The 223,495-nt window shown below is 38.4% G+C and overlaps 10 protein-coding genes across 10 annotated transcripts; 7 read left to right on the top strand and 3 right to left on the bottom strand.

The window, feature by feature from the left end:
* Positions 1–8,332: 8,332 nt before the first annotated feature.
* On the bottom strand, positions 8,333–29,581 carry LOC139131317 (sodium-dependent proline transporter-like). The gene is made up of 14 exons (XM_070697325.1): positions 29,404–29,581; positions 21,217–21,404; positions 19,643–19,774; positions 18,255–18,495; positions 15,976–16,108; positions 14,900–15,034; positions 14,422–14,525; positions 13,767–13,891; positions 13,315–13,427; positions 12,537–12,668; positions 12,045–12,144; positions 11,385–11,485; positions 10,999–11,166; positions 8,333–9,230 (listed from the first exon to the last, which is right to left on the bottom strand). The coding sequence occupies exons 2-14, from the start codon at positions 21,386–21,388 to the stop codon at positions 8,991–8,993; spliced, it is 1,896 nt and encodes a 631-aa protein (XP_070553426.1). The 5' UTR covers positions 21,389–21,404; positions 29,404–29,581; the 3' UTR covers positions 8,333–8,990.
* Positions 29,582–44,594: 15,013 nt separating this feature from the next.
* Positions 44,595–60,615, top strand: LOC139131316 (uncharacterized). The gene is made up of 5 exons (XM_070697324.1): positions 44,595–44,806; positions 45,571–45,784; positions 56,921–57,150; positions 57,675–57,823; positions 59,102–60,615. Exons 1-5 carry the CDS (start codon positions 44,684–44,686, stop codon positions 59,307–59,309), a joined length of 924 nt encoding a protein of 307 aa, XP_070553425.1. The 5' UTR covers positions 44,595–44,683; the 3' UTR covers positions 59,310–60,615.
* An 8,916-nt stretch (positions 60,616–69,531) lies between these two features.
* LOC139131315 (vacuolar protein-sorting-associated protein 36-like) lies at positions 69,532–87,621 on the top strand. Its single transcript, XM_070697323.1, has 14 exons — positions 69,532–69,723; positions 71,441–71,509; positions 72,344–72,414; positions 73,248–73,362; positions 77,252–77,344; positions 78,034–78,117; positions 79,321–79,353; positions 79,908–79,985; positions 81,064–81,198; positions 83,522–83,587; positions 84,351–84,415; positions 85,379–85,463; positions 85,874–85,950; positions 86,328–87,621. Exons 1-14 carry the CDS (start codon positions 69,628–69,630, stop codon positions 86,425–86,427), a joined length of 1,167 nt encoding a protein of 388 aa, XP_070553424.1. The 5' UTR covers positions 69,532–69,627; the 3' UTR covers positions 86,428–87,621.
* An 844-nt stretch (positions 87,622–88,465) lies between these two features.
* Positions 88,466–93,301, top strand: LOC139130477 (delta-like protein 4). The gene is made up of 4 exons (XM_070696258.1): positions 88,466–88,899; positions 91,951–92,070; positions 92,291–92,358; positions 92,720–93,301. Exons 1-4 carry the CDS (start codon positions 88,815–88,817, stop codon positions 93,044–93,046), a joined length of 600 nt encoding a protein of 199 aa, XP_070552359.1. The 5' UTR covers positions 88,466–88,814; the 3' UTR covers positions 93,047–93,301.
* A 505-nt stretch (positions 93,302–93,806) lies between these two features.
* LOC139131314 (delta-like protein 4) lies at positions 93,807–101,191 on the top strand. The gene is made up of 4 exons (XM_070697322.1): positions 93,807–94,076; positions 96,965–97,072; positions 97,668–97,735; positions 98,952–101,191. Exons 1-4 carry the CDS (start codon positions 93,995–93,997, stop codon positions 99,276–99,278), a joined length of 585 nt encoding a protein of 194 aa, XP_070553423.1. The 5' UTR covers positions 93,807–93,994; the 3' UTR covers positions 99,279–101,191.
* Positions 101,192–104,678: 3,487 nt separating this feature from the next.
* LOC139131313 (solute carrier family 13 member 1-like) lies at positions 104,679–137,973 on the bottom strand. The gene is made up of 14 exons (XM_070697321.1): positions 137,864–137,973; positions 116,245–116,362; positions 113,424–113,689; positions 111,903–112,033; positions 111,533–111,620; positions 110,795–110,989; positions 109,717–109,833; positions 109,276–109,392; positions 108,191–108,295; positions 107,542–107,636; positions 106,949–107,070; positions 106,509–106,670; positions 105,583–105,720; positions 104,679–104,885 (listed from the first exon to the last, which is right to left on the bottom strand). The coding sequence occupies exons 2-14, from the start codon at positions 116,359–116,361 to the stop codon at positions 104,745–104,747; spliced, it is 1,794 nt and encodes a 597-aa protein (XP_070553422.1). The 5' UTR covers position 116,362; positions 137,864–137,973; the 3' UTR covers positions 104,679–104,744.
* A 1,389-nt stretch (positions 137,974–139,362) lies between these two features.
* On the bottom strand, positions 139,363–151,581 carry LOC139131310 (arylsulfatase B-like). The gene is made up of 18 exons (XM_070697317.1): positions 151,530–151,581; positions 151,342–151,417; positions 150,735–150,779; positions 149,774–149,818; positions 148,990–149,107; positions 148,479–148,530; positions 146,407–146,510; positions 145,857–145,960; positions 145,228–145,340; positions 144,711–144,812; positions 144,489–144,552; positions 143,781–143,878; positions 143,457–143,590; positions 142,816–142,874; positions 141,463–141,580; positions 140,715–140,794; positions 140,340–140,429; positions 139,363–139,665 (listed from the first exon to the last, which is right to left on the bottom strand). The coding sequence occupies exons 1-18, from the start codon at positions 151,575–151,577 to the stop codon at positions 139,487–139,489; spliced, it is 1,629 nt and encodes a 542-aa protein (XP_070553418.1). The 5' UTR covers positions 151,578–151,581; the 3' UTR covers positions 139,363–139,486.
* Positions 151,582–182,550: 30,969 nt separating this feature from the next.
* On the top strand, positions 182,551–195,692 carry LOC139131309 (uncharacterized). The gene is made up of 4 exons (XM_070697316.1): positions 182,551–183,285; positions 188,671–188,748; positions 190,176–190,240; positions 190,505–195,692. The coding sequence occupies exons 1-4, from the start codon at positions 183,190–183,192 to the stop codon at positions 192,462–192,464; spliced, it is 2,199 nt and encodes a 732-aa protein (XP_070553417.1). The 5' UTR covers positions 182,551–183,189; the 3' UTR covers positions 192,465–195,692.
* LOC139132190 (uncharacterized) lies at positions 192,642–194,876 on the top strand. Its single transcript, XM_070698580.1, has one exon. It carries the CDS (start codon positions 192,642–192,644, stop codon positions 194,874–194,876), a length of 2,235 nt encoding a protein of 744 aa, XP_070554681.1.
* Positions 195,693–210,621: 14,929 nt separating the features above from the next.
* On the top strand, positions 210,622–222,352 carry LOC139131307 (arylsulfatase B-like). The gene is made up of 18 exons (XM_070697315.1): positions 210,622–210,738; positions 210,870–210,951; positions 211,257–211,286; positions 211,710–211,754; positions 212,341–212,458; positions 213,904–213,955; positions 214,230–214,333; positions 214,801–214,904; positions 216,332–216,444; positions 217,233–217,334; positions 217,481–217,544; positions 217,742–217,839; positions 217,992–218,125; positions 218,655–218,713; positions 219,283–219,400; positions 219,875–219,954; positions 220,664–220,753; positions 221,850–222,352. The coding sequence occupies exons 2-18, from the start codon at positions 210,888–210,890 to the stop codon at positions 222,026–222,028; spliced, it is 1,554 nt and encodes a 517-aa protein (XP_070553416.1). The 5' UTR covers positions 210,622–210,738; positions 210,870–210,887; the 3' UTR covers positions 222,029–222,352.
* Positions 222,353–223,495: the final 1,143 nt, after the last annotated feature.

The raw sequence follows: 223,495 nt of genomic DNA, 5'->3' as shown, positions 1-223,495 counted from the left end.
TAGTTTGCTCCCCAGGGAGTTGAGTGGTATCATATTAGGTCCAGTGACCAGGGGTAATAATAAATAATTGTAAAGCGCCTTGAGCACATGTACTTGTGGATATGTGCGCTATATAAGAACCCAATATTATATATATATATATATATATATATATATATATATATATATATATATATATATATATATATATATATATATATATATATATATATATAGACACATCCATCTATATATATATACACTTCGTTTTCATCAAGAAATTGAAGCCAACACGTTCGGTGTTGCAAGAGACTTCAACCAATGACGTAACGTGAATTAGAACACGTCTTTGGCCTTCAGCAGTTCATTTCATTTTATTTACATTTACTTCCTCCTGTTGATCAACTCATACCTTCCGACGAATGACAAAGGACGGAGTACAGCCAACGTGTCTAAAATTACATTCACTCGGATTTTAAACGGGAGAGTAAGATTAAGTGGGACAATTTTAACAGGCTCTGGTTGTCTCATGAGAAACAAAATCCGTGTTATGAGTTAGAATAATGTGACCTAGATACAGTAGTGACAGTAAAGTGTGTTCACGTTATTCTGAAGAAAGCAAGTTCTAAACGCACTGGCGTCATTCTTGAGCGACAAGGACAATTCGCGTTAAAAGAGGAATGGTGATTGATATCATAATGCCGTTCCGTCATGCCTCCAATCAGATTCCGGTACTGCGTTATTGTAAAGTCCAAAACAGGAAAAATTATGAAGTTTGTGTCTGCTATCCTTCATGAAGTACAGAAATACGTAACACTGACGTCGACGCCTTGTCCAAGGTTTCAACCAAAAATACACGTTATCGATTATTGCCCAATAAAATTTAACACAATAAGTCCAGCCTTACATGGGGGAGTCATCGTAACGACAAACGACATGCTATCTTCGTTATGTATGGCATTCATCCTTAGCATTCTCAGGTGATATCTAGCCGCTACAGTATAGCGTGAAGAAATTGGTCGAATCGTTTGACTGCTGATAGCAAACAAAGCGCGCCAATCTCACCTCGTGAACACCCTGGGATGTCTTGCGGTGAAGCCATTCTGACCGTCGTCCTGTTCCTAGTCTTGAAGAGAGTTGTCTTGCAATTTTACGATGCAACAGCTCTGCATATCCAACAGGCTGGCACGTCAAGGATGTGTCAAGTCATTGCGAACGACAAACAAACAAACGACGACGAACAACGGTTTCAGGTAACCCAAAATGAATTCAAAGCGTAAACAGCGATGCGCGATTCGTTCTGCTGCAAGCAGGAAGTATGCAATGTGACAAGTCTGGACACGTTTATATCCAAATTCACCCACCATGTACTTTTGAATCGGATTCCACGGCGGGCACTGTATAATGCTAACGATAATGAAAAGGCAATGAATTAGGATGGTCGAACAGACGGGTCACGTGATCTGAGGGCCTTCGGGCCCTCGTTTGTTGTCGTCAACATGCGCAACATCCTTTTCCAAGTTTGGAATGTATTAAACTGGCGTTTCTGGTGGCCGTATACTAGCAGCAGCTAGTCCTGACAGGAACTTTATCAAAACCGCCGTCGATGTGTGAAAAACATCGATACAAATACTTCATATATTTTCAAACTGTTGCCGAGTAGAAGTTTGGTATTTTTGACGGAAATTTCATCCGGCAGTTAGCTGCCAAATATATCAACCGCCAATTTTAAGTGTTGAGGTTGATGTTGCGAGATTTCGGTCAAAGCAACGCCATCGCAAACCGAACTAGGGCCAGAACAGATTTGATCTGACACGACTTCGCTCATATTTTGAATAAGCCCAAGAACTTTGGTCCGGAAATCACGCGACGAATATTCAGCATGAGCCTAAAAACTTACTATGTAACGTTCAATATTCTAAAACAACTACTTACTTTTGTATTAGATAGTGGTATGGGAGTAGAGATTATGGTTAGCCCACAGGGAACCCAGAAATCTGGTTCTTGTTGCTGTTGTTTGTATTGATGTTTATGTTGGTATGTATGTGATGTTATGGTACCTCCTGTTATACCTTGCTGGTGCGTTCGTTGTTGACTCTGTCAAAGTTAATCCGATGACAATCTGGTGACAGCGTCCACAGATTAGTAATTTACCTTGCTTACTTTGGCAAATTAGGCACTCAAACTCATCAGATAATAGACTAAATTACTACCCTTGCTTGCCTTGGCGAATTTGGCAATCAAACTGGTAAGATAATAGATGCAACACAGTGACAAAACTTCGCTAAAGATTGTCAAAGGACAAATACGAAAAAAGAAATCGCGACAAAACCAGCGCTAACATAAGGCAAAGACACTAAAGCTGCAAGAAACGTTGGTAATATAACTCATTATTGGCAATATATCATAGTAAGACACATTAAAATAGAATAAACCATAGCAAGAAGAGCCCTGTCCAGAGACAAGACACCCCTACCCCTGGGGACTGACTTTGGTGCAGTTCCCTATGTTTGACCCAATGAAACCCCCAACGTACACTCTCTGCCCATAATTTAGACATAGGCAGAATTTGACCGAGTTTGCTGCAAACCCGTTTCATTATTGCGAACATTTTTACTAGACCGTTATTTACTGCCAGTTCAATAAATACGCACCAAAACAACGGCAAGTCCGTAGTGAACACAAACTGATGACGTCATGTAGAAATAGATGATCGCAGCGGCATAAAATGCAGTGGAGTAAACAAGTATTTACATATCACAACATTACCATCATTGCCATTCATAAGACGTAGGCTAGGTTTGAAACTAATTACAACCTATCCCCTTTTTGCGAAGCGGCTTTGGATAGATAAATATAACCATGCATCAAAGACACAGAGTTGCTGATTCTGTTTACATTACTTTTGTCAAATTGCTGCTATTTTAGAAGTTAATGCATCAGTTTTGCATTTCGAAGTATGGTGAAGAGAGGCCGACAAAACACGCCCTCTACCTAGCTTTAATGGAGAATATAGATGAAAGAGTCGATGACATAATTTCTCATACGCACCAGAAATATAAGCTTACACTTCATGAGTTACCACAGGCGAAGTATATTTGAGTTGATTTTTCCTGTTATAATCAAAATTAATTATCGATATTAATGAATTATTAATAGGAATATTTAAGAATAATAAAACCCTTCTTTACAAACAATGTCGTCTGTTTTGTACGAATACCAAGAAACCCATTGTTGTTATACTTATAATAATTAATAAATTATGATTATGATTAATAAATTGTATTTTAGACATTGTATTCTGCTTACATATGGAAACTCTTTCATACTCTATGCACAAATACACAAGTGACGCCATTACTCATGTTCAGTCTATGACGAAAGTCATTACACCATGGGTTTTCCAGAAGGTGTTTACACAAAGTAGACGACATTGTTTGTAAAAAAGGTTTTATTATTTATAATTAATTTGTGATCATAACAAGAAAAATCAACACAAATAATGCCAACTGCGCTTGTGCACGTATACACAGTGAGTTGTTCGTTCTTAATATTCTAGTGTGACGGACTTTATACATATACAATATACGTAATCAAATTACATCTCTGAATCTGTTTTGCTATTTGGAGTTACCTATACAATAATGTGAGCGCAGACGATATTTTGACGATTTTAATACGATAGCTGACATTATGGAATATTAGAGTATGCAATACAGTGAGGTGAATTTAAATATCTGTGTGAAGTGGCGACGACGTATAGTTAACAAGTTAGTCTTTTGTGTTAGTCAAGTCAACGAGCCTTTCTAGCGGGCGACAGTGAGTGTATGTGAAGTGACACAGAGACAGTGAGGGAGGTGCGTTTGGTGATCGGCCGGTTGACGCAACTGTAGTGAGACAGCGAAGGGTGAGACTAATTTCCTCAGCGACCAGATGGACAGCGGCGGTATTGTAGAGACTGCAGCCTCGCATGTGATCTCTCTTATTAGTGAGTAGTACTAAAGGACTATGTTTTAGATCAGAAAACCTATCGCAAGCACCGCGCTCCCAAAAAGTTCATACAGACCTATTGTACATGTACATATAAAATGAGTACCACACTCAAAATATGATTGCTTTCATGCAAATATCAAATCACAGGGGTACAAGGCATTATCAGTATCGGCAAGAGTGTAAAAAAATAAAAAAATAATGATTATGAACTCTGTTGATAAAAAATAAATATTTCTGTCATTATTGTATACTAACGAAAGTACCCTACTGCACTCCAATCCTGAATGATGATCAGTTTTCATGCCAAATTCATGCAGTTGTTGTACAGACCCTCTTATTAATAAATGTATGGTCATGAATATTCTTGATAAAAAATCAATATTTCTGTCATAATTTTATACTTACAAAAGTACCCCGAAGCACTCGAATCCTAAATTATGATCAGAATGTATGTAAATACCGTTGTGAAGTTAGCGAAATCGGGTGATATTTCTCAGGGTTTCATATTAAGATTCAGTGTTGACTAAGCATATTATCGGTGATGTCTGCGTTTTTGAAAGATTTGAAAGTGAACTGATCATAAATAGATCGAGTGCGATCATGCGACAGACAAGCTAAGCCTAGCCGTCGCCCAGCTTCATGTACACGGTCATTTCATCGCGAAATCGTCATAAAATTAAAGGCAGTAACACAATATTTCTGTTAAAACAAATGACGTAATTATGTGTATCAATACGCCATGGAATACGGCCATCGCTTTTCCGAAAAAAATGTATGAAAATGGCGATAAATGTTTGACATTGCATGAATTTTTCTATCTCCAAATCTTTGCACAATATTTTATATAATTATCATTCAATAAGGTATGTGATAAAACCTTTACGGCCCGTAAACTGTTTTTGCGAACCTCGGTCGTACGCTCGGGCTTCCGCCGTACAACCTCGGTCCGCAAAATCCGTATCAGGACCGTAAAGATTAATAGATTATGAACAAAGGTTTCCAGGGGGTTGTTCACGAGTACGTAAGAAGATTGCAATGTGTAAAATGTGATTTTATTATTCATAATCATAAATTGTTAATAATCATAATTATAACAACAAATGGGTTTCCAGAAGGTATTTACACAAAATAGACATCGTTTGTTAAAAGATTTTATTGTTCTGTAACATTCATATTAATAATTTATAAGTATTCATGATTAATTTTTGATCATGACAGGAAAAATCGACACAATGAATGCCTACTTCGCCTGTGGAGCTACTTGCTGACCAGATAAAACTACACGGCGCCGAGTTGTAGCTGACAGTTTTTGTCATGATGTGGCGATTTCAGTGTGCGAGATTAAGAGAAAATAGCTTCAGGTCATAAGGACCTGCACCAAGCCAAAGCTTCAGGTCCTTACAGAAAACTGCCGGTCCTCAATAAAGGCAGTTGTTGACGACCATTAAAGTCAACTTCTCCATCAATACTATGCTTTTGAATGTTGTAATATTTAATTTTTCATGTCCTTTTATCAATAGAGTCAGCAAGTATTCACTCCAAAAGACTATTGTTCACATAAATTGCAGAATAGTGTAAGTGAATGATCATGAAATATTCATCTACATGATCTGGAATCTGACAGGATCTATCATGCGCACACATTTATCAATGTTTTCCACCACGGGGGGGGGGGGACTATGGGACTGACAGGAGAATGTGACATTTTTTCTAGCCATATCAAATCCCCCACTATCGGACCATAAAATGATGTCAAACACCCAGGGGCCGGGGAATACAGGCTCATGCACTGGACTACATGTGGATGATGAAAACGAGAAAGTTTGTCTCTCATGACTTTCTATGGGGAATGGTGTTCTCTACATTGCTGTGCACAATTGTACACTACACCAGGGCATGTAATATTGTGATTTGAAAATGGTTGGCGAGCTGGAAATCACTTCTAAAATAAGCCAACGCAGGTGGTAGAAGAGTGAGTGAATAACTTAGTACCCTGAAAACAGTCATGATTAAGGGGAGTGTATGAATAAATTTTTATGCAAACATTGATCACTACGACTTTTTAATTGTGACGTAAAACAGAAGGGAGAAAATACCTGGTATGTATTTTTATATAACGTATGGATTAATTACTTTCACAACTTTTCAATAAATAAATATGCTTAAATGTGGCCTCAGATGAAGTTATACTTTTAATTAAAAGGACAAGTATCGTATAGAAATTGCAGACAACATGAAGGGCACATATTTTCTGATCGAAACGTTTTGCCTGCAGAAAGTGATTGCTGGGTCTCATCGCCCTTAGAAAGCTTAAAGTTATTAAAATGACTCTGAAAAGTTTGACAGACACTTGATACTGATGAAAACCATCGACATGATCAGTTAATGATACCGTAAAATCTTAAAAGACGTAATTTTTGCGACATTTAGGCCTATACAGTCCAGGATGACGGTGAGTTTTGCCTGACTGTCGTAAAACAGTATACATCAAAACAATTTGAAGCCCAAACTCTCTGCCTCTGAGACTATACACGACGGATCGTGCAACTCGACAAAACTGTTAATGATAAGACCGCTCTGTTTTATAAAATGTACACTTGTTATTACGATATATCGTGGTAACAGTCGGCCTAGCGGTCACCAAACAAATGCAGCGAAACGTGAACTTGCCTGTCGACTGCAGGTAGCACACTTAGGCTGTCGTGTAACATCTAGTCCTTGTATCGGGTGTAGTTCAAAACCATGGAGGTAAAAAATACCTCCATGTTCAAAACCAAATATGTTTATTTTAGTCAACAGCACTGTTCTCGTAGTAGGATTTTGTCTTAAACTCTTCCATAAACTGTTTATGTTTTGAACGCTTCGATGGAAAATCAAAGCAAAGTAAACGGAGCCAGTTTGATAAAATGAAGGGCTGTATTATGTACATTTGTGTAATTGTAAATTCCGAACACTTGAAGTGTGGAACTAGTGAAGTGATTTTGGGTGTTGTTATCATATGACACAGATATGCTAACGTTACCAGGCTTACACTCACTAGACGAGTATTATTATAATATTGTGTCACATTGTTGCACCAAAATCAATGCATTCCATTGCTAGAATCTGCATGCACGGACGTAATTCATACTGATCTGAATGTAATCAGCTGCACCGTGCTGTGCGCGTCGATCGGAGGGATTAGACTCTTCGTAAATGTAAAAAGTCGCAAGACCAAAAATTACTATGTTGCGACATTGTCAACCTCCCCTCCCCCGGCCAGGCGTACCATAGAGATCGAATTCCCCACTACCAGAACACGAAGTACGATCAATATCCCCTGTTGCCCCGCACTCCCACAGTGGAAAAACATTGATATTTGCATGACATTCAAGTCTGAATCACATGATTCAGAGTCAGTCATCATCTGCATCTGTTACAGGTCTTGATGGAGAAGTTTTCATCATTTATTCCAGTCGGTCATAGGGACCGACATGTAGCTAAAAACTTTCGGCCCGACGAGAAATCTGTCGGTCTCGGACCGTCGGACGGACGTTAATTTCGCACACTGTGGCGATTTATTTCAATTCAAGGTCCTTCCCAAGTGGCTACTTCATTGCTTCATCACTTTAAACGTGACTTCAAACATAGACCCTCGAAAGAGCGCCACTGTCTCTTTGATAGTTTGCACAGTATGGTGGTATCATCTTTCGTTTTTCGGAGTAACTATTATATTTCAAGGTAGTTCGCACCTCGAAACTGACTTAAACTTTTGCTCAAATTTTCCTGAACCGAAATTTCAACCATTTTCTTTTAAAATCAAAAATAAAAATAGGTGTCATTATGCAAATTTGCTACTGGAGAAACAAATTATCCAATATTTGAAATTCAAAATGGCCGCCATGCCTGTGTTATCTCTATGGGGGTGGGGGTTCGGGTTATAAAATTCCGATTTTCACAAAACTTAGGCCGGTGAAAACTATTTACTCCGTAAACTTCAAAATGATCCCCCCAACAAGTCATGGTGGTTGACCATGAGAGTATCGTTACAGATTGCGAGTGTGAATACCGGTCCCCCAGCCGCATTCCACCTTTATAATATTATGTTTTATGAAAAACTCGGTAGTCACACGTTTATAATAGCCAATAAAAACTGTTAGGTAAGTAAGTGTTAGCTCACAAAGTCTAACTCTAAAAGTGCCTTGAAAAAGACAGTAATCGCTTGAGTGTCATTTGTAAGAGATTCGATACGTTTTCGAATTGAAGAATGATGAGGACTGTCGAGTACCAACAATAACAATTTTGTTATAACCGTATAGAAAGATATATAAAAAAAACTAACCAGCCAACAACAGAAAGTAATAAATATACTGGTACACCCTTTTAAGGAGAAGCAAATTTTCACCATGTAATTTCGTTAACGTTCAAAGTTGATCACAGATTTTCTGTCAAATTTACAACAAAAACAAACATGCCCAAAGCAACAGACAAAAACAATAACAATAACAACATCAACAACAAAACACCGGCCGAATCCCCCCCCAACAAAAACAAAACAAAACATGCTCATCCGGATTGCCCAAGGTAGTGTTTAACTTCCCGCCATTCTTCGCACCAAAAGAATGTGATTGAAAACTGATCGAGTTTATAGAGTACGCTCGCAATCTTAGAAATGAGATTTTATTGAGTCATCCCTTCAAAATCCATGCTGGGGACTATAAATGGTATATTCTTGACCAGTTCCTTCTGAATTTCAAATGTTCGTGAAGAAATTTAGAGTAATTCGGAGTTACTGAAGTATCGGCACTTCCATGACATCACGTGTCTTTAGCCCGAAATCGCATTTCTGTAAAGCTCTGGGTTCCTTTTTCATATTTACAAACGAGATCACAAAAAATTCCTTGTGTTTTCATCAATACTAAACAATCCCCAAAGAACAATTGCGTCGCAGTTTGAATGCATCTGTAATGTGTTGCATGTACATGATTAAACTGGATATCAAAAACTAGTCGTAATGATTCATTATGATGATGGTACTTTTAATCTTTTTCAATGTCACACTGCGACCCAACCGTATTGGTGTCTGGGTACACGTACGGCTCCCCCAGTTGCCGATCGTATCCTCCATTGACGTACGCAGAGCTGACGCCTTTCCAATAATCCGGGCCCTTTCCGTCGCCACTGGCGTCCTCCTCGAGAGGTGTGTACCCGGCTTCAATGCGATGCTTGTTCAGGGCCGGTCCCCAATCTGGCGCTGGTCTCAACGCCTTTTTAATTTTCTATGCAAGGTAAACAGAAGAAAGGTAACCGGTTAAACACTGGGATTGTATTGTCAAAGTGCACAAAATATTTCATGGGTCTAGTTCCATCAAACTTGCACAATCTCGTGAAGATGCGAATTTGCCAATTTTGCAGTTTATCTTGAAAGTCGAAATTGAGTCATTTTGTGATAGACCCTTTCCCGGTTAATCCCGACCTGCCTCAATATGGGTTACCGTAATATACCTGCGCATACCCTATGGTATCTGAGTAACGTACGCTTTGTATACCTAAACGCGCACTGCATCATGGAACCGGTGAAAAAAAATTATGTGTAAGGGCTCGATCATCTCAACTTTTGAGTTTGCAAGGCAGAGCAAAATATCTAATGATAGATGTCTTGCATAGACTGGGTAAACACCGGCTCGAAAAGGCCCTGGATCGGAATTAACTATGGTGTCAAGAAGATTATGAGGTATTTCTGCAGTTTCTTCTCCTTTAAAATAGCAATAAATAAATAAATAAATAAATAAATAAATAAATAAATAAATAAATAAATAAATAAATAATAATAAATATGTTGCTAGATTTTAAAGTCCGAACCGGGGCTTAATTCAAGATCTTTGACTGCAAGATTTTGCATGGTGACGTTGTACAGTCTGGCGGTTAAATAAATGTAAATATATTGACAGGCTTTGGAGTTTCGTTTGGGTTTGCTTCCAGTAATCATTACGACAAGTAACGCTTCGGCTTCTTGGGTGAGATAGGTAGACAGAACAACCAACACGATTGAAACTAATTTGGGATAATTGGATGATGAAGTAATGTTGGTTTTATCGGCAAATGTGAGCTCATCTTCTTTTCTTTTTACATTATACACTAGTTTTATTAGTAATTTGTAATATTGCAACATTCAACTATAGGGCACCCAACACTTTTGAGAAATTTGAAAAATATGAAGATCCAATATTTATCCCAAGTTAGTTCCAATCCTGTTATTCTGTAATCATGATATGCAATATTTAGGAAGATCACAAGTAACCACTGCGTACAGACTCATGATCTTATAAAATTAGCTTTCCGTTTACTTATAGCGAAGAGAGTTTTCTGTAATTTCTTGAATATGATTTTTCTCCTTCTATATCATATCTTATACGTCATCGGTACTCTGTGTTAACTGTGACCTGGTCAATTCAGGGTCAACCAACCAGATACCTATCATTATGTATCATCATGTTGCCCTTACCTAAAGATTTTAAAGTTCATTTTCACACTGTGAAAAGGCGCATCGTAATGTGTTACCGGGTTCAAATATACAGCGTCTTTCAAAGTGTGTTAGAGTAAAGGGGAATAATTATTGCAGTTATTATAAAATATACAGTTGATAGGAATCAAAGTTGGTTCTGGGTGCGCTGTCTAACACGAGTGAAATTAATCTGGGATAATTGGATAGTGTAGTATATGTTGGTTTCATCAGCGAATTTAACCCTTTCACCCCCAGTTGCCTGTATACAGGTCCAACTTTACCATAGAAAACAATGGATTTGGGACAAACCATGGTTGTGAAAGGGTTAAGCTCATCTACTTTTCTTTTTGATTGCAATGCACTTCTATTTATGGGTGCTTTGTAGTATAGCAACTTTCAGCTATAAGGCACGTAGCACTTTTGATAAATTGGAACGGTTAAAAGATCTCCCAAATCAGTTCAAATCGTGTTTGTCTGTACTTTACAGTTCTTGCAATGCTTTTCTACATTAAAAAAATGTACAGCCTCCTGATTTTACGCACCTGAAATAGATCGCCCTCTTGCTTCAGGGTGATGTACACTGCGTATACGCACAGGGGCGTCAGTTCAAACAGGACCATCATCCAACCAAGGGCATCTGCCCACACCGGAAACTGCTCACTTGCATATGAGGCGGGGCTGTATTCTACGAAGCTGTAGATTAAAATGGCCTAAAATAGAGAGAGATGGACATCAGGTATCTAATTATAGCGTGTGTGCTGTCAATTTCGTTATACCAACCCGCTAACACTACAAAATCGGAACTAAAAATGGGGTTCAATGGCGGCTACCCCTCTGTAAAACCATGGCCTAGCTATAGACCAAAAGTCTTGCGAGATCTCGTAGTGAGAGATGAATTATCAATTCTGGAAAATGGAATGAAGCTTACCGAAAGAATCAGAGGAGTGATCACCACCCAGCAAGCTTGCCAGTAGATGTTCGGTCTGAAGCCAATCATGGCTTTGATGTCATCGCAGAATCTACGAATTCCTGTAGTACGAACGCAAACAGAGACATTTTACTCACAGACTCACACGTACTGTATCAATATCGGTAACTGGAAACGGTACAAATTTGCACACAAGACACTATTGTAATTTCTCATAATTCACCGCCATCGTCAAACTCTGTGGATCTCCATGACTTCGTCTGATGATCCAATCAGGTTACGACTTCATAAAATTAAGCCCCTTTTTACACCTCACCTATTGCTTAGAGTCCCTACAAAATCAGCGATAGTTAAATATTGGGCGATTCGACAAAATTCATGAGTCAAATGTAAGGAAAATAGGTTTACACAAGGATAGTATTATTGCCCCCCAACGTTTTGAACTCAGACAGCTTTGTCATGAACTATTTATGGCTAGTCAGGTCAGTAAGTAATTTTCAATTACCGGTAATGTTAAGTTTCCTACTCGAAAACCGCATCAAAATTATATGCTAAATTATACGCGTTTCGGATAGTAAATTGAAATGAAACAACGCCCTCTATGATGCAGCAACTAAGAGATCAAAAAGAAAGATGCACGCATAATTGCCCGGTACTTACCGTAAACTAACGACACAACAAGACACTCTAAGATAGAAATGATAATCAACGCAAAACTTGCAGAGTACCAATCAAGTAAAGTTGTCCAGTAAACTCCCGACTGCAAAGAAAACGAAAGAAAGCAAAACGGAAATAATATGAATAATAGTATAGCCAACACCCTCACGTGATTAGCTTATTGAACCAATCGAACGGCCTGTAATTCAGAATACTGTACAGCCTGACCAGGAGAACTATATATAAAATATTATGATTGCAGCTATTTTTGATCACTTTGAATGTTCACAATATTTTCAAAACCACTTTCTTACTTATTTTCTTATGTGAGAACGTAATTCTTATGCTGATGATCAAATTACATATTTGCGTGAGCAACATTGGATGACTGCGGAGCAAAACTGGTCGAAATACTCGGTAGATGAAGATATAGAGTTCATCAGCGGGAATTGACCAACCTCATCTTCCACTACGCATGCGTGCGGTCTCACTTACATTCAGAACACAAGGTAATCCCAGTAGAAACCAGATTGCACACATAATTCCGGTTATAAGCGCTTTCCTCTTGCGGAAGGCATCCGAAAGGCTGTCCAAGACAGCTGTAATCACAGTCTCCATCATCACAAACTGCAGGAAAATAAGGAATTAGATATTACCAATAAGAAGTGTGAATTAAAGATGCGCTGTAAGTGGACAAGATTTGAGACCTGCGTTGATAAATAGATTACCCTATGATTACGATTCGCTTTATCACCATTATGTTAATAATACGCTGGGAAACTGTCCTACTGCCTAGGCCGACATAGAAACTACGTATAAGTATACATTTAAAGCAGACGGTGAAACGCAATTCTCGTGGAAAATGCATGTGCGCATGTATGATGCGTTTTCAGATTTTTACTCCAAAGAGACAAAAATGAACCCAAGATACGGAATGTTGTACCTAGGTTCACCAGCGGAAGTTTGTGGCATATATTTTTTTTTGTTTGTTGCCTCTATGTTCTGAGGTCTTGCAAAGCAGTACGTAAAAAGTTGTTGACCGGGCACATGACTGATGTCATCAGAGATTAAAACCGTGTGGGGGCGCTGCACATAGAGTCGAATACTTCAGTGACGTTCCTTCGAATCGAGAAAAGCTGACAACGGTTGCTGAAATACGTACTCTACGTAATGCGTGACGTCATTGAAAACCAGGGTGATTTTGGACGCTGTCTGCTTTACATGTCATGATCACTTCTGCTCTGGTTTTCAAAAGGACTTGTTGCTTTCTTACCTGACTGTCCAGGCCGAGCGTAAACAGCATCAGGAAAAACAGAATGGCCCACAATGGAGAAATAGGTAAACGAGATATTGCTTCTGGGTAGGCAACGAATGCCAACCCCTGGCCTGTAGAAATTATGAAATAGACAAGTAAACATTTATATGACTATAATGAAATGACATTCATTGTCGACAATAAAAAAAATATGGAAAGAAAAAATGAAATGCTTCAGCGCCCCCTTGGAATAATTCAAATGCTCCCATGCTAAAACGACGTCATCATACAAAAAGTCATTTTCAAATAGCTGTTAACTTCGTTTTCGCTAGAAGTGAAATTTTCAGGGCAAAACTCTTAACCCACAAGTATCAACACACGCTCCTTCACGAAAGACGTCTTCCCAATTACATGTGTAGTCTTTGACAGTCACGTGTCATTTTTTCTCTCGAGTTTAAAGTCTGACTCACCACTATCGGCCACGTCGGCGACTTCGACTCCCATGTCGTGTGCCATGAAGCCGATGATCGAAAAAATCACAAAGCCAGCGAAGACGCTGGTGCCACAGTTTGTCAGAGCCACGATCAGTGCGTCGCTGAAAATTGAAAAAAAAAATTGAATGACGCAACTTTCAGGCAGACCAACTCTATGATTGGTAGCTTTGGTTTGTCTTTAAACATACCACGGCCAAAGAATTCATGTGAATATCATTAAAACAGGCCATGTGCAATATTAATAACACGATTGGAATTAATTTGGGATAATCGGATGGTGAAGTAATGTCGATTTAATCTGCAAATGTAATCTCATCTGCTTTTCTTTTTACATTACACAATTGTTTTTATGAGTAATTTGCAACATTGCAACATTCAGCTATAGGGCACCTCACACTTTTGAGAAATTTGAAAAATAGGAAAATCAAATTATCCCAAATTAGTTCCAATCGTGTTTAATTAGGAAAATCTTCTATGCCATATAACGAATTTCACTATGCTAGCTTTTCTATTCAACAGGACTCAAAGCATCGACTTTACAATTGTCAATTTACACATCACGATAGCGACAGTAAAGAAAAACTGAAAGGCACAAAAACAACGAAGAATGAAGGAAAAAGAAAAGACGTACGCGTAACAGTTGTTGTGGAATTTGTTATAACTTCCAAGAGTTTGTAGGCTACCAAACGCAACACCAAGAGAATAGAAAATCTGTGTTGCTGCATCTTTCCAAACCTGAAAGTAAGTATAGTTAATCATAATTCTCAAGACGATGATATGTCTTACACTTATATATCGGTAGAAAGTTAGGATGTTGTATTAATAGGGATATAAAAATGTGTGTTAGTTCCTCACTCTAAAGTCATGTGACTTGTTCTTTTTCAACTCGATTCCGTTTTGCCACACAAGTTCAGACTGCTGACATGATAGCGTCAGGGGTAGTAATTCTAACACTCAAAAAGGTTACAATGGCCGGGTTTATCAGGGCATTCAGAACGGTACACTCTGGTGACCTTGAGAAAGAATTCGATCTGCTCACGTGAAAAAACAACAACGCGGGTGTTCAGTATGGAGACTCTGTCGCCGGTATTGAAGATATAATGGCGTACCTTGGGTTTCGTCAGGGTTGACCAGGTCGGTCTTATAAAGAAAAGTACTCCATCTTTGGAGCCAGGCAGTGTAATCCCACGAATGAACAAAACTATGAGGATGATGTACGGGAACGTTGCAGTGACGTAAACGACCTGTAAAAAAATCCATGTTGAAAAGATGACACCACAGTTAAGGTAGAACGCGCCTCGGGGACAGATATTCAGACTCTCAAATTTCTACAACTTTTTTCTAATCTACCACTTATTGGGGCTCATTTTAAAGCTCTTTTTGAAAGAAAACCTTTTACCGTTTTAGTTTTTCGACCCCTGATTTTTATTCTTGATTTGATAAGAGAACGGTTGAAGGTTTCACTGAGGAAAGTTTGAGCAAAAGTTTAAGTCTTTCACTTTCGAGGCGCATCTTACCTTAACATCGCCTCCAGAGATTTGAAACTGATTATCTAATGAAGTCGCGTTTTGTATTCGCATGATTTATTATACAGCTAACAAACACGTGGGTGGAATATAGTTCCATTTCGTTTGATGCGCCAACCATCCAGTGCCCATTAATTTGTAGGTCAAATAGCGATGATCAATTTCCAAATATCATACTGATAACTGTTCTGTAATTTCCAAAAGGTTTTTGGGAATAGAAATGAACTGCGAAGGATTTTACTATAATGATAAGGACCAAAAATGAATTCAATTCATCGTTCGTCTCTCATTTTTACGTCAACGGTCACGAGCAAATAAAGTATAAATCTAGAATAGATGAAAATGGAACAAACAAAAAGTAAAATGAAATCATTTCGCCCGACTGACCCTGTTTCTCGCCCATTAAAGTTTATTCAAGGTTCGTCACTGTCCATCGACCTTTCCCTGATAGCCGTTAAAACTTCGTATATGCCCTTGAAAGAAACATGAAACAAACGTCGTATTGTATCAAGTTGCTCAATCATGTATTCCATTACGCCGTTGAAAGTTTGATGCCTTCTTTCGATCGGCCACGAATGCATGGTCCCGAGTAGCATCAGCCACAAATGCTATAAGCTACACCCCTCCTGGCGCGAAACGCATCACGGAATATTGTTCACCTTTCCAGATGTCTTGACTCCTTTGATGATGCAGAGGTAGACGATTGTCCAAGCTAACAGCAGACACAATGCAAGCTGCCAGACAAGCTCTCCAGATTCGTTGATGCTCTCTGAACGCCTGAGGACAAACCAGCTGCCAAAAGAGAATGGTATAGTCTTTAGGCATGTCAACAAACTGAAGTTACAAGACTGCAAATTCATGTATTCATTGTAGTACTTTACAAACACATTGGAAATTGCATAATACATAAACTCGGGCCAATTTTTTTCAGGACAGACTGTTGTGGAACTGATAATCATCAGCTGTTTTCTAGAAGAAACAAATCGAAGTAAAAAAATCCAAATGCGGAATAAATGACGTCATTCTCAGTAAGCTAGTGACATTGGATTCTTACTATGCGCAAAACAGAGTCGGAAATTCAGTCTTGTTTTGTAGCATGTTTTCAGAAATATTCGCAATTATGTTTCGACACAAAAAACGTAGTTTTTCATAATGTGTTGGTAGTCTCCTTGTCAGACAAATCCTTTCCCACGATCTGTGTAGACAAGGTGATGTCGCGTGTCAAAGTAAGTGCACTCACGAATGGTCGTGTAAAAAAATGAACGATTTGTTTCTATGACTCGAGAAAATCAGTTTTTGTGTACATGTTACGTCATTTAGAGGCCCTTTGAGCAGATGATGGGAAAAGAAAGGCCCTTGGCCTTAAATCTTCGCAGCCCCCGCTAACAACATATCAAGCTTTCGCACAACAACATATCAAGCTTTCGCACCATCAATAGTTCTTTTACCGGTTCCATGATGCAGTGCGTGCCAGGGTATACAAAGCGTACGTTACGCATAGAACTTCTTAGCCGTAGGGTACACGCAGGGTACGTTACTCATAGAACTCTATGGCAGGTACACCCTGACCTATATTTTCGTCGCTGATGGTTAGATTATACACGGGGCATTATTTGGTATTGCAAATTTGTGTTATTCTTCTGTAACAATCCGTTGTACAAAACAAATCAGCATGTTTTCGCTGTTTTGAGCGTATATACGGTGTTTGATAAATTCACTGCAATGCATTGTGGGATAACCGGGAAAAGGTCTATAGTCAAACTGACCAGTGTTCGCGTCTCCTTGTCAGTTCATGTCTTACAAGTGAAAAAAGCCCGCTGGCAACGTATTCAAGTATCTTCAGGTACCCTCTGTTGTCGTTACACACAGATGTCTGAAAGTATTGTCGTGAGAGGACACTTTGTCTTGTTCGAATAAGTTTGTAACATAAAATCTACTTAAAATTCCCACGAGACAGAACTACCTTCTTCGCGACCTTTGAAATAGAAACGATCTGAAAGACGAAATTTAGAGGGGAGAAGCATAATGTTTTACGTTTGCACAATTTTTGTGGACGGATGTGTTACATGGTTAAAGTAAACCATGTTTTCAGAGTCATCTTATTTACACCATGGACAGTTGAAAAAGGAGTGCTGTCAAATTTTACACAAAGGAGGTGACCACCTTTCAAGGACTGTTTTGGCAGACATTCCCATGTCAGCAATGTTTTGCATGTAGGGATGAGAGTTCAAGAAGTAACAACCGCCGCAACGCATCGTCAATGGGCCTACTCTGGAATAGTATGCATGTCGCGCTCTGAGTTCTGCTGCCTGTAGTATTCTGCAGAATTACGGACGGTGAAAATTCTGTGTTGCAGCGGCACAAAATGCGTGTGACTCAACTCCCTCACAGAAATACGCAGGGTTCTATATACATTTTTGAACGTGGTTTTCTTTTGTACAGTGGTCTATTCGTATGCCGGGTTTAGCCATTGACCACTCGTGAGCAACTAGTCACGACACAAAGGCAAACAAACGTGGTAGTCTGATCACCCAGGGAATGGAATGTTTAAAGGATAAACAGGCCTCCAAGAGAATGAGAGAAAGAACGGTAAATATTGACCACAGTCCCTCCACCGGGTCTGTGATATTTACACACTGGTGGTCTGGAGTATTGTGATACTGCTGTTTGGGTGAAAATTGTTTGCTATCCTTTGTATAACTTTCAGGTGCGTATTCTGACCAATACATCTTGACAAGCATATGCCTCCTTTCTTTAGAAATAATAGCAAACTGAACAGTTGTTGTCGATCGTCGCCTGGGCTGGAAAGCAAGTTTACAAATTACGTAAAAACCCCGCCTTCCATTTCGAGGTAAAACTCAGTTGTTTGGGAACATTTTGTAAAAAAAAAATCACTACCGGCGCTGGAGGAAGTACAAATATTGGAGAAACTGCTTACTCCCAGTATTCCTGTGTTGAGCGAACGTACGTCACGTTGGTACCGTTCACCACCGCAGTCAGGTTGGAAGCATTCTTCCCGGCGAAGCACAGCTCTGTGTTCCACCAGTTGCCGCAGCCATCCCAGGGTACGCCGGGAATTTTCGTAAACGATGCTATCAGGTACAGAATGGTCCAAGCGATGATAACGTTGTAGTAGACGCAAACCAACCCGGTGACTATGACCATACCATAGCCAAGACCTGATTCGGATGAGACGAACAAAAATATTGTGGTCATGCAATAAAATTTTGTTTTTTCCCCCTTTTTCTGTCACCCTTTGGTTTATTTTGGCAATGCCGGGTTAAAAAAATCCTGGAGTTTGACTTTACAGTACTTAAAATCTCATCGTGCATGATTGAATAATGGTCGAAATTTTGCAGAATGAAATGCGTGTTGCTTTTTTTTCCTTTCAAAATCCTACACAAAATAACCTAAAATTGTAATTTTACACTATAAAGGTAAGCCTAAGAGTAGCTCATTATCATACAAACCCCTCTGTAGCAATTTCTCAAAATCTGCACATTAGCATCAGAGCTTAAACTCCATTTACTCAGTTGTACATGAGGCTCATGCGGGGAAAGAGGCCAATTTGCATATTTTATCGCAAGGTTCTGCTCTTTCAAGCAAAGTCGTCTTTTCAAATCCTCCCAAAACAATCATTGGAAGTAAATTACGCCAGTAAGGACATTTCAGCTTTTGCATGCCTAACTTAAAGACTGTCTTATACAGGACAAACATGTACTATACGGTTCACTTCATCCAGAGACAATATCGCACCGCGTCAACGGAATGCTGTTGAACAGTGCTAGCAATGTATTTGGGTGAAGCAATAGAAGTACGCTGTCTTTTATCGTAAAGTGAGGCAGAAAGGGATCCATGGTGAGGTCTGTGATACTATTTTGGTCTGCCAACCATAAACGGTGTGAGTCGCAATATTGTGGATGCAAGTGCAACATATCTATAAACCTTTCACCATGTCCACGGGCAAGATTAATGTTGGAGGAATGTAGGAGATCACATGAAGGAATTTCCATTTACCGAGAGAGGTCTAAACTATTTACTATTATACCTGGCCAAAATTAATTATAAATCAAACTGTAGGTTTCTTATTTCCCTACAATTTAAAAGTTGAGGGGTAATACTTTCAGTTGGCTGGCATATATATGTCTGATGACGGCGTCAATTAACACTTTTGCTCACTAAGATTGGCAACAATGAACGCATCCATCGGGAGACGCCATGGGCAGCAAAACCTACTCAGTGCCTTTGGCCGACTTCCACGATGAAAGTACTAAGGAGTGCTCAAACAGTAATCGTAAAGCGTGCCCCCCCCCCGTCCTCACTTACCTGAGAAAATGGGCGAACATTTCCATATGCCAACACATCCTAAACTTGCAAACTGGCCAAGAGCAAGCTCGAAGTAAAACAAAGGCAGACCGGCAAGAGCCAGGCAGACGGCATACGGGATGAGAAATGCACCTGTGCAAAGAGGAAAGAACAACGAAATGAGTGAAATAACTTAGACTTATTCAGGGTTTTAAATATATCGGAGAGAAAAAAAGGCAATGTGTAAAGAAGCTGCAGTGAGTTTGCCTAATATTACAAATTTATTTTAAGGTAGAATGCCATGCGCCTAGGGGACAGACATTCGGACTATCTAATTTTTACAATTCTTTTTCGGATCTACCACTTGTGGCGGTTCATTTTGAAGCTCTAAATGTAAGAAAAGTTTTCACAGTCTTAGTTTTTCGAAAATCGAATATTTTATTTCCATAGAATTAACATGGGGACAGCAGCCATTTAAATTTCAAATATCGGAAAATTTGGGGTAATTTGTTTAGTATCAAAATTTGTACGATGACCCCGGGTTTTATTTTTGATTTTGCAAGAGAATGGTTGAAATATTCCTTGAGAAAAGTTTGAGCAAAAGCTCAAGCCTTTCACTTTCGAGGCGCATACTACCTTAAGGCCAAGAAATGCCTAATACAAATCTGCACGGAAAGGTAAAAGATCACCGAGACATAGATTCCAAGACAAGTCAGGGAATATTACTTTTATGAATGCTCCTGTGGGGTCTTCAAACAGTCAAATCTGTGGAAATGTACGGTATGTAACATGTCGAAATTATACGCATTGCTGGTTTTAACTAACTTGATTTGATAGCGACGGACGAACCAACACCGGGAGACGGAGTTGGGTGAAAAGGTCTTTTATTTGGACACTGAGCAGGTGAAAATTACGGTTTCGCTTCCAAGTACTTGAGCTGTCAAGGATCATAAGACGCTTACTCTTGGGTGACCAGATCTCAAGATCTTCGGGGGTAGGATGTAATTTAAACAGTTTTCTACACTTTTTATACGATATTGAAGCATTTTACTTCGTATGCTTTGCAACCTGTCCATTTTAAGGGATGGACCATTAGATATGGGAGGGAGGGTCTACATGCTGACATATCACTTCCTTTATCTTTCACGACCTGCAATATTTTTTTCAAATTTACGGACTCTTACAGGTCAACCTTCATGTAAATATTTGACTGCAACATATTTCAAGCAAATTTTCCTCCATATTCCCCGCCCATTGTTTACCCCTCCCCTCCTTAGGTTTGTCAGTCAATCTCTTCCTTAATTAAGGTTAGGCAATCTCACTTTAGGGTATGCCAATGAAAGATATGCGTTCAGTCAATTCAAGTCCGTAAATGCAACAATTTACGACAAAAATGCAAAATTATTTCCTTCTAACTTCTCGAATCAAATTAAATCGAAATAAAAGGAATTCTCTGAAATGTATTTTTTATCTAACGTTGACAATTTTCACCATTTCGTCTTACGCGGCATTAACAATAGGGTTTTTGCTAGTTGCATCAGAAAATCATGACATTTAACACTCAATTGATGAACCACTGACACGAACAAACTTACCTCCTCCATTGGAGAAACATAAGTAGGGAAACCTCCAAACGTTGCCAAGACCCACGGCAAAGCCGATACACGATAGTACGAAGTCCGCCTTGTTTCCCCAGTTTCCCCGCTTCTTATTTTCATCTCCGTCGCTACCACTGTTAGAAAAGTCCTTCATTTCTATGGCATCCATGATGAAAGTGCGTTTCCTTGAAGAGATGTTAAAAACCGTCGTTATAAACTCGTACTTTTTTTTCAATTGCATGTTAATATTTATTTACAGTGGGCTTTTCAAGTTCCCACGCTGTTGAAATGGAAAATCTTGCTTTTTTTTCTAGTCAGATCTGAGGCTCGTTGCTCAACCTGGGCGCTCATCATGCTGTAATCACCCGCCATTGTTTCAAGGTTGTAGACGACATGGTCACGTGACCGGGATCTTTTCAAAACCTATTTCCCTACGGAAATTAGTCTTTGGAAAAATACTTTTTTCTAACCACGAGGGACTAGTCCTATCTATTTTCTCGTCATGTGACGTTTTCTGATGAATTGCGACACGAAATGAGCATTTGGTGTGTTATGATAAGGCTGCGTTCAAAAAAATGGTGGGGGGAGCATGGAGGAATCGCAATTGAAATCTTATTTTTTTTCAGATCCACCTCAATACCCTTAAAGTTTTCAAGTCCCCCTCGTCTATATGATCAAAACTTTTCAAGTCCCCCCGCCCCCAAATTACCATATAGCCGTATATTTATTAGGAATGCACGCGGAATAAAAATAAACACGTATTGCATAGTTCTACACGCAGATGTTCAACACTACCTCTTATCAGGAGGTGGTAGAGCCGTATACCTAGGGCAAGTTCTTAAATTGATTCATTTTTAAATGCATCAGTGGACTTTTCGGATTTATCAGTCTAAGCTGACTTGAGTTTATCCAACCTGAAAAGCACATAAAATGACAATCATGAGAGAGTATGAAAATTGTGCATTCCTGGCTACATTTTACCAAATTGTAAAAAACTGAGCACAATGACCTACCGAAAAAATATTTTTTTCAAAAGTACAAGGCATATACAACTTAGATGCTACTTATAAATATTTTTAAAAAATGACAGTACTGGAAGGTTAATATTCCATCAAATTAATGTTTTAATCTCAGAAATTTTGGGTGTAATAATGGCAAATTTGGTAAAAAAATAAATGATTCTATTTAGTCACGCATTTTTCATTTAAATTAGAGTCTTTACAGTTCAAAGTTTTACTTTGTGTTATTGTACGATGCGATGTGAACATGTCATTCACTGTATGAACTTGAAATGAATTGTTTTATATATTTATTTTAAGTGATTTTAGAAAAACTGTGACTTTTCATCGTACATTGGTATAAGATCAAGCATGGTGACCCCATCTTTTTTCTCTAATATTTGATTGTTCTCATATGCCAGAATTCAAAAATCCATGGTAACTGTTAGTCCCCTAGTCTTCTACCGGGGTATGTGTTGCTCTCTGGCCGGATCTTGTGTACATGTATGTTTCACTGTCAATTGAGTGTCCTATGACCGAAACCCTTCTTAAACTACATCAGAGTCAGAGCTATCACTGTCACTGCCAGTATGCAGTAGCAGGGCAGCTAGTAGCTGTATCAACTTTGTATTTTGACAATATTTTTGTTCAGGTTATACAATTGTGTTCTTGTTCTACTCCCTATGAAGCATGTTGAGCTGTCCAGTATTCAGCTTGCCAACATAGCCTACGCGTACCGTGCATTTGTATCATTGACAAATAACTTTCAGTCTGAACTCTAATTCAATTATCACCAATATTTAGACAAACGGACTTTGTTAACAAACTGAATATTGTGTTTTTCAGCATGCTGTAGAGAGACACCAACTGTGTTTGATACATTGCATAGAAATATTGAAAAAAATATCAACAGTTGCAGCTCCTGCCCATTACAAGGCCAACTTGTTGTTTTTAAGAAAAATTTACTGGCATTCATACATTTTCAGATTTTTTCGAGATTAAAGTCATAAAATGCTATAAAACGGTTCTAGATTTTGTTTAATTATTACTAACATTAGAACCATTGGGCGACATCCAAATTTTCGGGGCCAAAATATTTTCAGGTCCCCCCTAGAGCAAAACTTTCTAGTCCCCCCCCCTGAATTCATTCCTCCAGCCCCCTCACCATTTTTTTGAACGCGGCCTAAGTACTTCTGCTGCTTCTCGAGCCGCATATACGTCTATGCTATTGTTCAATTGGACAACGACATAAAGTTGAGATGGCTACGCTTACAATGCCTATTTGGTACTTTTACGCAATACGTCATCTTTATAAACTCGTGGACAACTTTCAACATCAAGAGGACTAAACATTCTGGTACGATATACAGTTGAAGGGGTTGCAGCTTTGTAGTTTTGACAATGTTTTGTTCCGGAATATATGATATGTCCCCATTTCCCAAAAGTATATCAAGAAACAATATATTATGTTAACCTTACAACCAAACACATCGCGTATAGTATGCATTATTTCACCTCACGTATTATCCAGTTACTGTGATTGGCTGAACCTAACTCACATGATACAGAAGACAAAGTGTGAGAGCATGGCTTAGGTGATATAGCAATGTTGACGAATGAATTATAGTCGTGACTACAGCTAAAACACCAACTAAAGCAGATTGTATTGAAAAGTTTAACTCTATCCATTTAGTATTTTGAGCGTAGAACAAAGAGCACTATTTTTCAAACAGAAGTGAGAGAAATAATGCACAGCACGTATTGGAGCTTTATTCTAACAGAGTGCAGGTACAATCAGGAAAAAGTAGAGTTTTTGCAAGGGCCATATTTACGTTCCTCCTTCACTGGGAATTAATGGCCCAACGGGTTATAGTGTCAAATCACGATGCATATTGCTCCCACGGGAGGTCAATGAGAGTGAGTGTTTAAGGGTTATCAAAGCATGTTCAGAGTCTCCACTGGTCTGGCGTACCCGCTGATCAGAGGTATATTTATGAGGTATTTAGTTCTCGAGATTAAACAGGTCACACTGAATTAGTTTGTTTTTAAAACAAGAACACTGTTGAATTCTTCATATTAACTATATGCCGGCTGAAACGTAAGCCTGCCAAGGCATGAACTGTAGCCAAGACACTCCTCTACAACACGGTGTCACGTCAATCGCTCCAATCAAAAACCAAATCGCCATGTTGCATTGTATCATAGACAGTACCCCTCTACTGTCTATGATTGTATGCAGGTGTTGACGAAGGGGCGATATACATTTTCATCAATTGTTCGTCTCTATGGATCAACCCAAAGTGTCACAACACCCTTCTCTTAAAGGTCATTTATCTTATACAAACCCAAGGACATTGAACAAACTTCCAGTTGGAGCAATCACTTCGGGTCAAAGGAACTATTCCACAGTGAATTCAAACCGCACCTCTTTATGCAGTCGGTTGTTGTTTGTTTTCGTTTCTTTCTTGCGCTGATCAATGACGGTGCTTTTATCTTCAATTCTTATAAGTTGGAGAGAGCCATTCAAATCGTGTTCGTGGTCGTCATCATCATCGTTTAAGCCATCATGATCATTGTCAATGTCATTATCATTACTATCTCTGCTGTGATATTGTATATTGAAAACGAAACGTGGATTTGAAACCTGGACTGAAGTTTGTTCAGCGAAATGACCGCTCAACTCGAAAACTGGCGACGTAACAGCTAACACATGCTGTGTGAACACGCCGAAGAGAAAGCAAAACTCCTGGTTACTATGTTGAAGTTGGCTGATATTTGCTGTTAAATCCCCCAGTCACAGGAAAGGTGGATATACTTCGTATTTTGGCGCATATCTTAAGCTATGAACAACATATATATATATATATATATATATATATATATATATATATATATATATATATATATATATATATATATATATATATATATATATATATATATATATATATATATACGCACATTCTTTCTATCGTGGAACGCCTCGCCATACAAAGCCAGGTGTTGTCCTTGAACAGACCTCGAACAACACCATGCTTTGGACGCTGAGGTCATCTGTCAAATCTTTTGATATGCAAAAGCTTGAACGGAAACTTGCTAATGCGTGCCGGCGGTATGCGTGGTAAGGTACAGACTTGGCATTGTTTTGCAACGGATGTGTCAGGTGAAATTAACATTAACATCTTTCGAAGTACATTATTTCGTTGAGAATCTGGAATCTGTGGATTGATTCGATCAAAAATGTAAGTTGTTTACTTCTAAGCAACCAATCCACGGCGAGATAGATACTATCACTTTAGTTTCCCCTTTCATGATAGCTAGGTTCTCTATATTTTATTGCATCCATCCCTTCTATATTATTTATCACAATTTAGCTTCTACACCATAGTGACAAATTCAGCCAGTTGCTTTTTATCTTCGCTTGTCATTCCCGCTGACTCTACTGAAATAGGAATATAATGACGGTGATGGCGTCTAAGGTTTAAATTGCATCTTGCCTCCGAATACCTTGAGACCAGTCATCCAAAGCAGTGTAACGTTAAAGAAACCAAACAATAATAGAGGAATAGGCTTCACAGGGCAAAAGGTCACATGGGTTGATACGCTAGATGATAATAGCTCATCATATGCGTACACACCCAGTAGGCGGTACACCCACAGATATGGAAGACCGTAGCTGTCATCAATGCACATAAAACATGTTGTCTTTTCCGTTTTCAGAACGTCTTTCGCATTTTCACCGACATGACATGTTGTGAAGATAAAACAAAAAGGCGTTAAATATTATGCAAACGGCTAAATCAGCGATTAAAATGCCTAAAATAACTAAATGCATTTAAAAATCATCTATCTTGCAATCCTCAGATAGACTCTATCTGAGGATTGCAAGATGCATGAAACTTAAGTAATAGATTTCATTACTTTGTACTTGAAGTAATCTGTTTATTTATAACGATCTGCTTTTGCATTGAGCACTGTAATTTCCCACGAGGACATCTGTATACTTCGATATATAAATATATATATATATATATATATATATATATATATATATATATATATAATATATATATATTTAAAAACTATCTACTGTTGATTGACCAATCGAGTGCTCAATTCAGGGTGTTTTATTTACTCATAAAGCCTTGGTCACCAAAATTCCAGAAACAAATGACATAGCCGTAGTAAAAGTACTGTCCAATCAAAAGTGAAGATGTCATATTCTGTAGACATCTGGTACGTTTTAATATTCAAATTTGGTATCACAGCGGAAACCAGCTGCAACACAAATCTGCTGTGCCCTAGGGCATTTATATAATGTGCCCTAGGGCATTTATAGGATGTTCCATTACATTGGAAGGCTATTTCACAAATAAAGTTTTAATTCATATCCTAAACTTGTTACATTGACAAAGGGGATGGTTGACGTAAACAAATTGAAAACGAAATATATCAGTTAGGGGCGATAGTTTTTAAGTCTGATAAAACCCTCGTACTCGGGCTCTTCTGGTATATAAAGTCCAACCCTACGATAAAATGTCTCGGCCTGCGGCCTCGACATTTTATCGTTGGGTTGGACTTTATATACCAGAAGAGCCCTCGTACTCGGGCTTTATCCTATACATATATACATATCCGTACTCTCTGTGCCCAAGTTCAGAGGTTGCCATAAAGCCATTATGGTGATAACCGGAGGGCACATTGTATACATTTTGTGTATATATATATATATATATATATATATATATATATATATATATATATATATATATATATATATATATATATATATATATATATATATATATATCTCAAACGTAGAGCTTATGAAGCTTTGATGGAGGAGCTTTGATGAAAGGCTGAATGAGACTCGGGGTGAAAGTTGGCGCGGTAGCCTCGCGGCTTGTTTGCCTCACTTTTATCTTAATCCTGCTTTCAAGCAGTGACCTGTGGCCCACTTTCCAAATACAGTCGGATCGGGGACAACAATAACAGACGCCCATTTCTTTTCAGGTACTGTACACAATTTGCTGACAAAATCGACATCGCCGCCCGATACAAGTGTCGGCAAGAGGGGATAAATCAATTGTAAATTGTTTTTTGAAAAGTGTAGTGAGCTGTAAACGCTGACGGAAACCTGCCTTTTGTCAAGTGGCTGCCCAAGATCACGTCAATAATTGAGAACCAGGACAGGTATCATAAGACCAAACACAGTCTAAGTATAGCCTGCCATACATCAGCATTAAAAAGGGCGACCTCTTGATCAACCGCGGTCCCTGGACTAAGGTTTGCTTCTCATCTCATGTGCAAACCCTATGTTCCTTTTATCTCCCTTTTACATTTCGCAAGGGCCCCATTGTCGCATCAGCAGCTGTGTACAGCCTAAATAAAGCAAACCCAGCGACCCGCAAATATTTTGTGCAATGAAAGAGTTACTAGTATGTAGTACTAGTCCCCTATTTTACAAGAACCCAGTCTGTGCAGTCGCGCCCTACTTGGTGTTTAAACGTGGCGGTATGTCAAAGCAAAGCAAGCTGTACAGATGATGAAATGAGATCGACTTGCAGTGTTCTGTGTTTGGAGTGGGGAGGTGCATTCATCCCTAAACAAGCATTCGTGTTAATTTGCGCAAATCATTCTTCTTCAAGCGTGCACGACCTTCGAATAAGCCATTAGTGATGGCGAGCAGCGTTGATTGCGTCAAGTGAAACAGGGTAACTTTTTTTTGTCTTTCTGTGATGGGTGGGGAAAGAGTAGCTTTAGGCCCCTTCGTACCCGGAAAACACATTAATCGCGGACTTTCCATGGAAGAAGCACATCAAATACAACATTTGGAGGGATTTAGAATTAGGGTCGGGGTTAGTTTCAGAGTTAGCATACTTAAAAGTGTTGTACATATATACATCATACCTAAGGAAAAAAAAATTGGGGTGGGGAGCCTTAAGGATCTTTTTCCCGATGGATTACTTTATAAAGGAAATAGCGAAGGCCATTTTTAATATCATACTTTTCCATTAAGTCGGACATGTAACAAAGACTCCACTTTAATGTTTCCGTATTGTCGGTAAAAGCCAAAGGTGCAACGACCTGCGTACGCCATGTTTGACGTGAGAGGTCTTTTATGTCCGCCACAACTTTCTGTTGGTGATTTTTGACCAGGGACAGACCTTAGAACAGTCATGCTATGAACAGAGAGAGAGAGAGAGAGAGAGAGAGAGAGAGAGAGAGAGAGAGAGAGAGAGAGAGAGAGAGAGAGAGAGAGAGAGAGAGAGAGAACAACGGGACTACAACAAAATCTTTCATTTCAACACGCTGACAGTTGTAAATGGAATACCTGTGAATATTTCAAAAGGTGTTTGATTTGTGAGTGTAATCAACGATGCACATACCCCACTCGACATGTTTCTGTTAAATGTTAAGACAACGTTGCATTTTTTGAGTAAAAACGTTTAGTGCATTGTTCGTACCAATTCCTGGGCAACACTGAACTATTGAGAACGCATGAACGCTTTATCACACAAGTACAATGAATAACGGACAATAGCAGTGTACTGAGTGACTTCTGCACCCTTGAGAAAAAACATGGCCATCGCCGAAAAGTACTTCAGTCACTCGAGGACTTAATTTCTGTCAAATTATGTGACCCGTTTCCATGAAAATGTTTAGATCGGAAAAGAAGGCCTGGTTATCAGTAGCTGTGTAAGGGCTAACGAGAAAGTCGGTACTAAACATAAAGATCGATTGCAAAAAGCAAGGTATCTAACATCTGAGTGAAAAGGGAATGAGTTTGGTTTGTACTGAGCATCGCCAACACAACACGGAGACGACCTCGTCACTTCAAAAGAAGTTGCCACGGTCCGTTCTGTAAATAATCAACTAATTTATACCGCCAGGCTCTTTGGCTTCAGTGTGTATACTTTAAATAATAGCCGCGCACACACATTTTCATTGCAATGACCCGTTTGCAGGTAACATAATACAGGCATGCAGTGTCTATTCATTGCTGTGGTCCCACTTCTCCCCCCCCCCCCGACACAGATGGACTGCACAGCGACAGAGAAGTGAGCAATCTTGTCAGCATCAAGGCTATGATAAGTAACTGAAACTTGTTCTCAGCTAAACAATCCCTCCATCGCGGAGGGTCTACAGCGAATAGGGTTGTCACGAGGGGGTTGTTCTGACTTACCGTTGTCAGCACTTCTGAAACAGATACAGGTCATTCAGCGGCTGGCTACCCGTGGCAAAGGCAGTATTGACGGTGAACTTTTCAACGTGAGCGACAATAAGATACGCGTTTTCGACTTTCTGATGACGCCAGCCTGCAAATATTCTATTCACCATTGAATAGCATTTCACGGCGTGGCATTGAAAATGACGCTTCCTTCTGATTGGTCGATGCACATGTCATGTATGGACAGGTAGGCGTCAACAGGTGGATCGAACTTTCACCTATGGATATTATTAAGTCCCCTGCACTTTGAGCTGACGCGAGGTATCAGTACCAATTTTTATACACATCTAGCCATCTAAGTGTTGATTAGGTCCTTTTGATGGTGTCAGAAATACTGATTGCATAAATACAACACCAAACCTGCACGATGTATTTAATTAATGACAGTTAAGGATTGGCACCCCTTAGACTTGGTTCAAGTCGGTGAATTTTAAAAAGTAAAAGCATTTATGATAGTTTCTCTTGTGTCTCTCCTATTTCGTACAAACCTATAAGGAATTTGGCAGCTCACGCCAGGTTTTCCCAGCGATTGAATGCATCACGTTTGAGTCTGCGCAGTAGTGAGTTTGTTTTTCTGCCGGATTCCCGACTTGGACCATAGGCGGCCCATACATATTGATAAGCTTATTATTGAGTTTTTCTCAGTTTTCTCTGTCACTGTCAGCCCCTCTCCTTTTCTTCATTCTCTGACTGATCGTAGTAAATAAAATAAATGAATATATAGCCTAACCTATAGCCTCTTGACTCTTTATTCATTTTACACTCCATTACAAGGACGTATATCTCTCATACACACATGCTGTAATTGATTAGTCACACAACTAATTATGCTAAACGTTGGACTATCAGAGGTTGGTCAACATCGGAAAGATAACCATTCCTATCTTTCGCGATGTTGACCAACCCGTAAAATCCCTGATAAGTCCACGGATTAGCATAATTAGTTGTGTTGACTAATTAATTACAGCATGTGTGTATGAGAGATATACGTCCTTGTAATGGAGTGTAAAATAAATAAAGAGTCACAGAGGCTAGGTTAGGTTATATAAACCATTTATTTTATTTATTCCGATCATTCAGAGCATGAAGAAAGAAGAGAAAATGATAGAGAAAACACTGAAAAACTCAGTAGTACTTTTTGGGTCGCCTGTGCTTGGACTTCTTGCAAAGTACAGGCGGTGAGACGGACTGTGTACACAGTGACGTAAGCAAATACAAAATGATTGACAGCCCCCGCCGTTATTCTGGCCAATAAGAAGAACGCATGCTAATAAACCTCTGCATGCATTAAAAAGTTTGTTGTCATCTCCGTGCAAAGCTAGACATCGAGTACGTTTTATATCTGGGCGAATAATGGCATCAAGTTCGTACATCAACCGCGTTTTACAACTGATCGGTCGACCATCGCTAATCATGCGAGATTACCAAAGAAAGCTTGTTGAGAGTTACATTGAGGGAAAAGATGTGTTCGTCTGCGCAGCGGAAAATCACTGACATACGAAGTCGCCCCACATTGTTTTGATTTCCATCGCTTTGGGCACGTAAAAGAACAGGCTACAACTGTAAGGACGGTGTCTTTTTCCATCCTTGAATAACCGGCGACGATTTTCGCATTTTGCAACATGGGCCCCACAAACAACACAGATATTTTCACGCGTTTTCGGTGATACAACAGAGGTCGTGCTGACTTTTGTGGGAGTGATCGCACTCGACATTTTGTCAACAACGCCATGTGAGTTTTATGCACGTCTCGTTTGGGTCAATTGGTAACTCCTCCCTATGTGTAAAATTTCGTGATGTCATCTTATGAATATATATGAGTAAAGAAAACGTCATCTCATGAATAATTTATCGCAACGCATATCGTGCAAGAAAGCCAAGTCTGTGATTCCGGGTGAAACTCCGCTGTATAGCGTTCACTCCACTCATCGCGTCCACTCACGCGCGTTTCACATGAAAGCAGAAATACAAATCGTTGCGTTCACTCCACTCAACATTCACAAATCACAGACTTGAACCAAGTCTAGGCACCCCTGTGTTCTAGTTTGAAACCGACTATACCATTACCACTCACTATAGAAATTATAATGGTTCTTACACAAGCAAAATGCCGTTGGAAGGAAATACCTACTGTATCTATTGAGGTAGTTCGCGCCTCGAAAGTTAAAGAATTAAACTTTAGCTCAAATGTTTCATCAAATCATTCCCTTTCGAAATAAAGAATAGAAATAGGGGAAGCTGTGCAAAATTTTGTATTAGAGAAACAAATTACACAATATTTACCAATACTTAAAATTCAAAATGACCGCCAGCCCTGTGTCAATCCAATAAGGAAAAATAAAATTTTCGATTAAAAAAGCCAGTGAAAACTTTATTTACTATGTGAGTTTCAAAATGAGCCCCTACAAGCGGTAGACCAAAATATATTGTAAAAGTTTTAGAGTCCGAAGATTTGTCGCCGTGGCGCATTCTACCTTAATCTCAACTCCCCTTACCATCATTAGTTTATCAAAGCAGCATTTGACTTATGGAACCACTGCTGCTGGGGAACTTCAGACCACAGTACGCATAGATGGACTAAATATTTAGATCAGGCGACACAGGAATTAACGTTTGCGCTCGAAACTTTATTTCCCCAGGTCAGCCTGATGGCTGCCTGGGGCAACCCTTAGCTCCGAGAGCCTGGAGATATGCTCACTCCAAGGCCCCCAAAGTCTGACTCTTAAATTTACAATACTTTGTCGACAAGAAAACTTGCCAACGCTAGTTTCACAATGATTAATACGTAGTATGTAGGAGACATGTCACAACACCATTGTTTTAAATCCAAGCTGTGAAAATATGAAAAGCGATACTTAACAGCTACAGGTCTGATAAAACTTCGACTACACTGTCTTTCTTTTGTCCAACCTTGCGTGAGACATTTCATGCATAATCATAAGAATTCACGAGACACGCGGGTGCCTGGAATAGCGCTGCCATTGAATTTAAACAGAAGAAACGTGAAAATGTAATTTGCCGCCAGTTTTGAAGAATTACACCTCCGGTAAATCGTTGGAATTCAAGCCCAAGTGGCGAAATGTTGAAATTTGGCGAATTACTAGAATGAGATTTTACAGTAACCGGTACAAAATCTAGAAATATGGCATCGTTCTTTCTCCAACAAAGGCTTGTCCTCAAGCCTTATAAAAGGTGTCTCAAATGTAGATAGAATACAAAAATATTACATTTACACAAAATACACAAGGAAAGTACAGAATTTCAGAAGAACATCAATTGGAAAGTACAATTTTTTTTGTAATTAGAAATATGACATCGTTCTTTGGAAATAAGCGAATAATGTATGTGTTGCAGTGCTGATAGCAGATGTATACAAGCTGTATCGGGCAATGTCCGCGGTTATGTTTGTAATCAAAAGTTTCTCCCAGCGAGATCCGTTTCTAGAACAATTTCGATTACCATATTGACGATGTTCAAATTTAAAAACTAACTATCCAACTCTCCAACCCCCAACCCTTTGTATCGGAGACGTCTTACGCGTAGCACTGCAGCGTCGGTAATTCTCGTAGCTCCATAATTATCTGCACTTAATAAAAACACTCCCAACCCCCAAACCAACCCGCGTAGATGAGGCTTCGTATAAAATAAAGACAAACGAGTATGAATAATTAGATTTCGCTGTTGAACAATACCAATATTTGGAATTAAAGCGAGTCTACTATACTAACTATATGACCACAAAAACCCCTCGAGCAATTGTCAAATTCAGTTCGCAGACAAAACACGCAGTTCCAACGATCATACACAGTTCTCTTGTTCAACTTCGACAAATCTCGAATCTGCTCACCCTTCAAAATGTTAATACTGTTATCTTCTCATGGTTGATCTACCTTGACGTGTTCTTCGCTAGCTTCCTTGGGTTGAATGATGATCAGCTTGCCTCTGTAAATATCACCTTCTCCTGTAATTTTTCGGTCTGAATTCTGCATTGTCTGTCCACAACTGTGCACGTCTTTCGTCCGGTTCGTCGATGTTCTATGAAACGTCAGTGATATGGTATAATTTTTGGCTCATGTCTGTGTACAAAGTTATGACAAATACACATGTTGTTATCAGCCAGTCATTTACTGGTTTAGGACAACTTGTAACCACGGGAAGTTTTTGCCTCGAAAGTGAAAGACTTAAACTTTTGCTAAAAATTTCCTAAAAGAAAATTTCTACCATTCTCTTACCAAATCAACAATAAAAATTGGGGATCACCGTGCGAAGTTTTCAATCATCGAAATAAATTACCAAACATTTTGCGATATTTGAAATTCAAAATGGCCGCCATCCCTGTGTTAATTCTATAGGAAAAATATAAAATTTCTGATTTTCGAAAAAGTAAGACGGTGAAAGTTTTGCTTTCTCCAAAAGTTTTAAAATGAGCCTCCATAAGTAGTAGATTAGAGAAGAAATGTAGCAATTTGTGAGTCGATATACCTGTCCCAGAGGCCCGTTTTACCTTAATATTCCGTTCTAGTGTTGCCATACTTTCTTTACAGTCAACGACTTGAGTCAGGGAATTAGCTCGGCGAGAGGTATATCAGGATGCTACTACTACTATTGGGTGAAGTTTATTGATAAGCCGCCAGGTGGGACCAACAAGAAGTCTGCTCTTACACCTCAAAAAGTTTACATTAAGGTGAAGTACTACGAATTACGTCAAAATTAAGTTGTGGTGTCATTTTCTTGAAACTTTGCACAAATATTCTAGGAAGTTGTGCAAGTGCAAAAATAAAATAAAAAATGGGGGTCACCGTGCTTGTTTCCATGGAAACGGACGTTAAAATGGCGTCTTTAGAAATAAATAAAAATGATATAATTTACTTAAACTAAAGAAAGCAATTATAAAACGCTTAGCAAATGAGTTAATTTTAATAAATACCAAGACTTCAGATCCATATCTATCGAATGTATAGTTTTCATGATGTTTGTGAAGAAATTTTAACATAAGTATCGATTACAAAATGACGATATCGAAATTATGTCACTACATAATTTTCGAACTTTCTTCCTGTCGCTTTGAATGGTGTCATTTTGACCAAACTTGGCGAATAAAATCCTGACATAATACCATTTAGTTTACACTTTTAATAAAAGGGTGTCACCACGCTACTTTTTACAATATATCCAGGTGAATGGGTAATATGCGCCATATAAATGGGAGAGAAATGTTAATTTTTCGCTCATATTGAATAAAAACCAGCTTCCTAGGGGGTCAAAATATGACAGGGTAATAGGTCACATGTATTTCTAAGACACTGGGTCAAAAAATTAGGTAAAAGCGCAATTTCAACAATGACAGGTGATGTTAAATACATGCGCTACAAAATAACCCATTTGCGGCAGGCTGGAGTTAAATCTGCACAGAAACGTTCTAAAGCGTGTGCGCGTCCGAATTCGTCGCCCTTCACCTTAAATAGACAAATTTTAAGGGCCGAAGTAATCGTACGTCGGCTAAAAAGTATGAAAAGTACTCGATTGGATAGCCGACGCTTTTTATTATTTATGATATTCTTGTGATAAAATGCCGACTTCTAAGAATAATAGTAAATCACGTTACATGGTCAAGATTTGTGGCGACAGAATTTGATTATATATGTATAAGCAATTGTTTCATTTTAAAGTTAATTAAAGCGTTGACTAAATTGACGTGACCATATCAGTGTCACACTCTATTGTTTGGGCTTACATTGTAAGTGTCCATTCGAGTACCCGTATCATGGTCAATGTCAGTAAACATCTTTTGTCCGTAGTCAATGAAAAGTAAAGTTGTTGGTTGTTTTCCGACCTATTTTAATTGACGGACTAGTAGCTGCATTGTATGTTGATACTTGAGTCAATAAAAGAAACTTCGGTAATGATAGTTGAGTTAATCAAATAAAGACCCTCCACGTTTGACCGTCTGCAATTGTTTATATTCCCGTACACCTAGTTGAATGTTCGTCATGGAATTAACAAAATTATACATATATCATGTAAGACTTTTTAACCTAGAAATTACAATCGTAACACCAGCGTATTTTGAACAAAATTTGGCCGGGAAATGAACACTATCCTTGACCGCCTTTTCCTTCGATGTGGAATTCGAACGCCCAAATGCCGACCAGTAAATTCCACGCTGGCTATCTCCCCATCACCACAGACAAATTTGTCTGTGCCATCACAAATACCATTTTCTCAAAGTGAAAGCTCCTCTCCGCTCTCTACCTGTATTCGGCTTGATTTTTCCCTCACTATAGTCAAATCCCTGAAAACGACCGAATAGTACTCCATGTAAGCTTGGTGGCAGTTTTGACATAGTTGCAAGCTGATCACAAAGACGAAACACCTCGCTCGCACCTTCCCTGCCTGCTGCATGGTGTGCCATGTGAACAGCTGTGTTCATTACTGGCCTGATACAATCTTTTCGCTTGGTCGCTCTGTTGAAAATCAATGATTAGCGACCGTACGGTTCACCGAATTTCTCTATACTGACTTCAGATGAGTTCACGCATGTAAGGCCGATTGTAAGGTCAAGGTAATTTTCGAAACACTGACATCGTCTCTCGTAAAACACCCAGTGGCGAGGTCTTCAGGCAGATTTTGGCTGTGTGGTGATTTACTATTGTCCGTCGTTTATGAATAAGAGGTCACTAATGGTATTAACGCAGGTATACGGATGCGGATACAAGACCCCGAGCTCTCTGGGGAAAGTGCCATATTTTATCGAGGGAATGGGAAATTATCTCCCATCGAGATGAGGTGACTATTTGTACCATAGTGGATTTACTTTTTGCGCTAAATATGTTACATAGGTTTCTTGACAATAACGCCATTGAACTTGAATCTCTCTTTAAGTTGCTAAAATAAATATTTGTCCGCAAATTTATATTATATTTTTGGAAACTAAAACATACATCATGGTTAAGGGCTCAGACTGCTTACTGCAATAAAAGCTACGCACAGCAACCGTATCCCGTGTTGTAGCTACATTTTATAGTATTATGAGGAGTAAAGAAGTTTGTAGATTTCAAACATTGGAAATGACCCTGTTTATACAATAGAAAAAGATCTTCAGTAGATTCCTTTTCATTGAAGGTTACCATAAGATACACTCACGAGGTTCTACATTGGCAAACTTCTAAATTTTCTCCGACGAAGGGGATGTTTTTTCACTTCATTATTAAAGTTTACCTTCAACTTCAAGTTGGCCACTAAGATGAACCACAGTCCCTCTATCCATATGAGGGACTGAAGTTGAACTTTGATTTCTCATGCCATTGTCGATCAAATGCTTCAATATTTCACCTTAATTCACCGTCCAGGAGCCAAGTCTCCAAGTTCAGAATAAAAACTCTGGCTTGAGCAAATCGGATGGCTTGACACAGACAAGAAAATTGTAATGTAATTGTCTTTTTTTGAATGACAGGGATGACGTGCACATTGGTCCAACTGTGTGAACACATGCTGAGTGCAGTTCAGGCGCGAATCCATCGCCAGCGGGCGCACTCACCCGAGGGTGCTCGGTCGCTTCGTAACAGATGGCGTGAACGAAGTGATGACGCGAGGAAGGCAAGCTCGTTACAAACCTGATGAAGTGGATGAAGTGGTGCGACATGTCCGTCACTAAACCATTATTTTGTGACCATGGAGAGCATTAAGCATTATGTCTGTCAAAGAAAGGGACATGGCATATCATTTTACTGTCTTTCAGATGACATTAATGGAAGACTTCATTAACTTGCATGGTACCTGAAACCCAAGTCCTTGCCTGACCAACTCGGGTGACAAACACAAGACTTCTAATCCCCCAAGGTGTGAATGTTCCATTGTTATGTTTATCTAATCCAGCTGGTGCCATTGTAGTGCCATTGTAGGAAAGGCAGGTCTGTGAAATTGATCCTCATAGATTAGTAGGGTATTCCAAGTTAATGGAGCCTTCCCGTAATAAATCTTGCTTATCCGCGGTGAATCCTCCAATTTGCCGTACTTTCATTCAGTTAACGAGTGGAACAAACATCTCTACTTCTTGTCAGATGGTACGTATAATGTTGTAAAAAGATAACTTGCCCCTGCAAGTCAGAGGGGTCGGTAAACTGTTAGCTATAAAATGTATAACAAAGAATAAGTGCGAGGTCACCAAGCAACATCACGCTAATGTTGCTAAATGCGGTGTACCATCGTGAGCACGATAGTCGCGCTACGACAGAAATTAGCATAAAATGTGATCTTTTCATCCATATTTTTTCCAATATTCCACCTTTTTTCTGTTGGCGGTAATGTTTTGCAAAAGGAGTAGCATCAATCTTTATTTCAATGTTTTTGTGACACACATTCGCCCATACTCTTTAAAATCTAATTATCAAACCCCTACTAAATTTTCTCAGGGCCCTCTCGGGTATGACATACACAACATTAGTACAGCGACATTTCCCCCAAACCATACATTGTCTATGGCAACTATAGTAGCTGTAAAGGGCCAACTTATAAGGCGTGGACATGACGTACCCTCTTCGACGAAAGTCTGCTAAATCGCTCGAGGAGATGAAAATAACTCTGAGCGAACGCGCTCCGTGTCTGTCGCATGGTCGCCGACGTACGTGCATGATGAGCACATAATACAAAACCCTGCGTAAGCCTTATGCGTAGTAGTAAAGACGCATTGAGATTTTTGTCACGTTTTCAGGCAGCGGTCGCGTCATTACATGTGATTTGACGCTGATGAATATCAAGGAAGAGAGCTCCCCTAAGGAGATCATTGGACGAACAGATGGCAAATCATCGTGAAAGAAATATCACAGTCACCTGTGTTCTAAATATTCGCTCTGCGCCTATGCGCCCTCTAGATGTCTGTACTAACACAGAAAAGAACTAACTGAGAAAAGATATTACTGCATATGTACACACGCGTAGAGGCGTTGACTGTGGAAATATACAGCGCTTTGACCAGTTAATTAAGATGTGCATGTTATGTCCACCTTTAACCATTCTTTTTCTAACTATATTAGGCTACATCCTGTTAATCGGTGTCCAGTTCATTGAGTCATGGTAATTTTGACGACCAGTCCATTAGTATTATGAATAACAAAGGCGTTATTAATGTGATTCTTTGCTGCGTGCCTACGACGAGGCGGCATCATATTGTCACGTGAGTAGATAAGAGAAAGTCGAATAAAGCCGAACAAAAAACCGAAGTAAACCGAACACAAGCCCTTTGTACAAAAACGATATGAATATGTGGCTACATGACTCACACGATTGACCGTTAGATTTCCTGGAGATAGTATTGACATTCATGTTGAAACCTGTGCGCGTAATCGTTTCCATGAAATGAAGATGAATAATAATTTTCCCGGAAGACAATTGTTTGTATTGCCAGACCTGACATGCTTTTCCACAATTTCGCTCATTTCGCTCCGGGTATTTTAGGATCCAAATGATTATAAATGGATGGAAAGCGAACTTGCGAAATAATGTAAAAACACATTCACTGCCCAGAATGATTGATGCAAATGAACGTTAAAATACAAAAAGACAGACAGCTCGACAGACAGACAAACAAACAAACAAACAAACAAACAAACAAACAAACAAACAAACAAAACAAACAAACACAGGAAAGACGATGAAAACAACGACAGCAATAACTTTGACAGGGTGCTATCTGCAGTGACATTGAGGAGGCTAATGTGAGAGAATGGTAAAGACATGCCACAACAACACCAGACAACCCTTCCTGTGTCGTCAGAAGTGAAAGTATCGTTGTGTTAGTAACGATTATGCGAAAACAACCAGGGGCTACATTTTTTATGTGTTTGAAAAATGTCGGGCGCACGCTGCCATAAGCTTAATGATGTAATAGTGGAGCAATAAGGGCCTTGGAGAATCGCAAAACGTAAAAAGATTTCGAACTTTCTGCAGTCTATCGGCACCTTTGCCGAACACGATCACATCGCAACTCCGCCGAGAGATTTCGAGAACATCGGTACACCTGTTCCAGGTATTTGCCTTGCCTAGAAGAGAAAGAGAAATCAGTTTATGTGGATCATTGGTGCACAAGTTCTCTTTAATGATGACTTTCGAAAATGAGGTCATAGCATTTTACAGCGCAAATGCGCAGAGTTGCAGGTTTTTCAGTTTGTCATTATAATGCAGCCCCTTACGTAAGTACAGGGGAGTCTGCACCGAATTAAACCCACCTTGGGGACGCGTGCGTTCCACGAAGGAACAAAGTAGATCATCATTCGCCGAAAACATCATCATCATAATTAAAGTAATTATTCGGATGACGTCACAGTCGGTAAAACTGAAAGTGAAACATGGCACCCATTTTTGAAACTTTGAATGATCTCGAATAACTGAACTTTCCGTCTCGTTTCTCCATCGTCGGAAGACTGAACAGAAAAACGCGTGACAAAGTTTATGATTATATGTCATATTTTCTCGATAGGGAACCACGCGATACCAACCCTTACAAATCGATATTTTCCTGAAAAAACTCCATTTTCATCGTGTTTCAGCCTTTGCTAGTGAAAGATATTTCCATACATTTCACTTTGCAACCATTCCTGACAAGACACAGTCAATTTCGTAAGTATCGGATGACGTCTGAGTTGAGCAGACCTTTTTGAAAAAAAAACTGGTATGTGATCTCTGTCCACTACAGGGTATCAGAACACAAGAGTATAGGTGCCTGTTTTATCGGTTTAAGTCACGTTACCCAATGTCGTCTACATGACATGGCTCTTGCTGAAAGTGCACTTTGCCGTCGCCCTAAAATCATAGATACCATATCTAAAACGCGGACTTGGCCTCGCGTCACTGACGCGCCATTATCTCTAGAGCTCTCCAAGTAATATGTACCCTCCTCGGGTACCCTCCCTCTAGAAAGATTGCCAAGCCATCATGTTAAATAACAAGCACCGTTTACAAGGGGCCGAATTTAAAATGACTAATTTTCGCATTCACGCCTATTTTAGAGGTATAACAATTGGAAAGTGTATACAAGACAAATGTTTACACATATGAATACATACATACATACATACATACATACATACATACATACATACATGCATGCATGCATGCATGCATGCATGCATGCATGCATACATACATACATACATACATACATACATACATACATACATACATACATACATACATACATACATACATACACAGGAAGACTGATGCTAATACGTGTACATGCAGTGGTGCTTTGACTGATTAAGCTATACGTTGGCGAGGTGATGGAAGTCTTCGTACGGCTGCAAATGGAAGATAATTAGTTGCAAAACGGAAACATATAAGTGTTTTTACTACTGAGTTACCATCGAGTTATCCAAGATGGCGGATAGGGGAATGCGGAATAAAAATTCCCGTTTCATTATCTGCTGTGAAAACAAGTTTATACAGATCGATTAGCCTGTTTCTGGTTGGACGTCTTGAAAGAAAACATTATTAATGCTATTTCCAATTTTTACTTCAAATTGCTCCGTTTTGCTGTTTCAAATATCTTTGTAATATTTTCAACGTGAGCATCTTGCAAGCTTGTGCTTGAGCAATTATGAAAGCACTGCTTTTCCCTATCGAGGACTCAGTGTCGGCTTTTTGAAAAACTTGTCAAGCTTGTGAGTCTTGGTTAACGATGCAGCCTAATGAGATTAGCTATTGGAGAATTATCATCAAAAGTGAAAACATAGGAAAGGAATATGCAAACTTGGATTAAGTTTTTCGGAAATTACCAAAATGAGATATTAAAGCGCTAAAATTGTTCCCTAGTTTCACTATTGACCCTAGAACTTTGGTCTAATGAACAATATCGGCAACCCTGTTTCTGCCGGTACATTTACAGAGTGATCCCCCCCAAAAAACTGTCATGGCCCTATTATTTTTATGGAGGGGGGGGGGCAGGTGTCCCCTGTTTCTACAATCCTAGATTCAACACTAGTTACAGAAGATACCGTATATTTTGCACAAGGGAATACTGTAAATTAAACCAAAAATATCCTCAATGTATTTACACGGGGGGGGGGGGGGAGGGGTGCGCTTTCTTTCCCCCTGTGTACAGGGGTCTACGTCATAGATAATCATAAAAAAATTAATCATGGCTGGAATAACACAATACGATACACAATATTCAGAATATTGGCGTATATTTCTTGTGTAAATTGTTAAGTTGAATCGTAAAAGCAGCTTCCAGTTCATATGGTATAAACAGAAGAAAATAACGCAATCGCTTTCAGTATCAATTCTGTCTGTAAGCAGGGTTTCAGGTATGTTTGGTCGACACTGTTGCACCATATTTTGAAATTCTCACGCTGACTTTTTCCGGACATGTCTGATTTTTCGAACCAAAATAGAAAATTCTACCAAAGATAACGCCAAAAGACAACGAGATTCAAGTGAAGGTGATGTGCACCTCGAAAGTGAAAGAATTGAACTTTTGCTCTAACTTTCCTCGATGAATCCTTCAACCATTCTCTTTCAAAATCGAGAATAAAAAATCGGGGATCACAGTGCAAATTTTGGTACTAGGGAAACAGATTTACAGATATTTGAAATTCAAAAAGGTCGCCATTCCTGTGTTAACTCTATGAAGAAAAATAAAATTTTCGAATTTTCGAAAAACTTAGAAATTTTCTTACACCATGAACTTTAAAATGAACCCCAGCAAGTGATACATCAGAATAGAATTGAAAAATTTTCAAGCCCGAATATCTGTCTCTGAGGCGCTTTCTACCTTAAGGTGTTCATTTTGACTCCCGACAAAATCAATGTTATGTCATTGTAAAATATAAACATGATCATTTCCGATATCTCAAACGAAACTCGATCATGTGATATTGTGTAATTAGCTCTCCTGTGTCATTACGTCATGCACCATATCTTCATCACGTGACAACATCAACAGGAAAAAAATATGCAAAAACAAACAAAAACGAAAAAAAACCCCATCTCTTTTGATCGACTTGTACGTGTTTACCTCTTAGTTATCGCTGTTATAACTGGACCTTTCTTTCCATCGAGCCTTTTTGAAAGGAAAAGCTGCTCTCTTCTCAGATACCCAGGCAGAGTAAAACTGGGTCGACGTGACGTATGTATGACCCTATAAGGACTGTCGGCAATGCTTGAATGGCGTGATGGCGTGTTCTAATAACGGAAGCATTTCCTTCCTAGTAAGTGGAGTTTTCAATGCATGTTGAATCCCAGGACGTGCCTTGCAATCTCTCTGCAAGATTTTTTTTTTCAAATGTGGCTCTCACGAGTCGAAATCATCATTGATTTTAGCGCTATTTTTGTAGATCGCCCATCATCGACAAATGTTTCATCCACGAGAAGCGACGGTCATTTCAAATCTGGGTCAGGTTATCAGGGTAATGCCCTATCCTTGAGGTATAGACTGACAAATAGCATAGGGTATATCGTGCTTTTAACTCCGTGAAGTATGTCGTGACAGCTAGCCTTCCGCGCTTATGACTTATATTAGGGCAGCAAACCAGCAGAATTCAAGGTGTAAGAAGGTAGAAGTCTCGTACTTGTGACTGTACTATTAGGAATTTTGAGCAAAATTGAAATGGGTACGGATTTTAACAATGTTCGCAACTCTCTTCCCGATACAAATAAATATCTCTCTTGTCCCCTTGAGTCCCATCTCACCATTCCCCGTCATAAAAACTCCCAGCTGGCCTTCTCCGCCAGGATGTTTCCAAGTTGCTCGCAGAGCAGAAGCATTAAGATTTCGGCGCCCGCCGATAATAACAAAACTTGCAAGCGTGCCCTTTCTCCGGCCAGTGATAAGAGAGAAGAAAATGTCCGCCGGACTGCAAAGATTCCCTTTCCGACATTTCAGTAACAGCTACGCTTGCTGTCCCTGATCAAGTATTATCACAGGGTCCACTACCGACGACACTGGGTAAATGTACATGCTTTATTCTTCGTGTTTCAGCCTGAGATTTTGTCAGTAAAATTTGCTACCAACAGTCTCTACTCTAAGTTTAACTCTTTTAGCACTTATGACGACTCTTTGCGGCCACTTCGCTCACACCTTATAAAGACCTTTTCTCGGTTATCCCACAATGCATCGCTGTATCAAACATCGTTTTCACACTCAAAACGACCAAAACATACTGATTCTATTGTTGTGCAACTGTTTGTTATACAAAAATAACTCAAATTTGCAATGCAAAAAAAATGTCTCGTCTATTTTGTATCCATCGGCGACGAAAAGATAGGTCAGGGTACACTGTATAACCTGCCATAGTGTTCGATGTGTAACATACCCTACGTATACCCTATGGTTAAAGAGTTCTATGAGTAGCGTATGCTTTGTACAACGTAGCGCAATGCATCATATGTGAAACCGCTAAAACAACCATTGCTATAAACTTAGGCAGAGGAAGAAAACAATTATATCGAAAAAACTGTCCTAAGTCAAAGGCCATTTTATTTCTATTTTCCCTTTGAGGAACTACTTGCACATAACGACTTTCGTGGTCCGGTCGTTTCATTCTAATAACACTGAGATAATATTGTCGTCGAACTCAGCTTCGAAAAAAAATGTTTTCTCCCATAGAGAAACTAGTAATAAAATGCCAATTCAGCATTTTATTTCAGCAGCTAAATATACTCCATATTTTATCAATGAGCTCAGTGACCCTTATCTTTCTACTTGGACTTTCTTATCACTGACGCGGTAGACTAGGGACATCCATCTTCCAAAGAAAGGGGCCATTCCTACAATTTGAAATCTCTTAGAAAGGCGCTACTGCCTAAAACCAAGTGTAATTTTCCATGGAATACAGTCGTCTTGCAATAGTGAAACAAGTTTATTTCCATATGGGATAATACTTCCTCATTTATCTGTTGCATCATTACACGCGCGGTCTTTCCGTCGCTCTCTCACAATCTCACGCGCTACGAGTCTAAGTATAGGCCTACGTGCAGTGAAAGTTAAAATTATAAGCAAGCATGAGTAATGACCGAGCGCACATATGTAATCGCAAAAGTCTAGACTTATAGCCCGGACTTCGAGAGGGATTTCCCTTTTAAAGTCGTGGAAGGTGACAAATTAATTCATTGTTCAGCGATGTAATATAATACCTAGCCGATCACTATCCAGTTACACTGACACGGGCTCTGTCGACGTAACCCTAGCGGCCTTATACTCGGCTGAACTCGATTATTTTTCAACTCCTGTATCCTGACTATGTCGTTGTACACACTGTGGTGCTTAGCGTATGCCGTGGTTAGTCTGTCGACCCCGAGTTCGTGCGTCCCAGTGGCGAAGGCCGAAGACTTGAAGAAACGATGGATGGAGGGTCAGCAACTGGTAAGAGAGAGAGAGAGAGAGAGAGAGAGAGAGAGAGAGAGAGAGAGAGAGAGAGAGAGAGAGAGAGAGAGAGAGAGAGAGAGAGAGGGGGGGCACAGATATAGACAGTGAGTGAGGGACAACAGATATCGGTCACGAGAATGCTTAATTATCGATGTATTAACGTGCTTAATTATCGATGTAAACGGGAGGGTACCACTGTAGTTGAAAGACACCAACAGACAAACCGGTTAAAAATTGACAAACGGTTTGCGAGGTGGAGAAACTGTTTAGATACCAGTCACTCGGCATTCATTTCCGTAAAGCTTTTAAATCTAAACATTTACTACAATAATATATAGTCCGATGAATTTGGATATTTATGTCATGTTTGACACTTTTTCTTGGGTCATTGACACGAGTACATACACAAATTAAGAAAAACAGTCTCGACCTGCCCTGTTCCAGTAGCCCAGCTTTAGGAAACACGTGGTTTTTGTTTTGACCCGAGAGAGACCTCCTGCGTAACAGACCTTGACACGCGTTTGCTAGTCTCAAAAATACTATGCGAAGGCATGTATCAGCCATTTAACAACACACTCGGAAATTCCTATCCCGGTATACCCAACATTGGTAGTCTCCACTGCATTAACGCCAAAAGCATTGTTGTACGTAAGAAATTATCGTTACAGTCTTCTTGTTGCTTTACAAATGTCCTAACCGTTAATTTGCATGTGCTCTAGGCGGACGTACAGACATTTTTCTCTCTTTTCCGTAAACTCAAGATTATTGATAATTCACTGAAGATGGTAGGAGTTCAGACTGTAGAAGATATGTACCGAGCTTTCTACCCCCATAACTACACTATTGTGATGGACAAGGACCTCGGCGTGGATTCACGTTCCCACGATGTCATGAGCGACGGTATCTTTTCCCATGTACCCGACACAATGGCAGACGACAGTGACGCCCGGCCTAGAACAGAAATGTTTGACGCAGGTATTGTCAAAATACTTGTCATTTTTTTTCTCTGAAATTCCATTCAAAGTTATGCACGAATAAATTGAAGAAAACAAAAACAAAACGAAACAAAAAAACAACAAACAACAACAACAACAACAACAACAACAACAACAAAACTGCTGTAGACCTCCTTTAGACAGTGCTTATGCATTGTAAAGATATGGCTTTCGAGCGCAGAAAAATGTCAGCCACGGGACTTAGGTTAAACACTGCTCGTGATTTATTTTTGCCATCGATTGGTAATAATGTTGATATCGCCTATGCAAATTCACCAATCTTACGAGTCTTAAGTAGAATGTCACCTCGGGGACAGATATTCCGACTGTAAATCTCAAGTTTTACGATATTCTTTTGACCTACCACTTTTGGAGGTTCTTTTTGAAGCTTATGGAGTAAAAAAGATTTTCACCGGTTTAGTTGTGTGAAAATCGGGGAATTTTATTTTCCCCCATATAGATAACACACGGATGGCGGCCATTTTGAATTTCAAATATCGGTAAATCTATAGTGACACCACCCGAATTTTATTCTTGATTTTGAAAGAGAATGATCTAAAGTTTGGTTTTAGGAAAGTTTCAGCAAAAGTTTAAGTTTTTCATTTGCGAGGCGAGAACAACCTTGAAATCAAGATTGTCAGTATTGACAACATTGAATCGCAGATACTTGGCCTTTCAGATTTTGATTTATATTGATGACATAGCAAACTCTTCTGCCATTTTCAATTTTAGGCTTTATGCCGATGATTCTAATCTGTTCCCATCTATCCACAACAGTTCAAATACCATTCCTCTTGCTGATGTAAATTTGGAATTTCAGAAGGTTGTAAATTGGTGTGACTGTAGCAAATTAACTATGACTGTCGAGAAGACAGTTTTGTATGGTACTTGGAGGCAAGAAAAATCATAGAAAAATCGAAGCTTCACTTTATTTGAATGATATCACCTTAAATGAAGTTTATTGTACCTCTTTTGTTTGGGTGACAATGGCCAACTAATTGCATTGGCAACAGCTCGTTTTGAATTAAAAAATCTGTAGATTAACTGGTATGTTTTATAAATTGAAATTTATGGTCCGCCAAAATTTTTAGTTATGCTGTATAACACCATTATTTTACCTCACATCGCCTTCGGTTTTATATTTCTGGCATTTAAAATGAATTGTGCGTATTATATCAGGCAATAGTTATGATGCTCATACTGCACCTTTGTTTAAGAAACTTGAAATTCTTGATGTGTATAAACAATTTAAGCTTCAGGTCGCCATTATTTTTATTATATATTTCATGATGAACTTCTCATGTATTTCTAATCGTACTCCTCCGCAATTGATCATACATATAGCACTCGATCAAAAGATAAAAATGTTCTCCGTCCACCGAACGCCGAAACAGTTTAGGGCAATCTGTATTAAATTTACTGGTTCTTTGGTGTGGAACAATATTCCAGACGATATAAAAATATTCCCACGAGATATAGATTTAAACAAGAATTGAAGACTTATCTGTTAGATTTGTAGCTTTGTCATTTTGACCATAACTTTCCGTGGTAGTTCTCGTTATAATATACACCACTCTTTGCCAGATATGCTCCTGTTCTTTGATTTCTTATTATTTATGATCTCCGGCAAATTATAGTGAATTTCAAAGTAGCTTGGAATTACAACGTGCTAGGGTGATTAGAAAAACGTTTCTGGCGATAGAAAATAACGCCAACTGCATCCATTGCAAACGTTCTCCTTTGATAGATTTCGCAACAATTTAACCCAATACGACGTCCACTGTTCTCACGTAGAGAACACGTTCAGTGTAGGAAATGCAAATCATTGTACCGATCCGTAAAATTGTGCCCCCCCCAAAAAAAACCCCAAAACTTATCATTAGCGTTCTGTGCAGTTTCATCGACGGGAAACGTGATAAAGGCAATATAAGAATGTTCAAAAAGTCAGTGAACGGGTGAGTCTTCAATGGGTGCGCGGCAACACTGACGATTTTGACTGTGGCACAGTGAACATTCTATTAGGTATTATTGCAAAATTTACCGAAGGAGAACGTTTATAATGAATGTAGGTGGCGTTATTTTCTATCGCCAGAAACGTTTTTCTAACCACCCTAGCACGTTGTAATTCCAAGCTATTTTGAAATTCACTGTAAGCAATAAGCTTATCGGTGTCCTCTCGCTTGCTGCAATTTTTTTTGTAATTTTTATTTTTTGTGATATCATGGAACAGTCGCCATTTAAATACATACTGTAGACTGATAATTCTGAGTATGAGGCTGAACTCGATTAGTGCCTATGGCAACTATTTTTCAGTCCTTTTCTCGCGAAATGATTTCTTATAAATGGCAGTGTTTTCTTTACCAATAATTGTATTCAGTTGACATATACATGAGAATAAAAGTAATATTATTATCATTAACGATGCGATATACCATTACCGTGAGTAAAATCGATATCGTTACGTTAAGGGGTTAAACACCACTAATACGAAAGCTCATGTATAATGCCGGTATAGGGTTACATTACAAAATTTTCAAATATTTCAAGGAAGAAAAATCTACGGTCAGACACTTACATTTCAACAGGTTCCTTGTGTAATACAAAATGTGAATAGACATACGACGCCTTGTAGCAAAATTCAATGAAATTTCACCTATTTTTTTCGTTCGGTTTCTGCACTTAGCCGTCCTATGTTCACAGAGACAAGGCTGTATCGTGATCTCAAAAGTAATTGTGTCTGACATGATGCAATATCATTATGTCAATACCAATATCAAACCCTTTGATAGGTTAATTTTGAACGCTCCATCATATTCAAAGCCGTACTGTTAATTGACTGCGATGCTACTTTGTCGAAATAAAGTAGCATACCTAGTAGTAACCTAAAGTAGCATACCTAGTAGTAACCTAACTATATACTCTTTCTGATGAAATATTCAGCAGTACTGACTTTTAGTCTCTTCCAGCTGAGTTAAGCTCTTGTACACTCAGTGTGACAGTTTTCGGACGACCTCACTTTTCGGACATTTAATGACATGCTGTTCGTTGTACTCACTTCGTTCTGTATTGATAATTTACAAGTTCTGTGACAGCATATTAAGTCAGGTGACGCTGCTGTCCCGTTTTGGATAGTTTTTTTTCGGTAGAAGCTATTTCGGACGTTACACACTCGGCGAAGTTAGCCACACGGTACGATACAAGGTGTCGAAAGCAACACACAGAGACAGCCCATGTCCGATATGTAGGCACCATACACGTCGAAATATAGTTGCGTGGTCCATGGATTGAACATAACTAATTTATCACGAAATTTTTACAAACAGTTTTCTAAACACATCGAAACTGAAAATCGGGGGTTTGTATTTCAAAATATCAATATTTAGCCCCTGTAATCAGATTCAAAATACGACGTCCGATTACTGCGATAGCAGTCCGATTACTACGCACTCAACATGGGGTCAACAAGTTGGCAACTTTGACCCCCTAAATACCACTTCCGTCCTGTTAACAGTTTGAGGATAAACACAATAAAGTTTCGAAGGGTATGGTAATGAAATTTCGTAGTGCTCGTCATTTATGAAACGGCTCCGGGCGAAATTCTCTACCCTGTCCGAAAACTGTCACACTGAGTGTACTCTGATTTAAAAGCGCGCAGACGGAAATTAAGCTTTTGAAATTATCAGTTAAAGATATTCAGACTCTAAAATTTTCAAAATATTGTTCGCTTGTTGGGGATCACGACGAATCTCTTAGAGTGAATGAACTTTTGACCGTCTTACTTTAGAGAAAATCGATAGCTTACCCAAAGAGTTAACACGAAGATGGCGGCCATTTTGAATATCAAATATCTGGAAATGTTCGGTAAGTTGTGTCCCTAGAACAAAAATGTGCACGGCGACCCATTATCATTATTCTGTGTTTTGAAAAAAGGAATGGTTTAAAGTTTCATTTAGCAAAGTTTGGGAAATGTTTACGTCTTTCAGTTTCGAGGCGCCTACAACGGAAGTTCAGAATTTTTCTCAGTGTGTAGGATTTTCGAGCCGTGTTAAGTGAAAAAAAGAATCGCGCCCATTTTGAATTTTAAACACTGGTGAGCTTTTGGGCCCAGTCATTAAAAAGTATGCCAGCCAGTTATTTCTGTTGTCAGTTTGACTATAAAATAGAAGTAGCAAAAGAGTTAAATTCAACGTAGAATTTAGCGTGTGACCTGTTGTAGTGTATTCTTTTGGAAAATCTGTTATGTGTTCACTTAGACTTTTCTGACGAGTATCCCTCCTGTTGTAGGTCAGATTCTAATATTAGCCAACGATCAGAGTCAGAACGCGTCGCTATGTGTTATCTCATAAAAATGCTGGGTCAGGGTCGACTTCAAGCTTAACACTCTGCATTGCAATTTTCTCAGCGTTGGTTAAACAATCTTATGGCGCTTGTTCTTGTGAAAAAGAAAAAAAACCCAATAACATAAGTCCCTACAGTCAGTTTGGATAGAATTTCTACTTTGATTTCGGAATTTTTATTTAGGTAAGTCCTGGGCTGATAAATAATGCATAAATGCATTTTTGCCATTGCGCGCATCAGGCGACACCTGTGTGTCAGGTCATTTTTTTTCTTTATAAAAAAATCCCGAATCATAGTCCAGTCAATAAACAGATAACAAAACTTTTAATGATTCACATTATCTTATCACAAGCACTAGACACAAACAGACTCTATTCGTGAAGCTGCTTTCTCTTTATATCGATAAAGAGTAAAAATCAGATGAGAATAGTATTTTGCACCATGTGTAAAATGCCTATTACGGTAATTTCATTCAAATTTGTGGCTAGAAGAAAGAGAAGCATAGAACATCTCTTCTGCGCATCACTTACGCTAAACATCAAAGACGAGAGAAATGAATAATCTTTCTTTCTCGGCATTAAAGTCTGATTAGCATTCTAGTGGACACGTAGATTTGTACAAACATGTGTACATCACATGTTTTACAGGGAATTGTCATTGGATGTCAAGTTGCTTCAACATTGAACCTAGATTTTCACAGCTTGAACAAAATAGTAACACTCTGAAATAAGATTTGTTATGTCGGCTACGGAGGTTAACAACAGATAACTACAGAAGCATAGGACGAGGAAACGTCAGTCTCCTTACATCAGACACACATGTACTGATTTTGTTTCTTTAAGGGTGCTATTTATTCTGCTGTGCCGATAGAATAAACTTTATCATCGCGACCCCTCTCCCGGGGTCAGAGCCTATCTGGCGACCAGCTGGAGACTTTTAGGTCGATTGGGTCCATGCGGAAGAAATTTAAAATATAGTCGTTTTCGACAGCTTTCCCATGCAAATATCACCTGACTTAGCTAATATTATTTGAAAATACTCTATTTACATGACAGTTAAAGTGGATGGTGCACGTTACTTGGCGTAATTTGCTAAATATAACTTTTCTGCAAAATTCATTCCATTTTTAGTAATTTGTTAACCCAATATTGATTTATTTATGGGTTTCCCTTTTTCTATGAAAGTCGTAAATTAGGCGAGAAGGAAGCATAAATTTATACAAATGTTTGCTAATCACCATTTAGTATCAATTTTGACCATTTCAAAAGCGGCAAAAGAGTATAAAACCACATTTGCTAGTTCAAACAATGTGAAATTTTAACAGTTTGTTCTGTTAAAGAGTATTCAACATGACGGTATTTTGTGTCAGGTAAGATGGTAGTTACATTAGCAACAAGAGTGATTTCACTCTCGCGTAACATGATTTGAGCGCTGTTTTTCATGCCAGTTTTTCAATTGTTTCCATTTAAAGAGAGTAGATAACGCATAATATGTGAGAAAAACGTGTTTTTATCATATGGTGTAGTTTCAAAGCGATATAAAATTTCATAAGCTAGTGTCGAGTTTTTTACTTTGATAAGTTTTTCTGTGAAAAAAGTTAGTTTACCCAAAATATTCACCCATTAGGTTCTGAGTCTTGTCATGTTGTCTTTTCTTGAAAATGTATAGTATGAGGGGGTTTGCATGTTGTCTTTGATGAGAAATATTACTTTGGGGAAAGACGTTTCAGTTATATCTAAATGCCGAATACCGTATATTGGAGTCTACACGGTAGGATGTACGCCATACAACTAGATTCGCCTAAATTCCAGATTATTTTAGTGTAACGTGCCTGCATTGAGTTCAACCCAACCACATAGCTCAAATAGCCCAACATTTTGTGTAATACCAGGATCTCAGCCTCGAACTAGGTTTAAGGAGACTCAATCACTCTCTTTATATGGTACATCCAGGGCGCAAAGAAGAGAAGTTGGCACTGTGCACTCGATCATTGCATTTCAATGGATCAAACAACCTAAATGGCATCCCTATGAAACCAGATATGAACTGAAAATGCTCACGTGTTTCATTATATAGTGCAGTTGTGTGTAAATTTAAACCTTTGTCACATGTTTGCAACTTCATTGAAAGTGTTATGATCAACATCATTAACAATATTCACCACAGATTAATTCTAGAGGTCATTAAGTATTCAAATATGTAATTAGCTGAAATAAAAACAATTAATTTCTTTGACTGCTATCATTGTATCACCACTTTATATAGCAAGTGAAATTCCCTTTGGTCAAGTCCTTCAAGCCATATATGCCAAACTGCGAAAGCTCATTAAATATGCAAATTATAAATAAGCTGACATGAAAATACGAAATGACTTTCAATATTGTTATAACCTGGTATAATCATCGATGTACATAGCATGTTTTGCCAACTTTGATCAAGTAAATCCAAGTATATATCCCTAATTAGGAAAGTTCATTGAATATGCAAATTAGGGATTAACTGAAATGTTCTCATAGAATATGCAAATTAGGACTTTGCTTAAGTAAAAATGTGAAATGACTTTTAATAATGTTGAATCACAGTATCTTTAATGCACATAGCAAGTTACATCAACTTTGGTCTAGTCAATATTAATAAATATCCCTAATTTGGTAAGTTTATTAAATATGCAAATAAGGAATTGGCTAAAGTAAAAATGCTTAATTACTTTCAATAATGTTGTATCATAGTATATTTAATGTACATAGCAAGTTTCGTGAACTTTGGTCTAGTCAATTCAGATAAATATCCCTAATTAGGAAAGTTCATTCAATATGCAAATTAGGAATTGGCTGAAGTAAAAATGCTTAATTACTTTCAATAATGTTGTATTATAGTATCTTCAATATATGTAGCAAGATTCATCAAGTTTGGTCGAGTCCATTCAGATATATATCCCTAATTAGGAAAGTTCATTAAATATGCAAATACGGATTTGGCTGAAGTAAAACTCTTTAATGTCTTTCAATAATGTTATATCATGGTATCTTCAATGTACGTAGCAAGTTTCACGAACTTTGGTCGAGTAAATTCAGATATATATCTGTAATTAGGAAAGTTCATTAAATTTGCAAATAAGAAATTGGCTGTAGTAAAAACAATTAATGACTTTCAATAATGTTATATCATTGCATCTTTAATGTGAACAGCAAGTTTCATCAATTTTAGTCAAGTCAATTCAGATACATATCCCTAATTAGGAAAGTTTATTAAATATAGAAATTAGAAATTGGCTGATGTAAAAATGCTAAATGCCTTTCAATAATGTTAAATCATAATCTTCAATAGGCATACCAAGTTTCGTCAATTTTGATCGAGTAAATTCAGATATATATCCCTAATTAGAGAAAAGTTTATTAAATATGCAAATTATCCATTATCTTTATTGTCATCCCTTAATGTCTTTCACGGCTGATATATCTTGGTGTCATCAACATTTGTAGTAAATCTCATAAAATTGTGTGCAGTCGTTCTCAATGTATATCCGTTTTTTCTAAAATAATTAATTATGCAAATGAGCAAAAAGTAAGCAAGCCAAACCCCAAAAACTAACCAGTTCTTGCCATTTGCAAACTGAATCTATGTACCACATTTGATTCTGATCTGGCGAGCCTTTTTTGACGAGCACACAGAAAGACAGACACACAGACAGACAGACACACAGACAGACATAGCTGCGACATTAGCTCATGTGTTTGAACACGTGAGCTAAAAATTACTGATCAAATTTAACGGATAAAAAGTAAAAAAGGGTACGTACTCCGTCGTGAATAGGAAAAAACTGAATAAATTGCTCTTTGCCCGAAAATATAAACGGAGTATTCCCCAGAATCGGCGTTTCTACGTTTGTCCATTTCGATTTGTTTTAAACCTTTGAAAATACCGGACTTTACTTCCATTTTGTTTTCGTTGTTTTATTTCAAAGAACTTCACCCCGGCTTTTCTGAAAATACAGTAAATCGTCCGAGAGCTGGAAATGTGTTTACGGTTGTCTCGATTGGTTTCTTCACGTCTTTAAGCTGAGGCAATCTATAACAACTATTAAAAAAACGAATGTAGTTTACGTTGGAATTCTTCAAAGCCTCACCAATACTCGTATGCAATAAGCAATATGCAATATGGTAGTTGCAATAGTTTGCTGCCAGTTATAAGATTGGCAAGCCACAAATCAGAAGAAATAGGAATTTTGGAAGCCCTTTCATTGCAAACTTTAAATGATAATAAAAATGAAAAGTTGTTGATTTTTTTTTCATTTCAATCCAAAATGACCCGAAAATTAAAAAAAGGCAAATCATGAAATTAGTGAATTTTCTATGTTCCTGTCCTAGTAAAGTGGACATAACCACACAATAGGCCTACCTGTTGGAAATAAAGTTTGAGAAGAATAAACAGCAAATTTCATATTCCATGATTGTACAAGTTTATTTGGTCTGAAGAGTAATTATACCGGCTTAAAGGTATAGTGTCACCTGATCCAATTTTGCCACAATTACCGTGGAAAGAGAAAATCTAACCAATCACAGATTTTAAGCGGGTGGCCGCTTTTTAAAAAAAGCGCCCTCACATGGGCATTTTGAATACCAAGGAACGCCACTTTGACCATATATGGGCATATTTAGATTACAGGTGACTGTATACCTTTAAATAATTTGTTATATTTCCTTACCCTTGCGCCCCTCTCATTACAAAATTTCTCCCTATCATAGCTCTCCATAATTTCACACACGAGAGCACAACAGCCGTTGATGCGTCGTTCTGGTGACATCGCCTTCAAATACGGGCCAGTTCCGACATCTCTGAAATTCACAGTCAGTCAGTCGGCTGCAGCGTAACATGTCCCATCGATCAAGCCATACTCATCGACTTTTGAATTCTATATGTGTGGCTTTACTGGCACACACAGATTCACAGCATTTTCACAGATCCTCTGAAAGAAGGAGAGGCGCTTATGCCCGAGCATTGGTTTATGTTCGGACGAATAAAGTAGTTGGTAAAGAGCAAAAGTCATGTGTTTATTTTTATTTAAATGTATGCAGGATCAAACTAATATATGAATCATTGTTTTAATCTGGAACACGGTTAATTTTCCATGAACAAAATGTGATGAGATAATTCAGCTTCGGTGGCATTCAAATACAGGCATACGGACATACATACACTGGTATTGTGTTGTGATATGACAATCTAGTACGACGACCAATTTGAAAATGTGTTATGGTGGAACTATTCACAGCTATAGTGTTTTGAACAATGGCAAGACATAAGAATGAAGAAAGGGAAAAAAGTGTACTTTGCCACAATAAAAAACCCCGACCGAGCCTAATAAGTTTTTGAAAAACCTTTAATCAGAGTCACACTCTTCTTTTTTATACATGACCTTATATTTAATTGTTGTAAATTGAATTAAGGTTATCGATATCAACGTGGCTATCTCTATAGTGGGTGTAAGCTGAATACTTGTGTCCAAGTGCTCAATTTGTTATTCCGTTTTCCTCTATAGAGGCCGGGCTTTTAATTACTATACAAAATAAAGGAGCTCGATTCAAACTATTTGGAGCTGAATGTGTTTAGGGAGTGGGCCACTATTGAAACCAGATGAAGTGCGAAAATGCTTAAAAATGTCAAAAATTGTAAATTATACCATTTATAATGAATTTTTATATCAGCACTTGTGTATCTGTTTTATTAACTTCGAATTTCATTAAAAAATTATTTATGCACGATTCTTCAAAACAATCACTTACCACCTCAGTTGGTGAGCTAGAAAATTCCGGGGACTATATTTTTTGTTTTGCCTTTATGTAAATCACGACATTTTCAATGAGGCGAAGTATAGACTGTCCTCGGGCATGCTTTCGTCAATTTTTGTTTGAGAAAGAGAATCACACACTTTCCTTCTTGATGTTTATTAAGTAACAAATAAGATATCATCAAATTTGTATCAAGTTTTGTCCAAGCCGATAGATTTCCGTTAACTATGTGCGTTAATACAACGAAATCATTGACAGAATTTATCAGTTCTGCTAAAAAGAATCACTCGACGCCAGTTTTGTCTTGCCATGGTAATGCAAAATACGACACTTTCTCGGTGTCCCTCTTCATATATTTAACACGATTGGAACTAATTTTGGATAATTGGATGGTGAAGTAATGTCTAAAAAATCTGTAAATGTAAGCTCATCTGCTTTTCTTTTCACGTTACACACTTGTTTTTATGAGTAATTTGTAATATTGAGACATTCAGCTATAGGGCACCTAACATTTTTGAGAAATTTAAAAAATATAAAGATCTAATTATCCCAAATTAGTTCCAATCGTGTTATTTTTTTATTTGTTAACGGGAGGTAGCGCCTTAGAGATAAATATTCGGACTGTCAATTTTTCCCAATACCTTTCTTGTCTATCGTTTGTGAGAGTTCATTTTAAAGCTCTTGGAACGGGAGAAAATCGCCGTCTTAGTTAGAAAAAAAAGCATTTGCCCGCACAGGCTGACGGCCATTTTGAATTTCAAATATCGATAAATGTATAGGGTAACTGTTTCTCTAGTACCAAGTTTTGCACGGTGACCCTAATTTTTATTCTTGATTTGTCGAGGAGAAGAGTTGAAAGTTTCATTGATAAAAAGTTCAAGTCTTTCACCTTTGAGGCGCAAACTACATCAACGTTTTGATGATTCGCATTTGTTTTATAGTTATGGACAGAATTCATAAAGTGATATCCTTTTCCTTTCCCCGCGCAGTCCAAAAAGAGTATAATCTGTCCAGCTGTCAACCATTTCCGGTGGTCATCAACGTTCACGAGCTGGTACGGGACCCGAGCAGCAGCTTGTCGACCGGCGAAACCATCCAGCCGCACGTTCAAACTTTCCCGCAGTGCGTGCTGCTGCACCGCTGCGGCGGGTGTTGCCCGATGCAGGGGATCGGCGACACCCGATGCGTGCCGAAAGACGTCGACTTTGTTGACAAAGTGGTAAGTTGGTCTTCCGATCGAGGAAAACCATTCCACTGCAATTTTCACCGATCCGATGACGTCATTCGTACAGGAATTATTGATTAAAGGCCTTGTTTGTGCTTATAATGGCTACACATCATTTCCTTTGAAATGTTACGATTTATTCTTTGAGAAATGTGAGTTGAACTGTTTGTGAATGTGACCATGTAAGAGACAACACAAAATATAGCGGGAAACGAAAAACAGAGACAAGAAAATACCCCAAAACAATAACATCAATAACTTCTGTCTTTGAAATACGGAGATAGCATACAAATGATATATACGCACAAACATGACACTGTTGAGCATGTCATTTATTTATCATAACGTCTAGACGAATATTGTTTGCAATACCCTGTTACGAGTAACTCAACCGGTATCGGAACAGTCAATGGCATTACTCATTCATATCTTGGGTGTCAGGCGTTAAAGACGAGCCAAATCGAGCCGGCCATGGCCGGAATACCTGTATTTGATTAATATACTCCCTGTGTTTTCAGGTTATAATTTCAGATGCCGACCCGGTTGGTGAGAAGCATTTGAGTATCAAGGCTGTAAACCACACCGCGTGTATGTGCAGCTATTGTGGGAGTGATCTTGGAACGAAACCATGCAGTGGTGAAGGTGACGAGATAAACGGCTGCTCCAGGTGAGAGACCATTCTCACAGTGTCAAAGGTCATTACATGAGTTAAAATCAAGTTTATGATGAAAATTATATTGCTCAGTCCTACAGAGGTTACAACAACAACGACGACAATTACAAACACAGCTCGATAAGCCGTAACTATGTACTTATTTTCCACTATTTTGTTGATTTTGATGTACAGTGTCCTGTTACAACTTCAAAATCATGTTCAGCCTCATTACCAACTTGAACGTAACCTGTTTGTAATTGTGCTGGCAAAGCAACAGTCCTGTAGCAAAGCCATGTAAACATGACACTATACAGGGAGGAAAATCAGTAACTGTAATTCTTCTTTTCTTGAACAAGAATACTGAAAATATCATCAATGTTTACAGCTATTTCGCCAGTAAAGGGGCTTGTTTTATTAATTTGATTTGGAATTTCATTGCTCCAAATTACTGAATACGTGAAATGATTTTACTGTAATTAGCAAATGAGAGAGAGATACACTACAATGATGATGATGATGATGATGATGATGATGATGATGATGATGGTGATGATGATGATGATGGTGATGATGATGATAATGATGATAGTGATGATGGAGATTTAATATATTAGAGAATAAACGGTTATCAAAAAGGTCATGGGTTAAAGTATCACCAAAACACAGATAAAGCAGAATAAAAACAAACAAGCTAAGACTTATATACATACAAATAACAACAACAATATACACAAACTAATGGTATGCACATACAAAGGGTATCATCGATTTATCCCTGTTGAATCGGAAAGCTTTATTCATCAGATGTCAACAGTTGTGAAAACTGATATTTTAAAGCATACCTAAGGTTTCAATTCTTCACATAATTATCGTAAAACTAGGTCAAATAGCGTGATGTTGCTTCTCCGTAAACTTTTGTGTTTTTCACAGTTGACGTTAGGTTTTTTGGTTTACTAGTAGCCGGGATTTTTAAAACAATATTCGACAAGTCGGATATCAATTTTTCATGGGCTAATCAAGTCAAAAATAACCCAGAGCTTATTTTTGGTAACATGACAGTTCACAGGATAAATTTCTCTTGTGATGTCAATATATGCCCCGGAACCTCACCATTCAACGCATATGATTGAATTACTATAAATAGCAGCCATTTCCCAATGAACCACGCCATGCATGATTACACAAACATCCTTTTAAAATATAGAATCGTTCGATCTCGATAAAAATAACATCCACTTATACGTACATTGAAGTAAGCAAAGATACATCCTTTGCAACTCCTATTTACAGTCCAACACCGCCGAGCAAGAAAAGGAAGAAGTCGAAAGATAGAAGGAAGAGGAGAAGAGAGAAAAAACGACGTCGGAAGAACGGGGGCCGTCGTGGAGATGACGAGGAGGAGGAGGAGGACAAAAATGAGAAACGCCGAAGAAGAAAGGAACGTAAAGAGCGTAAAGAAAAGAGCCAAATGTTGACGGCTGCACCTATTATACATTAGATTTTGGCGAAAAGAGTACATTGTCATGGCGATTCCTTTGATGATACAAAGAAGACCGTATGCACAAATACATTCCTATTATGTGCTTTTATTTATTAGGCCCGATAAGAAAACAGAGAGAGAGAGAGAGAGAGAGAGAGAGAGAGAGAGAGAGAGAGAGAGAGAGAGAGGAGAGATGTTTCTGGATGTGCTAGCCAGCTAGTTAGTGATTTAAATGGACTCGATTCACATTGAAGAATACACTGTCAGCATGGTTAGTTTCACAGAAGTGTACAAGCTTTGTTCATTTCCTATAAAACAATCAGATGGCTGAAAAATCATGCATTTTATAATTTACCAAAGATATGTATTGCATGCTAAAACGACTATTTGTGCCTAAAGTAGGAACTGTATCTCTACGGTTTGACTCAGTTCCGAAAGTGATTCCTTATTTAGTTCTCTCACTGAATTGCTTCCAATTTTAAACATTCATTTAAACACTTGTAAAATTTATTTATTGTTAATAGACTAATTTATTTATTCATAGATAAATTTACATGATATGTTTATTGATACATTTGTGAGCTCCATTGGCTATAAACACCTAGTTGTGTTAGTGTTATTGTAACCTTATTTCCCACACTAGTGAACTGTAATTTTAATCTACTGTGTGTTGTATCATGTCAAGTTGGGGATTTCAATGTATCGACGATGAATATCCTTCAGTGGAATTGTTTGTTGTTATCAAAATAAAAACAATATCAGCATTCCGAAAATGTAATGTTCAAAATACTGTGGTGGTGGTAGACTTTTGAACTAAGAAGTGAATTATTTAATATCATAATTATGGATATGTTGGTACGCAACCCTTTTCATTATCAAATATATAACCTAAATCTTCAGACTGTAAGCGTTGCGATTACATTGTCTACATCCTTCAGTTCTCGCGGTTTCCCGCGGGAGCTTATGAAAACGAACCGGAAAAGTTCAATTAGGCGGCTGACTAGCAGGTTGATCGAACAGCGAGTGACTCGGCTATATGAATTCTGGATTTTTGATGGAAAAATTTACACTGCCTAAGTTTTTCGATAAGTTTAACTCAACCACCAAGACTAGTTATACGAGTGCTGACTGGAAACTCTGCACACTGTCACTGAAGTTGAACGTTGTGAGCACCTGCATGTAGTGCGGGAATATTAATGTAGTCTGCTGATACCCCTGAGTTATGTCGACTCATCAGACTTGATTCTGGACAGATTGTAGTAACTACGTGAATGAAGGTTTATTTTTTTCAGTGATTGAATTAAACGATTGCCTTGTGCCTTTGAATTGTGCATTCGATCAGCAGTTGAGTCTCACAGTAGACGCAAGGATGTATGTCACATCCCGGCGGTGGCAGTCCCCGGGTTGGTGGGTACCCATGCTTGTTACCCAAGTTTGAAAAGTACCCCTTTCCTAGAATATTTCTGAGAAAATTAACACCCCCTATTTGTGGCAAATCTGGGAGAAATTAGCTGTAAAAAACATACCCTTATTTTCGAAATCTAGGAGGTTAGTATGTTGACTTCCAGGGTTGACCCTGGAGGTTGACTTTGTATACATGTACATACATCACAAATGTTTGTCCTCACCTGATTTTAGTCACATTCATACACAATCATCTAGAGTGAGACTAGACCAGATTTAGTGTCCTAGGGAGATTATGAAAGGACTACCCCTAATCTCGGAGGTTACTGTGAAAAAGCACCCATTTTTCTCGATTTCACGGACCTAGAATCTCCGAGATGACTGAAGAAAAACACCCCCTTTTCCGTGAATTTGGTAACGCGCATGGGTACCCCCACCAACCCGGGGACTGCCACCACCGGGTGTCACATGCACTGTGTTACAAACGACGAGCGCACACGAACAAACAAAAACACTTGCCTCTTTCGCATCCTTGCATTCAGCTGTTGGTAGAGGGCGTTAAGACCGGTCGCACAGGGATCAGAATCAAAATGAACAATTATCATTTGACACATGTCTTAACAATAGCTGATAGATAATAAGTAACTGCAATAAACATGGAAACTACAAGATTGGTGAATTTATTATTACCAAGACTTATATCCTAACACGGTTTGAGTGGAGTAGCCGTGAACAAAACAATTTAACGTGAATATCATAATCTTCCAAATTGACGCAAAAATTAATATTTCACGCTCTCGATACATTAGCGTCCGTGGATGCCATAAATCCGCGCAATTCAACGCTTTTTGGACTATAACAATAAACAAAGTTGTCTGACTCGTTTACACATTTAAACATTTCGCCAGGAACGTATCCTTCTCATAGAGGTATTCTGCATATTACCTCCATATTCGTATTGTATCGTTGGCCACTCTTCACATTGATCTGTTATTGCCGTTTTAATTCGTCCATGGCGTGGGTTTGAAACAAGAGAATTGTGGCACGCCACGTATACTTGTAGGGGCAAGTGGTATTTTTTTCCTTAGTTTGTATCTTTTTTAATGTCGGTAGGAATCAAAATACTGGTATTTTGTTGTGCTCTGTATGGCGTCGGTATCTAACAGATATAGCCACGATACTGCATCATTGATCAAAACCGTAAGCCACAGCTTGGACAGACTAACTCAGGCTGAGTAACTCACGGACAGACTAACGGGACCTAGTCTCTCATTTGAGGGATACTCTGATGTATCAGTGGCTGGCCCGTGAGGCCTAGCCATGGTTCCGTATTCAATACATGGGTTCAAGTTCTCTACCATCACTCGCCGTCGGTTCCAGAGTCTGTCAATATATTTTCTTATCGATTTACAGCATGAACATATGTAAATGCCAGGAGACTGGGTCATCAAATTTTACTTTCGTTCAGTGAGTTACTTATCTGATTAGCTTTTAGATGGGTGCCAAGATCATTCTTTACGAACAGCGATAGAATTTGCAAGCATCACCCTGCGCTTATATCGACTGAACTCTTCTGTCGAGTATGATTCCATGATTAGTACAGCGTGAGAGCTTCTGGGGTCGCTTTCAGTCCTAGCTTTCATGTATATGTGTGGATCATCGGGAAACCACGGGGATCGAACGTTGGCAAGCAACGGAGGACGTCGCGTCCTAAGATGAATACGAATATGAATGTGTAAGTTTAGTGAGACATGAGATTTAGAGCGGGCCTAGTGTATGTCTCATTCTATATATCCTTTCAAATGAAGTGTACGGTACCGCCGGCTTGTGACCTAAGGAACACGGAATTCCACGTCCTAACGGTAACACGACGAGTCAGAAGGCCCACCCGATATCAGAGGACTCGGATATCATCACTTCCATGCACGAGCGTACAGTGGGTAACAGTCCTACTCCAGAGCAAAAAGGACGTGAGGACATGCCATAAAGATCAGTGCGCCCACGTCACCGGTGGTCTATTCCGCTCTGCGTCTATGCGCCCCATAGACGTGCGTACATACTTCTTCTCAGGCATATGTACACACGTCTATGGGACGCATAGATGCAGAGCGGAATAGACCACAGGTGACTGTGGTGCGCCTAAAAGATCGCGTGACGACGGTGTAAACAAATCCATTTAAATTACTGATTTCTGAGCGCTGGCTGTTGTTAACAGTACTTTGAGCCCATTCGAATTCTGGGTTGTTAACCCCTTACAAGTGCGCCTTGACAGAAGACAGAAGGGCTATAGAGCTCGTGTTGTCATCCTCTGAATAAGGGTCTGGCCAACAATATGTTGATGCATAAACAGGAGAGGGGGTGGTTGTCTACGGTTGATGAAATATGGTACAGAAGGCTACAGCACGGTCTGTCCACAAAATCATGGCTGAAAAGGAGAACGGGCAGCTATAGCAGAAAGATAACATACTGTGCATAATTCTGTTACGGATAAAACACGCAAAATTATAAAAATACAAATTGTGAAGCACATGTGCTAATAAACAAATAGTCCCGTTCTAATACTATTATGATTTGCATACATACCAATTTGCTTCTCAAGTCACCTGATTCGGCTGTACAAACCAGAACCTTAGGGTGTTTATTTTTGTTCTGTTCATAAAATTACACACTTTCTTGTTCTACCCCAAAATTGTGTTGAAACGCATGTAGTTCAACTCGCCAACAGAGCTGTCATCAGTGTGATATGCCAGTGTGGTTGTTGACAACTGATTTTTTGTGTACAGCATCGTATTCATTACGTAAAACGTTACAAGTTGGGTAGACTGAAAGATCCGTCGCTCGAGGACGCTTCCGTAGAGAGCGCCCTCTAACGACGGATCTAAAGCTAATATATTGTCACAACACACAACTTGGGTGTACAAGTCTAATACTTTGTGTATCGACGTACTTGTGAAGAGAGAAAAAACAATATACTTGTTTCCTGGATGGAATATAGTTTCATTTTATCATCAGAAGTTGAAGCGTTACCTCTTTAGGTATTATGCGGCTCGACAGTGAAAAACTTAAACCTTTGCTCAAACTTTCCTTTATGAAACTTCAACCGTTCTCTTAGTCTAAACAAATCAAAGAATGAAAATCAGGGGTCACCGTGCAAATTTTGTTGGTAGAGAAACAAATTACCCAACAATTAGCGATATTTGTGATTCAAGATTGCCGCCATCCCAGTGTTATCTTTATGCGAAAAATCAAGTTTTCGATTTTCGAAAAACTATATAGGATTGTAAAGGGTTTTCTCCCTCCGTAAACTTTAAAATTAGCCCCATGAGTCACTGTGGTAGATCACAAAATATTTGTAGGAATTCAAGTTCAAATATCTGTCCCCGAGGCGAATTCTACAATAACGAGCACACGAGTCAAACGCAAATATATTGACAGTCAGCCAGGCAACACTACGTATTAAAAAAATCACCATACTTAGTATCAAGCACAAAATAGTCAGATTTATTCGAACTGCACACGGCCACAGGAAATGAAGTTAACACTCAATAAATTATAAATATCATTGTACAATGTATATTAAAATTCGTCACAAAGTTTCCTGAGGCTGGACGAAGAACCTTCGTAAATTTAGTTGTGTTACAAGTATGGTCAGAAGGTTAAGCTGAAAATAATTCACTGGGATTTCGTCTTCACTACCACAAGGATCTATGATACGTATACAAAGTTTGATAGAGTGGAACAAACTTGACTTTTAAACGTCAAATATCACCTGAGGTTACAGAAACTTAAGTTGAAAGTCACCCTTGGAAATATACAGTATATTCATGTAAATACTACATATTCGTAAACTAAAGAAACGGTGTAAGTCTGACCCTGAACTTGTGATAATGGTTTGATTTATTCAGCAATCTACCCTGTACAGTTCGGTTTTTCTTGTTAAATACTCCACATGTTCTCTTGGTTTTGACATTCAAACTATAATAAAACCGCGATGTGTCTTGGACTCTTCGCAATCGGCTCGGCTGTGATCATCTACTGCCTCTTCGGTTCCAGATTGATGAAGAAACTGTCACTTGTTACAACCTACAGGGTTGAGAACAAGCAAGTGCCAGTTAGGTATTGGTATTCGTAACAAATCGATCTGCCTCGATATGAAGTGCTCTGAGGAAACGGGTGAGATAGGAATCTTACCTATAACAAAACGTTTGTCGAAAGATGACAAAAACTGTTGTCCTTTAAAATTTTCATCCCATTAAACCTACTGGCACTTTTCATCACGAAACTTTGGTGCGTGCATCTCAGTTTTAAGAAAAAAGGCCTGTGGAGACTTAGTGTAACCGGGAATACGGAGTGTAATGAGCTCCAGTAATATTTGGTTTTAACCAAACAAAGTCTTCGTGGGAATGAAAATGTTTAAAACATTTATAATGACTATTCTATGGTAGATTGTGGGGCTTATGCTGCGTGGCAAGTATAGAGGGGTCTCGCAAAAAGTCAAAGCACAGTTTGAGTGTCATTTTAGGGCTTGCCTTTGCTATCGCCACGACCCCACAACTGTAGCTCATCTACCCATTGACCCGTGCCATCCCTTACACAAATCTGCCTCAATATAGTACAAGAATACCCTAGGCAACAAACTATGTTCTCTCTGTCTGCCTGTCTATTATTGTTTTAGTTAAATGTCAAGGTTTTCTGATTGGGTCTTGTTGACATTGTACAATTAGGCCTACTTGTACCCAGTAACATGTAATCAATTTGTGTCAAAAGAAGTTAATAAACCTGTCCCTTAAAACCCCTTAACTGCCAATTGTACGTAGCATGGTCGTAAAAGTAAAAAAAAAAACTCAAAAAAAAAACCAAACGGATTGAGGTCGTTCGACCATAGTAAAAACTATGGGATATAGTAACTGCAGGTAGAGAAGGGCTTAGTTGTACATGTAAACCTATGGGGAAGAACGGTGTTCGAATTAAGAATTATAAGACATCACTGTCCGGTGCGATAGTAAAATTACACCCAAGGGCCGGTTTTCATTACCACCCTGAGGTGTAACGACTTCAGATGCTACCTATTGCGTGTAGAGAGTATTATCTGAGTGGCAAACATCCTTCTTTGAAAAAAAAAAATAAAAATAAATGCGAAGGCCTTCAGTCTTTTCAATTTATAGAACCAGTCGTAGGAGAGCTTGTGTGATCGATAGCAATCATCCATTGCTTCTTAATGAGTGTCCGTCCGCATGATTTCGCAAACTGGCGAAGGGCCAGCTACCTGGGATATTGTCCCTTCGTGTGCTTTTATTTATTGCACTAATCAAATCGGGAAAAGGCATCAGGTCGTTTAAAAGTTCCCGACCTGCATTTCACCGACATCAATTAGTCACTTAAATCTCATTTCATGCTGATTCGACACATGATCTCCTACTTTCCTATCAGGATTAATACCAGGTAGTTCCATTCTTGTTTTGTTGGGTAATAAAACAAGTTTTCCTGATGTTCAATACAGTCATAGCTTTACAGTCATTCTTTGTTGTGTGTTTTGGTGTGCCTGAACATAGGTTTAGTGGCGTACGAATATGTATGTATGATTGATAATGAAAAGAATGCGTAAGTAAAAAACAAAAACAAACAAACAAAAATACCGCAATTATACGGTGTCGCTCACATTTGATCAGAATTGGTACATACCAGTATGGGTACCAAAGATTAACAATAAATGTTGTTTCTATCTGTTCAGTGCAGGAAAATTCTACGTTCAATGTTATGACAATGGATTCTGCACAGTACAACCAGAAAAACAACAAGAAATATTTAAACCAGAAAAACAAGTTGACAAAAGTTGGACACGCTGCTACAGAGAAATAGATGTTTTGATCAAAAAAGGGCAAAATTGTCCTAAAAACACAAATAATATTGAAATTTCACCACATTTTTTGCAAACAGCTTCTCAGCTTGTCAAAAGATGATCTGCAACATTTCGCGAAATCTATCAGCAATATAAATCACTGGGCCATATGTATGTTGTAGTTACAGCACGCAATCTTATTTGCGCTAGTGATATGGATGTACAGCGTATCCTCAGACAACATCGAACTAAAATAAATTATAAATCTGAAATTTACCCAGAACAAATATTAGCACAGCTTTTCTCATTTGGAAAAAATTTTTGTTAGAAAATTTACAATTCTAAAAAAATGTTCACATGTATATGCAAAAGGATATGCTGTTAAGGTCTCCCTCGACTAACTTTTACCTGGTTGCTCACTTTCTACTATTTTTATAGTATTTTATACAAAGGCACAGACTTATTCTGCCAATCTATCCGGAAGACAGGGTTGAAGTGACCGGAGACCACAGACTGCGGGGGTTGAAACGCCGGGGAAAACAAACAAACAAACAAACTTACTGAGATCCAGAGGACAGTAGCTGCCAGGATGTTTCCAATCAAGATGGCATTGGCGCCTTTGTGGTAATTGACTGGTGGTTCCTCGGCACCAGGACGCATTCTGCCTACCCAGTTAGACAAGCTACGTCGGCTATGTTGGCCTACAGAACAAAAAAAGGCATGTTATCACTTGAAGTAAAATTTAAAACCAAAAGCAGGAACTAGTGTAAGCAGCATCACCCTACCCTTCCTCTTTTCCATCATTGTTCAATTTCTTTACAGTGAAATTATTACTCATGGTACTCTATACTTGGGCATGGCCTCGTCTTCGTTGGAAACAATTTTAAAATGTGAAAGGAAAATCTACTTAACGGGACTTATTCTACAACATCCTGTTCACATATCTCTACCGTCTTTGGTGACATGTGATTGCAAAATATAATTTTTTTTCAGAATGATGACCGATCGATTCCTCATTTATAGAAGCGCAATCACCACTCTTTTTGTTCGGCTATGCAAGTCAAAGCTCAATGTTAATATTAATTGAGAGAGTTTAAAGTTCATAGTCTTGGACAAAGGGGCATGCTTTCATCACTGTCATCTACATACAAATCGACCAACCAGATAAAAACCATTTCGATGGGAAACAAACGGCTAAAATCATGTTAATAAACGGTGTCGAAAACCTGTTTATTAGCAATTTAGCAAGTACACGGGTAAACATTGATTCGAGACCCTAGACTATTTGCAACGTCATTTTTACCCGGAACGTTGATATGCGCCTTCCGCTTCTGTCTATCCCTCTCGTATGTGGTATGTGTGTGTATCATGAAGGCGCGGGTACAACCTTTGTACATACATACATACATACGTGAACGAACGTATGTAAAATCGGCAAATGGCCCAGACACTCATAGTGGAGTTGACAGTTTGAAATTACATTACACCGCAAAACTTACAAAAATTTACCTGGATTTACAAGTAAAGATCGGAATTCAATAATATTGGAACCGGGTGACCTTAAAAGGGCGTGCGTTGGCACCAGATTGTCTCATCAGAAAATTTCCCACCAGATTACAATTTCAATGGAAAACAAAAGGCTATCACACCTCCATAATCTCTTACAGACTAGAACAAAGGCGATCCCTGGGATCGCAAGCAGTGCCCTTAAAAGGGCGTGGGTGGAAGGGCTGTGGTTTATACAGAGTGAATGGCGTCATGCACAGTATTGAAATTGTAAAGACACAAAATGGCGCGTCCTTGGCGTTATGCGTTGGTGTGTGACGTAGTCTGATCGTGACCAAAACGACCTTGAACGGATGCGCACTCCGTCTACGCGCAGTGGAATGTACATGTATTTTTTATGGACTGCCACATTCGAACTATAAGGAAGAAGGAAAGACAACAGCGAACAAAAAGGTAAAACGCTGATATACGGAACGAACTATGGAACTCTGAAATCTAATCGGTCTTGACAAAGGCAAATAAAGCGATTACGTAAGAACTTTTCAAGGCAAAGCTGATAGCATGATTAGAGTCTGGAGGACCACATAGCTAGGACTAGGATCAAATTCATTTTGAAACTGACTGTTTAAAAACTAGGTGAAGCAAGTTAAAATTTACATTTATAGAAACATGTTGTGAGTAGGTCCTTAGTCGTATTACGAGTAAGTAACTTTGAAGAAAGGATTTTTTCGGTCGAAATTCCTGTGAGTCTATAAAGGTTATTTGTCTTAATTTTCTCAACACTAATTTTAAGATGAAAACTCACTATTAAATCCTTGGTGACACTACAGACTTACCTGTTTGGCGGAGTATTGCTCTTGTCAGGTGTTGAAACATTCTGGATCTTTGAAATGTATTTCAGTTCTTCCGTGGAAACTGGAGGATTGGTGGAGTGCTGCCTTCTGAAGTGTGGTAACCGCTTGTGTGATTCCGGATGCCGGTAACTTGCGTAAGCAAAAGGACAATGACCCATATGTACGTCACAAGTACAACATCCAATGAAACTGACAGTACTAAATATTGGAGAGCTTGCTAAATAAGTACGATTCGACACTTTAAATTTTAATGTAGTATTTGATAACTAATTTAATTTTATTTTTGGTATATATATCTATATGGAAAACGATAAATGTGTTTCATTTGCGTTCGATTGCAATCGAATCCCTCACTGCAAATATTCTTTTAGTCTTATCTAGAGACCACTTAACGTTATGAATATTTAGTCACACGATATTATATTAGCCGAGTTTCTCTGCAAGTACCATAAGACATCTCGAAAAACAGTAACGAATTAATAGATATTAGTAGAGTTAGAACATGAAAGGTTTCGGTTCGGCAAAATAATTGAATTTGACCATTAATTTCTCGATGTGTGATTACGATCATTAACATAATGCAACATTTCAAGAAGGCTAGAGGATCTTGTTGTAAATCGCGCCCCCAACGGTATTCACGATCGACATCACAAGCCCAGTTTGACTCAGGCCTGAGTTTGACTCTTGTCTTGCCGGGAAAGCAGGAGTACTTGATGATAAAGCTCAAATTAAGATGGACAGGTTTGAGTGGTCAGATGGATTACTCTTGCCAGCGGAATCAGTTGTAACGCAGCAGGCTGGAGTCAAACTTTACGACGGGGAGGATAAGGTTCGTGACAGTTTGTAGTAAAACTGTGTGACCTGAGAAACTAAATCACCGACATATAGGGATCTGCAAGCACTCTGCAGATCATGATCTGATTATTGCACCATGGAAGTAGCACACATACCTCCATGTGCCCCCATGGTACTACAGTCCCTCCAGGGGCTCCTTTAGGAGCTGTGACTGTACTGATTGTTCTGTGTTCGCTGTGTCCTCACTATGAAGCAATGCCAATGGAGGTCGACAATAACCCTACATTATTACGCGATATGCGGCAGTCAATGTCAACCCCTGTCCTCCCCGCCTCGGGGCATAGTGGCGGATCTGGACATATTCTTATGAAATTTATCAAATGCCCCACCCCCAGGGGCAAGACAATCTGAAAAATCCCCACCTAAAACTAGTAAATCCCCCACTCCAATCGGTGGGGCATTCATAAATTCTACACTTGTTCGTGAAAGTGACTAAGGGGATCATTATGAGGCAATTGCCCCACCCCCTCAGGCATAATTCATGGCAAACTCGGTCTAATCTCCCACATCTGTCCCGTATCGCCTGAGATGGAGTCCCTCTGAGATTACATTGACTGCTGCATTACATACAGCCCTACGGATTGCAATAGAAAAATACTATTGCAGTAAAAAGGCTGTATCAAAAAACCCCCCAAAAATGAGACCCCTGCCGCACTGTTAGATGCTTGGGATCTCATGCACTATACTGTATACACCAAAGAGTATGAGAAAGGCTCAATATGTACCTTTGATTTAGACCTGCACCGCTGTAGGTAGCAGCATTTGTGGTATGTCCATGGCAGCAGCAAGACTGCCTCTATGGCTGTATCGTATACTGTCAACTGATCGCCTGTAGTACTAGTATTTCGTAACTATGTGCCCCATTCATGTAGAAGGAGATTCATGCTCCCAAGTAATGAAGCATGCCTCTGTTGTTATCATCAAATGTGCAACATCACATCTGTGTGCTAGCTCCACCAGTAAAAGAATTGCAGTAGTAACATGTATGCAACGTTACTTGCATCTGAAAAAAAATGCATGATTATGTCTTCACCCAGTCTCAAAAATTTATGATCTGGATTATTCATTTGAATAAAATATAAGCCTTGTTGCTGTAAATTTTCATCTTTTACCGATTTTCAAGGAGTCACTGAACTGCTTTGGCAAGTTTAAGTGTGCTTATAAATGTCGAGCAAATGTGCAGCGAGGTCAGCATTTGATGCATGTTCAAAGTTCACCAGTTTTGTAGCTTTCAACTCTCTGTAAGGCTTTACCACCTCCATTTACATGAAGCTGCTTTGGCAGAGTCACAAGTCTTGGTACAGCCACCATTTCAAAATGTTTGATATACACAAGGAATGCTGGAATATATTGTGCATAGCAATAGACCTATCATATAGCTTCCATTCGTTCAGCACAAATTGATATATTGCAATCACTTTTGTAAAGGGTTCCAGGCATTTATAAACTCTTAAATGTAATAAATAGAACACATTAGGTGTACAGACCACATGACCTTGAGATTTTAGAATGGTATAAATGGCGCACCCACAGAACAACAGACTGAATGCACGTGATAAAAACAACAGTATTCTTGGGGGGGGCCCCTGTAACTTTCTGAAACAATTGAACTGTCAAGACTTTATTTATTTGTTCAACTATTAATCAGTCTTATTCAGGCTTTCTTTTTTTTTGATTTTTTTTTTAAACAGACGGGCTTTGAAAGAGGTAATCTGGTTCTTACAAATTACAGACTGATATGGAAAGATACAGTGAGACCGGTAAGTAGATCAAAGAGAGGCTGATTGTAAAGGATTGCAGACAATGGGGACGGGTAATGTTCATAGGCGTGCTCAATCCCAGATATGAAGAGTTTCCTCTTTCACACAGTTTGCGCCACGAAAATGTTATACATAAACTTTTACTCAAACTTTCCTCAGACAAACTTTCAATCTTCCCTTTCAAAATCAAAAAATGATTTGGGGTCACCATGCAAAGTTTTGTACTGGAGAAACAAATCACCAAATATTTACCGATATTTGAAATTCGAAATGGCCATCATCCCTGTGTTAGTCTTTATGGAAAAAACAAAATTTCTGATTTTCACAAAACTAAACTGACAAACACTTTATTTACTCCGCAAGCTTCAAAATGAACCCCGTCAAGTGATAGGCCAAAAGAGTATTGAAGAAGTTTAAAAAGTCTAATATCTGTTCCCAACGCACATTCTACCTTATTATGGTAATAACATATGTATGCATGTAGTGTTTTCTCTGTTTGTTCACTGAAGGGGCAATTTCTGCCCCATTCATCAAAAATTGGGGGCAGACTTGACATTTTAGGGGCAGAAACAACAGCAAATTCACAGGTCACTAAACTACACGCTTGGGTCTGGGCGTATTTACTTGCTGTGTTCTGTGCGCGATTTTCGCACTGTCAATAACTTTTAAAGGGCAGAAAGTGGTTTGAAATGCGAAGTTACGCAGTCGAGAGAAAACCCTGTGCATGTATGTATAGAAGTTGGAAAGTAGCATTTCTCAATGCTCATTCTTCATGTGATTTTATGAGATTTCTCTGTTGTATTTCACCTCTTTTAATTTTGTTGTTCATTTCAGAATTACAACATCTCAATGCATCTGTCACAGGTTGTGTTTGTCGAAGAGCAATCGTCTAGCTTTGGTAAAAGGCAAGTTTGGATTGACACTTTTTATTTATTGGTAGTACTTGGATGAATTGAGTAGGAAAATTTGGAGAGATATCGTCAACCTTCTCCAAAAGCTGACCTAGGCCAAGACATAATGGTTTCCTATATTTGGATCAACTCGTTTGATCAAACTGCCATGCACAAGTTCCATTTGTCATCTCGTCAATGCATATCAAAATTTTTCTATTATTGGTATAGTTTTCTTGCACAAATGGGGGCATAGTGCCGAAGGCATGACACGAGTGCCAAAGGCAGTGTTACAGTATTCTATGGATAAGTGATACTGCAGATTATTATAGCAGTACATACAAATACTTGTTGATAAACACGCGCACATGAATCAACATAGATCTATATACTTTTCTGCACATGGTTTTTGTGAATACCATGGCCTGTTTGAATTCCGGGGGACTGTTGACGGTCTATATGACAATGTATTAGTCTCAGTCCAACATTTTATTCCAGAGTTGGCCCATTAGATAGTTATTTTTTTTTAACTTGAATTTTGGCTACAGTTGAGATCAACAAAATTCATGCCAGTGAGAAAATTATTCAATCTATCCTGCCAAAGGCAGGCCTTAAGCCATGTTGTCATGGGAATTGTTGAACTGCATGTACATGTTTGTCCTGCTTTGCCAAACAATGAGCTGGGTGAATGCTTTGGAAACTTTGAAAAAAATTGGCCCCCTGTATACTTTCTATAGAGACAGTTACTGGCCATACATAATGATCATTATGGGCACTTTGTTATTATTGAAATTACAGCAGTGACAGTCTGGCAAATTTTCATTTTCTTCCCCTTTTTCCCCTTCCAGTCCCAAGATAATACTCTACCTCCATCCAGCTGCTCCTAACAAACAGGGTGGACCCGTCATGTACAGCCCGAATACATACATCAAATTATCATTCAAGGCAGCTGGCGAGACAGAGGTAAATTTTACTGTCCCAGTTCTGTAATATTCATGGTTGTTGAGCATACACAGTTGCATTCAAAATTTCCTCTCAAGCAATATTTTCATTCATATTACTGTGTTCATAGAAAATGTGTCACATTTTCGACAATTTTGTTTTTTCATGAATGAGATAAGGACATATGATGCATTTTTTGTCATTCAAATGGACGGCAAACTTTTCATTTGTGAGGCAAGAGATAGAGAAAGGGAGGCAGTGAAGATTACAATCTACTCAGTGATCGACAATTCAGAAACATTTTCTTTAAAATTACAATACACATTATGAGGCAAAGCTTGTCTTTGAAATGTTCATAGTGAATTATTATTATTATTATTATTATTATTATTATGGTTTATTAATACTCAAATTGTGACCCAAAATGGTCAAATAAAATGAGTTTACAACACAGTCAATAAAAAATTTACAGTACATCACTAAAAAAAACTACAAGAAAAAGACCTCCCAAGGAAGCAAGACATCAACTGGTAATTTCAAAAACGAGCACCAAAAACCCCTAAAAGAATTTGAAAAATTAAAAAACAACAACGACGACAAGACATCAAATAGACACAACAGAAATTTGACAAAACCAACATTCACAACAGCTCAACACAGGACAGAGAATCATGAACTCTGGAGTAGTTTAATGCAGTAGACTACGGGCTTGATTCTTTACGTTTTGTGCGGATTTTAAAGTTAACCAAGCTTTTATTCCTTGTCGAATATCCGTGACCTGATTTAGGGGGAATATGATAATTTAGTTTATGGTCTGGTTTTATGATTTCCTCAGCAAACTTTTTACAAATTTTCTGACGTCTAGTTTCGAGTGTGTCTAGCTGTAATAGAGAAAGTGATTCACTGTAAGACAAAAATGGATAAATAATTCGTAGTGCTCTCTTCTGGATTCTTTCAATCGTTGATCTATTCTTTTCAGTGAGACCACCTTGCCAAACAGTACAGGCATATTCTAAGGTTGATCTAACCAATGAGATATAAATTTGTTTAAGCTCATGAGCTGTAGCCCCAAATCTGCACAAAACACGGAGAATGTGCAACCTTTGTGAGGATTTTTTGACCATATCATCAACATGGTTATCCCATTTTAGTTTGTTATTTATGATTAACCCAAGAGATTTAAAATTCTCTTTGATTTCTAAGACACTGTTGCCTAGTAACAATGGCGGAAAAGGAGGAGGTACCTTACCAAAAAATAGCCTCATTTCTTTACATTTTTTTGGATTTAGTTTCATATTATTTACTGAAGCCCACTGGTCAATGTGTGATAATGTTGTCTGCATCTGCGAATTAGTAGGAGTACTGGAATGAAACATTCTGACACCGTGGTGTCATCCATGAATATAAAGTTTGATCCCCCAATACAATCAGGAATGTCATTAATCATGAGCATAAATAGAATTGGGCCCAATTTTGTTCCCTGTGGAACACCTGCACGTATTGTTTGCCAGGAAGAAAAGCTATCACCAATCTTCACCCTTTGAGATCTATTATACAAGAAATGTGCTGTCCATTTAATTATGTTACTATTTATACCGAATTTTGATAATTTGTGAAGAAGTATGTTGTGGTCAATCTTATCAAAGGCTTTACTGAAATCAAGGTAACAAATTCTAACCATATTTCTTTGACTTTCCAGTTGCTCGAGCCAAGTCTGTATCATATCTATCAAGGCAGTTGTTGAGGACGATTTCTTAGCACCTGCAAATTGCGTTTTTTTTATCTTATCCTTTACTTCCTGTTTGATCCATTTTTCAATCAAACTCTCCATTACCTTGGCCACACTGTTGGTAAGAGAAATCGGCCGAAAATCATCAAGGGAAGCAGGGTGGTTGTTTTTTAGCTAGAGGAATTACAATGGCCTCCTTAAGTTTTGATGGAACTTGACCTTCTTGAAAGGAATAATTAAAGATATCAACAAGGGGAACAGCAAATTCATGTGCAAATTCCTTCAACAATTTATTTGAAATTTGGTCAGGGCCACTAGCTTTGGCACAGGGTAATGATTTTAATAAGTTGACAATACCATTGTATGTAACAATCGGAAGGGAATTACTATTTGGGAGATTACGAATAAGCTCATCATAGTTTAAGGAACATAGTCCTTGTTATATTAACAAAATGATTGTTGATAGCATTGGCTAGATTAACACCACTTAAACATTCGCCGCTAACCTCAATTTCTGGGATGGTACCATTTTTCCTACGACCACATATCCTGTTAACTTCATTCCACCACTGTTTACTATTTGCAGATGCAGACTTAATCTTCTCAGCAAAGTAATTCTGTCTGTTTGTGTGAATTGCCCGATTTACCTTATTTCTCCAGTATCTATACAATGTCGACTTTTGGTTTCTAAAAGCCTTCTGGCGGCATCTTATCATATACTTAATCGAGGCAGTTATGAATGGTTTATCAGAACTGGAAAAACGCAGGGGCTTTGGGGGGAAAAATTTATCAATTGCTGTGGAAACAGAGGTTGCAAACGAATTAAATTTTTCCTCACAAGAAGGCTTTTGTAAAACATCAGACCAATCATTATTAATGATCCATTGCGCAAATTCCCTTTTACTTGAATCTTTCATGGGTCGGATATTTACCTTTTTTATCGGAATTTTCAAATTTGACAAGATTTCATCGCCACCATTGAATGGTCTGAAGAACCAATGGACCAACAGAAAAGGGGGGATTATACAAATGGCTAAGGTTGGTGAATATGAGATCCAAGGTTGCATTGACCCTCGTAGGAATATTTACAACTTGTTTTTTTAAACGACAACTAGTCAAAATATTGTTCACATTCAGTCGATTAAAGTCACCCAATATAATGACACCTGTCTCTGGTGATTTACGTGTTATCATATCAACAGTGTCAATGACATGAGATATTACTGGTTTTTCATTAGCTCCTGGTGGATGGTAAATACAGCCAATGAGCAGTTGAGATACGCTCCTCGGTAACCAGAAAGGGCGAGCTGTGCACCAGATGGATTCAATATCTCCCTGACTTTCCAGTGGTTGTGGTTGTAAATAATCATGAATATACAACATACACCACCTCCACGTTGTTGAGAACGATCTTTCCGAAATAACTTGTAATTTTGAATAGAAACAGTGTTGTTGGTAATCTCTCCATGAAGCCAGGTTTCAGTTACTGCAGCAATCTGGATCTCATTCATTTCACATACTGCAGCTAGTTCATCAACTTTTCTTACCAAGGATCTCGCATTGCACACCATTACATTAGGTAGTACCTTCGGTTTCACAGAGTACATAGAATTACGTAATTGAACTAAGGTTTGTGGACGAGTTTGTAGAAGTTGACAGGTTTTACGTTGGTATGATATTCTGACAGGGATTGGCTGTGGTCTGTGACCTTTAAATGATTTCCCTCTCTTGGTTGGTGGAATTTTACACAGCTGTAGTTGCCTCAATCTCTGCCAGGTGTCAGGCTCCAATCGGCTCAATAGTGGGTTATTGATCACCACATTCCGTATAGCCAACAACATGTTTGTATTATATGCAAATAGCATATTCTGATGTACAGAGAACATGCACACAGACAGTACCTCTAGTTGACGAACTGAAGCCAAGAAAACAACTCAGATTTTCTTGAAATGTCCAACGGTGTAACACATCCAGCCTACCCAGTAGATTCTTGACCCATTCACATGTACACAGGACAAACGTGGACAGGAACACCAAAAGTTCAACTGAAAATTTCACTAAAAAGACGGAGACAAACACTGTGGGTGCTGCCAAGGCGCTACCCCTTATGCCAATCATAGAAAAAATTGGAGCAGATCTGAAATGTGAATTATGGTTTGATTATTTTTCACTGTATTGTAGTTTCACAGGTGTTTGTCAGACCAGTTGCAGAGGAGGACTTGGGAACATCAGAGCATACCGGCACAACAAAGTCCAACCAAGCAGTCAAGTCAGGTATTGATTACAATGCAGTTAGGAGTATTATCTTCTCTTAAACATATCGTGTCATAATTTCTGTGTGTTCGGAAGAAGGCTAAATCGTTTTGCAACTTTTTGCTTTTACTGTCATTTTACACTTTGGTGTTGAGGTTGCATGGTATGTGCCTTTTAGTAATTTGTTTCATAGTTAATGTTTTATACAGGCCACTCTAGTCTGCTTTATCCATTGATTAGGTCGTGCGTTGGCTGTATTTTACGTGATGTACTCATATCTTCACCCAACACGTATTTTACATAGGAGTGATGCGTACTTTCATCATTCTGACCCAGTTTGTTGAAGATAAGCCAATTTAAGCACATCTTTATAAAACAGTGTAAACCTTTATTTCACAAAGACGTGGAATTGCGCACACAACTGAAAGAGAAAATAAAAAAAGCAGTATGATGACTGTCAGACTCATGTCAATAATTATATTTTACCTGTGTTTTAGTTTTTTTTGTAAGCATTTCTTAGCACAACTAATATCCATCCACTCATCCTTTAACAATGTTAAATCATGATTTTATGTCAAGACAGTACTTAATGTTTTTCTCTGATATGAAAGTATAACCACCATCTGCTATTCCATAGACTTAATGATCCTTGGAAGAATTAAGATTGAGATTCAGAATGAATTCTGTATTTCTCTGTGTTTCCTTCACAGCCGCGTCAAGTCCGAGCAGGTATTGTGGGCATTGAAAGAAAATTGGAAGAGAAGAGGAAAGAAACAGATCAGAACATTTCAATGGTAAGACGACAGAACAAGCAACTTCTCGTAAAACTAAATGGAATGGATTAGGAAATACAGACTAGTTCTTGAGCATTTTCCTTTTTGTTTCCCTCAATTTCAGTTCACATAGGGTTCTCCACTGGGGATTTTTAGAGGTTGGCCACCCGTCTGTTTTTTCAAGCAATCTATTCATGTGTGAATAAACATACAAAAGAATACATTTTCCAACAACAGAAGGATATGCAAATCAAGTATTGTTATGTAAATTGGCCACCGCTCTGTTTTTTCCAAGCTGTGGAGAACACTGTTGCAGATACAGAATACAAATATGGAGATGTCAAAATAGCCATGTACATACAGTATGCAACCAAATGAACAGACAGAACAGTAATCACCAATTTTGTCATTTCCCATTTTAAAGACTTGCCATTCTCTGAAAAGTGCACCAGAAAATTGTGAGATTGTTGCATTTTAATAATGAGCAGTGAGTACAGAAACATCATTCTCATGGATGTTTCAAAATGCAACTGTGCACATATATTGGAATGGCATAAAACATGCAGAGAAAACCCCTCTATTTTATGAAGTGGTAGCAAGATCTTTTCCTGTGAAAACTTTTCCACAATAAGTTCCCGTATGGAGATTTTCCTCATTCAATTCAATTGGAAAATGGAAAATGTCACTCTCTAATCTTCCCATACATTTTATTTGCATGCTGGTGTATGTATCCAAAGGACTATTCCATCCTTTTCTTTATTGACTGTCTTTTTCCTATGCCGAATAAGGTAGCTATGAATCTTTAATCCTTTGAGCGCCAAAGTCAACTTTTGTCACCTTTACTGTATAAAATATACCCCAGTCAAATTTTTTTCAGATTTTTGCCAAAATTTTGATGAAAACCTGTAGCCAATGAAATGTGATGTCTGTTTGGTCTAACATAATCAAAAAAATTACAGAAAAATTCATAAAAATTGTTAAAATGTTGCACTGAATTTTGGTGGGAAAAATTACAGCACTCAAAGGGTTAAAACAGCAAGGGTGAGATCTGGTCAAATATACATGTATTCTGATGTCTATCTGAACATTATTTTATTCATGGCATGCACATAAAATTATTCTGATCGCTTTATTGTGTCAGGCTACATGAACTGTCAATGCTGTCAGTTTGATTATTTCAGCCAACATTTTTGTAAACAAGCCTTTTTTTTCTGTCAATTTAAGGCTTTTCAAGATCTCGGCAAGTTAATGGACCAAGTGAGTATACTGTAAATCATTATTGTACTGTGATAAAATTGTTTGTTGAGCGACATGGATAACTGTTCAGCGTGCAACATGCTTCTTTGGTCTTCCTCTCCCAGTAATCTGTGGTCTGACTGGACAGGTTGATGTTGATTTTACGACTACGTAGCAAACAAATGTGGAAACAAAGACACTCTTATTGCAGAGGACAATAAGAGTGTTTCAAATACCAATGCAGTACTGGAAAACCTATTGTTTCATGTTGTCAAAATGGCCCTTACATTTCATACTGGTTTGATCTGTAGTCGTCTGTCAGTTTATCATCTGAAATGGCTTTGACCTGTTGACCCTACCTCCGTTCCTTGTGAACGGGTCCACAATCAACACTGACAACAATTGGTTTTGGTCAAACCATTGTTGTGAAAGGGTTAACCTTCGTACACAACGTGAGGAGTAATGATTTACCTGTACAAAGTCACATGACACATGCTAGATTCTTATCACACTTCTCTGTTCAAATGAGTTCATGCAAAATTTGCTTTCACTTTTTCGATGTATCTTTACGCAAGGCAAAAAGCATGGTTGACTTGTCAAAAAACATCGCCACAAAAATCAAAGAGAAGAAAGGTGACATCACAGAGGATGAGGTAAGCAGCAATAAAAAAAATTTACTTTTGTTAGTTGATGATTTGCTGTCAGATCATTCATCACATCTTGAATATCAAATTAATCTCAGCTGGAAATTTCATTTGCGACATTCCTACATCGTCTTTACATCTATCTGTTGTCTACTTAATCACACTGGACTTTTTTGGAGCACGGTGCTTGTGATAGGGTTAATGTTCCACAGCCCGTAAATAAAACATCAACTACACACAAGAGTTTGCAACTTAAGCGAAGTCATGTATTTGAATACTACCCATTAATAATAGAGATTACATACGAGGCAGCACTCTCTGTATTTCAGGTGCTATGTTGTCACTACAGAAATCATCGTAACTCAACACAGTCTCAAATGTATCTCTCTTGCTGTCTCTCCATCAGAATTTGTCGATTTTGTGTCTAGCTTTAACTCAGCTTGACAAGTAGCCACACACTGTACCATCTACACTCATACACTCGCTGTTGAATGACTGGCTATCTGAGAAGGCTCATTACTTATCAGTCTTTCATGCACTGTCTAGAGATAATCACATTGACCAAAGGGCATCACACAAATTTTGAACACAGAGGCTGTACTCACCACAACGTGCACAGCATGACTCTGAACCGGCAAATTTTATATGAAACCAAAGTTTAAACACGAGAGAATCAGTCTAATAATACAGGTGACTTGCCCCTTACCATCACACATTGTTACCCTTTGGTCTGACATTTACCATGTTGCTGTATACACTATGTGACATTTTACTGATTCAGCAAAACAAAGTATTCTGTGGTAGTAGAAAGTGTAAAGAGATCAAGCCTGACTTTGCTGTCACATAGATTGTAAACTTTACCAAGTCTGTTGCTGCTAAGGAAGAGCAATGATGATATTCAAGATGTGTGCCTGTCATCAGTCTGTGAAGTCTGACACTGTTACAGTCATCTGTAATGAACTTGATCTGTGAGAATGCTGTTAGCTCTCTTCCTTTCTCTCTGTCTCTCCCTCCCTCCCTCCCTCCCTCCCTCTGAGAACAATACGAATGAAAGCTTGTCATTTCTTTGCTCTTCTCATCACTGCAGACTGTGAAGTTTAAGGCATACCTGCTCAGTCTGGGCATCAGCAACCCAGTCACCAGGGAAACTCACGGGTCAGGCACCAAGTACCACATAGAACTTGCCAAACAATTGGCCACTATGCTGGAAACGCCAATAAAGGTAAGTGATACGTACCATGTGCAATTCATGTCACATAGAGATGAGTCATTTCACATGAGTAAGCAGCTGAAAATAACCAGTAATAAAAAGCAAAGAAGAGTGTGCATGGATGTGCGTGTGTTACATGTAGTTATCTCAATCTTTTAGTGTGATGATGATGGTGCTGACTGGGGTATGTTCAATGTGCTTTTCACTGTTTGACATCCATTGCAAATAACCAAACTATTTTCCCAACCTTTACCGATATCGTGCATAACCATAAAACAATTTTCCGAGATCCAGGATTCTTCAGAGTTCATGTGCAGCAGTGATGTTTGCAAGACGTGTCCCTGTGGCATAGGAAAATAATTAACCCTTTTCCTGCCAAGTCCATATTTCACCACCAGGTCAAGATGGTTAAAATTAATGAACACAACGTATTCCACATGATGTATTTTAAACATAATACCGTATATTTGAAGGCTGTTGAAAACATAATACTGTAAAGTTGATTTTTTTGGGACAAAGATGCTCTAACATACCAAGCCAAGTGGGTGAAAATACGTTATGTTTTTGGCTCAATACCGCTTTTTTACTGACTTGGCTAATGGGGAAGTGATGCAGTTATTACTGTCTGGCAGGAAAAGGGTTAAACTAAGTTATCATATGCTTGATTCATGTCTTTGGTTTACGGAAAATCGTGAACTCATTCAGTTGTTTCATAGACAGTGGAATCTCGCTTCTACTGTCTAGTGTTGTTCTGACCTCTTCCGGCTGTGACCAGCTTCAATTCATTCACTGTGTAATTTTGTATTGGAGTGCTTGGATGTTTATGGAAAATGGTATGCGGGACTTTCTCTGTCACATCTATATGGTGCAATTACCACACTCTCAACATGTGGATGCCATCCGATCAATACTTCGGAAAAAACACACCTGGAGTTTTTTTTCAGAATCATCTGTTCTATTTATTCAAGACAAAACATTAGGGAGCTCAAGGGCACAGAGCAAGTCAAAAAATGGTACATCACTACAGTATTCAGGATTACAAAAAAGTCACCGAATTCAGTTATACTGTTAGGGGCCGTCGATAATAAAAGCTGACGCACGACAAACGTAATTCTTTCGTTTAGGGGGGAGGGGGTTAAAGCTCATTCCGTTTTGTGTGCGTCAAAATCGCATAAGGATTTTCGTCAATTGTTTTCGAAGTGTGACTTTGCAGCGAGAACGTAATACTAACTTCGCGTTCATCGAGAATGGAATGACCACAAAATACAGAGACAGAAAAGACAACGAAAAGACATAAATGTGAAATAAAAACTTGTATGCTTTTTCAACGTGAAACATGTACGTGAAACATTTTCCTACATGCGAAATACATTAAAATGTTCTGTGTCTTAAAACTTGATACGCATAAAGTGGAGGTTTATTGATCAATGTGCACTTCCGGTATTTTCATGGGCGTGCGGATCGGAGAGGTGCGTGTGGGTTTGTCAGAAAAGGCATCATAATACGAAATTGATTTCGCATAAGAACTTTCGTTTTTTTTTTTGGGGGGGGGGAGAGGGTTTCAAGTAATGAAGGAATTACATTTCTTGTGCGTCAGCTTTTATTATCGACGGCCCCTTAAGATACCATGATATCCTTGAGAGATGTTCAATGTAGCAGAGAACAGTCTCTGTTCATTTCCTTGGATCGTGATCAGTATTGTGGTCAGTCCATTTTTTCCCGGAACACATTCTGGAATGTTACTCCAGTAGTCCTGGAACACACTATAGTGATTATTCCTTTATTCCAAATAATGCCATGACACTGGCATTATGCATTGACCAGCGTTGAACTTGCAGAGCACAAAAATGTCAGTGTAGGGTGCCAGACGCATTGATACGTTGTCATTGAAAGCATTTGAACTCTTGCCAAAAATTAGTTGTGAAAATTTTATCGTATGCTTTTACATGCACTGTAACTTCAGAGCGCACAAGACACAGTTACACTGAAAGAGCTGTCGCTCGATTGTGCTCTCTTGGCTTCCTCTCTTTATGTAAGGGGGCATGTAGAGCGCCCTCAAGCAAGGGACCATACAGCAAACTAGTGCAGAAACTTCCAATATAGTCTCAAACAGTTACCGTTCAAGTAACAGTGAGATTTGAGGTTGCAGTGCAAAGAAAGTAAGACATTTGTGATTTTGTAGTACAAGTCTACAAAACTCAGAAAAAAACATACTACAAAGACCTGTAATTAAATATGTCACAATGATAGAGTCAGTAGAAATGTTATAAATAGATGTGTGAAAGCGATGTTTTATCTCAAAGTGTTCATTTTGTCATTCTCTTTTGTCCTCCAGGAAAATGGTGGAATGATGGCTTTGACAGATGTGTACTGTAGAGTTAATAGGGCCCGGGGAATGGAGGTAAGCAAATATCAGGGGGAGGTACTCCTATTCTTTACAAAATACATGTTACTCATACATTACATGCGTCGTCTTATTTTGTGATAAGTCTCAGAAAGCAAAGACTAAGATATGTTGTTTTCTGATGTTTGTATCTGTGAAAGCACCCAGGGTCCGGTGCATGTCTTTCTCTCAGAAATTTGAGGCGGATGCATACCCTTACCTCACCCAAACATGTTCAACATGCTTGAATTTTGTTAAAATGATCTGTTTTCATTGTCAGCAAAAAGAAGGCAGTGAAGGTTTGACATATGCCATGTCGTTCAGATTATGTCGTCAAATTTGTTCACTGTTAGACACATAACAAACTGTCTTGATAATTAGGGCCACCAAATATGCAAAGAGCCCAGCTGGCACAACTGAAAATTTAGAATGAATGAGACTTGCTGACGATGATTTCAAATTTTAATGTTTCCCCTTCAAAAAAACCTGACAAATTGTGGTGGGCTCTTGCCTGGTCATTTGAAACTTTCATTGAAAGCAAGGGGTGGGTGCTTACTGGAGCATGGGCACTTATGCGGATATATACGGCAACAGTTACAAAGACAGAAAGAGGTGCCCATTGAAGTTCAAAGGTAAATTTGATATTTGACCTTTGTTCTCATGTCTTAAAATATGGATGTATTGATAAACGACAGTGATGCATGCATTGGTATTTTGAAAGACGCACACCTTCAGAATTTCATGTTTTTCCGAAATTATAATTCACATTTTATTCACACAGTTACTGTCTCCAGATGACCTTGTTGAAGCCTGTAAATTATTTGAATCTTTGAAGCTTCCACTTAGGTAAGAAGGTCATATGCCGTATTCTGCTCTCTTGGAGATATTTAATTTGAGGTTTTATCCAAAACCTGTGTAGTGAACTTTTCTTTCAGAAGCTATGAAACATTCAAAGTGTTGTAGTTTCTCTCCAAAGCTGAGACTGTAACACATATTGCTCATTTCTCTTTTTCTGTGATAATATAGTTTCTTTACTATTTGCATTGTATGTCTAGCGTGTGCTTCATTCAGTTGTGACCTCACTTGGTCAATGGTTGGTTGAAGAGTGACAAAAATGTCTCTACTCATATTTTGCTGAAAATCTATTTTCTGAAAATTGGTTCTCTGGTTCACTGAAGTGCGCCCTCACATGGTTGAAGAGTGGCAAGAATGTCTTTATTCCTATTTAGCTGAACATTGCTTTTTTGAAAATTGTTTGGTAGTTTCATTAAAGTGCCCCCTCACATTGTGACTGTGTGGTTGAATAGAGCCAAGAATATCTGTACTCTTGTATTTGCTGAAAATTGTTTCATGGCTCATGTTACTCTTTTGTTTAATCTTCTCTCAGTGTGCTCAGGATGATCTTTATCTCTCTGAAACTTGGTATCACTTCTGTGTAAATCCTTTTAATACCTTGTCATTTCATAAACTTGCCCGTCTGTTTGATTTGCAGTATTATAGTCAGAATGCCCAAGTGCGCAACCCTTCAGTTTCACAAAAACCAGACATGCACACCCAAGAATATTCCAACTTTCTACTTGTAAAACTCAAAAAAGAGCCATAATTTTCTGTGAAAAAGAGATTATTTAGTGCAAAGGAAAAATATGTCCTACCCTTTCACCACCATGGTTTGTCCCAAATCCATTGTTTTCTATGGTAAAGTTGGACCTGTATACAGGGAACTAGGGGTGAAAGGGTTAAATAATGTGTCACTTAGACTCATATCACTCCTGACACATTTGAAATACTAATGGATTTTATCACTTGCAGACTTCGAACATTTACCAGTGGAGTCAAAGTCATTGAGTTGGTGTCCCATGCAGAGGAACAGGCTATAAACCAAACAGTTGAATTGGTGAGTACCGTATGCTCAGTGTACCCCCCATGTAGCTGTTTTCTAGTTTCATTGAATCTTCCTGATATATCACCTATTATGTATTAAAGTTTAGCTTCCTTCTAGGGGAGGAGTATTCTCTGAACCAAGTTTCTGTATTTTTTCAAATCATGCTCTGGAGGAAGTTCTCAAAATGCCTCCCTGTCAGTCTTTTGAAATATTTTGAAAGAAATGTTTGTAGAGAGCCAAAATTCATGTAGGACACCAATATTTTTTATTCAAACTGGCTACCAGTATATATGTTGAGTCTGTGAATAATTGATTTTCATAAATATTATGGTTTGACTCACTGTTGTCTTGCAGTGTTCGAATTGAGTCCTCTGGAGCAAAGATTTCATTGAAAATATTTTTTTGTTTGTTTTTGTTTTCAGCTTACAGCACAAGGCTCCCTCACAGCTGATGAATTGTCTCACTCAGTTGGCATATCAGTAGTACTAGCTAAAGGAAGGTAAGTGGATTAAGATTTTTTTCACCCACTGCAAAAAAAATAGCATCATCTCTGTACAAAATTGGTATTTTTCAAATCCAGCTGTGTAGTCGTGATTAAACCAGAGTTATGAGTTTCAAATCTATCAGAGATTGGCAGAGAAAAGGGGATGTGTGTGAGATGAAATCACACGTTTCTGGAAATATATAAATTGAGATTTTACTATATTTTCTGTTACTGTGTTTTACTGCTATGCTACATGGATAGTTAGGTGTAATGGTATGGGTTTCTTTTCTGTGTAAATTGTTATCAACATTCAAATTGAAAAGAACAGGACTCAACCAAACATTGGTATTGTTTGAAAGCTCACTCACTCATTCAAGTGTTTTGTGTTTCAGGTTACTTGCTTCAGAAGAGAAAGGGAGAGCGTGTAGGGATGAGTCTGTTGAGGGCGTTAGGTTTTATCCAAATCTTTTCCTGACGGGGCCTTTGAGATGAAGACGAACGGGTCATTTTAGTAAATGCAAAGTTTGAAGGAACAAATCTAAACTGCCCCAAGAATATTGGACAGAAATCACCATCCAAACTTTGAAAATATCTATCTGTCGCAAGGCAGTCATGTAGCTGTGTCTTCAAATAGCAGTTTAGTGTCCTACGCAAACAATACTGTCACCATCATGGTCAACATAAACATATGTAGTATATACATACCAGTATACAGTTACATTTGTACTATATACATACATAGTACAAATACACGTACGTGCTCACTTTCTTCATAATTTCTTTGCTCTGTATTTCCGCTTCACCATCACATCTGTTATACTTCTAGCGTTAAAGTAGGTCTGCCCAGTGAAGTATTTTTTTACACAGAATTATTTTATATGAAAAGAAAATGCTGGGCTTTGTCTGGGGCCCTTGTTGACAGATTGCTTAGGAACATTCCTGTGTGCTTTGATTGCGACAACAAGAGAGAAACTTTGTCTTTAAACAGGCAGACAGAGAACAAATCGAGGATACTTGTTAAATATTGGAAATTTTTTTGGCATTCAATGCATAGTCCCAGTCTGTTATCTAAGGCTACTCCTCAGTTGCCCAAATTGTGGACCCCCCATGATTGACCCCAAATCTATCAATAATGAAAGGTCTTGTTGTTACTTATTGCTTCTTTTTCCTCCATGTTCTGCTTCATTGTCACCTAAAGTATGCTGGATAATCACAGCTTAAAGCTCAACACCTCTCTCAGATGAACCAGCCAAGGGTGTCCCAGAAAAACACGTTAGTGAGTAGGGTTATGCATGGCCGGGGACAACAGCATAATTCGGTAGTGACGTTACGGCAAGCTTGTATAAATCACTGTAAGGTGTTACACCATTGTGATGGAAGTGTGTGTAAACTCAATATTTGTATCTTTAACATGAACACGATAGGAACTAATTAGGAGGAGTAGGATCTTTTAATTGTTCAAATTTATCAAAAGTGTTAGGTGGCCCTAGAGCTGAAAGTTGCAATATTACAAATTACCAATAAAAACAAGTGAATTGCAAAACAAGAAGAAAAGTAGATGAGCTTAAGTTTGCTGATTAAACCAGAATTTCTACAGTATTCTATTCTCCCAGATAAGTTCCAATCGTGTTCATGGTCTATCAAGAAACAAATATAAATAAAAAGTGTTAATGAGAGATAAAAAGACATACTGCACATGTTACTCTCAATATTTGCATGCGAGTGCGTGTGTGTGCGAGAGAGGCCAGAAAAAAAAGTCTTGACGTTCCACAAGCAAATAAACCAAAACACAAAATATCCCTAGAAAACATGCCGTGTGATAGATTTTATGTGGCCGAATACACAAAATTTGTGTCGTGGTTCATTAGTATGCCAGTTTGCAAGAGTCAAGTACATGTATTTCAGACACATTAACCTTGATCAGAACCTGGTCCCTCCTCTCCAAACAAATGTTTTGCCCCTAAGAGAATCCCTACACAGCAAATATGTGAGCTCCAACATAGGCCGGAGTGTTCCTCTCTGTTACTTGGTGAATAATGTAATTAATTTCGACACCAGAATGGAATAACCGGGATAGACTTCTCTGCGGGACCATTGCACTCCTGGGTGCATTGCTTCAATGAAGCCGCTCTATCGTGTGTCCGGTCTATACGCAATTACCTTGTTATAATAGCGTGCCATCCAATCTGTAAAATGTTAAAAAATTAATTATGCAGTAGTGAACCAATAATGATAATTAAAAAAAACAGAATTAGCGCATACAAAAATCAATCGAAGTAAAAAATCACCCAAGGCGAATCAAATATTACCTTTGATTCGGTAAAATGGAAAGAAAATTGAATCAAATGGTAAATTATTAAGTGGCGATGCCGTGCAAGGTATAAAAAACGATTGTGAAAAAATGAATTACGTGATAAAAATACCCTTTTTGGATAGTTGCGCGTACAGATATAGGGCCTACGCGGCTTCTAATAGACCGGTTCTGTAGACTGTCAATAACATTTAACCAACTGGCGCTGGTCGCTAGCTGGATAGGTTGAAAATAAATCCGGAGGTGATGGTTCTAACAGTCACGGACGAATTAGCGAGGCTGTATAATGACATCCTTATCGTGCATACCGACGTGCACCCACTTAGAGCAGGTAAACATTGCAAAACGCATGCAGCATTCTCGTCCTCGAGGCTTCAATTTGGCCGGCTGGGTTTCTCAAGTTCCTCCCAAAACACTCAACGCCTTTCTAATCAGTCATCGTGTTTGTTTGTCTTTGACGCAAACTTTACCGGGAGAATTTAAAGAAAGCTACGTAAGTGGAACCCTATTTCGAACAGAGGTATCTACAATATACAAACGTCTGACCTGTCTCTGCATTACGTCATAAATGTTACCTATATTGGATCCCCGAATTTTCGTCATCGGGATAATTTGTCTTTCAGCCCTAAAGTCGTCTGCTAATATTGACCCAGGTAAGTCATACCAAGCTGCTACCTCTTGCCATATAGAGAAAGAAAAAAATTATTATTTTCAGCTGCATTTCGAGCAAACACAGTATAATTACACAATTACCATGGTGCGTGTAGTCATATCTTGATGGAGTGTCAGTGCCACTAGAGTGACACTCGAACGGCTAATGCTGATTGTACCCGAAAACTGTACGTGTCCAACGTTTTTGTGCGCATGCTATTGTCGTAACCGGGCTGTGCAAAGTAGATCTGGACGCTGGTTGTGTCGAATGATTTACAAAGGGACAGCGTTGCTTGTGAACCTAGCCTGGACTCGGCGCTATTCGGGTCACAAATCAGCTCAATGGTATTAAAATCTATTTGAAGGTATAGTTCTAGTCTCAGAAATGAAAGGCAAAATTTTGCTCAAACTTCTCTCAAGCAAACTTTCAACCATTTTCTTTTAAAATAAAGAATAGAAATCGAAGGGGGGGGGGGGTCACCGTACAAATTTTAACTTTAGAGAAACAAATAACCTTATATTTTATTACCGATATTTGAAATTCAAAATGGCCGAAATTCTCTATAGGGAAAATAAAATTCCCGAAAACTTTATTTACTCCATAAGCTTTATAGTGAGCTTCGTCTTGAATATGTTTCCTTCACTCTTTGCATGTCAGCGCTAAGCTCATCGTAAGTTTCGGATCCACCGATAGATCTTTGTTGGGGGGTGGGGAGGATGGTTAAAAATGAGGTGAAATTCAACATTACTACTTTGAACCCCTTGCAACTTAGCGCCTCCGAAAAAAAAGAACAAAACGCCTACCAACGCCCTACCAAATAGCCAACAAAAAAACCCTAAAAACCAAAAACCGACCCCCCAAAATAAAACAACAACACAACAACAACAAACAAACCTAAAATAAGCATGACCGAGAGTGACGAACACGCTATATACATGGCTATCAGCAAGTGGTAATAAAATATCCCAATTATTAAGTACTATATATCATAAAGTGTTGACAGGGTAAGCCTTGAGGAAGTGAAACAATCTGTTTACCTTGATAGAAATTATAATAATGCCAATCGTAAACCCTGTGATGTAAATCCTGCAGCGATTGAAAGTATACTGCTCCACCTTATTTAAGTGAGAGTAATTATAAAATGACATACACAAAAAGACGGTTATTAAGTGAATGGATAAATGAATAATTTTTTATCTCAGGTTGGGTGTATGAACATAAATTACTTCTGGTGCAAAATAACATATTTCTTGAGTTTCATTGATCTTGCAATCTTCAGACAAATGTATGGCGTGGCGCGGTCAAACGATGTATCTAGTTGAAAAATAGAAACAGATACATCAGTATTTCAACAATAACATAATTTCCTATTTTTATATTGACTCTAATTTTCTACCTTATGTATACTGATATGTCGATATATCATATTGTGACCGACAGATCTTGAACACATGTACTTTAGTTCCACAAACTAATCTCTTTGATTTTTTCTTTTTGAATTTACAGCATGTCAGGTACACTTGCTGAATAAGGCTCCAATGTGACCACGTGACCGATTGGCAATTTTTTATAAAATAGATAAAAATTAATGATGTCATCATCACTTTCGTGTCTGAAACACGCCATTGGCGCATTTTACACATATTAGCCACGCTGTCTTCCGATAACGACAGACGTACGCCAAAAGTACCGTATTGTCACCGAAATTTGCTACTTCCACTTGTCAAAGTCTCTCTCCGCATCTCTGCAGGCATCATGTCGTCTGCCTTGATCGACACGATGTACGGTCAGAGTTGGTTTTGGAGGACAGAGGTATTACTGTATTACTTTTGCACTAAAAATAAGCAGCCCTTATGTTGTGACTAATCAAATTTAATCGTGCACTTGAGATAATATACACCACGACTTTCACAGTCGTCGCCGTATTTTCTTTTCCATACTCAGTTTTACACGGTCAAAAATGACTTCAAGTAAAACCATCCATACACAAAAAATACAAATGACGACCAAACGAACGCAGATGCCGTCACCAACAGGACTTTAGTTGCAAGTCTACAAAAGCGTGTCGTTGCGACGTACTCGATAGAAAGGAAAAGGACATGTTAGTGTATTTGAATTGCATATCTTGTTTGGCCTTGAAATGTCATAGATAACACAGAATGTCTGAAGAGACGCAAGAAACTTTAGAAACACATATCATAACTTTGTAGCTGAAGAACTTTATGTTAAAGCTCTGCCTTGTCTAATTTTCTACGGAGACATCTGTAGACTTATGTCCGTTTACATATAATATGTAAACATACATTTATTAAAAAACATATCAAGTACACAAGAGATGTCTTACTCGAGCTTCATGCATGGGATACTTGGTGTGTTTTTATTTCTATTCATATACTGTTCTGCTGCCCTGCGATACTGCATCGAGCACTGCACTCCGCGCACAGAGCAGGAAATTACCGAAACAGGACGAGAATAAACACGTTTTCACCTGACTTGCAGAAGTTGCTGTGATAGAACAGCTGAACAAACTTCAAAAGAATTCCGTTTTTCACTTCTTTTCTCTGGTTTTATATTTCTATTAAAAATCGAAGACCAGAATAGCACCTTATATAAATGTTACAGATTTTGTAATTGTGGGTTTGTTTACACAAAAGGCAGAGATTATATGATAGAAGGCAATATATGTGTTCCGGTAACATACAATGAATGACAAATCACAAGGCGGACAAGAGGGCTATCGGCCTCACATATGATGTCATAACAAGACGTCTTCCGATTCGATATTGTTGCCGCAATTGATTAAAGAATCAATATTTTCCCTGTTTGATTGGATGAATAGTTTCTCCACTTTCAAAGTTACTTTTAGCTACAACTATTGTGGTCCTCTACAATTTAGGATGTCACATGCATGGTCGTCCTCTATAATTAGAGGCTCACATCCATTATGGCCCTCTGTGGTTCAGAGAGTTACGACCATTGAGTCTAATGATTCTTGTAAGGACGTTTCATTGAGCTGATACCATTAGCCACGTCATATCCGTTGTTCTTTCAGGAGAGGGCTTGGTCGAGGAGCATACCCGGGGGTGTCACTCCCAACCGTGCCAGAACGGTGCGACGTGCATAGATAGTTCCCTCAGTGGTTACCATTGCATTTGTCCACCTGGATTTTACGGTATGTGACACTTTATACAACCATAAATAGCAGCCTGATGAATCGGTGATTTTTATGTTGATAAATCCCTGTTTATACCCTACGGATGTCGATCACGATTCATAAATCATATTGCTATAATTATAAGCATTCCTAGACGGTCATAAATCATTACGATTTAAAACTAACTTCCAGTACAATGATAAATTTACTTCTTTTCATTTTGATTCCTGTTTTTCAGCTAATGACTGTTCGCTGACCTATAACCCCTGCGCTAATCACGTATGTCACAACGGCGGGATTTGTCAGGTAGGATATGTAATGTTTTGATTTGCCATTCAACGTTTTTGGGTGTCCATGCGGAACGCAAAGTTTTTTAATCTGCGTAGGGCACCAAAGTTAGCTCGCGTTGCTAGAAATATGCTCCAGAAACATTTCCATTTGAGATTGTTGCAATTTACAGGTGAGAGACACATTTGAATTTGACCCCAAGGTCAAAGAAACAAATGCACACCGTTCGAAAAATGCATGGGAAATACCGCAATTCTTCGAGTCTTATTGGAAATGTAATATTTCAATACAGATTGAAGAATTGCTCTCATCCCAATCAGTGCAACGTCTGTCATTATTTGTTGATAATTCTCCTTTTTTTGAAAATGCCTGTTTACAGATACGAGACAGAACGTACACAGCGTACTGTGAGTGTGTTGCCCGTACGTACGGAACATCGTGTGAGTTTACCGAATGTCTTGAATCGAACAACCACTGTCGGCATGACGGAGTGTGCAGAACCCACGTACCGAACAATTTACACGTGTGCCTCTGCCGAGGGGGCTATTTCGGTGAAAGCTGCCAGTGTTCCTACGAAACCTGTGATCTTGTGCCTTGTCCAAGCAACCATTGCAGCAACAGTGGCACATGTTACCTGGACGGCGGTCATCCCATCTGTAGATGCCGCGCGCAATATTACGGACCAAGATGCGGAGTCAGATTCTAATCTGAAGTGCCACTAGCTGTATAATTCAGTCTTCCAATAGTACTGGTTTCATAAACAAATTCAAGACTTTCAAAGCAACCTAGGAGTCTAAGACGGGACTTTCCAAGTGGATTGGAATTAAGTTTATATTCAGAAACTCGTCGTTTCCGAAAAGTTGAATTTTGGTCTTTCCTGCATCACACCATTAATAATAATATAATTTGCATTTGTTAGAGTATCGCTCTGCTACGCGCGGGGGTGGGGAGAGAGAGAGAGAGAGAGAGAGAAGAGAGAGAGAGAGAGAGAGAGAGAGAGAGAGAGAGAGAGAGAGAGAGAGAGAGAGAGAGAGAGAGAGAGAGAGAGAGAGAGAGAGGAAACAAGTTTTGAATACAGCATACATATGCTGCAGATTAATTTGAAATGTTTAATGCTCCTTTATTGTAAATATTATTACGTAAATATAAATGACAATAATCGCAAATTTCCCTGTACGTACGTTGTGGTTTGTTCGCAGCTTCGACGAGTCCAGAGTTATCGATGGTAGAACAAACATACCAAACTTACATTCTTTCGAATAAAATGATGTAATTCGCAATATCTTTGATAATTATAGCAATTTAAGAGAGGTAAAGTTAAAAATAAACCCACACCAAGACAATTAGCGAGTTACTACAATAACATTCTTATCTATTGGCATGCAAACGGGGACGCCCACTGCGCTTCAGGAGACAAACATTGTCACCAAAAGTTCTCGATTAGGTTCGCCTCAGATTCCGAATTGAGTCGATATCCGAGCTGATGACTACCTGCCACCCAATGATTGAACTGCTGAGACCCGCTCGCCCCCGGAACGTAAAAATTACAGATTTTAGACACGTAATTACGAAATAGGATTCCTCATCAACGATTCTCGGATCAGGACACATTTATAGTATTGTAACTGATTTCTGTTGATGTAAGACGCCTTCAATGTTTACCACACCCGGTTTACTGTGTCTCGCCGTCGGCGTATTATGGCTTAGTTTTCACGCAGTAGGAGCAAACTACACAGGTAAGTTCGTTCAGTTACCCTGTGACACGTCGTTCGCAGAACATGTTTAATTACTGAGAACAGTAGACTGAAGTGCACATTTCTATAAGCCGCCAAAAAGAGAGCTGTTATGAAAGCTGTTAATGCCAACAACTGCAGTACATTCCAAGTACATATCCTATATAGGCCTATAGGTGTTTCTGTGACATGAGTGGCCACTAGTGACCAACATCTGCGGCCGAGGTGGGGCACAGGATATAAGTACCCTCAAATAGCGGGAATAATTTAACGTACACAATGTTTGGTTTTGTTAGCTATCGTCATTCTCGGGTATCTCAGTGCATGGTACAGATGACCACTCAAATACCGACCCCATATTTCGTCTGATAAAGCGACAGGATTTGAGAATAATGCTAAACGTTAATATTTACCAGGCTGTAACAGTTAGACGTTCGGTCCAGGGATTGTACTCTGTACCAATCTAGTTCGTAAACCAGTGTGTTATTCTCTGTTCATAGAAGACAATATTTACATTCTAATTATTTTCAAGAGTTCACAGTTGTAAAGAGTCCATACATTATTTTTCTCTTCACGAATAAACATTTTGTCCAACGGTTTCGACCTTCTAAACAAAACACACCCCCGGCGTATCGAATGGATAAGAAACAGTCCTATGTTTACCGCACATGGCACGTTCAACGCTTTCCGAGAGAGAGAGAGAGAGAGAGAGAGAGAGAGAGAGAGAGAGAGAGAGAGAGAGAGAGAGAGAGAGAGAGAGGAGAGAGAGAGAGAGAGAGAGAGAGAGAGAGAGAGAGAGAGAGAGATATGACGCATATAAAGAGCTAAAATACCCAGGCTGCAATAACGTACGAAACAATATCGCATAGGCATGGATATATTTTGATATTATGTTTTGTAGCAGAATATAGCTATGGCGTTATTGACATGTTGTTTGTCACTCTTTTGAAGTTTGTGAAGGGAGGATATAAGGTTCACAGACACGTAACAAACGAATCGTATCATTCGAGGCACTCCCCGAGATAAAATATGGTTATATTGGCTAATAAAATCATTGGCCGTTCGCCATAAATTAGCGGGCAGATTAGAACCTTTGTACCACAGAGTATGAGCCCCCGAACTAACACATTCTTTTGCCGTCTGTAATTCGGTACTTTTAGGGTATACTTTTTAAAATTATGGTGTTGTTGTTTCACTTGTTGAGTCTGGATTTGTAAACTGTTACTCGCAGGGACAAGGCCCTCTCCCTGCTTGTAAACCCAAGACAACGGAGACATTAGCCATCTGTTTCAACGTGTCCCTCAAATCAACGTACGCGTGTGAGGAAAGCGTCGTTCTATAAGGGCTGGAGCAGGACTGTTTCAGAGTCGTGACCTCCATCGTTGAGGGGTAGCGTTTAATTAATAGAGAGGTTTAAGATTGCATCCGTAGCTAGAACGTAACGTAGAGTGGCTACGCGTTCCGTACGCGTAACGTTCTGCACAGATTTGGATTAAGACTTGACCGGCCCCATCGCTTTGCTTTCCACGGCAGCAGTAACTGGGTAGCCGAGCCAAATTTATGCCACTTTTGGCATCCTTGTACTTATTGCATCAATATATTTTAAGCAGTGTTTTAGCGTTCTTTTCGCAGAAATTGTTGTATTCATCATGTTACTAATTTCAATAAGGGCTTCTAATGCATATTATATTCCACATCATATTAAATCACATCATGTCACATCACATCACATTGCACCACAATACATTACATTACATTACGCCGAGTAAAAAGTACTTAATGTTTGTCGTAAACTGACAACGCACACAGAGTACAGTTCAGTGACACCCTGTATTTATTTCAGCCAAGTATGATGGAAAACTGATAGAGCAGCGCCCTCACCTTCCCCAATTCAAACACTATACATTTGGCGTTTACTGCATATAGCCGCACACCGATCAGTGAGTTCTTTTGCGTATCCATGCTAAAGTGTCGGCGATAGTCACCATGACAATGAACATTTCATACTGAGAATTCGAGAATTCTGATCGTATGCAGAATATTATGCATTGTTAAAAAAGCAATACAATATACAGTATTATATTATACCAGTATATTGATGGTGCATACAGCGATCTGATTGGTCGAGACGCGAAAAGAACCGTGGTATATTGGCGATATACCACGGCTGGCATGCTCGCGAGCTCTCAACTGGAGCAAAAATCCGTTTATGACCTTGCACGCCAGAATTTAAATATACTGTTATGATATAATAGCAATAAATCACACCCAGCGACGGTATACCACTCGATTTTGACCAGTTCACCTCATTTATACACTCGCTATTGCTCGTACATAGGCTATATGTCGTGAACTGGTCAAAATCTCGTGGTATACAATCGCTGGGTGTGCTTTATCGCTTAATCAAAACATTAGTGTATAAAATGGGTACGTCCGGGTATGGGTCGCCTACTTTGACTTTTTACTCTAAGTAAATAGGGATTGACTTTACTTAAGGTAGAATGCGACTCGCCGACAGACATTCGGATGCTCAATTTTTTACACTACTTTTCTGGTCTACTAATTGTTGGTACTTCATTTAAAGCTCTTGGAGTAAGAAAAATGTTCAACGTCTTAGTTTTTTGAAAATCAAGCAGGGAGGGCGTCCATTTTGAATTGCAAATATCGGTAAATGTTAGATACTTAATGTCTCTACTTCCCAACTTTGCTCAGTGACCATCGATTTTATTCTTGATTTGGTAAGAGAAAGATTGAAATATTCATCGAGGAAAGTTTGAGCAAAAAATTCAGTCATACACTTTAAAGGATCATGCTACGTTGCAGGGTTCGAAGTCAAAGTATTACCGAACAATTTTCTGTCACTGACTTCTGCTTATTCTGCTTCATTTCAGGCGATGACATGAGTCGGGCGTGCGACTCCAGCCCTTGTCAAAACGGTGCGACCTGTATAGATAGTCTCAACAGTGGTTATCACTGCATTTGTAAACCAGGGTATTACGGTAGGTAACGAATTAAAAACAAAACGAAACAAAAAACAAACAAAAATAAACAAAGCTTAGCACAAACACAAACAAAACAACAACCAAAAAACACAAACAAACAAACCAAAAAAGCTAGCGATAAATATGACCCTTAAGATAGCTAGATACTTCGCTTAACGACGGTTCCTGTGCTCGATGTCTGTCTGATTTTTGGATACTTTTCATTTTTCAAGCCTTAGCCTGGGGATAGTAATGGTTTGATGTTTTTGTTAATGGACATTGTATTTTTCCCGTTATTTGATCATGTTTGTCATGACACTTATAGGGTCTACTTTTCAAAAATGAATCAGGTCGGGCACAACATATGAAGAGCACGAATATTATCCGATGATAACTTTTAGGTTAAAGATATGACCTTCAACTTCAGCAACCTGTTCGAAGTCAAAACACATTGCGTTTGTTTGTACCGAAGCAAGCAGACGTTTGGCTTGTGTGGGCTTGTCGAAAATGAGCGTCTTTACATTTTCATGCTACATCATATATAAACAAGATTCATGACCCACAAGCTCAAAATACTATGAACAGAACATTTACCCGTTGTTTACGTTTTCAGCAAATGACTGTTCGTTGACCTATGACCCATGCGCCGACGTCACTTGTTATAACGAGGGGTTATGTCAGGTAATGTAAACTGCTTTTATCTGTTTATCTTTGTGGTTTATCTTTGTTTATACTCGTTTTCTCGGCAAGTCAGTTGTACCCTACATTTGACCCCACTGTTTGTATTTCTTTCAACTGTAATAAATCACGACTTTCTGGTTCATATCAGCGCACTTACTATACTATTAGCCCGGGGTAGGAAAAGCGAGCCAACATTACCACCGCTAACAACAACCCCCTCTTGTGACATTCGCTATACCATTTGATGTGTTTGAACAAACGTTGCCAGTCAATGTTTAGACACAGGAGTCTCTGTGGTCAATGCGGCCTGTTGTACTTCGCGAGAAGCCACGAAAATACTGCGAACAAAGGGGGTACGGCGATTCCCAACAACAGCTTATTTTGTATTGCATATAGGTAAAAACATATCGCTCAAAAAAGGACAATGAGCAAAAGGGAAAGTGACCATTTGCACGACATCGCGAGGGCCAATGGTCTCCTGCTTTGAGGGTATATAGCCCATTTTTTGGGCAATATTGCTTTTAACATAATTCTTCTTAATTATTTTTATATTAAAATCTTTGGTTTCATATGCAAATGACACTAATATGCTCCGTAAAATTTAAGAAGAATTTCCAATGTTGCATGAATACATTTCAATCACTGTTGTGCAGGCTATCGACTTTTCTTGCACAATCTTGTGAAAACAGGATTTTATAAGTAAAACATGTAATGCGATCACATTTTTTTATTCAGAAGTTGCCAAACTCAAGTAGTTCTTGGTCATTTTCAGTCAAATGATGACAGTGTGGCCAGCTACGTCACCAACAAATTCCCATCGAAAATCTTGGGCGCGCGAAGTTCGGAATATGAGGCTCAGGCATGTAATAAATACCATAACGGGGTCAGTGTAACTTGCAACAGAAAACGTCTCTGGAATCGTGCATGAATAAACACCGCTGAAAACTCGCTCGCGTGTTTATTGTTTCCCAATAGTGTGACCACGGAGCGTAAGGCAAAGAATTTGACAACGAAAACATATATTACATTTGCCTCTTGAAAATAATTCGAGGAAGATTTTCATTTCATTTTAATTATTGAAACTCATGGGGATGCGGGATGTGTTTTAATCTAGCGATCAAACATTTATCACTCGTATGCTCTTCTGGGTACATCGTTCTAGAAGGCCATGAACTTTACACTGAATTGCTTGAAACTGTGTTTCATTTTTGAACAGGTACGAGACAGGACCTACACGCCTTACTGTGAGTGTCTCGCCCATAAATACGGAACATCATGCGAGTTCAGTCAGTGCCTTGAAGCGGACAACCATTGCCAGCACGATGGGGTTTGCAGGACCCATAAGCCGTCTGGACAACACGTTTGTCTGTGCAGGCAAGGCTTTTTCGGTGAAAGTTGCCAGTGCTCCTACCAAACCTGTGATCTTGTGCCTTGCCCCAGTAACCACTGCCACAACAGTGGCACGTGTTACCTCGACAACGATCACCGCATCTGTAGGTGTCGCGCGCAGTATTATGGACCGACATGTTTGATCAGGTTTTAAAAGCAAGTGACGTCATCGAGATCCGCAGCTGTCAACGAGACACACAGAGAATGAGTCGAGGAGTTTAGACACGTCGTCAGTTTGAAGAGTTTCTGATTTGACTTCATGAAATAACGAGAATTTCATCAGTAAGCCTTTCTGCCGAATAGCTATTACAGCCTATAGAAGTCCATTGTCACAATTTATGCCCCGTGAAAGCTTGCATAGTTTCTTTATCATACCCAAGTAGTATGGAGCATGTTGAATTCGTAAACAGCATTAAGTGTAACAGAAAGCATTGATCTTACAACCCATGGTCACGCATAATCACCTTTCTTGCCTTTAACACAGAAAGACATGCCATAGCACATACATACTGTTAGGTAGTTGAAAATGTCTGCCGTGCCAACGTAAAACCTAAATCAGCCAAGAAAAAGGGCTAAAGGGCTAAAGTTTATTTATATGCTCGATGCAACGAAGCTTTGTAAAATGTCCAGAAACATTTGATTTTAATCTAGAAAAAAGAAGATAGAAGATCAGTTGAAAATTTCAAAACAACATGACTTAATCTTGAGCGGCCCCTAGGCTACAACCCAGTAAATATATATAACTAGTACTGGTAAAATAGCAGTATAATAATTGGAAAAAAGGTAAATTAAATGTATACATGAAGTACTACTATTTAATCTGTCTAGTTTCACATCGTTTAAGGTACATTCAGAATACAGAAGTAAAATGGAGGAATGTACAGTATAGCTATCCTAATCTTTGATCGCCAGAGTTTATGTTAAATTGCTTGGAAAGTTCGAAAGTGATTGTTATTGATAGGTCAAAGATATTGACGACTGAAGAACTTTCTCACAATCAAGGATTTAGTTTGAAGAGAGACAACACTGTCAGTCTTGAAGGATAGCGATGGACTACTATATCCGACAAACTGTTTTTGTATTTTGAAATTATCTTAGTATTGACATTTCCCTTCAAGTAATGTACTTATGTACACCGGTCTAGTATATTCCGTAGTGATGTAAATAATTCTAAGTGTGTTTTCCTACTAGCTTTCGTCGCTCTTTGCACACCAGACGGATTATTTAACGTGTACATTGATGTGGATACATAATGTGTATATGAGAGAGAGAGAGAGAGAGAGAGAGAGAGAGAGAGAGAGAGAGAGAGAGAGAGAGAGAGAGAGAGAGAGAGAGAGAGAGAGAGAGAGAGAGAGAGAGAGAGAGAGAGAGAGAGTACTTTTCAGAGTTTATGGCAAGGGTATATCCTGTATTGAACTTGTTTTTGATGTGTTTGCTTAGTCCAAAAGTCCTGAACGAAAATAACTCAAAATCAAGTTGTTTGATATGATAATATCCTGTTATATTTGCTTTGAAGTTCACAGAAAAGCGCTTTCGATACATTTATAGTTTAGCTCACACTGGATAATTTGGCACTTTTACAAATTAACAGACAGTACCAGGATGCAGAAGCTATACAAGTATGGAAGGACCTTTCTATAGGAAAACCCCGTTGTTTCACAACAGCTGTTAGGCCCAGTGTTCTAGATAGTTCAGGCTTATCTAGTTTTACCCATCTATCTTCATTTTGTCGGTGATTGATAGAGCAGATATGCAAACCTTATGTACATAGTAAGTGGAATATATATAATACATTGATTTACTCGAATGGATAGATGCATAGGATTTGTCCATTAAATAAAACACACAGGTCGCCAAACATTCGAAGCTCTCATTTTTAGCAGATAAGGTGTCCCTAAAGTCTTCTAATTTAAATGTAATGGTAGAGCTGATGCGTAAATATCAAGGTCAGAAAGCAGCGAGGAAAAAAACAAGTCATATGTGACAGGCGTTCTGTTGAAGTGGAAAGGTGTAATTCGTATATTTTGCAATTACTGTTTTATTTAAAAATGTATATTGTAAACGAAACCTTTTTCATGTTTTTATTGTAGCATGAAAATACAAAATGCGTATTGTCATTAAAGATTAAAGGTATACAGTCACCTGTAATCTAAATATGCCCATATATGGTCAAAGGGGTGTTCCTTGGTATTCAAAATGCCCATGTGACGGCGCTGTTTTAAAAAAGCGGCCACCCGCTCAAAATCTGTGATTGGTTAGAGTTTTTATTTCCATGGTAACTGTAGCAAAATTGGAACAGGTGACAGTATACCTTGAAACAAAAATGAATGCAACAAATTCGATAGACGCAAGAATGTTGCTTCTGCTCCCTTTATTAAGGTTAAAAGTTTGATATAAAAAGTAAATGTGCTATATATGTTACTCACTGATAGTAAAAGGGTCCAATAAGTTCGTGTAATTATACGGTGGACAGGTATATATTTCTTATTACAAAACGCATATGGCAGTACTTGACTTTGTCCGAAGAGGGAACATATTTGTAAAATATGTAACAGAGGTGTTCCAAAAATGAAGTTCTGGAAAACAACCTTCAAATAGTGTTCGTATTCTTTATACACTAACAGCACACCGACATAGCCGGTTTCAGTAATGTAGGACAATGAATGATTGCAACTTCAAGCATATTTGACCTTGCTCAAGACATCAATATTGAGAAGTGAATGTGTATACGTAAAGTATACACAAACATACATGGAATAAAGGTAACATAGACTGTGAGGAATCCATTATTCGCTGAAAAATGTCCTTTTGGTCCCTCTTTGTGTGCGTGTATATATATATATATATATATATATATATATATATATATATATATATATATATATATATATATATATATGGTATATATGGTATATATATGGTATATATATTTAGTATATATATATTTAGTATATATACTAGGAATATAAATATATATATATATATATACATTGTTTGTCTATTTGTATTGTACGCCATATTGCACATTTCTTACGTTTGTAGGGTTTCACATGTGATGTACATTGCATTCAATATATGTAAATCAGCTTGTAGGTGTCAATCACTCATTGCATTTCAACTGCTGCTCTGGTTGGTTCAGGGTCATTTCCATCTTGACAGTCAACAAGTGAGTACACTCTTGCGTTACAACTTCTGACGTGCAGTATAGATCCTCGTGTTGAGTCTGAGGTCCAGTTAACACTGGAAATACTAGTTAGAGTTTCGCTTTTCAAGTTCGTTTCAATATTTTAGCTTTCCTTTATTTCCTTTTACATGCTCTTATAGTCTGTTATCCGTTTATTTCAGTTTTTAACCCTGATGAAGTGGGATTAAGCCCACGAAACGTCGGACAATAAAATTTAGTTTGTAGTGAAGAACCCTGTGTCCTAGAGTTGGTGCTGCTTGACCTATCCTGTCTATATATATATACATATATATATATATATATATATATATATATATATATATATATATATATATATATATATATATATAATATATATATAGAATTCCAAGAAATAGAGTCAGTCCAACTGCAACTATTGAAGTCATCAGGAAGAAGCGGGAGTACAGCAAAGTCTTGACACAGTGTGGAGAAATGAAAGGCGTACTCGACCAATTTCTTCAATCTTCAAACGATCTTTATTAATAAGATATATATATATATCTATCATAGGTTTGTTATGTAAATTAGCTGCAATATATCTATCATAGGTTACATGCTAAAACTAGATCAGTGGATAAAAGTATTTTCAGCTACACGGAGATTTTAGAAACTCGTTTGATATTATTCTGTTCTGGAATGCCGGGCAGTGTAAATCAAAATTAAATTTGGAGTTTGTATATGTGGTGATTTATCGTGTGTCTTTATACAAGGCCATTATTTTTTCAGATTTTTGTTTGATTTCGAGGAGTTCGAAGTACCTCCTCTCAAATTCATCTCCCCAAGAAATTCGAGCTAGTCAAATAGCGTAATGCTTCAATAATTCTAAATCGGTTCTTCCGGTTTCAGCCAAAGTATTATAAAGTAGGCTAATGTGTATGCATAACGAATAATAGTTCATTAAAAATCTTCTATTCAGGCTAATATGTATACGTAACGAATAATAGTTCATTAAAAATCTTCTATTCTATGAAAGTATCGCATTAACCATGATTTGATTTATGTATATGTCACAAAAGCAAGTGAGTCGTCCATTACTTTTTTTGTGCGTACCGACAGTTCATAGTTCATAAGTTCTAAGGCCCTTAGTGAGCCTTCAGTAATTACAGGGGGGTGGGCCGGGTGAAATCCGCGCGCACCTGTTCTGTAAAATGTGACCCTCTCCCATCCTTGTGTCTAAAATGTGACCCTCCCCTTGTCCGGCATTCTCCCTAATCACTGCAGCATTCTCTCCAGGAATAATTGAAAACAGTTGCAGCTAATTTACATAACAAATAGTTTAATTGTTATGTAAGTTACAGACAAAAATTACAGGGAGGAGGCTGGCGTTCTGGGAGGGAGGATTGCAATTAATCACACAGCATTTTTGAAGGGTCATGCATTTGCGGGAGGGTCACCATATTTTGCGCAACTATACGGCGGCAAGATGTGCCTGATTAAGTGCTTCACCCAAAAATATCAAATCATAATACATGGGAGTCTATCGGGCAAACTATTGACAATTTTCCTCCACACAACAAGCTATATCTGTTTGATAATATATTTAAGTGCAGTGTACTTTGCTTGAAGTAGGAAAAACATGCATGTATGTACAAGAAATTGGAGTTTTGGATTTCATTGAAAATGTTGATTTACTATACAGTTAGTCTATCGAACACAAAAATAGGTAAATCTGTGTATTTATGTACTCTTGATTATTCATATTAATGTACTTGATTAGACTAGGGTGGTTACAATGGATGTGTTTTTAAGAAATTGGATTTTGGAATTTCACCGAAATGTTGATTGACTACACATGGTAGTCTATGAAGAAACTATAAATAATTTTTCCAGTACAAAAATAGGTATATCTATGTATTTATTATGCTTGATTATTCATATCAATGTACGTGATTATACTATAGTGGTTACAAATGGATGTGTTTGCAAGAAATTGGATTTTGGAATTCACCGAAATGTTGACTCACCGTACATGTTAGTGAGATAACTATGATCATTTTTTTGCCAATATAAAACATAAAACTAACAATATATGTGCATTTATAGACATTTGGTATTTGATTTACACTTTGTCATCTATCCCATATGTTTTTGTCTCTTATCTTTCTTCAGTTTTAACTGTTGGAGGTGTTTAATATAGGATGCCACTGCATCTTCTTGGCTTGTGAAGCTTGTCGATAATGTGTGTGTATTTAAAAGAATCGACGTATTTTGTCGGCAATTTCCTATTCAGGAAATATCAAATGGACATTCAAAGGTTTGGCGGTAAAATCATCTTTTGTCAAAAGTGACCCTCCCCCTAACATAGGTTTACAAAAAGTTATTCTCCCCCTTGGACAGTTTTCTAAAATGTGACCCTCCCTCAAGACCCCCGGCCCACTCCGCCTGTAATTACTGAAGGCTCCCTTAGATTTCGATCTATGGAGTCGATGAAGAGGCATTGAGAGATGGCGCCCAGTCAGGATAGTTGTGCACATCGAATATCAATACCCCTAGGGTATGAGTTGACAGATTGACAATGGCTAGACAGAACAAATTCATCACAAAACCAGCCTTCATCTGGAAAAAATAAAATATGCAGCAGGAAGTTTAACTTTCATACCGTGTTCTATGCTCACGAAAACGGTTTAATAGCTAAGTTCTGAGATCAATAAGACATTTTGTTCCTTTCGGAAAATGACATAACAATTTGCGGAATTGTTCTTGCTCATATTTTCGTATTTTATAATATAATATTTCAACGCTGTCTTACGATGATTAATCCCCCTACTTACATGATCACTGTAAAATTCACTGTATGAGCTCATTCTGATGACTCAGTATCGTGTGACTTAAAATGTATAACTTTATCTCAATTCAATTGTAAAGACTCTGGTGAACCTTCGTCACCATCGAAGTATGTCTTGCCGTTTTTGAAGTCCCATAAGCCATTATTGTTTAGGTATTTCCCATCATTTATGTTCTTTTTGCTCCTCTGTAAAACAATTTTTCCTGGTGTCCTACTTGTAAACAGGACCTGTATATGTGCAATGTTCGATTGTGTATTGTTGACAACTGAATGCAGGTCTGGACAAAAATTCATCTGTAAGCAACATTATTGTTCTGCGTTATATTGCTCGACGAATTGCGTTTCCGGTGCTGATACTTTTTTGTTCAACGAACAATGAGAAGAGAAAGAAGAAAATACACCAGGTGAACCAGTTTATCATAAGTCACAAATATTAACTTATGAGCTTATTGTGTTCAAGAAACTTACCATGTCATGAACTCTCAGGTTACCACAGGCAAATACAATAATGTTTGGACCTGACGACACAGGAAGCATAAACGCATAAGACGCGGCAAGGACCATTGGAACGATGAAATACAATGGATTCAGATGCATTCTTTCTGCCTAAAAAGAGAGATTGAATGATAAATGTGAAAACGAGACGCCTGTTGCTCTGACAGTGTAAACAGTAAATGCAGATGTTTTTCGTGAAGGGGTGTTTGAGGATCAAGGCAAGTTATACTATGGCCGTAGCTTAGCAATCTGATGTCACAAACACATAAGGGCATTGGATAGTTTTCTTCCGTGACGGTTTCATTTCTATTTTTGGCGGGAACACTTAAAGTTAGTAAAGCTAACCCCCTCCTTTAGAGATTGGTCTCCTCAGATAAAGGTTTTAGCACCATTTTTAACCTGGACGTTTATATTTCACGAGCGGATCTTCTTATTTTAACATTTTAATGATAAACAAATATTTCCTCGGGATAAAGCAACTCGCACAATGGTCGGAGTTAATCAATTCTCCCAGAGACCCGCATTTCGCATGGGCAAGATACTACTTGTTCAAGGAGCTAATCAGCTTTGTGTTTATTGGTACCTTGTATTTGCCTTTCAACTTTTGGAGAAACGTCTCTTTACAAGACATGGTGCACTTTCTAAAGCTGTACATCTCGCTTACTACTTTCAAGGCTGTACCATTTGTACAAGATTAACCTATTTATTGAAATCGATAAGTTTTCGCGGCTACAAACGCGAGATATTTACATTGGTGGAATACTAAGATCACATTTTTCAGAGAAAGTGGGCTTTGGTTGAAGAGTGTCACTTTCCATATAAAGGACAGTCCGATGTTTCGCCTGATTTCGTGTATTTTTGACTTTGGCACAGCGAAACTTCCATGTTGCCATACTCACCAGTTCTGACAGTATCGGCAACATGACCATGACAACACTTGGGTTACCAAGACCTTCACACATACAGGAAACGATCAAAGTAATCAGAAACACCATCAGCGGTGGATCTAGGTGAGATAAAGTGCCAAGTTTCGCTGCTATCACGACAGACAATCCAGATTTCTGAAAAGAAAGCAACTATCGAATGAGAGGCAGATTTCGTAATATCCATTGAGCGAAGAGCTATACGCTAAAGAAGCAGCCACGTCGACTAAACACAACGAGAGCTACAAGACAGTGGTAAATCAATATTGGCAAAAAATAATTTAGAATGCAAGAATTGACCAGGGAGCTGCTAAAGTGGCACAAAAAACATCAACTCGTGGCTTCTTCGCCATCTTTACGAACTATATCAGCCAAATAAGGAATATGTTTCAAAATTTTCTGCGATGCGTATTTACCTGGCAAGCAATTCCGAGAGCAAGCATACAACCCATTATCAAAAACTGCACCATCCAAGGGAACTTGGTCTGCATTGTCTGGCGATCCAAGACTCGTTCCCAGTCCAGTTTCTTGGTGGGATCTATGCATGTGTGCAAGAGAATTGTTGAATCACGATATTAACCATCGGTAGGTCACTGAATTTTGATTACTTGGTTGATGAGTCAACAGCAGGGGGAACCAACCAAACGATGTAACATGGACGATATTGTTTCTTTAATCATCAAGACTTTGTTATAAGCTCAAATATTCGGCACATGCACATCTGTTTTTGTAAGCAATCTCGAGTCATGTTGTCATCATTTCAGTGGCATTACTGAAATTAAGACAATCTTCCCCCGGTAATAAGTTAAGACAGGTACATGTAAGTTTTGCTCAAACTTTAACGTTATGACAGCGTTCGGTTTGTTGCTAGCATTTCTTCTGACAGGTCAAAGACCGGCATTTATGGGCGAAACAGTAAACCACAGATTCCGGCATGTCTCACATTTTTCAAGATGACTTCTTTTCTGAAGCTTAATAAATGAACATAGAGTGACGTTCATTTTCAAACCTTTTTTGAAATCCATAAATGCCTTCTTCGGGTCAGCCGGTATGATGAAAAGTGCCACAACTGCTGCCACAGAAGAAGCAGTAATACTCACATACCTTTTCAGAAAAAAAGAGCAACGACAAATAAATATTGTATCATTTACCTGTGTTTTATCTTCCTGGTGACGAAAATGACGACATGAGTGTCGGTTGCAATTGTAGGAATTACAGTTACATCTGAGTGTTAGTTATGCATGTAGTTAGTAATTACCCGAACAGTTTTCAAATTAAGGAAGCACATTTTTTAATTTCCATCTTCGAGTCCTACGGATTGTATATCGCTTTTAGAATGTAATGTTTTAGGATGAACTATTACAATATTCATTTAAACAATATACTTTACAAATACACATCCATCCATCCATAAAATCCCCGAACCATGTGTACGTTCGTACGTTCGTAAATACATACATACATACATACATACATACATACATACATACATACATACATACATACATACATACATACATACATACATACATACATACATACATACATACATACATACTGACATACTGACATACTGACATACTGACATACTGACATACATACATACTGACATACTGACATACTGACATACTGAATCCATTCATATTCTGATGGCTTACCCGTTTTTATCCAGAGATAACCATCCAGGGAATAGCTTCGGATCGGCAAAAAACCATAGCAATATCAGTATGATGAAAACGGCCAGTGTAGCTCCTTCGCCCCATCTAAAGTGTTGTTGAAAGAAATAGCACATTGATTAAAAACAAAGTACAAAATTATAGATCTGCATGACAAACTTTAGAATAATTGAATAGTTTCTGCTCCTAAGAATCTTAACTCAAATCTTGAACAGCCTAAAATAACACTTTAAGTCCCAGGGCAGATAAAAATTTGTATTAACATGTCGATTAGATCGATTATAACCTGTATCCTAAGTACTCTATTCTCATTTTTGCAAAAGTATGAATTCAAAAGAGAAACTTAAGAGAGATCGTGCAAGTCATTTTGCAAAGTAATCATGTTGGCACTACGATATGTCACAAGTTTCTCACATGATTATGGGATGCTACCCGTAGACCCCCCAGAGAACAACCAAGTTTGGTTTTACACTAAAAATATATTCATTTGTGGAAGATTGGGCGACCCAATTTGACAGTAATGTTTTTAACTTTATGTTGAATTTCCCAACATATAAAAAAAGGTTATGTTATAAAGCTCGCAGAAATTACAACACCCGATAGGGGTAATAAAGTGTATATAAGCAACTATTAAAACTACTACTATTGCTACTACAGTGCATTGGATTTCAATCGTTTGGGACACATTGCCTCTGTAGGGATTCGCGTTTGTGCCATAAACATATCAAACGTTTTTGCATAACTATGTCTATATCCTACTGTAAATACATTTGCATGTATTGATTCTACTTTGCAAAATCATTAAATAATGCGAAACAAAAAAACCCCAAAAAACAAAAAACCCAACTCGTGCGCCTGTAATGTTATCTACGGTAGGTCAGCATGGCCAGTTCAGATATTTGACAACCTACCAGTTTTTTTCAGCCATAATGATAAATGTACATTAACACACGTCATCTTTAACGAAGAACGGCGGAAAAAAGCAAACTGTGTTGAATAATGAAATATAACGGTACAAGTTATGAAAGCATTAAGAAAAGCAGACACTGAGTATCGGCACTGCTTACTTCATTGGTCCCAGTGATTTCAGCTTTGCACGTAAGTACACCTTTAGTTTGTAAGCTTTCTTCTCTTCTCGATGGCATTTCTTTGGACGTTTACACCAGTCAAACACATCCCTGATTCTGAGGTGTAAAGAGATTTTATCAATCTTTAGAAGGAATCAAATATGAAGAATTCGAAGCACTCTGTGAGCAAAACCTAATGCATTGGAATTTGACATCGTTTTGGTATCTATTGACTGTTAGTCTTCATTCGTAGCCAATGTGATGTTTTCATCATCACTTTTGTGATGGCTGTATTCCTTAAGATTGACGTCAAGAAATTCTTCAGGCAAATGAAATAATGATTGCTTCGAGACTAAATTTTTTCTAATACATTTTATGATATTTAGGTCACATATTGCGATATCCAATGTTTCGTCTCGGAGTAATATATATTTGATATACCTGAAACCAATGAACAACCAATTCAGCCATATCCAACCGAATAACACGATGAGGACTTGATTAGGTATGGCCATAGCCACCCAAGCGGTAAAGCTCATAGCTTCAGGACCATACCTCCTGCAAAGCAAAATTTTGTGAAATATGGGTAGGAAATCTGCATACATTCATCAAAATTCTTCAGTAGCATGTTAACAAGTTCGGCACATTAACATCCCGGGGTAAGAATGAAAAATACAAGAACATTTCGTGGGGAATTAACCAAAACTTTCTTGTCTGGAGGAAGCATGCTGTCCTTATGTACAATGAGAAATGGAAGTCCCGCAACAACATATGTCCGACAAGCTCAGTGTGAAGCAACAGAGTCTGTATGCCTTTCGTGGCCATTTCAGATCTTCATTGTAGATCCAAAATTTGACGTAGATTTGTACTTTTGGCAGCAAAATAAAAACGTGCGTATTAACGATTAAGGAACGGACCATTTGATCTCGTTGGTAGTGAATTCATCAAAAAAACGTTTTCAGTCTACTTAGTTGTCGATGACATTAAACTTTGAAAATGCATGCTTGCTCCACAAACATGCCATATTCGAATATTTCATATCCGTGAAAATTATAATGTCTTGAATGTCCTCAGTGTAATTGCCACTACTAAGATATTGAAAAGCCCGAGCGTGCATCGCTCATCTCTGATGGACGTTGTAAGGTTTATATTCATGTAATTAGAAGGCGAATCGGAATGGCACCGTCCGCATATTGTCCCCAAATTGGTCTCTCATTGGCCAATGTTACAAATGAACATCTCGTTTACCTACAATATACTGCTTCATAATTACAAGGAAGTTCAAAATTATTCTTTATGTAAGCCACCAATTAGGAGCTCAAATAAAAGTGTTTTCTAAATATTAGTTCTGCATAAATTGTTCTACAAGGTACATTTTATTGCATCGTCAATATTACGGATTTTCGTAATCACGATTGGACGAAGAGTGTTGTGTCGAGTGAATTTCTCGGCCAAAGTAGAACATTTATATCGCGACAGCTACATTCACTGGTATATTTAATCCCTTAGAAAGACTTACCTGTCTAGAAATTCTTCCATCAAAATTACTTGGAGTGTCCCAACAAGTGTGCACACGCCGCCCATCGTTGCACTGTAGGCAATACCTAACTGGAACGCCTTTCTGATAGAGTGGCCCGTTGCGGTATCTCCTTTGCTTCTGCCTACACAGACTTCTTCGACGTTGATAGTAATGCCGTCTCCCGTATCGCTCTCTCTGTTGATCGGTTCAAAGTAAAATTTGAATGCACGAAATGACTTGCGATTCACCTTGAAGTCGGAAAGAGAATATCGATCAAAATCAATTTCTTAATCTTTTTTTTTAATGTAAACCATTCAAATTTGTTGCAGCGTCCCGCAGCGCGATGATTCAATCTGCATCGTAGTCAATTCATAATTTGTAGATAAATTTATGATACCTAATGATATTTTTCGCCTTGTAGTGATCATGCAGCGTGACGAAACATACCAAAGTGGTTGAAAAATCGCTTGAAAGGTACGGATGTTCAGCAGCATAATACATGGCTGCGCAATGAAGTGTAAAACCATGTCGTCAACCCCACTCTACAGAACTGACCGACACAATATGATTTTACAAATAACAGTAAGATTGTGTGTGCGTGAAAAATATAAGCAAAACTGTCAAAAGATGGAAATTGGTCATCTCATATTTAGCTTCATTTCACGTGATGAATGATACTTAATTATGTATTCCCGACGCTTCAAAGATTTAATCAGGTTATTTACGTACATTACTTACACACATTTACTGTCTTTATCCACTTGGTCTCCCGGTTTTCCCGTCTCTTTTCCCTCATCTTCGGCCAACAGTGTGTTTTTAGTGTCCTCTTCCTGAAAATCATACGGATGGAAAACTTGAATGTATCAACGTTCGTCTTCCATCACTGTTCATAGTTCATCTCTGTGTGTCCCTAGCAAAGCAGCATCTGTCACACATTGACAATTGTCTCTTAATTGTATCATGCCACATCTGCAATTTTTATCATTTTCATGATTCATGATTACCCTTTCTTACATTTTTTTTCTGTAAATATGCCGTTTCTAATATGAGACGGATAGAATTTGGCATCATGTAGGTTTCCCCAGGCGCAGTACGATGAGAAAGCGACTTGCCTGAGACTTGTGTTTCTCGATTTCGTCTACCATTGCCTGAGCTATCGGCAACAACATGGCCGTGGTTCCCGTGTTCATCATCCACATTGATATAACAAACGACGTCAGCATAAAACCGAAGAGAATTCTGTGGTATAACAGACGACAGACAGAAATGTGTAGACAATGGTTTCCTTTCAATCATTTGATACGAAATCATCACAAAGTAGAGTAAGCTTATGCAAGAGTGTCTATACCATAGCAGAGTCTATTCCATTTTAGACCGGCTTAGGCCTAAGGTAGAATGCGCCTCTGGGACAGACATTTGGACTCTCAAACTTTTTCAATTCTTTTCTGATCTACCACTTATTGGGGTTCATTTTGAAGATCTTTGAGTAAGAAAAACTTTCATCGTCTGTAGTTAGTTTTTTTTGAAAATCGAAAATTTTACTTTTCTCCATAGAGTTAACACTTTTCTCCATAGAGTTAACACAGGGATGGCGGCCATTTTGAATTTCAATATCGGTAAATTTTGGGTAAATTGTTTCTCTAGTACCAAAATTTGCACGGTTACCTTCAATTTTTATTCTCGATTTTGAAAGAGAATTGTTGAAAGATTCCTTGAGGAAAATTTAAGCAAAAGTTTAAGTCTTTCACTTCCGAGGCGCATACTACCTTGAGCGCTCGACAGTGATTGGCTCCGACATATTACTTGACATTTTTGCTCATAACGATGCGATTTGTTATCAAGACCATAGCCTCTCGGTACAAATCTACACATTTACATCTCAATTTAGTATAAGAGTAGAACTTGCGATTCGTTAGCTATGCAACGTCGGATTTGATAATGACTCACCGGCAGTAAAAAACAACAACAAAAAAACGAACCAAAAACAACACCAAAACATAAACAAAAGAAAATAACTTAACCAGTAGCGGAAAAGCTTCATGTTGGAAATGAACGTTTTTATCCTTTAGATAGTAGGTAATGGTCTAGCAAGCGACCCTTCACGTCAGGCTATGCGGATCCAAAACCCTGAAACCTGCGACTATGCAAACCCATGAGAGTTAGCATGAATGTACGCATGGCACATTCACCAATAAAGCTCCAATAACTGAATGTTATGCATTATTTACATGATTTTATTTTCAAACCAAAGCTGGTTTGTGTAAATGTGCCAACTGAAGGACGTGTATTGAACTGTCACTACTCACTGATTCGGACCCTGTCTACGCGTTTAACAGGTTAAATAACAAACGGGTGCCACACTCACAAAATGGCGCTCCCATGGAAAAGTACAAATAATGCAGTATTTCATGCACATACACAACGTGATCATAAAAGAAACAAGGATGATGCTATTTACTTGAATGCATGACATACGATGGCCAACATTTTCTTGAAAACAAAAACATTTTGTTTGAAAACGGGGGATATTTTGAGATCGGTTTATTACACATTCGCAGTTATTGAGGCTTTAACTCTCGCAGCGATACAGACGTGCATTGCTTGTGCCTGTCATTGGGTATCAACTCACGTGGACAATGATGTACCGACAACAAGAATACACGTCAAAGCAAGTCTCTCGTGAAGGTTCCACTTTTCGATGGCGACAGCTATGACGAACACACCGAATATGAAGAGTACCGGATCTCTGAGGTAGGCGGAGGCAGTATCTGCAGCGTTCATGACCCCAAGAGCAGGAAACATGAAGATTGGTATCACCGAGGTGATGGAAAGTGGCATCACCTCAAACATCCAATATATGCAGACCAAGAGTAACACGAAAGCGCATCTTGCTTCCTACAAAGAATGAAACAAAAAAACGTGTATTACCACAATTGCCCGTGAAACGCATGAATTAATGACACGGCCGCGACATTTAATCATGATAACACTCGTTAATGATATGTCTGAGTAATAAAAGTCTGTAAGCTGTAGCTTTAATATAAATGTATTTTCTGTTATTTTTCGTTTGTTTCAAGATATAGTTTCTTGTTCTAGTACCCTTGACACATTGACATGCCTGCTAGTAGATTGGCAACACAGCATGTATATGTTGAATGTTCTGTTTTATGGTTATATCTAAACTCTGTTCATTGAGAATTCATTTGTCAACAAGAACACCAACACGTTGTACACAATGCGTCGTGCTGGAAATTTCTATCAATTGCTACGTCATCGTGCTTTCACGAAATATCCAAATAACGAAATACGATCAAAATTTGAAACTGTGATCACTCGAGACAAAAGGTAAATAGACTTAAAAGTAACGTGTATAGTTAAAGCAAAACATAGGGCCTTAAACTGGTAACATCAAAACATGAAAGAATATGTACTGAATATGAGAACAGTATCTTCAGACATACCCGAAGTCTGCCTTAATTATATGTCAGACCAGTGCGCCCTCAAATAGTCAACTTTAGCCTACTACACAGTCTGATATAGCTGTATAGGCAGAGGGGTTGGTAAAGTTGGCCATGCGAGTGGGCACTATATGGTGCATCACTGGTAAAAATCACGTAGGATGGCATATTGATAGACAGTCCGAAAGAATAAATACACACGCTGACTCATATATAAAACACTGTAAATTGCAAAAAAGAGAAACATGATTTTGTCACCGAAATAGAACTATTTAGGCTTAAGGTAGAACGCGCCTCGAAAGTGAAAGACTTGAACTTTTGCTCCAAAATTTTGTTTAAGGGATCTTTCAACTATTCTCTTTTAAAATCAAGAATAAACTAGAGAAACAAATAACCCAAGATTTACCGATATTTAATATTCAAAATAGCCGCCATCGCTGCGTTAACTCTATGGAGAAATAAAATATTCGAATTTCGAAAAACTAAGCCGGGGAAAAGTTTTCTTACACCAAGAGCTTTAAAATGAATACCCGGGCCCACAGGTGGTATATCAGAAAAGAATTGTAAAAGGTTGGGAGTCCGAATATGTGTCCTCGAGGCGCGATCTACTTTGAAACAGTGAAAGGAATGCAATTTGACAATTAAGCCTGTAATTTTCTTTCTTGTTTTATTGAGGTGGAAAACGCCGATAATCATGCAGTGACCCTACCATTTCCACTTTGTTCTATTTGTCGCCAGGCGGCAACACATGGATCTGATTGCTGATCGTGCCTGGCACAATTCAAACTTTAGTGCTTTGTTTACTCATTGAGCCAGACAGTTTGCCGCAGTCCAAACACGTTATAACTTATACTTTGTTCAAGTTGGTGAATTTAAAAAAAAATAAAATCATTTGCAAAAGCCCTCCTTGAGTCTCTTCTATTTTCATAAAAACCTAATAAGAATTTGGCAGGCAAGGTCATCAGGTTTTCCGTGCTATCGGACGCGTTACCTTTGAGTCTGCGCAGTAGTGAGTTAGTTTCTGCCGGATTCACCTGTGATACCGGGTGAAACTCCCCTCTATCGCGTTCGCTCCACTCATCGCCGTCACCAAACTCACACGTTTCATATAAAAACAGAGCACATATAATTGCGTTCACCCACTCACATGTTTACAAAGCACTTGAACCATTAACGAATGGGTTAAGCAATCTTCAACAAAAAATTGACATTTTGTACATTCTATTGGTTCTGGAGAAGCCAGAATTTTTATAATTTTATGAACAGTTGACCTTGGCAGAAAGGGTAGACAAGACTAGTTATAGGTCTGTTTCTCATCCTAGGTTTCTTGCAAGGGTGATTCAATGGCTTCGTGTTTTCATTTCCCGTTTTTTGTTTGTTTTGTACTGACAATATCCGACTTCCGAAATATAACATTCTTCAGATTCTCCATTCGAGCAATTTGAGTAATCAGTCTTGCTAAAGAGAATAACAATTTTCTATACTGCATTCTTCCTGTAAGCCACAAATGTCATAATTCTAGTAGTTCAAAAAGTAAACAGTCAAGACTTGCATCTTTTTTGAGACTGAATATTGCGCGCAGTTTCCTTGCTACATACCATACAATCCTTTTAGACATGTACCTTATAATTCTGCAAGTTTGTCAGTTTTAGGGGACATGAATGACAATAAATACTTTTCTCTTTATGTTTACAAATGAGACATATGCACATTCGTGCTTCTAACAATCTGTATCGATTGCTGCAAGATGGCGCATTATTTTCAGATGACGTTGATCGATCCCTCAACTTTTTCGCAAGCATTGCCGATAGATTTTTTCACGAAAACAGGACCCTGAAAAAAAATCAACATCAGTAACATTCTTCACATGTTTCAAAATTAATGCCGACCAGGTGGAGACCGTTAAAGAATTGTGAGATTTTGAGATACCAAAGGTATTGTCAACTTAGCCTGTTCTGTCTTGAACATTTATTGCAGGTTGTTATAACTTACCACACTTCCAATCAAGAGCAGAGGACACAATATAATTGGTGTGAGAATCATTACTAACAAACCACGTAGAGCCCACAGTACCAGGAAAAACGTCTTTATTCTAGACCTCATCTTCATACTGAGAATATAGCAAAGGGAAAATTAATGCACTTTGTGTCGTTATATATATATATATATATATATATATATATATATATATATATATATATATATATATATATATATATATATATATATATATATATATATCGTTGGCAGAAATGACGGGATTAAGTGACTATTATAATAAATAATAGATATATCATAATATGAATATTTAGGCTCGTATAATGTAGATATCGTAGATTCCAAAATACAAATAGTTTGATTTACAACTATTGCACTGTTTGTCCATTAACGGCAAAAAGGACGCAAAGCGTTTCTCATTTATGAAAACCACAATTTATTGATTTGCTTAAAAATACCTAAAGTCTCTACGAAACTAGAGCATATCATGCACATTTCCCTCGATATCCCATTTGGTCACATGAAATCGCCTCTATAAGACAGAATATTTTATTCCTCTCATGACTCAAAAACAGCGATTACTGATGAACTTTTGTATTCATATATTCGTGGGTCGATCTAGATTTGATTGGTTCGTGGAAGCTGTAGCTTGCATTATAATGAGACAAATTCTCAAAAGTAATGATATCAAACTGTCGTGCAACGTCTGAAGAGTCCGTGGACATAGTGTGACTTTGAAATTATAGTAATAACTCCGTTGATGTTTTATATGAATAACGTCGCGTAGGCATGGCGTACTCATCTGTTATCTCATTTACATACATGGCGAATTATGCTAATTTTGCCTTGCATTAAAACTGAATGCAATTAATATGACCGGACTTCTGAGGTACATTTATTACTTATGCAGAAAGTTTGGTGAGTGTGACATACTAGTTATTAGCCCCTTTACATATTGAATAAGTAATTTTCTGTAATTAGGCAACATAAAAAACTCACCGAATTTGAACCGACTTTTTGGGACATCGGTCCAATTCCAATTTGATAGTTATTTCCGCCATAGTATCAAAAGATACTGAGCCTCGCCCCAAATGAAATGGGGAAATCAGGCATTTAGTATATTGGAAATTTAAGAAACGGAAATAGTGTATTGTTGGAAATAGAATTTATCAGACGGAACTTTGGATGGCCGCAAAGTGCCATCCTCACAGCAGTATATATACCTATTTCCTGCATTTCAATCTTGGGTCGAAAATTTTTAAATTCAAAAATAGACCTAAAATTAAATAATCAAGATGATTAAACCATCTGAAAAGTGACAATTAGCCCTATTATGGTTGAAGATGCAAATTGGTTTATTGGTTGGCCGAAATGTGCCACGGAGTTTTAAAGCTCCCTGATGGCTCGTTGTTGCAGCTACTGTTCGCAGACGATAAGTTATGGTTTGTGTGATCCGTGACAAATAGCGGCCAACTGTTTACTACAACAAGTTTTCAATAAAAGAATTTGAAAATAGATTTTTGTTGATTTTTGTGGTAAATTAAAATCTGTCGCATATTGGAATATACCCCTATTTCTATTTTCTATTTTCAACATCAGTTTATCATTTCGAAATAAGCATAGTGGTGCTACTGCGTGGCAAAAGCGGCCAAACGCTCTGTCCAGCTATAGGGAGAGCTCAGTTGTTATGGCCGGGGGTGGGCCGGCAAACTCTTCCTGTGCATCAGTGAAAATAAGTTAACCCCCTACCATTACACCAAAATGTTGATGACCCTCATTCTTTTAAGATGACAGAAATTTCATGACCCCCCATTGTTTGAGTAAAGCTGCACACACAAACACCTCTGGAGGCGCGCGGGGGTGGTGGGGGTGGTGGGGTGGGGGTGGGCAATAGAATCCGAAAAAAGATTCTCAGATTTTATCAAATGACCCCACTTTACAAAATCACAATGTGTTAACGATCAAATTTCCCCCTCTGACTTCCTACAATTTTGAAATTCCCCCTGAAAGGGATTGAACAGATATTACGGGTGGATGACAATTTCTTTGTGCAAACATGTGGTACAATATTTTGAAACTTGGATTTAATTGATAATTAGCTCTTGATAATGTTGATTCGTTATACATGGTAGTCTATGAGAAAACTATGTAATACTTTTCAATACAAAACTGATACGTGATATCAGTAAACTATACCTTATCTCTAGCTATTGCCTATTTCATGCCAAAGATGAACCATCATGGTGTGAATCTTCAATTTTGTCTTCTTCCAAAAATGTTAATTCATAACAGGTTAAGTGCAACTACTTAATATAATTGTATAATGTAAATTTACCAGCCTAAACAGATGTACATCTGTACTATACAGAATTGCTTTTGTTTTGCACAGGTTCTTTCTTTTCTGTTTAATTTTGATTTCTAGCGAATATGGTTTTTGTCTTTATGTTTTTTGTCTCCTTGTTCAATGTTCTATGTCAGGTTATTAATTGTAATTGTTTTGTTTGCCCTACCTCTTGCCAGTCCGAGGATCATTTTGCCTTTCTCATTTTCGGCTGAGGATCTGGGTTTCTTGTGTATCTTCTTTTTATTGATTATTTTACAAAACTAGCAATATCTATGCATTTATAGATATTTGATAATTGACATAATGTACTTAATTGGAATAGGGTTGTTATAACTGATATGTGTACAAAATTTTGACTTTGGAATTTCACAGAAAATGGTCTTCCCCTACATATGGGAGCCTATGATAAAATTGTGAATATTTTTTTTCTAATGAAAAACTTGCTATACTTGTGCATATACAGACGTTGAATGATTAACATAATAGTACTTGATTAGAATCTGATGGTTACAGGTGCATATTTTGTGTACAAGAAATGTGATTTTGGAATATCACTGAAAATGTTCATCCACTATACATGGGACTCTATGAGGAAACTATGAATAATTTTTTCCCTATACAAAACAAGCTAAATCTGTGTATTTATAGACGTTTGATGATTCATTTTAATGTACCAATTAGACTAGGTTGGTTGCAAGTGGATGGGTGTGCAAGAAATTTGATTTTGGAATTACACCGAAATGTAGATTCACTATACATGGTAGTTTATGAGGAAACTATGAATAATTTTTTTCCAATACAAAACAAGCTAAATCTGTATACTGACAGACATTTGATAATTCATCTTAATGTACTTGATTAGACTAGGGTAGTTACAATGGATGTGGGTGCAAGAATTGGATTTTGGAATTTCTTCGAAATGTAGATTCACTGTACAAAGTAGTCTGTGAGGAAACTATGAGTTCTCTTTTTCCAATACAAATTTAGCTAAATCTGAGTGTGTATTTATAGACGTTTGATAATTGACATAAATGTACTTAATTGGAATGAAGTTGTTACAACTGGTATGTGTACAAAAATGACTTTGGAATTTCACCGAAAATGTGTATCCACTATACATGGGAGCCTATGATAAAACTGTGAATATTTTTTTTACAATGCTAAATTAACTTCATCTGTCCTTTTATAGGTGTTGGACAGTTGATACAAATGTACTTGATTCAAATAGGGTATTTGAAAGTTCAGATGTGGACCATAATTATGATATCGGAATTTCAGCTAAAAGTATAATTTCACTTTTAATGGTACTAGTAGTCTACAGGTAACTGTGTTAATTTTTTTCCCTGAAAAAACTTGCTATAACTCTAATATGTAAGTGAAAGGAATTGTTCATTGCCCTCAGTGAACTCGATTTACAATAAGACAAGCCTCAGAGTTGCCAAGGCAAGATGTTCATATGATAGACTATTATGACAAAGAATTATACTTTTGTTCAGATTTAAAGTTACATGACTTCACAGAATGGAATCATGCAGCGAATTATTTTATCTCCCGGAACATTTTTGAACAATGAAACTGCTTTTCGAGGGGACGGATACTTAAAAAAATTAAGTGACCCCCTCTCTGTGCTGTTTGAAAAATACATGACCCCCCTTTGCAGTTTTCAAATTTATGGTGAACCCCCGGATTTTGCCGGCCCACCCCCGGCCGTAATAACTGAACGCTTCCTTATTAGGCCGACGTAAATTCAAATAGGAAATGCAGGCAATTTCCTATTTTCAATTTGGTGCAGACATGCGCAATGACATTTGGCGCCGCTAACCTAGACAGCAAAGGGAGTTCGACGTTATTAGGATTACATTTTAACAAAAGTGTATCAAAAATTATCCCGCGGAATGGACAGAATTTGGACTTCAAACACTGAACCTTGTTAAAAGTGGCACATGCTGGCGCGCGTATTAAAGTTCGAAACGAAAGAAGGCAGATCAAAATATGTCATCTCCTATTCAAGTTTGAATTATTAGAGCACGTGATCTTTGTCCCTCCATAGCCAACCGAAACTTAATTTAGTATGCGCATGGCATGCACAAAAAGTAATGATCCTGCTATAAAAATGGGGCCAAAAATCTGAAACTCTTGATAACGAAGAAAACGTTAAATTTGTTGAGATTGTCGACAGTCGTTTGCGCATTTTCGTCGCTGCTGTAGGGCTTGACACGGCTGAATCTGAGGGTCAATGCATGGCGCAAGCCGTAAGCATTCGCCATCATGCCTACGGCATTCCCGACTCGCGCCTTCGGCTCTACGCTTGCAGCCCCGGGCCCCACCACAACCACCCCAATCCTGTAAGTGCTTGAGACCATAACAAAACTCACAAGGGACTGTCGACAGTCTGAGATGTTTGCCCCGTCCCAACCAGGCCCTGGCAACAGGTGGGGACTTTGACAAATTGTACCGAGAAGAAAGCATCTCTCCCAGGCATCCGTTTGGTTCGATAAATTTATTGACTCATACATAGCTGACTATTTTTGCATGCGAGAGGCTCTTTCATATAACCCCGGTACGCGGTGTTGGCACACGAAAAGCTTGGTACCCATGCTTTCTCCGCAAAATTTTCAAAACACCCCTTACTGGCATTAAATCTAAGTGTGAGTGAGATAATTGCAAATACAGTTTCAACCATGTTAACGTTATATAGACCAATGACACTGTCTTGACACATCAATGTAGTCTTTGTTGTTGTCTAACAGCTGACCGCTACAGTCTGGAACAACAAGACAAATTTTGGGAAAAGAGTATACATAATGATGTCCTAAGTAACATTAGACACATTTTCAGCTCGGTGCTGGAATGGCTGTACGTCTAAAAAATTATTTACCATATTTCAAAGTGGTATTCTAACCAATTAATGGATAAACGTTTGCAAAATGTAACCCTTTTCCGTGTTTTCCAGATATGAACTGAAATGCTCACGTGTTTCATGATATATTGCAGTTATGTGTAAATTTGAACCTTTGCCACGTGTTTTTGACTTCATTGAAAGTATTATGATCAACATAATAAACAATGTTCACCGCAGATTAATTCTAATCAATAAAAATATTAAATTTCTTTGACTGCTGTCATTGTATCACCACATTATATAGCAAGTGTACGTAATTACCTTTTCCTTCAAGCTATATATGCCAAACTGTGAAAGCTCATTAGATATGCAAATTATAAACTAGCTGACATGAAAATGTGAAACGACTTTCAATATTGTTTTAACCTGGTACATTAATCAATGTAAATAGCATGTTTCGCCAACTTTGATGAAGTAAATCCCAGTATATATCCGTAATTAGAAAAGATAATTGAAAATGCAAATAAGGACTTGGCTGAAGAGACAATCCTTAACGATTTTCAATAACGTTGTATCATAGTATCTTTAATGTATATAGCAAGTTGCATCAACTTCGGTCCCGTCAATTTAGATATATATCCCTAATTACGAAAGTTCGTTAAATATGCAAATTAGGAATTGGCTGATGTAAAAGTGCTTAATGACTTTCAAGAATGTTGTATCATAGTACCTTCAATATACATACCAAGTTTGGTAAATTTTGGTCAAGTCAATTCAGGTATATATCCCAAATTAGGAAAGTTCATTAAATGTGCAAATCAGGAATTGGTTTAAGTTAAAATGCTTAATGACTTTCAATAATGTTAAATCATAGTATCTTCAATATGCAATCCAAGTTTGGTCAATTTTGATCAAGTCAAATTAGATATATATCCCTAATTAGGAAAGTTAATTAAATATGCAAATTAGCAACTATCTTTCATGTCACCCCTTAATGGTTTCCATTGCTGATATATCTTAGTGTGATCACCATTTGTAGCAAATTTAATCAAATTGTTTGCAGTCGTTCTCAATGTAGAGGCGTTTTTTCTAAAATCATTAATTATGCAATGAGCAAAAAGTAAGCAAGCCACACCCACCAAAAACTGATCAGTTCTTGCCATTTGCAAACTGAATCTATGTACCAGATTTGAATCTGATCTTATGAGCTGTTTTTGAGATATCGGGCGCACAGACAGACAGACAGACAGACAGACAAACATCGCTGCGACATTAACCCCCGTGTGTTAACACGTGAGCTAAAAATCAGGCTTTTCTGCAATATTGAAATATTACAATTTTTCAGCAAAAGCGATTCTACATCACTCCAAAATTGAAGAATATATTTGCACTAAAAAAAAAGATAGACTATGTCTTCCACCCATTCATTACAAAAAGTACATTTGTCATGTGTGATTACATTTCATATTTTTAACAATTTATTGGTAGCTATTGTACGTGTAAGAATGTTGTACTGAAAGCTTTGCAGGGCAGTATCGTCTGTAATTTTGAAGGTCAATTGAAAGAATTTTTTTAGGTCACCAACATGAAATCTTTCTATCCACTTGGTCGTATTGACTTGTGTTTTAACTTTGTTCATAACCGTACTTTGAAAAAGACTTAAATATACTTTCCTACATATGCTACACATGCTTTTCTGCAATATTGGGTACACGCTTGGGTATCTATTTTCCCCACCATCGAGTTTATGACACTATTATCAAGAGAAAATCTGGCACCAAATATAAGAATCCACCAGCGGGCTGATGTGTCGATGAATGTAACTTACAGTGTAACAATTATATATATATTATTATGGAAATCCGGTCACGACATGCGACATACGACCTGAGACCTCGGTATTTAGACCTAGGTGTAACCTGCGACTTCACAACAGCGACCTGCGTCCTGCGTGTTTGTCAAACTGCGACCTGCGACTTCACTGTCACATCTCGCAGGCAGGCCCACAATCGATCTGCGACTTACAAACTGCGAGATGAATAATGTCTAGGGATGGGTGGGGTGCATGGTCACCGAATCTAAATACAACAACCACAGAATACTTCTTCAGGCCTAAAGTAGGTCATTTCGATCTGTGAAATAGCCACCTCTTTAGGAAACAACATATATATCAAAATGCTTGTTGAAGTATGCCTATCAAAACAAATTTTATTCATGAAAATCAGATATTTCGAGGTATCAAAAACGGAGGAGTGAGGGACATAGTGCGGGACACGCAAACTGTAATTTATGGCACTCTGAGGGACGTCCCTCACTGTGTAAAATATGGGACTCTGAGGGAACGTCCCGCAGAGAGTTAAAAACTGGACTCTGAGGGACGCGGGCGCCCCCAACGATGTGCATTGGTATAGCACAAAATCACGATCTGGCCCATGGAGATCGGGCTTACTAAACATTGACGTCGAGGCATGTAATAAAGGTACGACGCGCCCTCTTTGATGTCTGTGTCAGTGACGCAACATGCTACTGCGCATATCTGCACCAAATTGAAAATAGCAAATAGACTGTATTTCTTATTTTCAATTTACTTCAGGTTGATGAATGAACAAGACATTGGGTTGGCCTCAATCTGCTATCCGGAATTACCAATCCGTGGCACTTTGCGGCCACTCCATTTTCTAATTTAGGTATTCCATTAGAAAATAGAAATTAGACTAATAATCAATTTTTAAACGTTTCTTCACTTTGATGAAGCGCATTTTGGTCCTTTTCGAAATGAACAAATTCTCAACGGTGGTGAAAATATGAGAAATTGGTAAAAACCCTTGTGAGGATGGTACTTTGCGGCCAATCAGTATTTCATTTGTACACGTCATCGTAAATGCTAGTTATCTTAGAAACGTGCCTATTTTCATTTATGTAAGGTAACTCTGTGCAGTGCCGTGTTCACCTTTCAAAACTGCAAGTGGAAATTGGCGACTGCAACCTAATTTCCAATTTCCCATTTTCCCATTTCCTATTTGAGTTTGGGTGTGGTCTATGCTAAGGAGAGGCGGAGCATGAGATGAGTTATCATGGCATCTAAATTGATACATGTTAGCTGTGGAAACGCAGCTATCCGTTTGCAGGGTAGCGTGCGTCACTATGCGGGTAATACCTTTTTATGACCCGCATAGCGACACACGCTACCCCGCCAACATTGCAACAGGTAGCTGTGTTTCCACAGCTAGATACATGTCTAAGCATTCCCGTGAATATTACGATTAGGCTAATCATAATTCAGTTCACCGCCTAATTACGAATCAGCCTGTTCTTGTACGTCTTTTGGAAGTATTTCTGACAGAAATGAAGGGATTGACATGATTTAATTATTCAGTTTCTCCACTGTTGTAGCATTGCGTGCCCATACAACTACTCTGGTGGCAAAATTAGTTGTATTCAGCCACAGGAAGTTGTCCTATCCAGAAATATCATGCCGGTCAAGTCAACATCGAGACTGTTAAGCTGTTCAACCTCAGTTCAACGTTCAACCGTTGGTTTTTGAAATTGAGTGCAATACACAGCTGTGATCATCTGCTGAATGGGTAACATCAGCCGACCACCAAAAAATCTAAGCTTACTCTACGAAGTTCATGAAGTTGGAACATTGTCTGGCGGGAGGTCAGACTTAGAGTCAAAACAATGACATGACCACCAGATCCAAACACTCCATGCTTGCTGATATGCACGTTAAATAAAACATAATTCTCCGACGAAGACGTCGCATTACAATTTAATTTACATGTAATATATGTACAGTGTCTTAGAGCGGTTGATTCCAAGGCTCTTGATTCAATGCAAGCGAACCGCCAGCCGTCACTGATACAATAGCATCGGTGACGGCTGGCGGTTGGCTAGCTCTGCATGGCAGGGCTGTGTGTTACCGGCATTACACGGCCTCCCACCACAGCCCTGCAGACTGATATAGAAAGAACCGCTGGTCCACCTGCAGAAACACGGCGGGCAGTTTATCCGCCGAAAACAGCCGATTTTGAATCCAAAACTTGCATTGATCTTCGTTTTCGAGCACACCCACCTCGCCTGGGTACACGATGTGCCCAGCCGCGCTTGTAAACTTACGCAAATCCTAATTTTCTCTCTCTATGCGAGGGAAGCATTCGTAACCGCCGCCATTGTTATTGTCATTCAACCCATGAGCACTCGGGCGAAAACCAGCCTTGCTAACAAAAGAGCATCGCGCGATATAGAGCTTCTAAAGTCGACGGTCGCGTTCTGAGAGGAGTGGAACAAGAGAAAATTGTGAAATATATAAAATCCTGAGGAGAAAAAAAGAAAATTATTTTGTCAACAGAAAATGATCATCGTAGATTGTACAAAGCTGAGTGGTGGTTAGAAATGATATTTATTACAGTGTGCAACATCGCGATGCTCTTTTGTTAGCCAGGCTGGTTTTCGCCCGAGTGCTCATGGGTTGAATGACAATAACAATGGTGGCGGTTACGAATGCTTCCCTCGCATAGAGAGAGAAAATTAGGCTTTGCGTAAGTTTAAAAGCGCGGCTGGGCACATCGTGTACCCAGGCGAGGTGGGCGTGCTCGATAACGAAGATCAATGCAAGTTTTGGATTCAAAATCGGCTGTTTTCGGCGGATAAACTGCCCGCCGTGTTTCTGCAGGTGGACCAGCGGTTCTTTCTATATCAGTCTGCAGGGCTGTGGTGGGAGGCCGTGTAACGCCGGGAACACACAGCCCTGCCATGCAGAACTAATTCGCTTATAACTTTCACTTTGACCATGCTCGCCACAGGCACCGCCATAGTTGACAGCACTTTTCAACTACGTCGGCGCCTGTAATGCTCGCGGCGCGCACAGCCACTGAGGTATGTAATTTTGGTATGGGACAGGTCTAGCCAAGGAAAGGAAAGTAGCAAAACGTTTAACCCTGGAGCTAGAAACGGACAAGCTCCATGGTTTAACAAAACATTCAACGCGCAGAGTATGTCACAAACTTTTGTGATTTGTTGGCTATCCCTCAGTACACACGCCGTGAAATTCACTGCACTGCTGATGACCATTCATAATGTTGCTACCTACTATTTGGTTGGAGGGAGAAAGCACATTTGACATTGACCGAAAATTCAATTCAATTAAAAAAACATTGACAAAGGAAAGTAAAACTTTGTTGAAATATTTAAGTGATATGTCAATCGTCATCTTGTCACTGTTTGGCTCAATCTGATTGGCTGTTTCGAAATGTCCATCATTTACATCAGGGGGAATTCTAATAGACCACGCCTGAACTCAAATAGAAATTAGGATTTTGGATCGAATTTGCAGTTTGCTTTTCAACATAGCATATGGCCATTCGGACATTGATAAAGTGAAATGCGATTTGACAAACGACTTTTGGAAAGTTAAAAGGAAAATAAATAGGTATTAGTTAAACAGAATTTTGAAAAAGATAGGATTTTCAAATATCGAATGAAGCTTTCCAAGCAAAATTCTGATTGGCCGCAATGTACCATCCTCACAAGGCTTTTTACTTATTTCTCACACTTTAACTTTAGGCAAAATCTAATATATTTAGAAAAGGGCCAAATACGCTTCATCTGCTTGCCTAAAATATTTAAAATTTGATAATTACCCTTCATTCTATCTATTTTTTTAATTGAATACTTAATTAGAAAATGGAGTGGCCGCAAAGTGCCACGGATTGTATTAGTTAAACAGAATTTTGAAAAAGATAGGATTTTCAAATATCGAATGAAGCTTTCCCAGCAAAATTCTTATTGGCCGCAATGTACCATCCTCACAAGGCTTTTTACTTATTTCTCACTCTTTAACTTTAGGCAAAATCTAATATAATTAAAAAAAGGCCAAATGCGCTTCATCTGCTCGCCTAAAATAATTGAAATTTGATAATTACCCTTCATTCTATTTTTTAATTGAATACCTAAATTAGAAAATGAAGTGGCCGCAAAGTGCCACGACATTATTACCATTATGGACATTTTCAAATCATACGCTGATATTGAAACTAGGAAATAGAAATATGAGTATATTTCAATATTATTTATTATTTTATATTATTTTAGCGTACAAGAAAAATTAACAGAAAGTCTATTTTCAAATTCCTTTATTGAAATCTCGTTGCGGTAAACAGGTTGGCCGCGATTTGTCAAGGAGTTTTTGAATGTTGAATAGCAGAGATTCTGTTATAAAAATTCAACATAACTAATTGCTAAAAAATCGCTTTGCTCAAAGGAAGTTTAAACCGTGTGATCGTTTATCGGGAACCACCGCCTTCTTCAATGTGTTGTCTTTGCGGCCAGTCTTTAGGCTGCGTTCACAAATAACGATTAGGGGGGGCTGGAGGAATCTCGATTGAAATCTTATTTTTTTTCAGATCCCCCCTAAGTACCCTAAAAAAATTTCAAATGCCCCCCCCTCTATATGGTCAAAATTTTTCAAGTCCCCCCCCCAAAAACTATCACAGGCCGCATTTTGTAAAGGATGTCAGCGCAGAAAAAATAAAGATGTATTGCGCCGTTCTGCTCACAGGTGTTCAACACTACCTGTATTAGCACTTTGTATAGTCATATTCCCAAGGCAAGTTCTTTAAATGCATCAGTGAATTTTTTTAGATTTATTGGTCTAAAAGCCAACTTTAGTTAATCCAACTCTGGCCAGGTCAATTGCTCCTGTTGAAGAGCACACAAAATGCAATCATGAGAGAGTAGGAAAATTGTGAATTCTGGCTAATTGCCGTATTGCACAGTGACCTACCAAAAATTGTTTCAAAACTACAAGACCTATATGAATTAGATGCTACTCAAAATTGACAATACCGGAAGGTTAAAATATTCCATCATATAAATGTTTTAATCTCTGAAATTTTGGGTGTGATAATTGCAAATTCGGTTAAAAAATAAATAATTCCATTTGGTCACATATTTTTTCCTTTAGTCTTTACTATTCAAAGTTTTACTTCTGTATCATTTTATAATAAGAGTGTGAAAATTTTGAAAATCAAGCATGGTGACCCCATCTTTTTTCTTTAATATTTGATTATTCTCATATGCCAGAATTCAAACATTTCTACGTTTTCTTCCATGTGTTGCTCTCTGGCCTGATCTTGTGTACAAGTGAGTTTCACTGTCATGAGTGTCATTTGACCAAAACTCTTCTTCAACTACAATGTACATCAGAGTCAGAGCTGTCTCTGTCACTGTTCAGGTATGCAGTGACAGTGACACTGCAGTAGCAGGGTAGTATCTGATAGTGACACTACTCGTAGGCAGTAGCTGTAATAACTTTGATAATTTTGGCAATATTTTTGTTCAGTTTTACAACTGCGTTCTTGTTCTACTCCCTACAGCATGTTGAATTGTCCAGTATTCAGCTTGCTATCACAGCCTATGTATGTGTACCATGCATTTGTATCACTGACAACTGACTGTCCTATGGCGCGTAATCAAGGCCAATATTCTAACTCCCCATTTTCAACTATACAACTCGACATTCAACATTCAAACTCCCCATTTTCAACTATACAAAGCGACATTCAACATTGAAACTCCACATTTTCAACTATACAATGCCGCATTTTCAACTTTCGAACTCCCCATTTTCAACTATACAATGCCGCATTTTCAACTTTCGAACTCCCCATTTTCAACTATACAATGCCGCATTTTCAACTTTCGAACTCCCCATTTTCAACTATACAATGCCGCATTTTCAACTATCGAAGCCATAGGTCCCCCTAGACCACAAGCCAGCGAACACAAGCCAAAATTAGCATACATATAGTCAAATACGTCTTCAAAAAATCGTCGGTGTCATTTTACATGAAACTACTTATCACTTTGTTAGGGAGTCCCAAACACACGGTGACCTCGCAGTTACTTTTGAACACGGACGACACCGAGTTTGTTCGTGACCACGTCATTGGTAGTTTGTCTAGGCTGCTACTTGACCTTGACCAGCCCGACAGACGGGGAGATGTGTTACGTAGGTGTGAGAGTCTTGTTAGACTTTTGTCACAGTTAGGCCTAAGTGGCATTTGAATGTGTAGTGAGCGTATTGTCCAGCTGGTGCAAGCCGCTCAACGTGAAATACATGATGTTGAACATAGTGGTCACGGTGTAATAAAGGGAAAGTGGCTTCACTCATCAGCCATCTCGTCTTGTATGTGGTTTGGTGTGTTTAGTGTTAGCTCTGCATTGCACTGGGCTGTGTGTTACCGGCGTTATACGGCCTCCCACTACATGTGGTTGGAGGCCGTATAACGCCGGTAAGGCCGCGTTCAAAAAAAATGGTGAGGGGGGGGGGGCTGGAGGAATCGCGATTGAAATCTTATTTTTTTTCAGATCCCCCCCTCAATACCCTCAAAAATTTTCAAGTCCCCCCCTCGATACCCTCAAAAATTTTCAAGTCCCCCCCCAAATACCATATAGCCGCATATTAATTAGGAATGCACGCAGAGTAAAAAAAAACATGTAATGTGTCGTTCTGCACGCAAATGTTCAACACTACCTCTCATCAGCAGGTTGTAGAGCCATATACCTAGTAGGGCAAGTTCTTAAATTGATTCATTTTTAAATGCATCAGTGAACTTTTTGGATTTCTCAGTCTAAGCCGACTTGAGTATATCCAACTGTGGCCAGTTCAATGGCACCAGCTGAAAAGCACACAAAATGACAATCATGAGAGAGTATGAAAATTGTGTATTCCTAGCTACGTTTAACCAAATTGTGAAAAAATGAGCACAGTGACCTACCGAGAATTTTTTTTTCAAACGTACAAGACATATGTACAACTTAGATGCCACTTATAAAATGTTTTACAAAATTGACAATACTGGAAGGTTAAAATATTCCATGAAATTAATGTTTTAATCTCAGAAATTTTGGGTGCAATAATGGCAAATTTGATAAAAAATAAAAGATTCCATTTAGTCACACATTTTTCCATTTAAATTAGAGTCTTTACTGTTCAAAGTTTTACTTTTGTGTTATTGGTACAATGAGATGTGAAAATTTCATTCACTGCATGAACTTGAAATGAATGGTTTTATATATTGATTTTAAGTGATTTTAGAAAAACTGACTTTTCATCGTACATTTATATAAGATCAAGTATGGTGACCCCATCTTTTTTCTCTAATATTTGATTCTTCTCATATGCCAGAATTCAAATATCCATGGTAACTGTTAGTCCCCTAGTCTTCTATGCGTTGCTCTCTGGCTGAATCTTGTGTACAAGTAGATGTATGTTTCACTGTCAATTGTGTGTCTTATGACCGAAACTCTTCTTAAACTACATCAGAGTCAGAGCTACATATATCACTGTCACTGCCAGTATGTAGTAGCAGGGCAGTAGTTGTATTAACTTTTTATTTTGACAATATTTTTGTTCAGTTTATACAATTGTGTTCTTGTTCTACTCCCTACAGAATGTTGAGCTATCCAGTATTCAGCTTGCCAACACACCCTACGTGTACCGTGCATTTGCATCATTCAATTATCACCAATATTTAGACAAACGGGCTTTGTTGACAAACTGAATATTGTGTTTTTCAGCAGCATGCTGTAGAGAGACACCAAGAAACTGTGTTTGATACATTGCATAGAAATATTGAAAAATTATCAACAGTTGTAGCTCCTGCCCCATTACAAGGCCAACTTGTTCTACGAAAATTTAATGGCATTCATACATTTTTAGACTTTTTTGAGATTAAAGACATAAAATATGACAAAACGGTTCTAGATTTTGTTCAATTATTACTAACATTAGAACCATTGGACGACATCAAAATGTTGGGAGTCAAAATATTTTCAGGTCCCCCCCCCCTATAGGCAGAGCAAAACTTTCAAGTCCCCCCCCTCGACTACCCCAAAAAATTTCGAATCCCCCCCTGAATTCCTCCAGCCCCCCCCCTCACCACTTTTTTTGAACGCGGCCTAACACACAGCCCTGCCTAGCCCTGCGTACGATGCTGTGTGTTCCGCTACAGCTAATCGCCACGCTCACCAGGCGATTAGCTGTAGCGGAACACACAGCATCGTACGCAGGGCTAAGCCCTGCCATGCAGGGCTAGTTTAGTGTTTGAGTTGTGTTTTGGCTGTAATAGTGTGGAAATTAATAAGCGAGTTGTTAATTTTAAAATAAGCCATGGCGAGCCACGCATGCATGCTCTTGATTAGACGACATGATAGCGACCGAATTAGGCCTACGTGATGGCGGAGGTCGGCGGTAAATCTTGATAGCATCACAAGTGTTTCCAGTCCATATTTTTGGACCCTCTAGAACATCACATAGGAATAACTCTAAAACTCCGAAACGTCATGTGACGTATCTATGACGCGTTCTGACGTAGTATAGCCCAGAAGGAAAAACGTGGGTAACTACAATGAAGCAAGTTAGGGATGCCTAGGGAGAATGCGAATCCTAAATGTTGAGTTCGAGAGTTGAAAATGTGGAGTTCGAAAGTTGAAAATGGGGAATAGCAATCCCAAATGTTGAGTTCGATAGTTGAATGTTGAGTTGTAAGCTTATAGTTGAAAATGGGGAGTTTGAATGTTGAATGTCGAGTTGTATAGTTGAAAATGGGGAGTTTGAATGTTAAATGTCGAGTTGTATAGTTGAAAATGGGGAGTTTGAATGTTGAATGTCGAGTTGTATAGTTGAAAATGGGGAGTTAGAATATTGGCCTTGATTACGCGCCATAGACTGTCAGTCTTGACTCCAATTAAAGTATCACCAAATACATATTTATATTTATATATACAGGCTTTGTCGACAAAATAAATATAGTGTGTTTGAGCCTGCTGTAGGGAGATAGCAAGAAACTGTAGTTGTTATATTGCATAGAAATATTGCAGAAATCATTAGACAGTTGCAGCTTCTGCCTTGTCACGAGGCTCGTTTGTTTTTTACGACAAATCACACGTTTAGATTTTTTTTCAAGATAAAAGTCATGAAATGTGACAAAATGGTTCTAGATTTTGTTAAATTATTACAAACATTACAACATTTTGATGACATAAAAATGGTATTAATTTTTCATTGAATTACCTACAAAAACTTGGAATTGGAAAATGTAAAACTCAAAGGGACCCAAAAATTTTCAAGTCCCCCCTACAGGTAGAGCAAAATTTTCAAGTCCCCCCCTCCACTACCCCCAAAATTTTCGAATCCCCACCCTGAATTCCTCAAGCCCCCCCCTAACCGTTTTTTTGTGAACGCAGCCTTACTCCTTGAGGTTGCAATCAAGTTGTTGTACAGCTCCTCTAACACGGGTCACTTTGTACCGGGCATTTCTGTTATTATCAAATTTCATGCTCTGAAGCCTTCATCTGAACCTCGTTGCAGGGGACGGACGGTCCTTTCAGACGAGACAATAGGAAGCATATATCAAAGTGCACGGCGCAAAATGCCTTATTCCTGCCATTTAGGTCAAGGCTTAGCAGAAGACAACACAATGGTGAGTTTACGCTCACTTCCAGCTGATACTACTCAAATGTTTATAAATATAAACATGCCTAGTTGGTGGCCTTGCATTGCACCACAGGGGGCTCATACTTGTTTATTTGTGTCTGTGTTTGTTTGTGTGTATGTGTTTGTGTTTGTTTATTTGTTGTTTTTAATAAAATAACAGCGAAAAGCTATTTTGTTAATATTTGTCAATAAAGAGTAGTTTATTTATTTGTTTGTTTGTTTGTTGATACGTATTTCCGATGGTTAGGGTTAGGGTTAGGCTTAAATTAGTGTTAGGGTTAGGGTTAGGCTTAAGTTAGGGTTAGGGTTAGGGTTAGACTTATTCACTCCCTCTATATATATATATTGAGACTCAATATATAGAGGGAGTGAATAAGTCTAACCCTAACCCTAACCCTAACTTAAGCCTAACCCTAACCCTAACCCTAACTTAAGCCTTACCCTAACCCTAACCATCGGAAACACGTATCAACAAACAAACAAACAAACAAACAAACAAACAAATAAATAAATAAACTGCTCTTTATTGACAAATATTAACAAAATAGCTTTTCGCTGTTATTTTATTAAAAATAACAAATAAACAAACACAAACACATACACACAAACAAACACAGACACAAATAAACAAGTACGAGCCCCCTGTGATTGCACTGGAAAGTTTCACCCGTTTCATCGAGTACGAATCCAAAATGTTGAGTTCGAATATTGGTATTGATTTCGCTTCATACTGCAAGGAAATCAAGGTCAACTGAAAACGTGGGAACCACTTTGAGGTCAGGGACCACTTTGAGGTCTTCACAGACGGTCCTTTCAGACGAGACAATAGGAAGCATAGTTCAAAGTGTAAGGCACACAATGCCTGATTGCTATTTAGGCCAAGGCTTAGGGGAAGACGATACAATCGTGAGTTTAAGCTCACTTCTAGCTGATACGACTCGAATGTCCATAAATATAAACATGCCTGGTTGGTGGCCTTGCATTGCACTGGAAAGTTTCACCCGTTTCACCGATTATCTAGGCCAGTCGCGTCAATCCGTGTTAGTTTTGTTGACTGAACAAGTCCAAATCACGACTCGTACTCCCTCATCCCGACGTCGACTACGGTAGATAATTATTAGCATAAATGTGATCGAGGAATGCCCATTCATGGAGATAGAGAGATTGAAAATCTTTTCTGTATTCTAGCTTCCTTTACAATTTCTTCATGTGTAAGTCGATTTAGGAAAGTGATTGAAAGTTTGAGTGGTGTTCAATAATTGTGCCTAAATCAGCACGAATTGAGCGGAAAAAGTATTTAAGTAGGACTGTTCAATCAGACATAATGTCCATTGAAGTTACAGAAATATTTTTGGTGCAGTGGGCAGGTTTACTGCAATGCAAGTTGTATTTGTCCTGTGCCATTTTCATCACTTTGTTCAGCAATTTTTTGTATGGGTACACTGTTGAATACTTCGAGTGCAAACTCATGTCTCAAATTGGTTTATGCTATCACTGTATGCACTGTAGATGTCTGTGTTTACACTTTGCCACCCATGGAGTTACTGCAGCCAGATCAAGTTTCAAGTTTGAGGTGAATTACAGAAGTGCTTTGGTAATTACTGATCAAAGTCTCAATATCATCAGCGAAGTTGCTGGGCAATTTGCAAGTTTGGTGTCCGGATAAGTCGTAAAACCACAGATAAACCACAGTAAACCAGGATGGGATGGCCATATCCTAATTTCGTTCAAGTTGTCGACGTAAGACATATACAGTTGACTTAAGTTACTAAAACCAGATGACGCTTTCATTTTCGAGAGGCCTTCCTTATGCACAGTGGGCTTAGTATTTGAAACAGACATAGTAACCGTAACGTCGAGATAATATTTTCAGTCATTAGTTTAAAACGAAAACAAAAAGTATTCTTCCTTTTTCTTTTGAAGGTATACTTTAAATACAATTTATTAGCCCGGCAAACATTCTCCATTATGTAGAATATGCATAATTTTTGTTGACAAATGAATTCCACTCTGAACTTAGTCTAGTGGTCTGCTTTATCACGTGACTGGGCAATACACACATACAAGCTGTCGTCAAGCAATTGACACTCTGACTCGATTTTGGGAACAGAGCAATTAACCGTCTTTTACATACAGAACAAGAATTATTGGAAATTCTTCCCGCTGACGGAGTTTTACATTGTTTTATGGACTTAGTGAACATCCCTTTTACGGTCTTGCCTGTCGTCTTTCTGGCCTTTTTTTCATGGTTCGTCTACAATATTTGAACTGTAGGCCGGACAGAAAAAAATTTGCGATGTTCCGGTAACCCGACCTACCCTATTTTTTACCTCCGGACCCTAAACTGTTTAGGGCTACGTAAACACGGAAGTAAAAAAAAGGAAGAAAAAACTCGTAAAATCACGCGTTCGTTACTTGACATTTGATTTTTGCTTGAACGAGGATGTCTTTTATGTTTTTTCCCCTTTTATATGTATAATGCATTTTTCTGGAAATGTTGTGGTCCGTGTTTGACCACCCTGAACCCCTGAAAAATGCATATTTAAAAATAAAAATCCTGCCGACCTACCTACGTTATTTTGAAAACCATGTTATCGGAACAGCACAATTTATATTTTTGGCCACATCATCGATTGCTATCCCGAATAGCAACAGCTGTTTTTCACTGTTGTCAAACATATCAAGATCGTCTTTGCTCTGAGTAAGTCTGTTTCTTCAGACATTCTTAAAATGTGAGTCCCCGGCCCTTTTAAATAAACTTTACTATAATTGCTATACTATTCTGAAAAGAAAGAAGGCTTTTCAACATGTCACTGTTGGCTTGACCCCAAGTCACGTCGCATTACTGACAGAAAAGAAATAACTTTGTGAGTTTGAAAAATCATGCGTAACTATAACAATCGATGGCAAAGATCATGGTTAAATGATGTGTGGTGCGATCACTGCGTCGCTTTATCATGCCAGCTGTATACAAAACTTGACACAATGCGTATGACGCTATCCGACTTAATAGATGGACCATTAGATCTTGGCAGGGGGGTGGTCAAAAACAGAAAAAAAAATTTCAGAGCAGAAAGTTAGGAAAAAAAATCTTCAAACTAGTTTGCAAAATAAAAAATAAATAAATAAGAAGACAAATGCGTAAAAAAAATCTGCAAAAGTCTTTAAAATCTTGAATTTTTTTTAGGAAGCAACTTTCTGTATTTTTAGTACATCCTCCAGGCACAATTTTAATTTTAATTTATACAATTTATACATTGACTGTATCCCTAATACTGGAAGTTGTGATTATCTTATCTTTTCAGGACTTTTGTATTCTGATCACTTGAAAATTATAAAATTATAGAGCCTGTTTCCTACTTGTTTCCTGCGTACAAACCAAGCAGGTACACTAAGTAAAACATTGAAACTATGGTATGGTTGTCAAGACAGAAAGTTATATTTGCCTTTCAAGATTGAAGGTAAACAGATGCAGGCCACATCAGGTCCATTTTTTCACAGCATTTTATTGCAATGATGAATGCAAGAATGGGTGAACAAGTATAAACACGTCAATAATGATAAAACAACATATCAAGTCATTATGTATTATTTTGCTTTTCTTTTTTCTCAAAAAAAGCCTCAAAAAACAACAGCAACACATTTTTTAACATTCAACAATACACTACGTAAAGTGCCATCTATCCAACAAATCCCAACACAAAAACACACAAAAGGGTTGAACTTTGAAAGTTTCTCGATAACAAATACTGAATAAATCTGCATGAATAATCGTTTGTGTGTAGCAAATGCTGAATGACAATTATCTGAAGAATTTTTCCACCACAAAAAAGAGCATGATTTAAACAATCTTAAGGGACTTATGTAGCAAATTTCAAAGAAATTGGACAAGCCCTTTCAGAGAATACGGATTTTTTGACCATGAATGGCATAAATTGCCCTAAAAAGACAAATATTAAAATTTCACCACATCTATACACATCCAATCAATTTGCACATGCTGCTACAGAGAAATAGATGTTTTGATCAAAAGAGGGCAACAATTGCTCTAAAAATACAAATATGCAAATTTCACTATATTTTGCAAACAGCTTCTCAGCTTGTCAAAATCAATTGTAAATCATGAGCTATGCATGAAGTTTGGTAGGGTGAATGTAGGCATTTCACTACGCAGTAGAAAGGGAAGCCAGGAAACCAAAATAGTCAATTTTCAAAACTATAGGAAGCTACTGAGGAGCAAGAAGACCATGTTTCAGAGGAAGATGTGTAATCTGAAAAAAATGCTCCCCAAGTGCCACCAAATAAAACCATTTAATCTCTATTTTTCAAAAGCTCCAACGGCAGGAGGGGGACACCCCCCTCGTGACCTCCCCCCACAAAAATACTCCACAAGTGCCACCAAATAACACCACTTGCGCGGTCGCTTGTGGTGCTTCGCACCACATCTTTGCCCTCTTTATCCTCAGACAGCGATGAACTAAAAAAAATTATAAATCTGAAAATTGCACAGCTAATCTCAATTGCAAAAATTTTTTTTTAGAAATTTACAATAGTAAAAAAATTTCACAATTTCATTGTGACCACCCCCTCCCAAGATCTAATGGTCCATCCCTAAAAGGAAACATCGTCCAATGGATACAATGGGAGCATTCTATCTGTGCTGAGACAGCCGAAAATTACTTGAAAACAAACCTGTGTGGCATGTTCCTGCAAAGTCACTACACCTTTAAAATTCGATACCAATGGTGTAGCATTTGAAAGGACGACAAAGTTCATGTACAGGTTCTTGTTATTTTTATCTCAAGTCATTCTCATCAAACATTATCACCAAACGATACAAACAAATTGATCGGTACTAGTGCCATGTCTTTGCTGTAATGTATCGAATTGTTTTAGATAAAAACTACCCAAATGTATACATACTTACTGCCTGTATGGAGTGCCACGGTGCGATTAAAATCAAGTTTCAAGCCTCCACCTTGGATACAACGATCACGTCTTGTGGGAACGGACTGAACTCATCAGGACTCACGGTCAGGGTAACCTGAACAGAAACGGTCATCTCTTGAGGGCGCTCTACCCACAATACAGTGTATTCAAGCCACGGAGGTTGTGCAAACAATGGAAGGCACGAAAATGGAAACACCTGTAGCAAAGGCACTCTCTATCATGCTCTCGAAATCGTGACCAGTGATTTTGCTGCTTTTTCAAGACGATGTCGCCATAGGAACGGAAGGAGTATGACATGTGTGTGGAACCAAGGAAAGCTTTATAAAGAATGAGTATGATCGTAAAGGTTCCATAAATTCTTGTAGTACAAGATGCTAAAATAATGCAACATTCAAGTTGCTGTGTCAGAACATCGAGGAACACAGCAATTATTCTCAATACTTGCGATTCTTTGACCCTCCGTGGCTCCTGTTCCCTGATAACCAAACTAAATTAGATGAACATATTTTACAGCTGAATGATATCAGATTTCGAGTGGCAACTTCAGTTCAGTCATGGAAATTATGGCTTCTGTTAGATGAGCTGTGTGGCGATTCAATATTGATGATGATCAGCCGCCTCGCTTTCAAGCATCAGTCCCATGTAGAGGTTTCCAACTCTCAACCTGTAGGTTACGGTCTCATCTGGCGAAGAATTGATTGCCACTCTTGTCGCTATGATGATGACGATGGAGATGATGATGATGATGGTGATGATGATGATGATGATGATGATGATGATGATGATGATGATGATGATTGAAGTTGCTGTTGTTGATCTGTTTTTCTTGTTGATGATGGTGATGGTGATGTTGTTGTTGTTGTTGTTGTTGTTGTTGTTGTTGTGATTTCGTCTGTCAATTAGGGGGATCAATCATCTGATATTTATGGAGAGTGTCAATCAGGCGACTGAAGGAGACTCAGACTAAGACTAAGAAACTTGTTGACGAGGAAACAATAAATACGACATTTATTGTCTAGTTTCAATAAACATGTTGTGCCATATCGGTATACCAACAGCCGAAATGTCCGATATTGGCTTCATGATTTGTTGATAGAGAAATTCATAATCGTCACCACCACTAGTTTGTGTCATAAGCAATGACTGGGGAGAAACAGGAAAACCGCGCATTTGTGAATGGTTTGGATACAGAATACACGTTAAACCTGTATAGGAGAATATAAAAGTTTTCTCCGTAAATGAAAAAGACAATGGCAATATGTTCCAATTTCATCAGATTTAAATTTATGTAAATTTGACTTGGCATATTCACTAGCTATCGGTTCAGAATAGATCATGTTTAGACCGAGGCTAAAAATATTGACGCAAAATATTCAAATCTCTCTCTCTCTCTCTCTCTCTCTCTCTCTCTCACACACAATCACATAAACACAAGATGTACATTGCATCGACAGAAATTATCACGGTCGACGCACATTGTATATTTTCACTAAGCCCTTACTTTATTAGCATTAAAACGAGGTCAGAGTGTTGCCTTTATCAGCAGAATACTTTACAATCGACTGTGGATTTGGATCTCGAAGATTCGTTGCTAGTATTTCTAACACCATCCCGGTGTCCAAGTGCCGTTGAAAAACTCATTAGGATTGGCAACTTCGGCGACGTTGTTCGGATACCACGGCTCCGGTGACCCTGCTGTTATGTCTGCCGCTATCTGAAGTAGTTCTGCGACCTTCTCTGGCATACTGTCTGCCAGGTTGTTGATTTCACGTGGGTCAGCTGAAAAAGAAGCATTTTTTGCCGTAAGTTTTCCAACTAATGTAACTTGGAGGATATGCTTTAAACAGTGTGAGAAATCTTGTTTTCCGTGTACCAACAGTCATCCCTGCAAAGTATACACCGCTTAAGTTGCAATATTTCACATTTTGAGTCTAAAATCAAGCATTCTTAAAGCAGAGTTTTCTTCAAGCTCGTTACAAGAAGAATGAAGTATGGTGTACACATGCATATCCATATATTGTGTTAAAGCAGAGTTTTCTTCAAGCTCGTTACAAGAACAATTAAGTATGGTGTACACATACATATCCATATATTGTGTTAACTTATTGCAGGCAATACATGTTTTCCTCTCACGAGTCATATATATCTAACATATGTATTGAAGAAGTGGTATACGTTCAAATGAGTATTACTAGCAGTTGCACAGGTCGATTTGGTTTGCGATACGACCAAATATGGCTGTATATGCGAGCCATTTCGGTACATTTCTTTCAAAGTTGGTAGCAGATAAGTTGCATCGCACATTTTTCGGCGAATGCAGTACCACTGTGCGGCAGACCAGTCTAACACCACATATAATTTTAGCATTTGATTCGTATCTCTGGTAGTGCTTGCAAGACCTCGAATATAACAGTTGGATTAGTTTGCTTGAGATGAGATTAAGATCGCAATACCTTCTATGTCGAAAAGCTGTGTTCCAACCTTTGGCGCCTGAACGTTCGGCACATCAGGATTCTGTAATTCAGGTGGCGGAAACCAGGTATCTGCGGGGTGAAACATAAGTAAGCGTCAAATACACCAGCCACGATTATGTGTGTTTTTTTGTAACATACAACAATACGCAGGAGTACAACTGCCTGAACTTCTATACGTCACTAGAGTGTAAAGGCGGCGAAAGGTTAACTGTGCAAAATGATTAAATGAATAACATTGACGTGTTAATCAAAAATGTTTATCATCATACTGTGGTGACTTTCGAGAGTTCAATATCATTGTTAACATAATGCTTATTATGATAAATTAAAATTATCAGCGTGCTCCTTTCTTACCCGACGGTAAGTTATCAACATTGAAGGTGATATTCCTCACGACGTCATATCTTCCATCAATAATCTTATAACGTCCGACCCTGAAATCGGTCAAAATAAGAAAAGGAGAATATGGCCAAAATTGTAGTGACATAGTGGTAGGTAGCCTGTGTTCACATATCAGCGTCACATTCAACTCCCCTTCGATTTTCCTAAACAATGCATGTGACCTTCGGTAGAGGCCACTTTTGATCGAATGACAATCAGTTTTCATCAACCTCACCGACTTCGTCGTATATGGTCGCAGTTTCTCCGTCAGCTGTTTACCCTAATTTCCTGTACACAGGTCCACAACCACCGTTGATAACCATGGGTTTGGGCCAAACAATTATGGTTAAAGGGTGATTAATTCTACGCTGCAGACTAGTCATACAGTAGGATATCGACTCATGACACTCCTACTATGTGCAGGGAAATGGTTTTGACCTGTAAAGCGTCAACTTGGTACATATTGTATCAGACCGATCTGAAGGAAGTTTGTAACGTACGAGTGACCTGACCCATTCAACCCCCACACTTCGAGTCTTGTGTGCGTCCGAAAATCCTCATTGAATAGGAACAAGTTGCAAAACTTGCACTTCGCAAAGGGACGTAATCCCTACGATATATATTCTATGTCCTTTATCCTACCAACAGAAGCTCTTTTTAGTACAGGAAGCGAAAAAATATATTCGGCAGTCGTCTTACTGTAGCTATACTGATGATTTACCTAATGCTGGTACACGGGCTCACGGGATGAGTGTCATAATGAAGTACCGTTGTTGTTCTTGTTGATGGCTTGTTCTTCGATATGGTCTCCCAAACATCCACACCATCCAAATTAGGATCTTCGGATTTGTATTTTAAGGAGGGTTGGATGGGAAAAAAGTGTAAAAAGACCCATCAATTTAAGGTAGTACGCAACTCGAAAGTGAAAGACTTAAACATTTTCTCAATCTTTCCCTCTTTCAAAATCAAAAACAAAAATGGAGGGTCATCGTGCAAATTTTGTAACAAGAGAAACAAATAAACCAAGATTTACCAATATTTAAAATTTAAAATGGCCGCCATCCCTGTGTTTACTCTATGGGGAAAAATAAAACTTTCGATTTTCGGAAAACTAAGCCGGTGAAAAGTTTTCTTACACCAAGAGCTTTTAAAATGAATCCCCACAAGTGGTAGATCAGAAAAGAATTGTAAAAGTTTGAGAGTCCGAATATCTGTTTCCTTGACGCATTCTACCTTAACGCCTGTACATCTATTTCACACGTAGTGAACAGCCCAATAATGTAACATATCACCCGTTCGCCTACTTTGACATTCTTACATTACACGTCGAAGAATGACACGAGTAAGTTTTGCAGGTTGGCATATGTAAAAAGTCTTGTTGAAAATTCTGTAAGTCAAATGGCGAAAATACTCTACCGAAATCAGATGTAATATCAGACGCTACCCTCTTCTTAATAAATATCGAAGGTTGAGTATCATTAAATTTATTTAAATTCTTCACCATACTCAATGACTAGAACAGGCCTAGTGAGCGAATATGCAACATTTATTTGCGGCAAAAGTTTCCCTTAAAGTATACTCAGATCAGCGGTGTGACATTTTACAGTCGTTGGCCAACATTCGAAATATTTGTTTAGGCCTACACAGGGGTAACATTCAAGACTCAAAGACAGAATCTCGCATGTATTATTGATTCCCATTTTTCAAGGGTCGCATTGCACCCGATCAGCAAATAGAAAGCATGAAGCATTAAAATGATGACAATATGGAGCGAGTCCTTAACAGAGGGTATATCTTAAAAGGAACCAGTCGTCGGAACTGCGCCTGTGCGAGTTTCTTGTTTACAAACAATGTATTTTGTGCACAATATCGAGATTCGCCTCATCACCATAGCTTCAACATTTAAATTATACGATGTAGATTATGAAAGACATGTCTTTTAACTTTCATCAGTCACCATCGTACCTTGGATACAGTGTTTACATTGGTCGTATGGGTCCCATACGACCTTTAAGCGCAGTTCCGACGACTGAATCCCTCGAATTGTATCTTTTGTTTTAGGATGGAGACTCACCTGGTTCTCCTCCGGCCAAAGATAAGATGGTTGGGAAGAAATCTGAGATGTGGATCACTCTACAAAATAATTAAAAAAATGACTGTAGTAAGCAAGAAGAACATCAAATATCAAATTCCCTGTATGTCGCAAGCCGTTTTCTGCGTAAATTCATTATATCTAGCAGACGACAATCAATCTAGGAACGCCGAGTGAAACACCAATAGCAATAACAATGATCAAAATAATATATTTTAAAATTTTTAAAGTTTTAAACATGAAAAATACTGAATATCAAATATCGGTCATAGTGACTTATATTTTAATTTTAATGAACATGCAACGAGAATCATATTCAATTGAGCGTTAATCACATTCCATTGAAATATTGAGTGTTGCAGTAGAATAAAGAGTATTCAATGAGTTTGCATGGTGTCGCACACAACGCCGGAAATGCTTGCTTTGTTGACGTGTGCGACTAGGTGGCTTCCACGGGACAAAATTGACATGGACTCTTTAAGAGATAAATCTCTGTTTTTGGTAGAGAATTTTAATAGATAGAATATGAAGCGTAGACTTCGCTTAATCATAAAACGTCGATTATATACATGCATGATTTATCGCCTTCAAAAATTAAGTCCCAGTGAAACGAAATATCTTACTCGTTATTCACGTATCCTGTCTTCTCAAGCCATGGACTGTGCACAAAGCCTGGCGATCTAATGCCGCCCTCAAACGGACTTCCTCCGGCACCGCGAAGAGGCCATTGGGTGCCGAAGAACCATGGTCCGCCATTCTGAAAAATGACAAGGGCAAGATTGTGATTCAGATACACTTGAATTTGAGCTAAACGGACACAGTGCTCGTCCAGATTTAAACGGCATCATAGTTAACGACGTAGAAAACGGCATCATGGTTAGGGACGTAGGAAACGGCATCACGGGTAAGGACGTGGATTGACGCCAATAACCATATTTTGTACTTACATCACTGAGGTACACGATAACTGTATCTTCATACATGTCATTAGCTTTTAGCGCATTAGTTATGTTGCCAATTGCTTCATCGATCATAGATATCATTCCTGAAATCACATTTTGAGAGACGAGTTCTTTTATTTCTCAAATTCTACGACAATCTTTCCCGATTAGATGATGTTGATATCGACACGCCATGTCTATTTACATGTATCCATCTCATGTCACAACACATAAACTTCCATATGACAGATTATATCGTATGAAAGCAACAGTTTTATGTATCCTATTTATATTTTTTGTGCGATGCATTACCGATGATATTCTACATATAGCTCATCATATTGATGTCATAGGGAGCACGTTATATAATTGGCCACAGTTGTCATAGCTACATATTTCATGCATTTGAAAACTGTATTTATTGTTTCCCTTAATGTTTAATAAATATGACGGAGAAAATTGATATTGACAACTTCATATAATAAAAACTCATGATAGCGTGCACGATAAGGGTTCAGTCAATACTCGCATGTATGTATGAATATTTGATAACCGTTTGCCAGCAGTCACACATTTGGCTGAATGCGATCCAAAATATTGTACTGATCGTTATAGAAATTGATGAGGTTAATTTGGCTTAATACCTATTGAGTTTGTGTAAGTGTTATTGATGGATAACGTATACTAAACAAATCGGTTGCGTGTATCTCTCACCTCGGTATTGTTGCAGACCTGGCACAGGCAATGGAGCATACATATTTGTGAATCGGTCTGGTGCCTAACGAATGCAAAGAAAAAGAGCGTTACCAGTAATTTGTAAGACTGTGATGACGTGAATTTTTAGAACTAACGATGGGCGAGACATTGCTTCAATATTCGTTACCGCAATAAATCACACAAGCATTATGGCATGCGACCATGGACCATGGTACTCACCTGGAATGGGAAGTGAGGCAGTAGGAAACTCATGTAAAGGAACATTGGCACGTCTGGATTATGTCTTTCTATCAGATCCACGGCTCGTTTACCAATGTGTTCCTGTAATGAGATAGTGTGATGAACATGTGGTAAACATCATGTGTTGATGTTTACTGGCTGGATTTGAACAGGACATATGGATCACGTTGTAGCCTTGACATTCTTTCTGATAGTAAGTTCAAATGGGAAGTTGTGAAAGCACAGAACAGTTCTCCTTTTGCTGGACATCAAACTGGTGGTAGAAAAATCACATATCAGACTCAATTAAACAGTGACATTTCCATATTTCTTTGATAGGACTATATGGAAATTAACTGATTAGATATCTTGTTTTATGGCAATCGGAGGGGACAATTTTGCTTTTTACTATTTCATATCTAGGTATCCCAATGGTGAACATTACTGAGAATCTCAACAAGGACCTTGTATAAATTTACAAAAGCAGCCATGTTATAAAGTTTGTTGTTTCACTTACACTAGCATGGGTTCCTTGGTGGTGGAACATAGAGCCTGTGTTATCCTGGAAATCGAGTCCCGTCTCCCCTGGGTCCTGTCCGAACAACTGTTTCACAGGATCGAAGATCGAAACTGCAAGAACGATTTTAAACTGATTTCTCTTTTCCGACATTAAACCGCTTAGAAAAGTCAAATTGAGGCATGTTTGTCGCCTACCTCACACAAGGCACCATAACTTGAAGGTCCTACACTCACAATATGAATTGTCGAATGCTCTGCTAACGGTAAGCTTATTAAAGCGATTTCTCTATACTAAGGCATGTGATACGCCTAGTTTTCAATCGGGTTCGAACTCACAACATACAGCAGCCAGTCGCATAGCAGAGAGGCAACAGACAGAACCGCTCGGCCAAATCCCCCGTGGTTCAATAACCGGACTAAGTTGTTACATTTTCTGACTGGGACCGCTCCACACGTTGTAACACACATTAAGAGATAAGCATAAGCGGTCAGGTTTTTCCAAAACTTGACACCAACAAGTCGATACTCCTCTACAATTTATAACAACTCTTTCAATTCATAGCGACCATTTAAACGATTTGAACGACTTGAAGAAACATTCTTGAAACAACGTAGGGCGTCACCTACCAGATTGTGTGTAGTAATCAATTAATCCGTTATAAATGCCGAAATGGGAGTCGAATCCACGCTCCAATGGCGTGACATCCCAGCGACAAAAACCAAGGTGCCATCTGTAATAGGGGAGGAATTAGAATTTGCTTCTGATGATACGAGACCTCAGCAATCTAAAGGTGCAAGCATTGTCAGTGATATATATACATATATATATATATATATATATATATATATATATATATATATATATATATATATATATATATATATATAATTCTCATGCATGGATAAAAACGACGGACACAGAAAAGACAAGCCAGGACAGCCGGACGTTTTCTATTTCTTATGTATTCCTTGTCGTTGCGTCACAGATACAATATCTATGATGCCAATGAAATAGCTGGGATAATGGTAACAACTTAGAACAATGCTATCACACAGAGATCCTATTCAGTAACACTGAATAGAAACATCCGACTTATAATTCACTTAAAGCACAGCGACAGGGATGTTGAAAATTTCAGAGCTGATCCTGTGCCGTATTTTATCGTACAGTACTTACTTTCCAACGATGTGGTTCGTGTATCCAAGCTCCTTGAGATATTCTGGCAAGAGTTTGTATTCCTTGGACAAGTACATTGGCTGGGCAGGCATGATCATTGCATGCTTCAGGAAGAAAATATGTAAATCTATTACTTCATATTTAACATTGAAATTTCTTTGAAACACGCCGCTCATTATCTTTTCCCTACTAATTCACGTGAAAAAACATACCACGAGCGAAAAGAATTCTGAAATAGTCAACGGCTTCTGAGTCGGCCAGCTGAGGTCTCTCGCCTAAGCCATCTAAAGAAAATTCATGTTTGCCGTCCTTGGAAAAAACAAACACAGACAAAAACACTAGTGTATTAACATAAGCTCAATTTTTAGTTGGTTTCTTTTGGAATTTTTTTTTTTTGTAATAGTGTTAACATTGTATTTGTTTTCTTAATTTTCTCTGAAAACCTACTAGCATGCGGACGGCAAACAAAGAATTCTATTTAAAGCGCCCCACTCACTGCCTTTAAAGTGGCTGTAGATACAAGAACTCGTGAATTTTAAGTAAAACTACTTCGTTTCTTGAACAAGAACTATTATCTCTTCAAAAGAGGTTACAGTGAATTTCAAAATAGCTTGGAATTACAACGTGCTTGGATGATTAGAAAAACGTTTCTGGCGATAAAAATAACTCCAACTGCATTAATTGCAAACGTTCTACTTTGATAGATTTTGCAACAATTTAAGTATAGGATAAAGCCCGAGTACGAGGGCTCTTCTGGTATATAAAGTCCAACCCAACGATAAAATGTCTCGGCCTGCGGCCTCGACAATTTATCGTAGGGTTGGACTTTATATAGAAGAGTCCGAGTACGAGGGTTTTATCCGACTTAAAAACTATCGCCCCTAACTGATATATTTTCGTTTTCAATGTGTTTACGTCAACCGTCCCCTTTGTCAATGTAACATGTTTAGGATATGAATTAAAACTTTTATTTGTGAAATAGCTTTCCAATGTAATGGAACATCCTATAAATGCCCTAGGGCACATTAGTTTATGTTTGTACCACAGCAGATATTGTGTTTCAGTTTGTATCCGCTAAGTTACCAAATTTGAATATTAAAACGTACCAGATGTCTACAGAATATGACATGTTCACTTTTGATTGGACAGTACTTTACTACGGCGCTGTCATTCGTTTCTTGAATTTGGTGACCAAGGCTTTACGAGTAAATAAAACACCCTGAATTGAGCACTCTGATTGGTCAATCAACAGTAGATAGTTTTTTAACCTATACAACGTCCAATGTTCTCATGCACAGAACAAGTTGAGTGTAGGAAACACCAATCGTTGTACTGGCCCCTACACACTGTACCGAGGAGAAACCTATCGTTGGCGTTCTGTGCAGTTTCATCGACGGGAAATGTGATAAAGGCAATATAACAATGTTCAAACAGTCAGTGTACGGGTGGAAGCGCGGCAGCTCTGGCGATGTTGACTGTGGCACAGTGAATGTCGTATTCCAGGTTTATTGTTGCAAACTTTCGAAAAGAACGTTTGTAATGAGTGCAGGTGGCGTCATTTTCTATCGCCAGAAACCTTGTTCCTATCACCCAAGCACGTTGTAATCCCAAGCTATTTTGAAATTCACTGTAATTTTACTCATCCTATGATAATTCTCTAACAATTTTTCTCAGGACGAGCTCTAGAATATCAGCAATCCGTGCTATGAGAGCTGTCCATCAGGTTTATATTTAGGCGACACCAGCTCTCCAGTAATTTATAATGGTGACCTCATATACTTGTAGCAAAACTATCTATTTGTTGGATCAAAATGAATGATAGGAAACCCATCATTTGCTACGTATTTGCCAAAGGTTAAATAAAACTACCGCATTAATTCTATGAAGAAACATAAACTAGAGATTCATTGTTAAAAATACTAACAACAACAAAACAACAAACCCATGATAATTGAGGACTTTACTCAGCCTATTAAAGATCATCGTGCAGACACCATAGAATTCCTTATTTTTAAAGATATGAGTGATTGGGAACACTTCATATTTCTCTAAGAGAACGACTCTGTACTCACGCCTAGGCCGTATCTGAATGGATAGTAACCGGTCATAAACGCCGCTCTTGTACTGAGAACAAAAACAACAGAGGAGAATAACGTTATGAACTGTTCATAAAACCATTTCAAGCGAATGAGAAGTGACTCAGGCCTATGAAGTATAGTCGACAGTACATAAGACGCAACGACGGTGTCGTTTGAGGCGTTTGTGGCGTTTGATACATGTGTGGCTCGTCTTCAAGACAATACTTTCATATTTGGATGACGTGCTGCCATTTACGTTCAGAGTGTTACTATTTCCTGCCTTATCTTGCAACTTTATGTACGGCCATCACTAGGCCATCATAGGTGTGAAAAAATGCCGGATGGCACAGTGTAAATAAAAATCTTCTCAATGTCTTTCTGGCAATATTTACAGCGGAAAGACATTTATGAAAGACAGAAGTGCATATGCCTCATTGGTTCAGATTTAGACCGTAGACGCTGTGCTTTGCCAAACAAGTGAATTTCTTTCAATGGAAATACTAACGGTGTACACACTGGCTGTACATATGTCTGATTCAGGATGACACCATTCCTCGCCAGATCGTTCATATTCGGGGTTTTCATAACACCCACTGGATCGTTCCATTCCACGTCAGCCCAGCCTAGAGAAAAGGATGGGGCTTGATTTGTCAAAGCTCTCTGAAGTGTTGGTTAACCTCAACAATGAAATACAGTACCTTCTATTGCAGCTGTTCCCTGATTTAATCTTTTTTGGTTACAGAAACTGACCTGATGTAATATGTTAACCAGCTAGAACTTCGATTTATTAGCTAAACCATGCTCCGTGTTGTACGGATCAAGGATAACCAGAGCTGACACTGGTTGTTATCATCATCATCATCGTCACATCGGGGATATGTTGACTTGGAGATAGTATTATTAATTGAGAGATAAATCATTATGATGGCAAATCAAGAAGTCATGTCAACATACAGTACGTTGGCGCTACTTCTGGTATAGTCTTTGTTAAATGTGTTTACTGTACACATATTTTTGAAATATTTCCACTTTCCAGTCCGAACAAATAATTTATCACCATATGTTGCATACAAATGTCCTTGCACAGTGCAACTCTGAGCGCAGACACGTTCACATACAAGGCTTCACGCGATGAAATCAAAGCTACACTTGCTTATGAATGTCTTTTCTGTTAATTGAAGCCATGGACTAAACAAAAATTAAGAATATCGTAATTTTCATTGTACTAACAGACAAACAAACAGCTAGATATCTCATAAGACGAATTCATAAGATCACACAAATCTTACCAGAATTGTCAGACAACAGGAATACGATGTGGGGTTGTTTTTTTTCTGCAAACGAATCAAATATTAAAACTTCAGTGTTGATCCTCTAATCGAATCACACGACGATAAATGGGTCACAATATGACAACAAGAAAACGCCGTGGAAACAAAAATGACATGAGTTAGCGGAGTTAGCATTCTCTGCTCTCAGTTTCAACTGAGTCATATTGTGTTGATAACGACAAATGCGGGCATTTCTTGAGAATTATTGACCTACAAGTCTCTGCACTTGATTGGCCAAAATATCCTACATCGCTCTCAATTTTCGATTCAAACTACCTCCCAGAGATAAATAATACACTGTTACAGTAGTGTAGCAATTCTCTCGATCTTCGCTCTCCTGGGGAATAACTCCAACCTGTTTTCTTGCGAACAGTAGTCTCACGTACATGTAGTTCAATCCTCACCAGATATCGGAGGTTATCCTTGTGTAATCGAATACCAACACGCCGATAGAATTGATGTTGATGGATTTATTTACGAAACCGGAACTAAGCCCAAGTTACAACTTCAGCGCCCTGATATCGTGTCTGCCCCAAATGAATTTCTTTTTTAAGTTATTACAAGCAATGTTTACCTTCTTATTTGATCTACATTAACTCTAGAGGTAATACTAATTGTTACAGTATTCTAACGGCATACCATTTCGTGATATGAAGAATGATAGCTGACTCTTGATAGTTTGTTGTTTCTGCAAAGTAATATTTACTTGCGGTACTTTTAGTACTACCTAGGGACGTTGTCACCTTGAAACATCACGCCCATTCACTCGAGAAATGACGTGTTGTACCACGCAGAATCGTATCGGGTCGCGACATGGGCTTCATTTAACACAAAAGTCTACCATGGCCAGACTAGACGTAATTAATGACTATCAATTAACAGAGGAAGGACAAGATACCAAAGATTACTGAGTACTTACTTTCTGAAGAGCCACTGCTGGACGAGGAGCTTCGAACATGCCTCTCTACAGGTAAATGTACATTTGTTGAGGCACGTCATTCGGTGAGACAACGAAAGAGAGAGAGAGAGAGAGAGAGAGAGAGAGAGAGAGAGAGAGAGAGAGAGAGAGAGAGAGAGAGAGAGAGAGAGAGAGAGAGAGAGAGAGAGAGAGTACAAAGAAGGGTATCAATCTACTCTTCCATATCCAGGCTTCTCCTCAACAAGTTATGATCGAAAAAAAGACCTTTATTTTGGAACATTTCTTTAAACTTTGATAGCAAGCAAACGATTGACTAATATTTGAACATATATTGATGGAAAGTATGAATACAAAAGGTCACATGAGTACATTTTCATATCACATGATCGTGAAATAAACCTTTCCATGCCTCGAATGAGGTCGGCTTGTGAATTAGACCGGGCTATGGAATTCCGCCCAACTCTTTCCACGCATTCATATATCATACTTTTGACCCATGAATTGTACGAAAGCCGAACAAATTCGTCGTAAAGGGCGACGTGAAACGCTAAACATGTGATAAACAAATAAAACAAAACAAAACAAAAAACAACAACATGTAACTAACCTGGGAACGCACATGATGTGCCTAAAAACAAGGCAACGAAAACTATCACCAACTTCATACTCGCTTGGTAAGAAATCTGTAAGTAGTCGATAAAAAAATTTCGAGTTTTTAAGGATGAACAGCGCCGGTTTTTTTCTACAAGCAGTAAATCAGAGCCCTGAAAAACGGAAGAAAAACTATTGTCGTACCTTCTGATGAGCAGAGGATTGCAGCTCTCTTGACTTCTTCCCGATCATCGAAAGTGACGATACAGCGACGGATTTGCCCTTTTTATAGACGGACAAATTCCAACACGTGACTACTTTTCTGTGACGTCAGCCAATCAGAATAGTTCCGACGAAGGGAAATGACCTCATGCTTAAAACTTTATGACAAACCCGTCGTTTCCAATTATGATAGGTTGACTGCATTTGTGATGCATAGTCCGTACGGTTTTTTTGATGATTTACTGATCCAGATGTTTTTAAAAAGTTCATCGAGGAAATGAATATTGAGCAGAGTTTTATGATTCTTAATTATAGATCTGATCGCGAACCGTGGCTAGTTTGCGTAAATTTGGAAACTCGACAAATTCTGGTGTAACGTCAAAAGCCAATGGTAGTGAGGGAAACGTAACGACTTTTAATGCTATCTCAATCTTTATTATGGACAAGATCTCTCTGCCTCTCTGATCTCTATGTCCCATTTCTTGTCAATTGTACCAAGATACGTCTGTTGTTCAGAAAATCGGTAACAGCTTGAGTTTACACCTACTTCTAGAATTCCGATCAGAGATTGTGCTCACAGTAAAGGCACTGTGAGTTCCGTGAGTCCTGCCTTTTTTTTGCTAGTACATATCGTGTTATAACGGCAATATAATTCTTACTCGCTTTTTTTCTTTTTACAACGTCGATAAACCTTCCTGCGGATTTGGCTCATTTTTCGGCCAACTTCACATCTAGATAATGTCGAGTAAAAGTAGACTAAGCTATATATTACGTGAGATTGACACTGACGGATGTCATTGTTGAGGTTAGATAATTTGTTCGCAGTCTTTCAATCTTCTGTATTGATCTACATCTACGTGTATACGCTCTGTCGAACGTGATGCATATGCAGCACACATGACCAACTCGTTAAGGGAGAATGTGCCTCGAGAACAGATATTAGGACTCTCAAATTTTTATAATTATTTTCTCGTCTATCAATTGTGGGGGATTATTTTAAAGCTCTTTAAGTAAGAAAAATTTTCGCCATCCTGGCTTTTTGACAATCGAAAATTTTATTTTCCCCCATAGCGTTAACACTGTGATGGCGGCCGTTTTGACTTTCAAATATCGGTAAATGTCAGGTAATTTGTTTCTCTTGTACCAAACTTTGCACGGTGACCCCTGATTTTTATACTTGATTTGGTTGAAGGTTCATTGAGGAGAGTTTAAGCAAAAGTTAAAGTCTATCACTTTCAAAGGGAGGACTGCCTTAATCAAACCAAATGTTACAAAATTGTAAAGTACTTCAAACTCTTCGTGGTTTCAAGTGCTGATAAAATGCTAGGCTCTGTAGTGGGCCTACTCCGAAATGAAATTTCAAAAAAATGATTCTCGATATTGACACAAGTTGCGTAAACCCCTACGAGTTAAGCATACACTTAATATTGTCACCGGCACGACTGAACGCTCTATGTGGTTCCAGCTGCATGATTGAAGAAAGCAAAAATTTTAAAACTAATTCTGATAATGGTTGTCCCCAGGGTAGGGCTCAAAATCCCACATATATATCAGTAGCATTTTCTCTTAAGACTACGTCATGATCAACAACGAAGGGCATATATTTCTTGAACACATTAAGGGTAGACGATGGCAATAAGCGTTCAACACGGTATGGTTACACGAGGCAAAGGTATTTCCCTCCAAGCGACAAGTGTTGTCATGTGTGCCTGAAACATACTGATCATTCCGGTAACAAACGGAGCAATAAGATCTACTATGCGGACGTTGTACTACAGAACGGATGGTGAAAAATCTTATGTACTTGATCCACGCTTTTAATGAGTAAATTTTACGTAGTCTGTACACTTTTAAGAAAAACGTTAGTCTTTTGGCACTTGTCTTCTTTTCGCGTATCATTATTTGAGAAGTTAGCAAATCTGTATCGAACCTTGCAATATTCTTAAAGGCCATCGACACAACATTCTAGCTTCGAATTCGGATGTGAGGAACGATAATAAATTTAAGCAATATTCCCCGCCGCAGGCGGGTATTCGCGAGGTTCGGTAGTGGACGACAAAGCACGGGCATACCCGCCTGCGAAGGAGATTATTGCTCATATATTATATCAACATTTGTGCTTATAACCTGAAAAGTTGTTTCCTCCGTAGTATTAGAGTAAAAAAAGGAAAAAGTGACATTAGAGTAAAAAAAGGAAAAAAAGTGAATCGTATCTCGAGCGAACGTCTTCCAACAGAAACTCAGTGCCCGGGACCGAGCAATGTTGATGCGACAAAAACGTAACAACGCTCATCTGGTGAAACTCAAGCCAATTGATCTGATAAGGCATTTCAGCTAAAAGCAACACGATTGGAACTAATTTGGGATAATTGGATGGTGAATGTATATTTGATCTGCGAATGTAAGTTCATCTGCTTTTCTTTATAAGTTACACACTTGTTTTTCTGAGGGATTTGTAATATCGCAACATTCAGCTATAAGGCTCCTAACTTTTTTGAGAAATTTGAAAAATTGAAAATCCAATTATCCCAATTTAGTTCTAATCGTATTTAAGCATTATTCTAAACGTTTACAGTACTCTTGAAATGATCGCCATGTATTTAATCATTTATAGCCAGCTGTTCTGTTCTCTGTCTCCGCATACAGCTTCGATGCTCAGTTCAGCACTTTCAGTACGGTCAGTTTAGCACCTGTAAAACAGTTTTTTAACTACGGCCGGCTTGAGCTATCGTCCTATCAGAACGGTGCATTGGTGTGACTGACACGCTGATATAATGCGATCTCGTAAGACTAAAATATGCTTACAAAGAAACGACTTTTCAAACAGAGAGACTTTACTTTAATTTATGAAGATTCTTGAGGTAGCTGTAAGCCTAACTTTATTCAGTGCATATGGGGTGACTTTCACACTGGTTTGTTCTCAATATCAACTCTCCATGATCCAAAGCATTTATACAGATACACTGTGACAGTATTTAGCTTGTCGACTGAGCCTGTCTATGTGTAGACCGCATTGTTATTGTTGACATACGGTCCGGTCTAGAATTGAAATATAAACTATAACAGCGCATTGTACACTTACAAACAGTGTGTCGACAAGCTAAATAATTGGTCTTTCAACTTGCGTTACGGAGTAGAACAAGAACTTTAAATTGACATACAAAACAAAAAACAGGGAAAAAATCATCAAAAGTTACAGCTGCCGGCCGTTAATCTACTTTTAATTCTTTAAGTGCAGAACCCAAATTTAACTTTTGAAAAGTACCCAGCAGCAGAAGAAATTAAATACACGAAAAATTAATCATTATCAGCAAACAACAGAATTGAAATACGTTTCTCCAGTAAACTTGCTTACGCTCTTGCAGATGTTCTAGTAATATTCACAATCCATGGCGAAAATAAGTGTGCGTTTGAAACATTCGTTGGGAATATTCACTCTTTGTGCATTTCTCTTTGACATTTGGCTGTAATAGATGGGCCATTAAATACATGTATTAAGAATTTAACCGGGAAAAGAATCTGTCATTACTATTTGTATTGTGTAGAATTCGAAAAAAAACTTATTTAACATAGAAAGCAACAAAGAACTTGTCTAAAATCACTTTTTATTACGATCATAATCTTAAATTTTCTACTTTCAATTCCTTTCTCTATTCTGGTTAGTTATATCTTTTATGCTAGAGGGATTATCTCGTTTGTCGCGTCGCTTTGTTCCGTCATGGACAGCTTAGGGATACATATACGTATAACGTATTCTCAGAGTGTCGTCGATCGCTTCTCTATCCCATATCACATGGGAGTAACACACCATGTTGAAACTCACTTTCATAAAAGCTTAGCTGTCTAATGTCACCCAAGGTAGTCCGATCCGATTGTAAATTCACTAAATTTAGAATCTACTACGATAAAACGGTACTGCCATGTCTTTATCGCTGGTGCAGGATTTTTAACCATAAGGCAACATCAAGCTGAATATGGAAACGCTAAGCCAAGCAATCTATATATAAAAATCACCATTCGGCAACGACTCAAATTTCTACAGGGAGCGATCATTATCCCGCATTCAAACATATGGTCGTGTACTAGTGCGCTGTATACGTACGCGGAGGTTCATATGTACAACCTTGTGCGCAAAGAGGAAGCGCAATTTAATATGATCGTCCGCAATAAAGACCGAGTGTTTATAGTTGAACACAAACAACATAAATGATTAAAATGGCAATTATTGAGAAATCCAGAAAGACAGATACATTTTCTTTTTCAGTAGCCATAATGGCACTCTGTTTTCGGTCCCGTGAAGAAATACTATTAAAATTCACGACTCATTGAGTTCTTCTTCTTCACCTGCCACCCTCATTAAATTAAAATTGAGTCCATGTGCAGTGCTGTATCTCAAACCCGACTAGCCAACGCAGATAGATCTTGCAAATAAGTTTTCTGGTCGGCAACGACTGAAATTCATTAGATAATGGGACTTTTGGCCTGCGTTGGTGATTCTTAGCTAACAAAATACTTCAGACGAATGTCAGAGTGTGCCATGCAAGAGTTCTAAATTGAAATCAGTCATCAAAGGCATTGCTAATTTCATTTATTTTTTTTCAACTTGGTAAGAATGTTGGTTGTGTGAGTGAATGTGATATTCAATTTGAAAATGTAACATTAAAACTTTGAAATGTCATGAAACAGGCTTGCTACTATCAATTTCCAGAAAATGATCAATATCCATTGCATGTCACTGCATGGAAATTTTGGGTTGAGATTTTTAACAAAACTTGTGTCAGTCTTCTCTTCCACACAACTTAAACATGAAATTTATAAAAGATAAAAATTAGAATCGACTTGCTCAGAAATCGGTAAATCAGTTGCATATTTTATTCTGTTCAACTGACCAGGTCAGTTATTCCATCATTTTACAATACTCTTTAGGATGTCGGACTTTGCATATGAGGCCAAAATATGTAGAAAATATGTTTATGTGAACTAGCCTTCAAAAAATGGGGTCGGTCGGTGGGGGAACTCTTTATTACAGTATTTTAATGGGGTTCATCCCATAAAAAGCGGTAAATTTTCTTTTACATTATTTTATTGCATTGTGTGATTTTTTAGAAATGCGAAAAAAAAAAAACGTTAACGGGTTCCGGGTTATGACTAAAGCAGGTATGGTTACCGGAAGCCCACATATTTTTTTATATTCGGCCAAATCATTAGAAATAGGGAGTAGTTTGCCAAGCCCTAGTATGTCAGAGAGTCAACAATTTTGATATTTTGTGAGATTTTGATGATAAGTTAATCTATATTATAATGGAAGACTAAATACTCAATAAATTGCTACATATAATTTTCGGAGTAGATTGTGTGTCCGGAATACGCACAGCGTGGAAACTGTCTGTTCCATATTATTATAATCACGTGTTTTTGGGCGAACCTTCAGTCTGTCTGTATTTTTACATTTAAGAAATTTTTTTGATGATGAATCATTTAGGCTTACGTCCAGCGCATTAAATGACTTTTACTTGAAATTGAAGGAGCTTCTGGATAAAATTAGAAATGACAAGATTTTGTTACAATTTGAACGCAGTGTTTAATCCTGATCCTAATTTTCGTCGTCTAAGGATACATAGTAGACGGAAACTATTAACGATACGCTCAAACATAGCCAATACTTACACTTAGTGTGTCCATTTAAATTTTGTCCAATCATTATATTTTACGGTACATGTAAAGAGTTTCAGAGGCTGTCTTGCGTTGCGTGAAGTTGCGTTTGTGCGTTACGGTTTCTTGGCCATATTCTTATCATTATTTACTGCGAAAATCTGGCAATAGATCAGTTTATAATATTCTAACATAGCTAGAGTGCCCTTTGATGCACAGAGGAGATGAAAGTATCCTCCCTTGAATAAATTGCAGCAACTGCGACTCATTTTCGTAGGTAAGCAGCCCAGGTACTAAAAGTTTAGTACCATTTCGTAGAATGTTATTGCAAAAACTACCGTATTTTTTCTTTTCCATTTCAGTAAATATAGCTGTCCTATTGAAGTTTATTGAGTCTTTTTGTGTACTCAAGATGATACACAGCTGGCCTGGGTTGATGTCCGACGGTTATTGAGCGACAAACACTACTTTGTTCGAAAAGTACACAATAGTAAACATTTGAACCTTCGGCAGTAGTGTTTGATTTTACCAGATTGAAGGTGTTTAATGAGTATCGCGCGCAGCTGACGTGCGAAACTTGGACAGAATTTGCCTTCTTTATTTTGTTACTGTTTCTTGTGCTACCTTCTCATTCGACTCCTTGACAATTCATGCCTATGGTTTCTGCTTTGGAGATGATTGTAACCAAGGGCAGTCTATAGTCATTCTTGCGCGCGTCGCGGTCGAAATTATTGTTAAACATGTTTCGAAAAATAGTTATTTCTGCATATACTAACAATTGTACTTGTGGTGCAGTATCAGCATGAGGGAGAGTGAATTTCAAAATAGCTTGGAATTACAGCGTGCTTGGGTGATAAGAAAAATGTTCCGGGCGATAGAAAATGACGTCACCTACATTACAAACGTTCTCCTTCGATAAATTTTTCAACAATTAACCCAATACGACGTTCCCTGTGCCACAGTAAACATCGTCAGCGTTGCCGCGCTCCCATTTTAAAAATTCACCAGTACACTGAATGCTTGAACATTCTTATATTGCCTTTATCACATTTCCCGGCGATGAAACTGCAAAGAACACTAACGATGGTTTTTTTTTCTCGGTACAGAGTGCACGGGTCGGTACAACGATTGGTGTTTCCTACAGAGAACGTGTTCTGTACGTGAGAACAGTGGACGTCGTATTGGATTATATTGTTGCAAAATCTGAGGATAGCGTTTTCAATTGATACAGTTGGCGTTATTTTCTATCGCCAGAAACATTTTTCTATAATCACCCAAGCACGTTGTAATTCCAAGCTATTTTTAAATTCACTGTAATTTAACTCAAAAAAAAGGAAAAAAGAAAGAAAACAAAGACAAAAAATGATACCAGCAGAAAGAATTCTGAACGGGCTAGATTTCATTGGCCTCGATTTCATGGGACAACGTCACTCTATCCAAAGTCAATATTTTTGTCTGCCAATATTGTTAGACTTCAAACAATTGTTGTTGTATTGTGAGATCATGTAAGTTATACTTTTCATTACTACAGATCTCCTGCAAGCCTCTACAGGCCAAATGAACTTTGCGATCCGAACGAAAAGAAGACACTCGCCACTATGGTATGCTAATACAATATAAAGGCATCAAATTCGACGAAATCGGTCCTGAGGCCATCAATGTGAATCTACCGCCAATTTTGCACGTATTGAAGGATCAATCCTGTACATGACTCTATCCACATACACATGACTGCTGTGAATTTCATTTTCAAAGGAAGGTAACAAAAATGGGGAGCGGGAAGAATTCAAAGATGTAAACGACTAAACGGACCTCATCTCTACGCAGTCATGATTGACTTAATTTCCTTTTCCAGAAAAAAAGACGATTCACTAAATACTGAACACTGCGTAATATTTTTGACGGAAATAAATCAATGTACAGTTTCTCAACTAATTTGCATATATACATATCGCATGTTGAGTGCATTTATATACAAAACTAAGCGCGTTCACTTTTGACGACAGCATTACTTCAAATCAAATATGTAGAGCATTTTTACCAAGCTGAGCGGTCATGATGTGTACGCAACTACTTGACTCTGGTATGCTTTCACAATTATGACAGCAGAATAAAATTAATTTAAACAAGAATTATTTATTCAATTTGATTGCGCGCTGATCTGCTGTTATCATGGGAGGAATCTCATTAAGATATAGTAAACATGAAAATGTTTCCATTCAGCAGCATTAATTGCAACATGAGCCAGAAATGTTCGTATTTGTGTGTAACGTTGTAACCTTCAATATTTATTCGTCAACAAATAGATTCAAAATGTTGATGCATTACAATGCAACTAGCTCTTACCATCTCATAATTTTCCAGCAATATCGAAGCGCGATATTTCCCGACTAATAACGATGCATGGTGTCTTGGTAATGGCAGGATTTGAGCCAAGAAAATGATAAACACGATTGGAACTAAATTGGGATAATTTGATTTTCATATTTTTCAATTTCTCAAAAATATTAGGTGCCTTATAGCTGAATGTTGCGATATTACAAATTACTCATAAAAACAAGTGTGTAACTTAAAAAGAAAAGCAGATGAGCTTACAATTGCTGATCAAATAGACATTATTTCACCATCCAATTATCCCAAATTAGTTCCAATCGTGTTGATAATATATAGGTAAAACCCATATACGATAATATGCATGCAACTGCTACAGGTTAAATGCACACCATGTCATGGATTGTCAATTTTGGATCAATCCTGACTGGTGTAGTACGCTGTCGGGGTGTGCTGGCCCATTCCGGACACCTGGTACCACAGTCTCGACAACCCGGACTGCACTTTGGGGTGTTTATCATGCTGCTCCCACATGGCCACACAGCCTGATAGGAGTAGTACGCAAGCAAAAGAATAATGCCACATGGGTATTTCCTATTATCATGTGCATGTGGAAAGCTATAGGGAAAAAGCGCCCTCACATTCGTGGTCTGGTCCTCTGCCCCAATTCGGAGATGATTCTAAGCAGGGCCGTCCATAGTCATTCTTGCGCGCGTCGCGGTCGAAATTATTGTTAAACATGTTCCGAAAAATAGTTATTTATGCATATACTAACAATGTACTTTGTGGTGCAATATCGGCATGAGGGAGAGTGAATTTCAAAACAGCTTGGAATTACAATGTGCTTGGGTGATAAGAAAAACGTTCTAGGCGATAGCAAATGACGTCACCTACATTACATACGTTCTCCTTCGATAAATTTTTCAACAATTTAACCCAATACGACGTTCCCTGTGCCACAGTAAACATCGTCAGCGTTGCCGCGCTCCCATTTTAAAAATTCACCAGTACACTGAATGCTTGAACATTCGTATATTGCCTTTATCACATTTCCCGGCGATGAAACTGCACAGAACGCTAACGATAGTTTTTTTTTCTCGGTACAGTGTGTACGAGCCGGTACAACGATTGGTACTTCCTACACGAAACGTGTTCTGTACGTGAGAACAGTGGACGTCGTATTGGATTATATTGTTGCAAAATCTGAGGATAGCGTTTTCAATTGATACAGTTGGCGTTATTTTCTATCGCCAGAAACATTTTTCTATAATCACCCAAGCACGTTGTAATTCCAAGCTATTTTTAAATTCACTGTAATTTAACTCAAAAAAAAAGGAAAAAAAGAAAGAAAACAAAGACAAAAAATGATACCAGCAGAAAGAATTCTGAACGGGCTAGATTTCATTGGCCTCGATTTCATGGGACAACGTCACTCTATCCAAAGTCAATATTTTTGTCTGCCAATATTGTTAGACTTCAAACAATTGTTGTTGTATTGTGAGATCATGTAAGTTATACTTTTCATTACTACAGATCTCCTGCAAGCCTCTACAGGCCAAATGAACTTTGCGATCCGAACGAAAAGAAGACACTCGCCACTATGGTATGCTAATACAATATAAAGGCATCAAATTCGACGAAATCGGTCCTGAGGCCATCAATGTGAATCTACCGCCAATTTTGCACGTATTGAAGGATCAATCCTGTACATGACTCTATCCACATACACATGACTGCTGTGAATTTCATTTTCAAAGGAAGGTAACAAAAATGGGGAGCGGGAAGAATTCAAAGATGTAAACGACTAAACGGACCTCATCTCTACGCAGTCATGATTGACTTAATTTCCTTTTCCATAAAAAAAGACGATTCACTAAATACTGAACACTGCGTAATATTTTTGACGGAAATTAAATCAATGTACAGTTTCTCAACTAATTTGCATATATACATATCGCATGTTGAGTGCATTTATATACAAAACTAAGCGGTTCACTTTTGACGACAGCATTACTTCAAATCAAATATGTAGAGCATTTTTACCAAGCTGAGCGGTCATGATGTGTACGCAACTACTTGACTCTGGTATGCTTTCACAATTATTGACAGCAGAATAAAATTAATTTAAACAAGAATATTTATTCAATTTGATTGCGCGCTGATCTGCTGTTATCATGGGAGGAATCTCATTAAGATATAGTAAACATGAAAATGTTTCCATTCAAGCAGCATCAATTGCAACATGAGCCAGAAATGTTCGTATTTGTGTGTAACGTTGTAACCTTCAATATTTATTCGTCAACAAATAGATTCAAAATGTTGATGCATTACAATGCAACTAGCTCTTACCATCTCATAATTTTCCAGCAATATCGAAGCGCGATATTTCCCGACTAATAACGATGCATGGTGTCTTGGTAATGGCAGGATTTGAGCCAAGAAAATGATAAACACGATTGGAACTAAATTGGGATAATTTGATTTTCATATTTTTCAAATTTCTCAAAAATATTAGGTGCCTTATAGCTGAATGTTGCGATATTACAAATTACTCATAAAAACAAGTGTGTAACTTAAAAAGAAAAGCAGATGAGCTTACAATTGCAGATCAAATAGACATTACTTCACCATCCAATTATCCCAAATTAGTTCCAATCGTGTTGATGATATATAGGTAAAACCCATATACGATAATATGCATGCAACTGCTACAGGTTAAATGCACACCATGTCATGGATTGTCAATTTTGGATCAATCCTGACTGGTGTAGTATGCTGTCGGGGTGTGCTGGCCCATTCCGGACACCTGGTACCACAGTCTCGGCAACCCGGAATGCACTTTGGGGTGTTTATCATGCTACTCCCACATGGCCACACAGCCTGATAGGGGTAGTACGCAAGCAAAAGAATAATGCCGCGTGGGTATTTCCTATTATCATGAGCCTGTGGAAAGCTAGGGAAAAAGCGCCCTCACATTCGTGGTCTGGTCCTCTGCCCCAATTTGGAGATGATTCTAAGCAGGGCCGTCCATAGTCATTCTTGCGCGCGTCGCGGTCGAAATTATTGTTAAACATGTTCCGAAAAATAGTTATTTATGCATATACTAACAATGTACTTTGTGGTGCAATATCGGCATGAGGGAGAGTGAATTTCAAAACAGCTTGGAATTACAATGTGCTTGGGTGATAAGAAAAACGTTCTAGGCGATAGCAAATGACGTCACCTACATTACAAACGTTCTCCTTCGATAAATTTTTCAACAATTTAACCCAATACGACGTTCCCTGTGCCACAGTAAACATCGTCAGCGTTGCCGCGCTCCCATTTTAAAAATTCACCAGTACACTGAATGCTTGAACATTCGTATATTGCCTTTATCACATTTCCCGGCGATGAAACTGCACAGAACGCTAACGATAGTTTTTTTTTTCTCGGTACAGTGTGTACGAGCCGGTACAACGATTGGTACTTCCTACACTGAACGTGTTCTGTACGTGAGAGCAGTGGACGTCGTATTGGGTTAAATTGTTGCAAAATCTGAGGATAGCGTTTTCAATTGATGCAGTTGGCGCTATTTTCTATCGCCAGAAACATTTTTCTATAATCACCCAAGCACGTTGTAATTCCAAGCTTTTTTGAAATTCACTGTAATTTAAATTCAAACAAAAGAAAACAAAGACACAAAATGATACCAGCAGAAAGAATTCTGAACTGGCTAGATTTCATTGGCTTCGATTTCATGGGACAATGTCACTCTATCCAAAGCCAATATTTTTGTCTGCCAACGTTGTTAGACTTCAAACAATTGTTGTTGTATTGTGAGAACATATAAGTTATACTGTTCATAACTACAGATCTCCTGCAAGCCTCTACATGCCAAATGAAAATTGCAATCCGAACGAAAAGAAAACACTGACCACTATGGTATCCTAATACATTATAGAGGCATCAAATTCGACGAAATCGGTCCTGAGGCCATCGATATAAATATACCGCCAATCTTGCACGTATTGAAGGTTTAGTCCTGTACATGGCTCTATCCACAGACACATAACTGCTGTGAATTTTCATTTTCAAAGGAAGGTAACAAAAATGGGGAGCGGGAAGAATTCAAAGATGTAAACGACTAAACGGACCTCATCTCTACGCAGTCATGATTGACTTAATTTCCTTTTCCAGAAAAAAAGACGATTCACTAAATACTGAACACTGCGTAATATTTTTGACGGAAATTAAATCAATGTACAGTTTCTCAACTAATTTGCATATATACCTATCGCATGTTGAGTGCATGTATATACAAAACTAGGCTGTTCACTTTTGACGACTGTATTACTTCAAATCAAATATGTAGAGCATTTTTACCAAGCTGAGCGGTCATGATGTGTACGTAACTACTTGATTCTGGTATGCTATTCACAATTATTGACAGCAGAATAAAATTAATTTAAACAAGAATATTTATTCAATTTGATTGCGCGCTGATCTGCTGTTATCATGGGAGGAATCTCATTTAGATATAGTAAACATGAAAATGTTTCCATTCAAGCAGCATCAATTGCAACATGAGCCAGAAATGTTCGTATTTGTGTGTAACGTAGTAACCCTCAACATTTATTCGTCAACAAATAGATTCAAAATGTTGATGCATTACAATGCAACTAGCTCTTACCATCTCATAATTTTCCAGCAATATCGAAGCGTGATATTTCCCCACTAATTATGATGCATGATGTCATGGTAATGGCAAGATTCGTAGCCAAGAAAATGATAAACACGATTGGAACTAGATTGGGATAATTAGATTTTCATATTTTCAAATTTCTCAAAAATGTTAGGTGTCTTATAGCTGAATGTTGCGATATTACTCACAAAAACAAGTGTGTAATTTAAAAAGAAAAGCAGATGAGCTTACATTTGCAGATCAAATAGACATTACTTCACAATTCAATTATCCCAAATTAGTGTCAATCGTGTTGATAATATACATGTAAAACCCATATACGATAATATGCATGCAACTGCATATGCAGCACCATGTCATGGATTGTCAATTTTGGATCAATCCTGACTGGTGTAGTATGCTGGCGGGGTGTGCTTGCCCATTCTGGACACCTGGTACCACAGTCTCGGCAACCCGGACTGCACTTTGGGGTTTTTATCATGCTGCTCCCACGTGGCCACACAGCCTGATAGGGGTAGTACGCACGCAAAAGTGTAACGCCACGTGGGTATTGCCTATTATCATATACCTAGATTCTTGTGCCTGTGGAAAGCCATGGAAAAAAGCGCCCTCACATCCATGGTGTGTCCTCTGCCCCAATTCTACCGCTGGCCGCGCTGCTCATGAAAATAGGGTTAGGGATGGGGTAATATTTCAGTCAGAATTTTGACTGCATACTAATGAACACAGTCACTCGACAAGATCATGGGATCAGTAGTACATCTGTATAGTGGCAAGCTCGGAAATTGGACGGCGAAACATCGAACGTTGAAGTTATTTGCACGGCTTCACTTTTAAGTCTCCAACTCAGTTCTGCTATGATGGCATTTAGTGGTGAAATGACGATTATCGTATATGACTTTTTTCTCAGACGTCACCTGGTGACCATGGTGACAGACTATCTATCCCTCCTTTTGCATGAACGGCAATGACTAAAAAATAAATGATTTTTCGTTTTCCATTCAATGTTTTCGTAGCATGCTTGGTTCTGGAAATTATGGAGGTGAAATTACTCCATGGGCATACGAAATCTAAATTTGAAGGCAGCTCCAAGTTGGAAATAAATTTAACGCCATCATTGCACTAGTACTATTGACCAATGATAGCCACGCTTACAATAGCCCATGCCTAACCCTATTTTCGTGAGCAGCGCTGCCAGCTGCAGAAATGGGGCAGGGGACAAGACTTTCACATCTGTGCATTTTTTCATGCCCCGACCCGATGCTCCTACTGCTAACCCTAACTTGACACTGGTCACTCATAGGGCATGACTGCACCCACATGACAAGTCTCCGCGAGACGTGCTTACTTGTTATATGCGCATTCTGGGGAAATTGCATTCAAAAATCTCCCAGCAATACTAAGGGCGATGCATGGTTATGTTATGAAACAAAGTCTCATAATAATGAATTCAAGGTCATGTCAAAGTAACTTTCGAAGTCCTTTCTTGGTAATGAGTCGGAACAATGATGTTACGTCATTGATCAGCTGCTCCCAGGATGCGTCAGTGTTGTCATCTTTGTTCGTAGAGTTTTGAATGGGATTTCCCCAGACTGTGTTGTGCGACCAGATGGGAGCCCCCAAGTGCAGTTCCACTTCCTATTTTAATGGTTCAGGATGGACCAACTTGACGCTGTAAGCAGTAATGTTGTAAACTGGTAATGGTTTGCCTTGACTGTACGAATATAATTATCGTGCGAGTTTTGATGTTATAGTAGTAAGCGCTTAGAAAGTGAAAGACTTAAACTTTTGCTAAAATTTTCTGAGGTGAAACTTTCAACCATTCTCTTACCAAATCAACACTACAATCGGGGGTCACCGTGCAAAGTTTAGAACTAGCGAAACAAAATACCCAACATTTTACGATATTTGAAATTCAAAATGGCACCCAGCCTCGTGTCAACTCTACGGAGAATAATAAATTTTGGATTTATTTCGAAAAACTAAGACTGATGTTTTTTTTTTCTCCAAGCGCTTTAAAGTGAGATCACAAAAGAGATGTAGAAATTTGAGAGTCCAAATATCTGTTCTTGAGGCGCATTGGACTTGACATTGTCATGCGATCCTAATGGTATGGGTGGCAATAATTGGTAAAGTTTAAAACTTGTACATCCAAAACTTAGTCACACTGACCTACCCGTCAAGAGTTCACGAAATGTAACTTCCACCGGGAGGCAGTCACCTTAATAGAATAGCCAAACGAAAGGAACAGATGAACAAGTATGAGGCACATGTACATTATTGCACCGTAAAACTTTACGACACAGGAGGTGAACCAGTAAAATCAAGGTTTAACGTATGGACTTCAAGGTTATTACTGCACATGAGTCCTCCTTTTGTACGCTGATTTTCTAGACACCGACATTTTTATTTTGCGTTTGATGTAAAAATCTATCACAGTAACCCTACCAAATACCAAACAATATAGAACGAAACATGATTTTATTTTTTTCGCTATCATCCGACCAAGGAAACCATTTTTGTGTTTGTCATGATCAGATATAGAATCAAAGCCTTGGAGAACTTCAAATGAACGCAATATCAATTTTCGTGATACACTTTTCTGAGCATCTGGTCCGGGAAATCGTGAAACGTACCGCTGTACGTCATAAATTTAAGCGACTTGTCATCGCTGGAAAGATTTTTTTTTACAAAGCCGGTTATTCCCTCTGATGTGTGTACGATTCTGATTCGCTGACACATCAGGGATGCCAAGTGCCTTGGGAATCTGCCGGGCAGAGGAAGAAGACATCGGCTCAACAGTAGGCAGGAAAAACTTTCATTCGTTCTTCCAGACCGCTGATCCTCTGAGAATGAAGCTGGCAATAGTTGCCGTTGCCCTACAATGTATTTGCAGGAGTGTGAGTAACATGCCAGTTTCCGGGTGAGTACCTAATTTTCCTCCTCTTAATACAGTATTTTACTTTGACAGACGCTATGATTAGGACTGCGCCAGTTCACTCACAATTTTGTGAGAATATTACACACATTTTCGATTTCAGGATACCAGTGGACTTTGACGACCCGGCAAATTACAGGCGATTTTAATATTCGAAGATTTCCAGTCACGGCAAGTGAAAACGCGCTCATGTTTCTGAAAATTAAAGCTTTTTTGAGGTTGCTTGAGATGTTCGTAAAGATAAATATAACAAAAACTTTTGTGAGACAGACCTTTAGGCAAATTCAAATTAGCGTTGTCCCTCCCCCGTAAGTCAAGAGGAAGTGAGATGAAACGTACGATTCTAAGAATAAAGTTGTCAAATGTGTGTATAGGTAACAGAAGAAAGAAACCTTTTCAATGTGTTACTTTTTATATCGATCGGCGAGAATACCTATGGCGTGACTACGCTACACGTGTATTTTTCTAAAAGAAAGAAATGTTCGCAGCCCCTCTTCAAGCAGATCACCACGTCCTCAAAATTTTTGTCTTATTTATTTTCTCTGACCTCTTTGACGCAAGTTTTGACCATCTTTTGATACTAAACACAATATTGCAGAACAAAGTTTTGATACCTTAAATAAATAAAATGCTCTCAGCAGATACCATTATTGTTGCGGATTCACCCTCTACTGAAGTGTATATTTTAAAGAGGCACTCCCACTTGGTAACATTCTTAGTGCCAACGGTCGATATTTGACGTGGCGACTCCGCGCGGATCGCGAGATATCGATAAAAACATGTCATTTCCCAAGCGTATTTTTCACATCCCGAAGTTTTACGATCGTTTCTGGTTATGACCCGAAATCCCCCGAAAGTGTGTTGTTGTGCTTACTGACGATATTCTAAGGAGTCCAAAAACGTTCGAATGACGCAATTAATTTACCTCCTACTGCGATGATTTTATATACATCATTATCAATGCCTTTACCTCTGGTAATTCTTTTTTAAAACTTCTCCTTAGTTTTTGTCGTTTTCATTATTCTCAATCAGTTGTATTAAATTTTTAAACAATACCACATAGATATCAGTTTTTACGTGTAAAATATTAGTTGCCTCTGGTGAAGTACATTTTGTCGTCTGCCACACAGTTACGCGTGGTTCGATACATAGTGGCCGCCGTGTGGTATGCGCGCATACCACGCGGCGGCCACTATGCATACTATGTATCAACCGCACCTATCTGTACTAGTCACCTATGCGAATTCTGGTGGAATCAGCAAAGTAACTTTGTTTTTCTTTTTTTTGCCGAGTCAGTAGGACTCGGCTTTCTCCCACGGGACATGACCGCTCACCGACGCGAGTGGTACTGCTGTGGCATACAGCAGCGTCAGCTTAGACTCGTACTCCATAGCTTAGTTGACAATGGCCCCAGTGCCGAACGTTCTATGTTCGGAAGCTGAATTCAGGTGGGCCATCGGAATTCAAACTTTAACTTTTTTTGAGGACATGTTTTCATTTATACCTCGCGATCCGCGCGCAGTCGCCATGTCAAATATCGACCGTTGGCATTAAAAAAGTGTGTTTTAAAAATGTTACCAAGTGGGAGTACCACTTTAAGTGACTTACTGTACGTTCGATAAACATTTTGACATTTAGCCATACTCTTCAAAATTAAACAATACAATATCGTTGGATACTGGTTATAGGTTGATTTTTGTATCTACATTTTGTTGTCACTTTCAATTTCATTTTGTTGGTTTCACCTTTTTCAACCGTCATGAGGCAACTGATGATAATCTAGCAGGGTAAACCGGGATTTGAAAGGTCTTTCTATTGCTATATCCGTAAATGATACAAATACATGTATTGATATTTAACTTGTCCAAGTGGGGAGACGGGGGTAGTAAGTCAAAACATGTTAGAGAGGACTTTACTCAAATTTATCAGATCTAAAATAATGACGGCTCCCTTATATCGACAAACGATGAGCAATTTCAAAAAATCAAACAAAATAGATCAGAAACATTAAGAAAACAGAACTAAAGATAAGCAAAAATAAAATGATAAAACAACAAAACAAAATTAATGCCATATAGCCCGGTTTTCTTCCGTATTCTATTGTTTCGTCATTCCTACAGAGAAAGTGAGCATGACAATTCGAAAAGAGACATAACGCCCTCTAACTTGCATTACAGGTATGATTTTGATGATTGATGAGATTTTTGGGAATATAACAATGGCACTACAGGCAAATGATAAGTATGAAGACACTATCATTGTGATCTTAGCTGAAGTAAGTACAGGGTTTTTGATATTGTCGCCCGTCTTCTATTTTCGTTGTTATACCCTTACGATCTTGCCAATTTGTGTGCTCGTGAAGATCCACTTATCATTGAAGTCATGAGCGCTCATTTCCCGATGTTATGATCTTGTTGCAGAATGGCGGCCCATGGTGTTTTGGCGTTAATTGGCCATTGCGTGGTGCTGTAAGAAGCCCATTTGAGGTTGGTGTGAGGTCAACCACCTTCATGCACAGTCCAATGCTTTATAAAGCCGTCGGAACTGTGCTCAAAGGTCATGTGGGACCCATACGACTGATGCAAACACTGTATCCAAGGTACGATGGTTATTGATAAAAGTTAAAACATGTCTGCCATAATCTTGATCGCGTAATTTAAATGTTGCAGCTATGATGATGAGGTGCATCTAGATATCGTGCACGAAATACATTGTTTGTAAACAAGAAACTCGCACAGGCGCAGTTCCGACGATTGTTTAAGAAGACACCATACGTAAACAATGAATGACAATGAGAAATTTAAATTAAAAAAAACTTACTTTTAGAAATGCATCAGTTATTTAACAATGGTTTTTTGACATCTTTTGTTCTTCTATCTTAAAAAAGGATAGAGATAAGTATATTGAAGTATTTTAATTACAAAAATAAATTCGTATGAGAAATAAAAAGCCTATCTTCAAAGGCACATGAGGTGTAAATTACTCTCGCATCTATCCAATCTTTGAATAACAGAATCTTTTTCTTTGATTGTTTACCCATATGATTTGTTCCCTGAAGATATGTCAACTTTAATTGAATTTTCTTTTTCTTTTCTTACTTCTAACCAGGTACACAAAATAAACCAGATACATAAACTAACAAAGTTTCCTTTGATGTTGCTGCAAAATGTCTGTCGATATTACAGTTAGTTAGTTAGTTAGTTAAGTTAATTATAGTGACATGAGATATCCATAGTTCAAAAAGAATGCAATTCAGCATAAGGTTAACACCTCCCAGCCTAACGGGCTTATATGTCACTTTAAGAACAATTACAATAAATTTTTGTCATCGATATAATTAGAAACTTTCCTCAACTTTGATGAATTCCTTCCAATAAAACTTCACTAATTGGTGAAGTAAAATATGCAAAAAAGGCTGTTTCAAAATACAAAACCAGATATGAACTGAATATGCTCACGTGTTTTACAACAGGTTAATTAATAGTAGTACGCTTCACAGAACAATGAGATATATGTTATCACTATATGTAGCAGGTTTTTTCAACTTCGCACAGTACTCTCAGAGTTTAATCACTAATTATAAAACTTTATTTAATATGCAACTTGAAGTGAGCTGTCAATTAACTTGACACTGCTCAATGCTTTATGGGACAATTAGATATCTATCAGATCAACATTTGTAGCACGTTTTATTTTATTTAATGCTGTAATTTTAGAGTAATGTCACTTATTACAAAGTTCATTAAATATGCAAATAAACCCTACATTAACTTAACACTGTTCAATGATTCATAGCACAATTAAATATTTGTCAAATCAATTTCTGTAGCACGTTTCACCAAATTTTAGTGCCAAAATTTCAGAGTTATATACCTAATTACAAAGTTTATTAAATATGCAAATGAACCCTTAATTAACTTTATACTACTAAGTGCTTTACAACACAGTAAGATATCTGTCGTATCAGTATGTGCAGCAGTTTTCATCACATTTGATGCAGTTATTTTGGAGTTATATGACTAATTATAAGACTTCATGGAATATGCAAATGAGCTAATTATTAAATTGACACTGCTCAATGCTTCTCAGTACAATTGGATATTTATCAGATCCACATCTGTAGCAAGTTTCATCAAATTTAACGCTGTAATTTTGGAGTAGAGTAATATCACTAATTACAAAGTTCATTAAATATGCAAATGAACCATTAATTAACTTCACACAACTAAATGCTCTACACCACAATTAGATATCTGTCGGATCAGTATCTGCAGCAGATTTCATAACATTTGGTGCAGTTATTTTGGAGTTATATCACTAATTACAAAACTTCATAAAATATGCAAATGACCTATTTGTTAACTTGACACTGCCAAATGCTTCTCAGTGCAATTAGATATTTATCAAAACAATATCTGTACGCAATTTCAAAGACTTGAGTGCCGTAATTTCAGAGTTATATACCTAATTACAAAGTTTATTAAATATGCAAATGAACCCTTCATTAATTTCACACTACTTAATGCTTTACACTACAGTTAGATATCAGTCGGATCAGTATCTGCAGCAGATTGCATCACATTTGGTGAAGTTATATCGGAGTTATATGACTAATTACAAACCTTCATAAATATGCAAATGAGCTCTTTATTAACTGGACACTGCCTAATGCTTCTAAGTATAATTAGATATATATCAGATCAATATTTGTTGCAAGTATCATCACGTTTGGTGCAGGAATTTCAGAGTTATCTCACTAATAACAAAAGTTCATTAAATATGCAAATGAGAAGATAATTGACATGACACTCACAGTATCATCATAATGTTCTTAGATTGTCATCTGTGAAAAGTTTCATGAAATTTTGTGCAGTATTTCTTGATATATGTCTACACTGTCATTACCGTCTCCATAGGGAAACCATTGTATGGAAAAAAACGATATTGCATAACTTCATTAATATGCAAGCCACACTAACCAAAATCTAATCAGTTCTTGCAAGTAGCACATGGTACCTGTGTACCAAATCTGACTTGAATTCGTTCAGGCGTTTTTGAGTTATCGTGTAAACAGACAGACAGACAGACAGACACCCACACACACACACCCACACACTAACACACACACACACACACACACACACACGGACAGACAGACAGACAGACATCGCGATGACAATAGCCCACGTGTTTACACACGTGAGCTAATAACATTTAACACTGTTATATTGCAGTATCTTCAATGTACGTAGCAAGTTTCGTCAACGTTGGTCATTTCAATCCAGGTAAATATCCCTAATTAGGAAAAGTCGTTAAAATGCAAAACTACCGGTACTGTCATTACTGGTGTATCATAGTATCATCAATGTACGAGAGATACATTTTCTACATTTTAGTATGATTTAAGAGTTTGGTAAAACTGAACTCTATTGTAAAAATACGTTAAAGAACGAAAGAGAAAGAAAGAATCAGTCAGACTTACTCTTATCGAGGGCGCAATTTAGTTTCGCGGAGAAACGCTTGTGTGAGGGCGCAACTACATATTATGCACAGCAAACTCGACATAGCGAGCGCGACAGACTAACATTTAGGGGAAGAGTAATCCATTTTCCCGACAAGTGCAAAACATTATTTTAACGGCGGCGGAAGTTAAAGTATCCCATGCCACCATGCAACACCCAAGTTACCTCCGAAACCGGCATAATATTAATGAGCCAGTGTCTCTGATCTCTGGTCAAAATGTTGAGTAGCTGCAATAATTGTAGCCCTTGGGCAGTGCGCCGGCTTTTCTGTGGTGTTGGCTGTGTAGCACCGGTTCGTAGGGATGTACTATTGCGGTGCTTACGGAACAAAAGTTGGTCCCATCATCAGTCGCTCTGGATCCCTTCCGTTGTGCGATAGCCATCTTCCCTCATGGAGGAGAAGGCAGATACGTTCTTGATAGAGTTAGCCACTGTTGACTGAAACTGAGGGTCCGCCAGATTTGACCGATAACGTCAGTCAGTGGAAATAAACATGAAGGTAATATGCCATGAAATAAAGTAGAATTTGCTCAGTGCAGCATGCAACATTGCCGTCTGTTTGCTGAGTGTGTACTCCTACAACGTCCTCTAATATGGGAATTGTGGTGGGATAACTTCACATCCACCGCGAAGAAGAAATTATTTTGCTGTCTCGAAATATATTTGTCATCTCAAGAGAAAGTTTGCACGCTGAAAACTGAAACCACACTCTCAAATTGAAGAGTTAGTAAGTACAATAGAAAGAGCACACGCCCTCATACTCAGAAGTTGTACATGTGCGATCAGAAATCAAAAGTTAGGCCATTTAAAGAAAATTCTTTGTTTGCCGTCCTTGGATTTTTGAAAAAACCTACCAGCCAGCCAAGGGGAAAAAACAAACAGAGATCAAATCACAATGGTATTAACATAAGCTCAAGTTTTAGTTGGTTTCTTTTGGAAAAAATAATAATTTTATTTGTAATAGCGTTAACATTGTGTTTATGTTCTCAATTTTCTCGGAAAACCTACAAGCACGCAGACGGCACTGAAACATAGAATTTATTTATAGCGCCTTGTCAGTGTAAAGGAAAATTTTCTTTCAGTAAAATATCTTTCCTTTAAAAAATGAAAGAGTCCCATAAGAAATTAATTTTAGATAAAAGACTTCCATGTAATACGAATGATATTTTGATCTCGAAAACCAACAGATTTCTTCGGAGTATTAAAAATTTATTTTGGAAAAAAAGATTCGGGCAAAAAAAAATTGAAATTTTGGTCTTGGAAAAACCAAAGTTGGCTTTTGAAAATTAACTCTTTGTTTCTGAAATCAATATTTTCAAAGTATTAGGAGTGTGTTCTGATATAAATCACTGCTATCAACATAGCTTTTAAAAGTTTATAAAACACAAAAAGACCAGTCTTCAGAAATAAATGTTGTTTTTAATTATAGTACAGTATTTAACTGGGCAGGGAGGGTACAGAAAACTCCTCTGAACAAGGTGATTGAGGCAAGATAGACACTGTTGTGTGAGAAAATGAGTCCTTCTCTGGCTAATGGTCGATTGAAGATCTTATGAACAGAACACAAAGTTAAGTGAACGAAAATCTAATGAAATGTGCAGGGTGAAATCCAAACAATATAACTAATCAAGTGTTAAACGTTTCTAATAAAAAGTATCAAAAACTTCTGACGTTACCCAATCACTAATGTCTTTTCTGAAAGCTTTCTATTGATATACAAGTTGCAGTGTTGAAATACTTCACTAGTAGTGAACATGACCTTAAAGATTTCCCATACAAATCTACACACAATTAAGGGAGCGTTCAGTTATTACGGCCCGGGTCGGGCCGACAAAATCCAGGGGGTGTCACCTTAAATTTGAAAACTGCAAAGGGACGGGGCGGAGGGGGGGGGGGTTCATGTATTTTTCAAACAGCTCAGAGGAGGGGTCACTTAATTTTCATAAGTATCCGTCCCGTCAAAAAACAGTTTCAGTGTTCAGAAATATTCTGGGAGATATACATGATTCGCTGCATGATTTCATTCTCTGAAGTCATTTAACTGTATATCTGAACAAAAAGTATAATTATCTGTCACATCTTGCATTGGCATTTCTGAGGATTGTCTTATTGTAAATCGAGCTCACCGAGGACAATGAACAATTCTTATTACTCACATATTAGAGAGATAGCAAGTTTTGTTAGGGAAAATATTTAACAGTTACCTGTAGACTACTAGTACACCCCATTCTATTGGAAGAAAAAAGGTTGCTGTTTGATTCTTATTGTAGTATTTTATCATGAACGTTGTGAAAATGGTTTCTGTTTTATATTTTACATTTAGTAACTGGCTGACCACGCAATAGTACCATATGGTTTCTTTCTTTTATTAGGGCTGCAAAAATACGAACCACGAGGCTGAAACATGCCATGTCAGCTAATCATGTAATCAAAACATTCATCATGCCAAAATTATTGACTCATAAACGTCTGCAGTGAGTATTCTGGAGGTCGTTTTAGAAGATCAGACCATTAATCGGAACGTCAGTCACATGGCCCTACACTCTTGTGTACTTTAACATATAAGGCCATTTAAAGGAAATTGTTTGTTTGCCGTCCTTGGGTTTTTGAAAAACCTACCAGCCAGCCAGGGGAAAAAAACTAACAGACAAAAAATCAAGTGTATGAACATTAGCTAATCATAGGCCATCATGTCTTTCTAGCAAATTAGTGATACATCTTTCAGCGAAGTCTTTCCAGACTGGTGCCCTTGTCCTACTTTTCCTACACAATGATTCAATGAATCGAAATTACAGTATGTCCGGCTTATCAACACATTTTGTCTGGATTATCTCATGCACATTTGTGTCTACATATTGTCTGTGTTGTTTGATGTTTCACAACTTTATTGATCAACCTGAAATATGTTCATGTCGTTGTTGGATTTCAATTCACTTTCAACGTTGCCTTATTTCAGTACCCGGAACTAAAATGTCCCGTTAGAATGTTGGAATGTACTGTATTGTCCACAGTTGAAAGTTTACTCTTAGAAGCAATGATGTAATAAACGACCCTTTCTACTTCCACTGGCACTGATTGCGACTGTAGTGGCACTTTAATCCAATGTCTTTATTATCGTGATGAAATGTACACCAAACGACGTTGTTCCTATCTTCTGGAAATGTTACACTCAATCAAAAGAAATTAATGTAGAAAATGCTTTAAATGGAACTTTATGAATTGGAGTTTGGCTACTGTGGCTGGTATTACGTATGCTTATTTACTCACCAAAGTACTTCAGTCAACGATCACTGTATCAAAACAAGCCATTAGATTAACTAGTTACATCCATGTTAAGTCTAGTATGTTTGATTGTGAACTGATTGCCAGGCTTTTCCATAATTTTTGCAAATGATAAGGATATGTAGCAGATCTTTATAACAAGGATCTTACGAAAATGACGCAAACAATCCACTTGAAGGTATTGCAGGCACTGGAATGCGGGTACCTAATCCATTTCTTCTCGCTCTCATAATCACTTTATAATGTTATGTGTTGTCATGTGTTCTCTTGTCTTTACGCATTCGTTGGAAATGTGAAATATTCACTTTTCTTGCACACCATTTCCGAGAATGGTTTTTGCGCTCACTAACTACATGTACTATTCCCCCGATCACTGCTGGTTAATTAATGATCATGTGTCTATTGAGTGCCGTCAGATGTTGACATAAGTTAGGTATACAGAGCTACAATGAAACAAAACCAGTGCACTTCCTGTGGTGGAATTGCAGAAAAGGGACGAGTTCTCATATATGCTGCTTGTAAAAGCTAGGCTTATGAATTTATTGTTGACATTTATTCGTCATGATTTGTACGGTTGTTCTGACATAAGGGACTGGTCAGTTTCTTCGGCCTGGGGGGGGGCCGGTGGATTATTTTTTGCCGACGTCAAAAAGTGGCTGACCCCCCTATTCCAAATTTTGAAAACAAGGTGACCCCCCCTATTCCAAATTTCAAAAACAGGGTGACCCCCCCTGACGCTGACATAGGTAAAACAAAAGGTGGACATAAATTATATAATATATATATAATATATATATATATATATATATATATATATATATATATATATATATATTATATATATACATATATATATACGTATATATATATATATATATATATTTTACATTTTACATATATTCATATTTTAAATAGTCATTCTATGTTTTAATGAAATTGTTGACATGTCAGTTGTAAGATAGGAATTTCAAAGTGTCAATCTTAAAGTTTGAATACAGTACATTTTGAATGAGCTGTATTTTGAATGAGCTGTGAATGTATTTCACACTTTCTATGCTTAACCAGATGTCCTGAACTGTTGTACAGAAATGGATGACAATCATTAATATCAAAGAGAAAAAGCAGTGAATCAAAAACTTTGATGGGTGTTAAGACTTGCCAACCATCCAATTAAATCTCCTGAGGAGCCATAGAGAGGTTTTTTAGCCAAATCTGATGTGTACAGTGTCTGAGAGGACCTTCTCTTGTAACATTGAAACCATAAAAGCACAGCTAATAATGACAAAAACTGCCTTTTTTAACTGTTATTTTGTTCATAAAAAAGCATCTTTCTACAGAAAACCTGTGACACAAGGGAAATTAATTGCATCAATGAGAAGGAAAGATATCTTGTCATTTTTCTATCCCTAAAATAAGTCACTGTATCAAATATATATTGTGAAATATTTGTGCATGTTGCTTTCTCATTCTGAATTCTCATAGAGAGAACAGAAAAGTATCAGGAATTTGTCATCCTTTTCATATGAAATGCAGATTTCATAATGGTACACTTTCACTTAGCAAACATCAAGATATCTCTGATTTATTAAAGTATTGCGCCCGAAGGGCGCCGAAAAATATGAAACATCCTGATATCTCTGATATATATGCCTTGTATATTAAAGTCATGCACCTGAAGGGCATGCTGAAAAATGTCTGATATATTAAAGTAATGAGCTTGAAGGCACGCTGAAAAATATTGAACATACAGATATCTCTGATGTATGTATGCTTGATATGTTAAAGTTGGGCGTGCTGCAAAATATGACTGATTATTAAAGTTACGCGCCCGAAGGGCGCGCCGAAAAATACAACTGAATGATGAAATTTGTGGCTGACACTAGCATTTTAGGCAATGATGAGCCTGTTTCAAAATTCAAAAACACACTGACCCCCCCTATTGGGCATTTCAAAAACATGGTGACCCCCCCTATCACCAAAGTCAAAAACAGGGTGACCCCCCCCATGAATCCACCGGCCCCCCCAGGCTGAAGAAACTGACCAGTCCCTAAACTAGAAATTTGAAATCTCAAGTTTTTGTGTCCATGTTTAAAGTGACATCGAAGCAATGGTCCAACATCAACATAAAAGTGTGAGTCGGTGCGTCTTAAGAGAACGTTCATTTATTATGAGGGGGTGGGAGGGTAATATTCTTAAAATCTGTACTGGGAGGGTCACATTTTGAAAATCTGCCCTTTTGGGAGGTTCAGTTCGAAAATAACATTTTTAGCGCACGCAAAATTCCCGCTATTCTAATTCACCTGTGTAAAAGAACAGCATAACGAGGAGAAGGTAATTGTATCTATCACTTAAGGTAGAATGCGCCTCGAAAATGAAAGGCTTAAACTTCTGCTCAAACTTTCCTAAAGTAATCTTTCAGTAATTCTCTTTTAAATCTTGTCGCCGGTGTTCAAAAAATATAGACCCCCCCTGCATTTTTTGTGAAAAAAAGATGACCCCCCCCCCTTTGTCAGACGAAAAAAATTGATGACCATCCCCTGAAAAATAACCAAAACCCATATGTCAAATTTACCCACATGGTTTGGATTTGAACTCCGGTACGCAGCGCACTTTATTCGTGTAGCAGAGATGCCAGTGCACAAACTTCTCAGCCACATCCATTGAAACGTCTGTTAATTAGGACGACTGTAAGGCAATTTTTAACTTCATTTCCATAGACAACTCATGTCCATGGACATTGTATAAAGTAAACTTTATTGGAGTGGTTCGCCAAAGGCAGCCCTCCAGTTAAGAGGGTCATGGGCCATTACGTAAAGTCAACTTTATTCTAGTGGGCCACCAAAGGTGGCCCGCCGGTAAAGAGGATCGATCATGGCTATTGCATAAAGTAGACTTTACTGGACAGGGCCGCTGAAGGCGCGCGGCCATTACCATTATTCAGTGCGTGATCCCAGGGGTCCCTCAAAACTGTTTCTAATACAAGCCGCGGCTTCAATTGGGAATTTTATGGTAAGACTGCCGTGGGGTATTACATAAAGTTAATTTATTGTAGTGGGCCGCCGCAGGCGGCCCGCTGGTAAAGAGGGTCGATCATGGCCATTGCATGAAGTAAACCTAATTGGAGTGGGCCGCCAAAGGCGTCTGCCCGTTAAGAGGGTCATGGGTAATACATAATGTATATTTATTGTAGTTGGCAGCCGAAGGCGGCCCGCCGGTAAAGAGGGTCGATCATGGCCATGGCATAAAGTGAACTTTATTGTTGGTATTATGTTTTTTGAAACGTGGTGACCCCCCTTTCCTACCAGTGAAAAAGCGATGACCCCCCCTTTGCGGATTCCAAAATTACGATGACCCCCCTGGATTTTGCCCCCCCCCGGCCGTAAAAACTGAACGGTCCCTTAGCAACATTACAACGCACTGCAAACAGTCCATTCCTTCGATCAGCGAAGTTCACCTATATTCACCAAAGTGCGGATCTAAAATGCGAAGAACTCAAATTTACCCCTTCCCAACAATAATCTTAGTTTGAGGTTACATCTGTTGCCACGAAGGATCTGACTTTACTGATTTTACGGTCCCCTTTGTCCCGGTAACATGTAGCTTTTACTCCTGAATTTTACACTCTGCAGACATAAAACATCACGACGGATCAGATTGAGTTTATTGTTTTTTCATGTTGACCTGCCATACGCTCAATGCATACTTTTTCTTAAGCCACTGTTAATTTTAATTTAACCCAATCCATTTGAAGGAAACCTTACTGTTTGGGCTCAGTTAATCTATTGTAGTATTTTTCGCTAATATTGATAACGTATTTTCTGTTTTAAATTTAGTGTTTACTATTTTGCTGACGATGTAATAATACTATCGGTCTGTGTCTTTATTAGGTCTGCAAAAATACGAATCATAAGGCTGAAACATGCCATGTCAGCTAATAATGTAAACGGTACATTCGTCATGCCAAAATAATGGACTCATATATGTCGGCAGCAAGTAGTCTGGAGGTCGATTTACAAGGTCAGACACTGTTTCATACACTATGGTGTAATATTCACATAATGTAGATACGCCGGCACATGTTACACTTTCGTGAAAGGGGCGTGTAAAAACGAAACGAAAAGAAAATTAAGTAGATGTAATTGTAAGCATCTAAGGCCTACACAAACAATTAAAATCATAATGATTGTGAATCCGAAACATAATATAATGATCCTTGACATATCGTGTAGATTTTGTGTCATGCGACTATAGCCTCAATTCAAGAGAAAATGCTGAAATACTTGAAGGTTGAATATTTATAAATCAGATTTGTGCTTTTTCGGCTGGCATTAACGTGGGCACATTTTCTACCAAGTACGTCAGCAACTATCACTTAGTCAAAACAACGCATTGGATTAAATTGTAACGTTCATGTTAAGTATATGCCTATTTGTAAACTGATGGCCTTCGATTTTCCATAAATTTTCGCAAATGATAAGGATCTGTTGCAATTTCAATAAAGTTAGTGTCAATTGTCTTTTCCATATATGAATTCAAACGTGAGAAAAATTTGGTCTTGAGTTTCTCTGCAGTGATGTAGTATACTAAGTATACTTATGAAATACCAGGCCACATCTCCCTTAAAGAACATATTTCGATAAAACATGAGAGAGTGGCATAGCTCTAACATGTAAGAGACCTACTAATTTCCATGTTTAGCGAGATTTAACAATTGAGCAAATCTGTGATATAATTTGAAACTGTATACTTAACAAATTGCTGCACTCAATGTTCACAGTAGATAATGTATAAATCGCCAGCTTTAAATAATGTTCCCATGTTTCTTTTAACACTTGAGTAACAATTTTGCTCACAGCCCACAAACGTCCTTGTGCTATTGGTTCCTGAGTACATGCAGGAACAAAGAAAACGCAAATTTTGATTTCAGCGAACTCGTATTCGTCATTCTGCTTAATTCTGATGAATTTGTCAGAGTAGGAGTTCACGTCCGAAAACAGAGACAAGAAATAAAAGTAAAATTAATATGTTCTTCGAATTCTCTCTTGGCCCTTATCCAGTGTATGGTTTTCAACTCAAATGGAGCTATTGGTTTAAGTTGGCAGCATTAAACAGTGCCCAGAAATGTATACAAAGCGAATGTAATGAGAAAACCTCACTGTCATCTCGGCAAGTTGTTTCATCGAAAGTGTCTTTTGCAGCAGAGCAAGATGAAAGAACGAAGTCACTCATTTGCATTGCAAACGTAACCTTCCCAAACATCTTACTCAATGTTATCTGCCGTGCAAGCATTTTTGAAGGGTCATACAGTTTCACCCAATGCCTTTCTAGGAGGCCATCATTTTTTTTGCGCAGCCATAAATATGCAAGGTGCAGCCAGTACACAGTGAGGCTACCCACAATTCTCCATGATCTGTACACACGGAGATCACTCACTGAACTGAAGCAAATTTCTTCTGTACACAGAACAGCTTGGTCCATATTTCGAAATTCTGGGACCATAGTTTTGATAATCATAATTCTCTAATTTCTCACTGTGAATAATGAGAAGATTTCCCCTTTTCCGCGTAGGAGATAGCAATTTTGTGATTTTGTCAACATAGTTTTTTGACAGCCATATGCAATATTTTCAAGGAAACTAAGGGAATAAGTTGCATCTGTGTTGGCAAAAGAAATGGTATTGATTTTTTTGAATGTTTGTAACAAAGGAAATTTGCATGTCTGACAGGTGGTATGATGAGACCATCTTAGTTGCTGATAACTTTACCTTGACAAGTGTACAATTTTTAGCACCTTCAAACGTGGAATTCTTATTCAATTTACTCCTGAATTTTAAACATAATCAATAATTTTGGACCATAGTTTTAACCAATAATTCTAAAATAAATTTTAAGTTTCAAATTGTTCCGAAACTGATAAAATTGAAGAAGCCTTTAGCAAATAATGTCTGAGCACACAAATCAAGGGGATTGTGGGTAGTCTCACTTACTGTGCAGTATGATCCAAATGATGGCTTCCCAGATTGAAAGCTTAGGGCAGGGATGATTGAAAGGGCATAAGTAGTTAATGGGGCAGTATAGACCACTTTCTGTGCAGGGGCTTGTATAGACCACTTTCTGTGCAGGGGCTTGTATAGACCACTTTCTGTGCAGGGGCTTGTATAGACCACTTTCTGTGCAAGGGCTTGTATAGACCACATGTAAAGAGGCTTGTATAGACCACCTGTGCAGGGGCTTGTATAGACCACTTTCTGTGCAAGGGCTTGTATAGACCACTTTCTGTGCAGGGGCTTGTATAGACCACTTTCTGTGCAGGGGCTTGTATAGACCACTTTCTGTGCAGGGGCTTGTATAGACCACTTTCTGTGCAAGGGCTTGTATAGACCACATGTAAAGGGGCTTGTATAGACCACTTTCTGTGCAGGGGCTTGTATAGACCACTTTCTGTGCAGGGGCTTGTATAGACCACTTCCTGTGCAGGTGCTTGTATAGATCACATGTACAGGGGCTTGTATAGACCACCTTAGTCTGGCAGAGACCCTGTGATTTGCGTTCTTCCCTGCGCCCTTCAGAAACGCGGCGATGCGAATCCTAAGGGTCTGGACGTTCGATTGCAAGTGATCGGTCTGATTTCTGCTTGATCCGGGTACTTTACAGAACTCCACACATCCGTTACTCAAAACAAAAATGACAAACCATAGCCAGATAAAATGAAAAATGAAAAATAAAAACATATCGCTTATATAGTCTACTAGCTACTAGGATAATATTCACTTCGCCCAGTAAGATAGGTGTTTCTTTTGATGGCACTACCTTTTGAATATTCATATCCTTACAAGAACTGACAGTCGATGCTGTGTCTGGAAGCGCGTGCTAACGGCTAGCACAGCGTATCCCTCGAATGCAGGCCCATCGTGCGCGCGCACAAAACAAGGGCACAGCGACTGTGGAGCTTTCGAGCTGTGCAGGGCCGGCCAGGGGATCACGCGTGGCAGGGGCTTGTATCATTGTGTACAGACCACCCCTCTGCAGGGGCTTATATGGTCCATCCTCTGTGCAGGTGCTTGTATAGTCCACCCTCCCCCGTGCTTGGGTTGTATAGCCCCCGCACTCTGATTGGTTTATGCAAATACTGAGGTACTAGAAATAGAGGGTAACACAAGGGCCATGACATTCGGCTTTGTTGATCCTGGCGGAGCGAAGGTGACTGAACTCAAAGTACCGTATCAGCTTAACCATGGACGACGACGAGTGCGAATGGGATGATCTGTCGCTGACAAATTCCCAACTGGACACAGTATTTGCGTTGGCGGACCAACAATATGAAAATGCTGTAAGTATTTATTTAATTATTCGTTTATTTATCTATTTATTTAATCTATTTCCTTTATTTTTGTGGTAGATTTTTTTTTCAGGGATCGGGGTTCCGTACTGTTGTGTTAGTGTTGTAGAAGTGACAAATCCGTGCTGCATAGGCATGTATGGCGCGTAATCGAGGCCAATATTCTAACTCCCAATTTTCAACTATACAACTCGACATTCAACATTCAAACTCCCCATTTCCAACTATACAACTCGACATTCAACATTCAAACTCCCCATTTTCAACTATACAACTCGACATTCAACATTCAAACTCCCCATTTTCAACTATACAACTCGACATTCAACATTCAAACTCCCCATTTTCAACTATACAACCCGACATTCAACATTCAAACTCCCCATTTTCAACTATAAGCTTACAACTCAACATTCAACTACCGAACTCAACATTTGGGATTGCTATTCCCCATTTTCAACTTTCGAACTCCACATTTTCAACTCTCGAACTCAACATTTAGGATTCGTATTCTCCCTAGGCATCCCTAACTTGCTTCATTGTAGTTACCCACGTTTTTCCTTCTGGGCTATATACGTCAGAACGCGTCATAGATACGTCACATGACGTTTCGGAGTTTTAGAGTTATTCCTATGTGATGTTCTAGAGGGTCCAAAAGTATGGACCGAAACACTTAACCACGCATGCATGCTCTTGATTAGACGACATGATAGCGACCGAATTAGGCCTAAGTGATGGCGGAGGTCGGCGTAAATCTTGATAGCATCACAAGTGCACTTGTGATGCTATCAAGATTTACGCCGACCTCCGCCATCACTTAGGCCTAATTCGGTCGCTATCATGTCGTCTAATCAAGAGCATGCATGCGTGGCTCGCCATGGCTTATTTTAAAATTAACAACTCGCTTGTTAATTTCCACACTATTACAGCCAAAACACAACTCAAACACTAAACTAGCTCTGCATGGCAGGGCTTAGCCCAATCTGATTAAAATCAGATGTAGAGTACGGCGACGTCTCTGTACTTGCACGGTTTTCTCTTGCTGTAGTGAGAGGCGACAGCAAGAGAAAACCGCGCAAGTACAGAGACGTCGCCGTACTCTACATCTGATTTTAATCAGATTGGGCTTAGCCCTGCGTACGATGCTGTGTGTTCCGCTACAGCTAATCGCCTGGTGAGCGGGGCGATTAGCTGTAGCGGAACACACAGCATCGTACGCAGGGCCGGGCTAGGCAGGGCTGTGTGTTACCGGCGTTATACGGCCTCCCACCACATGTAGGCCTAGTGGGAGGCCGTATAACGCCGGTAACACACAGCCCTGCAATGCAGAGCTAACACTAAACACACCAAAGCACATACAAGACGAGATGGCTGATGTGTGAAGCCACTTTCCCTTTATTACACCGTGACCACTATGTTCAACATCATGTATTTCACGTTGAGCGGCTTGCACCAGCTGGACAATATGCTCACTACACATTCAAATGCCACTTAACTGTGAGAAAAGTCTAACAAGACTCTCACACCTACGTGACACATCTCCCCGTCTGTCGGGCTGGTCAAGGTCAAGTAGCAGCCTAGACAAACTACCACTGATGTGGTCACTAGCGAACCCGGTGTCGTCCAAAATTAACTGCGAGGTCACCATATGTTTGGGACTCCCTAACAAAGTGATAAGTAGTTTCATGTAAAATGACACCTACGATTTTTTAAAGTCGTATTTGACTATATGTATGCTAATTTTGGCTTGTGTTCGCTGGCTAGTGGTCTAGGGGGACCTATGACTTCGATAGTTGAAAATGGGGAATACGAACGATGCTGAAGTTATTTTCGTATTCGTTTTCGTATTCGTTTTCGTATTCGTATTCGTTTTCGTATTGGAGTCACTGACAAAATTTTTTATTTTTAGTCCAAATTTCGTACGTATTATATAAAACTTTACAGAAGTCAAAGTGCTTTTTATATGACAATATATCAATACTTCAATATTTGAAAATGTCAGTTGAAAAAGATCCAATCTTTTTAGGCCCTAGATTGAAAGATATCGTTGCTATCATTAGAGGAGAGATTTTAAAAACAAACGGCCAGTACACAGGCACTCCTCAGCTGGGTAGTCTGTTGAATAGATCGATTTTCGGCTCGATCTATCGATCCCGTAGTCGATATGCGCGCCATTGTAACCAAAATACTCACTAGGTTACAGTGGCGGGCATACTGACCACGGGATCGATAGATCGAGCCGAAAATCGATCTATTTAGCAATCTACCAAACTATTAGCGCCTGTGGGCCAGTAGTCTTTGGAGGAAAGATTTTTTAACAAACATCATTTTCGTATTCGTATTCGTATTCGTTTTCGTATTAACTTCTATCACAACAACCAACTTCAACATTCTGTTGACATCATTAGTATCGATAATGGAAATTTAGCTGACCCGCCCAATTTGACGAGTTGTAAACTTAAAAGGTAATTTTCTTGTTTTAAACTGATATCTCTGAGAAAGTGATCGTCATAACGACAGTTAGGCCCTAATTCAGGCTCAACGTTATCGCATGCCCGTAAGTCGAAATTTTAGGGGCAAACCTTGGACCTTGAAAATATCAGAGGCTTTTGTAGTGTCACGAAAACCTTAAAAATTATATATATATGACATGCTATATTTAGACTGCTGTCGCAAAGGAAAACGAGATGAATAAAATGGCATCATAGGCCTATGTCCCGATCGTACATTTGGTTTCCCTAATAAAGATTAAATTAATGTGTGAGCTGTTGTCAGAGTCTTTACTTGAGTACGGCCCATCTCTTTTTCTTTCCTTGCGTTTGCGTCAACTGTCATTGCCAGAACATGTTAATCAACTTGTGTTATGATAAGATACACCAGAATGCATGGAAATTAATTTGTATCGCGAAATGTCGAGAAACACCTGTATTCTATGATAAATAGGCTTCAGCTAGTCTACTAGCTGTCGCAACTGGCTCAATCGGTTTCCGTCATTTGTTACTGTGCGATCCAGTTTTAGTGTTACGCAGTTTGCCCCGCTCTACAACTCCGTTCTGCAGGTCACTCCAAAAACTTTCAGCAGTACTATTTTGGGGGACCAATTAAGCCGCTAGCCGTAGATAGCTACTTTTTTCAACAAAAACTCTGAATAGAAATGCAGCAGCTATCAACTTTCGATAGATATTTTGTAGGCAAGAGAACAAAACTCAAACGTATATGCGCATTGAATCCGCTGAATCCTAGCTGTGATATCGCAGCGGTACTTGTGGCGTGTATCGAACTCGCTCGGGTCATTGAGGTCATCGCCACAGTCCCATCCATGGTCTGTTCATGGAAGTTTTTACATCCATGGTCTGTTCTACATAATTGCAGTCGCTACCAGGCAGATTTGCCATGATATTTCAACAAAGTTGCTTGCTATTTAGACTAGCTGAAAACAAGAACCTTTATGAAACATGCTAATCTAGTCCAAGCTTGATGAAATCGATGCTTTGATCTGCTTTCCAAAGGACGATTTCCGGAAATGGTCTAGCCGGTCACATGCCACTAACGCAAATATTCATTACGCACGTGAACGCATGAAACATGTTGCAGTTACTGGTTGCTTGTTTTCCCTTGTCAGCTATATTTTGATGACATTTTATGCTGGGATTATGATTGGTTCAGTTGAAATGATGTGACAGCACTAAAACTGCTTCTGATACTTGATTGGATTGTAGTAAAATTTATCATTAATTCATGGGATATTTTGACAGATCATTCAAGATAACATCAGCAGACACATTGGCAGCGCTGTGCAGTGGAGAGAACGCGCTCAAACTTTTGGTAACTCCGCTCAACGGCTATGCTTATTCAATGCGTATTTTGGGGTCGCGGCCTTTCGGGACAATGCTCCGTGAACACTGAGCGAATACAATTTGATCACGTATACGGTATGGAGAAATGTCTTGAAAAAATTCAGTCGCAATCTCATAAAATTTGGTCGCCTATGCGACTGAAAATGGTCGCTACTTTGAGCCCTGATTGAATGTAATACATGAATTATCGGGGTCCGGTTTTATGTTATTATTGCTCACATCTTTTCTCTGAAAGTTAAACTACCTATTGTGATTGATTTCTGTTACTTTCTACCCTGTAGCAGCACGTACAACTTTGTCGTAACTTGCAATTTTGTAATTTTTGCCTTACCGCACTCACCGAGTTTTGTAAAGTATTGTATTGTTATTATAAATTTATTTCAGGTCTACGTAGAGCCATGTCGAAATGAAGTAAAATACTTGAAATACAAATTGTAAATGGATATGAGTATTCTAAAGTGAGTCCCAAAAGGATGACCGGATATAACAGTTTTCACATTTTTTTATTTAGATGGTTGTCCTGGACAAGTCCCCCGTTCATCATAGCTTTCAACAGTCACCCGTTTTGCAGCGCCTCACAAAAATCTGCCCTCCCCGCAAAACAATGGTACAGTCCAGGGCAGCTCCTTTGCATCCGCTCTCACGAGTCCCATTACTTGGCACTGACCACCTGATTTCGGGGTGCATCCAGCTGCCCGGTCAAGAGACATGGCAAGCGAAGATGCTGCCTTACCAGATCCCAACCGATTTTAAGTATGTTTTTTTCAAATAAAATGAAGTGAACAAATTCTTTAAAATCTACAAATGCAAATTTATGTAAATTTAACCAAATTTGGCAGATGAAATTACGAATCAAATTATCACTTTATTTAAACCTCAGTAAATATCGTATATTGCACGTTTCATACCTGAAACCTGGACTAAAAATAACATTTTCTGTCAGTGACTCCAATACGAAAACGAATACGAATACGAAAACGAATACGAAACGAATACGAAAATAACTTCAGCATCGTGGAATACGAATCCAAAATGTTGAGTTCCATAGTTGAAAATGTGGAGTTCGAAAGTTGAATGTGTGGAGTTCGAAAGTTGAAAATTGGGAGTTCGAAAGTTGAAAATGTAGAGTTGTATAGTTGAAAATGGGGAGTTCGAAAGTTGAAAATGTGGAGTTGTATAGTTGAAAATGGGGAGTTCGAAAGTTGAAAATGTGGAGTTGTATAGTTGAAAATGGGGAGTTTGAATGTTGAATGTCGGGTTATGGGGAGTTTGAATGTTGAATGTCGAGTTGTATAGTTGAAAATGGGGAGTTTGAATGTTGAATGTCGAGTTGTATAGTTGAAAATTGGGAGTTAGAATATTGGCCTTGATTACGCGCCATAGGCATGTAATCAAATTGGCATAATCTAATTTCATGTCAGTTTTTTTCTACATATTTTATGTAAACTATTTTAAAGTGAGAAAGGAATTTCTTTAAAGGAAAATGTTTCATGTAATTTTTCATTTTTCATTTCTACAGAATGAGTCGCCTCTGTCGGAATCCCGCCAACCCGTTCAACAACCAGTATTGGGATCGCCAAAAAATCATGATCATGATGTAAGTAACATTTACAAATACATTTATTGTGTTGTCTGATTACCCTTACCCCTACACGGAAACGTTTTCCTCGCTGTAAAAAGAACCAAATGCAAAATAGTTGAAGTTGGATAGAATTTTCATTTCAAATTCGATGCCGCCGGGCCGTGCGTGATCAAAATCAGTGCATGTAAACACTGTGTGACGTAACGGTGTATACGGTACGGTACGTGCATTGCACTCTGCATGTCGATCTTGTCATCAGCCATCCATGCCATGCCATTGACCTGTCACTCGGTGCGTGGTCAGTCGACTGGGTTGAGGTCAACGGTCTTTTGCAATACTCTATTACATGTATTAGCCAGCCAGCCACACGTAAATACTGTATGACCTTCTCAAAATTAGGTCATGCGCGACCAGGTTGTGATGATCTACCATGCAGCAACTTTGTAGCAAATTTTTGATTGACAGTCAAAGTTTGCTGTGCTGTGCTGTGGGGCCCGGGGGAAGTGGAAAATTCCGTCTTTTGTTCTGCAACAGACAAACCGTCTGGCCGGTATCTGGCTCTGTTTGAGCGGGGATCCCCCCTCCAAATAAGATAAATAAATAAAAAAACACGAAGTCTGGAGTGCACTCTGCAAACAGTAATTTGGCCATGGCCAACAACCAAAAAAAGTTATCACCTCTTCCACCGGACCGTGAGGAATATGTTTATAAACAACTTGGAATTTGAACTGTTGAAGTACACCGTAGTGTGTAGTGCTCGAGAATTTCTGTGATACGCGCGCACAGGCGACCTCGATCAGGTCATGATTAGTTATTGTATGGAGAATTCAACTTTTGTGTAAATTTCTGATCGATAGTTACTCAGTGTGCATCCGGACATGATCACAGGGAGTTCTGTAATGGTAGTGTGTTCGTATACTACGCATAGACATTTTAACAGATCAATAAATTTTATCGATCGGTCTTTGAAATCTCTTCAGGCGTCTTTCATTTTTGCGCTGTCATCCTTGTAAAAAAAAATCTCGAAGCAATCTGTGTATTCCTATTTAAAAAAAAAACAAAAAAAAACACGCACAATTATTTCCTGAAAATCAAGCATGTAAAATTTTGTATTCCTTGTGACAGAATGGTGAAATTGTTTCTTTTTTGTATCTTTTGCTTTTGGAAATTGTCGTTATGCACTGAACAGGGCTCTCGCCTGCACGGATATATGTACGCACTGCACGTTTGTTTATGGTTTCATCATGCGTTGACCTCTGCAGACTGTACATATAACTGAAGTAGGTGTTCAATCTAACTGTTTTGAGTACACAAAATATGCTTTGTTCTGGTTGCTCTGTGTATTATTTTGTGTGTATGTGTTTCTAAAGAGGAAAAGTGTAGGAGGAGAAAAAAAAAATCATAATCATACTGAGTGTGTGATTACATTTATTCTATTCTAGGACCTCAGTAAATGCATGATATGTAATGATGATGATGAGGATAGTGGTGGTCTCAATCAATATCCGTAAGTTAAAATTTTATTTTCATTCATTCATTAAAAGAAATAGGGGGAAAAACAGCAATTGTATTCCTTGACAACTCTATATCACATATTTAATGAACAAAAAGTAATAATAGAAAAAGAAATAGGGAAAAAAACAGCCAATTTTATTTCTTGACAAACTTTTATTATATATTTACTGAACAAAACAGTAATGTTAGAAAATCAGTATTCATGATTGCTCTGCCTTTTCTGTAAAAGTAATATTTTTCTATTTTTTTTTTTCAGACGGATTCCGCATAAACCGAGAAAGAAGTACATCAAACTCAGTAGAAATCTTGTCATGGTCAAGAAAACATGGGATTTTCCATGGGGAGAAGAAAACAGTATTGGGGGGTCAACATCAACATTAACTGGTAGTAGTAGTAGTTGTTGTAATAGCAGCAGTAGTTATAATTCTCATAGCAGTTGTAATAGTAGCAGTAGTTATAATTCTCATAGCAGTGATAGTCATAGTTCCCATGATAGTGACAATTATAGTTCTCATAATACTGATAGTCATAACACAGATAGTTATACTTGTAACAGTGATGATAGTCATTTTACAGGAAGTTGTGATAATGTTGCCACACAAGATTTTACTGTAAATTTAAAAGACCTGCTAAACATTCCTCATTGCCCCTCAAATATTCAAGATACTCAGTGCTCATCAAATTTTTCTGTCCCCATAAATACCCAAGAATTTAATACCGAATGGCAATCCCTCATCTCACATAATCATCAGCCTTCCACACAAAGTTCTTCCCCCTCATCACATCCAACACGTCAGATTGGCGAGGGGTCAACTGATGACCTGCCGTCAGAAGATTCACCATCAGATGAAGACAGCGGCGCAAAGTATTACAGCATCATACGTGTCCGTGAACGACAAGTGAAGAAATTCAATGCTACAGCTCATGACTACGAGATACGATTCAATGACATCCAACCGGTGCGTGGTTTCGTGCAAGTGATGGTGGTGCTACAAGATGTCTTTGAGAGTATTATTAGCCGACTCACCCATGGCATCTCTCCCAGGGACAGAGTACGCATTACACTTGAAAGTGCGTCCCTCCCCTATCAAATCTGGTTACCTTTTTCCCCTGTTCAAGAACTGACTGTGGACAAAGTGTTGGGCGAAATTGAACGTGTACTGCAGTCCTATGAAGAATTCACCCTTGATGACAGTGTTCATATCAACTTCATACATGTGCATATGCCTGTTGGGACGGGAAAGAAGTGGGGATGGAGACCTGTCGACTTAGCCCGTCGCCTCCGACTGATGAGAAGCGTCATTCGCATCAATAATACCGATGAATTATGCTGTGCACGAGCGATAGTAACAGCAACAGCCCACATCAACCGTCACAGTGATCCAGGATGGAACTCTGTGCGACAGGGACGACAAGAGCAGAAGCGACGTGCATCCGAACTCATGGCCAAAGCAGGTATTTCAACAGGGTCATGCGGACATGAAGAACTTGACAAATTACAAGCTGTCCTTCCATCGTATCGAATCCATGTTATTTCAGACGAGACATCAGGTTCACTTGCTTATCAGGGAAAGACCACCGCTGAACACAATATTTACCTTTATCATCATAACAACCATTATGATGTGATCACATCAATGCCAGCATTTCTACAGAGAAGCTATTACTGTCACCACTGTCACATGGGGTACCAAAACAAACATGACCACATCTGTGAAGTTTCCTGCAGGTGCTGTGGTGTGCGAGCTGTATGTCCATCAACAGGTGATCATGTCTACTGCGAAGATTGCAATCGCTACTTTCAGGGTCAACAGTGCTTTAATAATCATAAAACACCTGGTCCTCGGTCCTCGTATTCAACATGTCAAGTTATTTGTCGCTGCAAGTTGTGTGGTGTTACCATCAATTGGGAAAAACGAAAGAAAGATAATGACCATCACTGTGGTGAAAAGTATTGCAGAGTATGTAAACAGTACCAAGACAGTGACCATTTGTGCTACATCCAGCCCGTCCATGTTAAAAGAAAGAAGAAGTCTACTGAAGATTGTATTCATGATGATAATGGCATAGATTTATTTGACTTTGAAGCCCAAGAAGGAGACGAAGACAGCAGTGAAGAAGAGATGAAATACTATTTCTTCGACTTTGAATGTACCCAAGATGGGGGCGTCCATGTACCCAACTTGTGCATTGTCCAGTCCGAGTCATGTTCATAGCAGGTGTTCTACGGCCCTAACACCAAGCAAGAGTTTTGCGATTGGGCACTCACAGAAGAAAACGCCGTCAGTACTTTCATCGCACACAATCTGCAAGGTTATGACGGACAATTCATACTCCAATACTGCCATGAGAACAACGTTCAACCTGAGGTCATCATCAATGGAACCAAAATCATGCGCATCTTCATCCCCGACTTAAACATCAAGTTCATTGACTCTTATAATTTCCTACCCGTGGCTTTGGCTCAACTTCCTGACATGTTTGAGCTGAATGAACTGCACAAAGGCTACTTCCCTCATTTCTTCAATACAGCAGAGAATCAAGATTACATCGGTCCTCTCCCAGATTCCAGATACTACGGTCCTGATGGTATGAAACAGCATGCAAGAGAGAAATTCCTAAAGTGGTATGAAGACGAAAGATTGAAAAACCGCCCTTTCAACCTGAGACAAGAGCTCGAAGACTACTGCAGAAGTGATGTAGACATCCTGAGGAGGAGTTGTTTGAAATTTCAAGACATGTTCAAACAACAGAATGGTGTAGATCCGTTCAGAGATTGTGTGACCATCGCATCAGCCTGCAATGTCGTTTTACGTAAGAATTTTCTCAAGAAAGATACCATCGGGGTCATTCCAGACCATGGGTACATCCATCGAAGAAATCAATCTGTCATTGCATTGCAGTGGTTAGAATGGATCACATTCAAGAATGATGTCAACATCCAACACGTCCACAATGGAGGTGAGAAGAAAATTGATCGCTATTGGGTAGATGGGTATGATGAAGAAAGCAACACAGTATATGAGATGCATGGTTGCTACTACCATGGCTGTCCTCGATGCTATGAAGACCATGACATTGTCAACACTAAAGTAGAGAAGACGATGGCAGACCTTTACCAAAGTACCCAAGATAAGATGCGATTTCTACGTTGCCATGGCTTTAGAGTGATTGAAAAGTGGGAGTGTGACTTCAAGAAAGAAATTCATGAAAACCAAGAACTGCAAGAATTCATCAAGTCACTTGATCTACATGAGCCCCTTCATCCGCGAGATGCATTCTTTGGTGGTAGAACCAATGCCACTACACTATACCACGAATGTGTTGATGATGAAGAAATTCATTACGTGGATTTCACAAGCCTCTACCCGTATGTCAACAAGTACTGTAAGTACCCTATCAAACATCCTGAAGTCCGCACCAAGAACATCATACTACCCGTTCAGTTGTACTTTGGTCTGGCTAAATGTAGAATACTACCACCCCGACAACTCTACTTTCCTGTTCTGCCTCTTAGAGTGGATAAGAAGCTAATGTTTCCTCTTTGCAGAAGTTGTGCAGAAGCCAAACAGCAGTCACCATGTGAGCATAATGACGAACAGCGGTCCTTTGTAGGAACTTGGACAACGCCTGAATTAGCCAAAGCTGTCAAGAAGGGGTACAAAGTCATCAAAGTGTTTGAGGTATGGCACTACAGAGAAAGAGAAGTGTACAACACAGAATCGCACACAGGTGGGCTCTTTACTGATTACATCAACACTTTCTTAAAGTTGAAACAAGAGAGTAGTGGTTGGCCTTCATGGTGTCAGACAGAAGATGACCAAGATCGGTACATCCGTGAGTACTTTGACAGAGAGGGAATCCTTCTTGACAAGACGAAGATCCAACGAAATCCAGGCCAACGAGCATTGGCAAAACTAATGCTGAATTCTATGTGGGGCAAGTTTGCACAACGCAACAACTTTCCACAGCTGCAGTACATCAAAGAACCTGCAGAACTCTTCCGCCTGCTTACAAGTGAACAACACATAGTCAACAACTTGTCTTTCATCAATGACGACATGGTTGCTGTTCAACATACGCTTCGGAATGAATTTGTCGAGGGGGCTGTCAACACCAATGTTGTCATCGCTGCATTCACCACTGCCTATGCTCGTCTGAAATTGTACGATCTCCTTGAAGCCATTGGTGAACGGGTCTTGTACTTCGACACTGATTCAGTCATCTTTGTCAGCAAACCAGACCAGTATGAACCACCTCTTGGTGATTACTTGGGAGATCTCACCAGTGAACTGGATCCTCCCGGCAATTTCATCACCAAGTTTGTGTGCGGGGGAGCCAAAAATTATGCCTACCGCCTAGCACAGCCTGACAGGAAAGGAAACACCACTCTTTGTAAAGTCAGGGGGATCACTTTAAATTACCGCAACAGCTTAGACATCAACTTTGATGCCATCACCCGTCTTGTGACCACCTGCCCAACGTCAACCATCACCGTAAACAACCCCGCAAAAATCCGGCGTGTTGGATGTGATGTTGTAACAACAAGTGAAAGTAAAAAATACGCCCTTGTCTATGATAAAAGAGTACTGATGGAAAATTACAAAACTCTTCCCTACGGTTATTAAACAGTACATTGTATTTGAAGCCCTCTCCCCCCCCCCCATCCCCAAGAAATATCAATTAATGAATGTCACTAAATATTTGGTAAGTTTCTAGTATTTCACAACATTGTGTTATCAATTTGAATCATTTGTCAGAAAAAGGTATTGCATTTTGCAATTCAAGTGGTTTTAAATATCTCATTCAAAGAAAATTTAAGAATTGTAAATGTTTATACTTAGGCATGAACTCTTTGTAATTTAGTATTGCATTTCAAGTTGTTTTAGGAGGATAATGTAAAGAATTTAGTATTGCATTTCAAGTTGTTTTAGGAGGATAATGTAAAGAATTTTAGTGAAGCTGTTTTCACAATTCTCACGTGTTTAAGCAATCCATCGTTTGAATCTATTGTATAAATCCTATTAAAAAAAAAAACCGTCAAACTTGATCTTGTATACAGGTAGTTTGGCAATTTAAAGAAAAAAGAAATCTGATCAATATTATGATAGATGTATTCTGATCATTCTGTTTATTAGAGTTGTATATTTCATTCATTTTTAAAGTCTTGAAATGTCTGTGTTTGAATTTTTGAGAAATGAAATTTTGCAAATGAAAGAGATAAGAATGTACATTTTACTCCATGAAACTTTAGATATTGACTTTGGAATTGAACACGATAGATCAACAGTTTGATTTGTTTGGGTGTTTTGAGAGAGAGTTCAAATAATCTGTAAATCTCAACTTTCATCTGTAAAAACTTTTATATGTGAACCCAACAAAAGTTCCTGATTAATCTTTTTGTAAAGTAATAAACTGATGTCAATTTAGTTTATTTTAAATGATTCAGAGGCTGGTTTGAATTTATTTGTGAGTGTTTATGTGTAAACCTTTGTTGCGTGAGGAAGCATGTTTGTGTGTGTGTGTGTGTGCATGTGTGTGCATGTGTGGTCCCCTTGCCCCGAAGGCCAAAAAGTGGGACCCACTGCCCCGAGGGCCAAAAAGTGGGCCCTACTGCCCCGAGGGCCACCTGGGAAGATTGGTCTTTGTCGATGAATGAGATCACACGTTTTCCCCTGTTTATGGACTCCCTCCACCCCTCTTGACCCTTTGAAGGCCCCTCGGGCCTTATTTTGCCCTCCCTCTGTCAAGAAATGAGAACATCCTCTCTAGTATAAGCTAGTACCATTTCAGAGTAACGGTAATTTGACATGATGGGTCTCATTCTGCAAACACTCTTGAAGCTGATCATCAATAATCGAGATTTCAATGTTTGCAAACTACAAAATATTTGGTACATTTTACACACTGAAAAATGAAATGTCTAAGATTAATGAAATGTGAAATCAATATAATAAGTCTTTGTTTGTTTGTTTGTGTTTGTTTGCTTTTTGGGGGGGGATTTTTTTTTTTGTTTTGTTTTGTTGGTTTTTTTTTTGCTTTTTTAAAAGCAAGTCTGTAAAGTGTGTCAAACACTTTTTTTTCTGGTAAGGACATTCTAACTCTAAGTATTATCAATTTGTTTTGCTGTATCCAATGAATAAAATTGAACGGAATAAAAAGGGCAAGCCCTTGTTCCACTTTGCAAAAGTATGCTGAAACTACAACAGTTTAGTCTGTTAAAAAAAAAAAAAAATGACTGCATGTGAAATGTATAATGTCATTAAGCCTTTGAGAGCTGTAATTTTTACAACCAAATTTTACTGCCACATTTTGCATTTTTTTATGAATTTTCTGATTTTTTTTTTCATAATTTTCGACCAGTTGGACATATTTTATTGGCTATAGTTTGTTTGGGTTTTTTATTGAAACTTTGGCAAAAATCTGAGAAAAATTTACTGAGGTATATTTTGTAAAGGAGTAAAAATTGACATTGGCGCTCAAAGGGTTAACTTGATAAAAATATCAATGCAGTCTACACATGTACGAGCCAAACAAATAAGCTCATCACTCTGTATCTCAACACCATTACGTTAAGGATTAAAACAGAAATCATAGTTGGTATTAACCAAAAACAAATACTGAAGGGAAATGTCATTAAAAGTAATAGCTCCTTGTCATTTAAAGTCGAAATGAACCTTTGGTGACTTGGTGTTGATTTGTTTGTGTGTGTGTGTGTGTGTGTGTGTGTGTGTGTGTGTGTGTGAATGTGCATGGTCCTTGTGCCCTAAAGGCCAAAAAGTAGGCCCCCCTGCCCCGAGGGCCAAAAAGTAGGCCCCCCTGCCCCGAGGGCCAAAAAGTAGGCCCCTCTGCCCCGAGGGCCAAATTAAAAGAGTTGTCCTGGCCATTGAATTGGATTACACTTGTTTTGATATATGGGCTATGCAGGACTTAATGAAGGCATACTAGGTTTGTACATATACCACAAATTTCTTGTCAGTAAAAAGTATTATTCATTGAGAAAGGAACAAGCGAAAGAATGGTCCTCTTATTTTTTCACTTACTTTTAGCCTGTATTATGATATCTGGCTCTTTTTCTTCCTTTTTTCCCTAATTAAGCTATTAAAATGCAGATGTTGTACTTGCAGACCTTTTCTAAACATGTGGACATCAAACCAATTCATATCAATGAAAGAAGAAAGCTATGGGTAAAAAAAAAATATTCTTAGGATTAGCAGTGTATTAATTTTTTCTATAATATTCAAAAGATTTTTTGTGGGGTGGTGGTGGGGGCTTCAATGTAAAGGAAAAGAAAAAAAACAGTAATTGAAATAAGGTTGTCCAAGTGCATGGTGAGATACCACATACTTCACAAGTTGACATGATTTCCTCATACAGTTGGCTTTATTTCTTCATGTTGACAGGAACAAAACATAACCTGAAAGGTACCTTCTAAGTATTGAATCATAGTTTTGCTTTCAAATGATCTTCAAATGATCTACACTGTGACCCGAGGAATGTTTCTCAGCGACAATAAATTACTGTATCTTTCAGGTATTTGAAAACCTAAATTTCCATGATGAATACTTCGATGACTGCGTTGGAACATACAAGTATTACTAGTGGCCCACATTACTTTCCTAATGTATAGTGCAGAGTTAATTCTAGGACGCGCCATTGCGCAATTTGCGCAAAAAAATCTCGAATGGCCCTCATTTCTACCTTTGATGCGCCACCAAGGGCGCAACATTTTATGAATGGGTCGGTCGATCACGCAGAGTTCACTTAGTTCATACATTTACGTAGCTCCCCGAAGGTCATTACCTCAGTCATAGTGTACCATGTTAAACGATTCAGTTACCCTTCGACCTTTGCCCACTACGGCATATATGGTGGTGCATAGGATGCTGGGTAAAAAGGACTGATGTAGGGGCAATGATGTATTAGAGCCGTGCGCATGTGGTACGATCGATGAATGTAAACAACGGCTCCGCCGCGGCCGCCGCGTTATCGTGAAAAGCTAGTCGCCGCTCAGATTTTTAACGCCAGTACTATATAATAGTTGATGAACCCAGGATGATCGGGCAGTGACTTAAATTGAAGTGTTTGCAACGTCTATCGTCCATACCAGCGAAACGTTGAACACTGCAAGGAAAGCATTCATGCTTGGCCGGCCATATGATCGTTTTGAAGAGCAACACAGTTTAGGTCGGACATATCTCGTTATCCAGAGTAGCCAGATCAGAACCAATGATCGTAAATTTGCTAATACATACAAGTTATGTTTAAAAGTTGATGTATCGATCACTTTATGTAGGTCGTACGGGTTACACTCTCGTGTTGTATCAGTGTGATAATTGTTGACCAGTGCAAATCGGGGGCCACTCGGAGAAATCCTACCGGTGCGCTAAGCTTTGATCATGATCGTTTCAAGTCAAAATCACAGTCCGTAGTAATTTGTGCAGTTGTTAAAGTCCGACATCAATAATTCATCACATAAGTTACATAAACAACTGAATCAAACCAAACGGTTAGTTTGCTGCTATTGTTGGGCCTGTTGCGTATACGGAGCACAACTTTGCTGTAGGCTTCGTTGGTTACAGGTGGCCCAATCTCTAGTATTCTCCTTTTCTTGACTTGATAGACTATGGTATTTTCAGCAGAAAATTCAAGGGTTTTACATGTGTGATCATGACGGCCCCCGATTTTATAAAATGGCCCCCTTGGGACAGGAGTAGGGGCCCAAAGTGGCCCCTTGTTTTTACGTCCTGGAATGAACACTGTATAGTGGAGAAGGTAATAGATAAAAAATTTGAAAAAAAAACCCCCATAATACAATGAGGTTATTTTCTCTTTAAAAATCCATCGACATTATATTTAAAAATATGGCACTGCATAACAAAAATTATTTCAAATTTAGTAAAGGTGACTTAGTTGTGAAGCAAGGAAATGTTGTGTCACAGTCACTGATTGTATCTTCTCACGAACAAAACGGTTATTCTCCCAGGCTTTGAAAATGTCCTTCAAATATGTCCAAATATGAGGCAAGTATTTTTACAGAAATGATAGTCCGTGACGAAAAAACTTTGATGTTGAATGTTTCACAGATACAGTATTCTGGAAGGAGAATGGGTAGGGTGGAGTGGAGTAGATGGTCATCTGTACGTTCCTTGAGACACGATTATTTCACTGGCATCAACCTAGGGATGAGTTTCTAATGATGAAAGTCTCACGTGTACAACCTAGTTATTTCTTGGCAATCAGCAGATTAGAATCAACAACCACCTGAAAAGAAGATAAATTATCAGAAGAGTGTAATGAAATTCATGGAGAGTTGAACAGCTGAATGCATGGAAAAATAAATCTCAATCTGCACCAGATTATGTGATTAACCCCCCTCCCCCATGGATATGTATAAGTATAGTGGAGAAGGCAATCGATAAAAAATTTGGAAAAAAACCCATAATACAATGAGGTTATTTTCTCTTTAAAAATCCATCGACATTATAAAAAAAAAATATGGCACTGCATAACAAAAATTATTTCAAATTTAGTAAAGGTGACTATAACAATTAAAGCAAGTAAATAATACTGAATACAAATAATAGCACAAAATAAAAGTAAAGTATTGTATATCTTATGTGGCTGTGTGTGTTTTATATAAATTTGCTTGCAATTTACATCAGTGGGTGTGATTTGTTTGAAGCTCTTGGTCATTGACAGGAAAGAAATATTGTGAAACGATCAAATCTTAGATTTTTTTCGTTTGTTTGATTAGTCACTTTATTTTAACTTTCACAGTTATCATCATTTTCACAGTTTTTTTTTTACCTTAGGAACACAGGTCTGAAACAAAATTTAAAACAAGTATAAACAATGTGATATAGTAGTAATTGCTTAAAGTATGCAAGCTCTCATTCCAAACACGGCATAATTTCCTTTGTGTTTCAGTGTCACCTTACATTTGGTGCTAAAGTCAATGAACTTTGAACTCAACGCAGAACAACAGTAAAAATTGGGCAGCTAGGCGTTTGCTTAATGCTTACTATTTTGCGTGAAAAAAAAAATCACGTCTGACATTGTAACTTGTTAAAGAAATTGTGATTGTACAGTTTACCACTTTATCAGGATAACAGATTCAATTTTAAGAAACAAACGAAGTTTGTGAACATTGATAACCAGACGGTAGATCAGATAGGAGACGTTTGAAATGACATCAAAACAGCGGCCAATTTCGATTGCCCCGGCCGCGGCCGACCGCCATAATAAACAATAGACTTAGTGTACAGCATACAACGCAGACTTTGTGCATAGAAAGTTTCCGGTATCATGCACACTGAGTGACTGTCGATCAAAAACTTTGTTACAAAGTCTCTCTCCCTTGCTAGACATCGACCTAGTCGCGTGTAGGTGACCAGTTGCGTCTGTTTACAAAGTATGTGCTTCCAGTTCTAGCCCATGCACAGCTTCAAGTTTCTTTCTTAAAGCAGTTTAGAAAATTGCTGGACGTGTCCTCTACTCAGTGGGATTAGAAGAGGGCAGATTTATTTTTCCTTTTGCTTGTTTAAAGCGGTTTCCCACTTTCTTTTAGCCCAAGATCAGCAGATGCGTTCGCTACGCGCTGCGGTACCGTGCTGTATGTTTATCAAAAGAAATTGTTGTAAAGTTTCAACATCGCTGCGATAACTTAAATCACGAATCGACACAGGACCCAATTTTCAAAATAGGTCAGACTTTCTCATATATACATCATCAAAGGTATAGAAAACAGAACATTGACTTCGACCTAGCCTGCATATCGATTAGCTCCGGACCTGTAGCGTAGCCCCATCGGCGCAGCGTGTTATGTACTATGTAGTACATAGCTCTGCATGGCTCTGCATGGCAGGGCTTAGCTGTGGGTCCATAGCTGTGGTGTTTTCGGACGGGATTCCTGCCTTTTACGGGCTGGTTTTGACTTTTACGATTTTAACGCCGCCACCACACGCGTTAAAATCGTAAAAGTCAAAACCAGCCCGTAAAAGGCAGGAATCCCGTCCGAAAACACCACAGCTATGGACCCACAGCTAGGCAGGGCTGTGTGTTGGCCGTATAACGCCGGTAACACACAGCCCTGCCATGCAGAGCTATGTAATACATAGCATGACCTGTAGAATCACATCACGGGAGTGGTTATACACCAACAGTTTAACCACCGAAATAAACGTTTTAAGCGTCACCAGTGCTGCTGCTGTGATATTTCATTAATTTTGTTTTCCTGTCATTATAGTCAATGCAGTTTTATAAGGGATGGACCATTAGACCTTGGGAGGGGGGGGTGGTCACAATGAGATTGTGAAAATTTTTTTTTTACTATTGTAAATTTCTGAAATTTTTTTTTTCCAATTGAGATTAGCTGTGCAAATTTTTTTTTTCAGAGTAAATTTTCAGATTTATAATTTTTTTTTCGTTCGTCCCTGTCTAAAGATAAAGAGGGCAAACATGTGGTGCCAAGCACCACAAGCGGCCATGCAAGCGGTCACTGGGAAGAGGTCAGGAGAGGGGTGTCCCCCTCCTGCAGTTGGAGCTTTTGAAAAATAGAGATTAAAATGGTGTTATTTGGTGGCATTTGAGGAGTATTTTTGCGGGGGGTGGTCAGGAGGGGATGCCCCCCTCCTGCCGTTGGAGCTTTTGCAAAATAGAGATAAAAATGGTGTTATTTGGTGGCACTTGGGGAGTATTTTTGCGGGGGGAGGTCAGGAGGGGGGTGTCCCCCTCCTGCTGTTGGAGCTTTTGAAAAATAGAGATAAAAATGGTGTTATTTGGTGGCACTTTGGGAGCATTTTTTTCGGATTACACATCTTCCTCTGAAACATGGTCTTCTTGCTCCTCAGTAGCTTCATATAGTTTTGAAAATTGACTATTTTGGTTTCCTGGCTTCCCTTTCTACTGCGTGATGAAATGCCTACATTCACCGCCACCAAACATCATGCATATCTCATGATTTACAATTGATTTTGACAAGCTGAGAAGCTAAAATAAGCTAAATAATATAGTGAAATTTGCATATTTGTGTTTTAGAGCAATTGTTGCCCTTTTTTGATCAAAACATCTATTTCTGTGTAGCAGCATGTCCAAATTGATTGGATGTGTATAGATGTGTTGAAATTTCAATATTTGTCTTTTTGGGCAATTTATGCCATTCATGGTCAAAAAATCTGTATTCTCTGAAAGGGCTTGTCCAATTTCTTTGAAATTTGCTACACAAAAACGATTAACCATGCAGATTTATTCAGTACTTGCTATCGAGAAACTTTCAAAGTTCAACCCTTTTATGTGTTTTTGTGTTGGGATTTGTTGGATAGATGGCATTCTACGTAGTGTATTGTTGAATGTTAAAACATGTGTTGCTGTTGTTATTTGAGGCTGTTTTTTGAGAAAAAAGAATGGAAAATGCCTTTTTAAAAGCAAAATAATACATAATGACTTGATATGTTGTTTTATCATTATTGACGTGTTTCTACTTGTTCACCCATTCTTGCATTCATCATTGTAATAAAATGCTGTGAAAAAATGAAACTGATGTGGCCTGCATCTGTTTACCTTGATCTTAAAAGGCAAATACAACTTTCTGTCTTGACAACCATACCATAGTTTCAATGTTTTACCTAGTGTACCTGCTTGGTTTGTACGCAGGAAACAAGTAGAAAACAGGCTCTATAATTTCATAATTTCAAGTGATCAGAATACAAATGTCCTGAAAAGATAAGATAATCACAACTTCCAGTATAAGGGATACAGTCACTCTAATGTATAAATTAAAATTAAAAATGTGCGGGAGGATGTATTAAAAATACAGAAAGGTGCTTACTGTCGGTAAAATATAAAAAAAATTCGAAATTTTAAAGATTTTTGCAGATTTTTTTTTTTACGCCCTTGTCTTCTTATTTATTTATTTTTTATTTTGCAAACTAGTTTGAAGATTTTTTTTTTCCTAACTTTCTGCTCTGAAAATTTTTTTTTTCTGTTTTTGACCACCCCCCCTCCCAAGATCTAATGGTCCGTCCCTAAGGCATTAACGGACAAGTAACCACACGATCGGTCCCTAGGCCCTCTAGAGCGCTAGCGGGACCGTGGTGTACGTGTAACCAAAACGGTATACGAGTGGTGTTGAATACAAACTGTCACTGTTTCACGGGTTGAACATACTGCAGATTGCGAGTGACTTCTTACTTTCAATCCGACTGAAATGTTTATACAATTTCTATGGATTCAGAATTGCAGAAGTGGAAAGATAGCCCGATGGAGGTCTTCTAGTTAGTTGTAAACAACCTCGGCATAAGTCCGATCGTGATGTCAGCTGGGGTGATGTCGAATGGAACAATTGAAACATTGTAACAATTTTACAGGGGCCCCTGGATGATTGACAGGTTACCTTTTGTTCTATGCTGGGTTATTTTCTGATTTTGGCAGCGCGGCGGTCGACTGCATTGCATGCACTGCAGATCGACAAATTTCACCATTTTCTTTCCATGAAAATCGGCGGTGAAAACACTATTCCATACGACAATTTTTCACTCTAAAATCATCGCCGATAAAAGGGATTCACTGCTATTCTTTTGAGAAGGCAAGGAGAGGATAAAAATTAGTACCGTACTTGTGAAATCATCACATTTTTTCACTCCGCATGATTTAAGTGAGTACTGGACGATCGAACGCAACACTTTTTTATTATCTCGCGGGGCTCAAGTACACACGGAGTATTACTCGCGTTACTCCTAGCGCTTGCAAAACGATGTTATTTTATCGACTACCGTAATGGATATGTCAGTACTCTTTAAAAATCGATAGATTTGATCCGATGAACTTGAAAAATTATAGATTTAAACACTGTTTTTCAACCTCTTCCTTCAAACTCGTATTCGTCGTCGCTAAGTGTAACGTGTTCACGGACAACATGCACTGTATGCCTCCAGTGGCCTGCGCTAGCGCGGGACGGTGCGGTACAGTACGGCATCGCTCCTTTAGTTTACATTTTAAAGGCAAAATTTCACATTTTTCATACTACCTACTCCTTTGCCGAATGTTACAGAATGATAATATATCAATACAACTGTTAAAATCGTGAATGTACATGCCCCGGCAGTCCCCCGCTTGTTTGATAGACGAAGCCAGGTCGGGTCGATACTGCATATCAACATAGAACAAAAATACACGATGTATTAGATCGAAGAAAATGAAAAGTAATGAAAAATATAGCAAATGAACTTACCACATTATCTCTTGACATCTTATCGTCCATGGTGACTGCAAAGAATGCCAATTGTTCCCTGTTATTTGCAGCAAGTCGGGAAGACTCGCTCGTATCCAATGCCGTACGTACGGTGTACATCACTACCCTGCCGTGAATAAGCTCCAAAATCAGCCGTATAGGATTTATCTTCATCAAGCCAGGGGCAGGTAGTGTGCTACTTTCCCAAGTTTTTCAACTTCTGAAGCAAATAATCTATGTGCCACATTCCTACATTTCTTGTTCGGCTCGAAGTTGTACTGCTCCGCGACCCTAACTTACCCAAGTGTTCTATATCTTTCCCCAAAAAGACCCCCTAACTTCCAAAGTGGTCTATACAAGCCCCTGCACAGGTGGTCTATACAAGCCCCTGCATAGGTGGTCTATACAAGCCCCTTTACATGTGGTCTATACAAGCCCTTGCACAGAAAGTGGTCTATACAAGCCCCTGCACAGAAAGTGGTCTATACAAGCCCCTGCACAGAAAGTGGTCTATACAAGCCCCTGCACAGAAAGTGGTCTATACTGCCCCATTAACTACTGGCATATATGTAGAAGTAGTTGATTTTAGAACTTCTACCCAAAATATCATAATAAATAGGCGAATTATTAGCAATTCTCCTCTACAAAATCAAGCAGTTCTCAAAACAATACATTCACTAAAAGAGGATGGGCGGTTACTTCAAAAGATCACGAAAATAAACACGAAAATAAACCATGCGACACGTGCAGAAGGGGTGACTGTCGGTCATTTATTGTCAGTCATACAAACTAAATTCAAGGGTAAATTGTAAGCAATCGTCGGATTATATCACACTACCTAGATCGAAAGGCGTCCTCACTCGATCTTTAAATCAAAATTCAATGAACACTCACTTGGGACTTTTTCGCTATGTAGTCGGTATTTTCATCAAATGTTAGTTTTTCATCTAGAAATGAACCTAAGTATTTGAAACAAGAAACGACTTCAACAGATTCATTGTTGGTTGAGACAGGAGTAAAATCCGGGCAAACTTTACGGCCAATTACAAGCTCCTTTGTTTTACCAATATTCATATCTAAAAAACTATATATTTACCAGTTCTTTAAAATTTCAACATTATGGAAATATTAAGCGAGAGAATCTTTCTTTTTCACCAACCAAACAAGAGCCATGTCATCAGTCAATTGAAAACGGTCTAACTTATCATGCTTCCGCAAAAACCTTCCATGCATTTGCACAGAATACAGTGGTCTCAATCGGGTTCGAACTCAACGTACAGTACCAAATCATTTAGCGGAGATACCACAGACAAAACAGCTCGACCAAATCCCCAATCTCAAAACAATGGGTTCAATTACCGAGCTAGGTTGTTACAAATTTTTATGACTGTGACCCTTCCACACACCGTAGAGCCCGTGAAGCACCCACGCTCGTACGCTGACTATCACACATCGTACACAAACTTTCAAGTTATCGAGAAGAAGCAATGAATACATCGCTTAAACTGGGCGAAAGACAACCTCTGGGAAAATTCTGTCCACCAGCAGAGCTATCAACCCAGGGTAGGAAATACGGAGGTTTCAATCGGTTTCGAACTCAATTGAAGTTAAGGCAACGGGACGACAGTCGCTCAGCCTCTTGGGGTTGGGCTTCTTTGGAAATGTCTTCCATGTACGGGGGGACAACGTGAAGATTTAAAAACATCTGGAAAATGTAGGTAAAAATCGGATCGTGTTGACTGGCACAATTTTTCAACGCCCTTCCTGTAATTTTATCGGGAGCTGCTGCTTTGTTAATGTTTAACTTCAAAAAGCTCCCTTCAACATCGCTTTGGGAGATCTAAATCTGATCATAGACAGGCCAGGCATCAAACTCTGACACAGTACTAGTGTATGTCAAAACGGGCATAAAATTTGTTTGATTCATCGGGAAAGGCAAGTAGATCACAAGGGGATGAATTTAGGCGAGTGTTTTGTTTTTTAAACCCAGCATAACCCATCCCATGCAGCTTTACTTGTCAATTATTTGTTTTCAATTTTTCTTCAACTTTCGGTCTATACGAATATTTCGCAAGTCTAGCCTGTCGTCTAAATTTCTTTTCTTTTCCCCTATATTTATATCTGTTGCCTTGCAGAAATGCTAATTTCTTTTCATTTAGAAACATTTTCAATTCTTTTGTCACCCAAGGCTTGTTATTCAGGAATACACGTGTTGATTTGGTTTTTACCATAGTGTTTTCTCAAAACTTCACATAACATGAAACAGTCTCAACCAATTCCTGGATGTCAATGCAAGATGCTTTAAAATATCCCAGTCTGTCATTTCAACGCGGTTTTGCAGATCACTAATGCTCCCCGGTGGTTAAATGACATTTAGTGAAATTTATGATGAAATCATTGACTTGAAAAACGTACTGTATTTTTTTTTAAATTTATCTGACCAGATGCTGAGAAAAGTGTATCATGACAATCAATATCGGGTTCTCTAGCTTAGTCGATGGGATAAAATTCTGGCGAAATTAATTATGGAATCATTAACTTTACAACGTCCTAAAGTTTTTTTATTTATCGAACCAGATGTTGAGAAAAGTGTATCGAGACAAAGTGTATCGAAACAATCGATACTGGGTTCTCTCTCTTAAGCTTAGTTTTAATGTCTCAATTGAAATTTTGTTACGAAACCAAAGCCTGGCACACAATGGTGGCTTCTGTGGTGTACCAAGACCAGGGCAGTGTTTATTCGTTCTCTGAAGACGAAAAAACGTTAGCAGGTGAAGAAGAAGAAGAGTTCTTAGAAGTAGTCATGTACGTCGGTCCGTACATGTATGAACCAGATGCCGTCGAAAATCCCCCCTAATTACTTAGTATAAATCATTTTGTTCTGAAAATATGACACAAATTGATCAATCTCATCAGGCCTATACTAAAAACTACACGAACTAACACAGCACCTGGTCCAGTGTATCCAAACGATCTTAGTTAGGCATACGGAGTTTAGTATGATAGCTTGAAATTTGTAATTTTATAACTTCCAATACAGCAGCTTATTTTGAAATGTCTCTAAGTCCAAACGGGTTCAAGAGCTCTGAAGTACTGCTGAAAGTGTGATTGGCAATGGGTGTGTGTTAAATTCAGGAAATTCTACCCAAATGATACAAAACGGACACGGTGGGCAGATTGGTGAATTTTGCAAATGAAGTGATCAATAGCGAAAACGTTTTGCGATTCTTTATTCTGGAGAAAAGCATAACATGATAAAAATCCCCTAAAAAGGGGGAAATACAAAGTTTTTTGTAAATCACAAGTATTTTTTAAATCCCTGTGTAAACAATTAGGGCATTACTCATTTTGCACAGCAATTGCAAGGAAAGGACAATATTGTGCGATGCTTTATACAGCTTTGAAAGACATAAATTATAAATATATCGTATCGTATCGTATGTTCGTTTCATAAACGCTTATATCTGATTAGAATAACAACTGATGTCAGTATCTACAGTAATGATATACGTACACCTTGCAGTTTCAATCTTGATGGCTGTCCAGGCCACTTGAGATAACAATTAAATTTCAACAGCGTATGTAATGTACATTGCGAAATGTACATTTCAGATTTTCACGCGATTTGTACAGGACTTCTTCACACACAGTCCAAGAATTGTGTGACGATAGCTACAGTAATTCCGTTTAGAAATCGGTATTTTCTAATGGTCAAAATAATAACCTTGGTGACAGTTCCTATGACATCTGACACAGCTAGGATCTAGATGGTAAAATACCGGTAGGACTTGCTCTGACTTGGATCAGGGCCTGCATAATGTGTCTTCAAACATTCTTACATAGGCCAACTCAAAATTAATATTGTCTCTAAATCTCGTTGGATGCAGGAATAATTAGTTAGACTCTGGCCCGGTATAGCATGTTGACATTTTTCATTGTGAGAAAGATCAACACTTGGACATCCTTTGATAATCGTCAGAGTTTGTAGGGTGAAGTCCACTGTATTTGCAACAATTAACACAAACATTGCAGCTGCCTTCCTGTCAATCAAAATGTAATGTTACTTAATGCAATTCTGTTATACACACACACACAAACACACACACACATACACACACATACTAGTCAAAAGTCAATCATAATAAATCTTCACCAAAAGGAAACTAAAGTCTTGAGTTAACTAAAGTTAACTCAAGACCTAAAATAACACTGTGATCATGATTTGATGACGGATATGATAGTGGATGTTTTGATGAGAGAGAGAGAGAGAGAGAGAGAGAGAGAGAGAGAGAGAGAGAGAGAGAGAGAGAGAGAGAGAATAATATTTAGGTAGATAAGAGAGTATTGATCAGGACAACGTGCAAGGGGAATCCTGAGAATGTAGGTAGCAAAAAAACCAGGTTCTCGCGCAGGTATGAGAGTGGATTCCATACAGAGTACAACTGAAATTATTGTTTTCCTTGTAAACTGTCAAAGTGTTCATCAATTCATCATAGGAAAGCTGCGGTTTTCTCCATTGTAAGATCACAACAAATTATTTGATACTTTATACTCACCAAAAACGAAAATGAACGACTGCTGCTGGTGCAATAACATCATGACACGCCACTTCCACGCTAGGGTTTGTATAGTAATGTCAGAGGGTAACCTTGCTACAGAAACTTTACTTTAGTCGGTAGTTGCTCATGGAGATCATAGATCTCTAAACAGCAAAGACAAGGTCTACAGAGGAACAAGCAGATATCTGAAATTCCACGCACTCTGACGAGCAACTTTGTAGCGAGATTGGTGGAGGCGACGTTTCAGGAGTTACACATTCAACTGAAATGCTCTATGTGAACAACTGAAAAAGAGACACCGACATCGGTGGTTTCACTTCTCCGAGAGAGAAATGTGAAGCTGAGAACATCACGGAGCTGCTGTGGCCTCTCAACATCGTAAAGAAACCTGAACGCAGAAGAAAACTGTCGGAGCCCGGAACACTTCACTTCAGGAAGTGGGATCCATGTAGTGTAATGTTCTCATTTTCGCAAGAATTAGAGCAGTGTGCTGTATTAAGAGATTAGTATATATATGTCTGACTAGACGTTTACTAAATCAATCAACCTATCAATCAATCTGTACATCAATCAATCAATCAATCAATCAATCAATTAATCAATCAATTCATCCTTCCAGCCGTCCATCAACCAATCAGTCAATCAAAGAGGGAAAATACTTATTACGTCTTCAGTTACAACTACTACAGTTTCACACTGTGTCACTTGGTCTGCATTAAACCATATTATCGAAATTCTGAAGTAACCTGTTCTAAAAATTTTAGACCTCTCTCAGAAAGGAACCAATGCTTCTCTGGTTAATTGACCTTAATAGCAAGTGTTACAAAGCTGTCTGTGAAAAATTGAGAACAACTGAAGAATGTGGACATCCCATCGCAATAGTTTACCACACACAGCATGGACTGGTGTAACCACGATACAAGATACGAACCTTGGTGTGTATTTTCTTGGGAAAGGTTTCCTCTTTTGAATATGTGGATACCAGCTCCATCTGTTCTCCGAATTTCACTTACTGACGAAACCAGTCTTTCGTTTGCGTTTAACCAAAATCTAGTGAAACAAAATATTGTAAACAATTTCAGATTAAGATAGAATTGAATGTTTTTGTCTTCTCCTCACTACCATTTAACATGTATACATGTATACAGTGCTAAGTTGGCCTTCATCGAATTTTCTATTTGAGCTCAGGAAAATCTACTTTCGTAACAAAATTTTAATTGAGACATTAAAACTAAGAGAGAGAACCCAGTATCGATTGCCTCGATACGATTTGTGTCGATACACTTTTCTCAACATCTGGTTCGATAAATCAAAAAACTTTAGGGCGTTTTAAAGTTAACGATTCCATAATTAATGTCGCCAAAACTTTATCCCATCGACTAAGCGACAGAACCCGATATCGCTTGTCATGATACACTTTCCTCAGCATCTGGTCCGATAAATTAAAAAAATACAGTATGTTTTTCAAGTCAACGATTTTATAATAAATTTCACTAAATGTCATTTGTTCGCCGTTTGAAAGGAATCTGCCATAAAATTATTTGACTAGGGCAGGTCCGTTTCCGGTTGCATGGATGATTTTGATTCGCTAGCAGCACAGAGTGGTCGTGCCTGTACGGCCATAAAAAGAGTAATTCCAGCGCTCTATCGTCAGTTTCGGGGAAGAACTCAAGAGAACTACAATCCTATTCTCATTTGAAGGTATGAAAGCTGTACTTACCGGACATTATATCTGCTTTCCTGCTTATGTTTGTCTGCTTTCCTCTTTGTGTTTATCGACTGTTCATCATTCTGAAGTTTCAAAATTAGTTCTTTTGATTGACTTCTTCCAGACTACTGATCCGAAGAGGATGAATTGGAAGTTGGTAATAGCGGTCGTCGCCTCACTTTTGGTAGTGGCACACGCCTTCCCGAGTAAGCAATATCGCTTTTGTTTAGTTTATTATTCCTATCTGTACTAATTGTCAGATGTCACGTCTTTGCAACGCTTGCATCCACCACTGTTGCGGGGCCAGTTCGTAAAGTTGAGTGAAACGAGACTTCAGATATTCCACTTATAAGCACTTTTTTGTCAACTTAACGTATAGGAGGGAGTCAACAACAACAACAACAACAACAAAACAGACAACAACAACAACAACAACAAAATTTATTACTGCTACCATTGTGAGTCCATAATCTATTAATAAATGATCATGCTTAATGCGTTTCATCCACAGAGAGGTCCGCTGGCAGCTCCTCATCAGCAGGTTAGCAATATTTTACTCTCCTCAATTTTTGTAATTTTGTAATTTTATTACTCAAAGTCAATGCATCCATAAATGCATTTTCATGCATTGAATAACTCACTAATCGCCGAGATGTACAAAATTTCACCAACATTTTTTTTATAAATCTCCTGGAAATATGTGACATACTTTTTGATGCTGATACAGGAAAGCTTGACTTACTTGAATAGTAGTGAGACTTGAATGTCGAATATCCTGCAGAAATACTTTTACCATGAACTCTTCGCTCCTATGTTTTAGTTTGAAGACAGGTACGAATGCAGATATCATTTCTAAATCTCCATTTTCTCTACTGTTAGTGCCATAGTGTCGTAACTTCCTTTTATATCCATGTGAGCCCTTTAACAACACAAGGTTTAACCGCGTCCCTTCTAATTCTTGCAGAGAAAAAACAACCGCATATCGTATTCATGATGTCTGATAATTCCGGTAGGTTTTGCTATCATAGAGATTTTACTTCGTGGATTCATCAAAATGTATGGCTGTCTCATTTTGAATGCCATTTCAGAGGTCACAGGGAAGGAACTAACGGCCACAGTTTGTCTAATGAATATTTTGTCGATGCGTGTAACTGTATTCTTTCTGAGATCATTCACGTATGGTTGCCTCAAGGTTGTCAAAGTACTGCTTATAGATTGGAAAACAATCGCTGAAACTGCAGGAGGGTTTGGCATTTGTAACTGTTCAATGTTCAACTTGTTCAATTTATCAAGTAAAGTTTATCAGTTCATGAATATTATTTCCTACAGAAGCTTATTCATATTCATGAGCTGTGTGTTAGTATAATGAAGACAATTTATTTGCTTGTATCTAAATACTATCTAAACGTGGCCACCATTTAATTGATCTTCTATTACGTCATCGTTAAACCATGAGCCTCTTTACGGTAGCTGCTACCAAAACGCTAGCTCACTTGCATCGTGAGTATTTAGCTGCCTTTTGATGATTCTGTGCAAACCGAACCCAGGTCCTTTGCTGAGAACTGTGCCGACTAATGTGTTATTTTATCACATAGGCTGGGCTGACGTTGAATGGAACGATCCGGTAAACGTTATGAAAACCCCGAATATGAACGACTTGGCGAGAAATGGCGTCATTTTGAACCAGACATACGTATGGGTAGTGTGTACACCGTAAGTATATTGGAAACAAATATTTCATTTGAAATTTTTTATGACACGTTTACTGATCCTACAGCATTCTTGAACCGTGATGCCTGACATAAGTTACTCTTTCGAAATTCTATTCCCATGAGACATCTGTACTTCAGTGTTTAAATTTGCAAGTCATCAACACGAGTACAAATAGCCAGTATCTTGAGAGCATAAGTCAGTAAGATATTTTGTTGACCTTTATTACTGTCATCACCGAGCATCTGTAAATTGTGAGCGATGTCACCACTCTTCAAGGGCAGCAAGCAATTGAGTGAGACATTTGAGTTAGCCAGTTGTACAGACATAAATACCTTAGTATATGTGTAATTCTAATGTCATCTGTGAGACATAATGATGATATGTTTTAATACGAGCGCAATTAATGAGTGTTTATACTAATTTAGCCATGTATACATTTTCGTGATAAGGAAGTCAGAAGCCAAAAGTCTAAAGATCAATTATATTCGCAATCCTGGCTTATCTACTTTTGGTTTAGAATAGTTCATTTTTTTCCGCCGAACCGTTCAAGTTAAAGTTTACTTTGAAGAGATTTTAACAACGAAGGAAGAATTTAGCAAATCCATTATTATACTGGGGTAGCAGCGCTCACGTTTTCCGATGTCAACTTTTCACCAGCTGTCAATTCCTTCGAATAATTTCGATTTGATATCGTCTAATTCATAGGAAATTAAAAGTACCGAAAAAAATTAGTGGTCAAATTAATTGCAATGACGACTATAATGAAATTTACGCGAGACACGTTTGCTATGTAGAGAAAAAAGAAATATTTATATATGTTCGGTTTTATAGCAGATAGAAAATAAACATAGAGCACAAATAAAATTAAACTATAAAATAACAAATCGAAAGCAAAGACATTATCATGCTGAATATTATAAACGTAAGCTAATTATATCAGGCTTGTGGATTCGAAAGTCGTGGTGTAAGATTCCACCTCTGTTGATTACTGTATTTGACATCACGTGAAGGTAGAACGCGCCTCGGGGACAGATAGTCGGACTCTCAAATTTACACAATTCGTTTCTTATCCACCACTTGTGGGGGGCTCATTTTAAAGCTCCCAGAGAAAGAAAAACTTCCACCGTCTTAGTTTTTCGAAAATCCAAAATTCAATTTTCCCCCATCGAGTTTATACAGGGATGGCGGCCATTTTGAATTTCAAATATCCCAAAATGCTGGGCAATTTGTAATTTGAATGTTCCATTGTGGAAAGTTTGAGTAAGAGTTTAAGCCTTTCATTTTCGAGGCGCATTCTACCTTAAATTTGTTGTTTCCATAGGAGCTTTGTTACACAACCATCCAACGATGAAACGGTGGAAGATGCTCGATACCTCAGTCGCATTACACGGTTCCTTATACTGTATTTGTGTACAAAGGTTTTTGTCTCCTATTTATTACTACAGAACCAGAGCGGCGTTAATGACAGGCTACTATCCATACAGATATGGTTTGGGTGTAAGTATAGCAATATATATTTTATTAAACGAAATATAAACCCCATCATTCAAATATCTTTACAACAGCAATGCCGCGGTCTCCGGTCCCCGAGTGTATATTGAAAAATAACAGCCTATCGCCTTTCATATAACATCATCTTTTTCTTGTTTTATTTTCAATGAAACAAGGAGAACAAACGTTTGAAAATGGCAATCCGTGCGTGGTGAAAAAAATGAATTATTAAATTAAACTGATCAGCTATTAAAATATGTTGATGTATATTTCCATGTAGCATGCAATGATTATGCCTGCCCAGCCGATGTATTTGACTAGAGAGTACAAAATCTTGCCTGAATATCTCAAGGAACTTGGATACACCAACTACATGGTGGGAAAGTAAGTTCATTTTAACCCAATCAAGAACTTAGTAATGCTCTAAGTTTCACAATGTTTTGCTCAGTTGAAAGTACCCTTTTAACACTCAATGGTTATGGTGAGCCATGGCCGAAAAATGCACGACGGCCATGCAGACGCCATCGAATGATTCGAAATTCTTCATTGCCGTCGGCTTTATCAGAATGTTGCGGCGAGCATAATTGGTCCATTATCGGTCATTTAAGGTCAGGAAGTCAAAGGTATCATGAAGCCTCGGCCTTCCTCCTGAGCAGTCTACGTGCGTATCAGTGCAAGGGACTAAATCAACTACACAGGTGTCACGTTGTCCACTACTTTCAACTACAGTTGATAACTCTGACATTTCAATATTGTTACTCTAAAACGTTATAAATTCCCGTCGAGGTATAATAACAGCGATATAAGCATCAATAAATTGTAAAATCTCTACCACTTCTTTCCTATGACAGATGGCATCTTGGATTTTGTCGCTGGGATGTTACACCGACATATCGTGGATTCGATTCGTTTTTCGGAATTTACAATCCTTTGATTGAGTACTACTCTCAAACAGGTAAGAAACGTGTTTCGTGATTGTTTGAAGTTGTACTAGCGATAACAGTAGTTCTTGTAATTGTAAGGTTATCCAGAATGTCCAGCTCCCGTGTTTGAATAAATTATATAATATTGTTTGCCTATGCCTATTTTTAGTTTTTTAACCGTGTCAGCAAAAACCATGAAATTCAAAGCAAGTAGTCCTGAAATAAAAGCTAAATCATTACAAACATGTGCAAAGTTGACGTTAGTTTGCAGTATGTCCAGGGTATACATGGAAGAACACGGAGACAGCTGATGAACACTTCTGGCCTCAAATATAAAATAATGTAGCAGAAGTGAGCATAGAGCCGGAAGTGGGCCCTTCTTCCACACTATTGACGTAAATACTTATTCTGTTCTCATATCTGTTCAACGTTCGATCAATTTTGTTGACGTCACTATCTACACGTAATAAAATGCGATAGATATCTCGATTGTTGACAAAGCGCAACCAATAGGAATGCGTGACAGTGAACGGCAACAGCTAATGCCGATGGTAGCATTTCTTAGCTGTAACTTCATGATTTTTATCTCCAATCTTAAATTTAATCATGTCATTTTACTAACCGATAGATATGTGACACTTTCTGTATGGTTTCTAAACTTCCTTTACAAGATATGAGATACGTATAGCAGGTTCTGTACTAACGAATTCAAAAGATCACCTCTGATGTGCTGGAAAATTAGCAAAAAATATATTTATGTGGACTTCACGGAAAACAATACAAAATTGATATAGCAAACTAACCCATCGATGACCACCCACCAACATAGACATGATGTTTATTGTTATAGGAGTTTTTTGCCATGAGGCTAAAAAAGACGCATGATTTATTATCCATTGCATCAACACTTTTATCTGTTTCTGTAGAGCAGTAATCGACGGTGGAGAAAATGAACTATTCTCTTTCTTTGCCATCATTCAAAAAACCAGAATTCAATACAAGACATGTACATGGACTTTGAACTACACGTTTGTAAAGCAGACTGACTGACTACAGCAATTAAGAATTAAAAAAATATGAAAACCGTCACCCTATTTTTAGAAAGAAGCTATGGTGACCAGAAGCAATTCTCCTTTTATTGCCGCACGGCGTATTGCAGTGAATGAGATGGGCAGTGGGTGACGGCGCCGTTAGTGATTTTAGAATTTCTATTTTGATATTGTCTACGTAATATGTTATTATTGAGTAGATGCAACATCACCGACAAAGAATATGGAATTCAATAAAGACGGTGAAATCTAGAGGCAGCGAGGGAAAAGTGATTGATAAAAACTGCGCATTAAAGAGGGGGTTCTACTGGCTAAAAATGACAAGGCCGCCTGATAACTCTTTCGCAAATACAAAATAATTGCAATAAAAGGCAGAACTCCATTTTCTTTGTGGTACGTCATTTGTCCAGTGTCGATCTTTGATCCTGTGAATCAGCTGTTCGGACTGGACGCCGGGGAGACGGGACTCGATTTCCAGGATAACACGGGATCTATGTTCCATCACCAAGGAACCCATGCCAGCGTAAGTGAACACTTTGACAATCTAGCGGCATTGCCAGCTTAGTAACAAGGCTTTTGCCTAAATCGTCGGTTCATACATTTTAGCGTGACAGATTCAGTGATATTACACTATATCCAATCCAGATTCTACCAGACGAATATCAGAATGAAAGAAATATGAAAAAGGCGGTTTTGACTTTTCATATCAGGATGCAGGTGTTAACCCAACAGGATTGTCCCAGACGCTGCCTGAAAAATAGTACAACAATAAAATAATCGCTTCAGCTTTGTTTTCGTTGTATGTTTGCGACAACAGAACTATGTGTGTATGTATGTATGTATGTATGTATGTATGTATGTATGTATGTATGTGTGTATGAATGTATGTATGTATGTATGTATGTATGTATGTATGTATGTATGTATGTATGTATGTATGTATGTATGTATGCATGCATGCATGCATGCATGCATGTATGCATGTATGTATGTATGTATGTATGTATGTATGTATGTATGTATGTATGTATATATGTGCTTGTGTGTGTTTGTGTGTGTTTGTGTGTGTGTGTGGGGGGGGTAGGTAGGTAGGTAGGTAGATAGGTAGGTAGGAAGTTAGGCTGGTAGGCTGGTAGGTAGGTATGTGGAGAGGTCCAATTTCAGAGCGCCATATTCCAAAAGTAACTCTCGGCTGAAAGTAACTTAAACTCACATGACGCACGCTATGTTCCACTCGATCTGTTTTATTCAAATCATATGAAAAATGATTGATGTATGAAATTTACCATTGTTGAAAATGTCATACAACAGGAAGTTCTCAATGCAAGAGCTGTGGAGCTGATCGAAAGACATAACCCAGACGCACCAATGTTCCTGTACATGAGTTTCCTACTGCCCCACTTCCCATTCCAGGTGAGTACCACTCATTCCAGTTTTGAAGTGCCATCCATACCTCTTGTAATTCCTGCGCCAACAGATATATACGTTTACTCAATCTCAAGAGGAATATATTTGCAATCGGGCAAAGTTCAGATAATAGTCTTCTATGCTCCTTTCAGGTACCGGACCGTTACAGGGATTTGTATTCTCCGACACCTGTGCCAAATCTTCAAACATACCGAGGTAAGACCTAACCGTGGTCCATTAAGTTCTGAACAACTTTCCTTTATACTTGATTAGAGCATTTTAATTTTAGGGTGCCGTAACGTTGTAGATTTGAACGAGAACATTAGATGATTGCACGGTTCAAAGACAAACCTCTATCGATTGATAAAGTGCCTGCATCTTGTAAGTAACGTGACCTCGCAATGACCTTGCAGGAATGATATCTATGATAGATGACGCTATCGGGAATATCACCAAGGCGCTGAAGGCAAATGATATGTACGAAGACACAGTAATTATCTATATCGCTGACGTAAGTACAATGCCTCGATATCGTTGCCGGTCGAGTTATTCTTCACAATTTTGTCATCTTGCCGATTTATTTATCTTTCTTGCTCACTAATGCGTTCTGTTCCTCCGAGTCGTTCAGACTTTCTTTTTCCGATCATCTGACATCCGTTGCAGAATGGCGGCCCGTGGGGTTTAGGCGTCAATTGGCCTTTGCGTGGTGCTGTTGGAAGCCCCTTTGAGGGCGGTATAAGAGCGAACGGCTTTGTGCACAGTCCACTGTTGGAGAAGAAAGGATATGTGAACAACGGGTAAGAAATTCAAAATTTTGAAAATTACAGTGCTGTGAGAAAAGTCGATTTTATAGGTGTTTACTGCAAATATTGATTTATTCCAGTCGGTCAGGCGCGGTTTAAAATTACCTAAGGATACACCAATCATTTGTATTCTCTTGCCTGAACATTTCATTTTTCGCCAATTGATTTAGATTAATGGCGTTATAAGTAAACACATTTGAACATTATATAAAGTACCATTCGACAAGAAGATTTACTTTTCAGGAGAGTCACTCAATTTGACACTCTTCAATATATTTCCTAACGTTTCATACACATCTTGTGATAATTCGTGATAATTCTCTTAAAGTTGTGTTGTTTCAACACTCTGATTATTCACATTTTCATAGTTTGGTTTTTGTTGGACAATTAATTTATAGTCGTTCATAGCCGCATTGTCTGCTTGACAGTACGAATTTCAGAACATTATGTGTCTTTGAAAGTTTGAAGACAATACTTCAGGTACCCTGTCAACAGCAATTTGCTATTGTTTCTATTTCTATAGGTTTATCCACGTCGTAGATTTCCTCCCAACACTGGTGTCTTTGGCCGGAGGAGAACCAGGTTAGTTAATGGCAACTGGCTTAAAAACCGGAACAAATCATTCAAACATAGTATGGCTTGACAGGTGCCTTTAAGATTTGAGAGATGGCAACTTGCTTCAACACAGACATGGTTGTTTATGGTTTTCAAATGTTCGAAGTGGAAATTTACTTCAAAGCATGGGACACTTGCACTTCAGCATAACACTGCATGGCGACGTCGACGTTGCCTAGTTGTCTCCTATCGGCCGACGATCGTGCCCGTCGAGTTCTGTTTACACCGTGCATTCAAACAGCCAAGTTGAGAGTCTTATTTCCAATGTTAGACAGATGGACTCAGTTGTTGAAAGATTAAGCAAAGTATTCTTAAAATTGGGTAGTAATGGCTCAACTAGTTGCTGTGTTAAAGTTGTCAATAAGTAACAATATTTCAATGTTGATACCAATAATATGCTCTCTTTTACCTTCTGGGTGACAGATTTGACGTGATATTGTTTCAGACGGTGAGATCGGCTCCAATATCACTTATTTGATAAATTCACTCCTTGTTTATTTATTTGTTTCTCCCTGTCTTTCAACGCAAATCTTAAGATCCTGCCATGGATGGTGTGAATGTCTGGGGTACTATATCAAAGAACGAGAAATCGCCGAGGACCATAGCAATGTTGCATCATGATACCGATCCGATAAGCAATTGTACCAGCCTCAGGTAAGTGATATGTTATTTGATGTTGGTGCTTATGAATAAGTGTTATTGCCCGGGTGAAATGTGCTGAAGAATAAGTGTTAGTGCCCGGGTAAAATGTGCTGAAGAATAAGTGTTATTGCCCGGGTAAAATTGTATTTCCCGTATTTCACTGATGCTCATTGTGCTGAAACCATACATTACTGGGGAGACTGTCAAGTGTACGGCTTGACGATCACTTTGTATTGAACTTTGAATGTGTAAACTGACAATTGCACAATAATGTGCAAAGTGAAATGTGGTCTTGTTGAAGCTGAAAGATTCTAAGTGATTTAATTCTAATTTTAAGTAATTTTCCTCCGCAGATCATATTATCCGTTTTTGAAACCCTTAAGACCAGTATTGTCACCACTTACTTGATGGAAAGTTCCGTTTTCCCTTGTTTACATTAATGCCAGTTATTACTACCACAGTTTTTTTTACAACTATCAATTGTAGAGCCGGAGGTTTCAAGATTATTGATGGAAGATTTGACGCCATAAGAAATATCACGTTGGCAGTTGACAACATACGGACAGGTGAGACGATGACCCTGATGATGACGCTTGCTGTCACTGTCATTGTTATAATTACAGTTATAGCCACAGGCGGCCAAAAAAACTATTACTGAATTTTTCACACTGTTTTCCGTGGACTTATCAGGAATTTTACGGGTTGGTCAACATCGCGAAAGATAGGAAAGGTTACTAATTTACATTTCTATCTTTCCAATGTTGACCAACCTCTGATAAGTCCACGGATTAGCATAATTAGTTGTGTTGACTAATTAATTACAACATGTGTGTATGAGAGATATACGTCCTTGTAATAGGGTGTAAAATAAATAAAGAGTCGCAGAGGCTAGGTTAGGTTATATAACCATTTATTTTATTCACTCCGATCAGTCAGAGCATGAAGAAAAGGAGAGCAAATGATAGAGAAAACAGTGAGAAAAACTCAGTAATACATTTTGGGCCGCCTGTGCTATAGCTAACTTTCCCTTATGATTGCACGCTGCTTTACATATCTCGGAGCACACGTGGTGACTGCAGTTCATTGAATAATTGATTGCAACGAGCCTTAAATCACTATCAGCCATGGCGAGATATATTCATGTACAGCTAAACGAAAGAATATTTCTGAAGAAACTGCAGTAGTAACTGTACGCGACGACATTTCCGTCAGCTTCTAGGAATGGCAACACCTTTTGTTTGTATATTTCATGCTTGCTAATGTATTTCACCCCAGATAACTGGTTTGCCCCGCCGGAATTGCAGAACCCTGATATACCGGACGTGGAAGCGCCAAAGATCGGTACACAGCTTTTCAACATAGAAGGTAATGCGATCCTTATTTCTTCGCCAGCTGTTGTTACATGGCTGATGTATCGAACAGCGCGGCCGCATTGTCAACATTTGACTGAAATTTGAGGTGGAACGCTTTTCGACTTACCAGGCTCGAGATTCAATTTAAAATGATCTAATTACAATTACACGAATAAAGGCAATGCGTATTTTAGAAAGTTTAGAAAATAATGCATAAAAAAACCGATAAACTGCATAGCATTGAATTAAATGTGTATGGTTTGCCTTTGGATGATGAAAATCGTTTAATTTTCCAACGGATTTTGTCGATTTATGATGACCTTTTGCAAATGATGCTAACATTTCGGAGTGAAACTATGCAAGAGAAGCATAAAATAAAAACATATAATTAACCCCAACAAGGTACTTGTACACTCAGAAGAGGAGAACCTTTGCCCTGCTCACGTCGAAAAAAATTTCAATAGCCTTCGGGCACATGTAGAGTCTCGTGTCCCGTTTTGGCGCATATATATATATATATATATATATATATATATATATATATATTATATATATATATATATATATATATATATATATTAAAATTTATATATATATATATATATATATATTTTCACTATTGACTTATATAATATTAACAGATATAGTTCGCAAAATAGTATCTTAAATTATGTAAGAACATATTGTTGATAATTTTTCACCAAAATCTGTAGACTGCCAAGCTAACCCTCCTAATTTTGTGGTTCCATGGCGGCAAAAAATATCTGTAGTTTGCAAGCTATATGATATAAACGAAGCAAAGATGGTAGAAACAATGAAGGTGTTTCTCCGGTATTGAAGTTGTCACACAAATCTTGCGTAGAGATACTATCTTATGCGCACGAGATAGCGAGTCATGCACAGGAAATGCTATCTCGTTAGCGTGTAGCATGTGAACAATCTGGGGCATATGAGATGGTTTCCCGTGAGCATGGTGGGCATGAGATAATATATAAATTTTTCTTCCAAAAATAACCCTTTGGACTTTTATAGAAGGGAGATCCCCAAGTCACAATAAATGAAAAAAAAAAGATTATACATAAACGGAATTTCTTTCTTTGCATTTTCAGCTGACCCACGTGAAACCACCAACTTGGCAGACAGTATGCCAGAGAAGGTTGCAGAACTCCGTCAGATAGCGGCACAGATGACAGCAGGGTCGCCGGACCCATGGTATCCCAACAACGTCGCCGAAGTTGCCAATCCCAACATCTTCTTCAACGGCACCTGGACGCCAGGATGGTGTTAGAAATGCCTGTTGTCAAATGTATTTGGAACGCATCCGATAAATGCCACTTTTGGCAATGTGTGTTCCGCTGTTCTGGAACACCGACGAGAATAAACGCTAAAATATTTACTGGTAAAATCGCTCGCTTTGATTAATTAGCTACGTGAATTGTTCTGAGTAAAGGCTTATTAGTCACTTCTGTTGGACAATCTACTTTCGCTTACTTAACATCCAACATACGTTACAAAGTCTCGTACGATTCGATTGCTATAGACTATGAATGTTTCCAACATGACTATTTTAGATGGTTAAATAAAACTTCATAATTCTTGCTATACATGAAAAGTCAGCTCACCTTGTTGTTCATTTCGCCTCACAAGACACTGCTATGGTTTCTGGATGCTTCAAACAGTAACGATGACAGCAAGATTCAGCAACGGTTGGAAGCGACCTATTTTATATTTCAGTTCATTTCACTAACAGGAGGGAGTAGTTTTTCAGTACTAAAATTGTTCGTTACATCACAATATATCAAATTAGGAAACACCTTTTTCAAAGAGGTCGTGAAGGTTGGAGAGTTGATAAAATGCACGCCAAGTGACATTATACACATATTGACTGGCTATGTGGGCAACAGCATACGTCTGTACCCCGAGGGACTGTAAGTCACCCCCAAAAACAGACTGTTTCCCGAGGCCGTAGGCCGAGGGAAACAGTCTGTTTTTGGGGGTGACTCACAGGCCCGAGGGGTTAAAGACGTATGCTGTTGCCTTCATGCCAGTCAATATGTGTTTTGAAACACACCTCATCCGTAGCCATGCATAAGAACGTACTATACACAGAACTTGTCGCATGTAGGTCTATGATGTAATATGTTGGAGTGGTTCAGTAAGAAAAAGTTTTTCCTAAAAAGACCGCAATACTTCTGCAAAACGTTCAATTCACTTTTGATTATAGTTTTTGACCGTATCGAGTCCTTGTTGGAAACCAAAGCATTCAATTCTTCTTCAGAAAGTAGGATAAACCAAGAAATTTCTGGATTATCGTTTCGATCGGCCGCAGACGACATCTTTGTTTACATTCCGTTCGGCGTTCGCGTCAAATATCGTTTTTGACGTCAGCGGGCATCATTTTTCAGAATTGATGCCTGGCAGGCAACAGTTCAAACGAATGATGCCTGATGACATCGTTTACGTGGATCAGCACAAAAAGAACGCATCCCACGTGACTATCAATTGGCGAATTAGAATACAGACTGCGGATGAGGTGTGTCACAACAAAGAATGTAGTTCAGCTCTCTTCTGTGCTATATATTTTACAAACTTCTTCCGTACAGGTAGAGTGTGCGATAATACTTGGTCTTTGTTAAGACAGAGATTAAATATGTATATACAACCTTTGGAACAATTTTAGACATCTTTCTACAAATGAGGATAATTGTATTAATTAGATGTAAATAAAATGAAATTCCATGAGTTTCAATTTTCC

This window comes from Ptychodera flava, chromosome 4 (assembly GCF_041260155.1).
Source record: "Ptychodera flava strain L36383 chromosome 4, AS_Pfla_20210202, whole genome shotgun sequence".
Lineage (NCBI taxonomy): Eukaryota > Metazoa > Hemichordata > Enteropneusta > Ptychoderidae > Ptychodera > Ptychodera flava.
Note: the sequence above shows the minus strand (reverse complement) of the source record. Positions and strands in the feature narration are given on the sequence as shown.

Bases quoted from the DNA above. Each gene is read 5' to 3' on its own strand.
- LOC139131317 (XM_070697325.1), bottom strand. From the start codon at position 21,388: ATGGATGCCATAGAAATGAAGGACTTTTCTAACAGTGGTAGCGACGGA. The intron at 13,428-13,766 runs GTGAGTCAGACT...TAATTTCTACAG, and splicing joins CGCCGACGTGGCCGATAGTG to GCCAGGGGTTGGCATTCGTT. The intron at 12,145-12,536 runs GTAAGTGAGACC...TTTTCTTTGCAG, and splicing joins GATTACCTTGTGTTCTGAAT to TCGGGAGTTTACTGGACAAC.
- LOC139131316 (XM_070697324.1), top strand. From the start codon at position 44,684: ATGTCGTTGTACACACTGTGGTGCTTAGCGTATGCCGTGGTTAGTCTG. The intron at 44,807-45,570 runs GTAAGAGAGAGA...CGTAAACTCAAG, and splicing joins GGATGGAGGGTCAGCAACTG to ATTATTGATAATTCACTGAA. The intron at 57,824-59,101 runs GTGAGAGACCAT...TCCTATTTACAG, and splicing joins GAGATAAACGGCTGCTCCAG to TCCAACACCGCCGAGCAAGA.
- LOC139131315 (XM_070697323.1), top strand. From the start codon at position 69,628: ATGGACAGGTTTGAGTGGTCAGATGGATTACTCTTGCCAGCGGAATCA. The intron at 81,199-83,521 runs GTAAGTGATACG...TTTGTCCTCCAG, and splicing joins TGCTGGAAACGCCAATAAAG to GAAAATGGTGGAATGATGGC. The intron at 85,951-86,327 runs GTAAGTGGATTA...TTTGTGTTTCAG, and splicing joins GTAGTACTAGCTAAAGGAAG to GTTACTTGCTTCAGAAGAGA.
- LOC139130477 (XM_070696258.1), top strand. From the start codon at position 88,815: ATGTTACCTATATTGGATCCCCGAATTTTCGTCATCGGGATAATTTGT. The intron at 92,071-92,290 runs GTATGTGACACT...CCTGTTTTTCAG, and splicing joins TTGTCCACCTGGATTTTACG to CTAATGACTGTTCGCTGACC. The intron at 92,359-92,719 runs GTAGGATATGTA...GCCTGTTTACAG, and splicing joins ACAACGGCGGGATTTGTCAG to ATACGAGACAGAACGTACAC.
- LOC139131314 (XM_070697322.1), top strand. From the start codon at position 93,995: ATGTTTACCACACCCGGTTTACTGTGTCTCGCCGTCGGCGTATTATGG. The intron at 94,077-96,964 runs GTAAGTTCGTTC...GCTTCATTTCAG, and splicing joins AGTAGGAGCAAACTACACAG to GCGATGACATGAGTCGGGCG. The intron at 97,073-97,667 runs GTAGGTAACGAA...TTACGTTTTCAG, and splicing joins TTGTAAACCAGGGTATTACG to CAAATGACTGTTCGTTGACC.
- LOC139131313 (XM_070697321.1), bottom strand. From the start codon at position 116,361: ATGAAGATGAGGTCTAGAATAAAGACGTTTTTCCTGGTACTGTGGGCT. The intron at 111,621-111,902 runs GTCGCTTTCTCA...ATTTTCAGGAAG, and splicing joins GAAACACAAGTCTCAGGCAA to AGGACACTAAAAACACACTG. The intron at 107,071-107,541 runs GTTTGAAAATGA...ACACATGCATAG, and splicing joins ATTTATGGATTTCAAAAAAG to ATCCCACCAAGAAACTGGAC.
- LOC139131310 (XM_070697317.1), bottom strand. From the start codon at position 151,577: ATGATCGGGAAGAAGTCAAGAGAGCTGCAATCCTCTGCTCATCAGAAG. The intron at 144,813-145,227 runs GTAAGTGAAACA...ATCTCATTACAG, and splicing joins ACCAAGGAACCCATGCTAGT to GAACACATTGGTAAACGAGC. The intron at 142,875-143,456 runs GTAAGATATTTC...ATTATTTTGTAG, and splicing joins ACAGGATACGTGAATAACGA to AGTGATCCACATCTCAGATT.
- LOC139131309 (XM_070697316.1), top strand. From the start codon at position 183,190: ATGGACGACGACGAGTGCGAATGGGATGATCTGTCGCTGACAAATTCC. The intron at 183,286-188,670 runs GTAAGTATTTAT...TCATTTCTACAG, and splicing joins ACCAACAATATGAAAATGCT to AATGAGTCGCCTCTGTCGGA. The intron at 188,749-190,175 runs GTAAGTAACATT...ATTCTATTCTAG, and splicing joins CAAAAAATCATGATCATGAT to GACCTCAGTAAATGCATGAT.
- LOC139132190 (XM_070698580.1), top strand. From the start codon at position 192,642: ATGCGCATCTTCATCCCCGACTTAAACATCAAGTTCATTGACTCTTAT.
- LOC139131307 (XM_070697315.1), top strand. From the start codon at position 210,888: ATGAATTGGAAGTTGGTAATAGCGGTCGTCGCCTCACTTTTGGTAGTG. The intron at 214,905-216,331 runs GTAAGAAACGTG...TCATTTGTCCAG, and splicing joins TGAGTACTACTCTCAAACAG to TGTCGATCTTTGATCCTGTG. The intron at 216,445-217,232 runs GTAAGTGAACAC...GTCATACAACAG, and splicing joins ACCAAGGAACCCATGCCAGC to GAAGTTCTCAATGCAAGAGC.